The sequence below is a fragment of the Mauremys mutica genome, chromosome 1, assembly GCF_020497125.1.
Source record: "Mauremys mutica isolate MM-2020 ecotype Southern chromosome 1, ASM2049712v1, whole genome shotgun sequence".
Taxonomy (NCBI): Eukaryota; Metazoa; Chordata; order Testudines; family Geoemydidae; genus Mauremys; species Mauremys mutica.
Genome location: NC_059072.1, coordinates 245888030 through 246169181, shown reverse-complemented (window position 1 = coordinate 246169181; position 281152 = coordinate 245888030). Strand labels below are relative to the sequence as shown.

At 43.4% G+C, this 281152-nt stretch overlaps 4 protein-coding genes across 8 annotated transcripts; 3 read left to right on the top strand and 1 right to left on the bottom strand.

The window, feature by feature from the left end:
- The first annotated feature begins 37683 nt into the window (after positions 1-37683).
- Positions 37684-145723, top strand: REV1 (REV1 DNA directed polymerase). 3 transcript variants are annotated; one of them, XM_045005785.1, is made up of 23 exons: positions 37684-37759; positions 54716-54782; positions 56106-56238; positions 62626-62794; positions 68990-69142; positions 71352-72073; positions 73763-73870; positions 76026-76142; positions 81032-81161; positions 83861-83989; positions 84753-84907; positions 87677-87796; positions 90663-90883; positions 96153-96325; positions 98767-98869; positions 100018-100183; positions 100705-100907; positions 103599-103832; positions 115957-116077; positions 119055-119275; positions 119546-119702; positions 121191-121293; positions 145315-145723. In XM_045005785.1, the coding sequence occupies exons 2-23, from the start codon at positions 54726-54728 to the stop codon at positions 145424-145426; spliced, it is 3807 nt and encodes a 1268-aa protein (XP_044861720.1). In that variant the 5' UTR covers positions 37684-37759; positions 54716-54725; the 3' UTR covers positions 145427-145723. The 3 variants fall into 3 exon arrangements, with proteins under 3 accessions (XP_044861720.1, XP_044861700.1, XP_044861709.1); XM_045005765.1 differs by having other exon boundaries at positions 81029-81161; XM_045005774.1 differs by lacking the exon at positions 37684-37759 and adding an exon at positions 38051-38262 and having other exon boundaries at positions 81029-81161.
- A 5715-nt stretch (positions 145724-151438) lies between these two features.
- Positions 151439-219158, bottom strand: EIF5B (eukaryotic translation initiation factor 5B). Its single transcript, XM_045005753.1, has 24 exons — positions 218995-219158; positions 200217-200342; positions 200052-200136; positions 198986-199634; positions 198228-198442; positions 197685-197835; positions 194731-194829; positions 191145-191228; positions 187934-188020; positions 181804-182102; positions 180262-180369; positions 176421-176531; positions 169706-169773; positions 168138-168279; positions 165528-165659; positions 164695-164877; positions 164408-164569; positions 161837-161968; positions 155792-155923; positions 155611-155687; positions 155324-155488; positions 153883-154021; positions 153059-153220; positions 151439-152208 (listed from the first exon to the last, which is right to left on the bottom strand). The coding sequence occupies exons 1-24, from the start codon at positions 219027-219029 to the stop codon at positions 152101-152103; spliced, it is 3651 nt and encodes a 1216-aa protein (XP_044861688.1). The 5' UTR covers positions 219030-219158; the 3' UTR covers positions 151439-152100.
- Positions 219159-221296: 2138 nt separating this feature from the next.
- TXNDC9 (thioredoxin domain containing 9) lies at positions 221297-241481 on the top strand. 3 transcript variants are annotated; one of them, XM_045005742.1, is made up of 5 exons: positions 221297-221315; positions 233317-233535; positions 235929-236047; positions 236991-237245; positions 239638-241481. In XM_045005742.1, exons 2-5 carry the CDS (start codon positions 233347-233349, stop codon positions 239753-239755), a joined length of 681 nt encoding a protein of 226 aa, XP_044861677.1. In that variant the 5' UTR covers positions 221297-221315; positions 233317-233346; the 3' UTR covers positions 239756-241481. The 3 variants fall into 3 exon arrangements, with proteins under 3 accessions (XP_044861677.1, XP_044861659.1, XP_044861670.1); XM_045005724.1 differs by lacking the exon at positions 221297-221315 and adding an exon at positions 224979-225136; XM_045005735.1 differs by lacking the exon at positions 221297-221315 and adding an exon at positions 225422-225677.
- Positions 241482-258228: 16747 nt separating this feature from the next.
- LOC123357396 (lysozyme g-like) lies at positions 258229-265989 on the top strand. The gene is made up of 5 exons (XM_045000668.1): positions 258229-258271; positions 260342-260431; positions 262323-262519; positions 262798-262936; positions 265844-265989. The coding sequence occupies exons 1-5, from the start codon at positions 258229-258231 to the stop codon at positions 265987-265989; spliced, it is 615 nt and encodes a 204-aa protein (XP_044856603.1).
- The last annotated feature ends 15163 nt before the right edge of the window (positions 265990-281152 follow it).

The window sequence follows — 281152 nt, the reverse complement described above, 5'->3', positions numbered from 1 at the left end:
TAGGGCAAAACTCCCATTTCTTTCAATAGAGCCAGGATTTCACACTCAATATTTATTAGTTACCTTGTAGTAAACTGTTTTCAAGATCATTTAAAGTTCTTGGGAAAGTCACTTAGAGCCCTATTTCCCCAGACACTGGGATAATCCACCTGAGATCTGAAACTCCCCACAGTTTCTACACAGTATTCTCTCAAGAAAGCATTGTTTGGCCCCCAGGAAGGAGTCAGGCATCCCCCCACCCGCTTCACCGGGGGATATCAAATATCTCCCAAATCACCCCCTTGCCTCCACTCTGCCATCTGACCCAAGCAGCTGCTTCTAACCCTTGGATGTTCCCGTGTGTTCAGGGGCTTTCCCTACTGCGACTGACCCAAAACCCATCCCTAAAGGGGGGTTCCACAGCACAGAGGGGAAGGCAATGCAAGTAACCATGGATTCCATTAACTTACACTGCTTTTCCCCACAGGCCTAGCAGGGACAAACCCAGAGGAACCCAGTCAGCCGCCCTCCCCTTCCAGCTCTGTGGAGGTCGAACCCCACAGAGCTCCCCTGAAAAGGCGTTTGTGAGATCCCTGGAATGGGGGGAGTGCCAAAGAGGTGGCATTTCCTCCAGGGGCACAGGCTCCTTTCTGGGCAGGAGCACAGAGGGGGGCAAAGTGCTGCTCTTTCCCCATGTGTAAAATGGGGATGCTAATCATTTATTCGTGTTTTGTAAAGCACTTTGCAATCCTCAGCTGGAAGGTGCTACAGAAGTGCTAAGAATCATTTTAAAATGTTAAGTCATATGAGTGAATTTCACTCCTGGGCAGTTGGGCCAATCCAAGGCCTTTGCATCACTTAAATCCCAAAACAGGATCCCTTAAAGCTCTTAAAATAGTGCATAGGCCTTGTGTGGGGCCTTTGCATGGGGTGAATTACACCCTATAGAAAAATGCCGAGTATTATTAGTATTAATGGCTAGCTTCATTTGGCTCAGAAATAGCATGAAGACAGCCATTCTTGAACTATTTATGTTTTGATCTTAATAGAAACCAGGCCATACCAACTCCCACACAAATGTAAATAGGACAAAAAAAGATTAACCAAACTATTTGTTCCTCCAAAGAATTCAAATGGACTTTGCATTTCTCTCCGCTAGTTTGTCCTTCCCTGAAAGAACTATTTTTTCAGAACTTATTGTCTTTAACCAACAGCATCATAAATGCTCAAATTATTTGTTTTCCCCAATCCCCAAATTCATGTTACTCTCAATCATAGCCTAAATGTTGTCTTTCCGAGTGGTGCATTGCAGAATGAACTAATCTCTTTATTTGGCATAAGAAAAATTATGTAACTCTCACAAAATATTTCCATCTGTCCATGAGTCATCTGTAGTTAATTGGCATGGCAAGTCAATTAGGGATACATTTTCAGCATAATGCACAGGGAGTTAGACTCCCAACTCCCATTAACATTAATAGGAATCCCAGGGTTAAATGCCCAGGCTCCACGTTACCAATTTCCCTCTAAACGTCAATAGCAAAACACTTTGATTCTGAGGAATGAATACCAGTCAGATCAGCAATGGACTCGCTATTACTGCTCAAACCTCATTAAGCAGAGGAGGTTATAAACTGATGTGTCTCTATAGCTCTGCATGTTATTTGGGTCACATGAAATAATCTCACCATATTAGTCTTTCTTTTCTTAGCAACATCAGTTTTCATAGTTTCCCCTAAGGTGGCTCCGTTCTACCTGCAACTCTGGTCTCATCTCCCCAAGAGACCTTTCAAAGAAAACCTTTCACTCAGGAGGAAGTTAGCAAGAGCTTCCATTTACCCAAATAAATGTAATTTGGCTAGTAATTTTCTACTCTTTTCTATTCTCTGTTATTGAAAGTATTTGTGTTTTTAATAAGGACTTTCACCCCATTGCCTAGGTTCTCAGACCTGCCTACATCCGGTTACAAAACAAGTAGATTTTCAAGCACAAAGCGCTGGCTGATGACACGGAGGCTTCCAGCTCCTCCCTAAAAACATACCCCAATGAGTTAATTCATTCTATTGACCTCCCCACAGCTGCCCATCAATTAATTTTGCCTCCCCTCAGCCCCACATCTTCCCTCCTCCTACAGCTCTAGAGGTTTTCTTCACACTTCTCAGGCCTCAGGCTGCAGGGATGAAGAGAAGAAAAGGGAAGGGGCCAACATATTATCCACTAGAAGAGAAGGGGGAGGAGGGAGCAGAGCCCCTCTGAGCTGCTGGACTCTTTCTGGCCCTTCTCCTTCTCAGCCCCATTGTATCACCTTTTCCCTCCAGCCCTAACAAAAAACTTCTGTCTCCTAAGGGGAAAGGGAGAGGTCTGCTTGCCACATACAGCAGCTCTGATTGGCTGCCCCTTTCCAGGAGGCAGGGTGGGAAATGTTGAAGGACGGGTTCCCTGCAGCGCTGTAGAAGGGACTGAAAATTCTCAAAATTGGCAAGTCTGGATACTTCATGTGACAGCCAGGCACTGTAGGCAGGAAGACTGTGGTGATACCTCCTAGGCCTAACACACCTGCATTGGCTTGCATTGTGCCATGATTTATTTTTTTTAATGGGCGTTGCTGTTTTATGAATCTGCACAAAGATCACTGGGATTTGCTGGTATCATGTCTGTGCAGGAACATATTACTTTAGGTCTTAGATGTCACACATTCAGCATCATGATTTTTCAGCAGGATCAAATAGAAAGAAAGAGAGGAATGGGCGTCCTAGTTTAAATACAAAGGGACTGATTCTGTATCTGCTGTGATTGTGGAACTGCCATAGATGTCTATACACATCCCATGTGGCAGAATGAGGTTCAGCTAACTTTGAGACCTAGCAAAAGTGCTAAGAAAAATTGCAGAAAAACATAAAATGTACATTTTTGCTTGATACGCTCAAGGGCGCTCTCAAATGTATTAGACCAGAGGTTCTCAAACTTCATTGCACCACGACCCCCTTCTGACAACAAAAATTACTGTATGACCCTAGGAGGGGGGACTGAAGCCTCAGCCTGCCCAAGTCCCAGTGCCCTAGGTGGGGGGACCAAAGCTGAAGCCCAAAGGTGTCAGCCCTAAATGGGGAACCTATAACCTGAGCCCCACTTCTTGGCGGTGGGGTTCAGGCTTAGGCTTCGACAGGGCCGGCTCCAGACCCCAGCGCACCAAGCGCGCGCTTGGGGTGGCATGCCGCGGGGGGCGCTCTGCCTGTCGCTGGGAGGGTGGCAGGCGGCTCTGGTGGACCTCCCGCAGGCGTGGAAGTTTTGTGTACAGCTCAAGGCTTGAAGATGGCCTTCAGATTTTAATATTTTGTGAATTGATCTTTTTTATGCAGGTCCATTAGCAAATACTGGCCACACTAGATTCATTTATAACCACTGTTGGAAAGTATGGCTGTTAAAAACATGCAAATGTCACATCAGTTTCCTTCTTTTTCCTATATTTATTATTATTAATTAACATCTGTATTGCAGTAGTGCCTAGGGGCTTCAGCCACATCAGGGTCCCTTTGCATTAGGCAGTGACAAAGACAGAGTGAATGACAGTCTCCACCCCCAAAGAGCCTCCATTCTGAAAAATAAGACATAACAGGTGTATGAGACAAACAAGCAAATGGGAGGGAGGGAAGACAGGATAACAAAAACAACAGGATGCTTTAGCATAGACTGGCTGTATGTGCAATTTTTAACGAATCTGTAGCAATAATCACAGTAGCAGTAACTTTCCTGTCTGATTGTTATGTTAACTAATGTTTATCACAGAACAAATCTGTAAGCGACAGTGGCTGTCTGACCTACTTGTACAGACTCCTGTTTTATGACTAGAATTATTTTTGTACGCAGATGCAGAGAGCATAACTCCAATGCTCATTTATGACAACTGTCAGCAAATTCCTGTATATCATAATATTATTAGAATCAATATCAGTTTAGCTCTAGTCCTATCTGATTAAATGTTGTTTTATGTTTCTCTCGGATGGTGTTCTAGTTTTGTACTGGAGCCATCACCCAAACAGCCAAAGCAATAGTGCAGCAACTTTCGAATCACATTCTGGATTTAGCATTTTTTAGTACCTACACCACATAAGTACAATCCCTCTACATGTCCCCATATAACAGGTAATATTGTTTACACAGCTGAACAATTTAGTAAATGGGAATATTCTGTACAGTAATTTATGCTGTAAAATATGTACATATATCCTTGTAGCATTCATGAATGGTTTGAAGTGCTTTATTTATTAGATCAGGTGGCATTTTTCCCTCATTCTAGAATATTTTAAATTATTTTTTTCCGGATAGATTAATTTTTGGCTATTTGCTACTACATTTTTGACCCAGTTATGGAAAAAATATTATTTACAGTAAATAGCAATTTTTTAAATTTAAGTAGGAATAGTAAATTCACTGTCCATCCAAATAATATATAACTGATTATGACTAAAAGTAAAAATCATATACTCGTATCTGTGTATTATAGTATATGCTAGAAATCATATGCCACATGTGATTAATACAAACAGCAAGAGCTTTAGTAGCTTTCATCTGCTCCATTCTTCCTCTTTGAGACCAAAAACAATAAACCATTTAATCTCAAATGATTCTCAAGAGAGCCCTATTTTCATTCCTTCCTTAGGCAAAACTCTCATGGGTTTCAGTGGGAGTTTTGCCTAGTAAACATGCAATGTAGGGACCTCAAAAAATAAATGTCTTGCTTCTGAACACTGCTTGTGCTTGATAGTCATTCAATTTTATTTATTTATTATTTTGGTAAGACATATAAAGTAAATACTACATCAGTACTATCCTGTATCTCTCTCCTTCCTTGCTGTAAAAGGGAGGCGCGGGGGAAGAATTACATTCATAAACAACTGTATTTGTTCCACTTCAGTGAGCAAAATAGGAAACTCAAAGTGCATTAGTTCCATTTCAGGTTAAAAATAAAACAGTTTTTTTGGATTTCAGTTGCTTTAGACTCTGTTACACAAACAAGTTCACATGTACAAAAATTATGAAATCATTGACAAGTTGTTTTACTATTTGAAGATTTTGCTGTTTCTACAGTTCATACAAAACTCACGTAGCACAGTTTCTGGAATGGTGAAAAATCCTACTGTAATGTAACAGAATGAGCCTTAAGGATTTGTAAGAATAAGCACTTTTATATTAAAAAGTAAATATTAATTCATCAGTAAGATTACTTTTTTAATGTGACAATAAATCATGAAATCGATACCCTTCTGTCTCAATTTTGTCTCATCTGTCTATTACACATTTTTCAGAGTGAAAAAAAATCTCATGTTTTATGTTTTTTGCTTAGCAGTATAATCATCTGTGTTACTGGTTAAGACTTTTGCCCTTCCCCACACTCCAAATAGGGATGAAGTCATTTGAAATCTTGGTGTGAATAAAGACTTTTGCAGGTGGGTCTTGTTAACAAGGACCTGGGAATGGACTTACGTGATCTCCAAAAGGAAAAAAATACTTTAAAATGCGGCTATATGGTTTTGGGAGTGGAGATGGGAGACTGGATGATTGACCCTCAGATTGTTTGTTTTTAGAATGAGGAGCATGGTGAACAAATAATCAGTCTCAAGTTTTTATAAAGTTACGTTTAATTTAGATTTAAAGGTACGAGGGCTATTAATGGCCCCATTCCCTGCTGAAATTTGTAGGGAGGGGAAGACTACTATCCCCATCATGGACTGAGTAGAGGCTACTTGCAAAGAGATGACAGCAGTCTACAGCTATAGACTAGCAATGTGACATAAGCACAACATTGAACCAAAACAGCCCTTTCACTGATGATTTCCTGGTCCCTATGTCTTCCTAATGTAAGGTTGCCCTCTCATAGACACTTTTGTCACAGACTTCCTTTCTCGAGCTAGCCCTTTAAATTTGCAAAGCACCTGCAGCCCTTACATGGCCATTTTGCAAACTGGCTGTGCCTTTCTGGCTGGTAAATATTTCTGGTTTGCCTTTCCTATTGCAGAGGAAATAGCATGATCTCACAAGCAGCCTATGTGTGTGGGAAAGGGAAACATCTGTCCCTGCCACCTGGCTGCTGGTGGATGGGTGTTGGCAGAAAGAAGTTATGCAGGAGTGGGGGCAATAGGAGGCAGCTAGACAAGAAGCAGGAGAGAGCAGCAGGAGGAAGGTGCTGGTCCTAGAAACTGGCAGACAGGAGTGCAAATAAGTTGCCTGGGGGGTGGTACATAGAGGGAATTGCTAGCTCAGGGTTCTCCAGGGCAACAAAACGATAATATGTAACATACATGTGTACACCAGATAAGCAACAACAAGTTTTATACATTATGTAACCCACACACCTTCTGTGGTGTTCTGTCCCATGTAGTGGCACCAAGACCACAGAGAGAGAGATTAAGGGTATGGCTACACTTGCAAATTTGCAGCGCTGCAGCAGGGTGTGAAAAAACACCCTCTGCAGCGCTGCAAATTGCGGCGCTACAAAGCGCCAGTGTAGTCAAAGCCCCAGCGCTGGGAGCGCGGCTCCCAGCGCTGTCCGTTATTCCCCACAGGGAGCTGGAGTACGGACAGCGCTGGGAGAGCTTTCTCCCAGCGCTGGGGCTTTGACTACACTTAGCGCTTCAAAGCGCTGCCGCGGGAGCGCTGCCGCGGCAGCGCTTTGAAACGCTAATGTAGCCATAGCCTAAGAAGTCTGCTCTACAGCCCTAGCTAACAGCTGGTTGGCTTTTAGCTCATGCAGTAGAGGCTCATGCATTCAGCTCCTGCAATCCCAGGTTCGATCCCACCCGCCAACAACCGGGGTCTGTTGGTGTTACAATTGCATTTACATGACTCATCAACTGATATGAAAGTGACCCTTTTGTACTAATCTGCACACAAAGAACGCCTAAAAGTTATGGGCTGTTCTCACCCCTCAGACACACCTTGTCCATTCTGCATGGGAGGGGTGTTCATAAACATGTGGGCCAGCCTTCTTGGACTTCTGTCACAGAGTCTGGGTGCTTCCTAGAAGGAATTCCAGGGCAGCCAGTATTGGGATGAGCATCTGCCATGAAGTGTAATGAATACACTGGTGAGTACACTGTTTGGCTGCTCTACACATATGCCCACAGCTAACTGGAATTTAGGGCCATGTTTCTGATGATGCGTTATAGCAAACAGTGGGCCCAGGTCTGCCTTCAGTTCCACAGATGCTACTCCAGTCGGACCAAATTCAAACACTGACTTTCAGTGGAACTACACCTGCTTGCATTAAGCCTGAATTTGGCCCCTTAAATACATGACTTCAACTTCAAGACCGGAAGTGGTTCTGCTGCTTGGATTCTGCAGCCCTGTATAGTGTATATGTGAGCCTTACAATTCCTAATTCAGCCTATAACTGCATTCCCTTATCAGCTTTGTCCATTCATTGTCAGACAAAACAGCCAGGCACCAGAGATGTTCATAGAATCAAAGGGGAGCATGGCTCAGTATTCATGTACGCCCCCTGCCAGTACCCGGCCCAGATGGGGGAAGCTAATGCTCCAACCAGCGGACCACATTCAGTGATGAATTCTGGTCATGTGGCACATTGCACATACACTAAGAAGAACATAGATTCAAAGACCAGAAGAGACCATTACAATGATCTAGTTTTACCACCTTCGTAAAACAAGCCATAGAATTTCATCCAGGAATTCCTTCATCAAAGCCTAATAACTTGAGAAACTAAAGATAATCTTTTAGAAAGACATCCAATCTTGATTTGAAGACAACATTATGGAGAATTTACCAAATCCTTTGGTAATCAGTTCTACTGAATAATTGCACTCATTTTAATAATTATTGTCTTAGTTCCATTTTGAATTTTATTAAACTTAAGTGCTGATCCAGACCAAAATCTAAAGCTGGAAATGGAATATAAATATTAATATATTTAAAGAAAAAGGTTTCAGGAAAGAAAATTGCAATTTAGAAGCATGGCTTGGATCCAATTTAATTGAACCAAGTTTAGAGTGATATTTAGCACCCAAAAATTAACAAAAGGATGTGATCTTGTTTTGTAAGCCAGCATTCCAAATGAACTAACTAAACAGAAAATATGGCTACAAGTGCAACTACCATGTGGAACCAGTCATGGACAATATTTGCCTCTTGGTCTTTGTTCCAAACTCCTATTCATGTCCATAGAAGCTCTGTATTCTCAGAAGAATATGAACCACTTTTACAGCCTGATGTTTCTTAAAATGAAATTCAGGTGTCCCAGCTTTCTAAATAAAGATTATTGGTTTCAGTAATCCTATACCATAGGTAACAAGTCAATACAGGAGGAGTGTAAGTATCTTCCAGGACTATCTGTGCAGACACTGGGGGGTTGATTTTCTCCTCACATGATCTTTGTGCAGTCATTTACTAGACACCATTGCTGCAAATGGGGGAAGGTGTGTGTGTAAAAAGCTGCCACTTGTGTACATGTGTAAGGAATTCTGATTTGGTAGCACGTATACCTACTCTGCACTCATTTTACATTATTGTAAGTGACTACATAAGTTATGTAACAGTGGAGAATCGGGTTCTCTCACCTCACAATACAAGCACGTGTTAGTTTCTCCCATTTTAAAAATCCCACTTGCTTCTCTAAGTACTGCCCTTTCATCTCTAAGCTCACTGAAAATGCTGTTTACAATTGATATCTGGAATTCCCCTCCTCCAATTCCACCCAAGATCCTCTCCGATTCAGCTTCGCCCCTTGTATTATTCTTGGCCTGACAACCACCTTCAACAGTCAGCCATGCACCTCTCCCTGAAATCTTGCCCTTCCTTGGCTTTTGTGACTCTGTCCTCTGCTGGTTCGCCTCTTGTCTCTCTCTAATTCCTCCTTCAGAGGGTCTCTCAGTGGATCCTCCTCTTCCCCCTCACCCCAACTCTGTGGAAGTGCCAGGAGGCTCTGTCATTGGATCCCCCTTCTCTTCTCCCTCTGCACCTTATGTCTGGGTAACCTCTTCTGTGAGCATAGAGCCAAGACCATCTCTATGCTGATGACTCACAGATCTATCTTTCTACTCCAGAATTGTCTCCTTCTGCCCAAACTGAAATCTCAGTTGGTCACCTCTTATGTCTAGCCATCTGCTCAAGTTTATCCTGGCTAAAATAGAGCTCTTAAGCTTCTCTCCAACCCAATACTGCTCCGCTACCTCTTTTCTCAATTACTATGGACAACATCTCCATTCTGCTACTCACTCAGGCCCATACCCAGGGAATCTGCTTCAACTCAGACCTCTGGCTAGTTTCCCTCTGTAGTTCCTCACACCCAGTCTAGGTCTAAATGTTGTTTATTCTTTCTGCATATCTCTAAGATATGGCCTCTCCTAACCTTCCATACAGCCAAAACTCTCATCCAAGCTCTCACCGGCTTGCATCTCAATTACTGCAACATCCTTCTCTCTGGCCTTGACAAATGCAGTCTTGCTTCACTCATGCCCATTCAGAATGCTGCTCCAAACATCATTCACCTAGCTTGTCACCTCTCTCTTTTAATCTGTCCACTGGCTCTCCCGTTTCTATTGCATCGAACATAAGCTACCTGTCTTCACTTTCAAGGCACTTCATGATCAGTGTTCCCTCTCATTTTTCCCACCCATGTGCGTAATGAATTTTGTGTCACACATCACCTCCATATTGGTGCACATAACAAAATTCATGTGGTGGGGTGAGGCCAAGGGGTTTGGAGTGTGAGAGGGGGCTCAGGGATGGAGCAGAGGGTTGGGGTCCGGGGCAAGTGAGGGCTCTGGCTGAGGGTGCGGGCTCTGGGGTGGGTCTGGAAATGAGAGGTTTGTACTGCAGTGGGGCTCCCTGGGGCTACGGTGGGGTGAGAGAACGCCCCCCCAGCTCACTCTCCCCAAAGGCTGGGTGGGAGAGGCACCTCTCCCCCGGCCATGGCAGATCCAGGCTGGTCTGGGTCAGGGCTGGGGGAGGAGCACCTCTCCCCTGGCCATGGCAAGTTCAGGCCAGGTTGGGTCAGGGCCAGGGGAGGGGCACCTGTCCCTTTTTGTTCAGTGCCTAGCATAATGGGATATTGGTCTGTGACTATGGCGCTTAGGTGCTATGGTCATAAAAATAAATAATAATATTGCATAGTACTTCAAGAGGTGCATGAGTGAGGTAAGTGGGCATAAGGTTTCCTTGGCCCACCTGGAGCAGGGCCGCAATAAGATGACTGCAGGCACATAGGAGTACTGGCTATAAAGAGTCACTAGGCAAAAGGTGTGTGTCTGGGCGGAGTACCGGCAGGGAAGGGATGGCTACACTTTTGCAAAGGAGGTGTATGGGAGCTCCTGACTCCTCAGACCCAATAATGCGGCCACGCTTTTCAAAACTGGCTGCCTAAAACAAGTCTCCTAAGTCCATATTTAGGCACTGTGACGAGGTGTGCATACCCTTCACAGGGCCAGAAGGGGTTAACCCCACACTATGGATGGAGGAAGTCCTGCCCCTCAGACAGTACTGGACGTGCTCCAAGTGCTATGCTGTATAATAGGGAGCAGCCCGGCTCAGTCTGGAGGGACCACTGGAGAGGAAGGACCTTGGGTGGAGGCTCCAGCTGAGGAACCCTCACAGCTCTTGCCTGCGGGAGCCAGAGACCCTGAGATCTGGATTGAAGCTCTGTAGCCAACTGAGCCCTAGGGAATTATCTGTGCTGAGAAGCTTGGAGACCCCAATGCCCCATGGACTACAGCTTCAGGAACTGCGGTAGGAAGTGACCCAGGGAGGGTGAGCAAATGGTATCTCCCCCCCGGGTGAGGTCAGTGTGTTTCGGTGGGATTCCCCACTGATGGACCACTCTGCCACTGTTAGGGCCCTGAGTTAGGGCCCGGTCGAGTCAGATGGGCCCAGGTCCCCCTACCCAGGCCCCCACCCAAGTGACAGCCCCTTGGGTATTGGCCCATTAGGCCTCATTGCCCTGTATCTGAGGGCTCCTATATTGATGCTGGCTGCTAGGCCACCCTGACCCGTACTGGGGGGCTGCCATATTGACTCTGGCCACTTGGCCATGCTGCTCTGCACTCGAGGGCCACCATATTGACTCCGGCCCTTGGACCTCAGCATGGTGAGGCCCAAGACAGTCGGGTAGGCGGTAACCGTAGTGTCCATACTCCCACTAACCCCCTCACAGGAGGAGGGGTGCTCAGCACTACTAGAAATCAGACTACTGATTTATGTCTAAATATGGGCTTAAGAGCTAAACTTAAAAAAAAAAACTTAACCTACACCTTTCAAATGTAAATGTCTCCTCACACCTCTGCTCAAGCAATGTGCCTACTTCCCGAATGCCTTGTAGGAGGTCTAACTGAGCCTTACTTTTTAATGAAATAAAAAGCTAGACTCTTGGAGAAATGATGAACAGTGACTAGCCAAGGTGAATGCAACAGTGTCCTCTAGCTTGGCAACTGGGAGCAGTCTCGCAAGTTGAGTTGTAGCTTGTACCGATTCAGCTGATCATTTTTATGGCTAGCCTCATGATGTTGTGTCTGATAGAGGAAGGTCTGAATGGGACAAAGATAATTCTTTCAATCTACCATAAGCTTTGTCAAGACTAGAATTGAAAGGTGTGATTTGGTCATGTTATCTAGCTTGTTTTAATTAACACCTTCTAAAACTCTAGTCAAGATAGAGCAAATTGAACTTTAACATGTAGTAAGCTGGTCAAGTTAAAACCTGTGGCGGGAGGTGTTAGGATTTAATTTACCCAGTTTAGCCCATACTGAAGTACAACTTGCCTTGTTTTGACTAGTAATTTTGAAGAAGTAAATATGAACTAACAACACAACTGTATCCTAGTGGAGACAAAGTCAGAGTGAGGGGCCCAGCTGTGCTTTGACTGAAGGATGACACTTCAATTGAGATAGAACGGTCATCTAATCTGAGCAAAAGAGCCTTTATTAAAAAATTAAGCTCTAACCATAAACAGGGATTTTTAGCTCTAACATATTAACCGGGAAAATGTATGCAACTGTACATCACCACTCTCTGGAAAGAGAGAAACATGAATGGAAAAAAGAGAACAGGTGTGCATTAGTAGTTTTGGGATATGTTGCCTTTTCTGCCAGGCTTTTTTCTGACCTAGATCATCTCACTTAACCTCTCCATGCCTCAGTTTCTCCATCTGTAACATTGGGATAGTGCCACTTACCTACTTCGCAAAAGTGCCATGAGCCTTTAATTAATGTTAATAGAGAGCTTTGAGCTCCTTGGATGGAAGGCAAAATATTGTTTGGATTACACAATTTTTCCACATATTGTGAAAACAGTATAGAAATGTAACAGACGCTACCCCAATTTTTACTCAATTTGGATTTTCTATTCACTTCTGGTTCCAAGGATCCATTCTTTAAGACATGCAAGTGGTTTGCCAGACCCAGCTGACTCTTGATGGTATAGCAGGTGGCATTCAGATAAAGTTGTAATTCTTTTAGTAATTAAGAAGAGATGTTGCTAACCAGTGTTTTCCTCATTTTTAATAGAGCTGCAGTATTATTCCCATCCCGGCTGTAATAGTCACTAAATATACCTTTGTTAATTGGAAAGATACTTCCCAATGTCCCTAATTAATGTCCTTTTTGGTTAGGACGCCAGAATTAAATGTGTGTGGATTTCTGTACGAAATAATGAAAGTTAAGCACTAAATCACTTTCGTGGAATTTCCTATGGGCCAAATCCCCAGGTCATCGCTTAGCTTTTACTCATGCAAGCTCTCCCAGCCCTCAATGGGTGTTCGCTTGAGTAAGGTCTGACTTCAATAAAATAAGTTTTTGCTTCACTATGCTTTCTAATTTAGGAAAAATAGAATGACATCTTCTCTTGCTTCCTACATTCCGTAGAGAAATGTTTCATGTCCTCTGTAGCAAAGTGGCCTCCCTTGGAGATTGACAGCGAGGGAATGCCAGATGCCCCCTGGTGGGTGGGACCAGGAAAGCCACGCCTGCCAGGAGAGGGGTGGGACAGGAACAGGAAGTGTCAAGGTTCCTTCCCCACTCTGGACTTTAGAGTACAGATATGAGAACCTGCATGTGAACCCCTAAACTGAATTACCAGCTTAGATCTGGTTTTGCTGCCACCACTCCCAAATACTAACTCCCTTCCCTGGATAGTCTTGAGACTTCTTCACCAAGTTCCTGGTGAATACTGATCCAACCCCTTGGATCTTAACACAAGGAGAATTTAACCATCCCCCCTCCTTTCCCCCACCAATTCCTGGTGAGTCCAGATCCAATCCCCTTGGATCTTAAAACAAGGAAAAATCAATCAGGTTCTTAAAAAGAAGGCTTTTAATTATTAAAGAAAGAAAGATAAAAATAATCTCTGTAAAATCAGGATGGAAAATAACTTTACAGGGTAATCAGAATCATAGAGCCCAGAGGAACCCCCTCTAGCCTTAGGTTCAAAGTTACAGCAAACAGAGGTAAATCCTTTTAGCAAAAAGGAACATTTACAAGTTGACAAAACAAAGATAAAACTAACACACTTTGCCTGGCTGTTACTTACAAGTTTGAAATATGAGAGACTGGTTCAGAAAGATTTGGAGTGCATGGATTGATGTCTGGTCCCTCTTAGTCCCAAGAGCGAACAACCCCCAAAACAAAGAGCACACAAACAAAAGCCTTCCCCTCACCAAGATTTGAAAGTATCTTGTCCCCTTGTTGGTCCTTTGGGTCAGGTGTCAGCCAGGTTACCTGAGCTTCTTAACCCTTTACCGGTAAAAGGATTTTGGTGTCTCTGGCCAGGAGGGATTTTATAGTATTGTACACAGGAGGGCTGTTCCCTTTCCTTTATAGTTATGACAGGAAATATAAAAGGCGGGCCCTGTAGCTCAGTTGGGCTGAAGCTGCTGAGGGAGGAATGTGCTTCCACCCTGTTGCTGGAGCCAGAGCCCACTAAGGACTTCTGCTGTCCCAAGGACTTGTCTGAACTGCTTGAGCTACCAGACACACCCGATATTGAGGAGCAGCTGGGAGTACCACCAGCAGTGCACCTAGGGGAGACTGAGGACAACCCCAAGATCCAAAGGGAGGGTAGGAAGTGGCCAAGGGACAGCCGACTATGGTCTGGCTGGGGTGCTGCCTGAGTCCGGTTCAACATGTTGTGGCTGGATCCCTGCTGAGCCAGTGGCAGAGCACTCTGCCACTGTTAGGGCCCTGAGCTGGGATGTGGTGGAGTCAGGTGGAGCTGCATCCCCCAACCACTGGCCACCCCACCCTCGGACAGGAGGCCTGTGTGAGTAAACCATCTGTGGAGCTGGCTGCGCTGGGTGCTCTGCCCTGCCTGAGGGTTGGGGCCCTAGACTATATGTGGTACCCTGCCCTGTTTGAGGGCTTGGGGCCCCAGACTATATCTGGCTATACCAGAGATGGGCAAACTTTTTGGCCTGAGGGCTGCATTGGGTTTTGTAAATTGTATGGAGGGCTGGTTAGGGGAGGGGGTTGTGGCCCAGCCCCCACATCCTATCTGTCCCCCCTAGGACTCTTGCCCCATTCAACCAACCCTTCTCCCTGTCCCATGACTGCCCCTGGAACCCCTGCCCCTGACTGCCTGCGGCTGCCTCATCCAACCCCACCTCCTTCCTGACTGCCCCCCTGGAACCCCTGCCCCCATTCAACCCCCCTGTTTCCTCCCGACCCCTATCCACACCCCTGACCATCACTCCAAACTCCCCTGCCCTCTATCCAACGCCCCCTGCTCCCTGCCCCCTACTGCGCTGCCTGGAGCACCGGTGGCGCTACAGCCGTGCCGCCCAGCTGGAGCCAGGCCATGCTGCTGCTGCCACCACCACCACACAGCACAGAGACCGGGTCAGGCTGGGCTCTGCAGCTGCGCTGCCCCAGGAGCTCACAGCTCCACCAGCCAGAGCATTGCACTGGCGGCGGAGCGAGCTGAGGCTGCAGGTGAGGGGGAACAGTGGGGGATGGGATGTGGTTTAGCCTCCTGGGCCAGGAGCTGGGGGGCAGGATGGTCCCGCGGGCTGGATGTGGCCCGCAGGCTGTAGTTTGCCCACCCTGGTCTATACCCTGCCTGAGGGTTGGGCTTTAGACTGTTTGCTGCCCCACCAGGCCTGAGGGCTTGGGCCCTTGGATGACTCACTGCTCTACCCCACAGGAGGGATCCAGCCATGAGACTGCTAACTTCCCCCTTGTCTTAGACTGTTTTCCAGGGGTGTGACAGTAAAGAGGTGTGGCCTTCCTCAGAGACTGACAGCAAGGGAGGTCCACACATGTCTACAAGCCTACATCCACTCTTACTTACAAAACATAAGACAACTCCAGCTTTGAGCAAACTGCTGAGCAAAAGTTCTATTTAAACAACGTTAAGGGGATAAATTAAGATCACAAAAGCAAGAGTCTTCAGATTTCAAGGCAAACTTTTTTTTTAATCTACTCTATCGTACTTACATAATGATACATGCTTGAAGAATGGGATGATTTTTAAATACTTTAGGACAGCAATTCTCAAACTGTGTGTTGTTGAGATCCCACAGTGGCTGGTATTATACTTGCCGGAGCCAAATCATAAGCCTGAACCCCACTGCCCGGCTCTGGGCAGTGGGGCTCAGGTTATAGGCCCCCCACTCGGGGCTGAAGCCCTTGGGCTTTGGCTTTAGGCCCCCTACCTCAGGCAGTGGGGCTCAGGCAGGCTCAGGCTTCAGTATTGACTGCCTGAACATCACTGTAGCCAGCTCAATGAAGACATCTGCTCCATGTGCAGTTGCAGTCAAAAAAGCTAACTAGATGTTAGGTTGTGTAAGGAATGAGATGGTGAATAATACAGAGACTCATATAACACCTTTATATGAATCAATGGTTTAGTCTCATCTACAATACTGTATGTGGTACTGGTGGTCACCATATCTCAGAAAGGGTATTGCAGAACTAGGTAGGGTTCAGACCAAGACAACAAGAGTGATCAAGGCCATGGAAATATCACATGGAGAGAGATTGAAAAGATGGGGATTGTTTACCTTAGAAAGAAGACTAGGAGGAGACATCATAAATGTACATAAAATAACGAATGATCTAGATGATAGATCAGGAACTTCTATTCTCTCTGCCTCAGATCACAAGAACAAGGGAACATTCAATGAAATTAAAAGGTAGGGAATTCAAAGCCAATAAAAGGAAATACTTCTCTGCCAGTGCAGCTCCATGGATGGTGGCTATGGCAGAAACTGTAGCGTAGCAGCAGAAGGCATTTTTACCACTATGTCATCTAACTCTGAGCTGCTGCCATGCAGGGAGCGACCCGCCTGGTGAATTGTAGCAATGATGTTTGCTAGTGTACCACAGCATCAGTTTGCACTTGATTCAGGTTTGATATGTAAAGGCTAGAAACTTTTTTTTTAATTAAAAGATTCTGAAGATGCTGATCAGCTCCTCTACTTACCTCGCATGGCCCGCCACTGTCTCCTCTCATAAACCTGTAGCTTACTCTAAGCACTCCTCATGCCTCTACTCTTTCTTACCCATCAGTTGCCTGCAGGCTGTATGAGCTGCTTTCCTCAGTCCTCCTTCCTACTGTCAGTCAGCCTCTGTCACCATGTCTGTTCACACTACCCTGCCTCCAGGTGGCCAACTGCTCTCAGTCTTGCTCCTCTTTCCCCAGCTTTGGCCACCCCACCTATCACTTGTTTTTTCATTGGCAGCAGCTAGATTGCTTTCTTCTTAGTGCTCCCACTCTGAACCTGCTTCTCCTCTGCTGCATAGTAGCATGTTCCCCATCTGCTCTAAATGGCCTACTGGAAGAGGAGGTACAACCGATCCTGGGGACAACTTCTTAAGGTCCCAGGGTGTCCACTCACTTTCCTCCTGTCCTTTCTCCCCCCTCTGACCAACCTCTACCCTTTGTCTCATGTTGAGGAAGGGATCTCTGTAATGAACTTGTACAACTAAGACCCTGCACAAACCAAAACACTATTGAAGCTGAAATGTTAGGGTTCCCCCCACCCCCCATAAACTACTTTACCGTTTATCTGTAGGTCCTTCATTGGCCTGCTTCTTCTGAAATGAATTCATGTGCCTCAAGCCCATATATAATTTTGCTTCATACACTGTCCCTGGTAACATGTTCCCTCGGCTATATTTATCCCCGATGTAACTCAATAAAAGCATATGTTAAGTGCCCTTTTTGTGAAGTATCTCCATTTGTGTTCTCTATTCAATGCTACTTTCCTAATTTTTAACTGCTTAGCAATATAAACATAGTCCATTGATAGTAGTCACTATCATCATTTGAAAACTTCTCTTGTGTCTCTTTTCGACGAGCAAATAATCTCTAACATTAACCTTAGAACTGAGATCATTCAAACCATTTGATTTTAGCTGCCTTATGCTGCACCTGCTCCAAATGCAACCTGCCTGAGACAGTGACCCAAACTGCATACGCCATTCTAGGGAAGTTTAATAATTGTCTTCCAAAGTGCTAGTATTGCCTATTTTGTGGTGTTTTATAGCTCACTGCTCCATCAGTCTAGTATCTTGTTTGCCTTTTTTATTGCAGCTGTGCACAGAAGTGACCGTTTCTACAATTTTTTCCCACAATAATCCCCCAATTCTTTCTCTGATCAGTGTGCTGTATTTAGCGCACGCTCCCTGCTTTTGCTCTTTGTTTCCAGACTAATTACTTTTCATTTTCTACACTGCGCAGCCTTTGCCATCTGCTGGCTCATCAAGTAAAGGATCCAAATCCCTTTTGAATACTCTTCCATTGTTCCTTTATTTTCTGTCTTCAGTTTTACCATCAGAACAGTACAGATTTCATACAAGCAGCTCAGCTGATGTGCTTTGGAAGCAGGAGCCTGAGAATCCACAGAATTCTCTTACACACTACATCGTCTCTCACTGGATCTACACCTTCCTCCACTCATAAAGAAGACTGTCAGTTTTGGCATAGATTATTAAACTCACATATGTTTCATGCTGTTTTGAGATAAACTGTGGCTTGAAGCCCCAGCACTGCACTGGGGATGGTGCAGAGCAGTGGATTGTGAGAATAGCGGATAGGCTGGATAGCCTGCTAGAGCTTCCAGGGTGAACACCAGCTGTGTGCCAACCTCAGAGTGCAGCATGCTTGTCCCTGCCTGGCTGGGCAGCTCTGCTAGCTGGCACTGAAGGGATAGGGTGTCATGGGGGACCCTTCATGTCAAGTGGGGCTGCCCCCGTTGGCCTAGTGCAGGGTTGGTACACCCCATCTCACAAGCATAGGGTCTCTCTGTGGGGTCAGGGAACTGCAATAAGAAGGGCTCAAAAACCCTGGTGTGGCCAAGAAAACAGTCTGCAGCCCCTGGGCAGGGCAGAGCAAAGCAAACTGTCTGTGTCTGCTGAGCCTCCTGGCTGGGGCAGGCAATAGCAGTGAGGATTCTGACCCCCTGGGGGAAGGTCAGAACAGTCTGTAGTCCCTGAGCAGGGCAGAGCAAACAGACAGTAGCCACCTCTAGTGGCAAGTATGTGGGGGTGGGTAGGGGAACTTTACCAGGTTATGACCCAGGGCCTATGAAGAAAGGAAATTCCCAGTTAACGGTTTAAACACTGGCTTCTAATACATTCTCTGGGTCATTTTTTACCACAAGGTGTATCTCAGGCATCTCCTCAGCTGCAGGGGATTGAAGTCCCAGTTAGTCTCCACCATCAGCTGCTCATCCGCCACATAGTCCAGGTCCACAGTTCCTACCACTTGGAGAGTTGCAGGCACCTGCAGCACGCATCCTACATCCTTCCTCCTCCTCAGCCAGCCCAGACTGAATGGGGCTGCCTCCTTTTATCTGTCCTTTCCACCTGGAGCATGTGCAAAAGGGGTAAGGAATCATAGATTATTATGGTTGGAAGGGACCTCAGGAGATCATGTAGTCCAACCCCCTGCTCAGGGGAGGGCAGGACCATTCCCCAACTAAATCCCCAAATGGCTCTCTTAAGGATTGAGCTCACAATCCTGGGTTTAGCAGGCCAATGCTCAAACCACTGAGCTATCCCTCCCTCTTAAGGTATAGTTTCCTGAGCCCACAGTGATTGGTCAGGCCCAGTTGGCCCAATTCAGAGTTGGTGCACCCCATCACACAGGGCCACAACCTTGCCTCTCCCCTGCCCCTTTTGGGATAGTTATTGAACCTAACTAAGGGTGTAAAAGGATTTCAGTTATGTCTTGCTTTCTATCACCCCTCTTGAGCTACCCATGCAGGAGATGGCAACAGTTTGGCCCCATAGGTAAACATACCCATTTTCCTCAGACCCCACAATCAGGGCCGGCTCCAGACACCAGCCTACCGAGCACGTGCTTGGGGCGGCACCTTGGGACGGGGCGGCACTCGGGGTTTGTTTTTGGTGTTTTTTGGTTTGGTCGGACGGCACTGGGGGGAGGCGGGGCTTGGGAGGTGTGGTGCCGTGCTGGGGGGGCGGGGACTTGGGCGGCACGGCGCTCAGCTGGGGCGGGCTTCAGCAGCACGGTGCTCGGGGGGGCGGGGACTTGGGTGGCTCAGTGCGGTGCTCGGGCGGGGGGGGACTTGGGCGGCGCGACGCGACGCTTGGAGGGGTGGGGACTTGGGCGGGGTGACGCCCTGGGGGCGGGGCCTTGGGCAACGCTCTGGGGGGGCGGCGCTCTTTGTTTTCGCTTGGGGCGGCAAAAATGTTAGAGCCGGCCCTGCCCACAATGTAATTTTAAGATCTAAAAAACTCATCTTCATGGCTAAATTCATACAATGAATGCAGTATCCACTTCAGAAATGTCAGATGTGTGGGCTGAGCAGCATGGGGTGTAGGTTTTGTTTTTAACTGTCTTTGTGTGCAAATTGTGGAAGAATGGTACAGGGTGAGTACTGGTGCTACTAAAGCTGGAAAGAGGCATATGTTTCATTTAGTTGATATGTATTCCACACTCCACACTGTTTTCTTTGGGAAACTATCTGCTTTGCAACAGAAATCTGACCTAGAGGATTCCTAAGATTAATTACATTATTTGTGGTTTTTCTTTTGTGTAACACTTTTGGAATGCATTGTCTGGGATAATGTACAGGTGAACAGTCTTTTGGTTTATCTGTTGAGACAATATCTATTGCTGTTAGAATCATGTCTGGGGTACATGCAGGTAAGAGAAGAATTAAAAAGACTGTTAATCAAAAGACCATAGGCCTCATTCTCCACTGCCTTGCACACTGTATATTCATTTATTTATGTGCAAAGCACGCACAAAGTGGTTGCAAGACTCTAATGAATCAAAATGATAATATTTTACATCACTTTATGCTCACTAGAAACATGGCTATGCAAGGAGCAAGACAATGGAGAAACAGGCCCTGTGCTTTGCAACTGGAACAAGATGCTTTATATGGAGACCACTCACTTAAATATGGTCCCTGATCACAGGCTACTTTTTGGTATGTCTCCAAACCATTGTTAGGATTATATCTAATTTATTTCTTCAAGCTGTGATCCCATTTCCTCAAATTCCAGATAAATGAGGAAAAGCATTCTGTTTCAGGATAATTTGGCAATGTATTATATTTCATAGCCAAGTCTTAATAGGATTCTATAGTTAACAGAAGACAATGCCTGAATCATTCTCTGTCCCCTTAGACCAAACAGTAAGACTAATGTCTTGAAAAAAATCTGACCGTAGATGCTTCCATTTTGAGTGCCCAAATTAAGAGACTTTGGGCTTGATTTTCAGAGATGTTGTGTATTCACTGTTCCTATTAACATCAACCCCTTTGTAGGATAGTGGCATATACAGAAGATCATTGCTCATCCTTAGAGATACTATTCTGTTAATGACTACACTTGAGCTGGAGAAGTTCATTATAAGTATAGATGGAAATCCTTCCCATAGTTCTCCTCCTGGGCTCAGATTTTCACAGACCGTTTCATGTTACAGACATGACATAATTCAGTTTCATTTCCCCTGAGTAGAGGTACAAAATTAAGAGCCATGCCAGGCCAATGATAATGGAAGTTAGCTTTTATTTAAAAATAAAATGGAACAATCCTGTTTTGAATGCCCTTGTCCAAATCACTGGCCAACCTTGTCAGGCCTTATGTTCGACCAGCATCATCCATCTGTCTGTCTGAAATGCAGTAACTTTTGAACTCTGCATCCAACCAGTTCCAAAATGTCAAGGAACATCTTAGGCATCAATTGCCTGAACCCTACTGAATTTGGGGACAACTGGAACACCAAAGATAGAAACTGCGGGACCCAGGGAGCCACTATTATCTGTTGATGGACCCATTAACACCTTGCAGCATAACAATATCCTGGTCATCCTCCTAGTATAGATTTAACATGTTGAAACCCTGAATGACAGAAGAGACAAAATTGTTCTCCTTGCAGGGAACTGTGGGGTGGATACTCCGCCAGCAGGGGTAGCCAGAGGCAGAGGAGAGAAAAAGCTTCATTAATTCCTTCCTCCTTTCTAACTTCCAGCCTTTTCAAATCCTGCTCCTCGGAGGGGAAGAGGGCACCAGCCATCCCCCCTTACCTTGCAATCTGAAGGGAAGGAAGAAAGGTACTATGTGAGGAGATGGAGTGATACTCAGTGCTCCTGGCATGGTGTGGAGAATGGGATAGAAGGAGGCAAACAGAACCCCTGCAAGGGGATGGGGGGACCCTGGTATAGGGAGAATGTGTGGGGTTATAGAGGCTTGGTGGGGAATGGGAGCACGCAGAAACCCTAGTGAATGGGGGGGCGGATATTGGAGGACACTGGTGTAGGGGAAAGGGAACACAAAGAGCCCCTAGCAGCAGAAGGAAGGTTGGAATGGGGGGAAGAGGAGTCCCTGCCATTTCGGGGGGGAGGAGGGAATGGAGGGCAGGGGTGAAGTGGGAATATGGGCACACACACAGAGCCTCTGGCTTGGGGGGGAACTGGTATGGGAAGCAGAAGGAGTAGGGGGCACCCAGAACCCCTGCCAGAGGGAGATTAGGTGAGGGTTGCAGGCAGTCCCTGAAACAGAAAGGGAAGGGTGGCACACATGGAGCTTGTGGGGGCAATGGGGACAAGCAGCCCATGGTGTCTGCAATAAGCTCGTCTCACAGAAGCTATGCAGTGCACAATCCCCTATTATACATATGATGAACAATACACATCCTACACTGTCCTTGTAGAAGGCGTAGCTTGAACAAGCATTTAAAACAATATCTGAAACTCTTGAAAGCCTCCTGTGCACAACATTCAGGCATAGCCTGACATGCCCAACTTGCTCTCCCTCTGCTGGCAAAAGAGCCTCCAATTTCATTGTACCAGATAAGGAAACAATCCCACATTCCCTCTACAAGCATGCAGCCTCCTCAGTTATCCCATTACTGTGTCTTCAGGTAGAACCAGGGTCGCCCAGAGGATTCAGGGGGCCTGGGGCAAGCAATTTCGGGGGTCGCTTCCATAAAAAAAATTGCAATACTATACAATACTATATTCTCGTGGGGGCCCCTGTGGGGCCCAGTGCAAATTGCCCCACTTGCTCCCCCTCCCCCCCCCCCGCCCCACAGGCAGCCCTGGGAAAAATAAATCACCTGCATCTCGGCACAAACCCAGTTTTGGGAAAACTTCTTTACAAGGTATCACTGGTTCTCAGCATCAGCTAGTGCTAAAAGGCACTAAAGCTCATTAAAAGCGTTGGACAAATATTTTCCATCAAAACTTTTTCTGGATCGAAAACTAGGGGTTTTTAAAAAGCAGAAAAAATCATGGACAATGTCTGCTTTCCTTCAAAATTTGTTCTGTTTTTTTTTAATTGAAAAGCTGAAATTAATCTGCCAAAACCTGAATATGGTTTGGGGTTTCAGAAGTGTGTGGCCAAATATTTGCTGCTTGCTGTGTTTGATTGTTTAAAGAAACAATAAAAAAACTGCTTAAAAAAATCCAAAACTTTTGAACCACCTCAGCTTGTGACCAAACGCCTGAGCCCATCCAGTCAGAGATTTTTCCAGGTTTCTGATACTCTGCTGGCTTCCTTGACTCATATCTGACTCCATAACTTTGGGTTCATTTAGGTTAGACCATAAGAACACCCATACTGGGTCAAACCAAAGGTCCATCCAGCCCAGTATCCTGCTTACCAACTATGGCCAATGCCAAGTGCCCCAGAGGGAGTAAACCTAACAGGTAATGATCAAGTGATCTCTCTCCTGCCATCCATCTCCACCCTCTGACAGAGACTAGGGACACCATTCCTTACCCATCCTGGCTAATAGCCATTAATGGACTTAACCTCCATGCATTTATCTGTTTCCTAGAGACTGGCTCCATGGGGTCCCTCACAAACTGGAGACGGTTACTGTGGGTTTGTCATTAGAATAGCTTATGTACATACTCCACGAACTGATGGTAATGGTAAATTCTCAGAATGGAGAGGGGTAACTAGTGGTGTTCCCCAAGGGTCAGTCCTAGGACCAATCCTATTCAATTTATTCATAAATGATCTGGAGAAAGGGGTAAACAGTGAGGTGGCAAAGTTTGCAGATGATACTAAACTACTCAAGATAGTTAAGACCAAAGCAGATGGTGAAGAACTTCAAAAAGATCTCACAAAACTAAGTGATTGGGCAACAAAATGGCAAATGAAATTTAATGTGGATAAATGTAAAGTAACGCACACTGGAACAAATAACCCCAACTATACATACAATATGATGGGGGCTAATTTAGCTACAATTTGGCATCATCGTGGCTAGTTCTCTGAAGATGTCCACGCAGTGTGCAGAGGCGGTCAAAAAAGCAAACAGGATGTTAGGAATCATTAAAAAGGGGATAGAGAATAAGACTGAGAATATATTATTGCCCTTATATAAATCCATGGTACACCCACATCTCGAATACTGTGTACAGATGTGGTCTCCTCACCTCAAAAAAGATATTCTAGCACTAGAAAAGGTTCAGAAAAGGGCAACTAAAATGATTAGGGGTTTGGAGAGGGTCCCATACGAGGAAAGATTAAAGAGGCTAGGACTCTTCAGCTTGGAAAAGAGAAGACTAAGGGGGGATATGATAGAGGTATATAAAATCATGAGTGATGTTGAGAAAGTGGATAAGGAAAAGTTATTTACTTATTCCCATAATACAAGAACTAGGGGTCACCAAATGAAATTAATAGGCACCAGGTTTAAAACAAATAAAAGGAAGTTCTTCACGCAGCGCACAGTCAACTTGTGGAACTCCTTACCTGAGGATGTTGTGAAGGTTAGGACTATAACAATGTTTAAAAGGGAACTGGATAAATTCATGGGGGTTAAGTCCATAAATGGCTATTAGCCAGGATGGGTAAGAATGGTGTTCCTAGCCTCTGTTTGTCAGAGGGTGGAGATGGATGGCAGGAGAGAGATCACTTGATCATTGCCTGTTAGGTTCACTCCCTCTGGGGCACCTGGCATTGGCCACTGTTGGTAGACAGATACTGGGCTAGATGGACCTTTGGTCTGACCCGGTACGGTCTTATGTTCGTATGTTCTTAAAATCCAGGAAGAAAGAAGTAAACTAAAGGTTAGGATGCAGAAAGCTGCCCAAAAATAAAACAGTGAGATACTGTGCTGCATCTGTAAGAGGTGCTGCAAAGAACTCAGAGCCTAGAGGAGGGAGCAGCCCAAAAGTGACTAAAACTTTCTGATTCTAGACTGCTACAGGGGTCAGAGTGGCTTTCAGTGCAACTCAGATAGCCCTGGAGGGCTGCCTAAATTACAATAGCCTGTAATTGGCTGGATGTGGGCAAGCTGCAGCTCTATCCCATGCTTTTCCCACTCCCTCACACTCTGGTATACTCCCTATGTCAGGATTTGCAAAGAAGTCCTTTAGGACATCCTGAACCTGTCTTCCTTAGCTCCTCTGCAGATGAAATTCCCCCAGGTCAGAATCAGGGCTCTTTATCCTGCTCTGTCTCCTTTACTTGGTGTACAGAGGGCCAGAGTGGGGGTGAGAATGTCACTAGCTGTTTTTCCTTAAACTTATGGGATTTTGCACCAGTTTTGTTAAGAATTTTATATAAAATACCCATCTGCTCTCTTAATTTCACAGTATGACTAATTTATTTACAAAGGCCCAATGACATACAATAACACACAGGCATAACTGAATAATATTTTGCATTTCTTTGTGCCTATCTGATGAGCTCAACCTTGTGAGGTAGGTACTATTTCAATTTACAAGTGGAAAAGCTGAGGCACTATTAAGTGACTTGCTCAAATCACAGAGTTAATCAGTGGGAAATCCACTTCAGGTGACTCTCAAGCAGTTCAATCCAGAGGTGGATTAGAGTTTACCTGAAAAAAGATTCAAGAACATCACATCTGAACCTGGCACTATCTCTAGAATGTTGAGATATGGCATAATGAGGTGCAAAGACATATACCGATGACCAAACTTGCAGCTCTGGGTAGGCACTTGAGCTAGAAAAAGCTGCAGAAGCCACCTGCAGTCTCCTCAACTGTGATACCACTTGGCTTAGTGGAGACACATTGGCAATGTCGTGGTATAAACATATCCAGGAGGAAATGCATGGCGAGATTCTGAATTGAGACTAGAAGATCCTTCATCCTGTCCATAACGATCACAAACAGTTGTGAGAATGACCTGAACGGTTTAGTCCTGTTCAACTAAAAAGATAAGACTCTCTCTGAACATACAACGTACGGAAGCTCACTTCATCCTTACTAGCATCAGGCTTGGGAAAGAAAGTTTGTAAGTATATTGCCTGATTGATGTGGAAATGAGACACTTTAGTCAGAAATTTTGGATGTGATTGTAAGTATACTTAGTACTTATAAAAGACTGTATAAGATGGGACAGCTACCAGGTCTCGCAATTCTCCAACTCTCCTCACAGAGATAATCACCACTAAAAAGGCTACTTTCATCAAAAGATGAAGCAACGAACAGGTAGCTAGCAGTTCTAAGTGGGGACTCACCAACCTTGTTAACATCAGATTTAATCCTCAAGGGGGACAGGTTCCTTTACTTAGGGATATAACCTGTTGTGACAGGGTCAGGCCAGATGGCTACAGGAGAGTGAGGCCTGGTCTACACTAAGTGTTTAAACCGAATTTAGCAGCTTTAAATCGATTTAACCCTGCACCCGTCCACACAATGAAGCCCTTTATATCGATATAAAGGGCCCTTTAAGCCGATTTCTGTACTCCTCCCCGATGAGGGGAGTAGCGCTGAAATCGGTATTGCCATGTCAGATTAGGGTTAGTGTGGCCGCAATTCGATGGTATTGGCCTCCGGGTGGTATCCCACAGTGCACCATTGTGACCGCTCTGGAAAGCAATCTGAACTCAGATGCACTGGCCAGGTAGACAGGAAAAGCCCCGCGAACTTTTGAACTTCATTTCCTGTTTGCCCAGCATGGAGCTCTGATCAGCACGGGTGGCGATGCAGTCCCAAATCCAAAAAGAGCTCCAGCATGGACCGTACGGGAGATACTGGATCTGATTGCTGTATGGGGAGACAAATCTGTTCTATCAGAGCTCTGTTACAGAAGACGAAATGACAAAGCATTTGAAAAAAATCTCCAGGCTATGACAGACAGAGTCCACAGCAGAGACTCAGCACAGTGCTGCGTGACAAGCGTAATGGAAAGCCAAAGAATCAAATGGACGCTCATGGAGGGAGGGAGGGGGTACTGAGGACTCCAGCTATCCCACAGTCCCCGCAGTCTCCGAAAAGCATTTGCATTCTTGGCTGAGCTCCCAATGCCTGAAGGGTCAAAAACATTTTCCCGGGTGTATGTATTCAATTTACACCCTTCCCCCTCCCCCCGAAAGAAAAGGGAAAAAAATCGTTTCTTGCCTTTTTTCAGTGTCACCCTATGTCTACTGCATGCTGCTGGTAGATGGGGTGCTGCAGCGCTGAACACCAGCATCCCCTTCCCGGTGGCAGACGGTGCAAAATGACTGGTATCCATCGTCATCATCAGCCCGTGAGTGCTCCTGGCTGGCCTCGGTGAGGTCGGCTGGGGGCGCCTGGGTAAAAATGGGAATGACTCCCGGTCATTCCCGGCAGACGGTACAGAAGGCTTGGTAACCGTCTTCATCATAGCAGCTGGAGGCTGAACTCCATCAGCCCCCCACCCTTTAATGTCCTGCCTGGACTATCATAGCAGCTGGAGGCTGCCTCCCCCTCATTTTATCTCACTAAAAACTCAGTGTTTCTTATTCCTGCATCACACAAATGGGGGGACATTGCCACGGTAGCCCAGGAGGGTTGGGAGAGGAGGGAAGCAACGGGTGGGGTTGTTGCAGGGGCACCCCCTAGAATGGCATGCAGCTCATCATTTCTGCGGGATCTCTGGGGCTCTGACCTGGAGCAGCTGTGCTCTCTGGTTCTCTAGTACACTTGCCCCATATTCTAGGCAGGACTGACTCTATTTTTAGACAAAACATAAAGAAGGGAATGACCCGGGGAGTCATTCCCATTTTTGTCCATGCGCCCCCAGCCGACCTCAGCAAGGCCAGCCAGGAGCACCCATGACAGCAGCAGACGGTACAAAAGGATTGATAACCATCATCGCCAATTTCCAAATGCAAACGGTGCAAAATGACTGATAACCATCATCTCATCGCCAATTTTCCTTCTCCAGCTCCCCGCTCCCTTGCCCCTTCTCCCTACTTTTTCTGCATCATTTGCTAGTAAGATAGAACCAGATTCTGATCCCATATACCCAGGTCTAACTCCATGTAATAAAAGTATAATGCACAGGAGAGACTGACTTTTCATAACTGGACCCACTCACACGGATCAGTATCTACTAATTTCACTGGTTACTGTTACACTATGAAATAACTTAATTGACTTCAGTGACAGTTCTCCACATTTTCCTCCATCCTCCCTTACCTCCGTGCAGTTACAGATCCCATGATGTACTTGCCCATGTGAAAATGTGCCATAGCAAATGATTGACTTCCAAGGACTCTCTTCTCCTGGCATAAGTTATCCTAGAGATTCTCCCTAGCTCTGACACCCAGAAGTTGCAGGCTGATCTAAAATTCCAGAACTATTGTTGTTGGATGTGATGCTCATGCCACTGTTCAACTTACTGAACACGGAGAACTGCAGAGCACCCATATGCACTACTTCTTTACTATGGAAAAGCGGAGACAGTAGATTGGTGCAAGGGGGCAATCGAGACTTTAATTGCTATGTGGATAGAAGAGAATATTCAAGCCAGTTGAGTTCTGCCAAATGCAAGCATCAGATCTCTGATCACCTTATGGAAAGTGGAATCCAAGGAACTGTTGGCCAGTGACAGGAGAATATAAAGTCTATGGAGGTTTGATACAATTGAGTGAAAAACTCAAATAAGGTCTCTGGCAATAGTTGGGCCACTTGTCCCTGTTTCAAAGAGCTGGAGCAGATGCTAACATCCACACTGATCACTGAACCCATTAATCTTGTGGGCAGCGAGGATGTTGAATTTGAGGAGCCAGTGGAGGAGGAGACGGAAGATGAAACTGAGGAAGTGATCTCGCAACAGAACAAGGAGCTGCCTCATTCAGGTATTGTGCAAGCTCTTTATTACTCTGTGGTGTGAGTGCAATTTGTGGAATTGTCAGTGCCAGAGTAAGGCTGGGAATGGATCCAGGGCTCCTGGTGCAAGCACACGGGTTTGTTATGGTGCTGGCATGTGCCATCCTTCAGTGAGATCAAAAATGCTCTTGCTGCTATTTCCACCTTGCAATGTGCCCCACTGAGAAAATTATTTCCTCTAGCTCTGAATGGCTGAGCAATTAGTAATGTTAGTCACACACACACACACACACACACACACACACACACATATATATACAGGCCCTTCCTCCAAGGCTCAATTAATTACAGAACTGATTACTGCATGGCTGCACTTCTTCATGCTTGTGATAGTCAAAGAGGCATCTGGTAAGTTCAGTGATTTGCTGCTGCTAGCTCATTGGTCCCATTTTCCCATAATGGCTAACACAAGCAAAACATTCCAAATATATTGGGGGGGGGGGAAGGAGAGGGAGGAAATTATTTTATATAGTCCAGTTAATAAATGTGTGTAATTTGGTCTGGATACCAGCTAAGTTGACTAGTAATATAGGATGGACCACTCCACTTTGTATATTTTTTCCTAATGCAACAAGATCTTCCCTTTAATTATATCTTCCTAATACAACCTTAACTGTCTTTGGGCTGGATTCCCTATTCCACTCTGGCCACTTTGCACCACATACAAATGCTGAGAAACTCCCCATTGGTGCAAAGCCACCAGCTGCCTCACTCCTACCCCACCATAGAGGGTAAGTCAGGAGAGGAAGGGGAGGGGCAAATTGAGGCTGAATGGATCTTCATTATGCCAGTTCTTCACTGAGGTAAAGCCCCTTACATCACTGGTATAAATCACAGTACCTTCTTGGCTATTCTGCTTATGCCAGGACCAGATTAATGCTGCATTAGAGAGCCACAACCAGCTCCTTCATGTCTTCCCATTCACCAAGCAGGGCTTTGATACACTTTTGATTACTTCCTATTTTCTTTGCAGTTCTGCTCTAACTACTTTGTTTCCTTCTGTGATCCGTACAGATCCTTTTCCTTTCTTATATAAGACCCTCTCTACACCCAAGCCCCAAGTGCTGACTCCCATTCTCTCTCATAATGCTGACCTCTTCTCTTTTCCTTCCTTCAGTTGCCTTTCAGTATTAGTTACCACAATCAGAATGCCTACATTGCTTTAGTGTATAGTATGTTGTACATATTTCTATTTTCATGATTTAAAAAAAAAAGATGAAAATTGAATGCAAAAATGAATGTTGACCACCTTAGTGGAGCAGCTACTTGTGAGTTAATAAATCCAGGGATAGGAATCCCTGTTAGCCTCTCTGACTCTTAAAAGACCAATAAGTCCAATAAGCAGGACTGCTAAAAATCATAAAACCTACATTACTTCTAAAAACCTGCCATTATGGTGTTTTAGAAAATAACTACCAGACTAACCAAGATGATGGATATGTGCAAGTGGTGATATGGACTATATTATATAGTTATGTTGTAGGTTATGAGACCAGACTATACAATAACACTTTCATTGTTTGTCTCTAAAAAACAGTGTTAGGTCAAGGAAACCACTGAAATAATCCTATGGCTATCATGTGTCTAATGAGGGCATCACTATAGTAGGCTGTACTAATATGGCAATGCATGGGTTCTTAAATGTCTGTGTAAGTATTAATTGTCATTGTAACGTGAGAGACCTGTACTGTAGATCTCACGATTATAGATGAGCATATACGCTTCTGTTCCTTTAGTGCATCCATGGATAATTTTTTACTATATCTGATGCTGTTTAAAATAGCCCTGCAATATTTCCAAGGAATATAATAAAATACAGTGTGTCAGTTTTGGCGAGAACTAATCTACAGATGATTTGATCCAGTAAAGTGAGACCGTTTTCAGACACTAGTTTGGGGAAACTCATTCATAACGTGGGTTATCCCTGCAGTCTCTCTCCCTCTCCACTAGATGTCAGTACAAGCCACTTGCATTCAGCGGGGGAATCTCTCAATCCTTTATTTCACTTAGTTACATCTTGTTAAACATAATTTTCCTTGCACTTTAATCCCAGAGTGCAGCCATTTCTAACCAGAGCCATCATGGTAAATAGCTGACACTGTCCTGCAATGCATGGTACTAATGAAGCAGAGTACAACACTCAGAGGATGAGATATCCGGAGTCGTTGCATGCAGACCTTTTGGGCTGTCTGCAATGCAGCACCGTCTCGAGATGTGACCAGATTGATTTCAAGTTAGTGCAGCGTAGGCTCCCTTTGCAATGTGTTCATCTCCCCATTAGATGTCGCTGCTGTGAGACAGATTCAGTTACAGATCCGTCAATGCTGTACGGTAATATCCTTTACCTGGCCGCAGGGTCGGCACGAGACACAGACTGTGAAGTTGTTGCAGTGCTGGCTAGAACAGAAGTGGCTGTGCAATGATCCTCTCCCATGAGAACTGACTGGGGATTACATTTAGTAAACGCAACGTTATGGCTAAACATTCCTTACGTGTCTGTCCTTACATCAATAGCTGTTTTATTTAATAAACCTAGAAGAGTCCCTGCAGCTGCATGCAGTCTGAACTACTATTATATATATGTCAGTAAAATAGTGTCAAGCAGACTGTCGCTACATATAGATACTAAGTGGGTAAGCTATATCTGTGGTGTCCAACCTTATGAACGGGAGGGATGAGGACATTATTTCAAAAATGCCATGGGGCCACGATCAGTACTTAGGAGCAGATTCTCTGTACTGTTCCATCTCCTGTGTGCTGCCTGCGTGGAAAATGCATGCAAGTCCAGCAGCATGCTGGTTTCACGAGGACAGGAAGGGGGAGTAACTAGACCATGTTGTGTTCTGGCTATCCCCAGCTCGTTTATGGACTGTTAGGGACTGCTGCCAGATGCCTTAAGTTAAAGCAGCCTCCGGACTGCTCTAACTTGGACTGGAGTGGAGAATCAGGGACCTGTAACTGATTGTTGGTTCTCATCTTCTCCTCTCCTGGGTGACTGCAGGGAGAGCATCTTTTGCAGAGTGCTCCCCTTGTCTTCAGTAGACCCAAATGATCTCCAATCCTGGGGCTTCCACAGCCCAGCAGGAAAGCAGGCAATGGAGCAGTCAGAGCTACACTCCTTCCTCTGTGATGCAACAGGCAGCCAACAGAGATGTCCTTGCAACCATAATGCCACTCTTTCTGCATATGTATTGTGACAGTCTTTCATTACAAGAATAACCCTGGGAATCAGGGGAGGTCTAGATATGCATATGGAGACAGATCCTTGGCTGTGCCAAGGAAGGGGCTGGCTTTACATGTCACTCCAACATAAAGTAGAGTAGTTGGAGGACAGGAAGGGGGAATAGTTAGATATTTACATTTATGCTGGCTCACAACCATCCATAGAGACATTTTGGCAGCCAAGAATCACTAGAGCACAGGGTTCTGGGCCAGGTCCCCTATATTGAGCCTGGTAAGAAAAGTAGCATGGGAGCCTCTATTGTAGTGCTATAATCCTCAACCGGACATTTAAACCATGTTAAACTATGTGTTGCACGGAATTATATGAGATTAACACTTTATTGTAACAGAGCAGAATTTGGCCCAGAAAAAGTGTGTGTGCATGTACATTTTATTGTTATATAATATGTATATTACAGGGGGTCCCCAGTATACATCTCCCCCTTATCCATTGTTTGGGGTATCCCTTGCTCATCAATATGGGAACATGTTCCAATTTACATTGGTCCTGATCCACATATTCGTCATTTGCACAGATCGGGATTGACGTGTATTGGAACACGTTCCCCTATCGTACAGTACTGTACTTGTGTCCTCTGGCCACGTTCAAGGCTTATTACCTATAGAGGACATTCTCCATGCCGATTAAGGAGACAGCAGGTGAAGGAAAGTCCATTGTAAAGGAATTTTGGAAGTCCTTCAACATCTTGAATGGCATGGAAAACATTGATGCGTCGTGGGAGGAGGTCACTTCACAATGTATGAACGGTGTTTGGCATCATGCATGGCCAGATGCTGTCCACAGCTTTGTGGGATTTGATGCCGTTCCTGCTTTCGAGCAAGAAACTGTCAAGTTGGTGAAGGATGTCGGCTTCAAGGAGGAGGAGGATGTATAGGAGTTGTTGCAGTCTCACACTGAGCAACTGACAAATGAGGAACTGATTGAGCTGGACCAACAACGGATATCCGCAGAAAGCAAGGACGATGATGATGTAAGGCAGGAAACCAGGAGTCTGATGACAAAGAATCCCTCCCATTTCTTTGGATTGCTGGATGAGATGATGAAAATCATACAGAGCGGTGATCCTATTCATGAACAACCAGTTTACCAAGGTCTCCAGCAGGGCTCTCTGTGTTGCATTGGTTTGCTACAGGAAGATCTATAGTTCAAAGATTTATGTAGGGGAGCAGATGAGGGATAGCTCAGTGGTTTGAGCATTGGCCTGCTAAATCTAGGGTTGTAAATTCAATTCTTGAGAGGGCCATGTAGGGGTCTGGGGAGTGGTCCCTTCCAAATCTGATATTCTATGTCAATAAAGTCCTTTTTTAAGACTTCTGCAACCAAAAAGCCAGCCCAAGAAAAATCAGCTGCCACCCCTACCTAAGTTTAGTGTAATTGACACAATTTTATCCTGTATTACTGTACTGTATTTACTGTATTAAAATGTTCTATGTGTTTGAACAGTGTTAGTAGGGTTCTACATTATTTTATTCAATGTTTTATGTGTACAGTATAACATGTCATTGTAAAAAGGTACACTGTTTAGGTGAAAAGAGCATTGTCATAGGCAAGTATGGTGAAGTTGTGAATGCATCCCCCCCACCCTTATTCCGTTATTTCTTATGGAGAAAAATTCCCCGCTATACGTCGTTTCAGTATCCATCACCCTTTTCAAGAATGCAACCCAAATATATACAGGGGACCCCCCCCCATACAGTAATGCTCAAAGCCCTCTATTTGGGCCCTATTGTCCTGGTTCTGTATAAACGTGGGAATGTAAAGTCATCCTCTGCAAGAGTTTACAATGTAGGGCTTGATTCAAAGCCCATTGAAGTCAATGGTTTGTTTTGTTTTCTGTTGACTTCAGTGGGCTTTGGATCAGGTCTTGATCCTGTAAATACTTACACATGTGAGTTGCCAGATTGAATTTAATGGGGTTACCCATGTTCATAATGGTTCAGTCCTGATCCTGCAAATACATTTGCATGGGTAGACCACAAAAGCCAGTGGGAGTTCCATGTGTGTTCAGGGGCCAGCCTGTGAAGATGCAGCTGTAGCACATCAGGGTGTAAGAATACACACAGAGGGGAGGGTGAAGGCTGGTGATACTTCTTGTTAATTCCATCTCATTTTAATTTTATTTTAAATACCCTTGTCTGGTTTCCTCTAAAACAGAGGTCCCCAAACTGTGGGTCTCACTCCCCTAGGGAAGTGTGGAAGAATGTTCAGGGGAGCATGGCTGGGGCCAGTGCCAGCATCCACAGGGGTCAGGGAAGGAACACCACCCACCTCCATTCTTGACCCCTGCTGCTGGCCCCGCACCCAGGGCTCTGCACCCGGGACACCTGTGCCTGGTGCCCTGGCTGCCGGCCTCTGCTCCTGGCCCTAGCCCCGCCTCCAGCTGTGGCCCCAGCCTTAGCCTCTTTACCCCTGTCCGTGTCCCCGCCTCATGGAGCTGCAGCCCCACTCCTGGCCCCAACTCGGGAAAGGGGGAGTGCAAGGTAAAAAGTTTGGAGACCACTGCTTTAAAATAATTTCAACCTTTGTATTTTTACTCTTTTTATTTTTTGTGTGTAACCCTAGTCCTGGGAATCAGGTGAATACAGTATAAAATTCCATTATATTTCTTTCTATTCCACCATATAATAAACACTAGCCTTTTCAATTTATTTTAATTCCCATTGTATGTAATCTTTTTTCTCTAAAAAAGTTATAGTAACCCCAGCCTTTTTGATTAACCCTTTTCTCATTTTTATTTTACAATGGTATACATTTATCCCCAAAAGCTCACTACCTAATTGTGTTGATATCCTTTTATAGTTTGTATATATTTTTATTTTTAAATATAAACTATCACTGACTAGCCATTTTTAAAGCTATTCTTGCTAACCTACATTAATGCTCCTTCTGCTTGTCATCCTGCCTTCTGCTCCAAAACTGCACCCCACCCCAACCTAGCTCTGAGAGGAAAACACATAATAAAAATAATACTAGCAGTCAATCACATGGCACCTTTAAAAGTTAGTGTTCATCAGACTGTTGATGTGGGGAAGGGAGAGAAGAGATGGGCTAGATATATATGTAATACTGAGAGAGAGATTTTAGGCCCCAGTGCTGCAACTGGATCCACCTGAGTGGACTCTCAGGCATTTGGGCAAGTTGGAACAGGAACAGATTTCATGGGGCTGGGGCCACCCGGGGGGGAGGGGCAAGTGGGGCAATTTGCTCCAGGCCCCATAGGAGGCCCCACGAGAATATAGTATAGTATTGCAACTTTTTTTTTATGGAAGGGGCCCCTGAAATGGCTTTGCCCCCAGCCCCCTGAATCCTCTTGACGGTCCTGCATGGGGCACCTTGAGATAGACTGTGGCCACTGTGTCTGTACGTGTGATGTGTGTCTCTAAATTGGTGTCCCCCGGATAATATGTCAAATAATGTGAAAAAACATGCATCCAGGGAGCCTTTCTAAAATTATTTACTTTACCACCAGTTCAGATACTTCCCTTGAGGTATGGTCAGAAGCAATGTTCCCTCTAATTTTTTACATCCATGTGTGGAATTAATTTTGTTATATGCACCAATATGGAGGTGATGTGTGGTGGGGGTGGGGCCAAAGGGTTCAGAATGTGAGAGGGGGCTCAGGGCTGAGGCAGAGGGTTGGGGTGAGGGCTCTGGGGTGAGACCAGCGATGAGGGGTTTGGGGTGCAGCCTGCCCTGGGGCTGCAGCGTGGAGAGAGGACTCCCCCCAGCCCTCTCTCTCTCGCTGCAGCAGGGAGAGGCATCTATATCTATCCCCGGCGAAGGCAGTTCTGGGGCTTGGGCCAAGGTGCCTCTCCCTGGCTGCAGGAGCTCTGGGACTGGGGCTGGGGCAGAGACCTCTCTCCAGTCCAGGCCCCTGTGGCTGCACGCATGTGCGGCCTTTGATAGCCTTAGAGGGAACTTAGGTCAGAAGAACTAATGATCTCAATACACAAAAGTAGAGATGTCATCAGATCAGACTACAGAGCAGGGCCGGCTCCAGGTTTTTTGCTGCCCCAAGCAAAAACAAAACAAACAAAAACAACGGTGTGCCATCCCTTGAAAAGTGCTGCCCCAAAGAGCCAGAATGCTGCCCCTTTAGAAGTGCCACCCAAGCACATGTTGGAACGCTGGCACGTAGAGCCGGCCCTGCTACAGAGTATCTTCAGCAGCAGCAACAAACTATTCCTGTATTCTATAGCACCCTCAATAAAAGGATGAAACAGTGGTGTGGATTCTGTGTAGGGGAACTCTTTGCTTGCATAAGGCTGGCTCCTGAGTTAGCAGTTCCCCCTCCTCCTGCATAGGGAACATGTCATTGGAAGGAGCATAGCTCCACTATGCCAATTCTTTGTTGGCAGCAGGATCTCTATAGTGCCCTTACACCAGTGGTCCAAATCGGTGGTTCTTAACTAGAGGTACACATATCCCTGGGGGCATGCAGAGATCTTTCAGGGGTACATCAATTCATCTAGATATTTATCTAGTTTTACAACAGGCTACATAAAATGCACTAATGAAATCAGTACAAACTAAAATTTCATACAGACAATGACTTTATACTGCTCTCTATATACATTGAAATGCGAGTACAATATTTACATTCCAATTGATTTATTTTATAATTATAGGGTAAAAAAGAGAAAGTAAGCAATTTATCAGCAATAGGGTGCTGTAACATTTTGTATTTTTACGTCTGATTTTGTAAACAAGTAGGTTAAGTGAGGTGAAACTTGGTCTGTGCAACACAAATCAGACTCCTGAAAGGGGTGCAGTAGCCTAGAAAGGTGAAGACTGAGAGCCAATGGTGAGCTGGCTGCTCAGACACCTTAACTTCCACTGGGGCTGGCTGACTGTGCCTCAAGGAGCTGTAATTTGCCTCTGATCTCAGACTTTCCCCTACTACTGAGCTTAGTTCGGGAGGGCTTGAGAGTCTAGCCTACTATTTGACCACCCACACGGTAACCCACGAAGGGCAATCGGGATCTGTCCCAGAGAAGGGCCCCTCCCCAAACCTTCACCCTGCAGAGCTGCTCATTAATAAACAGATAAAAGAAAAAAATCCTCAAGAGTATGACAAAATGTTTACCTGCTTTAGCGGGGCCAAAGTTTTTGATTCCTCTAACTCCCCGTCAGCTGCCCCTCTCCCTGCTGTGCAATGGGGTAGAATCTCCCCCCCAGCCCCATTAACCACACACCCGGGATGGACAAGCTGGGGCGGGGGGGGGAGCCACGCACACCCGGACCAAGGACTTTTTTTTAGAGCGGGTGAAAGCAGGTGCCTCCCACGCCCGGGAATCACCACAGGCGCTGAGGCCGGCCCCGTGCCAGCAGGGCGGGGGAGAGCTGGGTGCAAGCCAGCCCCGCTGCCGCCCGTGAGGGTGCACAGGTCGCTCCGCGCGGGGTGCAGGCTCCAGCTGCTGCGCCGCAGCGCACGTGGGCTCCGGCGCCCTGGCTGGTTAGAGTCACTCGGCGCAGTCATTGCCCCCTCCCGCTGCCTGTCATTTGGCTGCAGCGCTCCTCACGCTTGCAGAGCGGCCCTTTCCCCGCTAGAGGGCGCAGCTAGCTCCCCCCCTTCCCAGCCCGCGCAGCCAATCAGCGGCGGATAAGCAGGATCGGGCGGCGCGAACTATTTTTTTTTGCTCGCTTTCCAGACGGTCACGTGCCCAGGAGTCCTCTCGGCGGTGACGGCTGCGCTCCGCACGCGACTTCTCAAGGGCGCGCGCCGCTAGGGGGCGCCCTGGGCAGCTGGCGCGAGGCTTGTTGACCGAGCAGCGGTTGGTGGCGCGAGACTCTCTCGCGCCGTGTGTGACGCGTTCACAGGAAGAAGGGGGTGGGCGGGAGGAGCTGGGGACACCGAGGGGGGCGGGGGGAGAGTGTGGGCCGGGGCTGCCGGAAAGGAGCGAAGCGGGCGGGAGGGGGAGCGCGATGTGAAGCCCTTACACGGCCCGGCCGGGCAGGCGGCGCCGCCTGGGAATGTGCGTCTGGCGGACGCGGCGACAGGTGAGCCACGGGGCGGCTGAGCGAGCGGGCCCCTTCCCCGCGCGGTGCTCTCCGGCCCCACGAGCGCCCGGCGCGTGGAGAGGCGGCCGGGCCCTCGGCCTGCCCCCAACTGCCAGTGACTCCGTCAGCGCTTCCCGGCGCGGCCCGCGCGCGCCCGCGGCAGCTGCAGGAGGCGGGTGCGGGGCCGAGTAACCGCCCCCCCCCGCCAGTTACCCGCGCGGGGAGGGGGCGGGGCGCGCGAGCCGCAACTTGCCCGGGGCCGGGCGTGCGGCTGTTAAACCCGCCTGTCTGGGTCACTCGGCTCCCCCCGCCCCGCACCCGTCCGTGTCACATGGGGCCTCTGCCTCAGACACAACACCGGCCGGGGCCGAGCCGGGGCGGTGCAGCCTGGATCCCCGCACCGTGGCACGGGCTAACCCCCCACCCTCGCCCCGCAACACCCGCCCGTCCGGGCACCGTCTGCCTGCGGCTCCCCAGCCTGCCTGTCACAGCGATGAGCCTGTGTAAGTGTGGCACAGCCGAAAGGAAGGGGTCTGCCCGTGGGAATACGCGCTCGCCGTGGTTCAGGGCACGCTCGGTGTGTTTCCTGACGCCGCTCTCCCCCGCTCACCCTGCTGCCTTGGTTTGCTACCGTCTTAGCAGTGAATCGACCCAGGATAGTGAGCAACAGCTGATGAGAAAAAATGCGCGTTGTTACTCTTAAATTGGGGGTTGCGAAGAGTGGTCGGTGCTGAGTGTCTAGGTTTGTTGACATAAATCGAACACTGCAAGATTTCATCGTTTTTAGTGTGTTGCTGCCCATGTCTAAAATACTACCAAATAATGAAAGATAAAGGTTCCTTGTGTGTGTTTGTAGGTAAGATACAGATGTTTCTTCTTGAAGCACTTTTCCTTTCCTTTTTATTTTGTGTGTTGATTTAAGAGCCAGGTCTAATGTGAAAATTCAATTGCATAGTCCAAAAAAGCAGGAGACTATTGATAGTAATTATGCTGTCAAAAATGTGTGGAAAAATAAGCTCACATAGACATGGTTTAATCACCAGTAGTTGCCAGAGGTCATAGTTAACACAGAACTATTCCAGAGACTAGCCTATTAAGAGTCAAGATAATTAACACACAAATCCAAAATCTCTGCAGACCTCTTCCTTTGCTATCTTGTCTCAAGTGTGTTGTTAGTGGCCCCACATCACATTGGTCTTTTGTTCTATCCCTTTCTTTCACTGGATTATTTGACTGAATCTCTTAACTTGTTAGTGAATAATTCCTCCCTGTCAAACTGGAGGTCATTGGTAGGACAGCATTAGGAAACAAACTCCTTAAAGCATCTGCCTTGTTCTTGGCTTGTGAACAATTAAAGATTCTTAACTACTTTGCACATGTTTGTTTTTAAGGGGTAGGAATTCAGGTAGCAAAAAATGGTTTAACAAATATTTAGAGTCCTTGTAGTAAAATGTCTAACTTCTTGTGGATAGCACATTTGTCTTCAATGTTATTCAGTAGATCACTGTTCCCTGTATTACTGGTCAAATATAGTAGTGATCAGGGCTTTCTGGATGGTGTATTTAATTTTCCCTTCCCATTGACCAATTAAATATAGGTATATTGTGGGGGGATAGCCTGAAGCCCAGTGCTCAGAGCCAGTGTTATCTTACTGCTGACTCCCTTGGCCTAGAAGGTACTGGTCTAGAGAAGGTTTCAGAGTGGTAGCCGTGTTAGTCTTTATCAGCAAAAAGAACGAGGAGTGCTTGTGGCATTTTAGAGAGTAACAAATTTATTTGGGCATAAGCTTTCGTGGGCTAAAACCCACTTCATCGGATGCATGCAGTGGAAAATACAGTAGGAAGATATATATACATAGAGAACATGAAAAAATGGGTGTTGCCATACCAACTCTAACGAGACTAATCAATTAAGGTGGGCTATTATCAGCAGGAGGGAAAAAATGTTTGTAGTGATAATCAGGATGGCCCATTTCAAACAGTTGACAAGAATGTGTGAGTAACAGTAGGGGAAAAATTAGCATGGGGAAATAGTTTTTACTTTGTGTAATGTGCCATCCACTCCCAGTCTTTATTCATGCCTAACTTAATGGTGTCCAGTTTGCAAATTAATTCCAATTTTGCAGTTTCTCATTGGAGTCTGTTTTTTAATTTTTTTTTGTTAGAGAATTGCGACTTTGAGGTCTGTAATTGAGTGACCAGGGAGGTTGAAGTGTTCTCTGACTGGTTTTTGAATGTTATAATTCTTGACATCTGATTTGTGTCCATTTATTCTTTTAGGTAGAGACTGTCTAGTTTGGCCAATGTACATGGCAGAGGGGCATTGCTGGCACATGATGGCATATATCACTTTGGTAGATGTGCAGGTGAACGAGCCTCTGATAGTGTGGCTGATGTGATTAGGTCCTATGATGGTGTCCCTTGAATAGATATGTGGACAGAGTTGGCAACGGGCTTTGTTGCAAGATAGGTTCCTGGGTTAGTGTTTTTGTTGTGTGGTTGCTGGTGAGTATTTGCTTCAGGTTGGGGGGCTGTCTGTAAGCGAGGACTGGCCTGTCTCCCAAGATCTGTGACAGTGAGGGATCGTCCTTCAGGATAGGTTGTAGATCCTTGATGATGCACTGGAGAGGTTTTAAGTGGGGGCTGAAGGTGATAGCTAGTGACATTCTGTTACTTTCTTTGTTGGGCCTGTCCTGGAGTAGGTGACTTCTGGGTATTCTTCTGGCTCTGTCAGTCTGTTTCTTCACTTCAGCAGGTGGGTATTGTAGTTTTAAGAATGCTTGATAGAGATCTTGTAGGTGTTTGTCTCTGTCTGAGGGATTGGAACAAATGCGGCTGTATCTTAGTGTCATGTCAGATTTTTCATATGGCTACTGTTTTAGCTACTCTAAGGAATAAATATTAAGAGTTAGGCCAGTAAGTATAAAAATAGGATTTGCAGCAGGTAGAGAAACTTAGTTACCACTATCAGAGGGGTAGCTGTGTTAGTCTGGATCTGTAAAAGCAGCAAACAGTCCTGTGGCACCTTATAGACTAACAGACGACCCACGAAAGCTCATGCTCCAATACGTCTGTTAGTCTATAAGGTTCCACAGGACTCTTTGCTGCTTAGTTACCACTGTGAGACAAAAAAAAAAGTTAAATTCACTTGTCCTTGGCAATTAGTGAAAGATAAATGTGCTTGATCCCACTATACATTTTCCCAATTTAATCTTTGTTAAATAGTAATAATTTTACAAAGGAGAATATTTTTCTCTCCTTGAATTAGATATTTGCAAAAAAAAATTTGACGACAGATATATTTTAGCAGTAGTTTTGGGTAGTAGGTGTATAGGGAGGGAACTAAATCTCATAATACTGAAAATCCTTCATTAAAGGAATACTATTGGGACCAGTCTGGTGGTAGTTCTGTGCTCTCCAGGGGGAGCAGCAGAATAAGAGGAAAGGGAGCAGAAAAAATGAGAACTGCCATGGAATTATTCAGGGCCTTGAGGGAGAGCACTTGAATGCAGAAAGAAATGGCCTGAGCACCATGCAAGGAATATGATTTCTGTGGGACCCTGTGTAAATATATTATGAGAGTTGCTCTAGCTTTTTCACTGAAAAAAAATTACGTAGCACTTGCTGTACTTCGTTGTGCTTATCTTCTCTATTTTGGAGAGCAGACAATATTGCAATTGGAAATACTAATATTGTCAGGAATGGTGGATTCTTGTTATGTGCTGCCAGCTAAGTTTAAGAATGGTGCATTGGGAATCATGGTGTAGAAACCCAAAATAATATAGTGTGTGGGCCTTGGGGAGAAAGATCTGGTCTTTCCACTTGCCAGGTCCTTCAGAAGAAGGGAATCTACAAGGTAGCGTTAAATTCTGTGGGTTGGGAAGCACATCCACTATAGGCCTCTCTTCTCAAAACTGACTGAAGAGTATCACTGCTTTGGAGTTGCACATTGTGGCTATTCGATCCATCTGAGGGGTATCTGAAGCTTGGTATATCAATTGGAATGCTTCCTGATGAGCTTTCACTCTTTCTGATATCAGAGACAGTCCACAGTCAGATTGTGGATCACTGCAAAATTTGACTTTGAGGAGGCTAAAAAGTGGTGACTTGTGAAACTTAGGGCTTGTCTGCACTTACAGCTGCCTTGTTGTAGTGCTTAGTGAAGATGCTACCTATGCTGATGGAAGAGCTTCTCTTGTTTGGTGTAGATACTCCACCTCCCCAAGAGGTGGTAACTTTGTCTAGAAGCGCTGAGCAATGTAGTCATATCAAAATAAGTTTGTAGTGTAGACCAATGCTTACTTTTCATTCTAAAGTTTTGAGTTTATGTATGCCACAGTCCTGAGACTGTCAGAAACCAGACAGCTTTGCTATAAGAAAAGAGAGCTGACTGCAGTACTTGTGGTTTTGGGTCTTTGTATCTTCACCATGTCTCCTAACCATTGATATCTGGTCAAATCACAACTCCTCTTATCTGGCTTGTCTGAATTCAGCTACCACCATTTCAGCTTCTTGATGTATGGAGGATAGGAGATTACAGTAATCCTGGAAATGGGGAAACTAATAGCAGATGGAAAAAATACTGCATTAGGCACATATTCAAGCATGACCATTCTAGCAGATACAAAGAGACTGCCTTGGATCCCAGAATTTGAGGGTTCCCGTGAGCACATGCACTCATCCCATAAGCTTCTACCCAACCTAGGATTGAGGGTATAAACAGCTTCACTGCTCCATAATGGTCCCCAGTTCCTTTCCTTGTATTTCAGCAAATGCAAAAACTTCCCTTCTTTTTAACTTTTTTTTTGGTCTTACTGCAACTTGTATTATTAATGATTTTGTTGGGGGACAAAGGAAAGGGAATTAATTTAGAGCTTCGGATTATGTTGTTGCTGTCAGTGGTGGATCCACTTTAGAAGAAGATGAAATTTCTCTACAAAATGTTGTTCTTGCACCCACAATTTTCCTTCATCAAGTGATCATGAATAGTGACTTCTCTTGGCTATGACCTGTGAAGTGTACATGTCTTTTTCCCATTGAGCACAGAAAGACCGTCTCTTTTAATGAAAGAGGCTGTGAAATACGATTTCAAGAAAGTCTCCTGTTAAAGGGGACTGTCCCAGCACTAATGTGGCTCAGAAAATCATAATGACAAAGCTACAGTGGTTTTACGGGCTGAAAGGGTTTGCACAAAAGAAAGGTCATTCCATATATCCTCTTCTAAAGAGCACCAGAGACTCTGGGAGTTGGAAAGGGTGCAACTGGCTTCCTCCTAGTGGCTCTGTGCCAGGAGAGAGAGCTCTGCTAGCATTTGGACATGTGGATTGGCCCGTGAGGTCAGTCTCCCTAGAGCAGGGGTTCTCAGACTGGGGGTTGGGATCCCTCAGGGGGTCACGAGGTTATTACAGGGGGGTTGCGAGCTGTCAGCCTCCACCCCAAGCCCCACTTTGCCTCCAGCATTTATAATGGTGTTAAATATATTAAAAAGTGTTTTTAATATATAAGCAGGGGCGGGGGGGTCGCGCTCAGAGGCTTGCTATGTGAAAGGGATCACCAGTACAAAAGTCTGAGAACTCCTGCCCTAGAGCCTGGAAGTCCTGCTTCCTCAGATCTGGGCCACTTGGTACTATCTCTGCATATCGACTGTGGAATTCATTTGCCTGAACCCTTACAAACTGAACTCTTAGGACCCTACTGGATGGGTTGGCAGAAGAGGTGGACTGTCCTTTGCACTGAACCCAGTGATACCAAAATTGTTATTCCATCTTAGAAGACTTTGGGAAGAATAAGATATGCAGATGGCAGCATGCCTCATAGCTCCAGATGATTGTAAGGTCCTCCTTAAAGGTGTCCTGCAAAGATGAGTGGTTGGCAGTTTGTGCCATTTGGGTGTGATGCATGTTTGTTTGTTTCTGCTATATTATGTAAAAATTGGTATGTAAGATTTGTTTTATCTGTTTGTGTTTTACAATAGGAATTTGGGTCATGGTGGTTTTCTTGGACTGGAGAGCTGGTAGGACTGACAGATAAAACATTAGTAAAATCAGATTGAGAGCAGAAGCCATTTTTTTTCCAGACTATTTAAAGAGATGCTGTTGAGTGGCATTTCTGGAATTGTCCAATTTAAAAACTGCTTCTAATAAAGCAGCCTTTAAATATTATAAGAATGGCCATATTGGGTCAGACCAATGGTCCATCTAGTTCAGTAGCCTGTCTTCTTACAGTGGCCAGTGCCAGATGATTCAAAGAGAATGAACAGAACAACAATTATTGAGTGATTCATCCCTTATCTAGTCCCAGCTTCTGGCAGTCAGAGGCTTAGGGATACCCAGAGCATGGGGTTCCATTCCTGACCATTAGGGATGTAAATATCCATTAAAAAGGTTAACCATTTAAACAATTAAAATTGTCATTTAAACAGTTAACCTATTAAAGGGAAAGGGGCCAGGGTCGGCTGGCCAGCACGGGCCGGGGGCTAACGGTTAGGGTCGGGTAACCAGTAAGACTAAAGCTTGCTGGTTAACTGTTTAAACCATTTAGTATTTTACATTCCCTACTGACCATTTTTGTCTAATACCCATTGATGGACCTATCCATGAACTTGTCTAATTTTGAACCCAGTTATGCTTTTTGGCCTTCACATCATCCCCTGTCAATGAGTTCCTGTTTGTGTGATGAAGTACAGTAAACCCTCATCGGTAGCAACATGTTGGTGCCCTTTTTTTATGTTGCTCTTAAGCGGCTGTTGCTGTTATGGGGAGTGTCATGTGACCAAAGACCTATGAAGAGTTAAGAGTGTTTTGGAAGGTGTGAGTCAGCCATGTTGTGGAAGGGAATTGAGGAATGTGGGGTGGGGGAACCCCAAGTTTTGGGGAATGGGAAACCCTGGATTTGGCAGGGGAGCCCCCAATCGGCAAAATGGCTGAGTGAGCCTGGCTGCTGATAGGCTGAGGATGCTCTCAGTGGCAGCTTCATGCTCACCCTGGTGAGGGAGTGATGGGTGGCTGGGGAGGGCACCCTGTGCAATGGGAGGGTGTGTGTGTGTGGGGGGGGTGTCTCCTTGCATGGACAGAGGAGTTGGAAGTGGTGAAGGAGACAGGTCAGTGCCCTGAGGAGCGAGGTCCCCTGACCATCCGCTGCAAAACAGCACAGCCACACCCTGCCATTGGCAACCAAGATGGATGAGGCAGGTCAGTGTTGGGAGTGGGGTCCCTAATACTACCCACTGCAAAATAGCAAACACCACCCTGCATGTCACTGCTTGCAAGCCAGATGCTGAAGAAGGGAGGAGGAAACATTTAATTTGTTCCTCTGCTGCTCCCCCAACCCCAGCTTCTCCCACCCTGAAAAATCTCTGTGTTCCAGACCCTCTCCTCAAACTCCCTGCTATACATGCTCTCCACGCAGGCTTTGTCAGGCAGAGCAAGTGGATGGGGCTATCTGCCTGGCGTTGAAGGTCCAGGTCAGGACGGGAATGGAAATATGCAGTTTGGGGGTACCCTATATGCCCCCCCAATCTCCACTGCTGGAGAGGATGTCACAATGTCACAAATGTTGCTCTTATGCGGTGACTATGTTGCTGTTACCAAGTGGACAATACACAGTAGGCAAAGTGTTCCCAGGTGAAATGTTGCTCTTACAAGTTGTTGATGCAAACAAATGTCTACTGTACTTCTTTGTATTTGTTTTAAACCTGCTGCCTATTAATTTCATTGAGTGACCCCCGGTTCTTGTGTTACGTGAAAGGGTAAATAATTCCTTATTCACTTTCTCTACACCTTTCATGATTTTATAACCTGTATCATATCCCCCCCTCCCTGTTAGTGATCTCTTTTTCTAAGTTGAACAGTCCCAGTCTTTTTAACCTCTACTCATTTGGAAGCTGTTCCATACCCCATGCCATTTTTGTTGCTCTTCTCTGTATCTTTTCCAATTCTAGTATATATTTTTTGAGATGAGGTGACTAGAACTGCACATGATATTCAAGGTGTGGGCATACTATGGATTTATGTAATGATATTGTGATTTTTTTTGTCGTCTTATCTACCCTTTCCTAGCATTCTGTTGGCTTTTTTGACTGCGGTTGCACATTGAGCAGATGTTTTCCAAGAACTATCCACGATGACTCTGAAATCTTTCTTGAGTGGTGACAGCTAACTTAGACCCCATCATTTTGTATGTATAATTGAGATTATTTTTCCAATGTACATTTCTTTGTATTTACCAATATTGAATTTCATCTGCCATTGTTGCCCAGTCACATAGTTTTGTAAGATTCCTTTGTAACTCTTACCCATCTCACTGTTTACCTCTTTTTTCAGATCATGTCTGAGTATGTTGAACAGCACAGGACCCAGTAGAGATCCTTGGGTGACTCTATAATTTACCCCTCTCCACTGTGAAAACTAGCCATTTATTTCTACCCTTTGTTCCTGTCTTTTAACCAGGTACTGATCCATGAGAGGACTTTCCCTCTTATCCCATGACTGTCTACTTTGCTTAAAATCCTTTGATGAGGGACCTTGTCAAAGGCTTTCTGAAAGTCCAAGTACACTATATCCATTCGATCACCCTTGTCCACATTTTTGTTGACCGTACTCCACCCAAATAATTGTAATAGATTGGTGAGGCATGATTTCCCTTTTCAAAAGCTGTGTTGACTCTTCCTCAACATATTGTGTTCATCTGTGTGTCTGATAATTCTGTTCTTTACTATAGCTTTAAACCAATTTGTCTGATACTGAACTTAGGCTTACTGGCCTTTAGTTGCCAGGATCACCTTTTAAAAATAGGTATTATGTTAGCTGTCCTCCAGTTATATGGTACAGAGGCTGATTTAAGCAAGAGGTTGGATGCCGCAATTAGTAGTACTGTCAGAGTGTACAAGGTTTCTCATCCTACACAACTCTGATGCACACAGGTACTTGTTCAACAACAGACCTGTCTGTGGCTCCATCAGCAAACACAGTAATAAACTTAGCTTTCTGTATTCATGTGAGACACTTGCATAAGAGACATTATAATTGCTTGCTGGGACAAATATGACAATTTCCTACAATATCTTTGGGAGATATTACTGTATTAAGTGTATGTATCATTGTGGGCCAGGGATTTTATGTATTTTCATGGAGGGGGGGGGTTCTCTTTTTGATCCACCAAATGGACAGAACGTTCTGTCTAAGGGGGTGACTCCCAGTGCTTATGGAAGGCTTGGAAAAATTGACACCTACCAGTTGGAGTTGGGGTGACCTGAGATAAGCTTGTTAGCATGTGCATAGGTTCTTTTAGTGTGTTTTAATATGTTTGGTCTGTAATTCTTTCATTTTAAGAATAAATCTGTGGTAACTCATAACTTTTTGAAGAGTAGCAAAGCACAAAGGCTGGTTAAGTTTGGCTTGCTGGGAATAACACCGTATAGTCAGGGAACTGTGCAATGACAGTTCAGAAGGGCGAGAGACATTGGTCTCCTCCCAAGAGAGGTGACGGCTGAGGAACGTAGAATGGGTGCCCATGCTGGACCTCAGAGGAGGAGAATGCAGGTGCAGTTGTCATGAACTGTGACACTTGTATATATAATCTTTCACTTCTTAGGTGTTAACATAGTTTGATCCAAGATTAAGGCCATTTTGGCCTGCAAATTGCAATCTGCAGACAATTTCAAAATCTCAGAAATTAAAATTCTGTTTAGCAACACTGTAGAATTTCTGTATCTCATGTTGCATTTTCTGGAGCAATGTAGTAATAGGAGTTCCTTGGGGAAAAATGACATTTCCTGCTACTGTGTACTTCACATGAGCAGTCATGTACATATAGGGAATTAATTTTAAAGGGTTTTAATACTCATGATTTTTGCAAATTACACACCATTTCACCTTTCTGTCACAAGATAATGATACTCAGCTTTTCATGGATTCTGGAAAGTGAGTTTTACTATTAACTTCTCATACTCCTTAGCTTACTGTTTTGTGTCACATGCTTTATTCTTCATTGAGGGTCTTCAGTTTTATCTTCTGATTCAGGCTTGTTGGCCTTTTTACTCCAAACTCTCTCTCCCTTCCATACCTTCCCCCAAAAGTGGGAGTTTATGGTCCAGAAACTTTTCAAATGTTTTTTAGTCAGTCAATTCTATGCATGTAATTTTTATACAAATGTGGTTAAAACACTGTAGTAGTCAGGGATTGATCGGATTAAAATTGCCTGACTGGCCCTGACATCAGCAACTGCTTGCAATTGCAAATGACTGTAATGGTATTAGAGGTCATTCCCTCCTAAAATCAGCTCAAACTACTCTAACAGTATCAAGTCATCAAGTTTATAGTTTATTTTGTTATAAAGTAATATTGTCAATCCTAGAACTTCAAATATCGTTGTTGTTGTTTTAAATTGTCTCGCTCTCTCTCCCCCCATTATATGTTGACTCGTAGGCTGATTTTAACTCCACTTGTCCCACCCCTCAATATGTTATGGTTACTAACTCTCAAAAATTAATTGTAACACAATTTTGTCCCCTGCTGCAGGAGCCCTTGCTAGAAGACCCAACCAAGAATGGGACTACATTGTGCTAGGCCAGGGGTTCTCAGACTTTTGTACTGGTGACCCCTTTCACACAGCAAGCCTCTGACCTCCCCTTATACATTAAAAACACCTTTTCATGTATTTAACACCATTATAAATGCTGGAGGCAAAGTGAGGTTTGGGCTGGAGGCTGACAGCTCGCAACCCCCCATGTAATAATCTCACGGCCCCTTGAGGAGTCCCGACCCCCAGTTTGAGAACCCCTGTGCTAGGCATTGTACAAATGTATAGTAAGAGAGTGTGCTTGCCAGTGATGGGTTTGTGAGGTAGGAGCTGGAACTGAGATCCATGAAACGCATATAGGGCCACAAAACATCCATTAGATGGAAACAATTTTTAATCCTTGCTGAGCTGAATTCAAAGTGGTCAGCTACAGATGAAAGGTTCTGTAGTTCATTAGCAATGTCCTGAGGCATCCAATCTCCCACAGGTGCTAATGTTACAGCCTCAAGAAGGAGGCATGCATTCTAGAATGATAAATTTACCAAATTTATTGTGACCTTTTTGGAGCTTACTCAGGCACGGTCTTCCAGTGTGGACAAACGGACAATCTCCCACACACTGCTCTCAGTTTTTAACGCCAATATAATAAAGTGTTGCACCTTGTTCTTAAAGGAATAGCTCTAATTAACAAAAAAACCAAATACTAAAAATGCCACAGTAAAACAAATATTAACTAGGGCTGTCAAGCGATTAAAAAAATTAATCGTGACTCATCAGGCGATTAAAGTGATTAATTGCGTGATTAAACAATAGAATACCATTTATTTAAATATTTTTGAATGTTTTCTACATTTTCAAATATACTTATTTCAATTACAACACAGAATACAAAGTATACAGTGCTCACTTTATATTTATTTTTGCTTACAAAAATATTTGTGCAGTAAAAAACAAGAGACAGTATTTTCCAATTCACCTCATACAAGTACTGTAATGCAAGTAGCACTTACAAATGTAGAATTATGTACAAAAAATAACTGCATTCAGAAAAAAAACAATGTAAAACTTTAGCGCCTACAAGTGCATTCAGTCCTACTTGTTCAGCCAGTCATTCAGAGAAACAATTTTGTTTACATTTGCAGAAGATAATGCTGCCCGGTTCTTGTTTACAATGTCACCTGAAAGTGAGAACAGACTTTGCAAGGCACTGTTGTAGCTGGCGTTGCAAGATATTTACATGCCAGATGCGCTAAAGATTCATATAAAAGCAGCAAAGAGTTCTGTGGCACCTTATAGACTAACACCACAGGACTCTTTGCTGCTTTTACAGATCCAGACCAACACGGCTACCCCTCTGATACAAAGATTCATATGTCACTTCATCTTCAACCATCATTCCAGAGGACATGTGTCCATGGTTATGATGGGTTCTGCTCGATAACGATCCAAAACAGAGCAGACCGATGCATATTCACTTTCATCATCTGAGTCAGATGCCACCAGCAGAGGGTTGATTTTCTTTTTTGATGGTTTGGGTTCTGTAGTTTCCATATCGGAGTTTTGCTTTTTTAAGACTTCTGAAAGCATGCTTCACACCTCGTCCCTCTCAGATTTTGGAAGGCACTTAAGATTCTTAAACCTTGGGCTGAGTGCTGTAGTTATCTTTAGAAATCTCACATTGGTACTTTCTTTGTGTTTTATCAAATCTGCAGTGAAAGTGTTCTTTAGATGAACAATATGTGCTGGGTTATCATTTGAGACTGCTATAGTATGAAATACATATCAGAATGCGGGTAAAACAGAACAGGAAAACATGCTATTCTCTCCCAAGGAGTTCAATCAAAATTTAATTAACACATACTTTTTTTAATGAGCAACATCAGCATGGAAGCATGTTCTCTGGAATGGTAGCCGAAGCATGAACGGGGATACGAATGTTTAGCATATCTGGCATGTAAATATTTAGCAGTGCCGGCTACAAAAGTGCCACGTGAACGCCTGTTCTCACTTTCTGGTGACATTGTAAACAAGAAGCGAGCAGCATTATCTCCCGTAAATGTAAACAAACTTGTTTGTCTTAGTGATTGGCTGAATAAGAAGTAGGACCGAGTGGGCTTGTAGATTTTTGTTGTTGTTACATAACTGCACTCAAACAAAATAATGTAAAACTTTAGAGCCTACATTTGTAAGTTGCACCTTCACGATACAGAAATTGCATTATGGATGAGGTGAATTGGCCTGCATCTTGCGGGAGGTCAGACTAGATGATCATAATGGTCCCTTCTGATCTTAAGTTCTATGATTCTCTGAATTGAAAAATACTATTACTTTTTATTGTTTTTACAGTGCAAATATTTGCAATAAAAATAATATAAAGTTAGCATTGTATGCTTTGTATTCTGTGTTGTAATTTAAAACAATATATTTGTAAATAAATTTAATTTGGTATTTTATTGTTTGTGCAATTAAAACTGATGAATCATGATTAATTTTTTTTGAGTTAATCATGTGAGTTAAATGTGATTAATTGACAGCCTTAATATTAACACAACACTCAGTTCACTTCTACATACATTGTATTGGAGTATAAAATCATTCCAACAGTTACTCCAGAGCTAGTCATGAATTTTCTAATGAATCTTTTTTAGTTGGAAAATGCCAATTCATTGAAACTGAAACATTTCCTGGGAACATACTGGTTTCAGTGAAACTTTCATAGGTCCAGGATGGAATTTCTGGTCAAAATCAGAGAGAGCGAGCGTGCAGCCAACCCAGGATAGCCAACAGCCTGGTGGTTAGGATACTCAGCCTGTGGGAGACTTTGGGCTGAAGTCCCAGTTCTATCTGATTCAGACCAGAGACTTGGACCTAGGTCTCCCACATCCCATATGAGTGGGTCAGGGACCATGGTTCTTGAATGCTGGTCCAAAGGGCTTGTAGGAGCTAGTAAGTTCCAACCTGCCACCCATTGAGCTGCTAACAGTTGGCAAAAGCAGGGAGATTACTGGTGAACACAGGAAGCTGAATAGCACATACCGCCTCCTCAGCCGCCCCAGAACCTGCATGGGGCATAATAAAGCAAAAACTTCACCAAACCCCGCAACCTTGGGTCTGACGACTGCCGCCCATGACTCCAGTCCTGGGATCTGATTGGGTCCCTACTTGTATTTAAACCAAGTGCAGGAACAGGAAATTGTCCATGCAACTGGCTTTTCCCTGCTTAGGGCTGCTTCTGCCTGATTCTAATTGCTGGTCCTGCCTCCCGACAGCTGACTCCTGCTTTTGCCTTCTGCTTTGCCTTCTGTCTCAGTCTGATCACTTGGTATCTCACCTGGCTCCTGTTCCAACCAGTAGGTCAAACTGCCCATGTCCCAGTTATGACAGAGTGTCCTAACCACCAGAGTATAGAGAGTCTCTGTCTCCAGATGGAGCTCTTCCCCCTTGTATAACTAATTCATCATTTGGCCAGGGAGAGAGAGTGACTCTATAGTCACCAAATCAGGCAGAGCATGGAACTAACTGAGCCTCGGTCTCCCACATTGCAGGTAAGTACCATAATCACCAGGCTGATGGCTGTTCTGGGGCTGAGGCAGCTCTGTCTTGCCTTTTGTGAAAAACGTATGGCTTCAGTTTCATCCTGATGTATAACGGGAAAACTTTTGAAATTTCAGAGTTCTTTGTGGTGGTAAAACTGTTCCCTGCTCAGTTGTAGTCCTCACACTAACTTACGCATAAATTCTTTCCCCTCAAATGGATAATCAGGAGGGTTTGAACCCACAGCCTTCAGATCTACAGCACATACTCCTACCGCTCAAAGGGGAAAGGTAACTGGTTGGTGGAAAGTATAGTGTTATCCTCTCTCTGAGCCAGCTCATACAGGGGCATACAACTACTGGGTTACACAAGTATTTGAGAGAGAGCAGAGGAGTGCTGAGCATCATAATTATAGTTTCTATTTGTGGTTTGTGTAGCAGCATTTTCTAGTGCTCATGGTAGTTGTGTTGGTGTCTTTTTACCAAAGGAAGATGTGGTACATTCTGTCCTGCCTTTGCATTTGGTCTCTGAAGGGTCATAGGGCCAATCGGGTCAATGGAGCTTCTGGAAGAAGGGGTTATTATAAACCTCAGGAAATTAATCCCCTCTCTGAAATCTGTCCACTCATGATCAGTCTTTAAGTCCTAGAGTCTTCTCCCCCCACCCCACTCCTTCCAGGAGAAGCTTGATAAAGCATTTCTTGTAGCAGTGCAGATTAGGAAGTCAAATACACATCCATTCAAGTTGATCTTCTGTGTAATGAGCATAATGTCCTCTTTCATGGCTCTGATCCCTTGAACCAGTAAACATCACCTCCCTTCCTTCACCTAGTTTTCTGGCTCAGTAGATTCTGCATGCAGGGAAAGATTACCTTAGCTCTAGCAGTCCAGCACTGCTAGAGGAAGCCCAATGAATTTCTCCAGGGAGTGCGTGCCTTTGCTGGATTTTTGGGCAAGCAGTCATCACCAGAGCTGCAAGACTGGATGGGGATACTTTCTCATCCCGGAGATCTTAGTTCCTCATCAAACTCCTTGAGCTGCAAATGGGAAGATCGGTCTTCAGGTTACAAGTGATTAACCCAGCACTGATGTCAAATAAACAAGCAGGGAAACATTAGCAAAAGAAGCCCTAATCCTGATAAGCTGGGCAGAACACATCTGATCATTGAAATACCACTTGCCAAGCCTGTGTTCAGAATTCAAGTGAAGTGGCTGAGTCCTGTCTGCCTGGGAAATTGGAAATGTATCTGAAGTTTTTTTATGACAACTGCTCAGTGCTTGCAGATCTGCAGCAACCAGTAATACCAAGCTTCCACTCTTCCGGAGTTGCCAGGAAAAGGAGGGCTGTGTGACAGACATCATGTTCCTCATCTTTTGAGTTCACCTAATGTGTACCTCTCTTTCTGATCGCTTGTCCTGATGAAACTAAAAGTAGACAAAATAAGTCTGATTTTGATTGCCCCTGATTGTAGTAGTACTCTGACCTGCCGGCCTTTGGTAGGAGATTACCTTCCCATCTCTTGAGTCAAAAGTCCAGTGTGTCACAAGACTTCAGAAAAGTTGTTTTAAAGGGTCAGCTCATGAAATAGAATCCCTGGTTTATGAGACCATGTCAAAAAGGTTAGTCTTCACCTTGCTGATTATATAGTAACATTATGCACAAAAAGAACCTACCTAAAATACCTGCCACTCGTGTATCTGAGCACAAGATTGCTTATAGCCTTTTACTATTTCATGGGTGTGTTGGAGTTTTTTGGGGAAGATGTTGATTACCATTAGGCCTTTTAGGGGTCTGGCATTCACCCTGCAGGCCACTAAAGGGCACACAATCTAATAGAAAACCCTTTTATGTTCTCAAGAACCACGTGACCAGCATAACTTAAAATATCTCTGCTAGACTGCACCATATTCAAGTTTGGAGTCAAAATTTGGTTTTGTTTAACCTCTCCAGGGGTAAGGGCCTATTCCCTAAAAGGCAAAGTCACTTTGTGGACTGAGAGAATCTCTGAGATGTGATATTTTATGTAGTGACCTGGCAATCACACCACATCAATAGTCAATATTTCAGAATCTATATTAGTGCTTTAGTGAATATGGATTATTTGGACTATGGCTCCTAAAAACACTGCATCCAATATATTCCCTCTCCTCAACACTTTTTCTGTCTCAGCCTATTGAGGGTTTACCTGGAGGTATTGCTGTGCATAGCTGAGATGCCAGTGTTTAGCTGTTCACAGAAAGGGAGCTTTTAGTCTTAGTTTGTAGACTGATTTTTCTGAACAAACTTGGGGGTAAATCAGTTGTCATTTTAACCAAGAGGCACTCCACTGAGCAAAAAGTGACTTGTTCTTTTTTGTTTTTTTTACATAAAAGCATCAACAGCCTTTGAAATTAGATGTAAATCCACTAATGTAATTAACCGGTGCCTGATACCAGGAAAATTGAACCTGCATCCCAAAATGCACTAAGTATCAAATACAAAAAATACATATCGCTGACTGGCAATATTGATTGCTACTATCCATGCACGTGTTTAAACAGCTTATAAGTGGTCTGCTATATAAGGTGTATGTTGGACAATAAAAGTCTAGTAAATTATTGTAGATACTGAACATTGTAATGCTGTGTTGTAGTTGGAAGAAGAAAATGCTATATTTAGTGCAGGACGTAGCAGGTGCCCTGAGGACTAATTTTGGTAAGCATCTCACAGCTCCTAAATAAAGGGTTGTTTTACATTTCACTTTTCTGAGGATGCAGTTTGCAACTTCTACATTTTATTTTAGCTTCTGATTATGTGCATGAGTATGTTATTGAAAAAGACAATCTGTGTACAATCACCAAAGTGAAATTGGAGATCCTGCTAAAAACCAAACCAACCAACCCTTTGTTTTTTGTTTCCTAAGCAGAAGCTTCACTATGAGGCGGGGTGGATGGAGGAAACGAGCCAGCAATGACGATGGCTGGGGGATATGGGTATGTTTAAAACCAAAAGGCTTTTTATTGAAAGGATAAATAAATGCAATGTTCTTGACTTTTTTTTATTTTTTTAAAAATACATAATGTGTAAAGGGCTTCAAAACACACATACATATATTTGCTCTGCTTGAAAGAGACTGTCAGATTAAAAATGATTCCAAAAAACACATGTCCTGACTTTCAGAGATGTTCAGCAAAGCCATCCAATAAATTGCACTTATTTACTAGTCCGTGTTCACTGGATCTTATTTTAACATTCCAAACTCTTGAGCAACTTTCAACAGCCTCCAGTTTAAAAACAAAAGAACAACCTACTGAAAGAATGAATGTTTTCTCTGCTCTTTTCTCTTCCCCCCTCCCCTTGGAAAAATAATAGATTGACCTTACACCAAAGATGGGCCGTTCGATATCTTTTTATCCCTCCAGAGTAGGAATAGGAGCTTTTTTGCCCTTGGGGAGATTGTATGATAGGTCCATTTTTGAGAGATTTGAAGTTACAGTTTTCCTCTCCGTCTAAGTCATTTATAGTTGGACATGTGACAACGAAGGCACCTAAATTTAGATAAGTGTATACCTCACCACCATGTGTCATGTACATGTAGGAAGAAAGAATTCATTAATTATTTCAGGAAAATTCTATGGCCTGTATATACAGGAGGTCAGACTAGATGATCACAAAGGCCCCTTCTGGCCTTGGAATCGCTGAAGGTTAATGGGGTTGAGTCTCTACCCTATCCTTAGAGCACATAGGCCATGAATTACCATCCAAACTCACCCTCTGTGGCTTTATTAATTTTCATTTGACTTTATTACTAACTCAAACAATAAGGAAACATAAACCCCAGCCTAAGCTTCCTCCCTGAGCTTGACTTCCACTAGGGTTTCTCCAGAACTTCCTCTGAACTAGATCATTCTCCCTTAGAGAGCCACTCCCATGTCCTTTACAGCCAGAGTAGAGCCACACCTTCACAGCAGGTCTGCAGACCTAAAGTCATTCTGTGTGGGATTCTAACACCTGCCACCCGGGTAAGTAAGTGAAGAGCCTTGCCACGTTGCTAGCATGGTGCAACTGTTTAGTCAGCAGGAGTTTGGATTAAATGTATTACTCATGGTTTGGAGAAAACACATATGAATTTTGCAGTTAATCCAAAATGAGTTTCAGGAGGGAAAACCAAATTTATACAAACTGTTTTCAGGATGGAATATCTGATTGAGTTTTCAGTTTTGCTTAAACTGATCTGTTTCGTACCTAGCCATCAGAAAGTGAAAATAGTCATTGCTTTGGTACATGTTTAATCTTCTCTTTTATTTAAATTCTAGGGAGGATACATGTCTGCAAAGGTCCAGAAACTGGAGGATCAGTTCCAGTCAGATGCGGCTATACAGCATCAGAAGGATGGGACTTCATCCAATATCTTTAGTGGAGTTGCCATCTATGTCAATGGCTTTACAGGTGAGGTTTTCATTTTTCTCCTAAACATTAAGTGATTCTCATTTATACTAATGCCTCTCTACACTGCTGGTGAGGTATAAAAGAGCTTATTGTAAATGATAATCAGGCCTTAAATATGTATAGCTGATTAAGACTCTGCAGTGGTATAAATAAAATTTAGTTATGATTGTAAAATGTTCCTTGGAACTTTATGGTTAAGGCTCAGGTGGCTTTCTATACAAAATCATTTTCTTCAACTAGTCATAATGTGACAAAAAATATTGTTCCACTTGAAACTTTACAAGCTTGGATCTCAGACTGGAGTTTTTTCCTAAATTTGGCAGAATTTGGTCTTACAGTTTGAGTTACCAGAACAGTCCCAATGAAATATTAAGTTGGGTGGGTCTTTTCACTCAAGTCAGAGAGCTTAATTTATAAAACTGAAACTTGATTAGTCTTCTTAGGGCTAATAATTTTGTCTACTTAAGAAAGAAAGATGCTTTAAATTGATATCCATCAGCCATCAAATCAGAATGGCTACTGAAACATTCCATAATGGCGTCTGTTTTTATTTTTCAATTCCGAATGTAAGCATTTTTTCACCATTTAATTATATGTATGGCCATTGACATTGTCATTAAGCAAGATGTGGACCATTTGGAGAGAGTCCAGAAGAGAGGAAGAAAAATGATAAAAGGTTTAGAAACAGGGCCTATGAAGAAGGGTTAAAAAAATAGGTCATATTTCATCTTGAGAAAAGAAGACTGAGGGGGAATTTGATAAGTCTTCAAATATGTTAAAGGCTGCTATAAAGATAATTGTATCAGTTGTTCTCCATGTCCACAGAAGGTAGGAAAAGATGTAATCAGTTTAATCTGCAGCAAGGTTAGATATTAGGAAATACTTTCTAACTGTAAGAATAGTTAAGGAGTGGAACAGGTTACAAGGGAGGTTGTGGAATTCCTGTCATTGGAGGTTTTTAAAAGCAGATTAAACAAATATCTGTCATGGATGGTCCAGGTATACTTGGTCCTACCTCAGTGCAGTGAGAGGGACTAGATGACCCTTGAGGTTGTTTCCAGTCCTTCATTTCTATGATTCTGTGATAATTGGCAGTAAATGTTTTTCCATCTATCATGTGAATTATTATTGAAATAATAGGAGTCTGAAAATCCAATAAATTTATATAATGTTTAAAGAGCTTTTAATTCTGCACCCATGATAATCCTAACTTTGCATTTCCAAACTATTGATCATGGAGTATCCCTGTCACGTTATCAGGTAGCAGATATGTGGGGTATGATGATCAAATTTACAATTTGGTGGATTGAGTGGGCTCTTCAGTGCATCATGGCTGAGACAATGAGGCTTATGAATTGAATACGGAGGGATAAGAGAGAGAGGTGTATGTTGCTTATTCAGATAAAATAGTCTGTGATTAGGTTAGTAAATGTATTATGGGGAGTAGGGGGTGTAAGATTCATCTACAGGATTTAGGCATACATTTCTCTTGGGTTCCACAAAGAAACCCAGAAGCCTTTTTGAAATCTTCCAGAAGCCACTGTTTCAGGGAGCTGTACAGGGGATTATGAGATAGATACCCATTCAACAGTACAACTGCAGTGGTGTTGAGCAGCACTAGTGTATACGCAAGGCAAAACTGAAACAGACATGAAAACCAAAATAACATGGCTGGCATGGCCATGCTGCACCACTGGCACTTAGTACACTCTGACTGGTTCAATTTTTAGCATAGACAGGACCAATTAGTTGAAATCTTGTGTGTGTTTTTTCTTTAAAACAGTGGCTCTCAACATTTCCAGACAACTGGACCCCTTTCAGGAGTCTGATTTGTCTTACGTACCCCCAAGTTACACCTCTATTAAAACCTACTTGTTTACAAAATCAGACCTAAAAATCCAAAAGTGTCACAGCATGCTGTTACTAAAAAATTGCTTACTTTCTCATTTTTACCATACAATTATAAAATAAATCAACTGGAATATAAATATTGTACTTTCATTTCAGTGTATAGTATGATGATGATGGGCTATCACTCGTTACCGAGTATGATCCTCTTCCATGGGAATTATGGGTCCTCAGGTGGCTAATAAGGCCAATCCTTGAACCACAAGTTCTATTGCAATGAGAGCAGATGTTTTCAGGCTCAGCAGGAGGCTGTTGACGATGACTGGAAGCCAGTCTCTCCTTCCTTCTGCGCCTCTTGTCCTCTTTAGCTTGTCGGTGAGCAAGTTCAAAATGCAGGGGACCATCATGTAGGACTTCATTGCATTTTAAGCGATCCTGGGCAAGTGTCTCCCAAATTTCAGTGCCAATATTACACTTTTTTAGGTTGTCCTTCAGTAAGTCCTTATAACGCTTCCGTTGTCCACCCACGTTATGGTACACTTCTTTCAGCTGAGAGAACAGGACCTGTTTTGGAAGGTGATGGTCTGGCATTCGGACAATGTGACCAGTCTAGCGGAATTGCTGATGGATGATCATTGCCTCGATACTGGTGGTCTTTGCCTCTTCCAGGACACTAATATAGGTGCGCCTGTCTTCCCATTTGATCTTCAGAATCTTACGAAGGCAACGTTGATGGTGCCTCTCTAGGACTTTCATTTGGTGTCTATAGGTTATCCAAGTTTCGGACCCATACCACAGTGTTGGGAGAATAACGGCTTGATAAACAAGAAGCTTGGTGTCTGTTTGAATGTCGTGATCTTCAAAAACCCTGTGCCATAAATGAGAAAAAGCTACACTAGCACAGCTCAGGCAGTGTTGAATTTCTGCATCAATATCTGCCTTGGATGAAAGATGACTTCCAAGGTAGAGGAAATGATCGACATCCTCCAGTGCAACTCCATTGATATTGATAGATGGGGCATGTAATACCTCATTTGGAAAGGGCTGATAGAGCACTTTTTAGTCTTCTTGATATTAAGAGTGAGACCAAGACATGCGTAAGCATCAGCAAACACATTCAAGATAGTTTGAAGATCTTTCTCAGAGTGGCAAAGGTTGAGTTGTCATCAGCATACTGAAGTTCCACAATAGATGTTTTGGAGATCTTACTCTTGGCTTTCAGCCTGCTAAGCCTGAACAGCTTTCCTTCCATTCTGTAAATGATTTCAATGCCAGCTGTAAACTTCCCAGCAACTAGGTAAAGAATGACGGCGATAAAAACCGCAACATGGTTGGAGCGATGATACAGCCCTGTTTTACTCCTGTTTGTACTTTGAAAGGTTCTTTCTGGGAGCCAGTGCTGCTCAGAACAGTTGCTTTCATATTATCATGAAGCAATTTTAGGAAATTGATGAATTTATCAGGACATCCAGTCTTAGAAAGTACAGTCCAAAGGGCATGGTGATTCACTGAATCAAAGGCTTTAGTTAAATCAATACAAGTCATGTACAGTGGTTGGTTTTGCTCCCGACACTTATCTTGCAGCTGCTGTGCTGTGACGATCATATCCACAGTTCCATGACATGGTCGGAAATCACTCTGTAACTCCAGTAAAATTTCTTCTGACAGGGGCAGAAGGCAAGTTGCAAGGATCTGCGCCAGAACTTTGCCTGCAATGGCCAGGAGGAAGATACCATGATAATTTCCACAGTCCGCTTTCACCCCTTTCTTATAGAGGGTGACAATCAGGGCATCCCTCATTTCACTGGGTATCTCCTCCTTTATTCAGATTTTAAGAAAAAGCTGCCGAATTAGCTCTGGTCCACCGTCTTTAAAGATTTCAGTGGGGATCCCATCTAGACCTGCTGCCTTGTTGTTTTGGTGGCATTGTGTACCTCGTACAAATAAGGAGGGTCTCTGAGCTCATCCCTTAATGGCTGTTGAGGGATTTGCTCAAGGACTTCATCTGCAAGCATAGAATTACGGTTAAGGAGATCGTCAAAATGTTCTTTCCAGCGAGAATTGATGGCTTCATTGTCCTTCAGAAGTGTGGTTCCATCCTTAGAGCAAAGAGAATTCATACCATGGTAAATTGGTCCATAAACAGCCTTGGTGGCACTAAAGAAAACACATGTATTATGGTCCGCGAGATGTTGGAGTTCTTGTCGGGGAGATGCTTTGACCGTGGGTGTCTCCAAGATCTTTTGAACTTTTCCTTTTGTCAGAAGAGAGTGTTCGTAACAATAAGTTCATGTTCAGCACACTTGGTCAGGAGCAGAATTCTATTTGAATTGCTTTTGCTAACTCCTTCTTTCCCGATTGTTCCCTTCCACAGGTCTGAGTCTTGTCCCACACATCCATTGAAATCCCCCAGAAGGATGATCTTGTCTTCTGTAGGGGTGTCTGATAAAATGGTTTCCAACTGAGAATAAAAATCTTCTTTTACATTCTCATCAGCATCCAGTGTTGGTGCATAGGCACTCAGAATAGTTGCCTGTTCATTTTTAGTGAGCCTCAATCAGAGTGTCATAAACTGCTCATTGATGCCAACTGGTACCTCATAGAGGCACCTTACGAGCTTGTTCTTTATACCAAAGCCCACTCCATGCAATTGGGGTTCATCTATAGATTTTTCCCTTTCAGAAATAGGTGTATCCTACTTTCTCCTCCCTCACCTGTCCTTCATCATCTCCTCTAGTTTTGGACAAAGCAGCAATATCGATGTTAAACCGACTCAGTTCACGAGCAATAGTGGCTGTACATCACTCTGGTCAGTCGCTGTTTGAGTTGTCCATCAGGGTATGTACATTCCAAGTTCCAAAATTGAAGAGTTTCTTACATTTTTGACAGCTGAGGTGGTGATCATGCTGGATGCGGCTATCCAGCCAGGAAAAACAGAGGCAAGACTATTTTTAGGGTACCTTTTCTAACCCCCACCCCATGTGGGGTGAGCAGAGTGGATCCTAAAAAAACCTGCTCAGTCGTGGGTGCAGCTGCAGAGGTGCTCGACCCGCCTCAATCCTCGAGCAAGGAATTTCTGGATTTCACTGTCCTGTTCCTGTCGCAGATCGCCACCAGACTTTTGACCTGTGCAATGTTATTTTTCCCTAACACTGGAAGATGAGTGTGCGGGACTTCTTTTAAAGTGGGGAGACTGGTGCACAACAGTCACCACGCTATCCTTGACAGATAGAGGACTTGAAACCAATGGCATGGGCACCATGATGATTGGAGATCCACTATTTGCTGCAGCCTTCATCCACCTTCACAGCCGTTGTAACGTTACATAACAGTTTCACCTCTGTTGTGCAGTTATCTTCCATCTGCTCTGCTGTTAGGGACTTCTTGGATCACACTTTGTCTGGAACCTAGCCATTGACCATTCTCCCATTGGTAGCCCTAAGGGAGTACATGACTCCAGGCAGCATTGCTCTCGGGGTCGTTGAGACACGCAAGCCTCTCCACCACTACAAGGTGGTGATCCATGGAGAGGAGTGTATAATATATAGAGTAGTAGAAACAAGTCATATTATGAAATTTTAGTTTGTACTGACTTCGATAGTGCTTTTTATGTAGCCTGTTGTAAAACTAGGCAAATATCTAGATGAGTTGATGTACCCCCTGGGTTGAGAACCACTTCTTTAAAACTTACCTATAATAGTTCTTCTTAAGATAGCTTCAGGTAGACTTCCTCTTCCTTCCCCTTATAACTCAGAAGTTTCAGTTTGGTTTTTTAAAATTTTTTTGAGGTAGTATCCTTTTATTTTTGACTGTTCCTTAAGAAGAAGAATTGTTTTACACATATGAAAAATGTTACTTTTAATTTCTGAAATGTTATGTTTTTATGATTGGTTTTTAGGGAATTCCTTACTTTCTATACAATTCAGGAATTGATTGGGCAGGTTCTAACTGGAGCTGACATATTGGCAGTTGGGTGCATTCAAGCAAAGAGAGGGCTTTTCCTCAACTACTAATATTTCAGAGAGCCAAAAGCTGAAGAGCTTGAGAGAGTTTTCCACCTGAGCTGGAATCTCAAAAGTAGGAATCCTGTGATAATATAAAAAAAAGTTATAAGCAAGTAATTTCTCTTACTTCCTAGGAATAAACTGCTTTCTATCAAGGCCATATACAGCATTTCATTCATTGCATGTGAAAATACCAATCAAAAGATGTGGAGGAAATTCATCTGATTTTGTTGTGTTGATGCTTATGTAAAGTGGGCCTTGTTTAACATTTTTAAATGAACCTGATAATGAAATTTTTGTTTTTGAAGCAGTCTTTTGAGAAATAACAATTTGCCTAAACTTCTGTGACTTACTTGTATTTTGAAGAAATGACTTAAGTCTCCTAAGAAATTACTGGATTTTCAGAAAAAAGTTGCTCTGCATTTTAATCAACCATGGTTTTAGATTTCTGAATTTCTGTGATTCCATAAGTGTTCTCAGTGACAAAAAATGCAAGAATACTTCTTCTACAGTTGGATTTTTGTTAATTTTACAGATCCTTCAGCTGATGAATTAAGGAGGTTAATGATGTTGCATGGTGGCCAATACCATGTGTACTATTCCAGATCCAAAACAACACACATCATTGCCACAAATCTGCCAAATGCCAAAATAAAAGAACTGAAAGGGGAAAAAGTGGTTCGACCAGAATGGATCATAGAAAGGTAAAATTAGAAGGATGGTGATCTGACTGTTTTAGTTTTGCATTTGGTGCATTTCAATGGGAGCAGGCTTCTCCCTTTTAAAAAAAGAAAATGTCTAGAAAAATTACATTCTGAAAGGTTGTATTAGGATTGATTTATGGTTTTATTTTTAATTGAGTATTGTATTTTATTACAATCCACTTTGTTTTTTGTTTTATCAGACCATGCACTAGAAAAATTGCACTTTTTGAAAAAACAATCTTGCATATTTCCATATTTGGATGATGGCCTCAAAACATAGAAATGTAGATCTTGAGGGGGCTTCGAGAGGCCATAAGGTCCATTCCACTCCTACAGGGGCAGGACCAACTATACCTAGATCAGGGGTCGGCAACCTTTCAGAAGTGGAGTGCCAAGTCTTCATTTCTTCACTCTAATTTAAGGTTTCGTGTGTCAGTAATACATTTTAACGTTTTTATAAGGTCTCTTTCTAGAAGTCTGTAATATATAACTAAACTATTGTTGTATGTAAAGTAAATAAGGTTTTTAAAATTTTTAAGTAGCTTCATTTAAAATTAAATTAAAATGCAGAGCCCTCGGACTGGTGGCCGGGACCTGGGCAGTGTGAGTGCCACCAGGGCCACCCAGAGGTTTCAGGAGGCCTGGGGCAAAGCAATTTCAGGGGCCCCTTCCATAAAAAAAAGTTGCAATACTAGAGAATACTATATTCTCGTGGGGCCCCTGTGGGGTTTGGGGCAAATTGCCCTACTTGCCCTCTCCCCTCCCCCCGGCGGCCACTGAAAATCAGCTCGCATGCCGCCTTTGGCATGCGTGTCATAGGTTGCCTACCCCTGACCTAGACCATCCCTGACAGCTGTTTGTCTACCCTGTTCTTAAAAACCTGCAATGAAGAGGATTCCACAATCTCCCTTCGTAACCTATTCCAGTACTTAACCGTGTAGTTAGTAGGATTTTCCTAATATTGAACCTAAATCACCCTTGCTGCAGATAAAGCCAATTACTTCTTGTCCTGCCTTCGGTAGATGTGATGAACATCTGATCATAATTATCTTTATAACAGCCTTTAAACATATTTAGAGACTGTTATCATATTTTCTCCTCAGTCTTCTTTTCTCAGAGCTAAATTTACCCAGTATTTTAACCTTTTCTCATAGGTCATTTTAGCTGCTCTCCTCTGGGTTCTCTCCAAGTTATGCACTTCTTTCTTGAAGCATGGCACCCAAAACTGGACACAGCCCTCCATTTGAGTCCTCGCCAGTGCCGAGGAGAGCAGAACAAATGAAAAACTTGATTAATGTATAGACACCTTCATGGGAGAGAAAATACTGGGTACAGGAGTGCTCTTTAATCTGAGAGCAGAGAAAGTCATAACAAGTACTGTTAGCTAGAAGGTGAAGACAGATAAATTCAGATTAGAAATAAGTCATTAATTTGGAACAGTGAGGGTGATTAACCAGTGGAATAAACTACCATTTCCACCTCTTGCTATCTTCAAGACAGAATGCCTTTCTGGAAAATATGCTTTAGTCAAACAAGTAACAAGGCTCAATATAGGGGTAACTGGATGAAATTTAATGGCCTTTGATATATAGGTCAGGCAGGGTAATCTAATAGTCCCTTCTGGGCTTCAAATCTACATATCAGTGAGTGTTCTCAGACAGTTTGGATCAAAGCCTCCAAGTTCTGATGTAAGCAGAACTAACCCTAAACCTAATTCAATCTGATCATTCTAAGGGAAATAGTGAAGATACCTAAGAAGAGAGATTCTAACCACATCTTTTTAAAGATTGGAAATTTGCCAACATGATATCTCTTTAAAAAAAAAAAAAAAAAAAAAAAAGTTGCCAGGAGATTCCAGAAATTAGTCTGGTGAGACTCCCCTAATTTCCAGGGGGAACCTCTGCTCCTATTTTATAATTAAGCATAAAGTAAAATACTAGAATAAATATAAACTGGTACAGTCAAACCAATTCAAGTTCTTTAAGGGATATTATGTCTCTCCAACATATTAGTTGTTTGAAAAATGTAATAACATGGAAAATACTGACTGGAAGGACATAATATAATTGGCTTTTCAACCGCTTTTAATAAGACTTTTCTCATAAAAAACAATTAGAAAATAATGATGGATAAAGGAAATATTATGACAAGATTAAAAATTGGTTAAGTTGTGTGTTTTTTTAAAAAAAGTCAACGTGAACAGTTCTTTATAGTAAAGGCCAGTTAATAGTAGGTTGAAATTAAGTGTTGGGACTGTTAATATATTAAGGCTTGATCCTTTGAGGCACCTAGTGACTCCAGTGTGAATTGAGAATGCAGCAGCTTGAAAGATCAGAATCTTAATTGGCAGAGAAAGTAAGTAGAAAACTGAAGTTTGATAACTTAATTGTTTAGATTAGTAAAATCTTCAGGGGGTTGTGAGTCATTCTAGGCAGATTTTAGCACACACAGGAATTGAGGAGCATCATTGTGGATGAAATATATCAGGTATAAATGTAAAGCAATACATGAGCTGAAATTATCAAAACACCTCAGCAATTGAAGGAAATAGGATGTTTCAGCACATTGAAATGAATGTGGTATTATAATACAAATTTTGTTTTACAAAATAATGGTACATCTGAAAAACTGGAAGACTTCTCAAAGGAAAGATATGTAGCAGAGGTTATAATGGTCCTGAATATGGTGATACAAAAATTGTTAATGGTTTTAAATATGAAAATAGATTGTAAAAGTTGAGAGAGGAATTGCAGTATTACTAAGAACACAGTGGAAATTGACAACGTCCTGTGTGGTTTTTTTAAAATGTCATTCAATAATACAAGAAGGAGGAAAAACTGGAAATAAAAGGGAAGTCTGTTTAGCATAGCCTCACAAAATTCTTCTCCTCTCTTCCCCAGAGCTAGCTAGGGTTGTGTGTCTCTCCTCCTCTTCCCCCCCAGATGAGTGAATAAAAGGACATTTTTCCCCCCAGTAGTAAAGGGTGGGATAATAGATGTTGTCCCTAGGCCAATACATTTTCATGGCAATTTTGTAAGTTTGATTTGGAAATAATAAAAGGAAATACTGTTTTATGAAGCAGTTAATCAGCCTATGGAATTCATTACTCCAGGAGGTCATTGGCATGTCTAGACTGCATTTTAAAACTTGTGGCAGAGAGTTTCAAGTCTTGGGTCTATAGACTTGAGATTGCATTAGGGCTTTAAAAACAGCTGTGTAGACCTTTGGGTTTTAGCCCAACCCGAAACATCTATGCAGCTGTTTTTACCACAGTAGTATGAGACCAGGTCTGTAGACAAGGGCTCTGAGACTTACACCGGTCTAGACATACCCACTGGGGCCTTGTCTACACTGGGATTTTAGCTGTTGATGCAGTGTAATACAGCTTGAAATTGGGGTGAGCTATTGCAGTGCAGATAGTGTCTATGGTAGGTGTGTGACCGATGTAGCTACACCAATGGCTAAAATCTCAGCCTAGAAAATACCAGTATTAAGTACTGTGTGTGTATTCAAAATTGACAGGATAATTTTGTGACTGTCACTTTGAGTTATTCAAGTTCATGTGATATGAAAAAAAAATTCATACTTCAGGAGTATAAATGCTTGGTTGCTACACCAACATATTTTATACCTGAAAGGTTTGAAATGTCATTTAATTCAGAGTATTCATAAAGGAATGTCATTTAAATTGTATAAATGAATCAAAATGTACTTACTTAATCTGTTTTGGGGACTTTCTCTGTTGTAGCTGTTTTGATTACACCTTTCCCTAGAAACCTTTCCAGTTCTCTCTAAAAATGCTAACTAGTTTGTTTCTCTAATTGGGTAACATGATCTCCCTCTACTTTCTTCCCTAATTGTAACATGACAGCCAATAGAGGCTTTTTCCCCTGCTAAGTCCCTTAATAAAGTACAGGTCTAAGCTAGTTAGGAAATAGATCATGGAGAAAAAAAGTATTGAGGTGTTAATAAATGGTTTTGATAAATCATCTCTCTCTGTGTGTCCTCTCGTAAAAGCTTTGAATCTAGTCTGATTATTTGATTCTCATATGTATCTCACCCCTCTCTGGGGTAAAAAAGACTTCCACATCAGCAACACCTCTCTTCGAGAGTGCAGTATGGAGATCTGCCTGTGGTCAGGGGAAGGGGTAATGGCTAGGAAGGGAGCACATCATCTCCTCCACCACCACAAACAGAGATCAGGAAGGAAAGATAAAATCTCATTCTGGGTGGGTTTTTGTTGTTGTCAGGATCCCACTTTAAAGGAGAAGGGCTCCTGAGGAAGCTACCAGCTTCTCCAAGGCCTAATAGTAAAGTTCTGGTGGGTAGAGACAGGGTGTACCAGAAGCATGGAACTGGAATGATCAATGACAAATTTTCATGAGAAGAACCTCTGGAGACTTTCTCTTCCGTGCCAGTGTATTCCCTTACAGGAGGGGACAGTTGAGCATATAGAATTCCAGAACCTGAGGGAACTTTTTAAAGGTGAATCAGATCCTAGTGAAATTCTCATCTCTGATTTGTTTTTGTTTTTTTCCCCCCCTGGAGTGCGTCTGTCTATTACAGTGTACAGTGTTAAATGGATTTCCCAGCACAGCATTGATCTGAGACAATTAGTTGATAACATTTCTATTATATTGTGAATATGAAGTACTTGAAGTCCAGAATTTGGAACTGAATTATTGATGTCCATCAGACCAATAAACTAAAACTTATGTACTGACCCCTTTTAAAGCCACTTGCTTTTTGTGATCAAATCTGCTGAATGAATATTTGTTGAATTTTTTTGGCTATACTTGTATAGCAGTTATTGTGGTAAGTGTGCTTAATTTTGGTCCATTGTACAGTAACTCCTCGCTTAACCTTGTAGTTATGTTCCTGAGAAATGCGACTTTAAGTGAAATGATGTTAAACAAATCCAATTTCCCCATAAGAATTAATGTAAATAGGGGGGTTAGGTTCCAGGGAAAATTTTTTCACAGTATAAGTTTTAAACAAACAATGTAATGCTGTACACAGCAATGATGATCGCGAAGCTTGGTTGAGGTGGTGAAGTCAGAGGGTGGGATATTTCCCAGGGAATGCCTTATTGCTAAATGATAAACTAGAACTCGGCTGAGCCCTCAAGGGTTAACACATTGTAAATGTAGGCTCACCCTCTACAAGGCAGCAGGAATGGAGAGAGGGGAGACAGCATGGCAGACAGAGACTGTGTGTGTGTGTGTGTGTGTGTGTGTGAGCGAGAGATGCGCATTGCCCCTTTAAGTACGCTGAACCACTCTAAGTAGATTGCCTTTTTAAGTAGACCAGGAAGTTGAGACAGCCGCTGCTGCCAGCACGCTCCCTTCCTCTGTTCTGAGCCCTGTCGTGCCCCCCACCCCTGCTCTATGGAAATGGGGTAAGCAGGGGGCAGGAATGGGGGGGAGGGGGACACCCTGATATTAGCCCCCCTCCCACCCCCATCCCCCGCACAGTAAGCAGGAGGCTCCCAGGAGCAGCTCCAAGGCAGAGGGCAGGAGCAGCACATGGCAGTGCAGGGAGGGACAGCTGAACTGCTGGCAATTGATAACCTGCTGGGTGGCTGCCGCACAGGGAATTAGGGGATTGGGGAGCTGACAGGGGGGCCGCTGATCCACCCTGGTTCCAAGCCCCCACCAGCTAGCTACAACGGGCTGCTCTTCCTGCAAGCATTGGACAAATCAGGCAGCTGCCAAACTATTACAAGGGAGCATTGCGCAACTTTAAACGAGCATGTTCTCTAAGTGATCAGCACCGAAACAACGTTAACCGGGATGACTTTAAGTGAGGAGTTACTGTACTTCAAATAAAAAAAAGTGACTTTCACATCTTATATGCTTACTTTCTAGACTTCTTGAACAATGGTTAAAATTCTTGTTAGCAGTTCAGTGTGTGTAAAGTATTTATCAATTTTATTGTCATCCTACTTACTCTATCCTCATTTCATACCTTGCACTTCTTACATTTTAAAAAAATTTAAAACAATTTTTCCCCAGTTAGGTGCAATACATCAACTCTTTAGAGGTTCAGATAACACAACTGAAATATATGGACACTTAGCGGACTGCAGAGAAAAGCGCGTATAGCTAGACAGCAAATTGTATTAGCCTATTATAACTATTTACATATTTTTCTGAAAGCCTTGAGTGATAAACTTTTGCTTCTTTTCTGTTTCAGCATAAAAGCCGGACATCTCCTCTCATACATTCCATATCAGCTTTACACGAAGCAGTCAAGTGTTCAGAAAGGTCTCAACTTTAATACCATATGCAAACCTGAAGATCCTATGCCAGGTCCTAGCAATATAGCTAAAGAGCTCAACAACAGGGTGTAAGTGTTTCCAGTTTGTTAATACTGACAAAGCTGTTGTTCGGTCAGCTATAATCAGTTTAAAATGATAATACTTGTATAGCATTTTATCACTTATCTCAAATCATTTTACAAAGGAGGTTAAGTATCATTATCCACATTTTACAGATGGAAAACCAGAGGCATAGAGATATGAAATAAGTTGTCTAGGGTCCCATAATTGGGACTTGAAGAACCCAAATATCCTATTTTTGAGTCCAGTGCCTTGGCCTCTGTACCATGCTTTTCCATAATGTTTCTACTGTAGGACACAATGGGTATAGCACACAGCTGTATGGAAACAATGTGTGTTGCACACATTAAGAGAATCTGACCAGTGATACTGAGATTAGGTCTTTGGTTTAAAAAGAATAATACGCTGAGATAATTATTCCTTTTGGTAAAGGTTTTGGAGCAAGTATAAATGAATATAGCTGAAAAAAATAAGTTTAAAATGTTGCAATGCATTTTTGCGGCTGAGAATTTAGCAAAACTCAAAGGGAGGACATTTATATGGATAAGGAAAACGAATTATATTATAAAGGATTTTAAAACTATAAAGAACAAAATTGGAGGGGGACTAAACCCTAACTCTTGTAGGTACAAGTTAGTCTCTAACTGATTTGGGAGGGAGTGGGGTTAGGAAGAAATTTCCCCTGTCGGCAGGTTATTCCATAATTGCCCATTTTTGGTGTCTCTTGCAGAATCCTCTGACACATCTGGTATTGGCTGTAGTCTGAGACAGGATATTGGATTAGATGGGCCCCAGGTCAGATTCAGAATAGTAGTTTAAGTTCCTATATGTCACACAAAGTCATTTAATACTTGTTTTAGTAAATTGTAGACCTAATCCTGTATAGCAACTCTCAAGGAGGATTCAGTATATTATGAAATTGGACCTATAGCTAGTGACAAATGAAAGTGCTCCTACAGTATACATACATGAGAAACATTTCTTTTTTCTTTACGTTCATCTGTAGGTGATAATATAGTAACCTAAACCCTAGTTTAATATTACACTGGTAATAATTTGGGGATGAAAAGAATATTCAGACTTTCATAAATGTCTAACATAACCATTCTGAATTTTAAAACTTACTGTATACTATGACTTTAAGTCAGTGCCACTGGGAAACAACAGCTTCCCAAACACATGGTTATTCCAAAATATTGTTGATATGTTTACTGCAATTATAAACTATATTAATCTTAGATGAATTGTTATCACAGTTAATTATCTTTCTGGTTTTATTTGCATATCAAGTAGCTAATTACCAATCACTTTTTTTGAATGTTTGTTTAAATGGCTTTCTGTGGAAATATATAGGTTTTTCTATAGACCAAGAATCCACTTAACTCTTAAAGTCTAATTTTAATCACGCTTATATTTATTGGTATTATTATAGTATTACTCTTTGAGGTAAAAGTTTTGTCTTCACGGTATCAAGGTAAAAGTAAATAGCTAACGTACCTGTGGCACAATACTTGCTATTTATTTTTATACATCCATAACATGCAAACAGTTTTGCTTAAAGAAAACAAATCTCCGAAAGCTGTTATTATTTTGAGTTTATAGATCTGGAACAAGTTTTAGTTAGGAGAAAACCAAATGGATTTCAACAAACTATCCTAAATCTTCTTCCAAAAAGGAGAAATAAGTTTTTTTGATCTTTGCAATGAATATTTTCTATTATACAAAGAGTATAAAAATTGCATCTTTAGATAAAATGGAAAATATTCCCTTCCAGCAGCCTTACATTATTAGTGCTGTCCATGGAGTGGTTATGTTTTTTAAATAAATAAATAAATCCAAATTACTGTGTTGCTCATGGTCTTTCGTTAAATATGATATCTGTAAATCCAGAGAAAGTTGCCTTACTAATGAGAGAGCATGATTAATGCAGGAGTGATCTTTAACTCTTATATTAATGATATTATAGTGAATCTGCAAAAGTTTGTGTACAGAAAATACTGACTTTTGTGATGAAAGATCATAGTTCAAACTTAGTAATAAAGTCATATAATCTTCTACCTCTAATAACCTACCAGGAGTTTGCATGTGAGCATTCAGAATCACTTAATTATATATATTATTTGTATGTGTATATGTAAATACTTAAAATTACTTCTTGATTTACTGTATCTTTGCTTTCTGTAAGATTATTAAATGACATTTTCTTGTATGTTCTAGAAATTGCATAATAAAAAAGTATGAGACTGAAAATGAGATCAAAGCCAATGGAATCAGTAGCTGGAATGAGGAAGAGAAAGAAGAAAGTGAAGATTTAGGCTTCATGGAGCTGGAGCAGGTCTTTCCTGGGAGGAAACAAAATGGAATTCAGCATCATAGAGAAAGCACTGCTGTTTTTAATGGACATACTCACAATTCTACCAGTGCCTTACAGTCACAGGATTGCGTGGTGCCCTCTGGCAACAGAGTTGCAAACAGGTTCTCTCCAGGCTCTGTGCAGGAGAAGGGGAAGACTGAAAAAGGCATCATTGACTTTAGAGACTGCACTATGCAGCAGTTGCAGGAAAGCAACAAAAACGCAGATCTTTTCAAGAACCCACATAGGACTACGAGTAATTCATTCTCATCTTCATCTTTGCACAGTAATACTAAAATAAATGGTGCTCACCACTCCACTGTTCAGGGGCCTTTAAGCACAAAAAGCACTTCTTCAGTACCTACTCATAGCAAGGCCGCTCCCTCATCATTGTCCAAACCTTTAGACTGCAGTTTTATTTCTGACTTTTACTCTCGTTCAAGACTGCATCACATATCTACATGGAAGTGTGAATTGACAGAATTTGTCAATACCCTGCAGAGAAAAAACAATGGTGTCTTTCCGGGAAGGGAAAAGTTAAAAAAATTGAAAGCGGGCAGGTCTGCACTTATGATAGCTGACACAGGTAGATACTTGTTTGACAGTTTTACTTAAAAAGGTTCTCTATTCCGTCATTCTTATGATAGGCAGCTGATCAAGATTAAATGTGAGCTTTCTGTATTCAAAAGTGAGGTTATATGAAATAGCTACTTACGTGATTTTGATAAATGAAAGTCTTCATTTTTTAATTTTAAAAGCAAATTGAGACTTAATATGAAATTCAGTTGTAAACGCAAATCTTTTTGGTAGAATTAATTCTTCCAGAGATTGCCAAGCTATTTTGGGTTCTTGAGGATAAACACTTTTATCTATACAAACAAAGGATGGTATTTGTTCTTACATTTTTCTTTGAAAATCTAACTTGCTACTTCTTACAGTTCATACTGAAGATTTCTAAGTTGATTAGCAGTTGGAAATGATCTATAGTCGAAATGAGAATTTTTTAGCAAGACTGCTACATGCTCTTGGATCTTTGTGACCCTTCTTCATCTGATCTGGTCTAGAACAAAATTTGGCTCTGTAAGTGTGTTGTAGTGCATGCAGATGCCATACTGAAGCCATCCATGTAAAGAACAAGATGACCAGAACTTAAATATTTTAAGTATAGTAGTAGCCTAAATATTATTTTTCATCTTGTATCTTAGCAATATCTTCTTGAACATGCAGAACTATTCTTCTTAATTAACTAAGGATGAAAGGGAGACCATTATTTCTAGTAGAGATTTTTATTTCTTTAAGCCATCAAACTGTCATTATGTATTCCTTTGTTTTCCCTAATTGTATAATATTGAGCAATACTTTTCTTTAAAAAAAATAAAGACAGATGTAGATGAGATAAAATGATTAAATGTTTGAAAGTAGGACCTTAAAAACAGTTTATTTCCTTTCATCCTTTGCCAATTGACAAATGAAGTAATTCAGTTTTCTTGATCTGAAATCTCTTTTTCACGATAGAGGGTTAGGTATTGTCCACACTTGGGATTTGCTCCAATTTCAGTGGTTGGTGGCCAGCCACCAGTGTAACTGCACAGTTCAAATTCTATAGTGTACATGGGAAAATTACTGTAAATGACAATTGATCTGATGGAGCTTACCCCAGCTTCAAGCAGGAGTAAGCTGCATCAGTGTAAATTGCAGCTTATAGCTGTTTTTCTTGCCTATGCTAGGGTTTGCACCTATCTAGGTACACTGATGACTGAAATTCCCATTGTAGAAAAGATTTTAAAATCATTCAACACCTGTGAACAGAGAAGAGATTGTGCAGAGATAATGACTGCTCTGACCTTTGATAAAAAACTGAAGAAGCTTTCCATTGCAGATAGAATTTTAGCATGGTGAATATTAAGACTTAATTATTAGTATATATAGTAAACTCCTGGAAACAGACTTGTTTTAACAAGGTGAAGAATGTTAATTGTGAGACCATAAAAGGGATAACATGGGCTATGATGCCTCACTTAGTAGACATTACACTGTGTTTTTAAACTTATAGCTACCTTTCCACTATGTCGTTATATTGCATTCTATTGTTTTAGTGCATTGAATAGTATAAACTTTATTTTTTCTTTAAAGGCAGTTTAATAGTTGAGTGGGGAAGGTTATAAAAAAAACTTCGCTGTATTTGGAAACCTCTTATCAGTCCTTGATGACTAACATGAGTACTGCAAAAATTGTAAATTAGGTTTCAAAATTTGTTTGTATTTGTTTATACCAGGTAATGTTTCTGTCTTAAGTTCATCCAAGCATCAGCGCTGTATAATGCACATGGATATGGATTGCTTCTTTGTATCAGTGGGTATTCGAAATAGGCCTGATCTCAAAGGTCAGTTTTCATATATTTTTAAATGTGAAAAATCACTTATACAATACTGAAAATGCACTTGCTAACAACAAGGAAAGTTGATTTGGTGAGTGCTTTTCTTCTAACAAGTTTGCCTGATGGTATGAGAACACTGCTCGTATTGCCAGGTCATATTGCTCAGTGCCCCACACTCAATGGATACGTGTGGAAGAAACAGAATGGAATTCTTATTGCCTCCTTTCCAGCATTTAGTACCAAGGAAGCAGCCAAAGGTGTGAAATATGGAAAACTGGAGATACATAGCCCTCCAGAACTAGAAATGGGGAGAAAGCTAGGCTGTATCTGAACCCTGTTGGGATGACTTATCTTTTATTATTATTATTTATTTATTATTAAGCATAGGTAGGGTTACCAGATAGCAACTGTGAAAAAATGGAACAGGGGTGGGAGGTAATAGAAGCCTATATGAGAAAAAGTCCCAAAAATGGTACATCTGGTCACCCTGAGCATAGGCAACATGAATTCAGGTATTTCCTAACTTAGGGATGCCTGATTTTGCAACCCTTAATGGATTTTTAACATATTTTTTCCTATGTAATTTCCTAGGGTGGCTTTTTTGGGAGGGGGGAGGGCTAAACCTCAAGAACAGAAATTACATATGGAACTGTTTTGAATATCTCCTGCATGAGTCATCAGTGGGCTACGAATGCAGAAGTTGTAAATCCACAGCACAGATCTCTACCTGATAAACTAAAGGAGTAACTGGTAGTAATATCTTTTCCAGTGTCTTATGCAACTGTTTGCCAGAGAGCAAAGGAATATTGGTAATCAGAAATCCTGGGGTTAAGTCCTGGCTGTGGAAGGAGAAGTGGTTGCATGGTTACAGACAGAACAGATAATCATACAGATTTGGCACAAGCATTCTGAAAGGCAGCGTGGATACCAAATGTGATTTTTTTGTTTTGTTTTGTTTACCCCATCTGTAAATAGTGAGAATTATGCTTGCCTGTCTTCTAAGGTAAGCAGTATGTGGCCTTTTGCTTATTAACGGCTGTCAAATGGAAAAGGAAAGAATAGGACTCATTGTCTCCTTGGTCCTAGCTCAGTACATTTTCCTGTAGGCCAAAAGACATTCTACTGCTGTACCTGTCCAGACCTTTTGCTATGAGGTCTGGGAGAAGGTGCATACAGAGGGGCATTGAGGCAAGGGAGCATGCTCACTGAGGCTGGTGAGCATGCTCAATGCAGATGGAATGTTCAGAGATTTTACCAGTTAGCTCTACTTTGAAAATGGCAAATTTCATAAGTTTATAAGTCTGCCAGATCTGGATGTATTTTCATAGGGATGCAGGTGCCTCTCTGACACCAGGGCTATCTACCTGCCAAATTTCAAATCTCTGTTCCAGGTTCTGGAGAGAGGGGCTAGAGCTTTTAAAATACATACATATATATATATATATATATATAAATTAAAAATAGATTTGCAAACAAAAAAAAATACAATCTGTTCTTTAAACTTGTTCATGGAAGTGGTTGCACTGTTTGTGCTGAAGTGTTCCAAAAAAATTCAGCCCGAAAGAGTTAACAACCATGGAAAAGTTCAGAGGTGATTAAAATGGGAAAAGGTTAGGCCAGAATGGTCAGAGGTTAGACCTGGTCTAAACATACAGTTATGACTGGCTTAACTAGTCTTTCACCATTTTCGTTAAACTGTTGCACCTTTGTGTGTGGACTGCTTTATACCAGTTTAAATTTTTAACTTTAGCTTGCTGTAGTTAAGTGACAGGGGCAAGGTAAACTGATATAAGATGGCAATGCATAGCGGTTGCAATGGTTCAACTAAATTGGTACAATATCTGATATCTAGTTAAACTGTGCATCTTCTGTTTAGGTAAGTCCTTATACACAAACTAGCATAGCTGGATTTTTAGTGTTTGTTTCAAAAGATTTTTTTTTCTCCTTTTGACACAAGATTGTAACCAGTTAACTGAACTGTTGTTTCTAATGCATGTCACTTCCTTAACTGCTGCTTTCCTAATGCCAGAAGATTAGGTAACCCTGAAAGACTGGTGTTGAAAGAAGTGAACAAAAGTAAAGTAATCATTTTCAGAAACTTTGCCTTGGTGTGCTATTACTGTAAATGTTTTTATATACTGACTTTAATTATTCTTCACAGGAAAACCAGTGGCTGTTACGAGCAACAGAGGTGCTGGAAGGGCACCACTTCGCCCTGGTGCAAACCCACAGCTGGAATTGCAGTATTACCAGAATAAGATATTGAATGGCAAAGCAGGTACAAAAATGAGTCTGATTTTAAAATCACAGTGCTGATGAAGAATCTCTCATTAAAGTAGTAAAAAAAAATAAGGATAAATTATTTTCATTGAGTTGACTTTAGAGAGATTAATTTTTGACAGGATAGTTGTCTCTGACAATATAAATTGCCTCTGTAATAGTTTGCCATCATTCCATTCTGCTAATTAATTTTGTTGAGAATGGGGATATATTTTAGGGTAGTTTATTTTTTATTTCTGTTTTGGTTAGGGATGGGAATAAAGTATAGTGCTTCCGTAAATATGTATGTCCAGTTTGAAAATAAGATAAACATAGACCATCTGTGATCACTTGCACCTGAGTAACAGTATATCACAGAGGAGCCAGTACAAAATATCAAAAGTTAAGGTTGCTAAAAGGACTTATTAGAAAGCAGAGGAGAACTGTAGAAACAGCAGTGATGTGACCAATGAGAAATTGGCTGCTTAAATATAGTTATAAGTCTTTGAGCTATATATGTCTGAACCTGTAGACTTAATGTAGCTTCCTTTTAGAATATTTCAGTTGCTGGAAAGCCCCTGAAGAATTCAATGAATTCTGTCCTCACTATAAAGATTGTTCCCTCAAAAGACAGGCATCTGTTATTGATTATTAAAGAATTTCTCATTCTCCCACGGTACTTTAGAAACTGTTTTTATTACATTTTGTGTTCCTAAGTAGCAATATACAAGTGTCAACAATAAATTACTGTAAGACAGCATTTAAGACTAGGTTTGTTTATACAACCTGAAGTATGTTTAGTGTGGGGGAAAAAGTGACACACTAAAAATAAATAGCTTATTTTATATATATTCTCCCAGTTATTTTATTATTTTTTCTCAGTTTAGAAGTCTAAAGAGGTTTCTAACCGCTACCATTTAATTTCAACTTGATTTCTGGAAATCAGATTGTTTTTCACTTCTTACACCAGCAGCAGAATCAACAAATAGTGTTGAATTAGAATTTATACCACAGTTAATAATTTTGTTGATGTGCAAGGTAGAATAGAATAGTTTGATCTTCCACAACTGTATTGTTTCTGTAGTATTAACAGTAAAAAGTTGGCTTTGTCAATAAATTAAGCAGATCTTGGAAGAAAAATGGAAAGCAGATATCTACCATAATAGATGCCCTTTGTTGTTTTGCACTAGCATAATCACAGTTTAAAACAGGAAGAAAGTAAAAAATGTAGAACCCATTGTCACTCCACCCTTTCTTAGTGCCTTTCAGGATGTTCAAGCTTAATCTAATTGATTCATAGTGCCATGTGTAAGACTGAGTGGTTTATATTAAGGGCAGGTATTGTTTATAGGGATTTAGCCTTGTTGCACTATAGTTTGTCAGTGAACAGTTGTAGCACGGTTCTAAATATAGGCACTCTGTAACATTTTCCAGGTCAATGTGTTTTGATAAGAAAGTCATTTGTTACAATTTAGAAACATCTTGGAAAGCTAGTTAGTTAGATAAAATTGAGGAAGATTAGCTGAGAATAATATATTGTGTGTGATACACAAATTCAACAGTATCTCTTCTGTGATATTCAGTGTGCAAGGTTTCACTGGGGCTCAAGTTCAGTATGTTACAAACTCATTGTTCTTTATTGCAGCAGCTTTTTCTGGAAGTGCGCACATTCAGTCCTTTTACTTCAGCATCCTCCCTTACTGGCAGGCAGGCAGCTCTTTCTTTCTTAATGCACAGCCTGACTGTACAACCTGTAGTTTGCCAAAAAAAAATTTTGTTTTTTGTTTTTTTCTCCCTCCCTGGCACTCTTTTTTTAAAGTATGTATCTTATTAACTACAGGTTCATTACATTTTTTAAAAGTCTCTCTTTTATTAATTTTATCTCAACATATCAAACTTATATCAAGAGAGACTATTATGGATTTTCATAAAAACGTATCAGATTGTCTTCTTGAGGAGAACAAAATGAATTTAGTGATTGAGCATTACTTTGTAGTATTAATTGAAAAGGTGGTACTGTGAATTGCATAGGCCACTCTAACTTTGCTACATCCTAGATAGTGTACATGAAGCACTTCACAGCAGGAACAAATTATGCTGTGCACTGCATGTAAATATGGTCCAGTAGGCACATGGGATCATGTGAAACAAAATTAAATCTATTTTCTAAAGATATCAAAAACCCAAAAGGCCAAATTGTGCTCTGTTAAACATGTGCAACCTGTTGGGGATATACTTGTGTAAATGAGAAGAAAATTGGGCCTGAGTATTCTTTTTATTTAAATTCATTTTTACACGGAGTCTCCAGTATAGAGCAAACTTCATTTGTTTGATGCCTCATGCTGTCCAAACTGTTCTCTGATCTTTCCTTCTCCAGAACGTGCTTATTAGAAATAATGTTCCAAATTGAAAAAAATAAATACATAAATCTGTGACTCACTTAGTTTGACCAGGTACAGATGCCTGCAGCTTCAACTACTGCTTTTGCAAATTGCTTCTTCAGTGATACTGGTTCCTGCTTTTTGGTCTGGATTGCTGGACAAATATCTAGGAACTGTAGAATCTTGGATCCTTTATGAAATACTTCTTTTTTTCTTTTTTTGGATTCATCCAAAACTATATAACTTTTAAATTTAAAATTTGTTGTCTTTCTCACCCTGTATATCCATTTTGGAGCAGCTTCCTGAGTGGTAGAAATTACACTCTGATATCTTCTTTAACATTCATGTCCGAAAACTAAGGAATTAGTGTGTACACACAATTCAGAGGTTGGGGTCTCTTTTCCTAGCCAGGATGTCCAAGTCGTGGATGTTTTTTGTCTTTCTTTCCCTCCACTCCAGTATCTCCAATTTTCATTCTGAAGTGCAGCAGTTTTAACTACCATATTACTCACAGATTTATTCTCAGCGATTTCTTTTTCACAGACTTGGGGTCCGGGCCTCTGATTTCTCCATTTGTTGCTCCACATTCACCATGCACTTGTCTAGTTTCCCAACTTTTGATGAGAGATTCTCTACCTTGCCTTCCAGTGAGGACAATGTGTTCTGCATTGCCCGGAATTTCACATGAAGTGACTCCATCAGCTCATGGGGGGATCTGCTCTGCTTCGCTGTGGAAAAGGTCGGCGAGCCCAGTGAAGATAGACAAGATGACAACAACATCTCAGGCCAGGGCACAGGAAGGCACAGACTAAATACGTTGTTCTTGTCATTCTTATCTTTTTTGGGCCACAAGTTTGCTCTTCATAAATTTGCAACTTCCGACATCTTAGGTAACTTAATGAGCCCATCAAACATTAGAACAAATTTTTAAGAAATAAAAAGACAAGTAAACTAGCAGAAATTCTATAGAAAGGCAGATGCCCACATGAGTCAGATTCTGCCCCCCATTACAACACTTTCTTTGGTCCGATAACCACCTTTATGTGGAGATAGCAAAATACTTCTTTTCAATCTAAAAATGTTAATCTGTAAGCTGTTATTGCCATACAGTATTATTGGGCAGTGTGGCACTGTGCAGCTATAACTTGTATGTTGTATTATATTACAAAAGTGTATTGTATTAAATAGACTGCAATAATGAAAACCAAATCTAAGTTGTATATTATACTTTTCCTTTAAAGCAGCAGTAGCTTTTTGTCCTTTTGAGATTTCACCATTTAGAGTTCAGTTCTTGATTTGATTTAAGAGCGTTGGGTTTTTTGCAGCTACTCAATTTTTCTGGCTGACCTACAATTAAGAGTCAGTGTGCTTATCTAGAGATACTTAGATACCATGTTGATGTGCAGAGAATAAGAATCTGAACAGAATAGAGTAGAGAATGCTTTACTTTATCCCAATTTGCTGTATCTCTCTACCATTCATTTCTGCATATGTATGTAGTACTCAGTTGGCTTGAATGATTCTTAAGTCTTTTTGCCTTAGCTCATTCGAAGTAGGTTTTATAGAATTAGCTAAAGATTTGTCTCATCCTTTTCTTTAATAGTCTGAGATTGGAGTATTTATTTAGTGTTGCATCATTTTGGTCCAGTGGAAGTTTGGAATGATATTCTAAATCAGGTGCTTTTGAATCCCAGTAAGAGAATCATCAGGGGCCAGTAACTGAAACTTTGTTTATGAATTTAACAATGAAGCTGAAAGTTGTGAAGGACATATAAGTATCCAGCAAGGCTTACATGTTTTGCTCATTTCCTGATCTGAAAATATTCTTGGTATTTCATTTAACTTTTAAAATTCTGATTTGAGGTGTCTAAATTAAGTTACTTGATGTTTAGATTAAGTAATTACTAGAAAGTAGAGATGTCAGTACTAGGTTACAAGGAGGCTGAGCTGTAGAATTGCATTATAAGATGAAATTCTGTATTCTTGTACGTTTTTTAAAATGGGTGTAAATATGACATTCTTTTGTTCAGACAAATGGTTGATAAGCTCTGAGTGTCTTGCATTTAGTTTATAGGTTGTAGCTTAAAGAAACCTCAGTAGTTTGGCAAGTAAATCCTTTTTTTTTTTTTTTTACAACCACGTTAAGGGTAATAACGGCTCTTTCAACTCACAGTATTATCATAGTCTGAATTTTATTGGCCACTAGCCATCTACAAGTTGGTCTCGGATAATGTGGGAAAAAAAGAAAGTATAGTTATTCTTCAGTAGCATCATACTTTACTGTCCTCCAGAGATCAACCCCATAGATGGGTGTTAATATATGGGTAAGTTCTTTGTTGACCTAATCAGTTATTGGACGATGTGAACCAATATATTGTGAAGAAATTTCTCATAATAAAATATGAGCACAGAAACTGCTGAAATTTTTTTAATTGTAATCAATTGATTGTTTGTGAATTAAATAAGTCTTTTGAACCATTAAGACAATAATGTAAGAACAAAATATAAAATATTATTTTCCAAGCAGAAAATAGAATTCCTGATGAACTGGACTCATCAATCGGGGAGAATCCAGATTCTGCTGAGATGAATGGATTTGACTTGGATATCTCTGGTTTGTCAATGGCTGAAATTGCATCTTGTAGTTATGAAGCCAGGTAGGTAGAAATTATTTGTCATGTTGATTGTAAAGTTCTGTCATACAGTGCTCACAGATAGATATTTCGCCTGCTATTTACATTGCTTAAATTCACCCAAAAATAGAACACTTAGTCTTTGTTTCAGAAATTACATTTAAATAAATTATGCTAGGTACCAGCACAAGAAGGGAAAATGTGTTTGCTCTCCCTTTTTACTTTAATACCATGTTTCAAGCTGTGATCTAATCAGTTCTCACTAGCTAAGCATATTTCAGTTGGGCCAAGGCCACTAAAGAAAATCCGAGGTTCCATACACAGTGGTATTGTTGGTTTAATAGGTGACATCCTTCGCTCTGAAACTGAACCAATGTTTTTTCATGGCATTAGGAACGTTGTACTATCGGAGGTCAGGCTCAGATGAGGCATAAAATTAAAATCCTGATCACTTATGATCACTAAATCTAATGGTACTTTTTCCACAAATTTTGTGCTGAATTCCCCACATAGCCTGGTCAAGAGGGGAACATCCAGTGTCTACAATAACTTGTTTTAATTATAGTCCCAAAGATATATAATTGATTTTAGGGCTGTTAATGATTAAAAAAATTAATCCAGATTAATCACACTGTTAAATAGTAATAGAATACCATTTATTTAAATATTTTTGGATATTTTCTACATTTTCTAATATATTGATTTCAATTACAACACAATAGAAAGTGTACAGTGCTCACTTTATATTATTTTTATTACAAATATTTGCACTGTAAAAAACAAAAGAAATAGTATTTTTCAATTAACCTAATACATGTACTGTAGAGCAATCTCTTTATCCTGAAAGTTGAACTCTCAAATGTAGAATTATGTACAAAAAAAGCATTCAAAAATAAAACAATGCAAAACTTTAGAGCCCACATGTCCACTCTGTCCTGCTTCTTGTTCAGCCAGTCACTCAGACAAACAAGTTGGTTTACATTTGCAGGAGATAATGCTGCCCGCTTCTTGTTTTCAATCTCACCTGAAAGTGAGAACATGCGTTTGCATGGCACTGTTGTAGCTGGCGTTGCAAGATATTTATGTGCCATATGTGCTAAAAATTCATATTTCCCTTCATGCTTCAACCACCATTCCAGAGGACATGCATTCATGGCAATGACTGGTTCTGCTCGATAACGATCCAACGATTGGAAGGCACTTCAGATTCTTAAATCTTGGGTTAGGTGCTCTAGCTATCTTTAGAAATCTCACATTGGTACCACCTTTATGTTTTGTCAAATCTGCAGTGAAAGTGTTCTTAAAACAAACAAAGTGCAGGGTCCTCATCCGAGACTGCTAAAACATGAAATGTATGGCAGAATGCAGGTAAAACAGAGCAGGAGACATACAGTTCTCTCCTAAGGAGTTCAGTCACAAATCTAATTAAAAAAAAATTTAAAAAAAGCTTAAACAAGCATAATCAGCAGGGAAGCATGTCCTCTGAAATGGTGGCCGAAGCGTGAAGGGGCATACGAATGTTTAGCATATTTGGCAAGTAAATACCTCGCAATGCTGGCTACAAAAATGCCTATTCTCACTTTCAGGTGATGTAAATAAGAAGCAGGCAGCATTATCTCCCAGAAATGTAAACAAACTTATTTGTCTTAGTGGTTGGCTGAACAAGAAGTAGGACTGAGTGGACTTGTATCCTCTAAAGTTTTACATTGTTTTGTTTTTGAGTACAGTTATGTAACAAAAAAAAATCTACATTTGGAAGTTGCACTTTCATGATAGAGATTGCGCAACAGTACTTGTATAAGGTGAATTTTTACAGTGCAAATATTTGTAATAAAAAATAATATAAAGGGAGCACTGTACACTTTGTATTCTGTGTTGTAATTGAAATCAGTATATTTGAAAACGCAGAAAACATCCAAAAATATTTAATAAATTTCAACTGGTATTCTATTGTTTAACAGTGCAATTAATCATGATTAATTTTTTTGAGTTAATTGCATGAGTTAATTGCGAGTAATCAACATCCCTAATTGGTTTCTAGTGCAAATAACGCCTTTGCAGTTATTATCACCATGGAACCATGGATAGAGTATTTTAGGGCAGATGAGCTGCTTTTTTTTTCTTTTTATGGCTTGGTTTTGCAAAGATTTAATTTATTTTATAGTTCAATATATAACTTTACAAAATTGTGCCATTATAATAAAATAAACCACATTGATCCACCTTTCTTCTCCATGCTCTAGCAGAGTTGTACTGTTTTGCATAGTGCATGTTCTGTCATAGCTTGGATCAGGAGATGGCAAGCCCTGTCTAAAATACATATATATTTAATTTTAAAATAAGTTATTGTGTATATTCCCAGTAGCCCTGCTTTTGTTCCTTGTTTGAGACACATAGCACAAAATCTTACAATTATTGAATTTAATTACTGTAGTGCAAGTCACCTTTTGCATCAATTAGACTATTTACATGGGTGCAGAAAACTCCTGTATATCTGTTCTTTGTCTGGAGTAGTGGTATGGGAAAATATGAATATTAGTAGTAGTATGTATTTGTATTACTATGGCATCTAGGAGCCCTGGGTATGGGCTGGAAACCCATTGTACTAGGTAGTGCTGTACAAACATTTCATCTTGTACATATCTGAGATTTTGTGACTTTTTTTTTTTTTTTTTTTGCAAAGGGCAGATCTATGTAACTTACTTGCTTTTATTTGATTTTAGACAAGTTGGGGTAAAGAATGGAATGTTTTTTGGCCAAGCAAAACAGCTATGTCCAAGTCTTCAAGCAGTTCCATATGACTTCCATGCGTACAAAGAAGTTACACAGACAGTGTATGAGACACTGGCCAGGTAAAGTGCATTATGTATTTGTATAATCTTTGGCACCGATCAAGCATGTTTTCAGTTGCCACATTTCCAAATGCCATTATGTGATCCAGGATTTTCATCTTCATGGGTCTGTTATCCCCATTCCTCTCCTCCACCACCCCCTTCCAAACCATGCCCATCTCAGATCTTCCTTTTGTAGTAACTTTTTATCTTGACTGGATAATGGAGGGTAGTCAGCTTAGAGTGAGATTTTCTCCTGTGCTGCTCTGTATCTTGAGGTCAAGTCCTACAAAATGATCAATGTCTGACTCCTGTTAAAGTCAGTGTCAAAACTTCCACTGACTTCAGTAGGAGAAGACTGTGGCTTTCAGTTAGAAAGTGTGGTACGTGCTGCTGCCCTTCCAAGACACCAACATTTCTTTAGACACACATTTTCAAGAACTGAATTTTTGTGGAATAAATCTAAAGAAAATTTTACTTCTTTATTTCATTTGACTGGGGGTGGGGGGAAGGAGTCAGTTATTTTTTAGGTGAAGAATAAAATATTTAACTTTCCTTCTCCAACTAATCTTTTAAAAGCATGATGAAATTAGTCCTAGACAGTAGTGCTGCCATAACTTGCTATATTAATATTTTTAAATGCTTAACTAAGTTGTGTGGGATAAAGAGAATAAAAAAATTAGGGAAATACCACCACAAAAGGAAGACTTTACTTGCTACATATTTGTTTTAACAGATGGTGAGCTGTTGCTGCTGTTTCACCTCCTTTACTTTGTGTTGTTAGCTATACTCATAACATCGAAGCAGTCAGTTGTGATGAAGCGCTAGTAGATATCACTGAAATCCTTGCAGAGACCAGACTGACTCCTGATGAATTTGCAAGTGCTATCCGCACCGAAATCAAAGACCAGACTAAATGTGCTGCCTCTGTTGGGATGGGTTAGTACTTTATTTAATATTTACTTACAAGTGTCACTTGCCATCCTTGGGCATATCAAAATTACATAAGAGACGTCTAAAACGGTCAGTTTTCATGAAATACACAAAACATTGCCATTAAAATAAATGTATTAACATTTTCCATCAGGGAATTTTTTTTTAAGCAACCTAACTTTAGGGGTTGCTACCAGCTCTCTTTTTTAGTACTGACAGTGTGGTATAATTTCACTTCTGGGACTCTTTGTGTTCATTTTAAAATAAATATTAAGATTGACAGATGAAAGCAGGATAAAACCTATTCAGTCACCATCCTGTATAAAAAGGGAAAGTAATAAAGGGCTGTAGGGTGGCATGACTTGGTATAGGTCATGAAACATGTTCACTAAAAGTAGAGGTAGTCAGTTTTGTAGGAGGTACAGTGTATGAATTCACATCTTTGAAAATTTTCCGTGCTTGCTTTTTCTTTTTCCTTGTCTCCCTCTCCCTCCCCCTTTCTCTCTGTTCATAATCATATTATCAAAATGAGAATCTGGGAATAAATATTGTGAGACAATTAAAATTCACTTCTGATTTAAGTTGAAATCCGTTATTGTAGCTCTTTGGAGGCAGATTTCTCCCATTATCTCTTACTCATCGTTGTTATTAACTTTAAATAAAATTCTCCAGATTCCTGTTTGTCATGCCTTGCCTTGAGACATATTTGGAACTGTTTATAGCCTTATTTAATGTGCTTATTCTTTGTTTTAAAATAATACAATTTCTGAGCATACCTTTATACTTTGATTTCAGTTTTGTATTATTGGTTGAAAGAACCAAATTCCTTCAGTCAAATGTTTGTTCCAGTAATAAATATATATCAAATTCTTTTAAAAAGAGACCAGTCTGCAATTACTGTGTATCCAGTGGTTTTCTAAAACTTCATATGATGGGAAACAGTACAAAGACTTCAAACTTAGACCAGGATAAAATGATTGGAACAAAGGACATGTGGCCCAGTGGCTAAGACACAAGCCTGTGACTTGAAAGAGACCTGGGTTCAGTCCTTTACTCTGCCACATACTTTGAGACCTTGAGCAAGTAATTTAGGCATTGTCTCCTTGGGAAGGTTGCAGCAATATTATCAAAGATGTGAATTTAAACTGATGATATAGCTCAAGCTGTGCAAACTCCTGTGTTGGACACTCTTATTTCTGATATAGGTGTGTTTGAATGCTCTTATCTCTGATATAACTGTCGTCTTTTATTTTTTTATTTTATTTTATTTTTATTTTTTTTTTGTTGGGAACAGATGTGTTAGATTGAAATAAGAGCATCCACGCAGACGGAGCTATCACTGACTTAACTAAGCCATTTTATCTAAGCCAATTAAATTAAAACCTGTGAATGTGTGTAGACTAGGCCTTAGTTTTTCTGTGCCTCAGTTCCCCATCTTGTAAAATGAGTATAGTAGTATTTCCCACTTTACATAATGCTGTGAGGATACATACAGTAAAGATTGTGAGTCACTTAGATACTACAGTAATGGGAGCCATATACCTAAGGGAGGTAGAATGGTGGAAATCTGAAGTGACGTATTACAGACAGAGGATGGGACACCAAAGGAAAAAGGAAAATTGGACATGGAATCCTTTATTGATTGTGTCATAAATATAATTCCTAGCATGGTGCCTGTGATGTCTGCATTACCATCATTATTTACCAAAAAGATATTAAATAATGTAACCCTTGGGGGACAGGAGAGACCGGGAACAACACATTGTAAATGGTGGCATTTACCTAACCTTTTGTAGTTTGCCCTATGCTACAGCAGGGTTTTTTTGGTAGCAGTGATATCACAGATTGAGACATGCTAACGCACCATATTGGAGTGGTAGCTGGTTGGACATGAAGAAACCAGTAAGCAGAAAAAAATTCGGAAAGTGTGCCAAATGTCCCCCTCACTCTGATTTTATGGGGCATTCTAATGGTAAAACTAATGGAATTTTATTCTTTTTTAGCAGGTAACAGGGCTGAGAAATACCCATTTCTATCATATAATTCACTTTTTAGTATGATAGACAGTTTATTATATACTTAAGTTGAGTGCAACATCTTTTTCTAGAATGATCCACAGCAGTGATAGTCAGACCTCAGGGGCCAAATTAGTGAACACCATTATCCAAAAGAGCCACAGAAGTGAGAATTCATAGTTTCACATACTGTATAATTCTCACAGCAAAATGACTGACCACATTTTTTTTTTATCACCTACAATTGGTTAATTACATATTAAAAGCATCCTGATTGGTTGATAAATAATTAAATCACTGTTTTAATAACGTGCTGCAAAGAACCGCAGGAGACGCATTAAAGAGTCACTTGTGTCTCATGAGCCTCTGTCTGCGTATCACTGATCCTATAGTATAAAGATGCTGTAATTTTACTTTTTAACAATTTTGATAGCTCCTATGTCTACATCTACAAGTATAGAACATTCACTGGAGACTTACAGTATTTTGTAGTGGGTGTTTTTTATTATAATTTAGCAAGTACAAGTTAGTGTTGCAAAAATATCCCTTTTCCCTCAAATCCTACCAATTGCCAAAATGGAAGCATGGACTGCAGGGACAAGTAAATACTAAACAAAAAATCCAAAGCAGTATTTGGAGAGAGATTAAAATGTGGCTATACCTCTCTGCACCTTTCTCCTCATCCTCTGACTAGTAAAATGCTGTTTATGATGGCAGAAATCAGCATAGGCATCCTTTAATTATTTTTTCACTTTTTCAGGTTCCAATATTCTGCTGGCCAGAATGGCAACTCGCAAAGCAAAACCAGATGGACAGTATCACTTAAAACCTGAGGAAGTGGATGATTTTATTAGAGGTCAGCTAGTTAGCAATCTTCCAGGTACATTTTTAAATTGAATTATTGATGTCCTCCTTTTACAGGGATGTTTCAGGCTGACGTTAGAATTTCCTATATGCTGTAAAACGGTGTCCAGTATCAATCAAGGGGCAAATTATTTTTCCCAAATTTCACGTAAAAGAGGTTGGGCATTATTTAAGGTTATCTAATCTGCAAAATGAAGATATTTCATGTTTAGGATTATCTGCTGAATACTGGAATGCTCCTCATTTCTCTTGTCATTTTACATTTTTTCTTTGTATCTTCTTTAAGAATAAATTCCTTATTAAAGACATTACAAAGCCATACAGTATGGTGAGTTGGCAAGGGATGGGCTTAGTTTAGTATTTCAGGCAGCCTGAATATTTTTGCACTGCTAATTTGTGGGTGTGACATCTCCAGCAGAATTCATGCTGAGTACATGACTACATGGGTAGTTACTGTTAGGAATGTAACAAAAAAGTCTTAGTATGTGTGCTTGCCCAACTGGTTAGTTGGCTCTGTTATGAATAGTTGAAAATCGTATTGTGGGTGGTGTCAGGATCAAGGGAATATTTTTTTAGAAAGGGGTGTGCACTGGCAGAATTTTGAAGTTTGGGAAAGCACCAGAAAAAGGGAGTTAATAAGGATGAAGAGACATGAATGAAAAATGGGAGAGGAAAGGAAGTAAAAAGATGGATGGTTTTCTTAAAACTTGTTGGTATTAGGAAATTCCCAGTAAGAGAAGGGTTAGAGGAAAAACAAGGAAGGCGGAGAAGTAAAAAGTCAGTGAGTAGAATGTAGAAGAGGAGATACTGGAAAATTGGGCATCCTTGAGTTGAAAGAAGGAAGTATTCCTTGAAATTAGCCAATGCAAGATGGAATAGTGTGTGGAGAATACAATGGAAAAGGAAACTACAATAGGACTAAAACACCATAACACTTCTGTGTACACTGTCTAGCCATAATGGACATAGAAGTAGAACTGACATAATTGTTTTTCATTGAATTATTGTATATAAAGGTCTCTAATTGTTTAGTGTAGCACTAAACTTGAGGTACAGGAAGCTGTGTGGATTGTGTCATGGAAGAATAGTAGAAATTTGCTCAATTGTGGCAACTGTATTTATGCAATTGTAAGGCAAAGTGCTTTCTTGTATGTAACAGGATAGCACGTTACCTTTATAGTGTATGCACCTGACACAGTTTGAAAGGTAAGACCCTGAAATTAATAAAGGATAACTGAAATACAGAGCGTAAATGGGTACTTAATCTTGCTCAAACTGTATGCACAGCTGTTTTAGGAATGTGTTCCAAAGCTAATGTAGATTTAGTTCATATAAGGAAACAAAACAGAAAGATATTGTAATAGACGTATAAAAATAGCATCATTATCCATGTGTTCCTCACAGGGCCGCCCAGAGGATTCAGGGGGCCTGGGGTCTTCGGCGGCGGGGGCCCCCACTTTGGCGGTAATTCGGCGGCGGGGGGTCCTTCCGCTCCGAGACCTGCTGCCGAAGTGCCCTGAAGACCCGTGGTGGTGGGGCCCTGCCGCCGAAGCAGGACCCGGCACTTCGGTGGCAGGTCCCGCTTCAGCGGTAATTCGGCGGCGGGGGGTCCTTCGGCCCCGGGGCGGAAAGACCCCCCGCCACCGAAGACTCGGAGTGGAAGAAGCTCTGGGGGGCCCAGGCCCCGTGAGAGTTTTCCGGGGCCCCCGGAGCAAGTAAAGGACCCTGCTCCAGGGCCCCCGAAAAACTCTCGTGGGGGCCCCTGTGGGGCCCAGAGCCTGGGGCAAATTGCCCCACTCCTCCCTCCCCCCCCGGGCGGCCCTGGTTCCTCAATATACAGTGCTAAAACTAGATTAATACTTAATTTTGTCAATTTCACTTGTGACTATGGCTCACTATAGATTGCCTACAGGCGATTAGGTTTTAGAAGCTTGATTTTTTTTTTTTTTCTTGATACATAACATTTTTTTAGTTTGGCCTCTTCATCTAACCTGTACTATCTATCCATTTTTGTCTAATTACATTTAATTTTCTATAGTATAACGTAGTATGCTTAATTTAAAAGTCCTTTAAAGTTTTCTTATGTCACTTGCATTTAGTGTTTTCAGTATCAGTACATCATTTAAATTGTAAAATGGAGATCCTAAAAGATGGAATCTGATTGTGAGAATATTCTAACTTTAGCTATCTATAGTAGTGTAAATGCATAAGTTCTGATTACTTTGTAAATTATTACTTTTTTATAAACCAGTAATTTCACTAAAAATTAACACACTAGAATACTTACAATTTTCAGATGGTTCGTAACTCACCTCACTCATAATTTGAGCCATTTTTCCTCTCTGAAATAACATGTTTTCAACCAAGTAGCAATTGAAAATAGCTAGAATTTTTACTGGTTTCCTTTTAGGTGCAAACACTTGTGTACAGTTGCAAATATATCTCACTTGTTTTGTTTCTGAACTATTTTGGATTGATAAAGTGTATTAATCAGTGTACAGTCTTAATACTGACCTTGTGCTCAGTTGCTGTACGAAGTATAGAAGACACAGTCATTATCCAAGGGGCTACAAGTTAAAAGCAATGTCCAGCAAGCACAGGATAGTAAGTCTTGACACTGGAACAAGCATACAGACAGCAGTAACTGCAAAATTAGGCCCTTAACTAAAATTCAGTCAGACTAAACAAATACTGTACATGATACAAAATTTGCTGGTCAATCGTAATGCATCCAATGTGCTTTTTCCCCCAATCGTGCCTTAAAATTTGAACTGGATACCAGGCATTTCAAGATTAAAAGAGAATGGTAGTGCTTTAAAAATAATGAACTTTGTCTGGATTGTATAGACTTAACAGATCAAAATTACTTATTCTCTTGTTAGGAGTTGGTAGGTCAATGGAATCCAAGTTGGCATCTTTGGGAATTAAAACCTGTGGAGACCTACAATATCTTACTATGTCAAAACTCCAGAAGGAATTTGGTCCAAAAACAGGACAAATGCTCTACAGATTCTGTCGTGGTTTGGATGACAGACCTGTTCGAACAGAAAAGGAAAGAAAATCTGTTTCAGCTGAGATCAACTATGGTATAAGGTTTACTCAGGTAAACTAAAACTGTCTTACGTCTTGGAGGATTAAATATTATATTTGAAAGACTTCCTCCCACAGCAGAAGATCCTCCTTGTTTCCCATGGATATTCCGAATGCCCTCATTTAATCTTTTTTGTTGTTGTTGTTTTTTTTAAAGACATCACTCTATTACAGCCACAATCATAGCAGTCATATTGACAATCCATCATTCTCATCCTAACATTCTGTTCCCGGGAATGATTTACCCGACTGAAATTCAAATTCTGGTTACCCATGTGGCAATGCATAATACCATATCTAGACTGTCATAGTGCAGATTTTTAACCAATTTATATCTTTTAAAATACTGCATTTTTAAAATCTTTTATTAACTATAATAATGTTAAAATAATTATTACCTTCAGAAAGGAAGTTAGTGCAATGGTAAGATTGAGAAATTAAATATGTATGAAAATTATAAAAATTAAGGCCAACATTTTCATACCTGGATGCCTAAAGTTAGACTCTGTATCCATATTCAGGTTCTTAAACCAAATGCCAGATTGGAGAGGGAGGGAGCCTCTGCCTTTTTCATTGATTTTAGAATCAAAACAACAATCTAGGGGTTTGTCTACACAAACACTTAATCTACTCCCATTTCAAAGTAGGGTACATTAAAGCAGTGGTTCTCAACTGGGGATACACGTACCCCTGGGTGTATGCAGAGGTCTTCTAGGGGGTACATCGAGATATTTGCCTAGTTTTACAACAGACTACATAAAAAGCACTAGTGAAGTCAGTAAAAACTAAAATTTCATACAGACAATGACTTGTTTATACTGCTCTATATACTGTACACTGAAATGTAAGTACAATATTTATATTCCTATTGATTTATAATTGTATGGTAAAAATGAGAAAGTAAGCAATTTTTCAGTGTAGTATGCTGAGACACTTTTTTTTTTTTGTTATGTTTGATTTTTGTAAGCAAGTAGTTTTTAAGTAATGTGAAGCTTGGGGCTATGCAAACAAATCAGACTTTTGCAAGGGGTACAGTAGTCTGGAAAGGTTGAGAGCCACTGCATTAAAGCACAGTAGGGAACTTCTAGTGCACGACAGAGTCTACATGGGCACTTATTGCATGGCAGACTTGTGCGTGGCCGACTTGCACCTAAATGTTTGTTTAGGCAATCCCTCGGAACCTAACTTCAGCACCTAGAGTTTGAAACTTTGAACCCATGTTTCTACCAAAATTCTAATTTGATCATATTGCATATCATTCAGAATTTATGGTACAGATTAAATTTAATATTAAGTAAACCTTAATGTATTACTTTTCACTTGGAAATCAGGAAAAGAAATGGGTAGGGGCCTCATGGCCAAGGTCTAAGAGTGCAGTAGAAAACTTTTCCTTTTGTAATTTCCTGACTTTTGAGTGCTTTATTTCTCAAATTTCTTGCATCAGTGTTGGGAGTTTTTCATTTAATTTCATAATATTAAATGAAAAAAACTGATTAAATGCTACTAAATGCAGCATGAGGTTATTTGATCTAAACTGTGAAGTAGGGGATCCTTAAGTAAAGCCATTGAATTTTTAGGTGCAGCTTGCCAAGGAGTATAGACAACTTTGGCGGTGATCCTCAGCAAAAGTACTGCAGCTGCTTCAGACTTAAGAAGTTCACTTGGAAGTTTAGAGCCGCAATCATAAAAGATAGAAGTGAATGCTGAAATTGTGCAGAAATTGACTGCTTAGGCTCCCATGCGTGTCTAGGAAAATCTTATCTACTGAATTTCTTCAAGTAGTGTCCCTGTTGGTGCTCCACTGTAGGTTTATCTGTGCCGCTGTGCCAGCCTGCTCGTGCACTCTCCCTCCCTAGTGGTCTGCCTCAAGGCTGTCTAGCACTGAAGGAGCCAGCAGTTGTCCCTTCGTTATCTGTGTCCTTAGTATAAGTAGTAGTTGTTTTTGTTTCTTTTTGTTCTCCTTAGTAGTTAATGTTTCCATTTTATCCCCTTGGGATTAGAAAAGAACTTTAGCTTATGTTTCCTGCCCCAAGGGTCTTTAGAAGACTCTCTAAGTTCTTTCAGTTAATAAAAAAAAATAAAAAAAAAAGACGGGGGAAGGGGGAATAAAAGAAGAGAGGAAAGAAGAACTTTCTTCTGCATTCCTCATTGCTAGAAGGTGATACCTCCCTCCCATGGGGAATGCCCCGCTTCTAGAGCAGGGGTCGGCAGCTTCTGGCCACGTTGGCAGGTTCGGCGGACCGCGGCTCCCACTGGAGCCTGGGACGGCGAACCGCGGCCAGGGGGAGCCGCTGTCCACCAAACCTGCTTATGCAGCAGATAAACAAACTGGCCCAGCCTGCCAGGGTGCTTACCCTGGCAAGCCGCGTGCCAGAGGTTGCTGACCCCTGTTCTAGAGTTGCCTCTGGATGTCTGAGAGAGTCACATATCCCTCAGAAGTGCTCCCTCTGCCCCTAGTTAAAGCCGAGGTCTTGCAAGAAAAGGGAGCTGAAGTTGAAACTCCTCCTTATGGAAAAAACACTTCAGCCTCCAAGTGCTGACCCTGGATCATCCCTGGAGCCTTCAACTTCAAAGGGGTTAGAGTCACAGAAAGACCAGCAGATCCCTCCCGTAAAGTCTAAAGAGAAAGGGCTCAAAGTCCCCAAATTGAGTCGTTGGTCAGTCAGAGGGGTTCCCCAGTGTGGCCACCTTGGTACTGGCTGCTCTGAACCATGGTACCCAGAAACATCAGAGTGCTTCTGCTGTGAGCTCTGCCGCACCACCTACACGCACCTGGAGCTCAAGCTCTGAGGTTGTGGTACTGGTCTCTAAGGATAAAGACAAACACTCTACCGCCTCTAAAGGAGCAGCTCTGAGAAAACCTTCGGTTGGGTGAGACAAAGCCCCATCTAGGGAACGCTCTGCACCTTCACAACCATCGGTACGGACACTCCTCCACAGTACCGAGTGAGCCGATGGTACCGTAAGAGTTCCAGTACCCTAGACACCTGACAGTTGGGGAAGAACCACAATCCCCATTATTTAGTACCAGGATCCTGCTTTTGAGCACATCCTGGCACCTGGAATTGCACTCAGCACCAGGCTGTGTACCACCAATACCCCAGCCAGTGCCCCCCTTACTCGGTAACAAGTCTGACAATGACCAGGAGGATGTCATTTCCCTGGGCTCTCATCATGGCCCACCATCACAATACAAGGGTCTTCCTCAAGTCCATCGAACTAACCATGATCATGGTATGGGCCCCTTTGGGCACTCCCACCAGTCATCTTCCCCTCCCCAGGGCTGTATTGGGTTCCTTGGGCAACATACAAATCCCAAACTTCACGGGCATTTAATGTCTCTCAGAAAGAGTCTGCCTTGATGGTCTTCTACAGCGTCACTGTCCAGAGCCCCTGAACCAGAGGAGGAGGAAACTTGAGGAAAAGGAGGAAAGTCTTGAAGGGGAAGCTACCCCTCCAGCAAACTTCTCCTTATCTTTGCCAGATGAGGCTGTAATGCTCCTCCCCCCATCACTAGCTGATGATTTCAAGAACTTGCAAGGCCTTACTAAGGTGGCAGACCTGCTGCAGATTCCTCTACAAGAGGTAGCAGATGCACATCACACACTGGTGGATATTCTGCACACCTCCTACTCACCCAGAATTGCCCTCCCAATTAATGAGTCAATTCTAGATCCTGCCAAAGTCATCTGGCAGACACCAACTGGCAAGAGAGCCGACAAAAATTTCTGCATCCCTCCCAAAGAGGCAAACTTCCTGTTTCAACATCCACAACCCAACTCCATTGTAGTTGATGTTGCTTGCCTCATGCATTAACCACATCACGCCCGGTCGACCCATACGATTGTGATTGGAAAAGGCTACATCTCTATGAGAGGAAGGCATATTTGTCAGCGACATTGCAGGTTAGAGTTGCAAACTACCGAGCATCCATCGCCAAATATAATTGTATTAATTATGAGAAACTCAATGCATTTCTGGAACATTTACCAGAGAGACAAAAGGAACAGTTTCAGGCGATTGTCAGAGAGGGTCAATTAGTAGCCAGAACAGTGTTACAGACTGCACTGGACGCAGCCGATACAATGGCAAGCTCTGTCTCTGTGGCAGTGGTAATGAGACATTCTTGTTGGCTAAACCCTTCTGGGTCGCCCAAAGAGCTGCAGACTACAGTGAAAGATCTCCCATTTGAAGGGCCCAAGCTCTTCGCGGAGAAGACAGACTCTTCTCTTCACACCTTGAAGGATTCCTGGGCCACATTACACTCACTGGGAATCCACTCTGCGGGACAGAGAACTTGGGCCTCTGTCCACACTTTCACAGATCATTGTGCGATGACTGGAGATTCATCCTCCACTGCCCTCTATGGTACTCTCTGTAGTAACTGACTCCAAAGCCCCAGCCTTCCATGGAGAATATTGCTGTGAAGCCACTTACGGTGGAGCGCACCCACTGGGACACTACTCAAAGAGGGAGTTACTTTGTGCAATGGTTCTTCAAGATGTTTGTCCCTATGGGTGCTCCATAACCCACCCTCCTCCCCTCTACTTCAGTATTGTCTATAAGGGACTTTGTGTAGAGAAGGAACTGGGCGGGGGTTCACCCTCACAGTGTAGATAGCCTCGAGGCAGCATGGGAGGGAGCGCACATGTGCAGGCTAAACTGACACCGCTACCTAAAATCTCTGATTAGAGGTGCAGATATTCTTACAGTGGAATATCTGTTTCCCACAGGGAAACACATTTTACAAAACTATCGTTACTGCACAAGGTGAGTAACTTCCTCTTTTTAGGGTTCGTACTAGTTGTCATCAAAATCTCTTGAGTAAAACAACTTGAAGTTTGTGTATCAGACTGTTCTTATGATGGCTCTACAAAGAAGTTGCACTTTTCTGTAGAAAAATAAAACTAATTTTTCAATGTTCCACATCTCAAAAGTGTGTGATTTACCTCAGATGTTGCCAAAACATTCTCCTCTCACTACAAATGATAAAATGATATGAAATTTGTATCCTCAGATTTGTCATACATCAGTATAGCAGTATACATGCAGTGAAAATTCTCCTATTCAGAGGCAAAAAAGAGGCACTTTTACCTTTGAATTTTCTTGCTGTAGTCAGTTGGCTGTGCTCTTTTTTTATTTTTAAAATCTTTATAGTGTATCCTTTAGTTTCATGCCAAAACTACATGCAATAAATTAATTTACATATTTTTAAAGACATTTTAGCTCTCTGCATCAGATGCATGACAGTGATAAAAAACTTTTTTTTTCCTTCCGTTTAGCCTAAGGAAGCAGAAGCTTTCCTTCTGAGTCTTTCAGAAGAGATCCAACATAGACTTGAAGCTGCTGGGATGAAGGGAAAACGGTTAACTCTTAAAATCATGGTCAGAAAGGCTGGGGCCCCTGTGGAGCCTGCAAAATATGGAGGCCATGGAATCTGTGACAACATTGCCAGGTAACCTTGCATAGAATTAAAAACTTATCAATATGTAGGTATGGACCCACTACTGCAGGGTGCTGAGCCTCGTGAACTCCCAATAAAACATAAAGGGTGTTAAAGGTGCTCAGTGCCTTGCAGAATTGGGCTTTATATAGTATCTATTACTATATAATAGCTGCAGTACTGTTCTCAAACTTCCTGTATGTTTTGTTTAATATAGTCCAGGGGTCGGCAACCTTTCAGAAGTGGTGTGCCAAATCTACATTTATTCACTCTAATTTAAGGTTTCGCGTGCCAGTAATACATTTTAATGTTTTTAGGAGGTCTCTTTCTATAAGTCTATAATATTTAACGAAACTATTTTGTATGTAAAGTAAATAAGGTTTTTAAAATGTTTAAGAAGCTTCATTTAAAATTAAATTAAAGTGCAGAGCCCCCTGGACCGGTGGTCAGAACTCGGGCAGTATGAGTGCCACTGAAAATCAGCTCGTGTGCTGCCTTCGGCACGCGTGCCATAGGTTGCCTACCCCGATATAGTCCTAGGTGGTGATCTGGTTTTCCTATAGAAACATGACTATAGTTTAGGATTTTCATGCAAAAAATGTCTTAAATACGTTTTCCTCTTGTAATCTTAGAGGAGTTTAGAGACTAATATCTTTCCTTCCAGTCTCCTTTAGAAGGAGAAAGGGAACTTCATTGTGATGGTCATGAAATAAGCGGGGGTTTTCTGGACTGGAAAGCCTTCCTGAAAAGGCTTAGATAGTCAAAATCACTTTTGGAAGAGCAACTGGCTGAAAATACCCACCTTGACACAGTTTTTAAAATTGTGTGTTAATTTTCTTCAGCACTGTATTACAATCAGCAGCACCAATCAGAGCACCCCAGTCTAATCTTTGTGGTGATCAGCTTCCAATAAATCTTTTCAGGGATTCAGAGATTCCAGAAGGCTAATTACAAACCTTAAAAAAAAAAAAAAAAAAAAAAAAAAAGCTTAGTCAGGCTTTATGCTTTTTTCCTGTTTTAAACAATAAAGTAATAATTGGTAATACTTACTGACACTCTGCTACAGTATGCAGCACTAATTGCCTGCCAAATACTTATTAAAGTGTACAGTTCCTTGAATTCAGCAAATCCTAAAATGAATGATTTTTTTTTTTGTTAAAAGTCTACGATAGTACACTCTCAAACTGATGTTGGTGAAGTATACGCAGAATAAATATTAATATTTTTATAAAAGGTGACCTTGAGAACATCCACCTGTTTGAATTATGCTGAAAATAAGATTAGATCTCAGAGAATCTCTGGCACCCTGTTTGTGGAATATAACTATCTGATGTAATGCTGTTGATATAGATATAATGAAATCGGGTTTTTCCAAAGCTAATAGTCTTTAAGTCTTTTCAATAAAGTAGAATGGCATGCTGTACAAATGCTTTACACAAATCAATTACTGCACAGATTTGCCCCATATGAAAAGTATTAATACTGATCCCTTTCATAGATGTACTGGGCAGTAGATCTAGAGCTAGAGGAGGAAGTAAAGTAGAAGAAGTGAGAAGCAGCAGAATCAATCAGTCTGAAAACGGAACTCATCCAGGATAAAAATGGAGAATATAGGAGAGGAAAGGAAGGAGAGCCAAATGTGTCCAAATTAGAAAGAGAGGACAGGGAACATTAAGAACAATAAATGATAGCTGCACTTACAGAAAAGGGGAGGAAAGGTGAACAGAACATACCTCAGAGGTTAGAAAGTTGAGAGGCATGTTGTTTATTATATGTATTATAGCACTTACGAGCATTAGTCTTTGGGCTAGCATCCAATTGTATTAGGTACTGTACAAATAGAAAACAAAAATATAGTCATCACATCAAAGAACTTGGAATCTAAGTATAAGACAAGACAACAGCTAGGTACAGACCAAGAAAAAGAGATGTACAAGAGATCAATGAGACAATATTGGGAGAAGATAGTAGGTGTTAGATGAGGCAGGCGTGGGAAAGAAGGAGCTTGATGCCACCAGTACATCCTTCAGGGTTTGGAGGAAAGAAGGCTGCGACTGAAATAGACTCCTCTACATCTCTGGCTGCTATATACATATTAGGATGGCCTCAGTAAAATGTGGATGTCTCACCTATCAGATCATTAATGTTAGTTAATTATTGAGGACAAAAATGTTTCTCCCTTCCTCGCTATTAACTTAATCCAGAATGTTTTAAAATTGTGTTAGACTGGTAATCATCTCTCATAAGTATTGATTTTAATCAATGTTTCTATAATGTGTTTGTCCTAGTTTTCCTAAAAAATATTATTCCAGTTTTGTAGACTGAGAAATTACTTTCCTCTGTGGTATCAAGTAGTATATCTTTCTTTGAGATGATGTCTGGAATGAATAGTGTAAAGTCTCTTTACGATTTTGTAATGCATCTTTTCTTTAACTGTATTTTATTCTTTGCAGAACTGTAACTCTTGACCATGCAACAGATAGTGCAAAAGTAATTGGGAAGGAAACACTAAACATGTTTCACACAATGAAATTGAACATATCAGATATGCGAGGGGTGAGTTAATAAAACTAAGAGTTCAAGTTTGTGTTTTACATTTCCTGCTCTACATTGATATATTTATGCAACTTTCTTAGGCTGCACAGACTTGGATTGACATTAACAGGGTACTAGTTTCACATATGATAAAGTACAACTTGACTATTTGTAAACTGGCTACACTTAATTTAGTAATCTTTTTAGAATAGAAATGTGCAAGCTCAAACATGCCATTTTTATAGAGAGAGTTTTCACAGTTTCACAGTTTAATATCACAATTACAGTAAAACTAATTGGCAGTGAATAATATCCTAGCTATGTAAACATAAAAAATAGTCCTAGCAGCCCCCCACCCATCGCCTATTTCATGCTCTGTGTGGCCTGTTGTACACTATCTCAGGATTTCCTGTCCAAGATTTTAGAAAAGTTGGAGGTAAGCCTGCAAAATAGTACCCAGGTGCACCATTGAATTGGGCAAAATAATTTTTAAGAATACTTCTGCAGTTTTGTTTTGGATATTATTTTGGACTAAATTAAAGGTGAGAGAAGCTTTTCCGGGGGGAAATGTATCTGGTAGAAAATGAAAGTATGTTTGTTACTATTGCACTTGGAGGGAAACCCTGCCTTTGTGCACTTGGCATGGACCTTCACTGTTTGTCTGATACTCAGATACTGAAGTGGTAAGTGTAGTATAGATTAGATCAGTGAGTTGGAATTAAAAAATAGTATCCCTCACTTGGTACATCTTTCACCTGTCGTGGGTACTTCTCTGAGTTAGTATAAATTTCTACTCCTGGTTGCAACATATATATTTGTTTGAGTTTGGGGAGTTCGTATAATTTTTAAAACCAATATAAGTTATATAAATGATTCATATCGTCCTGTTGAGACACACTTTTTCTTTACTTTACTCCCAGAGAAATGAAGAAGGGTGGCACTTTTGTAATTTCTTAGCTGTTGACTTTGGGGGCTGATTTTGTTTTTTAGTACCTGCAAAATATTTTTCCTCTAGTAATAAGTGGATGGGTTTGGTTAGGAGGGTTGGGGGAGTTTATATATTACAAAATACTTCATTAAATTTATGTCTGCTTAAGTTGCCCTTATTTGCTACTGTTCTTGACTTTGTGATTACAAATAAGGATACAAAATATGTTTTTTGTTTTGAGGTTGGAATTCAGGTGCATCAGTTAGTTCCCATCAATAAAACCACTTCAGCTGTTTCCTCTCGCTCATCAGTACCATCTGGACATTTACCTGGGGGATCACATTCAGTTATCGATCTTCTCCATATTCAGAAAACTAAGAAATGTTCAGAAGAAGAACATAAAGAAGGTCAGTAACTACTTATGCTAAGCAATCTGTTCCAGCTTGTATTTACCTGTGACACTCTAAGTACATTTTCCAGACCTGAAGAAGAGCTCTGTATAAACTGGAAAATTTGTGTCTCTCACCAACAGAAGTTGGTCAAATAAAAGATATTACCTCACCCTGGACTGACACGGCTACAACAACACTGCATGCTTTAAACTGCCATGGTCAGTTGTATTTGGGGTTTGTGATATTATTTGCTTCCTTTAAGAAACAACTCGTTTTTAATTTGATTTCTAAAAAAGAGGGATGTATGGATTAGTTTAGAATCAGAACTTCTACAAAATCTTGAAAAGCTAGATGGATAATTAAAGGTAGATATTTAAAGTGGAAAAAAGTTCTCACTAACCATTCCCATTATTGCACAAACTACCAAATGTTTTTCAGTAGAAGCATAAGGTAACTAAAATTCCATATCATGTGAAAAGTAAGTTGTTTTTGAACGTTAAGATAATTTTTCTGTATATTGTTTTCTACATTTATAGTATTTGTGGCTGCTATGGATCTCGAAATATCATCTGCATCAAGAACATGCACTTTTCTGCCATCTCTCACTACTCATCTGACATCTGGTCTCAATCCCATTACCAGCAAGGCTGAGTCTGCAGTTAAATGGAATGGTTTACACACTCCTATCAGCGTAAAATCAAGACTTAATTTAAGTATTGAGGTTCCTTCACCTTCCCAGGTAAATGTGAGGGGTATGGAACATCTGATACATACTTGTTTGTAATTACTGTTCAGGAATGCAGTTCCCATTTTTGGTGGTAAATACCCAACAGGAAAAACTGTCATTCTTCCAGTATTTTTCTTCCTTTTTACAGTGTCAGGGAATGGAACTGGGACTAAAAAGGAGAAGATACTCCAAGATCAGGGTATTGAATAGATTACCCTACACCCAGCAACTCTAAAGCCCTTTAAAGAAATACAAATCTTGGCTTTAAAAATCATGAGGTTCTGAAAACTTAACTCAGAGTTACGAAACTTTTTTGTGTTAATGCTAGTATATAATAAAAATGTCAATACTCTGTTAGGAATTTAAATATGTATTTTTTTAAACTCTGTAGTATGTGCTGAGCTTTAATTATTATGTTATTAATAGGACTATTTTCCATATAGGCTAATTACTAATGAACTATTAAAGGTGACTTTTACAAAGTACCATTTATGTTTTTCATGAAGGTAGAGCTCTTAAGCACTGTTAGTATCTTTTTGTTATAATCCTGATATTCACACCTGCTCATCCTAATACCTGACTAGAGCTAAATAAGAATTCTGCTCCGTACAAGGTTACACTTTACCGTACTCATTAATTAGTAACACAACTAATTCAAAAGGTTCAAATGACACAGTTCAGATTTTGCCATGTTAATTTTGTTTAATATATTACACAAAATAGAAAAGTAATAGAATTTGAAAAGCTCACTCTTCTTGTGCTCTAATTCAGTATGCTTAGAAATGGTTAGATTATTCAGAAATTCAAGATTGTCCCAAAGAACCAAAGCGTTGAAGCAGCATGGTGCTCTCCTTTTCTTCTTTCCAGCCTCATTTATGGTGAAGACCTTTTGCTCCCTCAGGAGATCAGACAAAATGCTGTCTTAAAGATCACTCTGCAAATATGGAAAAAGGTAGTTGGGTACTTTGATATAGCACCAGAATTTTCACTGATGTTCTCAGTATGCAGGCTGCCTTGTGCTTCTTTGGGACTGGAAGTTTAACTTTTAAAAGATGAGTTCAGGATAGTCAACCATTGGAGACTTTTTCCCATGCATAACACTACTAAACTTTGAAAGCTCAGAATTAAACTTAATCTGCTTTCTTCAGGTTTCTTTGTGTACCAACACAATCATTTCCTAGACATATTTACAAAAGGAAAAGCTCTGCAAATGAGAAAGAAAAGTATAAAATAGACACCCTTTCTTTCACAAGTTTAGTTACTAACAAAATAAACTTCTATATTTAATGTTATATTTCTTTTTGTTGATAAATTCCTGCAATTATATACCCCTAGTCTGTGCCTTGGGTATGAGATTTTAAAATTTTTCTCAAGGATAATCAGTAGAAGAAAGCATTTAGAATACTCCCCTGAAACCTGAATTTGCAAGACTTACCAGCAAATGCGGTATTTCATTCTGTACAGATTGCTATTTTCCTTTCACTTTAGAGACTTCCTTTTTGTTCTGTATTTGTACAGAGCCTCCAACAGTGGTGGGCAACCTGCGGCCTGCTGGCCACACACGGCCTGTCAGGATAATCCGCTGGTGGGTCATGAGACAGTGTTGTCCGCAGGCACGGCCACCCGCAGCTCCCAGTGGCCCTCCGGCCTCCACTGCTTTCTGCAGCTCCCATTGTCTGGGAACGACGAATTGTGGCCACTGGGAGCTGCGGGTGGCCGTGCCTGCGGACAGTCAATGTAAACACTGTCTCCTTGCCCACCAGCGGATTACCCTGACGGGCCTCAGGTTGCCCACCACTAGCCTCCAACAATGTAGTCCTAGCCCCTGTCTGGATCTCCTAGGTGCAACAATAATAAATAATAATTTTAAGCAACATGGATTCAAATGATTCTATGATTCTAAATCTACATTTAAGATGTTCCTATTGTGATTATCAGTCATACTCTCTGTCATTCAGGGAGCTGCAATTACATACTTCAGCTTTTGGAATCTGATGCACCATTTCATTTGTTCAATGTTCGTAGTTTTATGTTTTATCAGAATCTACCCCTAGGGCCAACTGTTGAGAACTGACTTGAATATTGAATGGTGTTTATGGTTTGGGGGAAAAAGCATATCCTAAATTTACTGATTGTACTAATAAAACCCATGTTACAAATATGGCAATGAGAAATCTGATGTTGCTGTAAGTACACCAGATTAGTAACACCAAAGTAAATTGGAGCATATATATATAAAAATATCCTGGCACTAAACTGAATGATCACTCAATTGCTGTATTGAATGATCAGTCAGCTGCTTTAGACCAGATAGTAGACTTATGTTCAAATCAATATACATGTTGCCAGTATCTTATTTGATTAGTTATTTAGGGTTATAATGAAGATTAGATGAATGTGAAGGGAAGTTTATATAGGAATTATATTTACTATGTTAAATATTATTTTTAAAAATACAAGACTAAGCATTTATGTATACTAACTTAATTTTGCCTTTTGCTACAACATTCAGTACTGTCAGATTCCCAAGTCAGCTTGTGTATACAAATTAGGATGTCAGTTGTTGTGTTTTAATTTCTTCTAATTTCAGTTTATAAAATAAATACTATGACTCTTTTAAACTGTTTTTATGTTCTTATGTTCTTGATTCTCAGAAAATCTAATGACCTTTTTATTTTATTTTATTTTTATTTTTATTTGCAGTTAGATCAATCAGTCTTGGAAGCACTGCCATCTGATCTCAGAGAACAAGTAGAGCAAATGTACGCCATTCAACAGGCAGAGACTTATGGTGATAGCAAAAAAGAACCCATAAATGGGTGTAACAGTGAGTTTCTGCCACAGCCAGTTGGAGCAGTTCTCTTACAAATACCAGACCTCCAAGAACCAAACAGTGATACAGGAATTAATGTAATAGCCCTGCCAGCATTCTCACAGGTAGAGTATACTCTTAAAATAAGTGGGCATGGTGTCAACAAATGAACTTTGAATCTGTAGTAATAATAGTTAACTTCATTTGTCCAGGCAAAATTATTAGAATTTGTGAGTCGTTCAGAACCCACCCATAGGCCACTACGTATTGGTCTCTGCACCTTTAGAATTTTTATCCTGGACTCGGGAAAAGTATAATACATGTTAAAGATTTATAGTTGCCAGTATTTCTACATCCGTGTCTTGAAAAGTTATTTTTTGTTGTTGTTGATGAAAAGGCTCTGCAATTATCCCTCATTTTGCAATAAAATGAGATGTATGAACAGTTTTTTCCTTGCACTGCAGCTGTGTTACATTGCACTACCAGTGCAAGGCAGTCCTAAAATCAGCTTAACTAGCCACTGGAGGATCAGCCCATTATAGATGGATCTTTTGATGGCATAAAGCTAGTGTAGTAGCTCCCAAGCCACACATGTGCCTGCCAGTTTAGTTTAGTGTTTTTTTGTCAGGGGGAAAAGGAGGCATGACAGGAGCTTCCATGGGTCCCAGCAATTCCCAGATGCCATATTAGTTGCTTGAGGCTGTTGGCTGCTGTTGCAAGTTAGACCAGCCTAAGGTCTAACTTCTATTTTAAATCCATGAAGGCTACTGGACTGGTGCACAGCAGGACCAGGATTAGGGGAGTGCAAAAGTGGTTTATAGCATGATGGCTTGAAGTGGTAGATGCTATTCATCCAAGGCTGGTCATCCTTTCTTCAGTCCCAGGGGATCACATATGTTGGAGATGGATATTGAAAGATCTTGTTATAGACTTCATTTAAAATTCATTAGCAGCAACAAGGAACTAATTCTCCATTCACTGTTTCAGGACACTATACATCCTATTAGGCAGAGAGGGAAATTGAACTGGGATCTCCCAAGCACCAGCTGAGTACCCTAACCACTGGTTTAAAGGTTGTAATAGATGCCTGTCCCTTCCCCCCCCCCCCCCCCCGCAGCTGTTTTGTGTGAAATTGCAAAAACAGCTTAGCCACCTAAGCTGTCTTAACTCCAAGAAAGGGGAGATGGGTTTCCAGTTGTGGATTTCAAACAGAGATAGGTGCCTCCCTGCAGCCTGGACTTAGGTGCTGAAATCTGTGAGAGGGACAGGGTTTAGGACATACTTCTCTCATAACCATTTCCCATTGGCTAGCTCAGGTGGCCCCACGTAGTGTCCTGGCTTTTGTGCATCCTGTTCTTAGATGCCTAACTCAGACTTTGTGGATTCCAGTGATTTTTCTATGCATCTAAAAGTTAGGCATTGTGGAAAAGTCCCTTTGTAGATCCAAGCCTAAGTTCTGAAAACTAAAAGTAACATGAGTTCAGCAGTTCTTAAAGCTGTTACTATTGAAGTGGTATCTTAATTTAAAACAATATATGGTCTTCATGTCATAACTACATCATTATGGGAGAATATATCATAGATGAAATGTAGGGATGGAAAGGACCCCAAGAAGCCATCCAGTCCAGCCCCTTTTGCCATTGCACAAATAAGTAAACCTAGACCATCCTTGACAGTGTCCAACTTGTTTTTAAAAGCTTCCAATAACAGGAACTCCACAACCTCCCTTGGAGGCCTATTCCAGAGTTTAAATACCCTTATCATTAGAAAGTTTTTCCTAATATCTAACTTAAATCTCTCTTGCTGCAGATTAAGTGCATTACTACTTGTCCTACCTTCAGTGGACTTGGAGAACAATTGATCATCGTCCTCTTTTTAACAGCCCTTAACACATTGCAAGACAGTTATCAGGTCCCTCCTCAGTCTTCTTTTCTCAGGACTAAACATGTCCAAGTTTTTTAACCTTTCCTGATAAATCAGATTTTCTAAACCTTTTTTCATATATATTGCTCTCCTCTAGATGCTTTCTAATTTGTCCAAATGTGTGTAAAAGAAAAAAAGTTATTTATATTTGAAACTTAATGAATTAGTACAGTAGTACACTCCATAAATTGAAACATTACTGTCATGCTGCAGCAGGAGGATTTTAGCGGTGGAGAATTTTAGCTATAGCAACTCAGCAGAGGTAAATTATTACACAGTTTACATCCTGCAGTTTCTTATTGCTTAATTAGATTAATTTTTTTCAACTCTACATCACTTTTGTCTGAATTGCTTTTATATGAGTGGTTGCCTGGTTAATAAGGTGACTGATTTGTTCATTGGGAAATTTGTGGTAAGTTTCACTTGTTAATTCTAAGGTTTGTATTGTAAGAATCCATATAGGTTTAACTCATTTCAGTTAGCCTCTGTAGTAATCATTTGGAATATAGAAAAATCTATAAAAGTTGGCAAGATTTGAAGCTTAAAGCAGAGCATTTAAGTGGTAAAGAATACGAGTATTTACAGATTATTTAAAACTGAATGGCATGTGTTTGCTGTGTTGAAGTTAGTTTTTTCGAGTGCTTGCCATGTCCATTCCATGTTAGGTGTGCGCATGCCACATGCGCAGTCACCGGAGATTTTTCCCTCAGTGGTATCCGTTGGGCTAGCTCTATCGCCACGTGCTCATGTGCCAGTATAAGGGGCCTATCTGGCCCTACACTCTCTGTTCCATCTGACCACCCATGACAGTCGCTGGAACAACTTCTCTTGCCTTAGCGAGGCATTTAGTCAGTGATTCTGTTATTCCATCCTTTCTTTCACAAGTTTAGTTACCTTCAGTTATTTCTTTTAGTAGTAGTGTATATAGTTGAATCCTCCACATTTAGCTTAGAAGGGCATCCTCCGCCTGCAGGGGCAGGCGTGCCCTGATCTCCGGGCTTCAAATCTTGTACCTCCTGCGGCAAGCCCATGCCGGTGAGTGACCTGCACTCCAGCTGTCTGAAATGTCTGGGGGAGGATCACGTTCGAGAGCATTGCCAGATCTGCTGCCAGTTCAAGCCTCATATGAAAAAGGACAGGAAGGTTAGGCTAAGTTCCACCCTGATGGAAGCCAGGCTCAGACCAGTATCAGAACCAAGCTGGTCAGACATTGGTGCGGAGTGCTCCTCCAGTGGCACTGGTCTCCCAGCTCTGTTCCTCTTCACCCCCTTCACCAGTGCCGAGGAAGAAACACAAGAAACAACAATCCGAGAGGGGACATTCCCCAGAATTGAGGAAGGACAAACACAGGGAGTGCAACAGTGGGAAACCTGTGTCTGGCCACTCCTTTACCCCCAACTCTGCTTGTGGCACCATTGACTCCACCCTGCTCGCAGATGCCGCTGAGTTTAGTACAGGACCATCCACCGATACCGTGGGGTCATCATGGCACGAGCAGGATTTCAGTGAAGTCCACCCCGGAGGCATTTGCAGTGGCCAGGGACCAAACAGCTCTCCTGGTACTGCCAATTCTGGCAGAGCACGTTCTGGCACCGATGAGGTCATCGAGCAGAAGGGAGCATGTTGTCTTGAGCGTCTATCCAGCACTGGGTCCACTGGTACCGACCAGAGGGAAACCGACCCTGCTGATGTCGGCAAAGAGTACATTGCTCCAGCACCGTTCCCTGAACCTTCGGCACTGGCTGACAGAAGCAAGGAGTTCCAGTCCCCTACAATCCCTCCAAACTGACTTGTCCTCGGGGTTGGAGGTGAAGTGGGCACCCAATCAAGGGGCCAATACCAATACCCAGCCTACGTTTCGTCAGATCTTGGTGCGAGGGGGGACTCTATCTGGCTTGGTGGGCAGTGGCTCATGCAGGAATCCGTGGGGTTTTCCCCTGGTACTGGGAGTGCCTTCCAGCCATTCATACACAGTTGTGTGAGAGAGAAGGGCCACTCCGTTGTGCCACCTGGATTCCAGTACTGAGCCCGGTACCAATACTCAGGAGTTAGAGCTGCATGATGTGAAGGCAGAGTCTACTCTTACCTTGACAACTGGCTGATCCAAGAGCTGGTCGGAGGCCCACGTGAAAGCTAGCATCAGTCTGGTCCAAGCTACCTTCTGAGCCCTGGGCCTATTGATAAATGAGCAAGTCAACTCTCCTCCCTGTCCAGAGGATAGAGTTTATCCTGGTGGTGCTTGATTCTACCCAGGCCAGAGCATTCCTCCCAGAGGTGAGCTTCCAGAAAATGTCAGCTTTGATATCCAAGATCAAGGCCCACTGCATGACGACAGCGAGTTTCTGCCTCAAACTTTTAGGTCACATGGCAGTGTGCACCTACATGGTACAGCATGCAAGACTGCTCCTCAGACCCCTTCAAGCTTGGCTGGCCTCAGTGTTCTCCACTGAGCCGTCACCACTTGGACTTCATGCGTACAGTTCCTGCCCCGGTCCTCACCTCCGTCAACTGGTGGAGGGATCCCTTTGTCACTTCCCAGCCATCAATGTATCCCTAATCTCTGACGTATCTGGTCTAGGTTGGGGGGCTCGCCTCGAGCATCTCCGTATTCAAGGTGCGTGGTCTCAGGAGGAGCTGTCCTTGCATACAAACATCCGAGAGTTCAGAGCAGTCCATCTAGCATGCCAGGTGTTTCTACCCCAGATCGCAGGCAAAGTAGTGCGAGTACTCATGGACAACATGGCAGATGGCAGCCATGTTTTACATCAGCAAACAGGGAGAAGCACACTCATCCACCCTCTGTCAAGAGGCCATTCGCTTGTGAGACTTCTGTGCAAAGGACTCCATCCACCGTGAAGCTTCTATACCTTGACTTTTTTAGCAAAGGTTTTGATACGGTGTCCCACAGTATTCTTGCCAGCAAGTTAAAGTAGTATGGATTGGATGAATGGACGGTAAGGTGGATAGAAAGCTGGCTAAATCGTCGGGCTCAACGGGTAGCGATCAACAGCTCGATGTCTAGTTGGCAGCCGGTATCTAGCGGAGTGCCCCAGGGATCGGTCTTGGGGCCAGTTTTGTTCAACATCTTCATTAATGATCAGGATGATGGGATGGATTGCACCCTCAGCAAGTTCACGGATGACACTAAGCTGGGGGAGAGGTAGATACGCTGGAGGGTAGGGATAGGGTCCAGAGTGACTTAGACAAATTGGAGGATTGGGCCAAAAGAAATCTGATGAGGTTCAACAAGGACAAGTGTAGAGTCCTGCACTTAGGACGGAAGAATCCCAGGCTGGGTACCGACTGGCTATGTGGCAGTTCTGTAGAAAAGGACTTGGGGATTACAGTGGGCAAGAAGCTGGATATGAGTCAACAGTCTGCCCTTGTTGTCAAGAAAGCTAATGGCATATTGGGCTGCATTAGTAGGAACATTTGCCAGCAGATGGAGAGAAGTGATTATTCCCCTCTGTTTGGTATTGGTGAGGGCACATCTGGAGTATTGTGTCCAGTTTTGGGCTCCCCACTACAGAAAGGATGTGGACAAATTGGAGAGAGTCCAGCAGAGGGCAATGAAAATGATTAGGGGGCTGGGGCACATTACTTATGAGGAGAGGCTGAGGGTGTGACATTCTATATCTTGGGGGAATGTCCTGATTTTTATATATAAAGCATGCCTTGTAAGGTATCACGGGAAAGCTTATGATCTGCTTAATTTCTCTATCTATATATGTATATCATTAATGCATATGAAGTTATGAGAATTGGGTGGTATGGTCATCACTAAAACATGCTGTAAGTTGGGGAATCAGCCAGATATTCACTCCCAAGAGGCTACAGCAAGGAAAGTAACCAACACCTGGTGGGGTATCAGTCAACCCACCAACAACCATTGTCCAGCAAGGGAGCTACAATGCAATAACTTACTTGCATGAGGCCACACCAGGGGAATTGCTCAACCTTTCCTGGAGATTCAGCACTGCCCCGAGACATGCCTGGACTTGTGCTCCCCAAGCACATGGGACTGAGGTTATAAAAACAGACACAGTGACCACATATGGGGCCTTTTCTCCTGCCCCCAACTACACTGCAAGCAACTAAGACACTGAGAAGAAGACAAGACTCCAATAGAGGAGATTGGCCTAGGTTTAAGGAACAAACCTGTATATTAAGGACTGCAATATCCAATAAGGTGAGAAATTGCTTCATCTAGATGTTGCCCATCTGATAGGGTTGAGAGTTTAGACTGCGTGCTTATATTTTATTTTATTTTGGTAACTGACTGACTTTTTGCCTGTCACTTAAAATCAATCTTTTATAGTCAATACATTTGTTTTACTGTTTATCTTTACCAGTGAGTTTGTAAGAAGTATGTGGCCAATCTGCTCAGGTTTTGCAAAGACTGATGTATGTATATCCACTTTCCATTGATGAGGTGGTGAACTAATTAATAAATCTGCACTGCCCATCTTGAGCAGTACAAGATGGTATATTCCTGAGGTACAGTGCTGGGAGCTGGGGGGGATTTGGCTCTGGTGCCTTTCTCTGTCTGATTCATGAGTGGCTCTGGGAGCATTCCTGCAATATAGCTAGGTGTGGGGCTCCACATGCATTTGTGCTGAGTGGTAAAAACACCTGGAGGGGATTGCTGCTGATCACTAGCAAGTCATGGTGAGAGACAGCCCAGGCTGGAGAGAGTTAAGGGGGCACAGTGGTCCCACAGTGCCAGGTTGCACCCCAGGGAGACCCCATCACAGAGGGAACTGGGCTTATTTAGTCTGCAGAAGAAAAGAGTGAGAGGATTTGATGATAGCCTTAAACTACCTGAAGAGGGGGTTTCAAAGGGGATGGAGCTAGGCTGTTCTCAGTGGTGACTGATGACAGAACAAGGAGCAATGGTCTCAAGTTGCAGTGGTGGAGGTTTAGGTTGGATATTAGGAAAAACTTTTTCACTAGGAGGGTTGTGAAGCACTGGAATGGGTTACCTAGGGAGGTGGGTGGAATCTCTATTCTTAGAGGTTTTTAAGGCCCGGGTTCACAAAGATCTGGCTGGGATGATTTAGTTGGTGTTGGTCCTGCTTTGAGCAGAGAGTTGGACTAGATGATCTCCTAAGGTCTCTTCCAACCCTAAGCTTTTATGATTCTGTGATTACTGGAGCCCGGAACTCTCTGACAGATCACCTCAGCGGGTCTTTCTCTTCTCACAATGAGTGGTTCCTTAATCCTGACGTAGCAAGATCCATCTTCCAGAGATGGGGGTTTCCCCTTGTAGACCTGTTTGCAACCAAGAAGGACAGGAAATGTCAGCAGTTTTGTTCGCTACGCGGTCGCAGCCCAGGCTCACTCAGAGATGTCTTACTACTCCTATGGACAAAGCACCTGCTCTACATGTTTTCCACCTATTCGTCTTGTACACAAGGTCCTACTGAAACTAAAGCAAGCATTCTTATAGCCATTGCTTGGCCGCATCAACACTGGTTCAGCACATTAGTGGATCTGTCAGTAGCGGCCCCGTTGCCACTCTTTCTCCTCCCGGACCTGATCTCGTAAGATCATGGCTGTCTGCTCCACTGACCATGTGGAAGCTCCATGGTTGAATCCAGTGAAGTGGGCCTGTTCTGGCGGACTTTTTCTGGTCTTGTAGTAGGAAACAATCTGCTAGAACGACTTACATCACCAAGTGAAGCGTTTCTCAGTGTGGTCATCCCAAAGAGGCCTCTCAATCATCCCTCCAGTCCGTGTGGGAGTACCTGCTCCATCTGAAACAGGGCCTAGCTATTTCATCGATCAAGGTGAATCTAGCAGCAATCTCAGCCTTCCGCCCTCTGATAGCCAGTAGGTCGCTTTTTCCAAGGAACTACAGGGACTTTACCCTCAAAGTCGCCATCCCATTCCCCTGTGGGACCTACACCTCATCTTGTCGAGAATCACGGGCCCTCCCTTTGAGCCACTGGCATCATCCCCTCTGCTGTCTCTCTCCTGGAATATTGCCTTCCTGGTAGTGATTATCTCAGCCAGGAGGGTCTTAGAAATGAGGGCCCTTACATCAGAACCCCTGTATATGATGATGTTTACGTACAAGGGTCAATTCTGCCCCCATCCAGCATTCCTCCCAAAGCTGGGCTCGCAGTTTCATAGTAATCAGGTTTTCTTCCCCAAACCACACAAAAATTCGGAGGAGCGTGTTTCCATACACTAGATATTAGACATGCCCTGGCTTTCTGCTTTCAGAGGATCAAGCTGTCCCATAAATCCGCACAGCTTTTTGTGGCAGTAGCAGCCAGGATGAAAGGACTACTGGTTTCAGTCCAGAGAATTTCATCCTGGATCACGTCCTGTTTTTATATGTGCTGTGAGCAGGTAGGTGTCCCGCTTCCTGCCCATTCAACGAGAGCTCAGGCTTCATCGGTGGTGTTTCTGGCCCAAGTCCCAATCCAAGACATCTGCAGAGCAGCAACATGGTCATCGGTACATACCTTCTCCTCCCATTATGCCATCATCCAGCAGGCTAGAGATGATGCCAAGTTTGGTAAAGCAGTGTTGCAATTGGTATGTCTATGAACTCCAAGCCCACCTCCTTGGCTTGGGAGTCACCTAACGTGGAGTGGACATGAGCAAGCACTCAAAGAAGAAAAAACTATTACTAACTTTTCCATAACTGTTCTTCGAGATGTCTTGCTCATGTCCATTCCATGACCACCCTCTTGCCCCTCTGTCAGAGTTAGCTGGCAAGAAGGAACTGAGAGGGTGCAGAGCCGGATGGGCCCCTTATACATGCATGAGCACATGGCACCAGAGAGCACTATTGCTAGCCCAGTGGATACCACTGAGGGAAAAATCTCAAGCAACTGTGTATGTGAAGCATAAACACCTAATGTGGAATGGATGTGAGCAGCACATCTCAAAGAACAACAGTTACACAAAGGCTAGTAACCGTTTTTTACCATTAGCAAATTTGCACCTCCTACTCTGATTTCAAATGGTAAATCACTTTGAGAATGTAAACAGCACATAAAAAACTGATACTTTGTATGATGAGTTAATAAGGAAAGGTCACTTACGAGTTCTTAATTTCACAATAGATTTGTTTTGCCTGAAAGCTAAGTATATTGTAATCACCTTGTTAATAATTTATTACAGGCATAAATACCAGCATAATGTTTGAGAACTATTTATGTAAAGTATACAAGATTCACTTTTTTGTTCAGTTTTTTTTAAATCTGACATTATGGTTGCACAGATAATTACTTAAGAGTCAGGAAATTATTTAATTTTATACTTTCAAACTTTAGTTTGGATCACTATCTCTTAGTGCAAATTACAAAGTGCACCTTTTAAGCAATGGGGGGTGGGTGTGCACACGCACAGGTAAAAACAAAATAAGATAATCCTGTGAATGATTTTATTTGAGAAATAGTTACGAGAGGGTATAATTAGACTGTTGCAATACATGTACACAAAGGGACCAAGTTCATGCTGCATGTGCAGATTTCCTGATTCTTGGGTGCTTAACCATTCAGCTTTAACTTTTAAAAAAAAATATATTTTTAATAGAAATGCCTATGTTTTTAAAAGTAATTCCAAGTTCTGGAAATATTTGGCTGGATTCCACTGTAATGTGCTATCAAATACAAGGTGTGCATTCAGTAAGGCCAGGACTCCATCCAAGGCTTACCTTATTTACTGCACGTCTTATGTGTTGAAAACTTTGTGCTGGGCATGAAGAGTTTTCAAAACTGAAAAAAATCTGTGCCAAGTGCATCAAGATTTACCTTTGTAAGCAGATGCACAATTTATACGAAGTGAGTATTCATTAGAGAGGTAAGTTGGTATGTATGAACTGTGCAGCCTGTCTTCCATACAAATATTTGTAGATCTCAGTTGAAAAAAAAATGCCATTGTTAAAAAAACAACTACTAGGCTTGGCAGAATTCTGTTTTTATTTTTTTATAATCTGATGGATAATGATATGTTTATTTTTAAGCATTTTTTCAATTTTTATTTTTTAAATTTTCATGGTTGCACAATTTTCACAATTGTGGGAAATTATGGAGAGAGGTCAGACAATAATTAATGACCGTAGACATTGAGATTCAAAAAGTTAAAGCTTTATAATTGTTAAAAAATAAATTGTCAACATCACATGTCAAAATATGCACACTTAATATGCTTAAATCAAACTTTGATAAGTTCTTAAGCACCATTTTCTTACTTTTCCTATCTGTACGTTTGTTATCTCTGGAAGTATATTTTCATCAGTTTGTGTGTGTACAGAGAAATCACTGGTTTACCTACATTTATCGATAAAAATCTAACCGTCTAAGCCTACAAATAACATGTAATCCTCACATACAGCTTGTTTTTGAAAGCCTCATCATTTTGCCAAAATCTAACCATTTTCACTGGAAAACTCAAAGCCAATTCTTAGTAAAGTCCGTCTCCCTGCCAAATTAACTTTCTGCACTCACCCATTTTAGCTTTTAGAGCATTTCAAAAAGTTCACAAGAATTTTTTTATAATGGAGGAAAGTATATGTTTCTCCCGGAGCATAAATAGTTCACTCACTTTTTTGCACTGAAAACTTAAGGAGGCAAATATTTGAAACTTTTAAAACATTGAGCAATTCAAAACTAGAGAATAATAGCACATAGAGTATTTCTACTAGCTCATGAAGCTTCATCTGAATGTTCCAGAAAAATCTAGAATACCCTACAGTATAATCCTCATTTTCTGAAATACTGTTATCTGAACCGCTGTGTTATCTGAATCCCTTCCTTGTCCCCTGTAGAGGACAGATACAGAGGTTCAGATAATAGACTAGAGACCCCCAGCAGCCGGGAGGCCACGCTGTTGCTGAATGGCTTCTGCGGCAACACAGGGAGCCTGCTGCAGCTCCCCCACCATGGCCCTGCTCACTCACTCCTATGACCGCAGAGCTGCAGAGAGCTCCTTGCACTGATGCAGGACCGGTGATACCCTATCCCTGCTAGCCCAAGGTGCAGGGAAGGCAGGGTCCTGGCAGAGTAAAGCAGTATCCTGTCCGCGGGCCTCCTTTCTGCCCCATTCAGAGCGCAACCCCCTCTTCCCCCCCCCCCCACCTTGTGCCTGCTGTAATCAAGAGGGCAGAAGTGGCAGTGCAAGGAGCTTTCTCCAGGCCTTCCGTCATGGGAGTAAGTGAATGCATCCCAGGGCCGGCTGGTGGTGGGGGTGGGTGGTGGGGGATAAAGCCGATCGGCGGCAGCTCAGTCACGCTGCTTCATTCTTCTGCGGCACTTCGGTGGCGGATCCTTCGCTCCCTCTCTTCCACTTCAGCGGCAACTCAGAGAGGGACTGAGGGACCCGCTGCTGACTTGCTGCCCAAGTCCCAGACGTGCCACCCCTTTTCATTGGCCACCCCAAGCACCTGCTTCATTCGCTGGTGCATGGAGCCAGCCCTGATGAGGCCATGACATCAGAGTTGCAGAGGTCTTGATGCGCTGCTGCTTCTGCCCTTTGTTATCCAAACTCCCAATTAGCCAAACAAAATCCAAGTCCTCCTTTCTATTCAGATAATCAGGCGTATACTGTATATCTGTACTCAAGCTCTGGCCCATTCAGGATGATGATGAATGACAGATTATTCATCCAAAAGTGAAAATCTGTATAATCAAAGGGGGCTAGCATAGGGAAGTAGGAAGGCTCCTATCCACCCCACTCCCCTCCGAATCCAGCATAACTCATCTAGCTAACTAGATTTGTAGCCCCTGCACTCAAGAAGGTGCAAGGCTGCTTCCAAGATGCTCCATTTGGAAAGCACCAGCCTAAAAAAATTGCTTTGTGCAAGAACTAGGAGGAGCCAGATGTCAATCCTATTTGTCTTTAAGGATAAGGGTGGAGAGGGAATGCTTCTGGGTGCCTCTTCCTTGGAAGGAGTTGTTTGGCACATGCTCCCATTACGTACGTACGTGTGTGTCACACCTTAGCCCACAACATTCAGCAAGTGTGTACTAAATATATTACAAAAATAAAGCAGTTGTTGATTTGGCACCTCGGAGTATGTTATTTAAATTGAGTTCATTTATTATAAATGTTATTAAGCAAATTAGTTGTAAAATAAATTGTATTTAAAATGTAAATATTGAAATGAAAATAATTTAAGCTTTTCACTTGTTGACAGATATAGATAGATTTAAAATATTGTAATATCTACTGTTTGCATGTCTATATCTATCTAAATATAATTAACACAACGCAAATCCCTTTCTCATGTGAGTAAACAAGAAAAAGTAAACATCAAACACTGTTGTCACCAGTAGAAAAACCTCTAATGAACTATTTCTCATTGTTCAGGTGGACCCAGAGGTTTTTGCTGCGCTACCTACTGAGCTGCAAGATGAACTTAAAGATGCATATGATGAAAGGCAAAAGCAGTCCGAGAACGTCATTTATCAGCAACCGATGAGCACCTTTGGTGAGTCATAAAAAAAAATGAAAAATGTACGTCAGTCTTGTATCTGGAGCATTCTAAGAGTTGAAGGGACTTTCTGCAATCCTAAAGAAAATTGCAAAATATAAGTCATGCATCTAAAAGAATACCACAGCCTAAGAACACTGCGACACATTTTGGCTCCAGTCCTGTTGTCCAATCCAGGTTTGTTGTTCTGGGCATAGGTTTAAGCATAAGTAGGCTCAGGGGCAGCTCTAGAAATCAGGCTGCCCCAAGCAGCGCGGTGTGCTGCGCCGCCCTTCCCCGGTCCTGCAGCGGGTCCCCTCTTCCCGCGGCTCCGGTTAAGCTCCCGCAGGCATGACTGCGGCAGGTCAACCAGAGCCCGGGACGAGCGGACCCGCCGCAGTCATGCCTGCGGCGGGTGCTGTGGTCCCGCGGCTCCGGTGGACCTGCCGCAGTCATGCCTGCGGGAGGTCCAGCCGAGCCGCGGGACGAGCGCCCCCTCCGCAGTCATGCCTGCGGCAGGTCCACTCGTCCCGGGGCTCCGGTGGACCTCCCGCAGGCATGACTGCGGCAGGTCCGCCGGCCCAGCCTCCCGCCCTCCCCGGCGGCAGGGGACGCCCCCTACATTTTGCCGCCCTAGGCACCAGCTTGTTTTGCTGGTGCCTAGAGCCGCCCCTGAGTAGGCTCTAAATTATGCCAGGAACTTGATTGGTATTTGCACGGTCCCAGGATCAAGACAGCATAAAAGTGTCTTAAAGATCTTCTCTTCCCTGGTTCTTCCAAGAAGCATGGCTCAATTATATTGGTTGATCCAGCCTTCTAACAATACAAAGGGAAAATAGTGGGTGGGTATAGGTATAGATTGAATGCCTAAAATCTGAGATGACCAAAAGCTGCTACTGGACTCTGTCACTTCTGTTCTACATTCCAACTATTTTGTTAGGGACTATTCTATCTGATCTCAAAGTGACTAGGTAGAAGAACAAGCCAGCTTTCTCCAAAAAGTGTGCCCAAAGCAGCAAGTTGGAGGACAAAGCAGAGTAGCCAAGACAGTTGTTTGTATCGTTAGAAGTGACTTTCACACTGTCACTGTTCCACTCTATCTTCAGTTGGATCACTGCCTTTGCTTTTGACAGGCTGTCAGTTTTTGCCAAACTTAATATACCATTTTGCAAATACTTATGCACATAATTTTGCCAAATAGTCAGTTGACTTCATGGGACTAGTTGCAAATGTGTTTGCAGAATAAGCCCCAGTTTAAGAGTCAACTTTGCATTTCCCATGAATTGAAGATAGAATTCACTGTTTAGTTTAACTTGAATGTTCAGACCAGTGCCTATTAGTGGATTGAGCACTGACATAGACTCAGGAGACCTAGCTTATGTCCCTGACTCTGCCTCTGGCCTGCTGGATGATTTTGGACAAGTCACTTCAGCTCTCTATCCCACATTTCCCCCTTCTCTAAAATGAGGATAATGGGTACTGACCTCCTTTTTAAAAGGCATTTTGAGATCTGCTGATGAAAAGTGCTATAAAAGAGCTTATTAGTATTTTTATTGCTTCTGTGGCATATGCCACCAAATGTTTGGTTTTTATACAATTGATTCCATGAGAAGCTTGTGTGTATTCAGTTCCAATTAGAATTTGAGAGTAAAGACAAGGATCTAATACCTTTCCCAGCTTTTCATTTGGAGATTGGACCCCTTCCCTTCATTTGTCCACATGGTATGCTTTGCTCAAATCTTATGTAAATCATGAGTTTTGCCATTGACTTTCAGTGGGGACTGGATTACACCCCCCCTCATTGCCTTAAACTTGATCCAGTATTCTGTGGGGATCAAGTAAAGTGACCAAAGCATCAGAGTGATGTACTTCTGTCACCCTGTTGGTGACCATTGGTTGGTCTGCTGCATTTTCTTCCAGTTGGAATTTTGTGTGTGTGTCTTTGGTTTCATTCCAGATTACACAGTACATTATAATAATCAAACTTGGAGTTCACAATTCATGGGCCATTGTAGATAGGTTTGAATCTAATGGGATAGGGTATAGTTTCTTGGCTAGCTAAAGGTGGAAGAAGTTTTTTGCTGCTGTTTCTAGCTGGTGGGTATTATAAGTGTCCACGAGTTCTCGAGGTTGCATGTTGCTTTGAGAATAGTGAAGCAGTTTGCCTGACTAAAGCCACTATAGTGCTGACTGGATTTAGGTTCAACAGGTTTTTCTCATTCAGGCACTAGAATGTTTGATGTCAAAAAGAATATTAAGCTGGGTGTCATCTGCATGCACTAACTTAATAAAAATATCCTTTAAAATGTTTTGTTGAAACACTGTCAGTGTCTGGAATGACAGATACAAATAAATCATCTTGTCTATGAATAAAGCTCTTCATTTTTGGTTTTTATTTTCTTTTATAATTTCCAGGAATTAATCTGTGTTCATTATAAAAATTTTAAAATGAGTGAAAATCGATGCAAAAAATTAAATTCACAGTTTTCTGGGTAAATATCAGGGTTAATATTGAGGGAATGGGAGGACAGAAGAAAAAAACAAATAGGAAAAGTAAGAGTACTGAAGGTAAAAGCAGTTTAATGCTGTGGTTCATTTAATGAACTGTGTTTAGTTGCTTAATACATAGTGCCACTAGGCAGTACTGAACCTATCAGAGCCCTAAGATACTGTAACAAACATAATTTAATGTGAATTAAATTGAACTCAAAACCACTACACACCACCTCTACCATGTAATGTAGAGGATGTCTTTATATAATTACTATTTTCATGTACTTGAGTGGTTCAGTGTTAGGTTGAAAATCAGTAAAAAAAAAACCCCAAATAACTTGCAAAACCTGGGGAGTGTTTTGGTAAAAACTAAAAACAGTGGGTCTTGTCTATGATAAATTGGATGATTGGTCTGTAGATTTCACATAAGTGTTATGATTCTTGCTTTCAGTAGAAAAAAAATTAGAAAGTTAATGACCACTGATTATTCCTGCTTTTTCAGTATCAAAGAATCCTTTATTACAGTTGAAGCAAGCAACAGTGAAAACTAAGAAAAAAAGCAGGAAAAAAAATCAAGTCAGTCCTGTGAAAAAGATTCAAAGTCCTTTGAAAAACAAACTCTTTGGTAGCCCTGCAAAAAACATGGTGGCTGCTTCTGGAAGCCCACAGAAGCTAATAGATGGTTTCTTAAATCAGGAAGGTACAGCCACTGGTAAATCTCAGGTAATTTTAACAAAACTAAAAGTTATCAGTAAATTATCTTTTTATTTTAATGACTGTTTTTAGAATCAGTCTTTGATCACAGTTGTTATTGTAGCTGCTTAATGTACTAAGCAAGACTTGCGCTGCTTTTCTTGCCTCTCGTATTTGTTTTTCAAAGTATTAAGACTTGTTTTTCAGTATTTTGCTCAGAAAACAGCTGTTACATATTTGAAAATCAGTCTGACAAACATTGAAGCATATGAACAAGATCAATTTTTTTTTCCTGAATAGGTGGAACCAGTTCCATCAACCTCAAATACTTCAGGCCCATCAGCTTTGCAGACAGCACAGTCTGGCTCAATTAGATCACAGGTACCAAATCTAGCTGGAGCTGTTGAATTCAGCGATGTAAAGACCTTGCTCAAAGAATGGATTACAACTATTTCAGGTAAATTGTAATTCAGATAATTTGGTTTTCAGATATACCCATGGTGATTCTGCATACATCACAAAGAAAACTATATGGGAAAAACTGAATTTCTGTACCATATCTTTTCTGTGTTCCTGCTTCTCTTGCTGGTGTCTTTTCCAATCGTCATAGTCTCTCTCTCTTCGGTTGTGATAATTGGAGTACTTAGATAATGGCACCATAGCAACCACACAACAAAAACACTAACCCAGGAACCTATCCTTATAACAAAGCCTGTGGCCAACTCTGTCCACATATCTATTCAAGGGACGCCATCATAGGACCTAATCTCATCAGCCACACCATCAGAGGCTCGTTCACATGCACATCTACCAATGCGATATACGCCATCATGTGCCAGCAATGCCCCTCTGCCATGTACATTGGCCAAACCGGACAGTCTCTGCACAAAAGAATAAATGGACACAAATCAGACGTCAAGAATTACAACATTCAAAAACCAGTCGGAGAACACTTCAACCTCCCTGGTCACTCAATTACAGACCTAAAAGTTGCAATACTCCAACAAAAAAAAACTTCAAAAACAGACTCCAACGAGAGACTGCTGAATTGGAATTAATTTGCAAACTGGACACCATTAAATTAGACTTGAATAAAGACTGGGAGTGGATGGGCCATTACACAAAGTAAAACTATTTCCCCATGCTAATTTTCCCCCTACTGTTACTCACACCATGTCAACTGTTTGAAATGGGCCATCCTGATTATCACTACAAAAGTTTTTTTTTTCCTCCTGCTGATAATAGCCCACCTTAATTGATTAGTCTAGTTATAGCTGGCATGGCAACACCCATTTTTTCATGTTCTCTCTGTCTGTATAGCTTCCTACTGTATTTTCCACTGCATGCATCCGACGAAATGGGTTTTAGCCCACGAAAGCTTATGCCCAAATTAATTTGTTAGCCTCTAAGGTGCCACAAGTACTCCTCGTTCCTCTTCTATAGAAAGCATTTTTATCAGAAAGATGAACTGGAAGGTTTTATAATACATATTAGAATTCTTTTATAAGATTACAGAAGAACAAAAGTATAAAACAATCGTTAAAAGGTAGCATTGTACTTTAACATAATTTGAGACAATTATTGCCTCCTTGATATCCTGAAAAATCTGAACTGCAGTTTTTTTAGGGTCTCTGACATTTCAGGACATCACTGCCTTTATTACCAAAGTGTTGAAACAGCTATTCCATTATAAATGCATATGTCTGTTCCATTTCTTTAATAGCTGTGCTGTCACTTGTTCTTGCAGAAAAAACCAGGTCTGCTGTCCAGATTTCTCAGGATCATGCAGTCCTTGAATATGCAAAACTTCAGATAACTTCAGTGGGAGATGTGGGAATGCAAGGGCTGCAAGATCAGGCCCTGAAATACTAGTCACTGCAGAATTTCTTTGATTCCAAGTATACTTGAAGAAAAGTCCCCTACTGTATCTATATTTTTCTTACAGATCCCATGGAGGAAGACATTCTACAGGTTGTGAAGTACTGTACTGATCTGATAGAAGAAAAGGATTTGGAAAAGTTAGATCTGGTCATCAAATACATGAAAAGGTAGCTTAATTTCATAGATGAGACGCGATATATCGATCCCCGAGAATTTTTATATATATAAAAAAAACTTTAATAGTTTGTGCTAAAGTTGATGTACTAGATATGTTAATGCAAGGGCATAAACTTAACAGTCATGGCATTTATTAATATGATTTTAAAAGAAAAATAAAATCGGACTATATGTAAAAGAACTTTCCTAATTTTTGGAAAGTTGAGCAAGTGAAAATAGCTGCAGCAATTTTGCAACCTGAATAGTAGCATTAGCTAAAAAGTGGAATGCTTTTCGGACAAAGGATGGACTTCTTTCTGAGTGATTGCACATGTCCATTCCACTTCAGAGGTGTGCGTGCCCAGTGCATCGGAGTCAGAGACTTTTTCCTTAGTGGTATCTGTCAGGTCACAGGTGCGCCCTCTGCTGCCTCATGCTGTTGCTTGTTAGTATAAAGGGTGGAGCCATCCCTGATCCTCCTCAGTTCCTTCTTATCACCCTCAGTTTGTAGTCAGTGTATTAGCTTTGCTTCTGCAAGTATTGTCCTTTTCAGTGTATGTAGTTTGGTACTCTTGTATATAGTTTGGTACTTCGTTCATACTTAGGCTACGTCTATACTACCCGCCGTATCGGTGGGTAGCAATCGATTTCTCGGGGATCTAGACGCGATATATCGATCCCGAACGCGCTCATGTCGACTCCATAACTCCACCAACGCGAACAGCGGTAATGGAGTCGACCTGGGGAGCCGCGGACGTCTATCCCGCGCCGTGAGGACGGTAAGTAATTCAATATCAGATACTTCAACTTCACGTAGCTGAAGTTGCGTATCTTATATCGATTTTCCCCCATAGTGTAGACCTGCCCTTAGGTTAGTGTATGTTACATTTCTTAGTTGTTTTGTACTTTGGTGAACTGTTGCTTCCTGATTCTTCTGGATGCTGATGCCTGGTACCAGGAAATGCCTCGGTCTCTGAGCTTTAAGCCTTGCACCGACATGCTGGTGAGTGACCGTCCTTCTCAGAGTTTAAAGTTCCATGACAAGGGTCATGTCTGGTCGGGTGCCAGATCTTCAGGGACTTAAGACCCAAAAAGAATAGGGTAGTGAAGCTCTGTCACTTTCTAATAAAGGCTGCCCTGCGTCTATCATCAGAGCCTTACCAAACATATCTACTTCTGTCAGAAGTGCCCCTCTGGACATTGCAGAGTCTTGGCACATTTGTCCTTCCTTGGTACTGAGAAAGAAATATTGCCATGGCGCTGCAAAGGACTCATCCTCCAAGAGATCAAGGTTCCCAGCACCGTCAACCAGTAAACAAGCTGGGAAGCAGAGTAGAGTGCTGGAGAGGAGGCACTCACCTGTGCCAGTAGCATCTAAATTGGGATCATCAGCACTGGTGTCTGTGCCATTATGATTGACTGATGCTGTGATACCAACCTCTTCAATGCAACAGCAGCAACATAAAGAGAACCTAAAGAGGCATATGCAGCAGCATGCGATCTCCTGTCTCTCTTGGTACTGGCCTCTCCAGTAATATAGGAGACATCTTGCCAAGTACCAATAAACCCTTAGACTGCATCATACTTACTTGTGGGTATAGGTCAGCTTTCAGGACCGTTGACTGCTTCAGATCCTTCTGCACACCATTGTCCAATGCTATCCAGAAGTGAGCCCAGTATGCTTCTCTCAGTACTGTCATCTCTGGAATCTTGCCAGTGCTCCTCTGCACCTGGATGGGTGACTCAGGCTCATTTTCGGAATTGGAAGTTGGCTAATGTGTGTCTATCTCGAGATAGGAGGTATCACTCTCCATCATCAGTGTTTTCTAGCAGAGGTTCCATGTTGGTTGAGAGACATGGATCCTTGCTCTGAAAGAGACTGGGGTCCAGTGCCCTACCAGTGGCCATATTGGAACCTGCGAAGATTTCCTCCCACAACTGGATCCTCCCTGCAAACCCTTCTTTCTCCAGATCTCCAACTAGATGCCGGGATAGTTCACACGAGGAGGCTCACGAAGTTACCCTGGGTGCCAAGTTGGGTGCCGAGCAAGAGTAAACTGCCCCAGCAAGACCTCTGTTGGAGGAGTTCAAGAAAGCTTCACTGCAGCTTGCTTTGTGTTCCTCCTCCTCATCACCTGATGAGTTGATGCTATCTGGTATGTCCACTCTTCATTAGGTTGAATAAGGTCCTATCAGGACCTGTTGAAGAGGGTGTCTTCCTCCCTGGACACACAGTGGAGGTAGTTCAGAAGCGCTCACATAGGTTGGCGGAATTTTGGTGTTCAGCCGGGCCCTCCTGAGTAGCTCTGCCTATAAATGAGGCTATTCTAGAGCTCGGAAGGATTTGGTGGCAAAAACCATCTTCTCTGCCACCAACAGCCAAAAGGACTGAACAGAGATGTTTGTGGCTTCAGTCATCAGGTCTTCCATAGGTGGTCCAACAGACTATGCAGGATCTCCCTTTTGAGGTTCCGACACTCTTTTCCCAAGAATGTTAAGTTCCACAGTCTGAAGAACTCCAGAGCTACATTGAAGTCTTTTGAGGATTTATACTCCACTCCACATGAAAAAAGCAATTCTGCCCTGAGTCATTCCACTGTTATCATTCCTTTATATTTAGGCTACTTGACCAGTGCAGGAGGAAAGGGAAGAATCATATGATGAGACCACCCCCTAATCAGTTTTTGTCCGCAGTGAGCTCATCTAGAGACAACCTGGGTATACCAAGCAGTCCGTTTGACTGCCCTGTTGAGGATACCTTACCATTTTGCCTTACGCCAGCTTCTCCTATCCCTGTTTTTTTTCTGACAGGCTATCCCACACTTCCCATGTGCTTGGACCCATATTACCTTAGAGCAGTGGGTCCTAAGCATTGTGGAACTGGGATAAAGTGACGGTTGTGTTTCTACTCTTCCTCCCCTCCCTTCCCAGCCCCTCTTCAGGGACCACTCTCACAAAGTGGTCCTCCTTCTGGAGGTCCAGTCTCATGTTGGGAGCTGTAGAAGAGATTCCTACTTTCTACAGAGGGAAAGGGTTTTATTCATGTTACTTCTTAATTCCAAAGGCAAAATCTTTACCGCGTGTTAGCTGAAACCCCGTTATATCGGGTTGGGGCGGCAGGGCTCCAGCGGTGATTTAAAGAGCTCCAGGCTCCAGCTGCTGCGGGGAGCCCCAGGCCCTTTAAATCGCTGGTGGAGCCCCATTGCCACAGCCCCGGGGTAGGGGCAGCAGGGCTCCAGCAGTGATTTAAAGGGCCCGGGGCTCCCCGCAGCAGCCGGAGCCCTGAGCCCTTTAAATCACCAGCGAGCCCTGCTGCCGCAGCCCTGAGATAGTGGCGGCAGGGCTCCGGCGGTGATTTAAAGAGCTCTGGGCTCCAGCCGCTGCAGGGAGCCCGGGCCCTTTAAATCGCTGGCGAGCCCTGCTGCCGCAGCCCCAGGATAGCGGCGGCAGGGCTCCAGCAGTTATTTAAAGAGCTCTGGGCTCCCCGCAGCAGCCGTAGCCCTGGATCCTTTAAAGCGCCGCCAGAGCCCCGCTGGTACTGCGCTATACACGAACCCGTGTTATATCAGGTTGCGTTATAGCAGGGTAGAGGTGTATTTCCATACCTGGACAATTGGTTGGTGAGAGGTCAGTCCAAGAGCCAGGTAGAATTTAGTGTTGCCATGACCTAGTCCTTTAGAGTTCTGGGGCAGCTAATCAACAAAGACAAGTCAGCACTTCCCCCTGATTAGAAGATATTAGTGGTCCTGGACTCTACAGTAGTCAGGGCTTTCTTCTCACAAACCAGATTTCAGACTGGCAGCCATTTCCTTAGACTTAAAGGCCCATCCAACTGTGATATGTCTCAGGCCACATGTACGTGTGTGGTTTGGCATGCCAGATTTCATCTCGGGAAGCTTTAGATCTGGGTGAGCTTGGTGTACTCTCTGATTTGTCACCCACTGGACATTCTAGTTCAAGAGCCCAGAGGAGTCCTAGCCATTTTGGACTGGTGAATGGACCCAGCCAACATATGTATGGGAGTTCCCTTTGTCCCTCCACAACCCATATTGACTCTGGTCACAGATGCTTCTCTAGGTTCACCTGGGAAATCCATGACTCAAGGTTTCTGGTCTGTCCAAGATTTAGCTCTCCACATAAATGTGAGAGAGTTGAGACAATGCATCTAGCTTGTCAGGCTTTCCTCCCTGACGCTGGGGTAAGATTTCACTAGTGCTTATGGACAATACTTACTCCTGGGGGAATTCTGTGCCCCTGCACATGCACAGAATTCATGTCCCATGCAGAATTTTTTTTCTCTGAAGAAAATACATTCTGCTGGAGAAGTGCTGCAGTTACGCCTTTCACCCTTCCCCACCAGGGGCTGCTGTGGCACCAGAACAGAGAGCATCTGTTCCTGGGCGGGAGCAGCCCCAACTGCTGATAGGTAAGTGAATAGACTGTGTTCCTCACAGTGCCCTGCCTGTTGGGCCTGGTCAGGATGCACGGGATATGTGGGGATGGACAGTGTGGGGTACATGGGTTGCTGTGGAGGTCACAGATGGTTCAGAAGGGCTAGTGGAGGGGACAGACTGACATGGGGGCTGAATGGCAGTGGGGGTGCAGGAATACAGGAGTAGGAGGGTGCAGAGACACATGGGGGAAGGGGGCTGGCTGAGTGGGGGTGCAGGGTCACATGGGGATGGAGGAGAGTACAGGGACACATGAGGACAGGGGCAAATGTGCCTGACTCAGAGAGGCTAATGATCAGCCAGGGTCTGCATGGGAGAGGGTCCCTAATAATCCCCCCTCCCACCCACCTCCAAAAAACCCTGTTCCATACTTCTCCCACCCACACCCAACAGCCCTCCAAATTCAGACCCAGGGTCCTTCCCAGTGATTACTTCCCTATTCCTCAGCTCCTTCTTTATCCCTGATCCCCACCCCCAAGCCTTTGCACTGCTTCTGAGGGGTACAGGAAATACATATCCATACATAATCACAGGACCATGGACATCTCCTTCATCCCAGCCTGGATGCTCTTCATCTTACTGCCTGGATGCTCAATGGTTAACACCTGAGGAGGAGGTCTGTTCAAAGGATTTACAAAACATCCTCATGAATAGCAGAAAACCACCTTCTAGGTACCCATACCTGTTGAAGTGGAAATGGTTCTCCTTGTGGTCTCAGCAAAAAGGTGTTTCGCTGATCCAGGCATCTACGCAACAAGTTCTGGATTATTTATTCTTCTTCGAGTGATTGCTCCTATGCATTCCAGTTAGGTGTGCGCGCCGCGCGTGCACGGCTCTTCAGAAGATTTTTACCCTAGCAACTCCGGCGGGCCGGCTGGGCGCCCCCTGGAATGGCGCCGCTATAGCGCAGGATATATACCCCAGCCGGCCCGTCTGCTCCTCAGTTCCTTCTTTCCGCCCGTGACGGCCGTTGGAACAGTGGAGCACAGCTCAGCTGACCTCCACTTCCCTAGCTACTCGTAGTTTTCTCTCATTCTGTTTATAGTTGTAGTTAACTCTGTTTGTTTGTAGAATAGTATAGTGTATTTATTTTACAGGGGTTGGGGTTTATCCCCTTCCCCTCACCCGGGGCCGGGTCCGATGCCCGGTCCACAGGGTTTTCTAATGCTCGGCCGGCCACAAGCCGCTGCCGACAAGAGATCTTCTCCTAAGTGCCTCGAGGGATCTTACCTCACAGATAAGTGCCGCATTTGTGAGGCCCTTAATCCGTGAACAAAGGGGAGCGGGGCTTTCGTTTTAAACAGCTCCTGAGGGAGGCAGCTCTTGCTCCTCCGCTCTCGGCGCCGAGCGCTAGTTAGTTTTCACGGCGCGCTCCCTCGGCACCGGACCGCCGGTGCCGTCAAGGCCTCCTGGCACCACCGTCGCTGACTCCGACGTACCCTCGGCATGGACCCCTCTCCTGGAGGATGAAGAGTTACTCCGGCCAGGCAAGAGCCGTCGAGTCCGGTGCTGGAAAGCTCCCCGGTACGCACCGTGGTCGAGCTCGCCCGGAAGCTGCGTCCGAGCCGCCTGCTCCGCAGCCGAGCGCTATGCTCCGTCGGATCGCCCGGCACCGATGTCTGCCGCGGCACCGACAATATCCGCACCTTTCACTCCAGCCAGGCAAGAGCCGTCGAGTCCGGTGCTGGAAAGCTCCCCGGTATGGACTGTGGTCGAGCTCGCTATGAAGCTGCGTCCGAGCCACCTGCTCCGCAGCCGAGCGCTATGCTCCGTCGGATCGCCCGGCACCAATGTCTGCCGCGGCACCGACAATATCCGCACCGTTAACTCCGGCCAGGCAAGAGCCGTCGAGTCAGGTGCCGGAAAGCTCCCCGGTACACACCGTGGTCGAGCTCGCTCGGAAGCTGCGCCCGAGCCGCCTGCTCCGCAGTCGAGCGCGATGTTCAGCCGGATTGCCCGGCACCAATGTCTGCCGCGGCACCGACAGTATCCACACCGTTAGCTCCGGCCAGGCAAGAGCCGTCGAGTCCGGTGCCGGAAAGCTCCCCGGTACGGACCGTGGTCGAGCTCGCCCTGAAGCTGCGTCTGAGCCGCCTGCTCCGCAGCCGAGCGCTATGCTCCGTCGGATCGCCCGGCACCGATGTCTACCGCGGCACCGACAATGCCCGCACCATTAACTCCGGCCAGGCAAAAGCCGTCGAGTCCGGTGCTGGAACACTCCCCGGTACAGACCGTAGTCGAACTCGCTATGAAGCTGCATCCGGGGTGCCAGCTATGGTCGAGCTCACTATTCCCTCCACGCCGGAGACAGTGTCCACGGCGAGGGGGCTGATTGCAACGACAGCATCTACGCTGCCTTAACCCCCGGCACCGCCGGTGGGGGTTACATAGTCGATGGGCAAGCCTGCCTTGATCAGACCACCCTACCTCGGCACCGCACAGCGGCACCGTTCAGAGTCGCGGTCCCGCAGATGTTCTCGGTCCCGTCACCGATCTAGGTCTCGGCACCGTTCTCCATGTTGGTACCAGTAGTGCTCGCGGCACCGGTCAGCATCCCGTTCGCCGGTCCGGGACACTCAGCTCCGATCAAGCCCCAGGCACCGGGATGCTCGTAGCCACTCCTGATCATCGAGCCTCGCACCCTCGGTCGACCGCCCGGCACAACTTCGGGGGCAGGTCCCGTTCTCGGTACCGGTCTGTCTACCGGTACCGATCCCCGGTGCCGCATCGAGCGACGTCAGTTACAGACGGAGACTCTACCAAGAGCTTTCAGCTCCTCCAGGGCCATCCAGCCACGCATCAGTGTCGTCCCGTGCGGACACTTCATATGCGTAGCACTCTGTTTTCCGATGTGCCCTCCAGAGTCTTCCAGGAGACCTATCAGTGGGCATTCTGGACACCGTGGGTGTACTACCACGCCAGAGGCGTACCGGTGATCCCATCTTGCTCCGTTCCCTCCGAGCTCTGGGTGCCAGAGGTGACAATTAGTCGTCCCCGTCCGACCGGTACAGAGCAACCCCCGGTTCGGCACCGGGCTCCCAGATCCCACCGGATCAGGAGGTCGTCCAGGAGCTCGAGCCCACACAGGAGCCGCTTGTCCCGGGCCTTTCTTCTTCCTCCTCCCCAGATGAGGCGAGGGCAGGAACATACCCCTCCGGCCCTCCTCTAATCGAAATGCGACCAGCCCCTAAATCCAAAGAGGCTGGGCGTGTGGTCTTACTGGGCCATAAGATGTACCCGGAGGGGGCCCTGCAACTTCGTGTAGCGAACCAGCAAGCCCTGCTTATCCGCTACTGTGGGTGGCGGTGGGCAAATTTACAGAGTCGGTTCTTCGGAACTCCCATCAAGAGTTCGATGCCCTCCTGCAGCAAAGGACGGAGCTGGAGAGAGCTTCCCTCCAGGCCTCGTTGGACGCAGCTGACTCCGCTGCCATGACTCTGGCCTCGGGTGTTGCCACGCGGCGCGTTTCAGGGCTCCATTTATCGAGCCTTCCCTCGCAGCTGCGGCACGCTATACAGATCTTGCCCTTCAGTGGCACAGGCCTGTTCTCTGACAACACTGGCCCTAGGCTGCAGAACCTAAAGGGCAGCAGGGTCACTTTGCTCTCTCTCTCTCTCTCTCGGCATACACATGCCGGTAATTCAGCGCCGACGTTTCCGTCCCCAACCTCCACTCTTACCCTGCGCCTTGACAAGGTCAGGACATGGCCAGCGGGCGTGGCTTACACGGTCGTGGCCATCAATCCGCACCCCAAAGGAGCCAGAATTAGGGTCCTTCTGACCACCAATGGGGCAAAAGCCTACCCATCCTCGCCCTTCCTAAGGACCCCTCTCACGAGCGATTCCTCTGGCAAGAGGTGCGGACGCTCCTCCTCATCAGAGCTATACAGGAGGTACCTAAGGGCGAAGCCTATTCCCCTAAGCGAAGGGAGGTCTCAGACCTATCCTAGGCCTGCAGGAACTCAACAAGTCACGATGCAGATGAGTTCCGCATGGTACCCAGGGCGACCGTCATCCCATCCTGGGATCCCGGAGACTGGTACGCCGCCCTTGATATGAAGGGCGCGTGTTTTTCACGTTGCCATTTCTCTTCCACACAGAAGGTACCCTCGGTTTGGGGCCTACCATCGTTATTCCCAGTATACGGCCCTCCCGGTTGGCCTCTATACAGCCCAGGGGTATTCAAGGTGCATGGCTGTAGTCGCCGCCTTTCTTCGCCACCGTCTGATACACGTTCTCCGTGTCTAGACGAGTGGCTCATTCGAAGAACCCCCGGGCCCAAAGTACCAGTCATGTGGGCATCGACACGAACCTATTCCTGTGTCTAGGCCTGATGATCAATAGTAAAATCCACTCTGATTCCCATATAGGGAAGGGAATTCATTGGGGCCGTCCTGGACTCCAGACTCGCCAGAGCCTGCTTTCCTCAGCCTTGGTTTCAGGCGAGGATAACAATTGTACAAGGTCTACGGTCCTTCCCGCCAACTTGGGCTCGCTCTTGCCTCGGTTTCCTGAGTCACATGGCTGTCTACACGTTTGCAACTAAACATACCAGGCTTTGCCTCTGTTCACTCCAATCGTGGCTCACCTGGGGGTGCCACCCGGGCAGAGATGGCATACTCGTGGTCGTCTCATTTCCCCCGAGCAGCCTAGGCTCCCTCGACCGGGAGTCGGCGTCCTCCCCGGTGTATCCGGGGATGCTGTTTCATTCACCCCTCGGGGTCCCTCATGACAGACAGCCCATCTCTCGGCTGGGTGCGCACCTGGTGTAGTTTCGCACTCACGGCCTTCGGTCAGCGCAAGAGCTGGCCTTACACATCAATGTCCGAGAGCTGAGAGCAGTCTGCCTTGTGTACCAGGCGATTCAGCTGGCGGATCGTCTCAGCAGATCCTTCCTGTCTCACAAGTGGTGGTTTCCTCCCGTCTTTATCTATTCCGTTTTCCAGAAGTGGGTCTTTCCCCGCATAGCCCTCCTCGCTTTCGCGAGAACGGAAAGAGAGAGAGAAATTCTCCTCGTTCCAAGGCCTCTCCCCAGGCTCGGTCTTGGAGGATTTTCCTGAGGCCATGGATCAGCCATCTGCCGTACGCTGTCCACTGTCCCCGCTGGTTCACAAGGTCCTGCTCAAACTCCGCAGGGACAGAGCGCCCCTGATCGGGTTCGCTCCAGTGTAACCTGGGCAGCACTGGCACACCATGTTGCTACACCTGTCAGTAGCAACCCTCTTGGCACAGATCCCATGACGCGGAATCACGACAACCTTCACCACCCGGTCTTGTAATCCCTGCACCTCACAGCAGGACTCCTGCGTGGCTAAACCGATCCGAGTTACGTTGTTCGGCCTCGGTTCTACGGGATTCTCCGGGGTGGTAGAAAATCGTCCATTCGGTTAAAGTATCTGGCCGAGTGGAAGCGTTTCTCATGCTGCTCTGAAACGCGCAATGTTTCTCCCGCCGAGATCCCGCTCCATTCCATCTGGTTCCTCAGGGCTTGGAGCGTTTATACACCCCCCCCCAGTGGGGCCCCGCCATAAACCTGGCTCTTCAATCTGGTTCTACCCAGTTTTATGACTGCCCTATTCGAGCCAATGTCAACATGCTCATTGATATAACTGTCCTGCAAGGCAGTTTCCTGTAGTCTTTCCTGCGGCCACACGAGTCTCCGAGCTTCAGACTCTCACAATAGGCCCAAGGTATACTGTGTTCCTCAAGGACAAGGGCAGTTATTACCACGTCCGACCTGCCTCCCTAAGGAGGTGTCGGCCTTTTATATCCACCAGGATATCTTCCTTCCGGTCTTCTTTCCGAAGCCACTCTCTGTGCAAGGAGAGCAACGGTTGCCCTCCTTCGACATCTGCAGGGCGTCCGCAATCTATATCTAGCGGACTGAGCCCTCTCGTAACACCCCCAAAACCTTCATCGTACCGGCATACCGGACGAAGGGCATACCTGTCTCCTCCTAGAGGATTTCATCTTCAATGACGTTGTGCATCTGCACCTCTTCTGTTTCGGCCCATGTGCCATAGAGCCACCTTGCTGCACATTCCGCCAGGGCTCACGCTTTTCAGCTGCCTTCCTGGCTCGCATTCCCTTTCGGGGGATGTGTTGTACACCTATCTGGTCCTAGGTCCACACCTTTGCCTCATTGGTCCGGGAGTCCAGAGCTCTTGCAGCCTCTGGCTTAGCGGTTGCGTTCTGCAACATCTAACTCCGACCCCACCGCCTACGTAAGGCTTGGGAATCACCTAACTGGAATGCATAGGAGCAATCACTCGAAGAAGAAAAGACGGTTACTCACCGTAGTAACTGTTGTTCTTCGAGATGTGTTGCTCCTATCCATTCCAGACCCGCCCTCCTTCCCCACTGTCGGAGTAGCCAGCAAGAAGGAACTGAGGAGCGGACGGGCCGGCTGGAGTATATATCCTGCGCTATAGCGGCGCCACTCCAGGGGGCGCCCAGCCGGCCCGCCGGAGTTGCTAGGGTAAAAATCTTCCGAAGAGCCGTGCACGCACGGCGCGCACACCTAACTGGAATGGATAGGAGCAACACATCTCGAAGAACAACAGTTACTACGGTGAGTAACCGTCTTTTCCACCTGAAACAGCAAGGATTTTCCATTAGTTCCATCAGGGTTCAGCTAGTGGCTGTTTCTGCTTTCCACCTTCTAGTTGCTAGTCACTCAGTTTTCTCCAATCTGATGTCACTCAGGTTCTTGAAAGATCTGGACAGTGTGACAAAGTTCCTCCTCTACCTTGGTGGGTCCTGCGCTTATTGGCGGATTTTGCTAGCCTCAGAGATCTTGCTGTGTTGGATCAGGAGTTGGGAGGTTTTGGGGGGAACCTGGGCCCGCCCTCTATCCCGGGTTCCAGCCCAGGGCCCTGTGGACTGCAGCTGCCTAGAGTGCCTTCTGGAACAGCTACACGACAGCTACAATTCCCTGGGCTACTTCCCCATGGTCTCCTCCCAACACCTTCTTTATCCTCACCACAGGACCTTCCTCCTGATGTCTGTTAATGCTTGTACTCCTCAGTCCTCCAGCAGCACATCCTCTCAGCTCCTTGCGCCTCTTGCTCCCAGCGTCTCACATGCGCACCACAAACTGAAGTGAGCTCCTTTTTAAACCCAGGTGCCCTGATTAGCCTGCCTTAATTGATTCTAGCAGCTTCTTGATTGGCTGCAGGTGTTCTAATCAGCCTGTCTGCCTTAATTGTTTCAAGAAAGTTCCTGGTTGTTCTGGAATCTTCCCTGTTACCTTACCCAGGGAAAGGGGACCTTCTTAACCTGGGGCTAATATATCTGCCTTCTATCAGGGTATGTCTACACTATGGGATTATTCCAATTTTACAGAAACCTTTTTTTTAAAACAGATTGTATAAAGTCAAGTGTATGCGGCCACACTAAGCACATTAATTCGGCGGTGTGCATCCATGTACCGAGGCTAGCGTCGATTTCTGGAGCGTTGCACTGTGGGTAGCTATCCCATAGTTCCCGCAGTCTCCCCTGCCCATTGGAATTCTGGGTTGAGATCCCAATGCATGATGGGGCAAAAACAGTGTCGCGGGTGATTCTGGGAAAATGTCATCACTCAATCCTTCCTCCATGAAAGCAACAGCAGACAGTCGTTTCGCGCCCTTTTTCCCTGGATTGCCCTGGCAGACGCCATAGCATGGCAACCATGGAGTCTGTTTTGCCTTTTGTCATGTCACCGTATGTGTACTGGAAGCTGCTGACAGAGGCGGTACTGCAGTGCTACACAGCAGCATTCATTTGCCTTTGCAAGGTAGCAGAGACGTTTACCATCCCTATTGCACCATCTGCCATTGTAAATTGGCGATGAGATGATGGTTATCAGTCATTTTGCACCGTTTGCATTTGGAAATTGGCGATGACTGTTATCAGTCCTTTTGTACTGTCTGCTGCTGTCATGGGTGCTCCTGGCTGGCCTTGCTGAGGTCGGCCGGGGGCGCATGGACAAAAATGGGAATGATTCCCCGGGTCATTCCCTTCTTTATGTTTTGTCTAAAAATAGTCCTGCCTAGAATATGGGGCAAGTGTACTAGAGAACCAGAGAGCACAGCTGCTCCGGGTCAGAGCCCCAGAGATCCCGCAGAAATGATGAGCTGCATGCCATTCTAGGGGGTGTCCCTGCAACAACCCCACCCGTTGCTTCCCTCCTTCCCCAACCCTCCTGGGCTACCGTGGCAATGTCCCCCCATTTGTGTGATGCAGGAATAAGAAACACTGAGTTTTTAGTGAGATAAAATGAGGGGGAGGCAGCTTCCAGCTGCTATGATAGTCCAGGCAGGACATTAAAGGGTGGGGGGCTGATGGAGTTCAGCCTCCAGCTGCTATGATGAGGACGGTTACCAAGCCTTCTGTACCGTCTGCCGGGAATGACCAGGAGTCATTCCCATTTTTACCCAGGTGCCCCCGGCCGACCTCACCGAGGCCAGCCAGGAGCACTCACGGGCTGATGATGACGATGGATACCAGTCATTTTGCACCGTCTGCCACCGGGAAGGGGATGCTGGTGTTCAGCGCTGCAGCACCCCATCTACCAGCAGCATGCAGTAGACATAGGGTGACATTGAAAAAAGGCAAGAAACGATTTTTTTCCCTTTTCTTTCGGTGGGGGGAGGGGGAAGGGTGTAAATTGAATACATACACCCAGGAAAATGTTTTTGACCCTTCAGGCATTGGGAGCTCAGCCAAGAATGCAAATGCTTTTCGGAGACTGCGGGGACTGTGGGATAGCTGGAGTCCTCAGTACCCCCTCCCTCCCTCCATGAGCGTCCATTTGATTCTTTGGCTTTCCATTACGCTTGTCACGCAGCACTGTGCTGAGTCTCTGCTGTGGACTCTGTCTATCATAGCCTGGAGATTTTTTTCAAATGCTTTGTCATTTCGTCGTCTGTAACGGAGCTCTGATAGAACAGATTTGTCTCCCCATACAGCAATCAGATCCAGTATCTCCCATACAGTCCATGCTGGAGCTCTTTTTGGATTTGGGACTGCATCGCCAGCCGTGCTGATCGGCGCTCCATGCTGGGCAAACAGAAAATGAAGTTCAAAAGTTCGCGGGGCTTTTCCTGTCTACCTGGCCAGTGCATCTGAGTTCAGATTGCTTTCCAGAGTGGTCACAATGGTGCACTGTGGGATACCACCCGGCGGCCAATACCGTCGAATTGCAGCCACACTAACCCTAATCCGACATAGCAATACCGATTTCAGCGCTACTTCCCTCATCGGGGAGGAGTACAGAAATCGGTTGAAAGAGCCCTTTATATCGATATAAAGGGCTTCATTGTGTGGAAGGGGGCAGGGTTAAATCGATTTAAAGCTGCTAAATTCGGTTTAAACGCTTAGTGTAGACCAGGCCTCACTCTCCTGTAGCCATCTGGCCTGACCCTGTCACAACAGGTTATATCCCTAAGTAAAGGAACCTGTCCCCCTTGAGGATTAAATCTGATGTTAACTAACAAGGTTGGTGAGTCCCCACTTTGAACTGCTGGCTACCTGTTCGTTGCTTCATCTTTTGATGAAAGTAGCCTTTTTAGTGGTGATTATCTCTGTGAGGAGAGTTGGAGAATTGCGAGACCTGGTAGCTGTCCCATCTTATACAGTCTTTTATAAGTACTAAGTATACTTACAATCACATCCAAAATTTCTGACTAAAGTGTCTCATTTCCACATCAATCAGGCAATATACTTACAAACTTTCTTTCCCAAGCCTGATGCTTGTAAGGATGAAGTGAGCTTCCGTATGTTGTATGTTCAGAGAGAGTCTTATCTTTTTAGTTGAACAGGACTAAACCGTTAAGGTCATTGTCACAACTGTTTGTGATCGTTACGGACAGGATGAAGGATCTTCTAGTCTCAATTCAGAATCTCGCCATGCATTTCCTCCTGGATATGTTTATACCACGACATTGCCAATGTGTCTCCACTAAGCCAAGTGGTATCACAGTTGAGGAGACTGCAGGTGGCTTCTGCAGCTTTTTCTAGCTCAAGTGCCTGCCCAGAGCTGCAAGTTTGGTCATCGGTATATGTCTTTGCACCTCATTATGCCATATCTCAACATTCTAGAGATAGTGCCAGGTTCAGATGTGATGTTCTTGAATCTTTTTTCAGGTAAACTCTAATCCACCTCTGGATTGAACTGCTTGAGAGTCACCTGAAGTGGATTTCCCACTGATTAACTCTGTGATTTGAGCAAGTCACTTAATAGTGCCTCAGCTTTTCCACTTGTAAATTGAAATAGTACCTACCTTACAAAGTTGAGATCATCAGATAGGCACAAAGAAATGCAAAATATTATTCAGTTATGCCTGTGTGTTGTTGTATGTCATTGGGCCTTTGTAAATAAATTAGTCATACTGTGAAATTAAGAGAGCAGATGGGTATTTTATATAAAATTCTTAACAAAACTGGTGCAAAATCCCATAAGTTTAAGGAAAAACAGCTAGTGACATTCTCACCCCCACTCTGGCCCTCTGTACATCAAGTAAAGGAGACAGAGCAGGATAAAGAGCCCTGATTCTGACCTGGGGGAATTTCATCTGCAGAGGAGCTAAGGAAGACAGGTTCAGGATGTCCTAAAGGACTTCTTTGCAAATCCTGACATAGGGAGTATACCAGAGTGTGAGGGAGTGGGGAAAGCATGGGATAGAACTGCAGCTTGCCCACATACAGCCAATTACAGGCTGTTGTAATTTAGGCAGACCTCCAGGGCTATCTGAGTTGCACTGAAAGCCACTTTACCCCTGTAGCAGTCTAGAATCAGAAAGTTTTAGTCACTTTTGGGCTGCTCCCTTCTCTAGGCTCTGAGTTCTTTGCAGCACCTCTTACAGATGCAGCACAGAATCTCACTGTTTGATTTTTGGGCAGCTTTCTGCATCCTAACCTTTATTTTACTCCTTTCTTCCTGGATTTTAAATACTAGAGGCAGCTTGTACTAGTCCATGGATCTCCAGGGTTTGGTCATGACTCTTCTGCCCTTGCACTGATGTTTCAGCCTCCAGCCAAGCACCCAATGCAACATGCCAGAGCTCTGTGTAAATGTTGAATTGCATTCTTGTAGGAAGAAAGATGCAGCGCAAATGTCTTGGTGTGAGGGAAGTGTCAGAATCCAGAAATTTATCATTTAAATCCCTTCATTATTGGGGGTAAGGTTGTGAGAGGAACAGGTTAACTGGTGACTGTCTATAAATTGTAATCCTAATGGTAAAAATGCTGAAAATTGTAAAAGTTGCTGGGAAGTTCTTTATATTTGGAGAAATACAGTCCTCTGAACTTCAGAACAGCCTGAGCATTACCTAAGGTTTTATTGATTATAGACTGAACTAGTGACACCCCTGTTATTAAGGTTGCCTGACACTTCCCATTATAAGACCCTGTTTTCAGTTGCTTATAACTTTGACAGACTTACCATTCAGGCTGAAATTTTCCATTCTGTCCCAGGCTGAATTTTTTTGGAAAATTTCAGCCAAAACAGTTCATCTGTTTCCAAGACCAAGGGCTAGGGGAAAATGTTTTTCTTCAGTGTTGAAAATATTCTGGCAACTTTTTTTTTTTTAACTCTAGTCTGCTTAAATCTGCCCAAACATGGACAAGTTATAAGCCTTTGAAAAAGCAGAGTTCACAGGTGCTCAGTAGAGACTTGCTAGAGATTAGCTAAATTCTCTGGGTCTTCCGTCCTCACTGAGCATGCTTGAGCCTCTCACAGCTTCTGTGTATGATCAGAATGTGCATATGTTGCCCCACAGCGCAACTGAGCAAGCCCTCTCCAGACTCGGGACACTCCAAAACTGGACTTTCCCCATAATGGCTGCTTTGGGCCAGAGTGGGCACTAGAACTGAGAGCAGGGAGACTCAGTTCTGGGCATTCTGTGAGCCCCTGTTGGCAAAAGGGAGGAGGAAGCCATCTGATTCATCATAGAATCATAGAATCTCAGGGTTGGAAGGGACCTCAGGAGGTCATCTAGTCCAACCCCCTGCTCAAAGCAGGACCAAACCCAACTAAATCATCCCAGCCAGGGCTTTGTCAAGCCTGACCTTAAAAACCTCTAAGGAAGGAGATTCCACTACCTCCCTAGGTAACCCATTCCAGTTCTTCACCACCCTACTAGTGAAAAAGTTTTTCCTAATGTCCAACCTAAACCTCCCCCTCTGCAACTTGAGACCATTACTCCTTGTTCTGTCATCTTCTACCACTGAACAGTCTAGATCCATCCTCTTTGGAACCCCCTTTCAGATAGTTGAAAGCAGCTATCAAATCCCCCCTCATTCTTCTCTTCTGCAGACTAAACAATCCCAGTTCCCTCTGCCTCTCCTCATAAGTCATGTGCTCCAGACCCCTAATCATTTTTGGTGCCCTCCGCTGGACTCTCTCCAATTTATCCACATCCTTCTTGTAGTGTGGGGCCCAAAACTGGACACAGTACTCCAAATGAGGCCTCACCAAAGCTGAGTAGAGGGGAATGATCACATCCCTCGATCTGCTGGAAATGCCCCTACTTATACAACCCAAAATGCCATTAGCCTTCTTGGCAACAAGGGCACACTGTTGACTCATATTCAGCTTTTCGTCCACCGTAACCCCTAGGTCCTTTTCTGCAGAACTGCTGCCCAGCCATTCGGTCCCTAGTCTGTAGCAGTGCATGGGATTCTTCCGTCCTAAGTGCAGGACTCTGCACTTGTCCTTGTTGAACCTCCTCATATTTCTTTTGGCCCAATCCTCTAATTTGTCTAGGTCCCTCTGTATCCTATCCCTACCCTCCAGCGTATCAACCACTCCTCCCAGTTTAGTGTCATCTGCAAACTTGCTAAGGGTGCAGTCCACACCATCCTCCAGATCGTTAATGAAGATATTGAATAAAACCGGCCCCAGCACCGACCCTTGGGGCACTCCACTTGATTCCGGCTGCCAACTAGACATGGAACCATTGATCACTACCCGTTGAGCCCGACCATCTAGCCAGTTTTCTATCCACCTTACCGTCCATTCATCCAGCCCATACTTCTTTAACTTGCTGGCAAGAATACTGTGGGAGACTGTATCAAAAGCTTTGCTAAAGTCCAGAAATAGCACATCCACTGCTTTCCCCTCATCCACAGAGCCGGTTATCTCATCATAGAAGGCAATTAGGTTAGTCAGGCATGACTTGCCCTTGGTGAATCCATGCTGACTGTTCCCGATCACTTTCCCCTCCTTTAAGTGGTTCAGGATTGATTCCTTGAGGACCTGCTCCATGATTTTTCCAGGGACTGAGGTGAGACTGACTGGCCTGTAGTTCCCTGGATCTTCCTTCTTCCCTTTTTTTAAAGATGGGCACTACATTAGCTTTTTTCCAGTCGTCCGGGACCTCCCCCGATCGCCATGATTTTTCAAAGATAATGGCCAATGGCTCTGCAATCTCATCGGCCAACTCCTTTAGCACCCTCGGCTGCAGCGCATCCGGCCCCATGGACTTGTGCTCATCCAGCTTTCCTAAATAGTCCCGAACTACTTCTTTCTCCACAGAGAGCTGGTCACCTCCTCTCCATACCATGCTGCAGAGTGCAGCTGTCTGGGAGCTGACCTTGTCTGTGAAGACAGAGGCAAAAAAAGCATTGAGTACACTAGCTTTCTCCACATCCTCCGTCACTAGGTTCCCTCCCTCATTCAGCAAGGGGCCCACACTTTCCTTGACTTTCTTCCTGTTGCTAACATACCTAAAGAAACCCTTCTTGTTACTCCTAACATCTCCGGCTAGCTGCAACTCCAAGTGTGATTTGGCCTTCCTAATTTCACACCTGCATGCCTGAGCAATACTTTTATACTCCTCCCTGGTTATTTGTCCAATCTTCCACTTCTTGTAAGCTGTTTTTTTGTGTTTAAGACTAGCAAGGATTTCACTGTTAAGCCAAGCTGGTCGCCTGCCATATTTACTTTTCTTCGTACACATCGGGATGGTTTGTTCCTGCAACCTCTATAAGGTTTCTTTAAAATACAGCCAGCTTTCCTCGACTCCTTTCCCCGTCATGTTATTCTCCCAGGGGACCTTGCCCATCAGTTCCCTGAGGGAGTCTGTCAGAGTCTACCCTCACTTGAAACTGGGCGGTTTCAAAGTGAGGACCCGCATGTCTTCCCCCACCCCAAAATCCTAGGGTAGGTCTCCCCTTCGGCTGCCACCACCCGGTCAATTCCGTGGGCCGGGACACCCCTGTTTCCCCCCTTGGGAACACAGATCAATTCACAGAGGAGGAACCTTCCCCCTCCCCCCTGATTCAACTCCTTGAATCTCACACACACAGGGAAGCAGCCCACTTCCCCCTCCCCTTCCCCTGAATTTCCCCAAGGGAAGGAATTAACCAAGTCCAAGGAAAAGAAAAGAATTTATTAAGAGAACAAAAGAAAATACAGAATCTCTATGAGCCCAAGCTGGACACTCATAGGGTATAACCTTATCAATCTCTGGAGAGAATCCCCTCTCCCCCTTTTCTCAGTAAAAGCAATATCAGCAAACAGGAATAAAGCATTTCCTTTAGCAAACACACAATTGCAAATATAGAAATCAAATCATAAGACTAATTTGCCTTTCTAATTAATACTCACTATTAATTAGTAGAAACTACTCCAGGAGAACTTGGAGACATGACTGTCCTCTGTTAGATTCAAGAACAGTTCTCCCTCAGACAAAGGCTTCCCTCCACAGAGATTTGAAAAAATCTTATCTCTGATTGGTCCTCTGGTCAGGTGGTCACCAGGTACTACATGTTAACCCCTTACAGGTAAACCAGACTTTAACCCTTAACTATCTGTTTATGACACGCCCCCCAAATCGCCAACAGTGGGAACTACTGGTGGTGATTTCCTCCTAGCACTGTAACATAAACAGATAAACAAAACACATGCACTATTACATATACTACTAAGTATGTAAACAACAAGATATTTGACACTGAAGAACACTTTGTATGCATTTGAGCGGACATACTTGGTAACGTCCTTGCCCATCCCCTCCCAGTGGAAGGAATGTTTTTAACCTGTTTTTGCTTTGTTGACCCCAGAATGCCCACTGGGATGTCAGGGCCCAAGCTTAAGAGCTTGTCCCAGTACTTAGTTGGAACTACCAACTGTCTTTGAGGATGCTGGCCTTCCTGGTGTCCACCAGAAAGAATGTCCTTATATAAAAGTCCTTGTTTTACAACAAACTGGAATTGGGTAGAAGAGCTGAGAGGCGGTGGGTTGCTTCGTGCCGCCGCCCAAAGCTTTGTTAAGGCTGTCATCGGCTTCCTGCTCTGTGTGGAACTGTTCCCTTGAGGCGGGAGACACCAGTTCCTCTGGGAGCGATGTAGGTGATGAGGTTGTTTTTATGGACTGTGGACCGCTGTCCGCTGGTGCACAGGGTGATATTTTAGGCTCTGGCTGAGCCTCTTGGGTAGAGTTGTCTGCTGCTTCTGCCAGTTTAGGCCCGTTGGCGCCCCCTGGCGGTGGAGTTGCAAGCGCTGGCGTCAGTGCTGGCGCTGGTTCTGCCGCTGGTTGCTCTTCCAGTTCCGGTCCTGGGACTGGATGTACTATGGCTGCTGTAGTTGTTGGCATGGGATCCGGTTCCACCACCTCTGTCTGGGTCTCTGGTAACACAGACAGGGTCCTGGTGGATGGCTCAGGAACAGGGATGGGAGTGCCTGCTTGTTTGGCCTGGCCGCGGGTGACCACTCCCCCCCTCTTGGCCAGCTGCACATGGTTGGCCAAGTCTTCCCCCAGTAGCATGGGGATGGAATAATTGTAATAGACAGCAAAAGTCCTTTTTCCTGACCAGTCCTTGTACTGGTCTTCAGGGATGCTGTACCCATGGCAGGTCCTTTTAACCTTTTTGAAGAAGGCCTCGGTGTCCTCACCTGCCATGTAGGTGGGAAATTTCTTGGGATGGGGAACAGTGCCTTCTGGTGCTGGCCACACCCCTCTGCAGTCAGTGAATTTTATGTGTGGCTTGCTGGTGTTGCTTTTTGGTGCTGGCCACACCCCTCTGCAGTCAGTGAATTTTATGTGTGGCTTGCTGGTGTTGCTTTTTGGTGCTGGCCACATCCCTTTGCAGTCAGGGAATTGGTTTCCCCAATTCCTAACCCTCTCTATTTCCGAGAGACTGAATAGAAAAGAAACAAAACCTTTTCATTTGCAAATGTGTAGTTGCTGTTTGCTGATATACTGAGAAGACCAAAAAAAACAAAACTGGTTTGTCCTGTTTCTAGCACTTGCTAAGTACCTCACAGTGGGGGTCCTTTCTAACAAGCCTCCTAGAAAAACTTGCACCTCTTTCCTAGCTGTTTTTAAGCAGACAGAAAGAAAAAAAAAGGAGAAAAAAGAAAAGAAGAAGGAAAAAAATCCTTTTCTAACACAGCCTGTTAGAAACCTTATGCCTCAGCTAAACCCAGCTGAAAAACTGTTTCCAAAAAAACAATCTTCCTAATAAGCCCAGCTGACCGGCTGGTGCTACTTAGTACCTGCAGAAAAGTGTAGTAAATCCTCTCAGAGATTTGTATTCCCTGGCTCCAGAGGATTTGAAAAGACACAGGGAAAAAAAATCTGGCTGGAGGGTTTCTGTCTCCCCCCCCCAAACCTGTTTTCCCTGTTGGATGGGAATGTACTTTGTCGAGCACTTCCCCCCACCTTAGGAATCCTGAGTGATACCTGATATCACAAAGGAAGGACACACCTCTAGGGAAGAGTTTTTCCTCAGCATAGCCAGCAGAGAAAAAAACTCCTCCTAACCCTGAAAACTGCTTGAAACTTGCCTTTTCCTCAAGCTGCCTGTCCAAGCAACAAGAACGAAAATATGCTTCCAACAAAGCCTGCTGGAAAACTAAATTGCCTCCAGCCAACCTGGCTGAAACTGTAAACTGCCTCTGCTCTGAGTTGCTGTACTCAGCAGCCCAGCTGAAAGGCTGCTGCTAACAATACCCCTGAGAAAAATCTGGTCTATTCCTTAGGGATTTGTGTTCTCCTGTCTTCTGATCCTTTCAAAAGACACAGGGAGAAAAAAAAACCCTGGCTGGAGGGTTTCTCTCTCCAACCCCCAAACCTGCTTTTCCTGTTGGATGGGAATGTACTTTGGCGAGCACTTCCCCCCCCAAACCTGTTTTTCCTGTTGGATGGGAATGTACTTTGGCGAGCACTTCCCCCCACCTCAGGAATCCTGAGTGGTACCTCGTATCACAATGGATGCTAGTCCCGCTCCACAGGAGGGCTTTGTAACAGAAAGCCCTGCAAAAACTGAAAATACTTCTAACCCTGAAACTGCCTCAGAGTGCCTCTGGTAGAAAAGCCTTGCCTCTCTCTCTGGGTCCGAAACACCACTGCCACCATGTCAGAGTCTACCCTCACTTGAAACTGGGCGGTTTCAAAGTGAGGACCCGCATGTCTTCCCCCACCCCAAAATCCTAGGGTAGGTCTCCCCTTCGGCTGCCACCACCCGGTCAATTCCGTGGGCCGGGACACCCCTGTTTCCCCCCTTGGGAACACAGATCAATTCACAGAGGAGGAACCTTCCCCCTCCCCCCTGATTCAACTCCTTGAATCTCACACACACAGGGAAGCAGCCCACTTCCCCCTCCCCTTCCCCTGAATTTCCCCAAGGGAAGGAATTAACCAAGTCCAAGGAAAAGAAAAGAATTTATTAAGAGAACAAAAGAAAATACAGAATCTCTATGAGCCCAAGCTGGACACTCATAGGGTATAACCTTATCAATCTCTGGAGAGAATCCCCTCTCCCCCTTTTCTCAGTAAAAGCAATATCAGCAAACAGGAATAAAGCATTTCCTTTAGCAAACACACAATTGCAAATATAGAAATCAAATCATAAGACTAATTTGCCTTTCTAATTAATACTCACTATTAATTAGTAGAAACTACTCCAGGAGAACTTGGAGACATGACTGTCCTCTGTTAGATTCAAGAACAGTTCTCCCTCAGACAAAGGCTTCCCTCCACAGAGATTTGAAAAAATCTTATCTCTGATTGGTCCTCTGGTCAGGTGGTCACCAGGTACTACATGTTAACCCCTTACAGGTAAACCAGACTTTAACCCTTAACTATCTGTTTATGACAGAGTCAAAGTCTGCTTTTCTGAAGTCCAGGGTCTCTGTTCTACTGCTCTCCTTTCTTCCTTGTGTCAGGATTCAAATGCAGAGGGGAAAAGAGATGGATATCTGGCATTGCGGGGGAGGTTTGGGGAATAAATTGAGACAGATGGGGAGTGGAGACCGGGATTGGAAGCTAGCAAAGGGGACTGGCTAGGCAAGGAAGCTAGGGCTGAGGACGAGAATTGGTGAGAAGACTGGATGGTGGCAAAACTGAGCTTGGATGAGGAATCTGGAGCTGGAGGCCAGTGAGGCAGGTTGAAGGAGGTGGGCAGAAGGGAGACAAATCTGACAAGGAGCTGGGACACAGGAAGAGAACTGAGACTGACTGGGCAAAGACACTGGGCCAAGGAGCAGAGGAAGGTGAGGACAGTGAGATTGAATGAGAAGGCTGGGGATGGAGACTAGGCTGCATAATGGGGAGGGGGGGAGGGACATCAGGAAGTGGAGGCTGGGTGGTGTGGTGGGGGGGGACTAGAATTTACTGGGCAAGGAGACTGGATCAGAAACTTGGGGAGTGGAGATTGGGACTAACTAGGTGAGGAGAATGGAATGGGATGAGTCAGTGATGGGATAGAGGCAGGTTGGACGGGATGGTGCAGAAGATGTCAGGCTTGGGGTAAATGGGCAGAAGAGTCTGTCCATTAGAGTGTACACTCCACTCTAGAGTTTGGAATGGAACACAAGATCCCTCAATCAGTGTTACCATTCCTCTGTCTCAGCACATATTTGTGAATCCCATTAGCAAGGTGTCTCATTCTCCTTCTTGCTGGTCCTCATAAAGGATAAGCAGCAAAGAATCCTGTGGCACCTTATAGACTAACAGATGTTTTTGCAGCATGAGCTTTCGTGGGTGAATACCCACTTCTTCGGATGCAAGTCATAAAGGATAGCAACCTACCACTGCTATCAGTTATCCAGTTAGCTCAGTGGCAGAGGTCTATGTGAATCTAAAAGTTTCAATGCTGCTGATGAGCCACAGGGGTATGTCAGTATGATGCCACATCATGGAATTTCGGGGGTTGGTTTTGCTTTTTTTAAAACATAGCAAATTACACACACAAAAACTACATTAAGAGAACATTATTAAGGTAGTAAACTCCAAAGTTAGAAAATGCCAGAATTAAGATCTTTTGCAACTTTAATTCAGCAATCATGTAATTAAAGAATATTTTGTAATGAATATGCATAAAGAGGCCAAATAAAGTTGTACTGGCATAATTCTGGCATAATTAATTCTTAATAATGATCTTTTAACATAGTTTTTTGTGTGTTGTTTTACTAAAAACTAATCTAAACACTGTTTATACTGAACTGCTGTGATTCATTTTTAGTGGGATTTTTTCTCTTTGGCTATTGGAAACAAACTCTTCCCAAAGCATCCTGTACTGTAATACACATCGACCTGGGAAGGATGACTGTTGTATTGTTCTAAGCATGGCTACCTTTTTTTCCCCTCCTCCAGGTTAATGCAGCAGTCTGTGGAATCAGTTTGGAATATGGCATTTGACTTCATTCTTGACAATGTTCAGGTGGTTTTACAACAAACTTATGGAAGCACATTAAAAGTTATCTGAACTTAACTTGTAATAAAGAGCTTGGTGGGAGCCTGGAGCTCTCTGCTAGCTGTGCCATAAGTGCTTGTGAGGTATTTGCAAAGTGCATGATAGTAAGGCTCTGAGTTTTTATAATTTTCAATTTCTTTTTAAACAAAGTGTTTTGTACATTTCTTTTCAAAAAGTGCCAAATTTGTCAGTATTGCATGTAAATAATTGTGTTAAAATTCTTTTATTGTAGTATAGAATCTATTTGCAAAATGTTTGTTTATAAAGTTTTATGGATTTTTACAGTGAAGTGTTTACAGTTGTTTAATAAAGAACTGTATGTATATTTTTGTACTGATTCCATTTTGTCAATGCTTCAGTTTGAATATAGCTAACCCTTTATTAAAGCTGTAGCTTTGAGTCATTTTACTAAGCTCTGCAGTGGTAAGCGCTTATTTAGTTTTCTCAAAATTCTGTGAGAAAAATCCATGAATCATTGTACCTGTTTATATAAAGTAGTCTAGAATACGTGAGTGTGACATCTTAAAATCACAGGCAGTGCTTTGGGTTGAATAATTTATCTATCTTGCCTTTGGGATTATAAAGCCAATACCCATTGAACTAATGCATAAACTGTGTTCTGTACATTTGTAGGTCCACAAAGTATGAAAGCCTAAGTTCCATAGACTCTGTAGCACACTCTTAACTACACTGCACATAAAACTGCTGTGATTTCTGTGGCCCCATTCAGAAAACCTTTGTTACCGTAGTGATGGGTGTTCACAAAGTTTTAAATTACTTGCATGTATGTTTTTCCTTTAACATTTCACATTGTTACCTCTCTTGCAGAATCCAGGGTTGGCGTACTGGGCACCTTGCTGCTCACTTCTTTCCCCATGATGGAGAATGATCAGAGTGAGGCATGCATGGGTAGCTCAGAAAAAAACTGGAAGGGCACAGAGAGAGCTCCTGGCAAGCTCAGCTCAGCTCCCACTCTAATCACTTCTCAGGTTTTTCATTAGATGGGAAGTGCCCACTGTGGGGTTTCAGTAAATGGAGATGTTGTGGCTTATGTTACCTTAAAACAGCTATAGGGGATGATTCCATTGTTTGGGGAGTGAAAGTCATGCAGTGAGCACAAAATGGTAGTTGACTGCAACAATGAACACATGTTTTATCCAGAACCTGACCCAAATAACAAAATCTATGGCTATTGAATGAATTTGCCTATTTAAATGTGAAGAATGTCAGCATTAGTTTTCAGCCCTGAATTGCAATCAGATGATGAATTTTGCTTAGTAAATATTTACTATTGTTGTTGCTCAGTTGCTGCAGCATAGTTTCATAGATTATGAAGGGACCATTATGATCACCTAGTCTGACCACCTGCAGTAACACAGGCCAAAGAACCTAACTCAGTCATTCCAAAGCCAGAAGGGACCATTGTGATGATGTAGTCTGGCCTCATGTATTACAGAAGTCCTAGAACTTCCCCAAAATAGTTCCTAGAGCATCTCTTTTAGAAGATCTTTGCATCCATAATTTTTGTTGGAGATGTATATAACTTTCTAAAAGCTATGCTGCTAGCAGAGATTTTTTTCTGTCAGGTCTCTGCATGTGCCCTTTGCTGTGCAATAATGTAAAGGGCAGAACAGCCCTTCACATGCCCTGTCAGGGCGATGCTCTGGAACAACTCCATACAAAGCGAGTCTGGACTCTGGGAGAGCCTCCACTCTCTGACCATAGTATCTCCAGGGCAAGCAGCTTACACAGCTTCTACCTTCCTGGCTGTCCTTAGAGCATTCAGTATCCCCTTCCACACCGTGCGCTTCCCTCAGCGAATCTGCCCAGGTGGGGCTCCTGGGGAAGCCAGAGGGTCCTGCATCCCAACTCTGCAGTCAGACATGATTCTCAGCCAGCCGGTAAAACAGAAGGTTTATTAGTCGACAGGAACACAGTGTAAAACAGAACTTGGCAGAAAGTCACTGATTTCTGTGCTAACAAGTCTATCTTGAGAGTCCTGGGCCAGATGCCCGAGACTCCTCATCTGGGCTCTGGTGTTTGTGGTGAAGTTGACTTTCATTGTGGATTTCCTTTTGTATAGCTGTGTGTGCTACTACTCCATAGCCAATTTCACTCTGCTGACCAAGCTGTTAGTGCACTTTTTAAAAAATCACAGCTGCTGCAGCCTTTCTACCTCAAGCACCTATACCAGACAGTTGTAGGGAGAACCACTGGACTGAGGGGTAGATATCTTTAATTTTACCAAACTCAGACCATAATGAAATGTAGCCCTTTCCAGAAGTGAGCTTGAAAGTCCTGATGGTCTTTTTTTTATTGGTGGTGTTGCACCTTTTAATTATTAAAAAGTGCTTGCTTCTGGGTCCACTGATGAAGAATGCATTTTTGTTCAAGCCACCATAGTCCAAAATAATGTGTTAGGGAACAGAGTAGTTAAACGAAGATGCCCTGTAATGGGAGCTCCTCCAACCCTTAAAAAAAAAAAAAGGGGAGGGGGCAGGGGGGAAGAGAGGGGAGAAGGGCAATCCAGCCAGAGCTCACTATTTTCAAAAGATAGCTCCACTAGCAAAAATGTGAGTGCCTTATAATACTGAGATCAGAAATCATAGTTAAAAGCAGAAGATGGCTTTGAACTACATTACTGCCACCAAAAATTGTTTATGCAGGTTAACAGTTGGTTACATAGCAGCTTTCCTCTGAACAATGAATTTCAAACAGGAATGTGGGATTCCATATTTCAAGTTAGTTTTAGGAATGTGCTGACAATATGGGTGTACAAGTCACATTCTCATATTCACATTGTGCCAGAAACACTCAGCTAAAATGTTATAAACAACAGCTGAAAAAATTCTAGCTGATCTAGGCTAGATCTAACACTTAGTTGAATGTCCTTTTCAAGGGGAACAAAATCAAGGCTACCCACAATACAGACTTATTTCCATCTACAGTCAAAATTAGCAGGTGCATTTTAGACTCATAGGTGTCAAGGTCTGATCTCCTGCACAATGCAGGCCACAGAATCTCACCCACCCACCCACTCCTGTAATGAACCCCATGTCTGAGTTATTGAAGACCTCAAGCTGCAGAGAATCCTCCAGCAAGTGACCTGTGCCCCATGCTGCAGAGGAAGGAGAAAAACCTCCAGGGCCTCTGCCAATCTGCCCTGGAGGAAAATTCCTTCCCAACCCCAAATATGGTGATCAGTTAAACCCTGAGCATGTGGGCAAGACTCACCAGCCAGCACCCAGGAAAATTCTCTGTAGTAACTCAGATCCCGCCCCATCTAACATCCCATTGCAGACCACTGGGCATACGTACCTGCTGATAAGCAAAGATCAGTTGCCAAAATCAGGCTATCCCATCATACCACCCGCTTCATAAACTTATCAAGCTTAGTCTTGAAGCCAGATATGTCTTTTACCCCCACTACTCCCCTTGGAAGGCTGTTCCAGAATTTCACTCCTCTAATGGTTAGAACCCTTCATCTAATTTCAAGTCTAAACTTCCTAGTGTCCAAGTTTATATCCATTTGTTCTTGTGTCCACACTGGTACTAAGCTTAAATAAGTCCTCTCCCTCCCTGATATTTATCCCTCTGATATAAAGAGCAATCACATCTCCCCTCAGCCTTCTTTTGGTTAGGCTAAACAAGCCAAGCTCTTTTGACTCTCCTTTCATAAGACAGGTTTTTCCATTCCTTGGATCATCCTAGTAGCCCTTCTCCATACCTGTTCCAGTTTGAATTCAGCCTTCTTAAACATGGGAGACCAGAACTGCACACAGTATTCCAAATGAGGTCTCACCAGTGCCTTTTATAAAGGTACTAACACCTCCTTATCTTTGCTGGAAATACCTCACCTGATGCATCCTAAAACCGCATTAGCTTTTTTCATGGCCATCTCACATTGGCAGCGCATAGTCATCCTGTGATCAACCAATACTCTGAGGTCCTTCTCCTCCTCTGTTACGTCCAACTGATGCATCCCCAATTTATAACTAAAATTCTTGTTATTAATCCCTAAATGCATGACCTTACACTTTTCACTATTAAATTTCATCCTATTACTCCAGTTTACAAGGTCATCCAGATCTTCCTGTATGATATCCCGGTCCTTCTCTGTATTGGCAATATCTCCCAGCTTTGTGTCATCCACAAACTTTATTAGCACAGTCCCACTTTTTGTGGGAAAGTCAGTAATAAAAAGATTAAATAAGATTGGTCCCAAAACTGATCCTTGAGGAACTCCACTAGTAACCTCCCTCCAGCCTGACAAGTCACCTTTCAGTACTACCCATTGTAGTCTCCTCTTTAACCAGTTCCTTATCCACCTTTCAGTTTTCATATTGAGCCCCATCTTTTCCAATTTAACTAATAATTCCCATGTGAAACTGTATCAAATGACTTATTGAAATCGAGGTAAATTAGTGCATTTCCTTTATCTAAAAAATCTGTTACCTTTTCAAAGAAGGAGATCAGGTTGGTTTGGCACAATCTACCTTTTGTAAAACCATGTTGTATTTTATCCCAATTACCATTGACCTCAATGTCCTTAACTACTTTCTCTTTCAAACATTTTTCCAAGACTTTACATACTACAGCTGTCAAACTAACAGGCCTATAGTTACTCAGATCACTCTTTTTCTCTTTCTTAATAGGAATTGTTAGCAATTCTCCAGGCATACAGTACAAGCCGAGTTTACTGATTTATTAAAAATTCTTGCTAATGGGCTTTCAATTTCATGTGCCAGTTCCTTTAATATTCTTGGATGAAGATTATCTGGGCCCCTTGATTTTGTCCCATTAAGCTGTTCGAGTTTGGCTTCCACCTCAGATGTGGTAATATCTACCTCCATATCCTCATTCCCATTTGTCATCCTATCATTATACCTAAGCTCCTCATTAAAGACTGAGGCAAAGTATTTGTTTAAATATTGGGCCATGCCTAGATTATCCTTAACCTCCACTCCATCCTCAATGTTTAGCGGTCCCACTTCTTTCTTTGTTTTCTTCTTATTTATATGGCTATACAACTTTTACTACTGGTTCTAATTCTCTTTGCAAGGTCCAATTCTACATGGCTTTTGGCCTTTCTCACTTTATCCCTACATGTTCTGACCTCAATAAGTTAGGAGGGATTAGCAAGGAAAGCTTTCTGCTTTTTCTTAATCACCTCTGAGATGCTTGCTCATCCAGCTTGGTCTACAACTCCTGCCTATGAATTTTTTCCCCTTTCTTGGGATGCAGGCTTCTGATAGTTTGTGCAACTTTGACTTGAAGTAATTCCAGGCCTCCTCTGCCTTTATATCCACAAGTTCTTCCATCCAATTGACTTCCCCAACTAATTTCCTTAATTCTTTAAAGTTAGCCCTTTTGAAATGAAAAACCCTAGTCCCAGATCTATTTTTGTTTATCCTTCCATCTAGTTTGAACTGAATTAGCTCATGATCACTTGAACCAAGGTTGTCCCCTACAACCATTTCTTCTATGAGGTCCTCACTACTCACCAAAACCAAATCTAAAATGGTATCCCCTCTTGTTGGGTCTTCACTGAGTGAATCTGCCATCAAGTCCCCAGCTGTTGAACCAGTCAGTCAATAACTTTGCTGCAACACCTAAAAGTTTGGCTCAGCCACTGGAGATAAAGCACACATTTGCTTTGTCTGCCTATCAGGACATGCTGTTATGCCTGCTTAGCAAATTCTGAATAATGGCAAGAAAACAGAATTTCTAACCAAAGTTATTTCTATCAGAGCTCCTCTGGCATTACAGCACATGGTGTGGGGCTGTTAATACCAGATTTCCAAACCTAAACCAGGAACATTTTATTTAACCGCAATTTTTCTTCTTTGTGGGTGGGGGCTGGCAGCACCACAGGAGAGATATTTGGTGGTTTCCTTCTTTAAAATGATGGACCTGTAAAATTCTGTTACCTTATCTGTTGGTACAACAGATATAAACTTCACTTTTACAGAACAGCCCATCAACAGATGCTTTATTTATTGAAACAAATTCTAACAAAAGGGCTAATGTGTCCATTTCCTTTATTTGTGGCTCTGCTTTGTAATGATTACAGATTAAGTTGACTTTCATGAACTGTACAAGCAATTAAAGGTGGCCAACTATGCTTTACATCATTGTTTCACACAAAGCAAATACAGAAATATCTGATTACCTAATTTTCTATTTTAAAAAATTCCTATAGGCACAAAGCAGAAGAATGGGGGCGGGGGGAAATCAAGGAGAGCGAGGTATGCATAAATAAAGAAGTATTTCTTACATCAAACATGTCTGAGAACCAAAGTCTGCAAAAGCTTGGTTAATCAAATACTGCAGTACTGATATCAATATAAAAGTGAAAGTTTTAGTTCTGTAATAAAAATTCAATTTTTATTTATTTGTTGATTAGGGGGGTGGGAAAGGGCAAACTTTAAAACAGCAGCCACTAAAAGGGAAGGGCCATGGGAGAGGTGAACAGGCACAGTGGAACCGTGGGGACATGTAAATTGACCACTGTCAAACCAGTGTAAGTTTCTTGGTTTCTCATGGAAAACATTTTATCCACATATTTTCCTCCCAAACTAAGTCCAACAGTCTCTTCAATACTCTGACTTTGTTGGCGGTTTTTAGAACAGGAATAGTGAGTAATATTCCAGCCTGCCCATTGCTTTTTAAAAAAAACAAAAAACCTAAATTATTTCAAACACTTTCTTCAGTTCTACAATAAGCTGCCAGTCAGACTTCTGCATTTCATCTCTGAACCAGTTCTTCAGGGCATCAATGGACTGGCGACTAATCTGCAAGTATACAACATATGAATATTAGAAACACAAGTGTTTTATTCCCCAAAATATTTAAGGTAGTGTGGTCTAGACGACAGGGCACCAGGCTAGGTGTGAGGAAATCAGGGTTCTAATACCAACTTTGCCCCAACCTGCTGTCTACGTGGGCAATCCACTTTGCCTCAGTTTCCCCTCCCCATCCTTTGCCTATCTTGTCTAGATTGTAAGCTTGTCGGGGCAAAGACTTTCACTATGTTTGCATAGTGCCTAAAACAATGGGACGTCAGACTTACTGTAATACCAATAAAGTAGTTTTAAAAATCTGAGCTCAGCGTCAATGAATTCAGTGTTTATACGTTGCCCCCCACAACAAACTTCAGCAGCTGGTATTGAACATCCTGGCAGTTCTGCCCAGAGCACTAACTGGGCAAAGCTGCACATAGAAAGCGACACACTACAGAATGCTGTATGCGTTCATTCACCACACTGAACAAATGGGCCTCTCCTCTACCATCCTTTGCCCTTGGCTAACTTATTTCCTCGGTCTCGGAAGGATGATGCAAGATCTATTTAGTGTTTCATTCCTTTGGTGATGCAAATTTGCATTCTTAATAGCAGTACTGCACGAGTCACTGTCATTGCCACTAATGTCAGTCAGGAAATCCAGATTTCTGCGAGAAGCTGAGCCGTACTACACGTGCCATGCAATCGGTCAGTTAGTGTGCCCCACTAGCATGGGGGTCCAGTGCTGAGAATTTTAGAATTCCTCAGGCTTTCACTTCACTTCCAACCTCCACTTCAAGCCAAGTTACCAACACGCCACCAGCCTTAAAAAAAGTGCAAGTCTCAGCTAGGAAATTTTTACCTTACTGACTAGGATATCTGTTGCTTCAAAGTGTCGTCCATACATTTTAGGCGATTCACCAGGAATAGGTTCTATTTTCACACAGACTTCTTGGCCCTTTTTTGCAACATCCACTTGTTTGTGGTTCACCTCAATACTTGTAACTATTCCAATTTCAACAAACTGTAACACAACGTAGAAGCTGTTACACATCCCAAAGGAACTTCAGTCCACACGGCTTTCCCCGAATCCCACCACCATTCTGGGGCTTCTCACGGATGCATAGAATACAGAAAATTTACTTTCAAGACTGCTACTGTAATATGTCCCTCCAGTAGCTATCTCAGCATTTTACTACAATGAGAGAGCAACACACATGCATTTACATTCACCTCTAGAACTCCTGAAGTATCAAAAACCTGATTTTAAAACTGATTTGGAATATGTAACTTAGTTACCTTTTAAAAAAAAAAAAAAAAAGTGAGTTTACTTCCTCCTGCTGCTAGCTGGCAAGAACTCAGTTTTGATCACTACAATGTAGTGCTGCACCACAGGAACTGTGCTGGGGGAGGACTCTAGTAATGCAGCCTCTCTCTTATCTCTGCTACAACCCAAGGTTACATCATCCAGCACAGGCACATATGTTCACTCCAGGCCATGCTCCAACACTGGCCTATCCTTAGAAAGGAGGTTCATTTTAGGGGAGAGAGCAGCTCCTACAGAGATTCTGTCCTTTTGGGATGCATATGTAGCAGCTTTTGAGGGAACTGAATGTTGTCCTGCCAACTTCATCAGGCCAAAACTCTTATTATGCTCATAGTAGAAAGATGAGAACGCTTACTTACATTTTTGCTCGGTACACACATGAGAGTCCCCTGCTTCACCTGGCCTGCTTCCACCACTACACCCATCACTATTGGGTCACGAGAGTTGAAAATAAACTGGGGGAGTATTTTCATCTTGCAAGGAAATACTGCTATATGCCTAAGAAATGACAGGGAAGAGGCATTTTGAAATAATGTATATAATGCTGTTACGTTTGGACCTTCTCCCACACATACACACTTAAGACATTTATAATTATTTCAGAGGAGAATATTCATTGGACTTTGAACAAATTCTGAACCATTCTAGTCGAAGCAGATCATTTAGGAGAGTAGCTTGTGCAAGCTTTATTTTGACTAGCTTCCACAACCAATTAAGAACAAATGTAAGTAATTGTAAGGATACTGATTAAAATGCAGTTCTCCAAAAAAAAAAAAAAAAGGTAGAAATAACATTGCAAGGGTCTCATGTTTGTCAGAATGACCCCCAGAAATTTGCTCATTACACAAATAAAAATATCCATCTTTTTAACTGCTAGCCCTGCAAACTCGATTTGAGAGGCAAGTTGGATTCTTGCTTGTTTGCACAACACCAGCAATATGGATTCTGCAGGTCAAATGCTGCCCTCAGTTCACCTCTACAAGCTTTGAATGGGGCCGTATTTGTTTAACCAAGATCAGAAATAGTCACAAACTGGAACTTGGTTAACAAGTGTATAAAATGTGCAAGAAGCAATAAAACCCAGCTCACCTGGGGTAATCCTGACTTTAAGGGTCAAAGCATAGCCTAGGTTATGTGAAAAAGTTGAGAATGTTTGGGAGATTTGTTCTGTGAGAGGAGGTGCAGAATGGTTGAGGGGGAGATTGGCGGGCATATCATGAGCTCTAACAGATAGGGGTACCAGGTTTACCTCAGCCAAGTAGGAGCAATCAAAATCATGAGGGCTCTGCTCCTTTTTATTTTCAGCTTCACCTTCACCTTCAACAGTAGGGGAAACAGAGGGAAGGTGTCCCATGGGAGGAGAGCCCATGCACACTAACTAGCCTTGTGGTGCAGCATGAGGAGAGACAGCACACGTGCGGGCCTAATGGACACTGCTACCAAAGTTCACCGATCAGCAGCTCAGAGAGGCAAGCACGCCTACAATGGAGCACCCATAGGGACACTACTCCAAGAAGCAGCTCCACTTTATACATTCACTTCAGACTAGATTTTATTATGATGGGTTTGTAACTGGAAGAGTCCTAGTAAATCTGCTTCCGAGTGAAAAAGAAGTTTCATTGCTCTGTACTGGGACTGTAGAATTCTTGAGGTTCCAATAAAAAATAAATTAAAAACCCCACTAGAACTTCACGAGAAGAACTCCCTGCTTAACAGAAATATGCATTCAATGTATGCTTTTCATTTCATTAGCGATTACACAAGTTTGAAAGCCTCCAAATAAGGACAACTCTCACTTACTTGAACTCTTCCTGCTTCTGTTTTTTGTAGTCTTGCCTGTATTTTGTAAAGGCATCAAATAAGTGATAAATTATTTCTGCACTAAAAATTCGAACTCCTAAACTATCGGCCATTTCCTGGGCATCTCGTTCAATCCTCACATCAAATGCCAGAATTACTGCATACCTGCAAGTTTAAATAAATAAATAAATAAAAATCAGCTGTGACGTGGCCTACAGAACAAGTAACAGTTGGAAATTTTACCATACGCTGCAATGAGCACAGCAGCATAAGAAAACGTTACTTACTGAGGATCATGTTCCAGCATAACTGATGCCTTCATAACATCCTTTTTATGGACAGGTCCTATGTTAATTCCAGCATACTGTGGGGGGAAAGCAATAAATGACTATCCTGCTCTTCAGTGAGATGAACACAGAGTATTTCAGACCAGAACTTCCTAATATTTTCGTCGTAGCAAGTACTTACTGGCACTTCTGAGGTCTTAAGAAATTCAAGTAGCGCCTCCAAAGAGCCTAATGTCGAGGCCTGGACATAAACACCTTTCTCTTCCAGCTTGATAGCGTTCAGCGTTTGCTTCAGTTCATGTATTAACTCATCCTTTACAAAGAAAAAGCAAGTTTTAGCAATCATACCAAACTACAATAACCTGCTAAGCTTCAAAACTCCTCTATCCATCCACGGCCTTACAATGCACCCAACAATATGGTATCTCGACACCATGTGCCAACTTATATCATTGGCCCTCTGCTCCACCACTCCACGGCTAAAGTAACTGATGTTTCTGTCAGTATACGGAGAAGTTTCTTCTCCCCCTCCAATATAGCTAGAAGAATCTCTGGACCGTGAAGTCCTACCAAATCACTTGAAGATTTTGCAAAAAGGTGGGTTTTGCATTATTATTGAAAGAGCTTCTCTTCTTCAGGTGTTTGCAGACATGTATTCCACTCAGGTGTGTGCACACCCAGCGCACCAAAGCTAGAAAATTTTGCCTTACGGGCAGTGCTTGCTTCCCTCCCCTCACAAGCCCTCCCATGACTAGATGAGGGCAACACTGCCCCGTCAGTTCCTTTTCACCACCCACAGCTGGAGTCTGAACCCTTAGTGTGCTCTTTCCTTCACTGCGTTTTGCATCATCTTTGTATATAGTTATAGTTAGTACCCTTAATTAGTCAGTAATAGTAAGCAGGTAGGTAGTATCTCCCTGTGGGATGCCCTCATCAGGGTTTAAATATTGCCCTTTGCATGGGGCAGCTATCTCCAATAATGATCCCCACACCAGAAGTGTATTGTGCCTTGGGGAAGGGCATTTAAAAGAAAGATGCTCTATATGCAAGTCCTTTAAAAAGAGGACACAGGTACCTAGAGACTTAGGATTAAAACAGCACTTTCTCAAGCAGGCAATGAGGCCTGCCTCAGTGTGGGACTGCTGCAGCCAGTATGGACTGGTGCTTCTAGACTGAGCTTGCAGTACTCACCCATGGGAAAAAAACAAAAACAACCAGAGACTGCTCCCCTTCATCAGGACCCCTGAGAAAAAGAAACCACAAAACAGAGTGTGGTTGTTTCAGAGGTCAGGGAGATCATCTGCTTCACCTAAGAGAAGTACCAACTGGCACCAGGAGTCTCCCGGTATGCAGGACTGAGCAGGACCCAATCTCCAGTACCGAGGTGGGATCAGGAAGAATCTGTACCATTGACTCCAGTACCACCTCAGGGGCGCCCTTTGAGACTGGTACCCTTGGCAGAGATGACAGCACTGTCAGTTTCCACTCTGACTGCCTATCAGGCAGCAGATCCACTGTGCCTGCCTGTCTCCGTTTCACTGCTTATTTAGGGTAATACAGCTGCAGTGGCATCATCTGCTGAGTCCTCAGCTCTCCTGGGTTTGGTGGCAGTTTCCTGCTGAAACTGACGTATCGTTGACATGGACTGAATCCTTGGTACTGATACAGACTATGACGCAGTCTGCATCTGCTGGTCTGGGACCAGCTTCATTTTGATACCGATGCCTCTTTTGAGGCCCAGTATTAGTTCAGAGCTGGTCCCAGTAATCAAAAAGCCATCAACTGTTCCTTTCATACTGATGCCACTGTGGGGTTGGGCCATGGATAGTGCAGGACACTTGGTATCTTGGTCAGGAGTGGCCACAGGAGGGCTCTGGCTGGGGATGCAAGCTCTGGAGTGGGGCTGGGGGATCAGGGTTGAGGTAGGGGCTTGGGGCACGGGAGGGGGATCAGGGGTTCAGGCTCCAGACAGTGTTTACCTCAAGCATCTCCCAGAAGCAGCAGCAGCATATCCCCCCCACCAGCTCCTACGCAGAGGCACGGCCAGGCAGCTCTGCGCGCTGACCCGTCCGCAGGTACCACCCCTGCAGCTTCCGGAAGCAGTGGCATGTCCCCCTACCAGCTCCTACGCGGAGGCACGGCCAGGCAGCTCTACGCGCTGCCGTCCCCAGGCACCGCCCCTGCACCTTCCATTGGCCGCAGTTCCCAGCCAATGGGAGCTGCGAGGGTGGTGCTTGGGGCAGGGGCAGCATGTGGAGCCCTCTGACTGCCCCTATGTGTAGGAGACAGAGGGGACATGCCGCTGCTTTCGGGAACCGTGTGGAGCCATGGGATGCGCAGAGCAGGTCAAACCCCTGACCCCACTACCTGGCTGGAGCGCCGGAGCAGAGCAAGCCCAAGACCATGCTCCCCAGCAGGAGCTCAAGGGCCAGATTAAAATGTCTGACGGGCCAGACGCGGCTCGTAGTTTGCCCACCCCTGCTCTAGAATGACAACACCTGTACCTCCAGTAGGTTCCCCACTGAAACCACCTGTCCTGCAGTCCCTCTGCATGACGACATCCTGAACCTTTGGAACAGTCGGATGTTATTCCACAAAGGATTCCACTGGTGCCAGCTACCTCGTCCTCTTCAGCACGGATGACGAAGGGGGTACCTCAGTCCTTGTCTCCAGTACCAGAGGACTACAGATCACATCAGGATCTGTTCAGATGCATGCCATCGGTCTGAGGTATTCAGGTCAAGTTTGTGCAGGAAAATACCCATACGTTGGTGGATATCCTCCAGCCACTGGCTTCTGGGAGAGCTGCTCTCCCAATAAACGAAGCAACATTACAGCCTGCTAAATCTTACAGAGTACCCTGGCTTTGTTAATGCCCTCAGCAAAGTGCACTGATAAGAGATATTATGTCCCAGTGCAGGACTTGAAATCCTATTTCACCCATCCAGCTCCCAATTCTCTGGTTGTTACAGCAGCAAATGAGTGAGTGAGACAGTGAAAAAATACATTCATGTCTCAAGAGTTCAAAAGGCTAGATTTGATGGGGAGAAAGCTATTTGACTTCCTCCTTGCAGATGCATATTGCAAACCAACAGACTTATCAAAATATGATTTTATGAACTGGACACCATGTCCAAATTTGTAGACACGTTACCAGAATCCTCCGAGGAGAAGTTCAAGGCCTTTCTTATGGAAGGTCATTTAGTGGCCAAAACATCTTTACAAATCAGTCCTGATATAGCAGATGATTCATCCAGGCTCATGGCCTTGGCTGTAACTATGAGAAGAATCTCATGGTTACAAAACTCTGGCATAGCGCCTAAGATCCAGCAAAGCATATAGTGGACTTGCCATTTAATGGTCACTTCCTACCCTCGGAGAAAACGGATGAGACATTACATTCTTTCAAAGACTCTTGGGAACCCTATGCTCGTTGGGAATTTATACCCAGCCACATGAACATCATTTTGGGAACCAACAGCAATATCATTCTGAGCAATTTTTCCATCAGCCTTCCTACCCTGCAAGGCAGCAAGATTTCCCCTGAAAGGGGCATAAGTCACTGAGGAGGAAACCTTTTTGGTCTACATTTAGTCAAATGGCCTTCTTCAGCCAGACAGTCTGTTTGACCACTGTTTTGAGAGCAGCACCTCAGTTCTCAGTGTCATACCTATGCCCCAGATATATGGGGACAGGCTGTCTCACTTCTACAGTGCTTGGGAGATGACAATTATGGACCGATGAGTTCTAAGCACTGTGGAACTGGGTTATGTCATTCAGTTGAGAGCCATTCTCCCCTCCCATCCCTCTACCCCATCCTCCAGGGACCCCTCTCAGCAGTGTTTTGTGTTACAGCAGGTACAAATCTTGCGCACTCTAGGGCAGCTGTTCTCAAACATATTTTTCCCTCCCGTAAAAGCTTCTCACACCTCACCCCTCTTCTCAGCACTCTCATGCTCTCTATCTTCAGGACATTTATTTTCAAATGACAACCTTCCCAGGCCACAGGAAGTTCCTCAGATTCCTTGTCACTGGCCATCACTACCAGGGCCTGGCTCTCCCCTCTGGATTGTTCCAAGCGAATAACTGTGCATTACCACAGCTTATGAAGAGGCTCAGATGATGCCTCCACAGTCACTGCAGGCTCATTCAATAAGAGCTCAGGTGACAGGGCTGCATTTCTTAGCAATGTCTCAGTAGTAGATACCTGCAGGGCTACGATGTGGTCTTCTGTGCATACTTTTGCTAGACATGCTGTTATCACCATGGCATTGAGATCTGATGCAAACTTTGGGAATGCACTTCTGCACTCACTATTTAAATAGACTCCAAGCTCATCTCCTGCTGGAACTGCTTGTGAATCACCTGAGCGGAATACATGCCTGCAACCATTCAAAGAAGAAGAGACAGTTACTTATCTGTATTGCAATGTCTGCTCTTCGAGATGTGAGTGCAGACATGTATTCCACGACCCATGCTCCACCCTTCTGCATCGGAGTCTCCAGCTGGGGATTTTGGTGCAAAGTAACTGAGAGGAGTTGGGGTGGTGCCTTTATATAACCATGAGGGGGAGGAGAGTGAGCACTGCCCATACGGGTACTGATAGGCAAAAAATTGTCCAGTTTTTGTGCACTGTGCACATGCACCCGAGTGGAATACATGTCTGCCCTCATAACTCGAAGAACTACAGTTACGATACAGGCAAGTAACTCTTTTCTTCAACCCACTGCTCTCTCCTTCCTAATACAGTAATAGTCACTACTGTTGAGATTGATGATCAGGCAATATAGGCAGAATGTGATTGTCAGCTACCTATAGCATCTTCACTAGTGTAAGAAAACAAAGCTACTCCTTTCTGATCAGCCACAAAAGCAGAGACCCCTAAAATCTTGGTCAGCAGATATTTTTAAATACCCTTTGTGGTACAATATACTGAGCAAACAAATTACATATTACATAAAACAGACAGGAAAAGACCAGCATAAAGACCTCATTAAATTCAGAGCAAAATACCGACTCCTGCCCAGGCTTCCTGCAATACTAAACATGCAGTCCAGTTCCTTGATAGACACAAATCTTTCTGTCCCCTTAATTCTGGGGAGTGCTCAGATGGTCACTGTATGGAAGATTTTCTATATACACATACGCCAGTCAGAATTTTATGATTTTATGGAATATGAATTTAACATTTGTTTTTAAATTAATATTAAAGTGGACAGTTCTGGAAGTTGTGTGATTAAATCACTGAGGCAGTCCATTTATACCATTTGATGGGACGAAGTTTTTGAAAAGTGAATTTTTGATCCAGACAACTAAAAGCAGCTCATCCAGAACTATAGTACAGCTATATTAGCACAAGGACACGAAACAATTAAACATGCATAGGAAATGTCCTCACTAAGTTTCTCTTGTGTAGTACTTCCTAACACAGGGGTCGGCAACCTTTCAGAAGTGCTGTGCCGAGTCTTCATTTATTCACTCTAATTTAAGGTTTCGTGTGCCAGTAATACATTTTAATGTTTTTAGAAGGTCTCTTTCTATAAGTCTATAATATATAACTAAACTATTGTTGTATGTAAAGTAAATAAGGTTTCTAAAATGTTTAAGAAGCTTCATTTAAAATTAAATTAATTAAAATGCAGAGCCCCCTGGACCGGTGGCCAGGACCCGGGTAGCATGAGTGCCACTGAAAATCAGCTCGCATGCCTCCTTCGGCACTCGTGCCATAGGTTGCCTACCCCTGTCCTAACATATGCTGACGTCAGTTCTGTAAATTCAAGTATTCTGATCTCACTAATGTAAAGAACAAATTTGTATTTTGGGTAATCACTAATTTTAATAAAATAGATCCAGATTACTACAGGTCCCAAAACAATAATTATACATACAAACTGGATAGTTTGGTTTTTAATAACTTAATCTCAGAATCAGACTCCAGTAAGCTAATTTTCTACCTGGTAATAAATGTGTCATGGAAACACTAACAAATTCCAATGTGTTACAGGTTATAGTGTTAACACAAAACTATCATACATTACGAAATTGTTTTAGATACAACCAAAATGGCTACGTTTCCTGCATGCTGAAGTTTCAACATTTTAACAGATTAAAAATTCCTGTTGAAAAGATTTTCATTCTGTTACTTTTAATCAGTCAATGGATTTCATGTTACCTGGCATTCCAGTATAGATCCTACTGGAATTGTATATGTTCAGCAATGCCTCACCTTAAGAACTGGGATCTCATCCTCTTTATGAGCCACAAGCAGGGGCAAACCAGCCAATGTTTTCTCCAAGTCTTTCCCAAGAATCTTTACACCCTGGGCTGCAATAACTTCTTTGTGTTTTTCATACTGGTTCTGAAGAAGAAAGAAAAATATTAAATTTACGAGTTCACATGGATGTTCTTTAGCAGCACACAGCAGGGGTTTAGCTACTCAGCAGATCATCTGGTCATATGTCTCTCTTTTCCCATGCTACCAATAAAGAGAGTCAAAGATGCCTAATTTTATGGCTGCACAAGCAAACAAGGAGGCACAGACTGACAATCAAGCCCTATAGCACAAAGGTGGCTCAGGTCTGTTCCCACTTCTTCCATATTTTCTTTGCCTCCAATTCCCTGAAGTGGGGAGCGTGTGCCTCAGTCTGCATGCCCAGCTGCTCTCTCCTTACTTCTTCCTCTTGCCTCTCTTAAGCCCAGAACTAAAGAAAAGGCTCAAGAGAGAAGGAAAAGGAATCCCAGAAAAGAGCAGACAAAAAACAGAGCAGCATAGGCTCTCTCTATCAGCAAGTCCCCTGCTTCTGGCATAGATTTAGTTTTTTGTTTTGTTTTTTGGTGGGGGGAGAGGAGGGAGGCACACCAGACAGCCCTCTACAAAGAGTCTACAAGGGCTCTGAGGCTGGACTGCCTCTGCCCCCCGACCCCCACATACTCAGCATGACTGGAGAGTAGGTGGTCTTCGATGAGGAAAGTAGGCAGCCCTTGCTAACGGCCTCTTTCCTGATAGCAATACACTGGTATCTCCCTGAAGCTCCAGCACTGTTCCTCCACAGCCTAAGGGAATCTTGCAGATCCCTCTCCTACCCAGACCCTCCCTACAGCAAGGCATTTCACAGTCTCAGCTTGAAGAGACCACCAAGTCAGTGTCGGGATCCATTACCTCTGTAAGGTCTCCACCTTCCCTGGCGATTCCAGTACAGCTCCCTAACCCCACAAACACCCCACCCTTTCAAGCTCTCTGGAGGCACCCAAACTCATCTCCTGTCTCAAGGCTGATGAAGTTTCTCTAGGTGACCCTAACCTGCTAGAGACCCCATTTCCCACTGGACCCCTCACGAAGTGATAAGAGCTAAGGAGCCCAGACTCTCAGTAAGATTCAAGCTCTTAAGTGCACTCTGAAAATGGGTCAGAGGCAAAATTTTACCCTTGATTTTAAACACAAGGGAGCATGTGCCCAGATGTGCCTTCAGTTCACACACCCCCAGTAAGCAGATATCCAGCAACTGCAGATGAATCAAACAGGACCTTGCCCTGAGAATGACATAGAGGCGCCTTAGTAACCAGTCTAGCCCTTACAGGCCAACTGCAGTACCACTGGACACCAAGGACAGGAAAGCTGACCTAGCACTTCATAGGGCCCCCAAGAGAATTGTTGTAGCCATCTGCATTGCTACTCAATCTGCGCGGGTGTCCAGGTGAACCTGGACAAGGTGCCTGATCTCCCTACTACAACTAGACCCAAAAGGCCCTATTAGTGTTGTCAGATTCCACTCAGACCTCTTCCTTCCTCTGCAACACCATTTTCAATGCAGCCAGGATTGTGTGGTCACCGCAGTGGGGCATCATCATGCAAGACTGAAAATGGAATGCCAAGGTGGGTGCTAAAATCCAGATTTACCAGCTTGTCCTATTATAGTGTCCAACTCTATGAAGCCCCCAGGATCACAGAGCCCTGCAAGGACATACTTCTCCAGCAAAAGAAAAGATGGTCCTACTGTTAAGCTTCTGGACTGGGACTCAAGATCTGGATTTTAATCTGAGAAATGTTTATGATCTGTGTTATGCAAAAGGGAAGACTAGTGAGTCATAATGATTCCTCTGGCCTTATGTCTATGAAATTCTCCAGACCCTTACTGCCATCATTTCAGGTAGAGTAACAGAGAAAAGCTCTTCTGCGCCTCATCAGGTTCTAGCTTTTCCTCTTCCTCCTCTCACTTCTGTGGCTCTCCTCCTCCTCCTCTCAGAATGATCCAGAAGCCAAGATTCTAACCTCCCTGTCTTCTCCCTAGCTACACAATCCTAGTGAGATCAGGCTGGCCCAGTTTCCTATCCCTCCTGAAGCCTGCTGCAGCACTAGGCAAGGGTTTCATTCATCTCGTCTCAGGACACCTGGCACCAAACACCATAAATTACTGATTCACTGGTTCAGTAATTTCACTCTATATTTGAATGTTGTTGTTTTTTGAAGAAGTCTTTCTATGGGTTTTGTATGCATTTCCACATCTATGCATTATGCATAAACCTTGATGCTTGTTAATATACATTTGTGTGGTTACTCTTTGATCCTTGTCCTGAACCACTTCCACAATTAGACACATCTATGGGAGTATGGATGCACTGTAACCTGCAACTTCTTCCATTTATTCCCCCTCCTCACTTTAATTTGATCATCTTTGGACACTTTTTACTATGATGTATCGTGTATTGAACACTTCTCTGGGTTTCCCCCTTATTCTAATCTTTTGTTCTAATTCTTAAGACTTCCCTAAAATGCCACCTGCACATGCTGTTCCCATACCTTAACTCGTAGCTCCTTCATAGGAGGAGGCAGCAGAAGACCTCGAATCTGAGTTACTATAGGACCTTCTACTCCAGGGACAATAATGGTATCACCCTCCTTCAGACGTCCATTAATCAAAATTACATCTATGGTAGTTCCCATGCCTGGAAGTGCTTTGACCTAAGAGATGGGAAAGAGAGAGAGGGAAAAAAGTTAAACACTTGCATTTCAACTCAGTTTAATCAGCCACAAAAAGGAAAAAAAGTTTGCTAGACAAATATTCTAAAGCATAGATACTGACTTACCTCCATAACCTGAGCTCTCAGTTCCTCACATTGGGCCAGTCTCTTGTTCAGCATGGTTTGCGTCAAATCAACAAGAAGGGCTATCAGACTCCCCATGCCATCCCCAGTGTGAGCAGAGGTAGGTACCAGAGAAACAAAAGTGCGGGGATCCTTATTCTCATAGAACAAAGCAGCATTCAAGCCCTAGAACCAGGAACAGTACAGTTGCATGGAAAATTACCACATCAACAGTAATAGCATGTAACAAGAGACCAAATGGTTCTACCACATTTTTCAAATCCTGAATTCAAGTCATAGCTTCATTTCAGCAACATCTTAATAATGCAATCTCTAATTTCACACTTTAAAGCACAAAAGAAGGCAACAGACACTCAAAATATGAGTAAATCCTATAAAGCTAGTTACTGTATTTTAACTTATAGGCAGTTTCTGTGTGACCAGTGAGCGGCTATGAAAATTAAGTATTGCTGGAACACAATCACACTAGTCTGAAGAAAAAAGGGAGGAGATATAGTTTCTCTCAGGTGATTCAAATGAGGGGAGAGTGTGTAGAAAATCCACTCTGTTCTTGCTGGCCCTGCATTCTCAACAAAGTGTCCCAGGACTGGAATGGGGGTAGAGAAAGCGGTCTCTAATCAAAATAAAACACAGGTTTTCTACTTTAGTTTCAATTTATATAAATGATTAACACACTGATAAAGGGTCAGAAAATACAGTGTGATATTCATACCATAAGAAATCTTTCTTTGGCTTGCTTTGAGAGTCAGGCTTTCAGAAGTTGTCCACCTATTTTCACTTCTGTTAACAGAAAAATATTTAATAATCCAACCTACCTGTTGTGCAAATTCCACTATGATAGCTTTTGCACGTTCCTCAAATTCATCTTTTGTGTTTTTCTTCTGTTTCTTTAACGTGGTAGCTACATCTGTATCAGGGCTTTTTTTCCAGTCATATAACCTATCAATCTTGAAAATACAATTTTAATACAGTTATGTCATGTCTTGCAATGTTCAGAAGTGCATTCCTGGGTTATGCCTACAGAAGTCAACTGTCATTTATGACCTGCCTTCCATATGAATAACTTATGAAAATACTTATAAGAAATATTTAAGTTAAATGACCATAGTATCTAGATGCCAATTTATCCTAGTAACCATGTGTATGTTTCAAATATAAAAAAGATTTCTAACATACACGTATCCAGTATTGTAATGGAAAAACAAACAGTACTAGAGAATATTTCCTGAGTGTAATATAATTCAGTTTTTTTTCAAACCTCAGACTGTTAAACTTGGACTTTTGATACATGTGCAAAGTGTTTTTATAATGAAAAGGTAGTTTAATTACATGTATTGCATTAAGTTTAAGACAAAACAAGTGGGAAAAGATTTTAGTCTTCCAGCTTCCCAAGAACATGACTCTCTTAAGTCATGACTTTTTTTTTTTAAAATGAAAGAATGTTCTTGGTGTTTAGATATAGTAAAGAAAGGATATCCTTTAGGCCAGGGCTTTGTGTATTTAACTGTTTCTAAAAACGTATTTTAAAAGCTTTTTGTTGAAGTTGGAACTCCTTTCCTGCAACAGCACAACAGAAATTAAGTCAATATCAACAGCAATTTGTTTTTTTTTGTTTGGTTGGTTTTTTTTGTTTTTTTTAAAAGATGATGGGTTCAGAACAGGCATCAAAAACAATAAAAAGACATTACAGAATTTAGGGTAATTCCCAAAGTAAGTTTTAAAGTAGGTCATGTTTAGTGCAAGGCATTATGGTCATTTCATTCAAATCCCTACTTAAGATTTGTTTCTTCCACAATGCTCATAAAAGGTATGTAAATTAAGACCTTTTTAACTGGGCCATAAAGTAGTACACATACCTACACTGAGTAACATGATTCTATTGCTGTGACTATCTTCATCACTCTTTACCTTTTTTAACCCTTGCACATTACATCACATCTAAAAGTTAGACTATAGAGCTTGTCGAGACAAGGACCATGTCCCTAGGCACTTTACAGAACAGACACAACATGGAAGTGTTTTAAAAAAAAAAAAAAAGTAAGATTTGAGGGCCTCCATAATTAAGATTTAAGACACTTTCAAGGTCAAACCTCTCCCACCGCCACCTCCCAACCAGTAGACAAGAGTCCTTTCAGTAATTGCACAAAGGTTTCTCAACTCCCTGCCACCCTTAATTCTTAATATTTACTTAATACTTTGAAATCGTAATACAGTTCTTTTGCAATATGCATTAACACCCATTAAAAAAAAAAAAAAAGAAGACTGCCGGTGTGTCGCATAATAGATGGCAAAGCGATCTGAACAACTTAGTTTTCTTAGCACCATCTACATAACCAACTTTAATATGTACATGCCAGCTGTAACAGGGTTTCTGTAGTGTCTTAGTTTTTCTTTTCTATACAAATATTTAATTGAAACTTATATAGTAAAGTGGTTTTTATCTTTATTTTGTAAAAGATATCAAAATGTCTATCAGCATACCTGAAAATGCTGGCCAACTATTCAATTTTAAAGACAAACTAATTACATTAACATATTTTTCCTCTACACTTTGTCACCTAATGCTGTAGTACAGTGAAACCCCGCTATAACGCGATATTTGGGGTCCAAAAACTTCCATTGCGCTAAATGCGGGGTCGCGGTATAGCGGGGTTTCAAACCAGTCGGTTTGTCAGTGGTCCCCAACGCGGTGCATTGATGTGCGCCGCCTACTGCCCCGCAGGGGAGAGGTGCCGCGCCCCCCCACCTGCCGGGGACAGAGAACTCAGGTGCCTGCAGCCCCGGAGTTCTCTGTCCCTGGCAGGCGGGGAGCCGCGGCTCCTCTTGAAGCCGGAGAGAAGCCATGGCCCCGCACCTGCCGGGGACAGAGCACCGGCGCCTGCAGCCCCGGAGTTCTCTGTCCCTGGCAGGCGGGGAGCCGCGGCTCCTCTTGAAGCCGGAGAGAAGCCATGGCCCCGCGCCTGCCGGGGACAGAGCACCGGCGCCTGCAGCCCCGGAGTTCTCTGTCCCTGGCAGGCGGGGAGCCGCGGCTCCTCTTGAAGCCGGAGAGAAGCCATGGCCCCGCGCCTGCCGGGGACAGAGCACCGGCGCCCGCAGCCTCGGAGTTCTCTGTCCCCGGCAGGTGCGGGGCTGCAACTTCTCTCCCCTGCCATGGTGCTGGGGACCACTGGTACAGTACTGTATTATGCCTTAAAGGGGAGCCAACCTATGATCACATTATATGCGAGGTTTGACTGTACTTGAAACCAGTCCTTACAATGTATTTAAAATTGCTCAGTGTTCTGCTGTGACACTGAAATCTGTTTCAAACAACTAACTTCTGTTGTTAGTTTAGAACACTCACCTCAGAAGATGCCATCGCTTGGCTAGCACAGTATGTATTTGATACTGAATTTTCTAAATAAATCTTTGAAAGGCCATCTTACCTTGTTGAGCGCTACGATAAAGGGACATTTCTTGGATTTCAGCAGGTTTATAGATTCAATTGTCTGGGGCTCCAAACCATGCATGATATCAACTACTAGAATAGCAATATCACAAAGTGAGCTTCCTCGATTTCTTAGGTTGCTGTGGCATTGGGAAAGAAAGAATGTCATTCATACAGTAATCAGAATGTTCCATAATTTTTTTTTATTAGAAATGATTTTTTTTTTAAAACATCAGGATCAACTGATGTTTACCCAACAAAAGGTGAAAATCTTGTGATTTTCATTAAGACACTGCCACGTTACTCACTCTTCCCAAGAACTAGGAAGACTGATTAAATGACACACCAGCTATATGCCATTAATAAAGGATCACTTCCAAAACGTATTATACAGTGTTTCTATAAGTCCAAGTCCAATAACAAAAGAACACATTTGTGGAAGAATTTGTAGGCAAACCTATTGGGAGATGTAATACTCAATCAGCAAACAATATTAGCTATCACACTGTTTCTAACTCATCCTTTTTGAGCAAGATTATTAAAAAGGTGATTGAAAATTGCTCTAAAGGTCCTAAATCAGATCACTGTAATTCAGTTTTGAATTGAAGTATGGGCAGAGACTGCACTGATCGTATTCTTTAATACCCTAGCAATAAACGAAGTTCAGGTAATCCATGCAGGTTTGTTATATCTTCAGTCTCTAACCATGTTAGCCAAGAGGTCAATTCCTCCTACTTCCCTCAGAAAGTTAACACACTGCACAATTAACTTATTCACATGTCGATGCTGACTGTTTACTCATGTTGCTGAGCTTATAACTGAGGTTATGTACACCGTGTTAAGTGTAGTATGTTATTTATCTGTTGGAGCAGAAGGAAATTTGCTATGAAGATGCTGAGTTCGTGATCATCTACAGGAATGGGCTGTGTAGGTATTGGAGTACAGCTAAAAGGTGTTCTATAACCTGGCGTTTCATAGCCTGTAAGGGTGTTGTTGGAGGATGTCACGATTAACCAACCGTAATCCCGTTTATGTTACGTTTTCATTAGGGATTCATGAGGATCCTGAATTAATAAGTAAAATATATAGGAGACTTTTTAAGAAAGTTAGTTTTCCATTATCTCCAATGTCCAGACTCATTTAGGCTCTATAACAAACCAAAATTTAGGTCACTGACTACTTATCTAGAGACTAAGATGGGAAAAAGTCTTTTCCCTAAGCACTTAAGTTACATTTCACAGATAAGCACTGTTTTCTCCCAGTTAAGTTTTTATATTCACTATTCAAAGATAAAGATTGCCTTTACATGCTCTTCTAAATAGAACAGTTTGACCACAGATGGGAAAATTATATACACGTTTCATCCACAAGTGATTAGCTAGAAACAAAATGCAAATGTAAATCAAGACATATCCCTTGTCAGATACAAAAATGAATTTTTTTTAGAAGTAGCAGATTCATCCTAAATTCTATAATTCAGTTAAGTACCTATACCTATATTAACAGTTAAGTCTTATGATCAGTTATTAACAAGACCCTTCACATCATAACAATAAAAAGAGTTACCTGAAAGACTCATGTCCTGGAGTATCAATTATCAGCATTCCTGGAATTTTTACGTTCTCTCTGTCAAACTAACATTTTCAAATATTAGCCATCTTGAGAAAATTATGTAAGAAAATAAACTTAATTTAGAGCCTCAGCAGTAGTCATAAATTTCAAATATCCAACTAAGTGTTTTAAGAAGAGCCAACACCCTTACCCTAACAACAGTTCTTAAGAATGCCATCATATCATGATAAAAGCAAAGCCAGTTGGGTAAAGGACACTCAAAATGAAGACATCATATAAGAAGAGGTTACTTGCCTTGTACAGTAACTAGAGGTCTTTGAGATGTGTCCTACTCTGTGTGCCTAATTCAGAATGTGTGCGCACCATGCACTCTTATCAGAGATTTTGTCAGCAGTGTCCATGCCTGTGCCCTAGATAGCCTCATGCTCTGGTACAAGGGTATATGGTGGGGAAAGGGGGGCAGATCCGCTGCCACTCCAATTCCTTCTGAACCACAAAAGCTCAGCGAGAAGACTATGGCAGAGGGGAAGGAGGGTGGCTAGTGGTTAAGATACATCTTGAAACCCATTTGGACAGTCTTTGGGTAGAGATTAGGGGCCCTTTCATGAATTCCACAACAGAGATGAAGACCCTAGGAGAAGTCCTAAAGGACTTAGTTCTGTCAAGGTAAAAGGTGACAGCCCTTCTTACATTCAGTCTATCTATGGAGGCTCGCTTCATCTCTTGAAGAGCGAGGCTTGGGCTAAAACACTGGTAGATGAATCTCCTGATTAAATGTGGAATTCTGAAGAAACATTAGACAAGAAGTGTGGATGTGAACAGAGTGTCACTTTATCATGATAGAACATCATGTACAGTGGGTTAGCCATCAGGGTTCCTACCCTTCTGGCTGAGATGAAGACAAGGAACAAGGTCTGAGGGACAAATGGAGGAGGGAACAATGCCCCATATGTTCAAATGGAGGCTAAGTTGAGGTCCCATGGTGGAGCTGGCTCCTTGTCAGGAGGGAAAAGATTGAACAGGCCTATAATAAACCTTGTAGTGGAAGGGTGAGTGAAGACTGAAAACCCCTCAATGGGGGACAATGAAAATCAGTGATGGCAACTTGGTGAACCTCAATTAAACTCAGCAACAATTCCAGTGGTTTTTAAATTCAACAGGCAATCAAGAATGCATGCCAGGCAAAACTCAAAAGTAGGTATAGAAAGTGGCTGTACCAAGCTGGGAAGTGTTTCCACTTCTGCAAGTAAGTTTTCCTTCTTGAGGGTTTTAAGCTATGAAGTAGTACTCTTTATATCACTGAAGAGCGGTCTTGTTCTATACCAGAGAGCCATCTAGGAGGATGCTCTTGAGATGAAGTGCCAAGAGGTTGGAAGGGGTGATGGATCTTGACTCCTCAGTGAAGAGATCTGCTGATACCAGAAGATGGAGAAGCAGCTGTCAAGACATGCACACATTCTCTGGTAACCACACCTCTCTCTGCCACAGCAGTGCTATGAGGATGGCTACTAATTTCTCCTGTTTCAATTGGTTTAGGACCTTGAGCAGTAATGGCCTTGAGGGATAAGCCTATAGCAAAATTCGAGGCCAAGGAATGACTAGAACATCTCCTGTTGAGTTGCAGCTGTGCCCTCCTCTCAAACAGAATCATCTGCACTTTGTATTGGATGGTGTCGCAGAGACAGCCATCGCCAGATCAACCCAGGTAAAACACATCCTTCAGAATATGTTGCTGTTCAGCTCCCACTCAGAACTGAGATGGAAGTGCCAGCTGAGGGAGTTCGCCACTGCGTTCTGCAGTCCTGGTAGATAAACCTCTGAGATCTGTTTGTGGTGTGATATGCAGCAGTTTTATTCTGATGGGGCAGTCCCTGGTGTGGGTCAGGAAGTGCTGGCAAGCATAACAAACCACTCTGAGCTTGATAAGATGAAGGATCACTTCCTTAGGAGCCCATTTGTCCTGAGCTGTGAAGTTCTGAAAGTGCACATCATTGGGAGGCATCTGTAGTGATGATCCTCATGGGATGAGGATGCAAGAACATAACTCCCACACACACACCTTTTATGGATCCTTCCACCAATTTAGAGAATCGAGGACCCTTCGAGGTACGGACGCCCATTTGGACAGAGTGTGCATGGTGTAGACCATTCTCAGCCAGGTTCAAAGACACCAGGAGTGTAGTCCTGCTAAGAGTGCCACAAACGTACAGACTGCCATATGGCTCAGGAGTTAGAGGCAAACCCTTGCTGTGGTTTGTGGGCTCAGTTGTATTTAATCCAGTGTTGTGTTTAAACTGAATTGTTTGGTAACGCCAATTAAAGGAGTAAACTGTAGTATATACTGACCCCTTACAGGGTCAATTGACCTCTAATACCTGAACTGTCCAGTAGAGTGCTGGCCAGTGCAGAACACATATTTTTGAGGAAAATCTGGGATTGGGAGTGCGTTGGGGTCACCCTGCAAGTGGCAAGCAAGGCTGGTGGAAGCCAGTGTGTTGACTGGAGCGTGCTGGCAGCTAAACACAGACATTCACCTTGTTACCAGCATGCTGTTTGGCTGTTGGTGAGGAGCCCAAGTTGGGAGTTACAGCAGCAAAGCATTAGGCACACCAGGTTACAGAGCAGGTGGTGACAACCCCAGAATCTGACAGAAGCATAACAGTCTTATCCAGCAGGGAGGAAAGTGGTGCTGCTTCTTCTCTTCATGGCTCCTGTTCATCTGCAAGTTCCCCCTGTGGAACAGGATCCTAGGACAGCAGTTGTTGCTTTTGACATGTCCTCTTACATGATGGGACCCTCTAGAGCTGGTTGCTTTATAGGACCAATAAGCCCATTGAAAAGCGACATAAAGGAAGGGGACAGGATCCCAGGCTTGTTCTTGCCAGGCTTGCTGGGTATATGTCCGGCAGGGAGTATCTTCATCAGGCTGCACTGCAATGAGGAAGGCTGAAATGGGAAAATAGAAGGGCCTTGTATAGACACCTCAATCAGATGAGTTGTCATCTACCACATTCGTTGGAAGGGAAAGTGGTGCTGGTACCAGTGGTCGACTGGGTATGGGCAACCAGAGGGGATCGAATAACCACACAGGAACTGGAGGTTGAATCTGGTTGGTAGTGAGACGGTACCAGAGAACATGTCAATCAGAAATGCCTCTCAGTAACCGCAATGGGTTTGTGTGGAATCAGTGACTGCATTGATACCAGATGGTAGGTCAAGTCAGTACATGAGAAGGTCTCTCTTGATACCCTTGAGCAACGGTGACTCACGTTCTTCCAGGATCCAAAGATCCTTGTGGAAAAGGAGCCTGGACAGCACTGGGTACTCCAGATAAGGACCTCAAGCACATCGGGTGATACTGGAGATGGTACTAAAGTGCAATCTGTGTGCTCTTCTCTGCTGGCTAGGGAAGGTGGGGTACTGATGACATTTTTGGCTTAACCTTAGAGTCACTGTGCTTCAGAAGCACTGGGTGCAGTGCTGACTTCAGTGCCACTGCAGTTTAACAGACAGCTTCTCGGTATATGGCATGGTTTTCTAGTTGATGATTGTAAGCCGGGGCGTCCTTCGCTACCGCCGCCGGGGGGGGGTCCGTGGCATGCCCCTCAGGCAGGGGCGTCGGGGGGAGCCTCCCGTGGGCCCCTCTCGTAGGGGAACGCTGGCAAGTGTCCACGGCGCGCCCTCAGGCAGGGGAACGCCGGTAGCAGCCCCTGGCGTGCCCCTCAGGCAGGGGGACGCTGGCAAGCGTCCACGGCGCGCCCCTCAGGCAGGGGGACGCTGGCAAGCGTCCACGGCGCGCCCCTCAGGCAGGGGGACGCTGGCAAGCGTCCACGGCGCGCCCCTCAGGCAGGGGGACGCTGGCAAGCGTCCACGGCGCGCCCCTCAGGCAGGGGGACGCTGGCAAGCGTCCACGGCGCGCCCCTCAGGCAGGGGGACGCTGGCAAGCGTCCACGGCGCGCCCCTCAGGCAGGGGGACGCTGGCAAGCGTCCACGGCGCGCCCCTCAGGCAGGGGGACGCTGGCAAGCGTCCACGGCGCGCCCCTCAGGCAGGGGGACGCTGGCAAACGTCGACGGCGCGCCCCTCAGGCAGGGGAGGGCTGGCAAACGTCGACGGCGCGCCCCTCAGGCAGGGGAGGGCTGGCAAACATCCACGGCGCGCCCCTCAGGCAGGGGAACGCCGGTAGCAGCCCCTGGCGTGCCCCTCTAGCAGGGGAACGCTGGCAAGCGTCCACAGCGCGCCCCTCAGGCAGGGGGACGCTGGCAAACGTCGACGGCACGCCCCTCAGGCAGGGGAGGGCTGGCAAACGTCCACGGCACGCCCCTCAGGCAGGGGAGGGCTGGCAAACGTCCACAGCGCGCCCCTCAGGCAGGGGGACGGCTGGCAAACGTCCACAGTGCGCCCCTCAGGCAGGGGAGGGCTGGCAAACGTCCACAGCGCGCCCCTCAGGCAGGGGAGGGCTGTCAAACGTCCACAGCGCGCCCCTCAGGCAGGGGAGGGCTGTCAAACGTCCACAGCGCGCCCCTCAGGCAGGGGGACGCTGGTAGCGGTCTCTAGCGTGCCCCTCTAGCAGGGGAACGCTGGTAAATGTCCAGATCCACGAACCTCCGGGTCGGTCGGATAGACCGCGGCGGGCAGCTCCGGCTCCGCGGGGGTTGCCGGGTCCTCCGCCTCCCCGGAGTTGGCAGCTAGGTCGGGCGGAAGCGGCTCAGCGTCAGCGTTTGTCTCCGTCCGGGATGCCGCACCCCCCCCGGAGCAAAGGGCCCTGCCCTTTGTACTCCCCGCTCTGCCCCTCCCATAGCTGGGGACGAGGCAAGTGCGCCCTGGCCCCGCCCCCTCCGGCGGAGAACGCGGCGCGTCCCGGTCCGCCCTTCCCAGCGCCGGGGTCGGAGCGAACACGCCCTGGCCCCGCCCTCTCGGGCGGAGAGCGCGGCGCGTCCTGGTCCGGCTCGGTAGGGGGCCACCCCGGCTCCCTACATAGATGAATCAGGGGACTTGTCAGGACACAAGGTCTCCCAAGATCCAGACCGAAAGGGTAACTTTCCCCTTCTATTATCCTATTCCTCAGAACAGAGTCTCTTTTTTTAAAAGTCTGGGTGCTTCTTATAGCTCCCTTGGGTCTTTGCTTACCACAGCAGCAGTGATTCAGTTGCAGGGGCTCTCTGAGCAATTGAATCCAATTTACAGGGAGGTGACTTCAACCCCCTAGGTCTCAGGGAACACTCCATCAACAGGAGTTTTACCTTGTCCCCTTTTCAGATGTACTTTTAAAAATTTTAAGTGGATTTCTTGGGGGGTGGGGGGGGGAAGCTCAAGTGTCCATCACTGTTGGGGAAAAAGACTTGTGACAGGTCTGACAGGGATGGAAGCCCAGGATTTTGGGCATAATCCCTTACTTGAAGCTTTGGTTTAAGGTCTTCGTTAAAAAGGCCCAGACTGGGAAAACAAAACAAAAAAAGAGAAAGGGTAACCCCCACTCCCCAAAAAGCACAAAGTGTGCTAAATAACAGAAAAAGAAATAAAAGAACTGTCTAAAATAATAAGAAAAATAAGCAAAAGAGGTGGCAAACTACGTAGCTAGCTAAGGGACACTGATGTTCCATCTCGAGCCACAGGTGGCTGAGAAGGAGTTGTGGTGGGTCTGCCCTTCCCCCACATATGCTCATATCAGAGAATGAGGATTTCTAGGGCACAGAAAAGGACTCTGCTGATGCAAACTCCAATCATGAAGTGGAGGGCACATAAGGACACAACTTGAAGGAAAACTAAACTTTCAGAAACTATATTTGATGTAGCAAATCTTCCAGCTTTTTAGAAACCAGGATATTGCTTTGACAAGACAGATGAAGTTAGGATTTCTACTGCATTAAACCCAGCTAAAGGGAACAAACTGACGGCTTTTGCCATCTCAACCATCTAGTACTTCCTACGTCAGAGAAACAAAGTTCCAGTAGATTGTTTAAATGCTTTCAAGAATATTTTTGTATAAAACAACTTTTCTAAAAGTGATTTAATTTGCTGTTGGAGATTTCAAGAACAGCTCTCCTGCAACTTATGATTGTTCTTCATATTGGATAAAATGTACTAGGAGTGCATTTTTTAATATTAAAAAAACAGGTAGGTGAGTGATTTCTAGATAAAATCAAACTGCAAATATTTAATTTATGGGGAAAACTAATGTCCCTTGGAAAGTTACCTTCAATGGCAACATCAGTTTTCTAATATTGTGAATTTAAAAGTAAAGCTTGTTGCCTGTTAAACTTAGCGTGTGAGTGCATGCACTGAAATTAAGTAGAAACCATTTTAAAGCTCATTGAAGGAATGTAATAAAATATCTGAGTATATTTTAACTTCCAAGAGTATTCCCAATTTCTACCCAAATGTCAGATTTTTGTCAATATAGTCAACATATACATGCATAAATGCACTTTCTAGAATGAAGTAGATGACAGGAGGAGTTTTTTAAAAAAGATGGTAATTATAAATTGTATGGCAATGTTGTTATTCTAATTTCTGAATTAGAGTATCTCTTTAAAAAACAGTGAGAAGAATAAATTCAACCCAAATAACTAATATGTCAACTAGGTTTTTACATACACAAAAGCAGAAAAAATTGTTAGAAAATATCCCACCACAACATTTAGTAAGTAAGCAGATTGCTTTATGAACTTTTGGACCTCAATCTAAGGTCTCTGAAGTGTTGGTACTTACATTTTTCACCATCTTAGCTTGTTCATTAATGGCTTCCAGGGGAACATTAGTTGCTCCAATCTGCTGAGTGATACCACCTGCTTCACCATCTTGTACATGAGTATGACGGAGCTATAAAACCAAAGCAATAAAGGGAGTACCAAATGCACAGAGAAAACAATAGAAATAGGAACCTGCTTATAGAAGGGAATTTAAAATCATATCTTGGAAGTGTCATTAATTATTTCCTATTTATTTTGGGGAGGGGGGAAAGAGAGAGAGAGAGTGAGTGTGTTTAAACTATGTCTTTATTTAGGAAGCTGTAACACGTGTAAGAAAATAAGGATGGCCATACCGAGTCAGACATATGGTCCATCTAGCCCAGTATCTTGACTTCTGACAGTGGCCAGTGCCAGATGCTTCAGAGGGAATGAACAAAATAGGAAATCATCAAGTGATCCATCCTCTCATCCACTCCCAGATTCTGGCTATCAGAGGCTTAGGGACACCCAGACCATGAGGTTGCATCTCTGACCATCTTGGCTAATAGCCATTGACGGACCTATCCTCCATGAACTTATCTAATTCTTTTCTTTTTTTTTGGCCTTCACAAACAAGTTCCATGTGCTGACTGTGAAGAAGGACTTCTGTATGTTTGTTTTAAACCTAATGTCTATTCATTTCATCGCATGCCCCCTGGTTCTTACGTGATGTAAATAAGAAATTATTTCCCTCTTCACTTTTTCCACACCATTCATGTTTTTATAGACTATCATTCTTCCCTCAGACATCTCTTTTCTAAACTGAACAGTCGGTCTTTTTAATTTCTCCTCATATGGCAGCTGTTCCATACCTCTAATCATTTTTGTTGCCCTTCTCTGTACCTTTTCCAATCCTAATATATCTTTTTTGAAATGGGGCTCCCACAACTGAAGGTGTGGTGGTACCATGGATTTATATAGGGGCATGATTATATTCTGTCTTATTACCTATCCCTTTCCTAACGGTTCCTAACATTGTTTGCTTTTTTTTAAAATGCCACTGCACATTGAAATGATGTTTTCAGAAACCTATTCATGATTACCCCAAAATCTTTCTCTTTAGCGGTAACAGCTAATTCAGAACACATTATTTAGCATGTATAGTTGGGATTATTTTTTCCAATGTGCATTGTTTTGCACTTATCAGCATTGAATTTCATTTGCCATTTTGTTGTCCAATCACCCAGTTTTGTGAGATCCCTTTGTAACTCTTCACAGTCTGCTTTGGACTTAACTATCTTGAGTAATTTTGCATCTCGTCTGCAAATTCTGCGACCTCACTATTTACCTCCTTTTCCAGATCATTTATGAATACGCTGAACAGCACAGGTCGCAGTACAGATCCTTGGAGGACCTGCTATTTACATCTCTCCATTGTGAAAAATGATCACTTATTCCTACTCTGTTTCCTGTCTTTTAACAAGTTACTGATCCATGAGAGGATCTTCCCTCTTAGCCCATGACTGCTTACTTTGTTTAAGAGCCTTTGGTGTGGGACCTTTTCAAAGGCTTTCTGGAAGTCCAAGTACACCTCTACCCTGATATAATGCTGTCCTTGGGAGCCAAAGTCTTACCGTGTTATAGGTGAAACCGCGTTATATCAAACTTGCTCTGATCTGCCAGAGTGCATAGCCCTCCCGGAGCACTGCTTTACCGCGTTATATCCGAATTTGTGTTATATCGGGTCGCGTTATATCGGGGTAGTGGTGTACACTATATCCACTGGATCACCCTTGTCCACATGCTTGTTGATCCCCTTACAGATTTCTAATAAGATTGGTGAGGCATGATTCCCCTTTACAAAAAGCTGTGTTGACTCTTCCCCAACATACTGTGTTCATCTTTGTGTCTGATAATTCTGTTCTTCACTATAGTTTCAACCAATTTGCCTGGTACTGAAGTTAGGCTTACTGGCCTGCAAGTGCCAGGATCACCTCTGGAGCCTTAAAAAAAAACAACCCACCACCAACAAAAAACCAACAACATTACATTAGCTACTCTCCAAGAAATCTGGTACAGAGGCTGATTAAAGCAATAGGTTACATAGCACAGTTCTGCAGTTTCATATGTGAGATTCTTCAGAACTTTTGGGTGAATACCATCGGGAGTCTGGTGACTTAATACTGTTTGGCAATTTGTTATTCCAAAACCTCCTCTATTGACACCTCAATCTGGGACAATGCCTCAGATTTGTGACATAAAAATAATGGCTCACACATGGGAATCTCCCTCATATCTCCTGCAGTGAAGACCAATGCAAAGAATTCATTTAGCTTCTCTGCAATGGCTTTGTCTTCTCTGAATGCACCTTTAGCACAATGATCATCTAGTGGCCCTACTAGTGTTCGGCAGGGTTCCTACTTCTGATGTACTTAATAAATTGCTGCTAGTCTTTGTGACTTTTGCTAGTTGCTCTTCAAATTTTCTTGCCCTGCCTAATTATATTTTCACACTTGACTTGCCAAAGTTTATGCTCCTTTATTTTCTACAGTAGGATTTGACTTTACATTTTTAAAGGATGCCTTCTTGCGGCTGTTATTTAGCCATAGTGGCATTTTTTGAGTTCTCATACTGGTTTTTTTATTAATTATTTTATTTGGGGGTATGCATTTAGATTGAGCCTTTATTATGGTGTTTTTAAATTGTTTCCCATACAGCTTTCAGGCATTTCACTCTTGACTGTTCATTTCCCTTTAACTAGTTCCCTCATTTTTGTGAAGTGCCCCTTTTTGAAGTTAAATGCTACTGTGCGTGGTTTCTTTGACATTTCCCCCTGCAAGGATGCCAAACGTAATTACATTATGATCACTATTACTGAGCGGTTCAGATACATACACCTCTTGGATCAGAGCCTAACCACGTAATGATTATTGTATAGTCTCTGAAATTTACAACAGTAAGTTTTTGTTTAGAGGAACATTATTCAGCAATATAATCCCGGGCTCCCTATTTAATAGGGTTTACCATATTATAGAATGAGTACACTTACAATAATCATGACAGGTCATTTCTTGTGATTTTATTAAACTGAGTGGAATCTCTGATTACACATTTAACAAACCAGGCATGTCCATCAAATGCTAATATTAAAAAAAAATCGACTGGTGTGGTGATTTTTTTGCAGGTGAAAGTACTCTATTAAATAAATAGCAGACAAATAGATATTTGGTTACCATCTGTTTTACTGGGTACATTAATTTTCCCATAACCACCAACCTCCCTCCTGAGTTGGGCTACTTTTCTTTTTCCAACGGAAGGCTATCAGAAGCCTAGCTGCTAACTAGCAGACGACAGATTAATTCCTCACTTTGTTTTGTGTGACCATTTCTGCTAGAAAGCCCAAGCAAGATTCCAAAAGGATCATCTGACAATAAATATCAAATAATTTGTGATATTTGGTTATGAATTACAGCATCCCAGTACTCTTTAATGACTGGACATAAAGGCATAAAATCTCCTCTTCACCACAATTTTTCCAACATTTATCTCCATACATTTTCTATTTTTCATCCTGACTGGTGTAAGGTACCACTGAAACATTATCTTAAATAAGTTTTCCCTTTATTGTGCTCTATATTGAGGTTGCTGGTACTCTTCCAGAGCAAACCCTATTCCTCTGGGGTAATCTGTCTATACAAGTCCCTTTCCCAGCATGTCATATATGGACTTTTTTGGTTAGGAAAGTTATCTTGCATTGCATATTTATAAGCATTATAGGATTACTACACATTATTTCAAGCAGTAGCAGTTACATTACACTATTGAGAAATCAACTATTACAGAAACTTGACAATGAAGATCCATCACACACTGCATCTTACCTTATCTAGGATTTTGGTCTTTCCTGTGTCTACGTGCCCAAGTACACAGATAACCGGTGCTCTTAGCTTTTCAGTGTTTACATTTTTGTTATTTTCAATACGTCGTTTCTAATAGGAGAATAAAATAAGACACATTCAAAACTAGAGATTAATATTTAAAGTATTACAAAAAACAAGTGGAGAATTACCTAATGTTTCCAGCAGCACCTTAAGAAAAAGCTGGCAGGGTTTTTGCCCTCCCTCTCCAAGGCTTACTAAATACAATACTTCCATTACAATTCAATCTCCAGGGAGGGTTGGGCAGGTTATGCAGACTATGTGGACAGAATTTTTTCTAGTCCAAGTACAATTTGCATTACTGGACTCAATACATGTTGGGCTAGGTTGTTTATCTCCAAGCAGAACATTTGAGGTCCTGAGACTTGCAGTAAGGCTAGCCTGGCCTTTTGCCCAGCTTTTTGGCGCAGTTTAAAGATCAGAATTAAAGGTTAGCATTTTGGGAATCCAGGTCTAATTAAATTGACACAAATTGTTTCAGTTAGATGGCTTTCATCAGATTGTTGCTTTTAAAATTGCGAACTGAGAATGTTATCAGTTTCAAGTTATCCTACTAGTTATTCTTACTTTTTTCATCTGCTAAAGAATGGGTTTGTTAGGGATGTATAGCGAAGGTGTGCTTTGGGACAGGTAATAGGGCTTGTAGTGTGTTTTACTATGCATACATTTCAAATTGTCTTTACCAGTTGACACCAATTCCTAGGCATGCATAAATGAAAGTTAGAGTTTCTAAATCTATTGTGCAGTATGCCGAAGAAGGGAAAAAAGAGCCAACGCAAAATGTCAGTAATTGAAAAAAAAAACTAATAGCACAGAAATGCTTCACTGAAATACTAATAGCATTTACAAAGGATGGAGTGGACAGTGATGCCACATACTTCCACCCTTCAAGGAAGCTTTCCTCTGAAAAAAGGATACTTTTGAGCCTTATAGAAGGAAGTTCTACTCCTTGCAGTTAGCTCATACAACCCCTATACTGTGGTTTTAAGTCAAGATAGATCTAAGTGTCTAAATGCATTCATAAAAAAGAAGCTGTATTAAGTACTGTTGAAAATCTTAACTTTTTGCATAAAAATTATTTGTAAGTCTGTAGAGCACTGACAATCAGTTCATTGCAGACAGCTATGGACACATGCACTAATATATTGTTTGCAGTGTTGTTGTAGCCATGTCTGTCTCAGGATATTAGAGAGACAAGATGGGTTAGGTAATGTTTTTTATAGGACCAACTTCTGTTGGTGAAAGAGACAAGCTTTCGCGCTTATACAGACCTGAAAAAGAGCTCTGTGTAAGCTCAAAAGCTTGTCTGGTTCACCAACAGAAGCGATCCTATAAAAGATATTACTATGCCCACTCATAGATTAGCAGTTATGACAGTATTATTTTTAAAGTAATTTAGACAAGTATGGTTGAACGTCCACTAAAATCCCCAAGATTTTCATGCCACACAGATAAGCTTCTCAAGACAAAGCTGTGTCTATATACCTCAATTCTCCGCTTCGCTTTGTCATAAAGAAGCTCTTCTTTTGTACGATCATCATCAGAATCACATTCTGAATCGGAGCTTATTTCTTTGCTTGGCTTTTTCTCTAGCGATTGTTTTCCAACAGCTTGAGACTCTGTTTCTCTCTCATCTGAAGTCTTTTCATCTTCATCTTCACTCCCCTCACTTTCTCCATCTTCAGACTCTTCACTCTCTTCCTCCTCATCATCATCATCCTCTTCCTCATCTTCCTCTTCCACTTCATTGTGTTCCTTGACTTCAATGTGGACAGGTTTTACCTCTGGCAAGAGGAGAGAAAACTGAAGTAAAATACTCTGTCAAGATCACATCCCCAAAAACCACCATAAGGAGTAGCAGTAACTGAGATCAGGTTTCATTGTATAAACAGAACATGGATTAATTCTGGTTTATTTATGTGAAGGAATAATTCAGCTGCATTAAGTATGGGAATAAACTTCTAAATTTAGAGCCAGTCAAAGCAGCATACGTGAAAAATCAAAACAAAGCACTGCAATACAGTCAGTGCACCCACCAAGAATGATCCCTGCTGACCTAACGAGCCCTTTTCCAAATACCTGGAGTAATAAGATGTCTCAATTCAATTACACACCATGCACTTCACTTATAAATTCACATACAGTCAGTGCAGGCAAGAACTACTCCTGGGGGAATTCTGCACCACTGCACACGTGTAGAATTTATGTCCCCCACAGATTTCTTTGCTTTTCTGTGGAAAAATGACTGACGGGGAAGCCACGGGAAGCCACAAGAGTGCTCACGCGATCCTCCCCAGCAGTATGTTTTGGGTGCCTAGCGCAGCTGGCAGAGAGGTAAGTCACTGAGGGGCAGGGAGTGGGACTGGAGAATACCAGTGGCTCCTACCCTGTGTTGGGCTCAGCTGCTAGTTCTGTCTGGGCAAGATGTGACTTCCTCTTCCCCTGCATGGTATCTGGGTCAGACCCACCCCCAGATTTCTCCTCCCAGCTGCAGGAAGCTCTGCAAACTGCCCCCTTCCCCGCTTCCTGCACCCATTGTTCCTCAGATGCAGGGGGAGGGATCCCTGTAGAGGGAGATGCTCCCTCATCCACCCAACCCCCATGCATCCAGACCCCCTCATACTCAGAGCCACCCTCTCGCATTCAAAACAACACCCCTCCCTCCCCCCAGATCAGCCCCAACCCCATCAAGCCTCCTGTACCCAGATCCCCACCACACCAAGCCCCAACCAGCTGCACTTGAATCTACACCCCATTGAGCCCCTCTCCCCCAGCATCTGGACTCCCCACTGAGCCCCCCCCCATACCCAGCTCTATTCCCCGCCACACATACCCCCGCTGAGCCCCAACCACCTTCACCTGGATCCTTCTGCAGAGTGCCATTACCGTTACACCCAGAATCCCCTAACAAGCCCCTGTGCAGCCAGATCCCTCCTGCACCCAGATCCCCCACTGAGACACCCGCACCCAGACTGCCCCACACAGAACCCTCTCAACTCACACCTGGATCCCCCCACACTAGAATCCTTCCTTGCTGAGCTTGCCTGTCCACACCTGGTGCACCTGGCACAGAGGAGCAGGGCCCTGGAGTGTTTCTGGAGCAGGCCTGGTCCTTGCGCTGTGTCAGGGTTGGGTGCAGAATGACAGCTGAGTCTGTGTCCTGGGTCGGAGCTGCACAGTGATCTCCCACCTCTGTGCAGCCAGTGGCCTGTGCTCCCCAATGCCATGCTGGAGTCGCCACATTTATTTGACAAATTTTCCAGAATCTTAAAATACTGTGTGCAGAATTTTTAATTTTTTAGTGCAGAATGCCCTAAGGAGTAAAGAACTAACACTCCAAATCTAGCAAGTTCAATTTGGAGTCAATTTTTCATTAGAAAGATGCTTTTGAAAGTTTCTAGAACTCAAGGAATTTGTAATTAGTGTAGAAGTGACTAAATATTTACAAACATTGTCAAGACTGTAAAACATTTTAAAGATCGTTTAAAGAAAATGTACATTTTCGAGTAGAATGCCCCAGTAAAGGGAGGTTTCTTACCAGTTACAATTTCTTTAAAAGACGCCTATGTGTATTCATACTTGTGGAATACGACACTCCCCCTTGGAGATGAACTACAGAGCTCTCTTCAAAGCTGTGTCTGCTGGAGGGGTGTGCAAGTGCACTCTTGTGACACTGACATTTGAAGTCTGAGGCTGTATAAGGGAGTGCACCCCCAACCCTCTTAGTGCCTTCTCTTAACCAGAGTCCTAAGTACATAAAGAAATCTCAGATAGAGGAGGTGGTAGGCAGGAAGTGTGGATATATAGAGGAGACTTAGAGCAGCTGTTACTAGCAAGCAACCTCTTTTTTCAGGGTCCTATGAGCTTTCTTGCTCATGGGAGATTAGCTAATAGTACTTCCCAGGAGGAATCTGGGTGAGGAGTTTATCCCAAGCTATGCATTGTTGAACCATTCTCCCAAACAGACCACTGGATCATGATGTAAGTATAAAGAGCAGTGCCTGGAAGTGGGACACACCTAACTTCACATTGCTCTATGTAACTCCACTAGTGAGTTGTGCTTAACATATTCCACACAAGCTGCAGTGTCTCTACTCAAGTAAGAGCTTAGCTACACTTGCGAGTTACAGAGCAATAAAGGAACTCCCAGCGCACTAGCTCACTACCCGTCCACACTGGCAAGGAACATAGAGCGGTCTGACTCCGTGGCTACAGCGCTGCTGGTGCTCCACCTCGGCGAGTGGAGCTGGAGCGCCCCAGCATCAGTGTGAACGAGGTGTTGCATTACTGCACTCTGATCAGCCTCCAGAAATGTCCCATAATCCCCTTAAATCAAGTGGCCACTCGTCATTGTTTTGAACTCGCTGTAGGAATGTGGATATGCCCTTTCAAAGCCCATTTCTGAGAGCCAGTTGCTTATCTGCTCCAGGACAAAGGAATGCTGCTTGCTTTGAGTGAGAGAGAGAGAGGCGGGGGGGGGGGGAGGAAGAGGTGGTCTGCTGCTGTCTGAACTTACCAGACAGCATGCTGACCCACTCTCATCAGCCCCCCAAAAACCCACTCTCTCCCCCTCCACATACATACATACAACATGCTCTATCATACTCCACTCCACCCCCCACATTTGAAAAGCACGCTGCAGCCACTTGCATGCTGGGATAACTACCACAAGGCACGGCTCTCTGTGGTGTTGCAAGAGCTGCTAATGTGGCCATGCCAGTGCGCTTCCAGCTGAGAGTGTAAACACTCGGCAGCGTTTTCCCTGCTGTGGTGTCCGAAGGTTGGTTTAACTCCCAACGCTCTACAACTGCAAGTGTAGCCATGCCCTAAGTCCTCAACCCTGTAAGATACTGGTCCTTCGAGTTTTATACAGAACTCAGATAATCTGTGTAGAGACCAGCTCTCCCTGACAGCTTTACCCGCATGCCTGTCTAATGGGTTTTGTTTACCTGAAGTAAAAACAAAGGGCTCTTTTTTCTTATAAAGTATGACAATTTATTTGGCCTGGGTGGGCATACGGTCGTCTCATGAGTCACAAATAACTCTTTAATGTGTCTCCTGTGGCTCTTGGCAGCACATGATATTAAACCACTGTGATTTAACTATTAACCAGACTATGTTATTAACCAATCAAGATGCTTTTACTATGTCATTAGCCAACTGTAGTTGATAAAATAGTAATACTTGGTCAGTCATTTTGCAAACCTAAATATTTTCCTTGTCATTCTGTTTAAATATGAATATATATTACTATAGTAAATGAAACAATGAATTCACACTACTGTGGCTCTTTTGGATAATGCTGATTGCTAATTTAGCTCCTGAACCTCTGAGGTCTGATTTCAGAGTAGCAGCCATGTTAGTCTGTATCCGCAAAAAGAACAGGAATACTTGTGGCACCTTAAAGACTAACAAATTTATTGTAGCATGAGCTTTCGTCCGAAGAAGTGAGCTGTAGCTCACAAAAGCTCATGCTACAATAAATTTGTTAGTCTTTAAGGTGCCACAAGTACTCCTGTTCTTTCTGAGGTCTGAGTATCACTGGTCTAAGAACACAAGAGGAAAATATACTGGCTAAGGTGGAAGCCAGATACCACTTAAGATAGGAAGCTATTGTGAGGTCTAATCACCACTTTCTTTGGGCACTACTGCACAGGGAGGAGTAATCACTAGACTCACAGCTCATCAACTCTTCTCACTGATGTGGTTGCTCTAAAGAATGCTGTTTTCAAAGATAGGTTTTCTAAGGGAACATCCCTGACAGATTCAAAGGGAGACCTCCCCCTAAACTTGGTGAGCACTAAATTTAAATCCAAGGAATGTGAATGTTTCTCTTGCTGGGGAAATGTAAATCCTTTAAAAAATCTGGCAACTGTAGGATGGGAATATATTTTTCCTGCCACTGGCTGGTGACTGGCTAAGAAAGCAGTAAAGTGGACTTTCAGAGAGACTAACGAGACCTTGGGACTGGAGGTGCAACAAACAGTCCAGTACCACAAAGATGCCTGCCTTGATGGGGTACGACTCTTACTGCTAGACCACATCTTTAGGGGCTAAACCTAAGGATTTCGGTATCACGGCTGAGAGGCAGAGGCTCCCCTTCTGCTCTCTGCAGTGACAGAACTGAGATGGCTGGGGCTATGCTCCCTTTGTGCCTTCAGATGGTAAATATCAACATCACAAACGGGCACAAACACCCCAGCCTACCCCACCCACAACAGATGTGGCTTTGAAGAGGGTCCCACAGCTTGTTGCCAAGGGGTGCCACATCCCCCAAGAGAAAACAAGAATTAACAGTCATGGTTTGACTAGGACTGCTTTGGATGCTGGGAACTGTTCCCAAGTATTTAAGCTCTGCCAATATCCCAAGGACTGGGCAGCTGAAGGCAACTCCATCATTGCTGCATACATCACCTCTCCAGCTGCTCAGGCAATATGTGAACAGCTTGTTGCTATCCTGCTGACTGCCCACAAATATGCCAGTTCAAAGCACCAAGCCAGCCACTTCATAGCTATTCTCAGTGGGAGCTCAAGACAGCTACTTCCATTGAAGCACAGAGGCCCAATGTAGGTTCCAGGGAATATGTACTCTACACTCGTGAAAAGGTAGCCAAGTGGGGAGAATTCTGTATTTGGCAGAATCCTTCCTTCTAGATGGGAAACAAGAGAGCAATGCTACAGGGCTGAGCAACACAGACATGATTCTTTCATTATTTCTCTACAGCGGAACAGCTTTAATAGGAGAGTGAGGGAGCCCCGCATCAGAATCCCATAGCTCATTGGTAAGGGCACTCACTCACCTGAGAAGTGTTAGATACCAGCTCAAATCCCTGCTCCTGTTCAGGCAGAAGGGGAGCTTGAACTGAGGGTGTCTCATGCCCCAGGTGAGCACACTAGCCACTAGCTAGAAGTTCTGAAGGAGGTCATCCTCCTCCTCTCCCATTCCTGGCCTTCTTGCAAAAAATAGTGTAAGTGCCTAACAACAAGAGAGGGTTTGCAGCTGAAAATCCCAAGCAAAGGGAGGCATCTCCCTGAAGCCTGGACTTCGGACCCTATCTCTGAGAGGGGGCAAGGCTTAGTATACACCCCTAAGCTTGGCATCTCCCATTGGGTACCTCAGGCAAGGAGCCACCAAGCTTTTGTGAATCCCATTGTGAAGTACCTGTCTCTCCCCATTCATTGTACAGGGAGCCTAGGCCACAAACTCACTTAGCGTTTGTGAATCGCAGTTATTTCCCAGGCGCAAAGACAATCAGTGTCCCCACATCTAAATCATGTTGTGAATCTAAACCTAAATCCCCTCACCACCACCACAGCAAACACACACACACACCAACAAAGACACTCACTGGACAGGATTTTGAATAATTTCTAAAAGTTGTCAATCATGATAAAAATCTTAAACTCACACTATCACAGTTGCTTTATCGTTCTCCTCTTTTTCTCCGGGGGGGGGGGGAGGGAGAGGAGGGGTTGAGACAATTCTCTAACTAGAGATAGGTAGATGGATCTGATGTGGTCATAATAATCAGCACATACCGTTAACTAACGATGTTAAACTTGTCCTGGATATCAAAATACTACTAGACCTCTATTTACTCTCTCACACACCCACCTTTTTCTCTCTCTTCATCACTGACCATCGCTTCCCAGTCATCCAAACCCGCATCTGCCATTTCTTCTTCCTCCTTTTCTTCTGAAACTGAAAGAATGCCATATATGAATAAGTCTTCACTAGGATTACAATATCCATGTTATATAAAGTGCAAGAAATACCAGCAGATGACCAAAATGATGAGGAAAAGAAAGAATACTTCAAAGTGAAAGAGGCTTTTGATGCCCATTTCATGGGCAGACAATAGAATATATGAAAGGGCCAAATTTAATAAGAGGTGCCAGGAAGAAGGGTGGAAAACAGCTGAGATTTATTACTGCAGTTCATAGTCTTGCTCCAGTGGAAAAGGAAGCTCTAGCAGCCACTTGGGCCAGTGAACAGCTCAGTCCATATCCGTTTGGCTTGAATTTTAACATGGAAACAGCCCACAAGCCCTTAGAGGTATTATTGGGTTCAAAACCAACAGGATTAACATCCCCTCTCTGATTCACAGATTTCTACTACAGCTGATGAGATTTGTTTCCCCAACACTGACCACATACCAGGGAAAGCGCTGCAGCACATGCTCTGTCTAGAGCCCAAACTGAGCAGTGTAATCTTTTGTAACCTTTATGCTGAAATGTTCCCAATATTAAGCTGTTAAAGATAATGGTGCAATAAAACTCAATTTAGTTTTGAGGTTCAAGCTTCCAAGTCAGTTACAGAAAATGTATTCAGTAAAGGACCACTAAATGTCACTTTGAATGATACAATCAAACTTTATTAAAAGAAAAAATGATTAGTTAAGCAAATATGTAAGTAATACCTGCATGCCTAATACCACAATTATACTTAATTTCAAAGATGAAGTGTATCAATGGAGTTATCAATCTATTGATAAGAGTGATGTACAGCCTTACAATCCTGGAAACTAATGGGACCTTTTTAAAACAATATAAATTGGAGCTTTCCTGCAATTTAGCAACACTGCTATTTTTATATTCCATTACACTACTAATTAACATTAAACTGCCTTTTAGCATAATTGTATTTCTACCACCTTCTTACTGGCTCTTTACACATTAAGCCAGCTATAACCAAAACATAACAGTAATATAACCCTGGGTCATGTCCTTACTAACTCTTATTTTCCCATAACTTCTCACACTAACAACTTCAATTTCTCATACTCTCCTAACAATGATGTTTAGGTTAATTTAGGCCCCAACTTCTTATTTCTTAACTTGAACCATCCTATAGGCTTCAGCAACCACCAAGAAGAAGAAGAAGAAACAGCTTTAGGAGAAAGATGTCAAAGTCTACATAGACCTTGTTCTGGCAGCAATTCCAGCATCTGCCAGCCAACTTTAGCAAACAGAGATGAACAATTAAAGGATTAGACTTGCCAAAGAGGGTGGGAGGGGTTGAAGGAGTCAACTTCCAACAGACCTACCACCACATTGGCAGGATGTAAATGACCTTCACACATGGCCAATGGCCTGCTTCTGAAAGGACAGAGTATTCTTAGCACTATGGTACTTCAGAAATGGATGCTCTCCAAAATCCATGGGGGAGAGCAAGGTATAAACAAGTGCAGGACACAAGCAAAACAATCTGTATAGAGACCTGGTCTGAATAGGCAAATTCAGATCTTTGTAGATGGCTGCGAGATACATAAAAAGGGGAAAATGAAAAAACACCCCACGCCAGAACCATTTCTCTCTACTAAGACATATGACAGACCATGGCAGCGGGTAGCCACAGATTTCTTTTTCAGGAAAGAGACATACATACGTGTTTGTAGTCAATTCCTTCTCCAGATATATTGATTTGGCTATACTTGTACAGACCTCATTCAGCACAGATCATCCAAAAACTAAAATCAGTATCTGCAAGACATGGAGTTCCTGAAGTCCTCATGTCTGATAATGGGCCTCAATTTACCTCTGAAACCTTCCTAGCATAAGGACTCTGATTTTGATTATCATACAAGTAGTCCACATTACCCTCCAGAGTAACAGGGGGATGGAGAAAGCAGTTAAAACAACTTCTTCAAAAATCAGTGGACCCATATAAAGCACTCCTGGCTGGTCAACAAAACTTGCATCTGGACTTTCTCCCTTAGAACTTCTGATGGGAAGATGACTAAGGACACCTTTACCTGTTGTACCAATGCAGGTTAAACTTAAGTGGCCCAACCTGAAGGAATTTTGAAAATGGGATGCTGAAATTTAAGTTTTGTTACTGCTGAATTTTTATGATTGGCACAGAAAAGAACTACCTGAACTGAGACCAGGGAACAAAGTTTGGCTCAAAAACTCCCTGATTTTTGGAATTGTCCACAACGTGTAAGAAACTCTCAGATCCTAAAGGGTGAAGATTCCAAAAAGGACTTCTCCAGAGGTATTGGATTCATCTTCAACATTTCCCAACACAACAAAGAGGATCTGGGACCTGCAGTTACTCTGTCAGGATGTGTCTCGCCTCCATAGGAGGACTCCATGCACAAACTCAAAAGATGACAGAACGTGGTCTGGAAGACTGATCAGACTCTTTCAAACACTTGGATCTTTAGAATACTCCTCAGGACTACTAAAATGCAATTCATAAGTGGACACAGTAATATAAATAGTTTTAAGGAATTTGAATTTTTTTTGTGAATTGTCTGTATATACACACATATTGAATTATAATTTCAATTTTAAACTTTTTTATTATAAAAAAAGGAGCTATTGAGTGGTTATAAGATTCCTGGTCCTCCATAGTAAGGACTATGGACCAGGATGTGCTACAGCAGCAAGTTTAAAAAACGTAGCAAGCTGCTTAGAGCATGGCTCTTTATTGTCCTCACTCTATTACTCATCAAAAACATTAAGGTGGATCACTTAGTAAAGGACAAGCATGAGTTTAATACTTCCCATTACAAAGGCCACATCTTAAAAGCATTGTTTTCTGCACACCAGTGGAGTATATTTCTGCCCTACACCTGTTTAGTTTCTCAAGCCAAACCATACAAACTGCTCAGCATTTGTGAAAACAAATCCTTTGGAATCTAGTCCTCCTGACAATGAGAGGACCAATAAAAACCCCAAAAACCTCTCTGGCTCCAACTCTCCCAGTAGTGCAGGTGAGAGGTTTCTGAAATTTCTAATTGAGAATATTTTAAATTACTATGCCAGGCAACATATGCTTTATTAATGGTTTTAGTTGATTGTTTAATATTACTACCAACCTGGTTCAGAAAGAGCAATCTCTTCTTGTACTGGTGTAACTGGTTCGACAACTTCTTCCGTTGGAGAGGTCACCTCCATGGTTTCTGAGATTGCAAGGAAATAAACAAAATCACTGCTATATTGCCTCTGAGAATAAATGCCTAGAGGGATACTATCAAGTTGGTTAGATACATTTTACCACTGGATACCATTTTAAAGCCAAACTATTACCAAGAAAACAGAATCACCACTATATTTTAGGAAGATCTAACCAAAATGCATAAACTTGTTGATCTAAAACAGAAGGTTAAACAAACAGCTCCCAAAGCTATGAATTCTCAAACAACATAAACAGGCTTGAAAGTGGACAAATGTTGGGTCAATTATTGGCTAAACAGGATTACCACCCATTCAAAAAAATCAAGATTCATCTCAGAGTTCCCTACACTGTCAGAAACATACAATAAGATGTGATAATACAAATAAGTTATCAGACCTCTCTCCATTCCCCAACCAAAAAAGGAGAAAATAAATTACTAAAAAGTAATTTAAATTGATGATTACTTTCTTAATTATCAAAGCACTATCCTTCTCACAAAGGAAAAATAGCTAGTTAGAGTTCAGCATGATTAAAAAAAGACAAAAAACAAAAGAATGTTTTAAGATGTTAAAGGTGTGTCCGTATTTCACTTAAAACTCTTTTTTGGCATATAATTGATATTATGCTGAAAAATCTGTAACAATCGTAACCACAGGAGAACTGTCAAGCAGGAATGTCAACCACTTAGCTACATGCAATCCATTAGATATCTATATTCAGCTGCTCTGACAGACTCCAATGTTTCAGAATGTGAGCACCCACCCTCATTATATTTATTTTATGGAAGATGAAAATTTCTAGCAATGAGCCGGAAAGATTGTGTTAAAAAAGAAAAAGTACAACTGATACAGCATTGTCTTTGAAAAAGCTCACAGAAGGCATCAATCCCCTTTTACCTTCAATAGGGTGTTCTCCCTTAAACCTAATGATACGAATCAGATTTACAGACTATTTAAGTACACAACTGTGTCCATAATCTGCAAACACAATTATTGTAATTGTGCTTGAAAATCATAAGGTGCAACCTGCATGTGGAAATGGCAAAGAGTGCTGGTCCTAACCAAGAACTGCATCATTTTCTCCCACAGGACAGTAGTTTTATTAACTGAAGATTATACGGTTATACAGGGGGGGAGGGGAGTTTTGTTGGTTTGTTTTGTTTTTTTAAAGCCACGTGCTATCCTCAATCTTCGTGCAAATCTTCCATGGTCATCAGTGGACGATCATTAGGGATCAAAGGAAGTGCACGGCAATAACTTTGCAGCCCCATCCATGGACCACAATGAAAGTGCCATTTTGAGCAGAGTGCCAAAGGAGTGACGCATGCTACAGAGCACACGCTAACTCCCATTATTCAAGGAAAACATTTTTCAAGTTTGTACTGAAAAAGTTATGTTTTATGTGCTCCAAAGTTCTAATAATTATACAAATAACTAGATCTAAGACAGGTTTTAAAAAAGTTAGTATTTGCCAGTTTTCAGAATGCAAAAAAGATTTTCTTCTGAATCAGTAACCTGGCACACTTTACAGGTTCATTGATAAAAGGCACAAAAATAAATCAAATGGTCTCTTATTTCTTTAGGATAAAGCTTTACTGCTTTTTCACTTCAGAAATATCAGTAAGTTTAGAACACTATAATCCCTCATGTTACTGATCCTTCATGATGTATATAGTCTCATAGACTAAGGTCAGAAGAGTCCAATATGATCGTATAGTCCGACCTCCTGCACAACACAGGCCGCAGAATCTCACCCACCCATTCCAGCAAAAAAAAAAAAAAAACCCTAACCTATATCTGAGCCACTGAAGTCCTCAAATCATGGTTTAAAGACTTCAAGGTGCAGAGAATCCTTCAGCAAGTGACCCCATGCTGCAGAGGAAGGCGAAAAACTCCCAGGGCCTCTGCCAACCTGCCCTGGAGGAAAATTCCTTCCTGGCCCCAAATAAGGCGATCAGCTAAACCCTGAGCATGTGGGCAAGACTCACCAGCCAGACACCGAGGAAAGAATTCTCTGTAGTAACTCAGATCCCAACCCATCTAACATCCCATCACAGGCCATTGGGCATATTTACCTCTAATAGTCAAAGATAATTGCCAAAGTTAGGCTATCCCATCATACCAACCCCTCCATAAACTTATCAAGCTTAGTCTTGAAGCCAGATATGTCTTTTGCCCCCACTACTCCCCTTGGAAGGCCATTCCAGAACTTCACTCCTCTGATGGTTAGAAACCTTCCTCTAGTTTCAAGTCTAAACTTCCTAGTGTCCAGTTTATAACCATTTGTTCTTGTGTCCATATTGGTACTAAGCTTAAATAATTCCTCTCCCTCCCTGGTATTTATCCCTCTGATATATTTATAAAGAGCAATCATATCTCCCCTCAGCCTTCTTTTGGTTAGGCTAAACAAGCCAAACTCTTTGAATCTCCTTTCATAAGAGAAGTTTTCCATTCCTCGGATCATCCTAGTAGCCCTTCTCTGTACCTGTTCCAGTTTGAATTCATCCTTCTTAAACATGGGAGACCAGAACTGCACACAGTATTCCAGATGAGGTCTCACCAGTGCCTTGTATAACGGTACTAACATCTCCTTACTGGAAATACCTCACCTGATGCATCCCAAGACAGCATTAGCTTTTTTCATGGCCATATCACATTGGCAGCTCATAGTCATCCTATGATCAACCAATACTCTGAGGTCCTTCTCCTCCTCTGTTACTTCTAACTGATGAATCCCCAGCTTATAACAAAAATTCTTGTTATTAATCCCTAAATGCATGACCTTGCACTTTTCACTATTAAATTTCATCCTATTACTATTATTCCAGTTTACAAGGTCATCCAGATCTTCCTATATGATATCCCGGTCCTTCTCTGTGTTGGCAATACCTCTCAGCTTTGTGTCATCTGCAAACTTTATTAGCACACTCCCACTTTTTGTGCCAAGATCAGTAATAAAAAGATTAAATAAGATCGGAGGACAAAAGCCTTTTTTGGCTTTGCAATACACCTTTTTGTTACCAATATTGTTAGTGAACAAGAAAATGAAGCCGTATTAGAGTCAAGGATTAAGAGCACTGTTTCCCAAACTTGGGACGCCGCTTGTGTAGGGAAAGCCCCTAGTGGGCTGGGCCAGTTTGTTTACCTGCCTTGTCTGCAGGTCCAGCCAATCGCGGCTCCCGCTGGCCTCAGTTCGCTGCTCCAGGCCAATGGGAGCTGCTGGAAGCAGCGGCCAGTACATCCCTCGGCCTGCACCACTTCCAGCAGCTCCCATTGGCCTGGAGCAGTGAACCATGGCCAGTGGGAGCCACGATTGGCCAGATCTGTGGACAGGGCAGGTAAACAAACCTGCCTGGCCCACCAGGGGCTTTCCCTACACAAGTGGCGTCCCAAGTTTGGGAAACAATGATCAAGAGTAATAGCAAAAAATAAATTGTGAAAAGAAAAAGTGAAAATCAGTTTAGTCTATCATATGAAGAATTTTTTGCTGAAGTAAGATACACTCACCTTCTTTGTTTTCCTGTTGCTGCTGTTGCTTCTTTTTCTTCTTGTCTTCATAAATTGGCCTCTTCTTTGGCATAGAATCTTTTGATGGCACTTCAACACCTGCAAAATGAGAATTAGAACAGTTCAAAGACTACAATGAATAGGACTAACCTGTAGATTAGTGACCAAGTTGGAAAACTAAAATAAAGGTAAGTTTTGGTTTAAATTAAAGACCAAAATTTTCCAAACCTGCCCAAACTTAGGCTAACTGTATATTTAGACAGTTGAGTGGCCTGATTTGCAAGAAAGTGCCAATGACATGCATCTTCATGTGGCATTTGCGGGCAGTGATGAGCTGCCAAAATATTAACAACCAGTTCCCTCCTCCTCAACTCATGAGGGGGTCATGCCCCCCCCCGGGGGTCGTGCCCCATCCAACCCCCCCATCTTCCTTGACACCCCCCCCCCCCCGGAACCCCTGACCCATCCCCCCCTTCCCTGTCCCCTGACTGCGCCCTTGCAGCCCCATCCAACCCCTCCTCATTCTTGATGCCCCCCGGGACCTCTGCCCCATCCAACCACCCCTTCTCTCTGTCCCTGACTGCCCCCACCGCCTCATCCAACCCCTGCTCCTTCCTGATTGCCCCCCGGGACCCTTGCCCCCATTCAATCTCCCTGTTCCCTGCCCTCTGACCGCCCTGACCCCTAACCACCCCCCCACAACCCACTGAACACCCCCTCCCTGCCCCCTTACCACACTGTCTGGGGCCGACGCCGCGGGGCCCCGACTCCCCGGGCCGGGCCGGCGCCACTCGGCAGGCACCGGGGCCGGAGCCACGGGTCCCAAGCTGGGCCGGGTCGGAGCCGCTCAGCCGGGACCAGCCCGAGCCGGTGGTGCTTGGCTGGGGCGCTCGGCCAGGGCCAGGGGGAGCCGCTCAGGTGGAGCCAGACTGGACCGCGCGTGCCGTCTCGCCCTCCCCCCCGCGCTCAGCTTACCTGCCTGCTGCTTGTTTCAGGCTTCCCGCAAACATTTGATTCGCAGGAAGCAGGGGAAGGGGAGGAGAAGGAGGGCGGAGCGTTCAGGGGAGAGGGGAAGGGGAGCTGGGGCCCGGGGCTGGGTGGACAGCTGCCCGAGCCTTTGTTAAATTTAAAAGCCTTTTAGAACCGGTTGTCCTGGAACATCCGGTTCTAAAAAGGCTTTTAAATTTAACAACCGGTTCTTGCGAACCGGTGCAAACCGGCTGGAGCTCACCACTGTTTGCGGGTGCTCATAACCTCTGGATAAAAAGGGTCAGGTCACTTATGCTTAGGAGTCTAACATTAGGTACCAGATTTGAAACTTTTGACTGAGGTTTACATTTGGTCCCACAAACATATACATTTCAAATTTAGCAGTGATAAGGCATCATCAGTAAAGGATCCTCTATTCTGGAATTCACTTCCAACTGGCCTAACAAACAAACCTTGTTTTAGGGCCTTTAGGCTTCTTACCTGCCATCTCTCTTTTCTTAAGCTTTTAAAGAAGGCTAAGTAGGTAGTATTTTGCCTGTTGGTATAAGTATTATGCTTCTGAAGTTACATAATTGTGTGCCAAGACACAAGCAAAAAAAGTGAAGATCAGTACCTTCATTTTCTACCTCATCAGAAAGATGGGAGCTCCAGTGGCACTCTTCTCTCATTTGCTTTAAATTAACTTTCAGCATGAGAGCAGAAAGTTGACCTAGTGCAAGAGGGAAGGATTGCCACTCAAGTACCACAAGTATTTGCTGCAACAACCTAGGTTCCTCTTAAATACCTTCCACTCAGTTATTACCTAGACCAAACCCTGCAAAGTTTGAGATCTGACAAGATTACACAGAAGTGTGTAATTTTGCAATGAGACAGCAGGATTCCAGAGAAAGCTAGTTATAAACTACAGCAGTAAATGTACAGAAATCCTGGGCCTTAATGAGCTTTTTTTTTATTTAAAAAAATCCCAACAACTCTTTCCAGAGTCCCTAAATGGTTTGGATCCTGAATACCTGAGAGCGCTTCTCTTTCAGCAAGATAGCATGTAGTTATGATCAGTGGAGGTACTCAAGCTAGTTTCCTCCAGATTTAAAGGCAAGAGATCTCGCCTCTGGAATTCACTTCCTCCCTTAGTCTGCCATGAACCAAAATTACTTACTTTCAATACATGCTGCAGGACTCATCTAATTTTTCTGGCCTTTGAGATTGGGATGGCCAAGAAAGTGATACTTCATAGGCATTTATTTTTGGCTGTAATTGATACATAGATTAAAGGTGGCAAATATAATATATTAGCCAATTTTCCCTTCTGGTTTTATGGTTATATTTAATATCTGTACAAGCACGGAGAGCTACTGGGATAACTATTGTTAAGGATACAATTCTTTCACAGAGGTCATGGATTCCATGAATTTCCAGGACCTCCATGACTTCTTTCGGGAACACTGCCTTCCGCGGCCCGCCCCGGGGAGCAGTGACCAGGGGAGATGAAGGGCCACCCAAACAACTGGCCCACAGCCAGCCCCGGGCCTGCTGGAGCAGCAGCCAGGGTTGGGTCAGCCCTTCCAGGGCTGGAGCAGCAGCAGTCAGTCTCTGCCACAGGAGCAGTGGAGGAGCTGGAGCAGCTGCAAGCCCTGGCAGCGCTGTTTGTGGTCCCAGCACCCCAGGGTATTTTTAGTAAAAGTCAGGGAAGGATTGCAGGCTTACGTGAATTTTTGTTTATTGCCCACAACCTGTCCCTGACTTTTACTAAAAATACCTGTGACAGAATCTTAACTTTAAATATTGTTAATAAATCTGAAATAAAAATATTGCTTTCCTTGGCCACAGAAACACAGTTTTACACATGGCATTTCTGGGTATATTCTGCTTGAAGCAACATGGGACCTAGACAGCAGAAAAATCTGCAAAGTTTTCCTTGAGCAATAAGTGCACAAAAAGAGTTTTGATTTTACAAGACTACTTACCCTGAGCTTGGAGTAGTTTAAGAGTAGCCTCTGCTCTGGCTCTAGCTTCTCGCTGGGATTTAGTTAAAAGTTTTCCCTCCTTTTTCAAACGCTCTTTTCTCTCTTTCTCTTTTTGTTTCTTCCTTTCTTTTCTTTCTTGTTCCAATCGTTCCTATGAAAGTAAACAGTGATATGGAAAAATATCACTATGCATTTTTATGATTTATGGAGTTAGTTATCAAACTACAAGGATTTATTACAATTTATAGCCGGCAAGAAGGGGGATCTTCCACTACTTTCAGTGACAAGTATCAGAGGGGTAGCCGTGTTAGTCTGGATCTGTAAAAGCAACAAAGAATCCTGTGGCACCTTATAGACTAACAGACGTTTTGCAGCATGAGCTTTCGTGGGTGAATACCCACTTCTTCAGATGCAAGTCAGTGAGTTTTCACTTTCAGTGAGTTTTCACTGTATACATAGTAAGGGCCTAATCCTGCAACAGACTAAGTGGGGGTGCACCACTTCCCTACCCCTCACCCATTCCCATCTGAACACATGCAGTACCTCCTCTTTACGCTTAGCTTCTAGTTCCTCAAGTCGTTTTAAGCGCTCTTCCTCCTCTCTCTTTGCCCTTTCTTCCTCCTCTTTCATCTTAGCCAAGGCTTCTTGCATAGCCTTAACTGTAGCTTTACTGGGCCCTTTTTTCTTTTCTTTCTCTTCTTTCTCAACTTTCTTTTTCTTCTTGTCTTTTTTCTTTTTGTCCCCCTCATTATCATCAGCTACATAAGAAAAAGACAGATATTCAGAGGTGTCACAAATTCAATTTTAAAGGACTCCAGATAGTTAAGTAGTGTTTTAAATAATGATGTTTTCACTCCTCAGCCACGAGGCCAAGAAGCGATTGCTTAATTCCAGATCTGAGAAACATTGATGATTCTGATTTCATACTGAAAAAGAAAAAAATTGACTCTTAAATCATAGCGATAAGACTCTAATGTGTTCATATAATAGATGTCTAAGAATGATCAACGGGTGAAAAATTATGTTTGCACAACAAGAGCTATAAATATATAACACGGTGAGAATTCACCATGTGACATTTGCTTTCTATGTACCTGGACAATATACAGGCCAGGAAAAATGCCCGTGGGTGAACCACATACAAAAAAAATAATATATATATAGCTACTAAGTATCTTTAGTATTATTGACTTAGGAAAAAGCTGCAATCACAATCATTGGTTTGCCAGTGGTTTGGCTCACTAATCATTAAAGGGAAAAGGTCTAATTGCATCAAATATTACTCTCCTAAAATTACCAACCTTCTGCTGCTGTTGGAGCCTCTCCCTTTTCCCCTGCAGCACCAGCTGGAATAGCTTCAGGAGAAGCTGCCTCTTCAACTCTCTTTGGAACCTCCTTCGGTTTTACCTGTTCTTTACCAGCTTCCAACTCTTCCTTTTCCTTCTGTTTTCTCAGTTTGGCTTTTTCCTCCTCACGTTTTTTTCTCTCACGCTCTTTTTTTTCTGCCTTCTTCTGAGCCACTGTTTTTATTTTGAATGAAGGCTCCTCTTCCTCATCCCCACTTTCAGCATTAGGAGCGGGCTTTCCCTTTTGATTTTTCTTTTGACCCTTTTTAGATTGGGAGAAATCGTCCGATTCATCAGCACTGTCACCCGAGGACACTGCTCGTGTACTCTCTTTACTTTTCTTAGCTTCATCCTCTTCTGAAAGATCCAGCTTTTTATTTGATTTTTGAGTTCTTCCTTTGCCTTTCTTAAGCAATATCTCACAATCATCATCATCACTGCCAGAGTGAGTTTCAGTTTTTGGTTTCTGAGTCTTTTTAGACTTTGTATCCTTACCCTCCATTTCTTCACTGTCATCATCGTCAAAACTGATTTTTTTATTCTTCCCTCTCTTTTTTTTGTCCTGTTTTGAGAAGCTGATTTCTTCGTCGTCATTCTCTACTGTCTGGTAATCAAACAAATTTTTCATTTTTTTTCATGAAAAATGTAATGTTTTCAAATGCAAAATTCAGAGATTATATAGGACTCCTCTTATATAGGATAGAGTTTGAGCAGTAGTAAAAGGATACCTGAACTAACTAAAGGCAGCCCACAATAAAGAACGCTCTACTTAATCAGTCACATTTTTCTAATGCTTATCTGTGTGCAAATGTGGTATAAGCTAAAAGTTATCATTGTTTGCATCAATGCAGAAGAGTAGTTAAAAGCAATCGTTACTTTAAAATAGTAGTCAGTCTTCATGTAGGTCCTCCTACTATACAGCAGCACCAAAATTTATGTAATCTGCGAGTAAAGTTTAAACTACCCAAAAACTGCCCCTTTCAAAACGCTTTCTATTTGTCAATAACCCCTCAACTTTCACCTTTGCTGAAGAAGGTTCTCGGTCAACCTTCCCTCCTTGTGCCTCTACAGACAGTTCTTCCAGTTCCTTTAGGATATCATCTTCACTAAAGAAAGAAGTTAAAATCATGTAAGTATTTGTTTATTTGTAACTGAATACAATAATGAAAGAGACAAAATTATTTACTCAAATTCTTGTTTCTTCTTTTCTTTTTTCTTTTTGCCTTTAGATTTTTGTGGTTCCTGCTCCTTGGCAGCACCTGCTCCCTCTATTTCAGCAGCAAGAGCATCAAGGTCAATATCCTCTTTGGCACTAAACAGAAAGATAGAAGAGTTTTATTAAAAGCTCAAATTAAAAAGGAAGTCACCTAAAGGAGTTTGAGTCACCAAGATGAGTATGTGTAACCATTTCCACAGGGATTTCAGAATGAAATGTAAATTTTATATATTTTTCATCTTACAGTAGATTTAAAATAAGACATTTAGACTCCCATCCATCTTAAAATTAATGATATGGGAACAGCTTTTGTAGTGCAGTTCCACAAGCCAATTAAAATTTCCCTAAATGTACATATCAGGCTGTGCTGCAATGCAAAGTCACTGCATCCCAACCAATATCACTGTGCACTGCCAAAATGTGAAGATTGAGTTTAGCAATCCCAAACCATAGTAACTTCAATTCTCTTCTCCCCTCCTGAGGAGATATAAACACACACCCAGAATATCAGAGAGGAAAAAAAAATCTGTATCACGCATGTTGCAACACTTATCAATTCTTAACAAGGAGAAGGGAGGAGAAATTAAGCGAAGGAATAGTGTGTGCCTGTGCCTACTCTGATACCATGCCAGCACACCAGCGGTTTTTCATGTCTCTACTTAACCCTTACATATCCCAACAATAATTTCTAACAAATTCAAAAGAAAGCCTACCGAAAGCTATAGACACTATTTACCATGAAGGAAAAATAAAAAACAAAATTGTTTGTAGAATGCAAATACTATTGGTAAAGTTTCTCCTTTAGCATTTACATCACCAAAGCATAACAGTGGTTCTCAAACTTATTTGATCGTGCCCCCATTGTGTCCCCCAGTTCTGAATGCAGCGTCACTACCAGCCAAGTAGTAAGGGTGACAATACCATACCATGTCACCCTTACTTCTCCGCTTCTGCCAGTGGTGGCACTCCCTTCAGACTCAGAGCTGTGCATCCAGCCAGCAGCCGCTGCTGCTCTTCAGCCACCCAGCAAGTTTTTTTTTTTTTTTAACCCCCTAAAGCTTTTCATGCCCTCCGGAATACATTCCGTGACCCCTTGGTGGGAGGCTCCTCCCAGTTTGAGAATCTCTGACATAACATGGATTTCCTTCAAGATATGTACAGTAACTCCTCACTTAAAGTCGTCCCGGTTAACGTTGTTACCTTGCTGATCAATAAGGGAACATGCTCGTTTAAAGTTGTGCAATGCTCCGTCGTCGTTTGGCAGCCACCTGCTTTGTCCACTGCTTGCAGGAAGAGCAGCCCGTTGTAGCTAGCTGGTGGGGGCTTGGAACCAGGATGGACCAGCAGCCCCCCTACCAGCTCCCCCCTCCCCTAGGTTCCCTGTGCTGCAGCCACCCAGCAGGCTATCAATTACTGGCAGTTCAGCTGTCCCTCCCCCACTGCCATGTGCTGCTCCTGCCCTCTGCCTTGTAGCTGCTCCCAGAGACTCCCGCTTGCTGTGCAGGGGAGGGAAAAGGGGGGAGTGGCCGCACTAATGTCAAGGTGTCCCCTCCCCCCACTCCTGCATCCCGCTTACTCCTCCTCCATATAGAGCAGGCAGGGGACACAGAGAGACAGACAGAGAGAGCTTGGGGGCAGCAAGTGCTGTCTCAACTTCCAGATCCACTTAAAAAGACAATGCACTTAAGAGTGAGTCAGCTTACTTAATGGGGCAGTGTGCATCTTTCTCTCCCCCCCACACACACAAAGTGTGTGTCTGTCTGCTGTGCTGTCTCCCCTCCCTCCTGTTCGTGCTGCCTTGATGAGAGGCTACATTAACAACGTGTTAACCCTTGAGGGCTCAGACAAGTGCTAGTTCATCATCATTTAGCAGCAAGGCATTCCCTGGGAAATATCCCTCCCTCTTCCACCCTCTAACTTCACCACCTCAACCAAGCTTCACAATCATCATAGCTGTGAACAGTATTAAATTGCTTGTTTAAAATGTATACTGTGTGTATATCTATATAATAAAGTTTTTTGTCTGGTGAAAAAAAAATTTCCCCGGAACCTAACACACACACACACCGCCCCACATTTACATTAATTCTTATGAGGAAATTGGATTCGCTTATCATCATTTCACTTAAACTCGCATTTTTCAGGAACGTCAACGTCAAGCAAGGAGTTACTGTACACAGGTTCATCCTTAATCACAGAAGTCACAGAAAGAAAAGGCCCTTTAAATCATATAGCCCATCTCTCGGCCAGTGCCAAGCAGTTCCCTATACCATATTCCATAGTGTTTTGCTCAGTCTAATTTTGGGAGTCCCAAGCACAGAGGTTTCCAACACTTTCTTTAGAATTACTCGCACTCTAACAAATCATACTGTCATGAATTTTTTCTTGATACGTATCTTAAATTTCCTCCTAATCCAATCCCTAATTACCTCTTGTGCCACTCTAAATAATTCCTCTTCATTCTGGGTACCCTTCTGTAACCATAAAATTTCGTTCTTTTAGCCTTTCAACTCCATCCCTCCAGCCGCAATAATTCTTTTTGTTCATTTCTTCTATTGACAAATTTGAGGGAGACCTTTCTAAAAAGGTATCATGTCCAGAAATGAATGTTCTATGTGCAGTTACTCCAGCACCTCAGAGAGGGGAAATACTTTTACCTTAATTTCCCGCTCCATGACATGAAGCATTTGGATACTCAACTCAAAAATCTCTTAGCTTACCATTTTCTTTTTTTGGCAATGTATTACTTTGCAAGTTCATGTCTAATTTGCTACTCATGCCTCTTCTAGCAGTCAGAAACTTTATCTGAAGAGGCAGGATTTGCCATCAGTACCACAGACATCTCCCTCACATATCAGTTCCAAATGCAACCATCTCACCATTACATTCTGAAATGTCTCCCTGCTATTTGATGGATTCATGAATACTGCTGAAATCTGATCCAAAGTGTCTGACTCCCTATATCTAAAGAAATATCACAAAAGGAAATGCACTTCCTTGAAATCCAGATTTTCCAAGACAGCAGCAAATGCGTGAATTAACAATTGCCAAGTATTAATATTGCTAAGTTCAATCATAAAAAAAAAAAATCAAATCCCAAGAGTCAGGACCCATCAAATTATGAGATTTTAAAAATACAGTCTGAGTCCTTTTTGTTTGCCATTGGGTGTTTTAGCCAAGTTTTCAGGCTTTTCTATGAAATCATGAGGACAAGAATTTTTTTAGAAAAGTAGATCAGATTCTCACAAAACTGCTTGACTCCAGCAACTGGGGCTTTCAGAAAAACACCAAAAGTTGTCACACTTGTAATAAAGCAGAGCTGGCAACATTTAACTTTTGAAAATTCAAAATCTTGCTACTCTTGTCTTTTCTTAATAATGACTGCCTGCTTTACGTAGAGGGTTATTTGTTGTTGTTTTTTTGTAATTGGTGAAACCAGGTAGCATTCTGGAATGGGATGGAGGCAGTTTTCACTTCTGCTTTTCCATTTCTGTGATGGACATAAAGGAGGGCAAGGAAGGGCCCCCATATTTTAAGATTTTATCATCATCAGTAAAGATTAGACTACGATATTGCTAAAAATAAGCACCAGCAAATACTGCTAAACAAGCAAGACCCCCAGGAATGTGCGTATGTAAGGTAAACGATTTGGTGGAGAAGAGATGTTTTTAGTATTCTGAAGAGTTAACATATATAACTAACTTCAAAAGTCGTAAGCTTCTTTTAGAGGAGTAAATTACTGTAAAATTTTACAGACTCTTTTTAAGATTTTTGAACGATGACTTGTTCTCGCTACTCAAAGTTTGCTAACACATTAAGACAATGGGAAAAAAAACCTAACTATAAGGAAAATCTAAGTAGTTATTCATAACACAGTAGAAACAGTAGGGCCAGTGTTTAACAGTATTTCAGAGAACCTCAAAACAAGGCCTTGTCTAAAGTAGGGAATTATAACCAGAAAGTTCCCTAGTGTTACCAATAGTTCAGATGCACAGGGGGAAGTTTGTTTTGTTTTTTTTTAAATAAAAGCTAGTTATGACACCGCATTTATTCACAAAGATTTGCACTTTTTTTTTTTCTTTAGTTTGGTTTGATGCTAGAATTTTGTCCCTTCTCACACCGCGTAGGTAATGACATAACATGAGCCCTACAGGACATAGCAGTGTACATAAACACATTGGGACAGAGTTCTCTAAGCCACACATGTTCAGTCACAGCAATGAGAATGATCTGCAGTGGTAAATGATACACGGCTGGGAGTTGCCACTGTGGGGTGGAGCATGAACCTGGCCAAAGTGCCCCACAATTTGCTCACGAATGCTACATGGATTGCTGGAGATTTGTCTACAGTAGTCTATTTAGTGTAACTGATGCAATGGTAGAACCAGTTGGAATATTTTGTTACAGTTCTCTAATGTAGATAAACCCTATACACAAGAACATGAAATCCCTAAACTGAGACCTTATGACACATTCAGCATTTCACTTTAAATGGTTGTGATGGGATCCCCCGGATGCAACCTAGACTGTGGGACCACTGAGCTCTCTCCCGCACTAACCTGGGCTCCCTCTCACACTGTGATGCTGTGTCAAGCTGCAAACTACTGGCAGGTACTGCGCTTACACACACACACACACACACACACCTCCACAGGCAGGGACACACCCAACAAGTTACATGAATGATTTCCCAGGTACTCATGGGCCATGAATAGGGAGGTTCCAATCAATTCCCCCAGGTCCCCAGTGTTGCACCCCAGAACTGTACCATATTGCACTGGTCAGAAGCCAGGCCAGTGTAAGTTCATTACCCAGTCTGCCCCTCCCTCAGTGTGGAAAGGACACACACTAGCCTTTGTAAACTGAGCTGAGATTTCCCAAACACTTCAAAAACATACTGTTTTAGGTAAAATATAAAACAGGTTTATTAACTACATAAAGATAGATTTTAAGTGATTATAAGCAGCAAGTGCAGAGATCAAAGTTAGTTACTTAAGAAATAAAAATAAATTTGCAGTCTGAGTTCTACACACGAAACAGAATTTGAATCAAGCAGCGTCTCACCCTGACAGATGGTATAGTTCCTCAATACACAGGCTAGGACTCTTTTCCAGCCTGGGACCTCCTTCCCCTGTTCAAAGTCTTTGTCTTCCAGATGTTTCTCCAGGTGTTAAGTTGGGGGGGGAGGAGGGAGAAGGACAAGAGAGGTCAAGTGATGATGTCACTTCCCCTCTCTTATATTTTCTTTCAGCTTGCTGGAAAGATCTTTTGCTGTGACATGGGGATCAGGCAAGTGGCGCTGGAATGGAGGGGTCCAAGGCCCTCCCACTTTTTGCTGGCCATAAGGGCAAGTAATGAGGGGCGGGGCCTCAGGGAGAATGGGTGGTGTGAGGGCGGGGCCACAGTTCAGGTGCCTGTGGGACATCCTCCCCCCACACACACACACACTTTTGGGGAGCTTCTGCCACTCCTGGATCAGGCAGTCCTCATTGGTCAAGCAGTCTCCATTGTATACATGCTCTCATCCAGAAGTTTCTGGGATGGCCATTATGAGAGTGATTTCCTTGTAATGGGCCATCAGCACACCTGGATGGTCCTTTGCTGGACCTCACCTCCCGACCGACGGCAGACCCCGCGGATCAGCGCCTTCCCCCTCCTCCGCCCGCCTCCTGCCCACGGCAATCAGCTGGCTTGCAGTGTTCAGAAGGGAGGGGAGGGGGGGAGCGAGGACGCAGCATGCGAAGTAAAGGGGGTGGAGGTAGGGGGGAGAAGAGGCGGGTCAAGGGTGGGGGCTTGGGGGAAGGGGTGGAGTGGATGGGCCGAGGGTTGAGCCCCCTGCTCCCAGAAAAGTCAGTGCCTCTGCTTGCAAGAACAACAAGAAGAGCAGCCGGACAATCCATCCTCTTCCACTCTCTGATTCCACCACCTCCACCAAGCTTCATACTCAGCAGCGATGACTGTAGTATTAAATTGTTTCTTTAAAATTGTTTAAAACTTATATCTGTATTAAATTGAATGTTTAAAATGTATATAATGCCTAGGAAAAAAAATTCCTGGAACCTAACCCCCCCATTTACATTAATTCTTATGGGGAAATTGGATTTGCTTAACATCGTTTCACTTAAAGTCACATTTTTCAGGAACATAACTACAACGTTAAGTGAGGAGTTACTGTATTAACTGGATTCAGGCAAATGTTCTTTGGGGATATTTTTTGCCAGGGAAAAACTCAGGCATATAAAGAAAAAAAAAACCACCTCAGTTACACAAACCAAACTATGAAGCAGTTACTATTACTCGACAATCAGCTTGCAAAGATTTAATGTTATATCTCAGTTAGAAAGTCATTTTTGTTAGTAGTTAGTGCATTCTGAAATAAAAATAGCAAATTGTTAGTCCAGTTAGTTTCAAAAAGCTAAGTGATATAATTCTCAAAGGCTTCCCACTCAAAACTCCCACTTAGTATAATGTATTAAAATAGAAACTGCAACACAGAATGTTCCAAAATTATGTATGTTATAGCCATTTACTGAAGTGTAATGTGTTTATTAATTTCCCCAAAACCTTGCATATATGAATCAAAGCATTACTCACCATTCTGGGAAGTATTTCAAGTTGAAAGTAAGTAAGTAAAGATACAGCACCTATCTCTGCTCAATCAGCTATACAAGAGCTATCCAATAGCTCTTCTACTTATAAGATTCCAAGTAGTTGCAAGCTATTGAGTCAGAAAAGTGGAAAATCCCTAGTGATATGCATGTGACCTGAGGAAACCTATCCCAGCAGCTTGTCTTGTTAGGGAGAGCAGGAGATAAATTGGTTTAAAAATTAAGTATTGGTATGAACTCAGTTCCACAAACAACAACAAAAAAAAAAAGCACACTTTATGAGCAAATTCCTTTTCTGATGCAACATCTTGCAACAACTGGAATCTTGAAGTTCCATGTTAAAGTCATTAAGAAACCACAGTTCAGATTCAAGAAATCCATAAATGATGTTCAAGCATATTATCTCAGTTTTAATGGGATTTCATATAATATTTTGGCTGCACACACGACAGCACTGCAGCAGTTTTATGCTTTGTTGATGCTTGGAAGGTTGTATCTTTGTAAAAAGCTAGAAAGTTTGGGGGAGGGAGGTTGTTTTGTTTTTTAAATAGAAGTCTAGGATTCTGCAGAGGCTGATAGCTATAGAGCTCCACCGGGAAAAGAAAAGTTTGTCTCTTTTTTTAAACAAACAGTACACTTAAAATTCAAAAGTGACAAGGTAAAAAGCATAACGTGTTTTCCTAGCCGAAAATGTTGTGAAATAATTTCATGCTCATTTCTCCTTTTTTTTTTTAAAAAAACCAATTGAAATCAAATATTTTTGGATGTTATTCTACATTTTCTAATGTTTTGATTTTAATTGCAACACAGAATACAAAGTGTACGGTGCTCATATGGGGGGGGGGGGATAGTTCAGTGGTTTGAGCATTGGCCTGCTAAACCCAGGGTTGTGAGTTCAAACCTTGAGGGGGCCACTTAGGGATCTGGGGCAAAAATCAGTACTTGGTCCTGCTAGTGAAGGCAGGGGGCTGCATTCAATGACCTTTCAAGGTCCCTTTTAGTTCTAGGAGATATATATAATTGGAGATATACCTATTATATATAAAAAATATTTGCATTGTAAAAATGATAAACAAAAGAAATAGTGACAGGTTTCAGAGTAGCGGCCATGTTAGTCTGTATCCGCAAAAAGAACAGGAGTACTTGTGGCACCTTAGAGACTAACCAATTTATTTCAGCATAAGTTTTCGTGGGCTACAGGTCACTTCTTCAGATGCATAGAACTTCTGTCTGTGTGTTCCATTCTATGCATCCGAAGAAGTGGGCTGTAGCCCACGAAAGCTTATGCTGAAATAAATTGGTTACTCTCTAAGGTGCCACAAGTACTCCTGTTCTTTTTAAGAAGAAATAGTATTTTTCAATTCACCTCATACACTACCGTAAATCACTCTTTATAGTGAAAGTGCAACTAACAAATGTAGATTTTTTTTTTAGTGTAACTGCACTCAAAAACCAAACAATGTAAACCTTTAGAGCCTACAAGTCCACTCAGTCCTACTGCTTGTTCAACCAATCGCTAGGACAAACAAGTTTGTTTACTTTTTCAGGAGATAATACTGCCCGCTTCTTGTTTACAATGTCACCTGAAAGCGAGAACAGGCGTTCACATGGCACTGTTGTAGCTTGCCAGATATTTATGTGCCAGATGCGTTAAAAGATTAATAAGTCCCTTCATGGTTCAACCAACAATCCAGAGGACGTGTCCATGCTGTTGAGGGGTTCTGCTCAATAACAATCCAAAGCTGTGCGGACTGACGCATGTTTGCTTTCATCCTCTGAGTCAGATGCCACCAGCACAAGGTTGATTTTCTTTTTTGGTAGTTTGGGTTCTGTAGTTTCCACACCAGAGTGTTTCTCTTCTAAGACATCTGAAAGCATGCTCCACACCTCATCTCTCTCAGATTTTGGAAGGCATTTCAGATTCTTAAACCTCGGGTCAGGTGCTGTAGCTATCTTTAGAAATCTCACATTGGTACCTTCTTCGCGTTTTGTCAAATCTGCAGTGAAACTGTTCTTAAAATAAACATGTGCTGAGTCATCATCCGAGAATGCTATAACATGAAATTATGGCAGAATGCAGGTAAAACAGAGCAGGGGACACATAATTCCCCCACAAGGAGTTCAGTCACAAATTTAATTAATGTATTATTTTTTAACAAGCGTCATCAGCATGGAAGCATGAAGGGGCATATGAATGTTTAGCATATCTGGCACGTAAAAACCTTTCAATGCCAGCTACAACAGTGCCATGTGAACACCTGTTCTCACTTTCAGGTGACACTGTAAATAAGAAGTGGGCAGCATTATACCCTGAAAAAATAAATATTTGTAATAAAAATATGAAGTGAGCACAGTACATTGTGTTCTGTGTTGTAACTAAAATAAATATATTTGAAAATGTAGAAAATATCCAAAAATATTTAAATAAATGGCATTTTATTATTAACAGTGCAATTAATTATGTCGTCTAGACCTGAAGACTGAAGCTCAGATTATGCAACAGATTTGTTCTCTTGGTCAGCAAATATTAAATTAAATAGAGAAAAGAAAAAGCTATTCAGCCATGCATGAACTGAGCAACTGGAGCAGTGGGGTTTATAAGTAGTGAATGGAAGAGGGGCCAAGTTCTCCTCAGTTACTCAGTTCAGCTCCATTAAAGTTAATTAATGGAATTAATGGCATAACATACTTTTTCAAATCCCGCATCCCAAGACAGGGATACAATTCCAATTTCTACATCGATAAGCAGAGTCAACAGGAAACATTATCCATCACCCAGTGAAACTAAAGCAAAGACTTACAAGGTAACAAAGACAAGCATAGGTTCAAGATGACAAGTGTTTTCTGCATCAACCAGTCATTCACCGAGAGTCTGGGAAATACAAACATGACCATTGAAGTGTGCCTTCTGCTTTAAAGGTGCTATAGGTAACAAGCTATACATTTGACTACAGACAAATGAACAGTTCTTGCGCAAAGGACTTTCTAGTTTAAAAAGATAAAAATGACTCACTGTGTAAAATGACAGCAACTTTAAAAAGCCTTCCAGTTTTTAGAAGAGTACAATAAACCAACAGAACAAAAAAGTTGCATCGCTACAACATTCACTGCTCATGTTCCTAAAAGGAAGTGTTTATGAGATTAATTTTGCTGAAGCAACTCTCATATGTCATAATTTCAGTTTCACCAGCACAGCTCCAAGTGAATTAAAGGGACACCAGCAACTTAGGTCACCTCTATTTTTTTGGACATGCCATTTTTACCTTTAATATCCCAATTACTACAAATGAAAGTTTTCCAGAAACACTCAGAAAGAAGAAAAACAATGTACTTCATGTATTTGACTTCATTTTGAATCTAGTCACCTTCACCATTTTCCTGTATAGTAAGTATCCCTCATTTGTTTTGGGGGGTCTTTACACCCAGAACACGGGAAGAGAAAAGCATTTAAAAATAGTAAGCTAATTGCAAGACTATTGAAATTGACAAGAGTGCATGTATTACCTGAGACTACTTTAAGCTCTTTAAAACAGATAAGATTTCAAGTTGATGGTATCTCCTCAAGGAACTAACCATAGAATAACTAATTTACTGATACATAGCATATGAACGCTTTTGTCCATACGAAGTTTGAAATTAATCAAACTTTTTAGAGAGTGTGCTGATTGCACATCAGTTTCTTGTTTCATGCCATCTTTAAGTAGGGTTTTAAAGGGAAAATGCCTGTGTTGTGACTAAATGAGACTTACTAGCTAGCTCTGGAATGCCATTCAAGACATTCAGATGCTGTCCTTGGTCCAGGTCTCTTTCTACTCAAATAGACAAGGGCTAGAAACACTAAGGAAACATTACTTTGTTTCCAGAGTAAGAAGCATAAGAAAGCTATTTTCAACACTAATGCAACCCCTTCCTGCAACATTAAATGTAATCTGAAAAAATATGGCTGTTACATTCTGTGTGTGGCTATATAAATATCGCCTAGGTGGTCTTTTCCTTCTTATTTCTCATATTGGAAATCCAGGCCTTTTTCAGTTTATCCTGGAAAACCATGGTTGACAGGAGGAGCTAGGAAGTTATGATATCTAACAAGGAAGTAAAACCTGATTGAGAAAGGATGAAAATTTTGTTCAAGTTCTTTACAAAGGTATTTCATTTGTGCTCAGACTCATTTGACAAGCATTTAACAGCTGGAAGAACAGGTCCAGCTACAGCACCAACACTTCTATCCCTTCAATTTAAGGATCAGAGAGCTCCTAATGTTCTGTAGATTGTATAAGCAAAAGCTGATGAAAAATGAGTAAAATAAGAACTTGTATTCGAGCACTGTGGGTTTTTTTTCATCTTTTTAAAAGCGGGAAGTCTTTCTGTGACATCCTACAACAAAGATGCACAAGCCTTCCCTCCCTCTTCCCCCCCGCCCCCCATTCTTTCACATTTAAAAGAATGATAGTGCAAAAGTTCTAGCCAGGCAAAGTTAAAAATGAAACCACTGACAGAAAAACTAGATACCAAGCAACAACAATTCAAACTCTCCTTTAAACAGTTACAATGGACAGAGGATAGAGCTGCCAAAGCATCTGACTGCATGTTAGGAATGTCAACTGTAATAAGTCTTAATTTGTTACAAGCAGGATGAATAAAAACCAATGTGGTTTTTTTTAATGGAGTTTATTTAAAATTATACTTAAATTATACTTATATTATTATATTTAAAATATTTAAATAATAAATATGCTGCATCCATGAGTCCCTAACAAAAACTCTAAGTTAAAGGCAGCTTTTCTATATAAAGAATCAGGGGAGAACATCTAATTTTTGAGGTTAAGCTTTAGAAATGTAGCATAATAGGTCACGTGCTGTATTAAGGGCTTGTTCTGTTTAATAAAAATACATTTTATATGCTAGTTTGTATGTTTAATTAAATTCCAGTTACCATCTCAATGCAGCTGGGCACAAATCATGACCAAAAAGGTTAATTATTTAGCAACATAGTCACCATTTCCTTAAAGTGTGCAATTATTTAATAAGAATCTGAAAATATTAAGTGATGTAATTACTTAAAATGTATAGAGTTATAGCGTACTCACCTAGGTAGCAAAAATACGTACCTAATCTAAGAACATAAGAATGGCCATACTGGGTCAGACCAAAGGTCCATCAAGCCCAGTGTCCTGTCCTCTGACAGTGGCCAATAGCAGGTGCCCCAAAGGAAATGGACAGACAGGTTATCACCAAGTGTCACCCAATGTCCCTCTGCCATTTACACTGGCCAAACCGGACAGTCTCTACGTAAAAGAATAAATGGACACAAATCTGAAGTCAAGAATTATAACATTCAAAAACCAGTCGGAGAACACTTCAATCTCCCTGGTCACTCGATTACAGACCTAAAAGTCGCAATATTACAACAAAAAAACTTCAAAAACAGACTAAAATGAGAGACTGCTGAATTGGAATTAATTTGCATAATGGACACCATTAAATTAGGCTTGAATAAAGACTGGAAGTGGATGGGTCATTGCACAAAGTAAAACTATTTCTCCATGTTTAATTCCCCCCGCCCTCCCTGCCACTGTTCCTCACACCTTCTTGTCAACTGCTGCAAATGGATCATTTTGATTACCACTACAAAAAGTTTCTCTCCCTCCTGCTGGTAATAGCTAACCTTAACTGATCACTCTCGTTAGAGTGTGTATGGTAACACCCACTGTTTCATGTTCTGTGTGTGTATGTATATATATATATATATATATATATATATATATATATATATATATATATCTTCCTACTGTATTTTCCATTGCATGCATCCGACAAAGTGGGCTGTAGCCCACGAAAGGTTATGCTCAAATAAATTTGTTAGTCTCTAAGGTGCCACAAGTACTCCTGTTCTTTTAGATAGGATTATGATTTTCCAATGTGCATTACTTTGCATTTATCAACATTAAATTTCATCTGCCATTTTGTTGCCCAGTCACACAGTTTTGTGAGATCCTTTTGTGGCTCTTCGCAGTCTCCTTGGGACTTAACTATCTTGAGTAGTTTTGTATCATCTGCAAATTTTGCCACCTCACTGTTTACCCCTTTCTCCAGATCATTTATGAATATGTTGAATAGGACTGGGCCCAGTACAGATCCTTGGGAGACACCACTATTTATTCTGAAAACTGACCATTTATTCCTACCCTTTGTTTTCTATCTTTTAACCAGTTACTAATCCATGAGAGAACCTTCCCTCTTACCCCATGACAGCTTATTTTACTTAAGAGCCTTTGGTGAGGGACTTTGTCAAAGGCTTTCTGAAACTCTAAGTACACTATATCCACTGGATCTCCTTTGTATGCATGCTTGTTGACCCCCCTCAAAGAATTCTAGTAGATTGGTGAGGCATGATTTCCCTTTACAAAAACCATGTTGACTATTTCCCAACAAATTATGTTCATCTATCGTTTCAACCAATTTGCCCGGTATTGAAGTGAGGCTTACTAGCCTGTAGTTGCCAGGGTCACCTCTGGAGCCCTTTTTAAAAATTGGCATCACATTAGCTGTCCTCCAGTCATTTGATACAGAAACTGATTTAAATGATAGGTTATAGATGACAGTTAGTGGTCCTGCAATTTCACATTTGAGTTCCTTCAGAACTCTTGGGTGAATACCATCAGGTCCTGGAGACTTATTACAATTTAGTTTATCAATTTGTTCCAAAACCACCTCTAATGACACCTCAATTTGGGCCAGTTCTTCAGATCTGTCACCCAAATAGAATGGCTCAGGTTTGGGAATCTCCCTCACATCCTCAACAGTGAAGACCGATGCAAAGAATTCATTTAGTTGCTCCACAATGACCTTATTTTTGAGTCCTCCTTTAGCATCTCGATCGTCCAGTGGTTGTTTAGCAGGCTTCCTGCTTTTGATATTTTTTTTTTTTAATTGCTAATACTTTTGGAGTCTTTGGCTTTAAAATCTAAAGGCTCTATTTAGGTGTAAATCAACAAGTTTTAATATTTAATATTTATATCAACCAATAAGAATGCACTTGTCTTTAGAAAATAACTGAAGTACAAATGGAAAAGTTGATTAATATTGAAGATTTAAGTCACTCCACCCTGATTGCAAGCCTTTTCATTTTGGTTCACAATTTTCAAGAATGTTCTGAAGACTAGAGGAATAGTGTTTCCATTCTCTGCTGCCATGCCATGAACTGTTTCCACAACTGTGACAATTAGTAAAGTAAAAAAAGCCTACCTATACCTCAGGTAACACACAGGAACAGATAAGATTTCAACTTCAAGAGAAAACCCACCACTTAAGTTAGTCTATAAATAAAAGCAATACAGCTATTAGTACAAATATCTGAAGACCAATCATAGTAGCCAGGCAGAACTAGTCTTTCCAATCCACAGATGGCACTGTTATTTCTTTAAAAGGATCCACCAAACCACCCACAAAAGGTAATTTTTATGTCACTAGGAAAGAAAAATGATGCATTTACAGCAAAGGCAGCCCTGTTTACCTCAGACTATGTCAATAACTCTTATGAACAAAGCCTATTAATAGCACAATTAATCTCTACTTTAGAGTTCTGTACTAGCAGGAACCACTAATATCCAGGTGCCTCCCACATTAGATTTCCAAAAACAAAGTGTTCAGTGGACTTCAGGCAGCCTTCAGCTCTTCTCCCTGCTGCAGTTATAAGAATCTCTGCTTGGGTTATTATTTTTGGGGGGGAAGAGGTGGATGAGGCAGTTGCTGTAAATATCATATTGGTAACACAGAATGTTTGCTAACTAAAAGGAAAGACTTGCAGCATAATCTATAGGTGATAGTATGCTTCAAATTATTATAAATGTCACAGTGGGTTTTCTGCTGCATCGGAAAGACTGACGCTACAAAAAGAAGCACAAGAGGAAAAGCTAGTTAGTACATGACACTAACAATTTAGCTTGCAGAAAAACAAGCAATACACAGAACTACAGTATGTTAGTTGACTATAACTCTTAATTTATCTAGTGTTCATTCTTGGCTGCAGAATCACCCTTTTGGCACTTATGACTTCTAAAGCAATATGCATGAATGATCACAGCAATATGCCTATGCAACAGACTGCAATGCCAAAGGGCACCAAAATATGAGTGAGAATAAATACAGCCAAAGATTAAATACTTGGAAGTAAAAAGAATTGGCAAGGAAGGAAGAACATAAGAAAAAGAAAGACTTACAAGGAGAAAGATAGAAAATACAGAAGGCCCAGGACACCTGAGGGAGAGAATGAGAACCAAGATGGGAAACAGTTTTGTAACATAATACCACATGCCTATATGGAAGTCTGCAGCAACAGTGTGGGGTGTGAATTCAATGCAAAATGGCAAAGAGCCCTATGTTTTCCCACTACCACCCCTCTCCCCACTCAAACTTTCCATGCAAGAAAATCCTGCAGAATAGGTTCATACCTGTGCTGCTAGAGTTCTATCCCATAGCCAAGGCCCTCTGTATCCTACAGCCAGCTGGAACTAAATTCTGTATCAAGGCGTTTCTGTTGCACTTTCATGCAGGAGACTGAAATTTTTGAGGTAGCTTCCATTTACATTTGTAAAGAAAAGGAGTTCTCTTATTGAAAGAGAGTATCAGTACAACACAACTACTAAAACTTCAGGAAGTCACTAGTTAAGGCAGCCTTCACATGCCTTAATACCCAAATATCATATCTGAACCACTCACTCTTCACCTCCACAAACTCAATTGATCACAATGCATACACAGTTCTTCTACATCAATCTTACCTCCAACCAAATTGGATAAATATATTCTCTATAGACGTTTTCACAGGAAAAAAAATCTATAATCAGCTGTTTGTATGTGGAAGTATGGTGCTCAGAATTAAGATTTATGGGTAAGTGTGATGCAGAGGAATTTGATGTATTCACTGGTTATACGGTGAAAGTAAATCTATATATAAAATCAATGTTGAAAAGAATGCTTATGAGATGTGGACAAATTGGAGAGAATCCAGAGAAGAGCAACAATATAAGATGGAAAGATTAAAAAAACTGGGCATGTTTAGTCTTGAGAAAAGAGGACTGATGGGGGACCTGATAACCTCTTCAAATATGTTAAGAGCTGTTCTAAAGAGGATGATGGTCAATTGTTCTCTGAAGGTAGGACAAGTAGTAATGGGCTTAATCTACAGCAAAGGAGATTTACGTTACATATTAGGAAAAACTTGCTAACTATAAAGGACAGTTAAACACTGGAATAGCCTTCCAAGGAAGACTGTGGCATGCTCATGAATTCTCAAGAGCTGGCTAAACAAAACACGACAGGGATAGTCTAGGTTTACTTGGTACTGCCTCTGTGCAATGGACTCGTCTTGAAGACTTTTCGAGATCTCTTCCAGTCCTACATTTCTATGATTCTATTATTGTTATCCACACAAATAACTTAATTTTGATATTATTACCCTTCCTAGGTCTTCTTGCAGAGCTTATATCTATATTAAAAAAATAGGCATTTCTTTCTGTCCTACTTCTGCCACCTCAGATATCTCCAACCCTTGCTCAAGCCCCACATTCCCTTCATGTTCCCCCTCATTGCCGTTTATGCCCCTCAGCCTCTGCATGAAGTGGAGGAGCAGCCAAGAAGGGATAAACCAGGATGGGAGAGGGTATGGGGAAAAGAGGGGGCAAGTGCAGATCTATGTAGAGGGCATGGGAGAAAAAAGGATTGAGAGTGGTGAAGAATTGAATGTTTGTGGGAAACCCACAGTTAGGAAAACAGTGCTTCTGCATAAAGTCACTCCCCTCTCATCATAACGGGGGACAAGGAGGAAAAAGAGAGGAAACTTGAAACTACTACCTCCATTCCTGAGACTCCTCCTCTCTCTGATAAGACTGAGATTTGCAAGAAGGGACACTCAGTCTGATAGACTTGAGCAGGTCACACTGGGGAGGTACAGCTGTGGAGAGTATTTTTATTCTTCTTCCTTGTTAACCCTCCTGTGACCACTCAAGCCCCTTGCCCAGTCATCCTCAAAAACAGGAAAAGATGAGCAAGGATATGAAGCAGAACAGAAGAAAACCCGGTACCTCTCTACAGGCTTCGCACTCCAGCAACTCTGCCATCATTGGTGCTTCAGCTCCCCAGCCCACATCACTGTGAGGACCCAGTTCTTTGCACACCAAGACTTCAGCTTTTGAGGGGCTCTATGCAGTATTGCTGTCTGCTACACTAAGAAGTCACAGCAGTAGCACCAAGCCCCACTTCTTTCCCTGCCTCCACAGTGAACAGTCCCAACCAACCCTCTGTTCCATCTCAAAGCCCCATCTGACTCCCATTACCCCAATAGCCCTATCCAGCCTGCCTCCCTAGTATGTTTTTGACTAGCACAGCTGGTGAGTCAGGCTGCCAATAACAGATACTACAAAGCAGCATATATGGTGCTTCCTACTCTTCCATGGTGAGCAATAGTTACACTATAAAGATTTTCATTAAAAGCCAACTCCCTACCCAGAAGGGGAAGTCAGATTACAAACTAGTTTTGCTCTAGCTGATTCTTCAGCATGTCCTTCTTTACCCGATGTCAAAATAGACATTGGGATACAGCAGTGTTATGTATCTTATTCCTACGTTCAGATGCCTTTGATGTATGATCTGTTTTTGAATGAAATCAGCTGTAAATTGCTAGTAATTTAAAAAAAATCTGAATTTTACTGGATTTCATCCTCTACTTTTAAGCATTTATTGGTAAAAAGGTATGCTGTATCCTAAATGCTATGGAAAATGTTAGTGATTTAAGGCAAAATGAAACAAATGTGCGCTCATGTATTTTTATTTCCTTTTGGTTTGTACTGTGGGAGAAAATACTTGTTTATCTCCTGCCAGCACTAATTATGCAGGGCCTATGATCAATTAAAGTAGAATTAGGTCGTGGTTTTGTTAAGGAGTATAAGAAATATACCTATTCTGGATGAAAGGAATAAAGCATGCTGCACACAACCGTGATCTTTCTGGTAGATTTAACAGCTTTCATGGGAGTCCATTCATTCTCCAAAAAGATGTTGACTGGCATGCAGCATTCAAGATGGCATGAACAAGGCAGACAGTCAGAGGATCCTCAGGATCCTAATATTTTGTGACCATGGAATCATATCACATGTACAAAGCATGGAAGTGTTCTGTATGGAGCCATCAAGATAATTTAGAACATCTTTAAGGTTTAAAATTGAAGCAAAAAAGGGACTGTCAACACAGCTGAAGTCTGTGCTTGCGCATGTCATCCAGCCATTCATTATAGCTAGCAGCATAAATACAGATGTTTGGAAATAGGACTACGGTTGAGAAAAGATAATTAAAAATTAACATGATTATCTCTTCACCAACCACTTAAGCACTTTGAAGTGACAAAAATCCTCCTTTCCTACCTTTATAACTACAACCTAACTTCTACTTTACTGGAGTATGTTCAACACCTCGTTTGTGATGAGCCCAAAGAGCCTTTCACCTACAGACATTTTTTCCCACTTAGTACTACGAAATCCAAGGCAAATAACGTTTCAGCTAAACACCACAAACGTGTGTGGGATCTGCATATGCCGCATATATCGGAAGCTATTTATCCACATGTATCTGGGTGACTAGTGAAGCTTTAGGGATGCAGCATGCAAGTGTTGATCTCTCCATAGATTTCCACGTCCACTCTGGCTCCAGTGCTCTGCTGCGCTTACAGACACGGCTCCTGGATCTGGGAGGCTGACGTCCCGCCCAGAATAAAGCCGGGGGAGAAGACAACACCCACACGCGCCCGGGCTGAGACGCCAGCATTAGTTACTCACAACGCTCAGCTGCCCCGGGAAGGAACTGGCAGGGGGAGGCGGCGGCGGCACCTGGAAGGCAGCGCCAGCTACACAGCGCTGGGCCGGTCGCCCCGCCGCCCCTCCCAGCCGTGGGGACCAAGACGCCGCGTCCGAGGGTCGGGGCGGGGGGGCTGGTGTCCGAGGGGCGCGGAGCTGCCGCGACTCGCCCCCACCAGCGCTCGCTGCCCGCGGGAGCCGGGTCCCCCTCGCAGCCGGGGGGGGGGGTGGCAGGGCCCCGCGGCCGAGCCCGCCCCGCGCTGTCACTCCCCGGCCCCGAGCCCGGCCCGCTACCTGTCCTCGCTCTTGTTCTTCTGCTTCTTGCCCATGGCGGCGCTGGCGGGGCCGCCCGGTCACCGCTCGCCTGCGTCCGCCTCCGCCTCAGCAGGGTCCGGCCGGCCACATCCACTCGCACCTGGGTGCATATGGTGAGAGGCCGCAGTGCGCAAGCGCCTTCACCCCGGGACCCAGCGCCACGGCGGCCTGCGGGGAGGGCGCGAGACAAGGGCGCAGGAGGGACCCGCCGGCGCTGAGCGAGGCGCTCACTGCAGCTGCCAGCGCCCCCCCTGGCCGGAGGGCGAACAGCGGCAACAGGCGCACGCTCCCCGCTCCCTGCCAGGCCCAGCCCCAGCCCGCCCCTTTACTGCCCCCTGCTGCCCAGCTCCAGGCTGCCCCTCCTTATTGCCCAGCCCTAGGCTCGCCCCCTCACTGCACCCTGCTGCCAAGGCCAGAGGAGGAAATTTCTCACCCCCTCCCTCCTCAGACACGGGGGTGAGCGCTGTACACAACAGAAAACAAGGGACGCTCTGATTCACTGGTGTGGCCCCGTGAACAGGGAGTCAGACTATGGAATTCACAGACCTGACACCTGACTTAGGTAAATAGTTTTCCCTCACTGCGCCTCGCCTCCCCCTCTGTAAAACAGGCACAACCGCAGCATCATACGTCCCAGGGGTGTTGAGAGAATTCATATTTGTAAAGCACTTTGAGATTACTGGACAGCTAACAGCAAGCACCAGATCTTCTTCTTAGCAGGGGAGGCTCCAGGCCCCAGCACGCCAAGCGCGTGCTTGGGGCGGCAAGCCGCAGGGTGTGCTCTGCCGGCGCCGCGAGGGCGGCAGGCAGGCTGCCTCCTGTGATTTTCCTGCAGAGGGTCCGCTGGTCCCGCGGCATCGGTGGACCTCCCGCAGGCATGCCTGCGGAGGGCCCGCTGGTCCCGCAGCTTTGGTGGATCTCGCCGAAGCCACGGGACCAGCGGACCCTCCGCAGGCAAATGGCCGGAGGCAGCCTGCCTGCCGTGCTTGGGGCAGCAAAATCCCTAGAGCCGCCCCTGCTTCTTAGGTACCCACAGTGTGTGCAGGGCCAATATAAACAATGAAGAAGACACAGCCCATAAAGCTTACCCTCTAAATCAGACACAGAACACACAGAGCAGACATTTATCATACATTTGAGAGAGGTTTTGGGGGTGTTTTTGAATCATCACTGAAAAGCTTTTGGAGAGAAGCACGTTTTAAAAGGATAGTCAATCAGATAATTAAAAAATAAGTATTACAAATAGTTTCAGGTGTGATGCCAGTCCCCAAATTTTCCTGTCAATTTTTGTGGTGTTACAATAATGTTTTCTAAAATTATCAAAAAAAAACACTCCCTTTCTGCTCTGTGAACAACTCAAACAACAGCAGAAACTGAATAACTAAAGTCCCTATCTTGCTGTGTACTCTGTGCAAGCAACCCCATGTCCACACAGGGCTCTAATGTTTCCTAGGGCTTTGCAGCAGTGCAAGAGTCAACCCTCATAGAGCTCATTGTAGGATCACAGTTTAACAGACGGTTCTGTACCTACAGGGTAAAGACTGAAACTCGCTCTACACAAGGTGGCGATAAATGCACAGAGTAAACTGAAAATTTCCCCCCAATAATCTTTTATTAATAGTAATCTTAGATTTAAAAAAATACAATTTTAAGTTGCAATGTTCCTTTAAAGCAGAATATAAAGAAATGTCACATAGTGTAAAACGAAAGGGAAGACGTTTCAAGAATAAAAGAAAGTACATTGTTACCAAAAGGAAAGACAGTGGAGGGGCATTTTAATACCTGGGATTGAGGAACCATATATAGAGGCTTTATCCTGGATTGTGCAGGGTAGTTATGGAAGCTTGGGAAATGTGGGGAGTTTAGGTTGGAATCACTTGTCAGTGGAAGGGTTTGGCACATGAAAGTGCTTTCAGGGTAGGCACTTGCTCTCAGGAAGGTACAGAAGAAGGTGGGTGCTAGCTGAACAATCTGATATGAGGTACTTGCTATTGGACACATTTGCTAGATCTTCACCTCATCCTCCTACCCTCAATTCTTCTTTCCCTTTGTATTGCATCTCTGTCCTTTCCTTTGCAATGGCATCTCTGAATGTACAATATTACCTTGCAGTTAAGCTGTAGATGATAGAGTCCAAATTCCAATATTGTGTAATTTGGCCCCAGACTACACTGCATGTCAGATAAAGCATAATTCAAAGGGAAGGGACTGTGCTAGGGATCAGCACAAAGGCAGCTGACCCACAGCTCAGCTTTAAAGAGATAAACAGAAATGGCAGCACCAACTGGTGCGGAAAAAAGGTATGTTTGCCTGCCAGCTGGCCTATGATACTGAAACTGCTTACAATACTATAGTAAATCAGGAAGTTTGATCAGTGTAGGCAGTACAAGAGCACTGTGGAACTGCTGAAATATTGCTCAGCTCTTGGAAAACGTACGTAAGTTCCACTCTGTGTTAGCTTCATTCAAGGAATTAGGGAGGGTTTAAAGAAGGAAAAGACAAAGGTTATCAAGAAAATTTCTTAGCAAAAGTATAGGAAAAAGGTCTGTGGTTCTGGCAGCATATACTTGTGTACCCAGTAACACCAATCGAATGACAAACATACACTAGTAGGATTGATCAAGTCTTTTCTTCATTATACAGAAATGTAAAAGAATGCAAATCCTAGATGGTACCAGAATTTAAATCAAACTCTGAAGCTCTTTTTAGTAGCACTCACATTTAAACAGCAACTAGTAGCTGAAAGCCTCTTCTGGCATATAGGTGTAATTTGTCATGTGTGTAAATAAGGCAAAATGGCTGAGAACTTAAAAGTTGGATGGTAAGAGACCACAAATCGCAATGATGATTGAACCTGCTGATATGCTGAACAAAAAAAGTTCTCAGCCATGCTTGCAGTTCTTTCCATTGCTTCACACACAACAGATATTCTAGGCTTCAGAGTGATGTTTGGGGTTATTATGTGTTCTGGTTGTGTTCATTTATGTCTGTGGGGTTTGTGTTGTGGGATTCTGTACTGATTTGTGAAGGTGGCAAATGAGGGGTGTGTGCTGCTGTGAAGGGCTGTATGTGTTTGGGGTTATTATATACCGGAGTTGGCAACCTCTGGCACGCGGATCGCCAGGGTAAGCAGCCTGGTGGTCTGGGCCAGTTGGTTTACCTGCCGCCAGGCCAGTGCAACCCATTAGGCCATCTAGGTGGTCACCTAGAGCACTAGCATTTGGGAGGTGGCATTTCGGGTCCTTCAGCGGCGACCATGGCGGCCGGATGTTTGGCCACCCCAGCCGTCATCGGCATTTAGGCAGAGGGTCCTGGGGCAGGGGGGCGCAGGGAGGGCCGCCTGCAGCAAGTAAGGGGGGGCGCGGCACACAGGGGATCCGCTCCCTACCCCAGCTCACCTCTGCTCCGCCTCCTTCCCTGAGCACACTGCCTCGCTCAGCTTCTCTCCCTCCCAGGCTTGCGGCATCAAACAGCTGGGGGGGGAGGAGCTGCCACGGGGGGGTGCCTTAGGGTGGACGGGGGCAGAGACCTGCCACAGGGCTCGGGGGGGGTGTGTGCAGGTGGAGGTTTCGCCTAGGGCGCGAAATATCCTTGCACCGACCCTGCCTGCCGCATCGGCAGGTTTGGCCAACCGCGGCTCCCACCGGCCACGGTTCGCAGTCCCAGGCCAATGGGGGTGGCGGGAAGCGGTGCAGGCAAGGGATGTGCTAGCTGCGGCTTCCCGCCACCCCCATTGGCCTGGGACGGCAAATCGCGACCACTGAGAGTCGCGATCAGCCGAACCTGCCAACGGGGCAGGTAAACAAACTGGACTGGCCTGCCACGGTGCTTACCCTGGTGAGCCAAGTGCCAGAGGTTGCCAACCCCTGTTATATACAGTGACTGTGTCGTGTGGGTGGCTGTGCTGATTTGCATCTTGGTAGTTGTGCTAAGAGAGTAGCGTGGATTTGTGCAGATGGTGAATGAGGGGTGCATGCTGCAGTGTGGCAGTTGGGCGCCTGGGTGTGACAGTTGGGCCAAGTAATCCATCATTGTACATTATCCCTTAAATTACCAATAAAATTGTTGCCTGCAAATTAGCTATAGAATGAGGGTGGTGATTGGTTGAGTTACCTCTGACCTCGGAACTGCCTAGGACTCTTGGCATGGCATATCCATGATGGAATGACTGTAGCTGTACATCACACAGGTATAATTAATTAAGTCAAAATGGCTGAGAACTTAAAAACTGGATGGTAATAAACTGTGAAACCCAGTGATGATTCATTCTGGTGGTATTCTGAACAAAGAGAGCTCTCAACACGCTTGTACCGCTTCTGTCACTTCACACTGACTGTACAGACATAATAAGCTTCAGACTGACTCCCACAGTGTGACATTCCTGGAATCTTATTATATAGTGTCAGTATTTAAGAACTACAGGCACTATTCCTGCTGATTGCCCTAGCCATTACTATCATTACCCTGTGTCAAAAATATTACCACTGTGATTAAAGAAAAGAATTAAAGGATCGTTTCAGATGTAACATTTGGAGTCACAAAAATACAACAGACAGACACTAACCAATGGGCAGGTTATGGTGATATGGTTCACAATTCCCAATCAGCCTCCTCCTGGCTACCATAATGGGACAATGTCTGTCTGTAGATAAGTGCGATAGAGCAGTAAAATGGTGGTCTATTGGAAGGATCACACAACAGGAAGTTGTAAAATATGTCTGAATGAATGCTATATGTTTAACATTTCCAATTCACGATAAAAAAAATCTAGATGACAGAATAGAGCAATTACTATATATATCTTTTATATAACTTGCTCCTTCACATTTAGAAAAACATCCCATTTTGATTTTAGATAGTCAGTGAGGTACTGAAGTCATGTGATAGAAGCAATGATCTTTTGTGACTACTCCACTCACCTGAAAGCATCGCTGAACATGCTGCACCCACTTTCCCCTGGATTTTACAAACAGCCTAGTGTGACCCTTATTGGGTAGAAGGTTTTTGCCTATGCATCATACACTGATGCCTGAGGAAAGACTTGGCCCCATGTCTGACGTCAAGAGATGCCCATTACGACAAAGGCCTAATGAACGGCCTAAAGAGCCAGGAACAGCTCCTCCTGACACCAGCAGCCCAAGGCCACAGAGCTGCACTCCCACCCTCCCACCAAATGAGGCCCCGGGTGGATGCATCACCCGGCTATGGGGAACCCCACTCTAGCTGGAGTCCCTGCACACCCAGTGCTTCACACCCATCCCCCAGCCCAGACGGGAGCTCCTGCCACATTCCTCAGGGTGGCTCCCCAGCCCCACCCCCACCCTGAAGGAAAAGAGCAGAGCCCCACAGCCCCCACAGACAGCAGGCCACGGTCCCCGGCAGGCATCGCACGGCACACTGTTCTGCTCTGCACCTGCGTGTGTCTCGTGAGGGTGGAGGGGAGAGATTCTCCTTGGCTGTCCAGTAATCTCAAAGTGCTTTACAAACAACACCCCTGGGACGTAGGGTGCCGCTGTTGTGCCTGTTTCAGTGGGGAGGTTAGGTGCAGTGAGGGAAAACGATTTGCCCAAGGCAGGTAGCAGTTCAGTGGCAGGGCTGTGAATCCCATAGTCTGACTCCCTGTTCTGTGCTCTAACCACGGGGCCACCCCAGTGAATCAGAGCGTCCCTTGTTTTCTGTTGTGTACAGCGCTCACCCCCATGCCTGAGGAGGGAGGGGGTGGGAAATTTCCTCCTCTGGCCTTGGCAGCAGGGTGCAGTGAGGGGGCGAGCCTAGGCCTGGGCAATAAGGAGGGGCAGCCTGGAGCTGGGCAGCAGGGGGCAGTAAAGGGGCGGGCTGGGGCTGCCCTGGCAGGGAGCGTGCGCCCGTTGCCGCTGTTCGCCCTCCGGCCAGAGGGGGCGCTGGCAGCAGCAGTGCGCGCCTCGCTCAGCGGGTCCCTCCTGCGCCCTTGTCTCGCGCCCTCTCCGTAGGCCGCCGTGGCGCTGGGTCCTGCCTGGCGTGAAGGCGCTTGCGCACTGCGGCCTCTCACGTCACCACCGTCCTCCCCGGTGCGAGGCGAGTCAACGATCATCGGATTCGCCAGGCACGAGCTGAGGCCGCGAGACCGGCACGCGCGGACAGGGTGAGGGGGCGCCGGCGCCGGGCCTGCGGGGCGGGGACTGTGGGCGGCGCGTCCTGTCCGGCAGCGTTTCCCTTGTGGGCCCAGGGGCCCGGCTGCGGGCTCCTTTCGCGCGCTGGGATCGCCAGGGGCGGTTTGTCCGGGGCGGGAGCGTTGGAGCCGGTGAAAGCAGCTGTTGCAGCTGGCGCGAGCCGCGCGTGCGCAATGCGTTGTGTTTAGCTGCTGCCGGGCTCGGGGCCCTGTCGCCCTATAGCTGGTGGAACCTCCCCCCCCCCCCCCCGCACTAGGCAGGAGCTGCAGGGGGTAACAGCTGGGGGGCGGGGGTGCCCATAGCACGTCAGACAGCCCCGCCCCCGCCTCACCTCCCCTGGTGGGAAGTGGGGCTGATGCCCGTTTTCTGGAACTGGCTCTCGAACCTCCGCCCCGTCCAACCCCCCCTGCTCCCTGTCCCTGGTACCATGTGTGTCTGAAATTCTACACAAGGAGGATCTCCACAGAGAAAGGTTGAGCCTGTGCTGTTGCCCAGAGCAATCAGTTTCTCAGGGTATGTCTGCAGTACGGGATTATTCTGATTTTACAGAAACTGTTTTTTTAAAACAGATTGTATAAAGTCGAGTGCGCGCGGCCACACTAAGCACAGTAAGTCGGTGGTGTGCGTCCAGGTACCGAGGCTGGCGTCGATTTCTGGTGCGTTGCACTGTGGGTAGCTATTCCGTAGCTATCCCATAGTTCCCGCAGCCTCCCCCGCCCCTTGGAATTCTGGGTTGAGATCCCAGTGCCTGATGGGGCAAAAAACATTGTTGCGGGTGGTTCTGGGTACAGCCTCACCCCTCCCGCCGTGAAAGCGGCAGACAACCGTTTCGCGCCTCTTTTCCTGGGTGAACTGTGCAGACGCCATAGCACAGCAACCATGGACCCTGCTCAGCTCAAGACAGCAATCATGGACGTTGTAAACACCTCGCGCATTATCGTGCAGTCTAAACCAGGACCTGCAAAACCAGGCGAGGAGGAGGCGGCTATGGCAGCGCGGCGACAAGAGTGATGAGGACATGGACACAGAATTCTCTCAAACCGCGGGCCCCTGCGCTTTGGAGATCCTGATGGTAATGAGGCAGGTTCTAGCCGTTGAACGCCGATTTTGGGCCCGGAAAACAAGCACAGACTGGTGGGACCGCATAGTTTTGCAGGTTTGAGACAATTCCCAGTGGCTGCGAAACTTTCGCATGCGTAAGGGCACTTTCATGGAACTTTGTGACTTGCTTGCCCCTGCCCTGAAATGCCATAATACCAAGATGAGAGCAGCTCTCACAGTAGAGAAGCGAGTGGTGATAGCCCTCTGGAAGCTTGCAACGCCAGACAGCTACCAGTCAGTCGGGAATCAATTTGGAGTGGGAAAATCTACTGTGGGGGCTGCTGTGATGTAAGTAGCCAAAGCAATCACTAAGCTGCTGCTACGAAAGGTAGTGACTCTGGGAAATGTGCAGGTCATAGTGGATGGCTTTGCTGCAATGGGATTCCCTAACTGTGGTGGGGCGATCGATGGAACCCATATCCCTATCTTGGCACCAGGGCACCCAGTACATAAGCCGCAAGGGGTACTTTTCAATGGTGCTGCAAGCACTGATGGATCACAAAGGACGTTTCACCAACATCTACGTGGGATGGCCGGGAAGGGTTCATGACGCTCGCGTCTTCAGGAACACTACTCTGTTTAAACGGCTGCAGCAAGGGAATTACTTCCCAGACCAGAAAATAACAGTTGGGGATGTTGAAATGCCTGTAGTTATCCTGGGGGACCCAGCCTACCCCTTGATGCCATGGCTCATGAAGCCATACACAGGCAGCCTGGACAGTAGTCAGGAGTTGTTCAACTACAGGCTGAGCAAGTGCAGAATGGTGGTAGAATGTGCATTTGGCTGTTTAAAGGCGCGCTGGCGCACATTACTGACTCGCTCAGACCTCAGCCAAACCAATGTCCCCTTTGTTATTGCTGCTTGCTGTGTGCTCCACAATCTCTGTGAGAGTAAGGGGGAGACCTTTATGGCGGGGTGGGAGGCTGAGGCAAATCACCTGGCTGCTGATTACGCGCAGCCAGACACCAGGGCGATTAGAAGAGCATACCAGGAAGCGGTGTGCATCAGAGAAGCTTTGAAAATGAGTTTCATCACAGGCCAGGGTACGGTGTGACTGCTGTGTTTGTTTCCCCTTGATGAACTCCTCCCCCCCCCCCCCGATTGACTCATTCCCTGTAAGCAACCCACCCTCCCCCTTCGATTACAGCTTGCTTAAGGAAATAAAGTCACTATCATTTAAAAATCATGTATTCTTTATTAATTCATTATAAAAAGAGGGAGAGAACTGACAAGGTACCGTATTTTTCCGTGTATAAGACGCCCCCATGTATAAGACGCCCCCCACTTTTCTAACCCAAAATTCAGAAATCAATATATTTTAAACATAGAACACATTTTTATTTAGTAATTAGGCAACATTTACATACCAGTACTATGATATTATGCATCACACTTAGCTTTGAGCAAATCACTTTATTCAGCCTCTATTGCATCATTGCTTCTTCTTCATCACTATTAGTTTCGAACATATCAGTTTCTTCAACTTCTATTGCATCACTGCTGTCTACTGAGTCACTGTCTATATATATGAGATCATCCTCAGTTCCGTCCATGGCATTGCTGATTCCACATTTCTTGAAGGACTTCACAATCACCTTTTTTTGATGCCATACCGTGAGTTTAGAACCCAATTGCTAACCTCAGTAATGGTTGGTTTTTTCACTCTTCCTGTGGGTGTCAAGTTACCACCTGCTTTTTGAATCCATCTACTCCATTCTTCTCTCATCAGGGCTTTAAATGGCTTGTTGATTGAAACATCTGGTGGCTGTAGCTGACCTGTAAGTCCACCAGGAATAACTGCTAGCTGTGTTCGCAAATCCGGTGCAACCCTTTTTGTCTTTTCTGTTAAATGTGCTCGGAACTGATCAAAGACAAGTAGAGCTGGCCTCTTTAAGAGCCCTCCAGGTCTTCTGGACCAAACCTTTGCAAACCAAATGGCCATAATGTCTTCATGAGAAGGGATGGATGAATGAACTTGCACAATAATGCCAGGTGGTATGGTCTCTTTAGGATATGTCTTCCTCTTAAAAATAAGCATAGGAGGCAGTTTAGTACCATCTGCACAGCATGAAAGCACAGCAGTATAGTGTGTCTTTTCATGGCCACTTGTTTTGATTGCCACTGTTTTGATTCCTTTCACATCAACAGTTCTGTTGGAAGGCACATCAAAATTGAGAGGCACCTCATCCATGTTTGCAATCTGACTTGGTTCAAAATCATATTTTTTCTGAAGTTGTATGACATAGGAGTGAAACTGTTGGATTTTATCCTCATAAACTGGTGGCATTTTCTGTGCTAACTTTGTTCGTGCTCTCATGGCCAACCCTTCTCTCCTCATGAAATTGAAGCACCATTTTGCCTTTCCTGTAAAATCAACAATCTTCATTTTGCTTGCAAACATTCTTGCCTTATATTGAATAAGCTTGGTTGACACACATAAGCCACTCTGGCGCTGCTCCATAATCCAAGTCTTAAGCCTCTGCTCCAAGTTTGGCCATTTTGCTGGTTTTCCTCTTAAGGCCTTTTTTGGCATCTTAAGGAGATGTTCTTCCTGTTTTCTCCACTGTCTGATCATAGACTCAGTGGGAGGAGGTCCAAACTGTCTCTCTGCAGCTCTATTTCCATGCTCTTTTGCATAACTGATTACATTCAGTTTGAATTTTGTAGAGTAAGACATTCACTTATTTATTTTTTTATTTTCCGACATCTTTATGGGCTCAGAACACTCCGACAATACCGGTCCCTGTCGCATCTGCGCACTGCCTACGCGCTCTCCACCTCCAACGGGATGTGTTCCAATTGGTTTGTTCAGCATCAGCTGACGTCAGTTACATAAGGCTCCTGATTGGAGGAAGCCTGTTTGCAGAGACAAGCTACCAGTTTCCCTCCTGATTGGAGGTTAGTGATTAGCAGGGCCAGCTCCAGGCACCAGCTGAGCCAGCTCCAGGCACCAGCTGAGCAAGCTGGTGCTTGGGGCGGCATATTCTATGGGGTGGCATTCCACCCAATCCTAGGGCAGCACGGCCATTTTTTTGTTTTTGGTTTGCCGCTCCGGCCGTGCTGCAGGTGTCCCCCCCCTGACTTTGCCACTCAGGCCCAGGAAGAGGACACCGAGGTAGGGGTAGAGGGAACGAGGAGGGCCCGGCGCCCCGGTTGGTCTCCGGCCCCGGCCCTGCCCGGCTCCTGCCGCGTCCGGCCCCAGCGGCCCAGCTCCGGCCCCGCGTCCCTGCTGCCCGACCCCGCGACTCCTGCCCTGCGTCCCCGGCCGCCCGGCCCGGCCCCGCGTCCCCGGCCCCGGCCGCCCGGCTCCGGGTCCCCGGCCCCGCGTCCCCGGCCGCCCGGCTCCAGCCCCGGCCCCGCGTCCCTGGCTCCGGTAGTGCGGGTCCGGGCACTGCGGCGGCCGCGACCCCACCTACCCGGATGCCCGGCTCCAGACACTGCCTGGCCCCGTGGCTCCAGCCGCCTGGCTCCTGCTCTTTTGCCACGCGGCCGGGCTCCGGCAGTGCAGGTCCGGGTGCGGCGGCAGCCCCGGCTGCCCGGCTCCAGCTCCGGCTGCGTGGCTCTGGCCACCCGGCTCCCGCCACGTCCTCCAGCTCCGGCCCCGCGACTCCTGCCCCGGCCCCGCGTCCCGGGCTCCCAGCTCCAGCTGTGGCTGGACTGTAGCGCCGCCAGCCACGTCCAGGAAGCGCGGTAAGGGAGCAGGGAGGGGGTGTTCGAGAGAGGGCAGGGGAGTTTGGGGGTGGAGGGGTGGATAGGGGCTTACTTCCGTGTATAAGACGACCCTCAATTTTTAGTCTAATGATTTTAGGAAAAAGTATAGTCTTATACACGGAAAAATACGGTAGCCTGGGTGTGGTTTGGGAGGAGGATAGGAGGGAAGGAAAAGGCCACTAAAAAAATTTCAAAATAATGACAGCCTTTTGGTTGGGTTGTCCACGGGGGTGGAGTGGGCGGGTGCACGGAGCCTCCCCCACGCGTTCTTACACCTCTGGGTGAGGAGGATATGGAACATGGTGTGGGGTGAGGGTGGTTACACAGGGGCTGCAGCGGCACTCTGTGATCCTGCTGCTGTTCCTGAAGCTCCACCAGATGCCAGAGCATGTCAGTTTGATCACGCAGAAGCCCCAGTGTTGCATCATGCCTCCTCTGATCTTCCTGCCGCCACCTCTCATCTCGAGCATCCCTCCTGTCCTCACGTTCACTGGCATCTTTCCTGTAATTTGATGATACGTCCTTCCACTCATTCAGATGAGCTCTTTCATTGCGGTTCATTTCCATGATTTCTGAGAACATTTCGTCTCACGTCTTTTTTTTTCCGCTGCCTTATCTGAGATAGCCTTCGGGATGGAGTAGGGAGGCTTGAAAAATTTGCAGCTGCATGAAGGAGGGAAAAAAGGGAGAGAAGTTCTGTAAAATGTATCTTTTTAAACACAATGGTTATACTCTTTAACGGTGAACAACACTATTCACCTTACATAGCACATGTGATTTCACTACAAGGTCGCATTTTGCATCTTAATATTGAGTGCCTGCAGCTTTGGTGTTAGAGATCTCACAGACGCAGGTCCGGGCAGCAGAATTCGGCTTGCATGCGGCCATGGTAAGCCATTGTCTTTCGGCTTCTGCAGCCTTCATATACACAGTGCCCTCCTTTCCCAAATATCAAGCAAAAGCCCATTCAGTGCTGCTTCTTTCCTGTTAACATGCAGCAGCAGAACCCCCCCCCCTCCAATTCGCTGGGATGGTCGCTTTACCCCTCCCCCCACCGCGTGGCTGGTAGCAAGGAAGATCCCTGCTAGCCAAACGCGATAAAGCTCAGCGCCAATCACCCCCCCCCCTTCCCCCTGCTTGGCTACCTGCAAGGAAGGATTTCTTTTAAGCAACAGGCAAACAGCCCAGTAGGAATGGCCATCTCTGTCCCCTTAATTAAATTCCTGAATTTCAACCAGGTTACCATGAACGATATCACTCTCCTGAGGATAACACAGCGAGATGAAGAACGGATGTTGCTTGAATGCCAGCAAACACCTGGACCATACGCAGCTAGGCTTTTTGTCATGCAATGATACCAGATTACTTGCTACATGCATGGCGTGGTCAAGTGTCCTACCATGGAGGACGGAATAAGGCTGCCCTGCCCAGAAACCTTCTGCAAAGGCTTTTGGAGTACCTCCAGGAGAGCTTCATGGAGATGTCCCTGGAAGATTTCCGCTCCATCCCCAGACATGTTAACAGACTTTTCCAAAAATTGTACTGGCCGCGAATGCATCCTAAGTCCTTAGGGCAAATTAATAATTAAAAAACGCTTGCTTTTAAACCATGTTTTATATTTACAAAGGTACACTCACCAGAGGTCCCTTCCATGGCTTCATTGTGTGGGATAGTGGCTTTGGAGGGCTGGGAGGGTAATTCCATCAGGGTGAGAAAAAGCTCCTGGCTGTTGGGGAGAATGGAGTGCTGTGTGCTCTCTGCAAGCTCATCCTCCTCTTCCTCCTCCTCATCTTCCCCGTCCGCAGAATCCTCAGCCATGGCTGAAATTATCACCCCCACCTCGGAATCCACGGACAGGGGTGGGGTACTGGTGGCGGACCCCCTCCTAGAATTGCATGCAGCTCAGCGTAGAAGCGGCATGTTTTCGGCCCTGCCCCAGACCTTCTGTTTGCTGCTTTGGTTTTCTGGTAGGCTTGTCTGAGCTCCTTAACTTTCACACGGCACTGTACTGAATCCTTGGATTGGCCTCTCTGCATCATGGCCTTGGAAATTTTTTCAAATGTTTTTTCATTTCGTCTTTTGGAACGGAGTTCTGCTAGCACGGAATCCTCTCCCCATACAGTGATCAGATCCAGTACCTCCCGTGCGGTCCATGCTGGAGCTCTTTTTCAATTCTCAGGAGACTGCATTGTTACCTGTGCTGATGAGCTCTGCATGGTCACCTGTGCTGGTGAGCTCTCCACGCTGGCCAAACAGGAAATGAAATTCAAAAGTTCGCGGGGCTTTTCTTGTCTATCTGGCCAGTGCATCCGAGTTCAGATTGCTTTCCAGAGCGGTCACAATGGTGCACTGTGGGATACCGCCCGGAGGCCAATACCGTCGATTTGTGGCCACACTAACCCTAATCCAACATGGCAATACCGATTTCAGCGCTACTCCTCTCATCGGGGAGGAGTACAGAAATCGGTTTAAAGAGCCCTTTATATCGATATAAAGGGCCTCGTGTGGACGGGTGCAGGGTTAAATCGGTTTAACGCTGCTAAATTCGGTTTAAACACGTAGTGTAGACCAGGCCTCACTCACCTGACAGGTGGCAGATCCCTGTTCAGATCCCTCCTCATAGGGTCTCATCTTGGGTGAGTATCCTAAACACTCTGCTAAAGATTATAAGAGAGATCCACCTCCCACTCTTCCCCAGGCTGTTTTGTGTGGCATTAGGCAGCCTCTGCAAACACTTACCAGTTCAGGACCTACGTGTGATTTAGGCAGAGGAGAGCCTTTCTCCCCTGGTTTGTGGATTGAGCTGGGCCTTAGGCATGAGAGAGGTATCCAGACACCTACAGGGAGGCAGCAGTGCACATGGCCACAGGCAGAAACATAGGTAGGGAACTTCTACACTGAAAACTTAGGTACTGGATGAGTTTAGGCACCTACAGAGTTAGGCGGAAGCCAGGCATTCGTGTTGTGGATCATAGTGGTGCCTAAAACGGAGACTGAAGTGCCCTTTGTGAATCTGGGCTTCCCTCTCCAAGAAGCTGAATGTGCTATTTTAGCAGCTGGCCTAGGGAGTCAGAGAATGGGATCTGACTGGAATCTTTGTTCTCTTGCGTGTGTACGGTGTAAGTATTGTCTACAGAGTTGTAAATCCCCTTGAAGAAAACAACTGTCTGCATATTAGTTCCTAATAGGATAGGTACTGTCTCTCTTTTCTCCACCCCCAGTTTTGCTACACAGCACTCTATAGATAAGAGACTGGCTTGATCAGGATATGAAGTAAAGGCTTAAAATAGGTATTGTTTTATGGTATTAATCTCTACTTTCATGTTTTATGTTTTGCAGCTACAAGGAGTGTATTGAATATCCAGAAGAATGGCTGCTGATACTTCTGTTGAAATGTTTTCAAAAGTTCTGGAAAACCAAATGCTTCAGACTACTAAAGTAGTGGAAGAACAGCTGGATGCTGAGATTCAGAAATTGGACCAGATGGATGAAGATGAATTGGAACGCCTTAAAGAAAGGAGGCTTGAAGCACTAAAGAAATCCCAGCAGCAGAAACAAGTAATTTTCTGGCAGCATTTTAGATTCTGAACTTCAAAGAATGGGATCAGATGCTTTATGCACTATAGCAAAGACTACCGTCGTTGATTCTGTTTGTGTTTGATAGAAAATCTTGGGGGAGGGTAGGTGTTGAATATCAGTACACTTGCTTTGGGCTGAAATTTGGCATAGAATCGTAGAATACAACATGTCTAACACATTTGAATGTTTGGCCTTGATTTAGAACAATTTGGTAACATCAAAATTATACAAAAGTGTATTTAAAAAAAATCTGGATTAAGAGAAGGGTAAACAAATAAACTGATATTTGGATTTGATTATGTTAATATTCAGGTGATTGAGACCTCAAATATTATTGACTGAAAACACCAGTAATGCACACATGCCAGCAGACCTTAGGGATCCCTCTCCTCCAAACTTCTAAACATTTGAACTCTTCTTGTGGTAGTATGCAAGTCCCTCCCTCTCTATGTTTTGAGGCATTTTACAAAAGGAATGATGCATTGCCTCTCCCAGCTCTTTAGAGGGCTGGTCGCCTATCCTCATTCTGCAAAGGGGCTTCTCACAATCCAGTAAGACTTTGGGATGTATGTGAAGAAAACTTACTTGCTCATGTCTTTTTGCAGGGGCAGGAAATGATCCTACCTTGCTGTTGCAACCATCTCATTAAGCTATTGATCTTGATGTTTCCCAAAAATCTTTTGCAACATAGTTTGGGTTTTCTTAGCAACCGGTGTGGAACTTGAGCTGCAAATAGGGAATTCCGTTGGGTTTCCCTGCCTAGTATGGTCAAGCCTCAGAAACTATGAAACTGGGCAGTGATAGGAGGTGGAAAGAGGGCATTCCAGTTGTGAAGGGAATGGTAGAGGCCTATACCAGGCTTTGAGATGTGGATGCAGCTGAATATCTGTCATTGTTAGGCTGGAATGCTGAGGGATATGGAATCTTAATAGTTCTGACTCAAGGTAGACCTGAAGATATTTTTTTGATATGTAACATGTCTGTCTCTATTGCTGATTTTCCTTGAAGAACAGTTTGGTTTGTTGTTGACTCTCTTTCTATTTCTTCTTCTTTGTAGTCTCTTGATTAAAAAAATCAAAATAATTAGGCTATACTAGCATGGACAACATTCAGGATATTTATGACCTCCTTTTAATTCACTTCACTCCTTTTTAGGGTAACACTTTTTTTTTTTTGCACTGGCATCTTGTTAAAACTGCTTTGTTTTAACTTTAAAAAATAGGCAACTTGAGATTTAGCTTTGAAAAAGCAAGTACTGCTTGTAAACATCTAGCTTACTCAATCCTTCTCCAATGAGTGCAAAGTAATTTTTATTATAAAGGGCTAGACTTTCAAAATTGCAGGCACACATCTGCACACCTAATCATGCAATTACTGCAATTTACATGTCCCTTTATAACTTTTCCCTTGTGAAATTGTAACTGTGCATTCAGTAACTGTAAACAAGCATGCATTTTTGTGTGTATAATTGCGTGCATGTTGTTCTGGAAAACATGCTTACGTTGGGGTATTTGGATTGAACCTAGATGTTTGAGGACTTTTTGTTTGTATACAATTGTCGTTTTTAAAGATTATCTAAATACTTAATGTATCTGTTGTAAAGCCACCTCTGGTGACCTTTATAATGTTGAGATGCTAATGCATGTTTCAGAAGTTTTAAAAATACAGTATTGATCTGCATTTTCTATATAGGGACAACTGAAAGTAAATCAGTTTTAAAGTGTGCTGTGCCATGCTTTCTGTGTGTGTGTGTGTGTGTGTGTGTGTGGTGGTGGTGGGGGGGGTTTGGTGATAGATGTCATTCTTTGGTGAATTTTTTTCAGTATACAATTACTTTCTGAAGAGGGCAGTCCGCATTGCAACTTTGAGGCTCCCAAAATTGAAAGAACTTTGGGGTTTATATCCTCTCTTGAATCCTGGTGGTTTAATCTATTCTTCGTAGGAGGTTATACTATGGAAGCATATCGTATTCTGTATAAGGACTGCAGCTCTCAACAAAGCAATGACTCCTCCTCCTCTTCTACCCCACCAAAAAAAAAAATATGGGCAGATTAACGCAGCAGCCATGTTCAAACCAGTGGGTTTTCATCCACTGTGCAGGGGAAGAAGGGGTGAAGAGGGAAAAGTAGTTTGACTTCAAATGTTTCCCAGTAAAAATCTCCTGCCCCTTCCCCTCTTTAAAAAAAAAAAAAAGAAAGAAAGAAAAAAGAGAGAGAGAGGATTTTAAGCTTTCAGGTGGCACTTTTTTTTTTATTGAATATAAATATATTTTTATAACATGTCAGGGAGTTCTCTAAAAGTAATATTGCTCTCAGAATAGATTAAATACAATTAAGAACCATAGTACTAACTTTTTGCTTTCTCATCATTAGGAATGGCTCTCAAAAGGACATGGAGAATATAGAGAAATCCCAAGTGAGAGAGACTTTTTTCAAGAAGTCAAAGGGAGTAAAAATGTGGTTTGCCATTTCTATAAAGATACAACCTTCAGGTACAGTAAATACCTTATTTTAAAGAGACTCTTGTGATGCTAAGAATGTGTAAAAGTAAATAAACTATTCTAAAAGCAACAAGTGAAACTGAATATAGAGGTTTTAAAATCAACAGATCTGTCAAATCTCATAGAGCGGGGGGCCTGCAATCAGTCATGTTTCTACTAAAACTAAATAAGCATCTAAACATTTAACATGGGGCATATCTTATAACATCAAATGATTATGTTGACCAGCTTAGTAAATTGATATCTGAAAATATTCACAACAGTCTGTAGACAGGATTTCTAGGGGAGCATTTTGCTTCACATCATCATTGTTGCTTAGCTTTGAGGCAGGCAGTTCATTAATATTAAAGCTGAACAGCCATGCCAGGAAAGGGGCTAGGGTAAGGGAACTAGGTAAAATTCATTTTGAAATAGTGAGTTTATCCCCAGAAAAAGGTCATTGGAAAACTTGGTAGCAGAGGAAAAAAATTGGGGGTGATTGTTAATCACTGAACAAATCTCACTAGATTGCTTCTTAAATACTTGGGCCTGATCTTGTTCCTGTTGAAGTTCAATAACAAAATTCCCAAGTACTTCAGTGTGAGCAAGAACATGCCCTAATGAAAGATGAGAACATTTCCTATGAACTGCTAGCAGCCAGAGGCTTCAAGGAAGGAACGTGTTATCCCAATTTCCCCAACCACAATTCCAAGTCACTTATTTTGATAACCTTGAAATCCAGATAATGCAAGTTGAAGCTCTTGAATATTAGTAAACTGATTGGAATATTTTATTTTTCCCTAAAAGTAAAACCAAAAGTAACAAGTTATGTCTGTAATGTTGATTCTTTAAATATGACCTTAATAATAAGAATTCAGCACTGAAGTAGACTGAAATGATTTCTGGCCTTTGTGATACATAACTCATAAGTATTTGAATTATTTTTTTTTCACAGATGCCTGATAATAGACAAGCATTTGGCAGCACTTTCAAAAAAACACATTGAAACAAAATTCCTGAAATTAAATGCTGAGAAATCTCCATTCCTGTGCGAGAGATTGGGCATCAAAGTAATTCCCACTCTAGCACTAGTAAAAGATGGAAAAACGCAAGATTTTATTGTTGGCTTTACTGATCTTGGTAATACGGATGACTTTACCACAGAAACCCTAGAATGGAGATTAGGCTGTTCAGACATAATTAATTACAGGTAATGAATATATTTGGTTTTTAAAGTTAATGTGTGAGGGGTATATTTACAGATTCATTTTTTGCATGAAGACTCTGTTGATCATGTTGATGTTTAGTGTGCCCAAGACCAAAGTGAGCTAATAATCCAGCTGTTACAGCAATACACCTTTGGCAAGGAAAACAAAAGGAAGTGCCTCTCAGGAAACTCCTGAGAAAAGGAAGTTTTCCCAATACTCTGGCTTTGGGCTTTAGGATAACCAGTTCCCACCCACTCTCTTTACAGCTGCTGCTTAATAAGTCAGCTGAAGGCCCAGCCTTTCCTCCCAAACCAATTCAGTCTTTACGTGATATCTTCACACTTGCACTGTTCAGCTGGGGATGGGGCATGTGCCTGTCCAAGGTGATAGCAAAATGTAGGTTAAATATCATTTGATTTTAAAAAGTCTCTTACTGAAAAAAGTGCAAATGATTTCTATTACGTTGCATTTGCAAAGAACTGTCACATAGCCTTGTGTCTTGTGATCATTAATGGAAAGACATCGATAGTAAAAACCAGGGGTAGAATTAAGGTATTGTGGGATCTGCAATCTGAATTTACTGATTAATGTGATATCAAGGTTGACCTTTTAATCACATAAATGTACCTTCTTTGGCTTTTAATATTCTTGGCTTTTTTAAAGCTAAGTTATTAAAAATAGGGAAAGTTTTTCCATTAAACTCATCTGCATGTATTTGAATGTTAAATCTCCAAATTGTAGAATGTATTCTCCTTCTACTTTAAAAAGAAGCCCACTGTTTGGAATGGGAACAGTACTGTAGTCTCATCGGAGCTAAGCTATAGTTAACACACTCCTAGTCTTAAGTATTGTATTATTTCAGTGCCTTTCTAGAACTCTGTTTTCGTTCGGGCACTTCATTAATCTGTAACTGTGTCTGGGGGAATGTCCGCTTCCTCTTTCCTTTTCCCTTTTTTCCACAACAGTAGCAAGCAAACAGAGAGGAGGTGGCCAAAGAGAATATATTAATAGGATTCAACAAATGAGGAACAAATGGACTTGCTGGATTGTAATTTATATGAAAAAAACCTGTTCTGTGAATGCTATAGTGTCTTGAATCTAGTAAATATTGATGAGATGGCTCATTCCTCACGTGATAAAACTTAGAGGAAGGGATGAGGTGGGAGGGAAACCTGTATTAGGTTCTCCTTACAGAGTTTCTCCCATGTAGGAGCAAAATGAGCCACAAACCCTGCAGATCACCAGGGATCCACTGTAGGCTACAGCCATCTGTGTGAAGGCTTTGTATGTCCACACTACTCTGGAATCCTAGTCTCATATGTCCTGCTCTCTGGGCCCCTGACTAGCTCTCCTCAGGAACCTTGCTTAAGAGGAGGCAGCTTCATAAGAAAGAGAGTACAACCTTGCTGTCTTAAGGCCTGGCTACACTTGTAGATGTAGAGCGCCAGGAGTTAAACCAGCCCTTGGAGACAGCAGCAGGGAAAGCGCTGCCGTTTGTTTACACTGTCAGCTGCAAGCGCAGTGGCGTGGCCACATTAGCAGCTCTTGCAGTGCCACAGAGAGCAGTGCCTTGTGGTAGCTATCCCAGTGTGCACATAGCTGCAGCGTGCTTTTCAAATGGGGTGAGGGTGGAGTGTGACAGGGAGTATGTTGTGAATATGTGGGGGGATAGACAGTGTTTTGGGGGGCAGAGAGTGTCAGCATTCTATCTTGTAATGATAGAATTCTATCTTCAGACAGCAGCAGGGGGAAACCCTGACATCAGCCCCCCACACGCACAAACGCCTGACTGGGCAGCAGCAGCATTCCACAGTTATGGTTTGCTTTGTCCCGGAGCAGATAAGCAGTTGGCTGTCAGAAATGGAGCGTTGAAAGGGGATATCCACATGCCTGCAGCCGAGTTCAAAACAATGACCAGAGTGGCCACTTGACTTCCAGGGATTATGGGATGTTTCCGGACGCCAGTCACAGCACAGTAATGCAACACGTTGTCCATACTGACATCCAGGAATTTCAGCCAGGGCGCAGCAAGCTCTATGTTTCTCTTGGAGGTAGATTACCAGGAGCACTCCTGCTGCAGAGTCCAGGCGCTCTTAGTGCCTTGCCAGCGTGGACACCTCAGGAGTTAGGGCGCCCGGGGCTGATTTAATGCACTCTAACTTGCAAGTGTAGCAAAGACCTTAGTCTTACTTTCTCTGGCAATCTCTGGTTTTAGTGGTGGGGGGTGGGGATTAAGGGTATAGAAAGAACATGCTCCTCCTACCCACTGTTGATCCCAACCCCTCTTTCTTTAAACAGATTTGTCCAACTAGCTGCTTCTCTGGGTCTGTGCTGCTGTCTGTTAATATATTTTTACCTTTTCGCTTTAAACAGCAACATTTTATTTCTTTCTAGTGGAAACTTGATGGACCCACCTTTTCAGAGCCAAAAGAAATCTGGAACCATTGTCACAAAGCTGGATAAGAAAACTATCAGAGGAAAGAAATATGATTCAGATTCTGATGACGACTAAAAGTTCAGCTATAAATATTTGCATATCATTTTTTGTTTAAGCCTGGTACATTTCTAGGAATGTTTTTATAAAGTCTATTGATTTCGGTATGTTTGCACATAATACTCCATTTTTCTGTACAACTTTATAAACTCATTCACATTTGAAGAAATTCCAACTATTTGTCTTTGGAAGTAAGTTGAAAATCTGAGCCCCTTTGAACCAGGTATCATCTGGGAACTGACCATAAATTTAATCTGTTATTTCAAAACATTTCCAAAATTTGCATCTCAGTATTTTATACCATTTATCATATTTTCAATAAAGGAAATGTAAAGATGTAAGAATTGCAAATAACTATTTCCGGAGTAGTGCATCTTAAAGCATTGCTTATCTTATAGTGCCATAGTGTAGCATTGACTAACTTAACTACATTGGACTATAAATTGTAAAACAGTCTTAACTTTTGTAAATTTTCAAGTAAATTGGCAAAAGAATTTCCCATTTACCAAGTACGTATAGCACATGTTGATGTGTGCTATTACCTTCTGGTTCAGCTGCAACAAGTGTACTGAAACCACCTTGCTTGCAGGGTTATGTAATATAAATTCTGTGGTTGTGAATTTTAGAGCAGATGCTTGTACAAAAGATGAGGTAGGATAAGAACATCAGGAGGGACAGTGTTTGTTTTTAATTTGATGCAGTGCAATATATTTTACTGCGCTGTTGCTCTTCAGTAATATATAAGGCCTTACCTGAATCGCAAGATGATCTTCAAATAATTGTGGCCTAGTTACAGATAAGACATGGAAAATTGCAGAAAAGTAATAATGGACCTTTTTTAATAGCAGTAATTTGGAAAAGCCACAGTAGACCTACAATATAAACAACTCAACTATTATATTATGACTGCAAATTTTGCACCTATATTACATTCATTTAAAAAAAAAAAGTAATCGGTACAATATAAAATTCAGAAAACTAAGTCTTAACACAACTGCTGTAGAAATCAAGTTGTCACTTTAGCCATTTACGTATTACAGGCATTGACTGTTAGTGCAGTATGCCCTGCTACAGTGGTCTCCTTCATGCCCTGTCTGCTTTGTCAAGACTTGTCCATACTGAGATACTGTATGCTCAGCATCCACAGAATTAGGCAAGATCAGTAGTGATTTCTTTGCTGTCTCTGCTAACTCTGGAAAATACTGTAGAACTGAAGATAATTTAATATATTAATGGGGAAAATGTGTGTTGTAAACCTCAACTGTATGCAAAATTGTGGACTGTGCAAAGAAACTAAAACAAAATTGCGGTGGAAACCTAATATTCGAAAGCTGCAATTTCCACAATAGCACAAGTGAAGTAGGATTTTAGTATAATAGATGTATTTTTTTCAGAAGAGGTCTCTCTCTCTCTCTCTCATCTCTCTCTCAGCTCTGAGGCTAGCATGGAGTTTAGTTTATCTAGCTGAAGAATGGATGGGTTTCTTCTTCAGTGTTCATAAACACTAGTTCTTAATTGCAGAGCAATGCAAGTCCTCTTGAAGAATAAGCATCTGTGGCACTTCCAGCTCCTTTTTGGCCCAGCAAGCAAGGTGAAGACTGGAAATCTAATCATTCTCACTGCTTAGTAGTGAAGAACACTTGCCAATGGGCCAGCCCAGCAATATATTTCTCTTAAGTCTGTAAATCTCAATTATATTTTGTTTCAGTTCATGTACATTGAAATAAAGTTATTTGAATTCGGATGCTGCTGGTTGTTGTTCCTTCTAAAAGAGTTTAGCATGACTGTGATGTTTTTTACCCATAGAGCTGTCAGCAAGTCGCACATTTTAAGTTTATTGACTTCTTAACAGAGCAGATGCTAGTTAAAATTTTAGCTTAACAGCAGGGGAACAGTTATCTTGTTGAAAGAACAATAAATCCACTCCACCAATGCAAGTACTAGATATTCATGTCTCTGTTGTGGGGAATCATAGAATCTCAGGGTTGGAAGGGTCCTCAGGAGGTCATCTAGTCCAACCCCCTGCTCAAAGCAGGACCAAACCCAACTAAATCATCCCAGCCAGGGCTTTGTCAAGCCTGACCTTAAAAACCTCTAAAGAAGGAGATTCCACCACCTCCCTAGGTAACCCATTCCAGTTCTTCACCACCCTCCTAGTGAAAAAGTTTTTCCTAATGTCCAACCTAAACCTCCCCCTCTGCAACTTGAGACCATTACTCCTTGTTCTGTCATCTTCTACCACTGAGAACAGTCTAGATCCATCCTCTTTGGAACCTCCTTTTAGGTAGTTGAAAGCAGCTATCAAATCCCCCCCTCATTCTTCTCTTCTGCAGACTAAACAATCTCAGTTCCCTCAGTCTCTCCTCATAAGTCATGTGCTCCAGCCCTCTAATCATTTTTGTTGCCCTCCGCTGGACTCTCTCCAATTTATCCACATCCTTCTTGTAGTGTGGGGCCCAAAACTGGACACAGTACTCCAAATGAGGCCTCACCAGTGCTGAATAGAGGGGAATGATCACGTCCCTCGATCTGCTGGAAATGCCCCTACTTATACAACCCAAAATGCCATTAGCCTTCTTGGCAACAAGGGCACACTGTTGACTCATATTCAGCTTTTCGTCCACCGTAACCCCTAGGTCCTTTTCTGCAGAACTGCTGCCCAGCCATTCGGTCCCTAGTCTGTAGCAGTGCATGGGATTCTTCCGTCCTAAGTGCAGGACTCTGCACTTGTCCTTGTTGAACCTCATATTTCTTTTGGCCCAATCCTCTAATTTGTCTAGGTCCCTCTGTATCCTATCCCTACCCTCCAGCGTATCAACCACTCCTCCCAGTTTAGTGTCATCTGCAAACTTGCTAAGGGTGCAGTCCACACCATCCTCCAGATCGTTAATGAAGATATTGAACAAAACCGACCCCAGCACCGACCCTTGGGGCACTCCACTTGATACCGGCTGCCAACTAGACATGGAACCATTGATCACTACCCGTTGAGCCCGACCATCTAGCCAGTTTTCTATCCACCTTACCGTCCATTCATCCAGCCCATACTTCTTTAACTTGCTGGCAAGAATACTGTGGGAGACTGTATCAAAAGCTTTGCTAAAGTCAAGAAATAGCACATCCACTGCTTTCCTCTCATCCACAGAGCCGGTTATCTCATCATAGAAGGCAATTAGGTTAGTCAGGCATGACTTGCCCTTGGTGAATCCATGCTGACTGTTCCTGATCACTTTCCCCTCCTTTAAGTGGTTCAGAATTGATTCCTTGAGGACCTGCTCCATGATTTTTCCAGGGACTGAGGTGAGACTGACTGGCCTGTAGTTCCCTGGATCTTCCTTCTTCCCTTTTTTAAAAATGGGCACTACATTAGCTTTTTTCCAGTCATTCGGGACCTCCCCCGATCGCCATGATTTTTCAAAGATAATGGCCAATGGCTCTGCAATCTCATCGGCCAACTCCTTTAGCACCCTCGGATGCAGCGCATCCGGCCCCATGGACTTGTGCTCGTCCAGCTTTTCTAAATAGTCCCGAACTACTTCTTTCTCCACAGAGAGCTGGTCACCTCCTCCCCATACCGTGCTGCAGAGTGCAGCTGTCTGGGAGCTGACCTTGTCTGTGAAGACAGAGGCAAAAAAAGCATTGAGTACGCTAGCTTTCTCCACATCCTCTGTCACTAGGTTCCCTCCCTCATTCAGCAAGGGGCCCACACTTTCCTTGACTTTCTTCTTGTTGCTAACATACCTGAAGAAACCCTTCTTGTTACTCCTAACATCTCCGACTGGCTGCAACTCCAAGTGTGATTTGGCCTTCCTAATTTCACTCATGCATGCCTGAGCAATACTTTTATACTCCTCCCTGGTTATTTGTCCAATCTTCCACTTCTTGTAAGCTGTTTTTTTGTGTTTAAGACGAGCAAGGATTTCACTATTAAGCCAAGCTGGTCGCCTGCCATATTTACTTTTCTTACTACACAGCGGGATGGTTTGTTCCTGCAACCTCAATAAGGATTCTTTAAAATACAGCCACCTTTCCTCGACTCCTTTCCCTGTCATGTTATTCTCCCAGGGGACCTTGCCCATCAGTTCCCTGAGGGAGTCGAAGTCTGCTTTTCTGAAGTCCAGGGTCTCTGTTCTACTGCTCTCCTTTCTTCCTTGTGTCAGGATCCTGAACTCGACCATCTCATGGTCACTGCCTCCCAGGTTCCCATCCACTATTGCTTCCTCTACTATTTCTTCCCTGTTTGTGAGCAGCAGGTCAAGAAGAGCTTTTCCCCTAGTTGGTTCCTCCAGCACTTGCACCAGGAAATTGTCCCCTACACTTTTCAGAAACTTCCTGGATTGTCTGTCCACTGCTGTATTGCTCTCCCAGCAGATATCGGGGTGATTAAAGTCACCCATGAGAACCAGGGCCTGTGATCTAGCAACTTCTGTTAGTTGCTGGAAGAAAGCCTCGTCCACCTCATCTCCCTGGTCTGTAGCAAACTCCCACCATGACATTACCCTTGTTGTTCATACTTCTAAATTTAATCCAGAGACTCTCAGGTTTTTCTGCAGTTTCATACTGGAGCTCTGAGCAGTCATACTGCTCTCTTACATACAACGCAACTCCCCCACCTTTTCTGCCCTGCCAAAGTGCCAAAACAGATAAGTGCCAAAACAGGTTTTTCCGTGCATTAAAATCTCATGTGTTATGAGTGTTATAACAAAAGCGAGTTCTACTTGCTTTGACTGGGAAAACATGTAACTATTAGCCATCACCCCAAACACTACACCCTCTACAGGCCCTAGGAAAAGTAAAACTATTGCTGTTGCTGAAATCTTGGCATTTATGGTTATTTATTCAGTTTGTCTCACTTTCAGAATATCTATCATAGTCTCCTTACAATATGCACATTAGTTTGAATCTGATACGCAATTATGTATTTCAGGTGGATACTTGCAGGACTGCTTCCAGTATATTCCTTCTTAAAATATAGGCTAAAACTGGTAAACAGAACCAAAAGTAGGCTATCCCATTTTGTAAGATGCATGTGATTTCATCCCCTTAAAGAAGTACTCCAAGTAAATATAGAATTTAAGGTCTGTTTCAAACAATGGTGTTAGGGGGCTTATTCCTTCACATTCCCCCTTCCCTGGTCCTTCTTGCGTGAACAAAGCAACATACCTGAAGTCCATTGATGTTTATTGGGGTGAACTTCCAGCAAGCTTAAATCCAAGTTCCTTTTTCCTTATTTTCGAATCCCAACTTACTTCCTCAGACTGTCACAGTGAGAGAAGGCCCTTACACAGGCAGACAGTGATTTTGATTCTTTCATACCTCTATAAGTAGCTAAATGATAAACATATACCTAAATTCTTAAAGTATAGGCCTTTACAGACAGGACTGACTATCTATGTCCTAACACTGCACCCCTTTTTTTTCTTTTTCCTTTTGGGGTCCTGCTGCCCAGGTATCCCTGGAAAAGCATAGGACATATGGCGACACACTTCCTGATAGGGCCAGGCATCAAGGTGGAAGGTGTCGATATTCAATCTGTCCCACTGCCCTTTGTGTAGTACCATGCCCTGCACCTTCTCTTGTACGGGCATACCACACCTATTCCAGTTAGTGTTCCAGACTTCCCATCATAGAGGGCACAAGAAGATTGGGTCTGGGTTCTTTAGTACACGGGGGGGGGAGGGCTTACTACATTACTTATAGGTTATAATTAGTGGCTGTTCTCTAGGGGTTGTGCCATATGCAACGTAACACAAATACATTTAAAAATACACCAGCTGCTATGATAATCCACAGCAACACCAAGAGTCCTGACCACTGCAGTATGGTCCAACATCCTGGCCACCACCAAAAACACTGCTTCTCCTCCTTTGATAGGGTTAAAATTTTGTCAGTGCCATCCTGTAGTGTGTATTGTGTGTCCAGCTGTTGGTGCTTGCAGCAAGTTGCTCTTGTAATCTTTGTGTACTCTTATCTGTATTGTGTCCATTGAATATCCACATTGTAATTTGGTATTGTCTAAACCAATTCAACTACTTGATACGGCATGGGGTAGTAGGTGCTGGTTCGATTGTTTACAACAATTAAGTCCACTGATCCATTGGTGCGCCACAGTCCAGGTGGCAGTGTATAGAAGTTCATAATTTGGTCATATACCGGAAGGATTTTGCTGCCTAGTGTTATATTGCAGGACTGCATCCATTGCCAACAGAATACACCATACCCCATATACATTACCCCTAAATGCCCCCCCCTTTGCAATAGGCCATTGATCCTGCTCCTCCATAGTCATAGGAGGGGCACATCCATATTCCTCCTCTAGATATACAACTGTTTAATGTGATGACAGTCCAATTTAACCCCATTCCACTCCCCCACCTATTTCCTAGTGGCTCCCAACGAACTCTCCCTTCCCTAGTTACTCCCATAGGGCTCAAGGGGACCACCTTATTTGCATTTCCTTCCTATGGTATCAGTAACAATTACACAAGAACTGTCCCCACAGGTTGGGGATGTTATTTTCCAGGTAGATGGGTATGTTTTTGCAATTGTGGATAAATATGGGCTAGCCTCCCGATTTAATACTGAAGGCCAATGTTCTGACCAAGCATCTCTTATAATATCCATTAACATTATTAACTGAGTATTTTGAATATCTACACACACTTCTCCCCATGTTAATCTTCTGAAGCCATCCCCCACCCATGTCATGAGGTCCCCTGCCCAATGAGTTAACTGCAACTTTACCTCTACTGCTGTGCTCCACCCTGTAGCAACTGCCGATAGTTGCTATGTCATTAAATCATTAATTTGTTGTTGAAATCTCACATTTTGGCTTACTAATTGTTTGGTTACCCACTCGTCCCCCAGATCCATGTACCCAGCATCATGTTCCCCGCTGCCCACAAACCCCTTTTCGACGACGATTCCAGGTGTGTCCCCTCACCCACCAATTGAATTGCTGTTTCAATCCTTTTATGTACATACTACAATTAGGATTAATTTGGTCCACCCACCATTCCTCGGGGCATACCACCCATGTAATAGAGTGAAAGGACACATTAAAAAGTGCTGCTGCACCCGCTCACACAATGGCTTCCCTACATTTGTTCGTCGGGGAATATTCTTGGCTCCAGGCTGTGGCCACTTTAAATTTGGATTCTTCTAACTTGGCATCCATATCACCTGTAGGGTTACATTCTATAAAATGGTTAACTCATCATACACCCAGTTTCCAAAAGGGGATTTTACACCCAATGTAATATGTACATAACAATCACACCTTCAGGGATTATCTTCCATGGAAGTACTATTGTGGTTATATATGGTAATATCACACCCTAAATGTGGGGCTGTATTTTCCCAAGAGGGTTTCATTTGCTGCAGGAGACCAGAGGGTTATATTCTTTGGACCCTCTGTAACAAACCACATAGCTGGATAACTGTGTTTTCCACTATCATTAATCCTGGCTGCACCCAGGGAGTACCATGCAATATTTCCTGATAAATTTGATATTCTCCACTGGGTTGTGATTCCCGCATCTAATCTATAAATCATAGACCGACACTGCCAAATTCCTGTTGGAGTATTAGTGGGACATCTTTCTATGGGGAGCTTTTCACAGTCTTCATTAGCTTTATTACCACAAGTTGCATGTGTAGCCATTCATGGGTTTCCTCCTTTTGACACTTCACATCGTGAGAGATGAATAGAATTTGTAAATGTGACAATTGTGATTAGCACTAATAATTGTTCCATTCAGGGCCAAGGAATTTTCATCATTTTCTCCTTTTTGAATTAGCCTGAAATACACACATAACAAAATTTACACATCCCCTTTCCAATACCCTGTTTGTACCTTTTTATTTGTGTGCAGTGAATCCACTCCCATCCTCCATTCTCTGTACCCAATAATAGCAGACTGAGCCCTAATTGGTCAAGGACAAGAGATGGACCCTTCCATTTAGAAGCTGGGAATGGATGGTGGTGACCTGGAATCCTGTACATCACTAGATCTCCCACTGTGGGTAGATCACGCTCCCCGGGCAGGTCATACCCTGCTTTGACTCTCCTTGCTGCTCCTTGCTTGTCTCAGCAGGCCACTGCTTGCTGTACCTGTTTTACATGGTCGATTAGAGTTAAAATCCATTCTTGTGTTAAGCCGTGTGTAGGGACTTCCCCAGGTACTGGGGTAAATAGATTTTCCAACCGTTCCATGGGCCTTCCCATGAGAGCCTCATATGGAAAAAAATCCTGTGCCCTTTGATTCTCAGGCCCTTATTCTCATTAAGACAAAGGGCAGTAACTGTGACCAGTTTTTCCCTCCCATTTCCACTCCCTTTCTTAGCTCATTTTTAATGGTGAGGTTCATGCGTTCCACCTGCCCCGCAGCCTGTGGGTGATAAGCAATATGGAACAATTGTGTGACTCCAGTGAGGGCTGATAGCATCCCTAACAGATCTGACCAGAAAGCAGCTCCTTGGTCTGAATCAATCACCTTTGGGACCCCCCCAGCGAATGAATACCTCATTTACCAGTATTTCAGCAGTTACCCGGACAGTTTGATACTTTGTGGGGAAAGCTTCCACCCACCTGCTGAAAGCATCCACTACCACCACCATGAATCAGTTTTTTCTGTGATCTGGTGGTAGGGGTCCTGTGTAGTCAATTTGTATTCTTTCCCAAAGTCCCCTTGGGGCTTGTCTCATTAATTCTCCCCTTAGCACCGTGTGAGGTGGGCTGTGCCTGGTCAGGGCCGGCTCCAGAGCCCAGCGGGGCAAGCACCCGCCTGGGGCGGCCCTTTCCGGGGGGGCGGCAGGCTGGGCCGGCGGACCTGCCGCAGTCATGTCTGCGGGAGGTCCACCGGAGCCCCGGGAGCAGCGGACCTGCCGCAGGCATGACTGCGGAGGGGACGCTCGGCCGGCGGCTCCAGTGGACCTCCCGCAGGCATGACTGCGGACGGTTCGCTGGTCCCGCGGCTCGGCTGGACCTCCCGCAGGCATGACTGCGGCAGCTCAACCGGAGCTGCCGGACCTGCGAACCGCCCGCAGCTGCGGGAGGTCCAGCCGAGCCGCGCGACCAGCGAACCGTCGGCAGTCATGCCCGCGGGAGGTCCGCTGCTCCCGCGGCTCAGGGGCGCCTCCCGGGCATGACTGCTTGGGGCGGCGGAATTTGTAGAGCCGCCCCTGTGCCTGGTACAGTCCAAACAACGTTCCAGATGTGATATTAAATCAGCTGTCATTCCTAACCACCAGAACAACCTTTTTAAAGTTCCCAGTGCCTCCTCAAACCCGGGGTGTCCCCCTGCCACGCTCCCACGCACCCAGATTAAGAAAGCTGTCCAGCTTCCCTGAGGGCACACCCTTACTCAGGGCCGTCCATAGCTATTCTGGGGCCCTCCGCAACCCCTCCGTGAGGGTGGGGGGTGGGGCCCCAGGCTCCACGGGGGCAGGGGCGCTGGCTTCAGGCGTAGGGAGGAACCACCCCCCAGCACTCACCGGCGGCACGGCTGGGGCCGGGTCCCTTCACTTCCTGCTGCTAATGAGTGCAGGCCCGGCCTTGCTGCAGTCCTCAGGGGCAGGAAGGGGCAGGGCTGGGGGTGAAGCAGGAGCGGGAAGAGGCAGGGCGGGGGCAGAGCAGTACACAGCTGCGCAGGGCACCAGGGAATTTGGTGCCTCAAGTTTCCTGGTGCCCTACGCAGCTGCGTACTTTGCATATGGGTAAGGACAGCCCTGGCCTTACTGGTCCCTCAGCTGTTAAGACAAACCAAATCCCTTCCATTAGTTCCACCTTTGGCACATGCCTGTCCCCAAGTTCCATGATGCCTGCCAGTCCTGGGTCAGATTCTTCCAACTCTCAAATTCATCCTCCCCGATCTGTATCCACCCCACTTCTTGTTATCACCGCTACAAGCATGCTGTTCTCTGGCTCCCAGGACCAGCGGGGTACCTCTGTTGCAGCCTGCTTGGCTTCTGCATCAGCCTGATTATTCCCTTTGCTTAGGGGTCCTGTTTTCTTGTGTGCCTTTACCACATTGAGCCATGTAAAACAGCTTCTCCACTCGCTTCCACCAGTTAGCATGCTTGATTGTGGAGCCGTCTGTTGCCCTGAAATTATTATCTGCCCACCATCTCAGCATTAATGTGGCCCCACGAAATACATAATCTGAATCTACCACCACCCAACATTCTGGCTTAAGTTTGGCATCCACTCCATTTAAAGCTGTTAGCAAGGCTGCCAGTTCTGCTTTCTGAGCTGACCTTGCTTCTAGTGAGAAACCAATGGTGCTGACTGTCTCATTTCCTTTGATTCCCACAACAGCTAAGCCTGCAGTTTTCTGTCCCCCCTGGTACCTACAACTTCCATCTAAAAACCATACCAGTGTCCCCTCCTTTACCTGATTGGGGTTTTACCTGGCCTGGCTTCACGTTGGTGTGGGGTGCCAGCCAGATGTAATCTGGCTACCCAGACTATGGGTCCTTTAATACTTCTGCTTTAATGTTTTCTGCTTGTAGAGCCAGCAACCATTTGGCAATATGCTGCCCGCTCACTTGTCCCTGTAAGACAGTATGCATGTTTAGCAGCCGCAGGAGGTCATGATGAGATCGGACTATTACTTTCTGCATTCCCGTGAGGTATTTGAATTTCCCTATCCCCCAATAGGTGTACAACACCTTTTCACACCATCCATACTTCAGTTCCACAGCACTCAAAAGTCGAGAGGCAAAGGCCACAGGTTGGTTCTCTGCTCCATACTCCTGTGTTAATGCACAACCAATGATGGTGTCAGATACCAAAGGGTACAGATAAAAGAGTTTCTCCCCATCTAGGGAGGCCAGCACTGGAGCACTGGCCAGGTTTTCCTTTAGTACTCTCACTTCCTCAGTACACTCTTCTGACCACGCCCAAGTTGAGGCTCAGGTTAGGTCATATAGAAGCTGGGCTATTTCTGCATAATTGGCCAGAAAATCCCTGCAAAATCCAGTTAGACCCAGAAAACTTTGCAAGCTTTTAACATCCATAGGCAGTGGCAGGGACTGGATCAATTGCAACCATCCCTTATTGATTTCCCTTCCCATCTGGGACACTTCCACTCCTAAGAAGGTCACTCTTGTCTGTCCCATCTGAGCCTTTGCCCACTGACCTTCAACCCTGCTCTTGCCAAAACTTTCAGGACCTGCTCGGTTAGTTCCCTGTCTTCCTCCTCTGTCTCTGACATTAGCAACTGGTCATGTACATATTGTATGCACCTTGCTGAATCCACCCCCTCCAGAGCCTGTCTCATGTATCTGGGAAAAATTGCAGGGGAGTCCCGATATCCCTGGGGTAAGACTGTCCAGCAGAATTGTCCTCCCTCCCATGTGAATGCAGTTTTATACTGACACAAGGTAACTAGTGTCAGAGACCAAAACCCATTTGCTAGGTCCAAAACAGTGAAAATTCATTTGGGGTCCAATACAGGCTAGCATTTCAGGGTACGCTGCCACTACTGAGGCTGGTGAATTGGCCAGAGCATTTAGTGCCCTGTAATCCACAGTGAGGTGCCAGGTACCGTTTGGCTTTCTCATTGGCCACACAGCAGCATTACAAGGGGATGCAACTGCTTTAATCAATCCCCTCTGTTCCAATTCCCAAATAGTTGCCCTCACTTCTGCCAATGCCTCCGGAGGAATAGGATATTGTTTCTGTGTGGGAGGGTCCCCTCCTTCTAGCAGTATCTCCATGCTGCCCCTACCACAATCCAGGTTATCCTTAGCCCACAGAGGAATGACAGCAAAGAGTCCTGTGGCACCTTATAGACTAACAGACATATTGGAGCATGAGCTTTCGTGGGTGAATACCCACTTGGTCAGATGCACTCATGAAACCTCATGCTCCAATACGTCTGTTAGTCTATAAGGTGCCACAGGACTCTTTGCTGCTTTTACAGATCCAGACTAACACAGCTACTCCTCTGATACTTGACACCACAGAGAAATGTGTTCCCACCCTGCCTGGGGTGGTGGGAGGGCATGTGCCACTTTAATGGTCATAGTGGCTATCCCCATAGGAATGGTATAGCCCTGTCCATCCCGCGTCTGCCCCAGTAAACACACTCAATTGGCTAAATCCTAGTTTGTGTGAATCTCCTGCCCCCAACAGATTAAGCATATCATTACAACCCCACATAATCTCCCCTTCCCTCTAGATTCCTTTGATCTGTCCCTGCCTCAGGGTTAACTGTGTCTCCCCAGCCATTGCCCCTACGATTGCCAGAGTTCCTTCTGAGGGTCTCCCCTGCCTCCATGTGGTTAAGCTGATGGCTGCTCCAGTGTGTATCAAAAAATCTCTCATGGGACTCCCTTTGATTGCCCCCAGAGCATGGGGCGACCAGATGCGTCATGTCCTAAACTGAGACCATGGACAGGACACCTCCCAGGGTGCCCCTAAGTCGCAGCACTCACCTCTGTCCCTCCCACTGGTTCGCAGGGGGGCCAGGAGTCCTGGCACCGAACACATTCTTGTCTCCAAGCAAAATTGTGTGCCTGGCATTTCAGGCAGTCCCAGGCCCCAGACCTCTGGGGCCACTTTCCCCCAACCTGATCCTGGGTAGTCAGTTTAGCCTTCAGTCTCTGGATCTGTTGCTCTATAGCTTCCCACTGTCCCTGACTGACCCCCCACCCAAGCCACGACCTCTCCTTCTACATCCTCCCCTCTGGACTGAACAACTCCTTTCCACCATGTACTGATCCTCCGCAGTAATAACATGGACTGGCTCTCCCCGTGATGCATCTGCCTCCACACATCTGCCTGTTCCAGAAACTGAGGTAGCTGATTGGGAGCAAGTTCAGGGTGCCTCAACCTTAAATGCCCCACTAACTGCGGATCACTCGGCTCCAACCATTTCTCCAGCAATTCTACATCCCTATCCTGCTCCACACCCCGACCAGGTCCTGGTGCCCCTGTCTGGGGTATCACCCATGGACCGTCCAAGGGATGCACCCAGCACCGTGCCCATGCCTGTACGCAATTAAGTGTATCCCGCCCTGTTTTCCAGGGATTCACTTCATCTTAGTCATCCCCGCAGTACGAGAGTACACCCCAAACAACTGTTTTGCCACGTGTCCGGGGATTAGAAATGGGTGTGCGAGTCCTGCCACATTGATTCCCAAGGTGCCCCATCCCAAAAGACTATGCCATATGATCACCTGGTCCTCACGAGTTAGACCCTCCATCTTCCTGCCCACCTCCACTAGCCACAGCACAAACTGATCCCAATCATCCCAGGGTACCTTTCCCAAATGGCCCAATACTTCTTCCCAGTCCTTCAGGGACAAGAGGCAGATTTCTGCCTGTTCTACTACTTGTGGGGCATGGTCCCCCCACCCTGCCACTGGGGCCACTATTTCTGCCTCCTGCAGTTCCTCCCGAGTAGCCTCTCTTGCAGGGGTTGTAACTGTGGATCGCTGGCTTACAATGCCCATTGGCAGTGGTGGGTACAGTGTATTTTCAGGGTAAGGTGGTGGAGGTGTCTCCTTCAGTTCCAATAGTGGAGCAGATGGTTTGGGGTCCCCAAGTTCATTGCCCCCATGTTTACATTGATACAATTCCTCCTCTAAGTCTCCTACTCTCCCCAGCAGTTCATCCCTCTCTCGCCAGATTGCCTCATAAGACTTCTCTGACCATGCAGCATCCCGTGCCTTCAAATCCACTACCTCTACCACTAACACAGATTCTTCTGTTAAAATCTGTTGCTGATCCACAGTCCTCTCCAAATCCTTAATGTGTTGGAGGAGGTCGGCTTCCCTTTTTGCCCAGTATGCCATCCCAGCGCACAAACCTTGTAATACCATTCCCTTTTTCCTACACTCCCAAAACCTCCCCCATCTCCTTCTCAATCTCATCCCAGGTGGACCCCTGCACCTGGTATGGGCCCTGATTATTCCTTATCCATTTGTTCAAAAAATCCGTTACCCCAGCTTGCCAGAACCCGCAACTACCATCACGAGAGGTCACCATACCCCCTCCAAGCAGCTGTGCAGACTGTTGGGGGGAAAGGGGGGTATTTACAGACTGCCACTCACCTATCCGATGCGATGTATCCAAGTCAGCAGTAGAAATGCCTACATCATAGAAAGCTCAAATGAAAATATACTCTCACAGGGGAGGATTTATAAATTTAAAAAACCCAAATGAATGGGATAAATACATTTTGAAAAGATTTAAACAATTTTATATCTTTAAAATAACTTGAGAGAATACAAAATTAGCAAGGAACCAAAAATAACCCACTTTGTCTCAAATGGTATTGGAAATACACAAGGAAACTTTCTCTATCCCTCCCTTGGAAAAGTTCCTTCTCACAATTTTCCCTACAGGTAGGAATGAAGGTTGGGGTTGGCGGATGGAAGAGAAAAAGTCATTACTGACACTTTCAATTTTCCTCTACACCTGTAAGTATGGCAGTCATGAAAGTTGATGGAGAAAAACAGTCTTCAGAGCAATATAACCTGCACTAAGCTCTGGCTCCTCCGAGGAACTGGGAGGAACTACAATTCTGTATTATTGCATATTCAAATAGTGTGTAACAGTGACTACATAGGTGTGAGAATTTTTTTAAGATGAACATTATTCTGAACTCAGATATACATCTGCTTATTCTGTTCTTTCACCAGACAAGTCTGGCAGGCCTCTCTCCTTTCCAGGGTCTATTGTGCTTGCTTTGAGGTAAAGTGGTGCTGCTCTATCTTTGTTATGAGCCCTGTCGTTTAAAGAAAGCTTCTCTAGGGATTCAGGATTATTATTAGGAGGTTTCAGATCTTTCCCACTTCTGAAGGTTTCTCCACCTGCCCCAGTGGAAATGTTATCCAGAGCGCCCACTCTTAAAAGGTAAACTAAACTAAAAAAGATGAGGAGGCTAGCATAGCTCAGTCAAATGTGGCTGCTGCTGCTTCTTTACAGGCATGTCCCAACTAACTGCCTTTTGCATCTATGAACGTCTTCACCTGCCCAGCAGAAAAAATGAGATTAGGGAAATGAGGATTTCATATGCCCTAGCCTGAAGGAATATTTGAACATCCAAATTTTTCTCCAGAGCAGCATTCTGATACCATCTCAGATCCTACCTTGTTCTTTAAGAGGCTTTTTTATTTTTTCGTTGGATGTGGGTGGGCTAATGAAATATCCATTTAGCTGAGAGCCTATCCCAGGATACTGTTATAGTCTAATGAACTCCAATTTCTGCAACAGTCTGGAATTATCTGCAGATTCACTTTCATTAATTTATCTCAGCTCTGGAGCTGATAACAAAAGGTTACAGCAACAAATATAACCTAAATAGAGCTGGCCAGAATATACCTTCAAAGAAGCACTCTGCTTCGGTTGGGTGGATTTTATTGCAAGCATGCCAACATTTATAGATGTCCAAGATTAGGCTGGTAAAGGTGAGACAGCCAGTAAAGCTATTGCTTTGAAAGAGCTCACACAGAGCAACCTCTAGGTGGTACTATGGTTGCAGGACTCTACTCCTGAGACTTTCTACCCTGAATTATGATTGCTGCTAACTGACTTTTCTCAGGTGTTTTTTGAGAATGTTTTAACTAAGCTATTTCACGGCCCGATGGCTTGCAATAAATAGGTGCTTTCCCTAGAACTACATGTGCATGAAAATCAGATTCTTGTAAAACACACAAGACAAATAAACTCCCTCCCAGTCTTTCCTCCTTATTAATTACATGTTAATTATATAGTGTGCTGCCCTAGAAAAAAATTGAGATTATTTCCTTTATGCGGTTTCCAAAGTGTGGACAATCTTTTAAATGTAACTTTTATAATAATGCTTTGTATCTTTCATCTAAGCATGACAAAGTTCTTAGACATACCATTAATTAATAATATAACCTTGCAGTGACATAGGCTGCAGTTCTGTCATTTAAAACACAATATAAGGTCATTTGGTAATTATATGTTTGCTAATGCCAAACTATTACTTGCTACAGCTGCAACACATGCTCTATAATATAATTCAGGGCATATTACTTAGTAAACTGATGATTTGTAAATGGGTGTTTCCTCTTTGGCCATATAACTGCAGAAATAGTAAATTCAAAAACACAATCTGAGCAACGTGCTACAAAAACATTAATATTTTCTTGACTGTTTTTAAATATAGAAACTAGTACATGAAGCAAAGCATTTTCTGGCCTATTTTATTGCTTATATTGATTTTTTCACATGAATACATAAAATTATAGCACATGATTCAATGTTGTCTTTCATTAGGAACAGAACACTCGGCATATGTAAAAACAAAGATACTGTGTGCCCAGTGGCCTTCAAATCTGTGAATCTGAGTATGCAGCACGAGTTGCTTAACCAGGTCTGTACACACTCAGATTCTCACTTGTCTCTAGGAGCTAGGCCCTGGTTGACACTTGACCTTAAAAAACCTCTCTAGTGACTGTTCCACTCCATGTCTAGACATCATAGTATTCTTTCTATCACATGAGCTGATAAAATTTTTATGCTCACCTGGTGGCATGACCAGTCTACTCTCACTAGACTGTTTACCAAAATTAGATGCTCCCAGTCTTAAAAGAGCCACAAATGGCAGTTCCTTGAAAGGAAGATCACACCTGGGGGCTCCCCTTACATTGTGCTCTCTTTACAGAGGCCTAGTTGCTCACAGCCCCACCCCCTCATTGTTTTTGAGGATGTCCCCATCTCCAGATGCCAGACTGCTCTCCCCACACCTATTCTAAGGGAAGGCAGGGTCGCAAGCAGCAGCAGCACTGCAAGAAAAGCTCCTGCTTCCTTTGTTGCTATCACTGGGCTGTGCCTTCCGTTAGTCGGGGACCTGACATACACTAATAAATATTAGATTTGCAAATTTTATTAGCAGTGATTCTATATTTGCTTCCAGATCACTGATAGAGATAATAAATAGTCCTGGGCCCAGAACTGATCTCGGTGGAACCCCATAGACACACCTCTATTTGATGATGATTCCCCATTGACAACTACTTTTTTAGACCTATTAGTGAGCTCGTTTTTAATCACTGTAACATATACTTTGTTGATATTGAATGGTGCTAGATTTTTAATCACGATATCATGCAGTACTAAGTCAAATGTCTTCCAAAAGTCTAAGTTTATTACACCTACGGAGCAAAGAGTCCTGTGGCACCTTATAGACTAACAGACGTATTGGAGCATGAGCTTTCGTGGGTGAATACCCACAGTTACCTTTATCAACCAAACTTGTAATTTCCTTGCAGAATGAAATCAAGTTTGTTTGACAAGAGCTATTTTCCATAAAACCATGTTTATTGGTATTAATTATATTTCTATTCTTTAATTTCTTGTTAATTGGATCCTGTATCAGCTTTTCCATTTTTTTTTCCTGGGACTGATGTCAGGCTAACTGATATGTAATTAGCCAGGTCATCCCACTTGCCCTTTCTGAATTTTGACACAACATTAGCACTCTTCCAGTCTTCTGGAATTTCCCCCAGTGTTCCAAGATTTATTGAAAAGTAACATCAGTGGGCCAGAGACCTTCTTAGCTGTTTGGTCTAGGGATGTGCAGCAGGAAAATAATAGCATTCTGATTTAATTGTGGCCTCTCCTACTGACTCACTGCTATACTTTGTGCAAGTCACTTATTGTGCATCAGCTGTGTAAAAAGGATATAATATTATGTACCTCACTGGCTTATTCTGGGGCTTAATAAAATAATGAAGGGCAGTGTTTTGAGAGCCTTGGATGAAAGGCATTATATGAGTTCAAAGCATTACTATTATTATAGTTTTTAAACTTTACAGGAAATGTCATCACGCTAGGTAGAACTCAACATTCCCAAAGCCAGAGGGTGGGGCACCTTAGTATATATAAAGCTCTTTAAGTGATCGGTCTTGCAGGACAAGGCAGACTGAAGACAGGTGAGTATGAACTCATTCATATTGTACTCCCTTGGAGCAGGAGGAATCCTCAATTTTATTCATAGTGACATTCTATTTGTAGTAATCTAGTCATTGTGTGTCTGTTTAAGGATAATGAAGCAATTGATGGACTTTAAAATGATTTCTATAAAAGGAATCTTTGAGGAAAAAAATAAGATATGTTAAAATGTGACTATATGACCAGTTCCTGTTCATGGAAAAAACAGATATGTACCAAAGAGTCTGCTCACTATTGGTCTGATCTATGAAAATGTTTGCTACTGATTTAATGGGTACAGGGACAGACTATAATGGTCTGATCCTTCAAATACTATCAAGTACAGGGTGTATTATGCTGAAGTCCATGTGATAGTAAGTCCCGACCTAAGTAGTAAGTGTGTGCTAGACTAGGTAAAAAGTCAATGAGCCTGTCTTTGGATGTGGTTTGAGTAAAATTTGCCATTTGTGTGGGTGAACTTTTTCTTAGTAACATTGGAAACTTTCTTGAATTCCTCATGTTTGCAGAGTTCGATTAATTTTCAGACTGTCTTGGGTGCCTGAGAAGAACCATCCCCATGCTACTAACACTGATGTTTCTGGGCCTTGCTGCCCTTGTTGGTGAGTTTGGGGGTTATTTCTATTTCACTAGTCAAAAGCAACACTGGCAAGAGATTATCGTAGGGCTGGGGGAATGCAATCAGATCTGAGTTCTTCTATTATATAGAGCTGTAAAATCTACCATATGGGTAACTCTTCTTTTGGGTCTGAGGTTTCTTGCCTTCCACATAAGCCTATTAAACTATAAATGCTAAAGTATAGGTTAGACAGCAGAATAGGATCACAAAAACAACTTATGTTAATTCTTAGCTAAGGTCATAAATGCCCTTGGTTGGCTGATGGGTTCAGTTAATTCCCCTCTTTCTAGAAAGTAGAACAATTTGGCAAGGCCCAAGCTAGCGAATCATTGTTTTTCCTTCAAAACATCACTATGTCACAGATGGACACAGGATCCATTGCCAATAGGAGATGGGTAGTCTTCCAGTCTCACTGGAGATAAATTCTCAGAGGATGTATGGCATGCTTGTAGGAGTTTGATAGAAGAAGTTCACTGAAATAAGTTCATGCGTTGGGACATTTGCTCAGGTATAGAGACATGAAGGGATGTATAAGTAACAGTCAGCATGGATTTGTCAAGAACAAATCATGTCAAACCAACCTGATAGCTTTCTTTGACAGGGTAATAAGCCTTGTGGATGGGGGGGTGGGGAGCGGTAGATGTGGTATACCTTGACTTTAGTAAAGCTTTTGATACTATCTCGCATGACCTTCTCATAAACAAACTAGGGAAATGCAACCTAGATGGAGCTACTATAAGGTGGGTGCAAAACTGGGTGGAAAACTGTTCCCAGAGAGTAGTTGTCAGTGGTTCACAGTCATGCTGGAAGGGCATAATGATTGGAGTACCGCAGGGATCAGTTCTGGGTCTGGTTCTGTTCAATATCTTAATCAATGATTTAGATAATGGTATAGTGAGTACACTTATAAAGTTTGCAGATGACACCAAGCTGGGTTGCAAGTACTTTGGAGGATAGGGTTAAAATTCAAAATGATCTGGACAAACTGGAGAAATGGTCTGAAGTAAATAGGATGAAATTCAATAAGGACAAATGCAAAGTGCTCCACTTAGGAAGGAAAAATCAGTTGCACACATACAAAATGGGAAATGACTGCCTAGGAAGGAGTACTGTGGAAAGGGATCTGAGGGTCATGGTGGACCACAAGCTAAATATGAGTCAACAATATAACACTGTTGCAAAAAATACGAACATAATTCTGGGACATATTAGCAGGAGTGTTGTAAGCAAGACATGAGAAGTAATTCTTCCGCTCTACTCCACGCTGATTAGGCCTCAACTGGAGTATTGTGTCCAGTTCTGGGCACCACATTTCAGGAAAGATGTGGACAAATTGGAGAAAGTCCAGAGAAGAGCAACAAAAATGATTAAAGGTCTAGAAAACATGACCTATGAGGGAAGATTGAAAAAATTGGATTTGTTTAGTCTGGAATAGAGAAGACTGAGGGGGGACATGATAACAGTTTTCAAGTATGTAAAAGGTTGTTACAAGGAGGAAGGAGAAGAATTTTTTTTTCTTAACCTCTGAGGATAGGACAAGAAGCAATGGGTTTAAATTGGAGCAAGGGAGGTTTAGGTTGGACATTAGGAAAAACTTCCTAACTGTCAGTGTGGTTAAGCATTGGAATAAATTGCCTAGGGACATTGTGGAATCTCCATCATTGGAGATTTTTAAGAGCAAGTTAGATAAACATCTGTCAGGGATAGTCTAGATAATACTTAGTCCTGCCATGAGTGCTGGGGACTGGACTAGATGACTTCTCAAGGTCCCTTCCAGTCCTATGATTCTTTGATCCTCAGCTGATAAAAATTGTCCTGGCTTTACTGACTTCAATATGTAATATTAGAAAAAGGCAATTAATGGGTATTAGATTTTGTTGAAGGTGCCATTGATGCTGATGCTGCTAATAGTGCTATTAATATAAATTAGTATAATACAACAGAAATGTCAGTGTGGAGGTGTTCTTTCTGCATAAGTTTAATTCATGCTTGCAACAGTCTGAGCAATACAGTCTTAAGATCTTATTTTTAATATCTCCCTTTAACTTTTTAGCTCCTTCTGTAAGTTATGGATGTTATGGTGATTTACGTACTATGGAAACCCCGGTGATTTCCTGCGGAGCTGTACAAACCCCAACTTGTGGTAGGTATCATTCACTGCTTGATTGGCGGTACTTCAGTGCAGACACTTCTGTTTGTGCTCAGAAATACAGAGCTAATTGGAGGGTAGACAGTGATACTGAGTCTGTAAAACAAGGTGAGGGGAAGTGCCAAGTGTTAAGGCCTACTGTTTTCAAATGGCAGCCTTTCTTAGCTCTGTCTTCTGTATCTGTCTCTGAGGAACCCCCTTTAAGGTCCCACATTTATAGCAATCAGCCTCTGAACAAAGAGAAGCAGACATGATCCCTTTCCAGTCAATACTGCTCCTTAATCAGCTAGGCTTTTAGTGGCATTATCTCCACACAGGTGCTGAGCACGCACTTTCCTCCGCTCTCCCAGACCCCTCCTCGACTGGGAAACAAGACACCTGGAATCAAACTTGAGTCTTGACATGCTGAACAAACTGGCCAGTTGTGGCATGCCAAATACATATTTTATAGGCCCAAATCAAAGGAGGGTGACCCTGGAGCTGTGGCGATCCTACTCCTCCTTTGAGTGCCCCATTTTGAGAATTCTCTCCCAATTTCCTTTACATTTTTTTGAGGAGATTAAGTTTTGTGGATAAGAAATCTTTTCACTTGCACTCCTGTTTGAAAAAGAAGATGTGTTAGAGAAGGAAAAGGAAATATCAGCATTTTATTGCAACATGTAGAAAACATCCAATATTTTGCTATGGGTGAAATCCTAGCTCCACTGAGAGTCAATGGCAAAAGTCCCATTGACTTCAATGGAGCCAATATTTCTCCTTATATAATATCTTGAAGATCTGAAGATAAACTTGGAAGATTAAGACTGAAGTGCATTGGGTGGTGGGCCCTGTTAAAAGCCAGTCAGGTTTCAAGGGGGAGGTTCCCACTCTTTGCTTTCATTCCATTTCTCATTCATGATCTAACTATACTACCATCAGGCTGGGTAGATAGCACTTTTCCTTCAGAGTCAGTAATGATCCAGTGATCCAGAGTGTATTAAGAGGCTGGAGGTAACTTTGGGGGGATGAGATGTAAAACGGAGTTCCCTTCCACATTTAGTCATGAGAGATCCCAGAGAACTTTTGTATGAAGAGGGCTGCTAAGCCCCTTGTCTTGATCAAACTCCAAATTGGATAAATCCATTTTGTATACCTAAGTTCCCCTTTGCCATTTTGATTGGATACAGTATTCTCCACTTTCTGTCCTGTGTTGTTACCTTATGCTCTTAAACAATTGCTTCACTTCTGAGCAGAGGTGGCTGTATTTTACTGATGTGTTAAGTGATTCCTATATGTAGTGTAAATTCATAAAACTTTTGGGGCTGAAAACTGCTACATAGTGTAAGTTATGTTAAATACATATGTTATCAACTGTTTTAAAATTTGCTTGCTTGGGGATTTAAGTGTTAATGTAGCTTGCTGTGTTGCTTTTTTAAAATACAAATCATTTAACATATTTATCTTCATGGTGTTTCTCTTTCTTATAAATTTATGGATAGTTTTTCAAAAGTACTCTAGTACCGGTGACCCGTGGGTGCTTAGCATCTCTGAAAATCAGGGTTGTCAAATTTTTATTGAAAGGAAAGTCTGAAAAAAGACTGGATCAGGAAAATGTTAAGGAGGAAAGAGATATCAAAGGCTTCCTAAGAATTGCAGGGGCTCCCCCCAACCCTTTTGTTACTGATTCAGAGAGATATAAAGATATATAGTTATTGCTTTCTGGATTTCAAAAACTATCAACCATATTCAGAAATCAATAGGATTGCACTGGCTTTTCAAATATGTTGATCCACATTAAATGGCTGCATTTTTCTAATCAGCAAATGATTGCTTTGGAATTTATCTGTAAAGTGATTATTTTTAAGATTACATGCAGAAACCACATTCACCTTTGCATTTGCTACAGGGGTTCATGCTGCAGAAAAGTTTGCTGAAATAGACATAGTACGTCTACAGAGATACAAAGTCCCTATTATGAGAGTTGCCAGAAATCTGTGCATAGATCCAGCACTCATTGCTGCAATCATGTCCGTGGAGAGTCGTGTTGGAGCTACTCTAGTCGATGGCTGGAACCGTGAAAGAACCCAATATGGCTTGATGCAGGTACAGAAGGAAGACCAGGAAAAATAAAAATCCCAAGTACTGAAATAGAAATATTATACACTAAGGCTTTACTTTAGCAAATTACTTTATACGTTCGGGACAGCACTTATGTACATACTTAAGTCTATTCCTGTTCAGGAAAAGACCAGCACATGTTCTTGAATGTCGTCCTGAATAAGGATACGTCCTTGAATTGGGGGCTAAAAATATAAAGAACAGAAAACAAAAGTGGTGTTTTTGTTTCTAAGGAGACTGAATTTTTTGTCTGAATCTTCTAGGTTCATACACAATACAATTCGATTCCTGGAGCTTGGGATAGTGAAGATCATATAACTCAAGGTGCAACTATTCTAGTTAATGGAATTAAGGCATTACAGACAAAGTACCCTACCTGGTCATCGCAACAATATCTCAGAGGTACAGTATGTGCTGTAAAGTTAAAGGGACACTATCAAGATAAAACATTATATATTAAAAAGTCGCTTTCACTACATTATTAAGATTTTAATAGCTGAGATTTTTAAAGCTGAAATTAATGTAACAGTCGGATTTACTTTTCACTGTGCTTTTTTGTTGACAGTTTTGTTTTGGGCTATATTTTCTGGTTCTCATGCACTGTACAATGCTATTGTGCTGGGGCTCCCAAGGCTGTAGTAGACTGTTTAAATGGAAACAAACATTTCCTTTTTATTGCCATTTAAATCTCAAGAACATTTCTATTCATATTTAATCATAACACCCTTTCCTTAAAAATATGATTTATTATTTGTATTACAGTCCTGCATGGAGGCCTCAGTCAAGAAAGGGGCCCCACTGTGCCAGGCACAGCACAAAAACAACCCCAACGAGCTTACAATCTAAAAAGACAAGCCAGAAGAGGGGAAGGAGGGAAAAGAGAGGCACAGAGCAGTGAAGTAACTTGCCCAGTGTCTCAGAGCAGGCCGGTGACAAAGCCAGCAAAAGAACTTGACTCTCAGTGCAGTGCCCTCGCCAGTGGAGCACAGAGCCTCCACCAAAATCCATAACCTACATTTGGATCCTAAAATACTTGACAGCTTTCCTGTAGCACAGCTGAGTGGGAAACTAGAACACTTTGGGGGCTTATTAGCTGATCCTGGGATTCTGGCATTCTGCCATGGCATGGCACGTTGGCTTGGGGAGGACAGAGAAAGTTATGCATGACTAACCCATTTCAGGGTTGGATGAAGAGTACCAGCTAGGGGTTTGATCTAGCTTCCACTGAACTCAATGACAATAATCCACTGACTTCTGTGGATGAAGGATCAGGCCTTAGCTGACTATGGTATGGCTGCACTTCAAAGAAAAAGTCACATCACTGAGTCTCAGAGCCCAGGTCAATTGACTTGGGCTTGCGAAATTCAGGGTGTGGGTCTAAAACCAGCAGATGTTCCTACTCGGACTGTAGCCCGGCCTCCAAGACTCTCCCCACCTCGCTGGTTTTCAGAGACCAGGCTCCAGCCTGAGCCAGAGTGTCTACACTGCTATTTTTTGCTCTGTAGAGCAAGCCCCATGAGCCCCAATCAGTTGACCCAGGCTCTGAGGCTTGCTGCTCGGGTTGTTATTGTTTTTTTGTTTGTTTGTTTGTTTGTTTTGCTGTGTAGACATACCCACTGGATCTGATACAAGGCAGTGGAAAAACCTCTCAATTGAGTTCAGAGGAACTGAATCAGGATTTAAGTCTCTCCTCATCTGGGAGGAGTGGTAGATACGCTGGAGGGTAGGGATAGGATACAGAGGGACCTAGACAAATTAGAGGATTGGGCCAAAAGAAACCTGATGAGGTTCAACAAGGACAAGTGCAGAGTCCTGTACTTAGGACGTAAAAATCCCATTCACTGTTACAGACTAGGGACCAAATGGCTAGGCAGCAGTTCTGCAGAAAAGGAACTAGGGGTTACAGTGGATGAGAAGCTGGGTATGAGTCAACAGTGTGCCCTTGTTGCCAAGAAGGCTAACAGCATTTTGGGCTGTATAAGTAGGGGCATTGCCAGCAGATCGAGGGACGTGATCATTCCCCTCTATTTGACATCGGTGAGGCCTCATCTGAGTACTGTGTCCAGTTTTAGGCCCCACACTACAAGAAGGCTGTGGAAAAATTGGAAAGAGTCCAGCAGAGGACAACAAAAATGATTAGGGTGCTGGAGCACATGACTTATGAGGAGAGGCTGAGGGAACTGGGATTGTTTAGTCTGCAGAAGAGAAGAATGAGGGGGGATTTGATAGCTGCTTTCAATTACCTGAAAGGGGGTTCCAAAGAGGATGGATCTAGACTGTTCTCAGTGGTACCAGATGACAGAACAAGGAGTAATGGTCTCAAGTTGCAGTGGGGGAGGTTTAGGTTGGATATTAGGAAAAACTTTTTCACTAGGAGGGTGGTGAAGCACTGGAATGGGTTACCTAGGGAGATGGTGGAATCTCCTTCCTTAGAGGTTTTTAAGGTCAGGCTTGACAAAGTCCTGGCTGGGATGATTTAGTTGGGAATTGGTCCTGCTTTGAGCAGGGGGTTGGACTAGATGACCTCCTGAGGTCCCTTCCAACCCTGAGATTCTAAGATTCTGTGATTCTATCTGTCTGCCTTGGAAGTGAACTGGTTGTTAAGTGGATTGGAGGGGTCATATGTTGGTGGGTAAGGGTCCTGGAACTGAAACAGGCTCAGATCCTTTTTCTGGCTTGTCTTTCTAGATTGTAGACTCGTTGGGGCTGTTTTTGTGCTGTGCCTGGCACAGTGGGGCCCCTTTCTTGATTGAGGCCTCCAAGAGGGAGTGTAATACAAATAATAAATCATATTTTTAAGGCAAGGGTTTTACATGATTAAATATGAAGAGAAATGTTCTTGTGATATTTAAATGTCAATAAAAAGGAAAGGTGGTAGGGAGGTAGGAGACGTAGTTAAATTGTGAACACGAGACTGGTAGTGGGGGAGCTTGTAATGAACAAGTATGTCATCACGCTGGTTACTCCAGGTGTATGCTGCATCTTTTTACTTTATCCTTCACCTGTCCTTGCCTTTTTAGACTATAAATTTTTAAAGGCAAAGGCCATGTTCCCATCTGCATTCAGAGAGCATCTAGCACATTTTGGATGCTATTGCAATATAAATAATAAATAAACAAATAATAAGTTGTTTGCAAACTCCCTGTTACGAATCAAGTACTCTGTAAATGCAGCTACACAACAGCACGATGCAATATTTTCCAAAAGACTTTATAGGTTCAATTAGATGGATTTTTGCTGAAGCCACAGCTTCTGGCTGACATTTATTTGTTTTTAATTCTGTATTAACTACTTTGTGTCTCGTTGCAGGTGGGATCTGTGCCTATCATGACACGGTTAGGAATATCCAGGTCTATGACAGAATGGACAATTGCAATTCGAGCAATGATTATGTTAATAATGTTATTATTCGAGCCAAATATCTGAAGAATAATGGATTCAGCATTTTAGCATAATACTGGCTTCAGCCTCTTTTCAGATAAATCATAATTCTCATTATTATCAACCTGATCGTGAGAGATGCTATACATCTGGAGAAAACAAATGTTTAATATAGTAATCATACAGTGATTGTAAACACAAAATAAATTGTTCTGGGGTTTTTCCCAACAATAGTGAAGCTGAAAACATCTGTAAATTAATTCCTCCTACCACTCCATCCAAGCACCTATTATCAGTTTCAACTTTTCCACTTGCTAGGGCTGCATGAACAGTAAGTGTTACTATAGATCTAGGAGTTAATTAATCCCTTCTCTGGGATTCCAGTGGGTTGTGTGTGGGAGGAATGCAAGACCTCATTGCCTTTATTGTGAAACAAAAACAATAAAGGCCTGCAAAGTCTTTACCTGTTGAGTGGGGAGGCCTCTTCCACATTCTCTTGTATAGAGATGAGTTTGGGGCTGCTCATGTAACATCTAGAGATGGGAGAACATGTGTGGGTCTCCCTCTGTATCTACTCCAGTACTTTCTTCATCCTAACGCCTCCCCTTCTCCAATAGGAAGAAAGAATTCTTCCTCTCCATGGGCTCCTTCCCTTTAGCTTATACCTGCTATTCTGTAAACACACTCAAGGGACTTTGCTCTGGGTTCTCAGCCCATGTTGATGTCTTTGGTCGCTGACTGATCAATAGGCCAGTGAAGAATCCAACGTGGCTTGGATACTGGAGGACACACTGAGCACGCTCAGCATATCCTCTGCGTTCATTCTCATGAGCCAGACTCCTTCCAGTGACAGGTTTAGTTAGCTATGTACGGTCAAAATGAGCCTTACATGGCCCTGTCCAAAGGGGAATCTCTCTGGGTAGTCCAGGAGTCATGCACAACCTCTCTGGGTCACACAAGCCCAAAGCAAGAGCCTCCCATTTAGTTAATTTCTTGTGAACTACGTGACAGTGACACTGCTTAGTAGTACAATGCTAACATCTTTTTGGACTTAACATTGTTGCAGTTCAGTTGGTGCCTTCCAACTTTTAAACATGTGGCTGTTTCAATATCTGCCTCACTATCATGAAAACAAAACCAAAGAAAAACTCTAGTAACCCCTATTTTTAATTGGAAAGTTCAAAGCTGTTGGTTTATGATTATTCTGTTTGAAAGTTTATTTTTCATTGTGGCTAGATTTGGATATGTAAATTGACTGACCAAACAAATAAAGGGAAATGGCATATTAAAATGTTTTTGGCAAATGAAACAAGACTCCAAAGAGGTCATCTTTTCAGGTTCATGAGCAAAGGTGGACAGTAAAAAATGATTTCAATTACCTAGCAATGGTATAGAAATTCATTTCAAAATATTTTTATGGTGGATACAACTCCCGACGTTTCTCTGAATTCAGGAGGCTTAGTATCCCCCATTAAACGTAAAGGATGTACAACCCTGCAGTGGAAATTATAGTGCTCTGTGGCTTGTCTGCACATTAGAACATGAAATGATATAGGGCTCCAACAAGTTGTTTTTTTCTTCTTATGCTTCAATAAGAAGAGGCAGAGATCCTTGTCCATAAATTACACCAATCACTCTTCATGTGTGTGAGCATAAGTTCTTAAACAAGGGTCCTTTAAGGTCTCCATACAAGCAACATATCTTGATTTCCCCTCTAATAATAATAGCAATAATACAACAACAACAATTATAATATTCCCCTTTACTAAATGGTAGCAGATTTCAAAGCTGAACTGGTCCCTGAAAGGAAATCCTATGTTTCCTACTATCCTGTGCATCCACAACAGCAGCAGTTCTCAAACTGTGGGTCAGGATCCCAAAATGGGTCACAACCCCGTTTTAATGGTGTCGCCAGGGCTGGCGTTAGACTTGCTGGCTGAAGCTGAAGCCCAAGGTGCCCCGCTATGATCTATGCATGAAAGTGCTACATGGGAGCTAAGGATTATGAGTATTATTTTGATTGCTTAGTAACAAGTTATAATCTCTAGTACAATGTAGCATTGGAAGGCTGGAGAACAGGCTGTGTGTTGCAGTTGGATAGCTCAGGTCTTTGATGTGTCCATTGGACGGAGGTAGTAATGTTGGACTGAAAATCAGTGCGAGGGACTTAGAAGTGTTAGTGGGGTTGAGTATTGGGATTGTAATGGGCTAATGCTTAGAAATTGGAATTTGGTTGGGTGCAAAATGTCCCTTTAACAGGATTTCCTTGTTTTTAGTGTTTGTGTGCAGAGTTGGATTGGCCCACGGGAGTAATGGAAAATCTCTCAGGAGGCCGCTACCCCCCAGCAAAAGTCTGAGGGAATAATACAAAGTTCTCTTCTGTGTATTTACTGAGAGATCTATCTGTCAGCCCTCTCCTTTCCCCAGGATCCTCTACACCTGCTTCTTTGCCTGAAAGCAGTAGCTGCCACCTCCTTCTCATTTTGCCAACACCATAGCATTCCACAATGTGTTGTAGGTGCTAGTACCAAGGAAGAGTTATCAGTATTTGAGTTATTCCTCTTATGTTGGCTGAACTTAAGTGAGAGCAGCCACAATGCAAAATACGCAAATTACTGTATCCATCCTGGTGCTGCGCTCACTCAAGTGAGGCACTAACAGGGTATACTGGCCCTTTAAGCATAGAAGGGGCCAGAAGACCTCGCTCCAGGAACATTGGTACAAACAAAGACTCAGGAGATGGCTGAAGCCTGAACAGAGGAAGAGGTTCCAGGGAATTAATAGTTGGATGGGAAAAACTCAGGACACCATCCCTTTAAATGCTCGGGATCAGGAGTCTAGTAATGTAGAGTAGGGCAGGGCCCCTCTCTCTCCCAGCCAAATGGGAGGAGCTCTCCGTAGGAGGGCAATATGTATGATGCCTTCGCCCTTAGAACAGGGAGAGACTGACAGGAGAAAGAAGCCAGACCTAGAATGCTGAGCTCCCACTAGGAAGAGCAAGGAGTGGCAGCTTGTAAAGTTTCGAGGTTCAACCCAGACTAGTAAGGGGTTGTGTCACAACCTGCCCTAGAACTCTGGGTACTTTAAATGCTATGCTGCTCTAGCTCACCGCCCTGACACCAACAGCCTGCCTGCAAGCATGCCGGTCACACCCTGGTTTCCACCACCTGGGTACTGTTTGCAGAGTGACCCCAAAACCCCTGTCCAATCCCATATTTGTTCAAAACCATTCCCTGCAGTGTCCAGCCCTCTCCCGGCACACTCACAGAAGTTGTTATGGTCGCTGCTCCTTTAAAGAGACAGAAACAGCAGCTCGTTATCTTGACTGGAGTTAACAATCGCTTCAATTCACACCAAAGCACTGGGTTGTTTTAGATCAAAAGTAAAACAAGTTTATTTAGTCAAAAAGAGAGCGGTTTTAGGTGAATTCAAGTGTCAGGGAGAATGATAGAAAGGGTTATAAACAAACAAAAATAAAAATATGCTTTCTAATGGCTAGGACCTAACTAAGCAAGCTACAGTCTTTGTTCAAGCAGAACGAACTGCATTCCTTTATCAAAAAAATAAAAAAACCTAACTGCCCCTAGCATGCCTGGTTTAAACACATTTTAGTCATAATTCCAGCACATCTGTATAATCCTTTGTGGGTTAACTGTGCATACATCACACCAGAATATTATTGATCAGTGAGCTATTAGTCTTCCAATGATACATCACATGACACTTTTTAGATGCAGATTACAGTAGAACCTCAAAGATTTGAACACCAGAGTTACAGACTGACCAGTCAACTGGACACCATGTGGAACGGGAATTAAGCAATCAGGCAGCAGTGGAGAAAAGGAAGAAGTAAATTCTGTATTGTGCCTCACCATGCAGGGGGCAGCCACTTACAGGTCGGAGGCAAAGACGCTGAGGTTTGCGGCACAGCTGTGAGTCCCTGCTGCCAGCCCAAGACAGCCCGATGAGGCAGAGCAGGAGCAGCGCTGGGGTCTGAGCCGCTTTCCTGTAAGCCGTGGGTGCTGTTTTCAACACCTCTCTCCGCCTTCACCCCCGTCCTTCTTCAGCCAGGATGGGGACAAACTTGCCAGCTCAGTTTGAGCCCAGGAAAGAAGCTGGCACAGCCTGAGCTGCTGATGCTGCAAGGAAGGTGCTGGTGCTGGAGACGGAGCTGCTGCTCTTGTGGCTGGAGCCTGGCCTGGAGTGTGAACTGCCGGAGCTGGAGCCAGAACTGGAGCTGCTGCCAGCACGCTGCGCTCTGGAGGAGCATCTCTGTTTTAAAGGGCCACAGCCTGCACCATGTACCCACTAACGTGGCCCAAGCTTTGCCCATGGCTGTGCTCCTGGGTCCTGCCAGCACTTCTGGAAGTGCAGGAGCAGGATTTTATAATTGTAATATGAGAATTAATGTATGATTTGATTTCATCCTACCAGCCACCCTTTTTGAATAGCAGAAAGGAATGACCCTCTGTGACATTGGTAGAAATGCATCTAACAGACTGCCAGTGTCTGTATTGATGTTAAGGCAGGGACAGACCAGAACAATCTTTCTGACTGATTATGGTCACCCTTTTGTTCGAAGAAGTGCTTGATTGACTACCTTTTTTGCAGAATAACGCATAGAACTTCTTCCAAGTCTCTGGATCTCCAATGGAAAATCTTTCCATGATTCAAACTTTTACTTATCATTTAATCCTTGATGTAACACTAATCTATACAGACCTGACATATGACTCTGTAAGAACATAAGAAAGGCCATACTGGGTCAGACCAAACATCCATCTAGCCCAGTATTCTGTCTTCCGACAGTGGCCAATGCCAGGGAGGGCTGGCTCCAGTGTTTTTGCCACCCCAAGCAGCGGGAAAAAAAAGAAAAGAAAAAAAGCTGCAATCGGTGGCACTTTGGAGGCAGCTCTACCACTGCCACTTCATTCTTTGGTGGCAATTCGGCAGCAGGTCCTTCCCTCCGAGAGGAACTGAGGGACCAGCCACCGAATTGCCACCGAAGAGCCTGACGTGCTGCCCCTTTCCGTTGGCTGCTCCAAGCACCTGCTTGCTGCGCTGGTGCCTGGAGCCGGCCCTGATGCCAGGTACTTCAGAGGGAATGAACAGAACAGGTAATCATCAAGTGATCTATCCCTGTCACCCATTCCCACCATCCCTGCCCATCTTGGCCAATAGCCATAGATGGACGTATCCCCCATGAACTTATCTAGTTCTTTTTTGAACCCTCTTATAGTCTTGGCATTCAAAACATCCTTAGGTGAAGAGCTCCACAGGTTGACTGTGAGTTGTGTGAAGCTATACTTCTTTTTGTTTGTTTTAAACCTGGGGCCAATTAATTTCATTTGGTGACTGTGGTGATGTATGCACACCTCATCCTCTTTCGGGTGGATCTTGGGTGTGGTGACACTGAAGTTACAGCCTACCAGACTGTCCTGGGACTCCAGACAGTGCAGCTCAATGGCCAGAGTCAAAGTGGCTATCCTTGGGTTCTGGGCTGCGTGGCCTAATGGCCTGAGACAATATGGCCTCCCTCGAGTGCAGGGCTGCGTGGCCTAGTGGCCAGAGTCAATATAGCCTCCTTTAGGTTCCGGGCAGCGCTGCCTAATGGCCAAATTAGGGGGCTGCCACCTCAGGAAGGTGGTGGCTAGGGTAGGGGGACCTGGGCCCATCTGACTCCACCAGGTCCCAGCACAGGGTCCTAACAGTGGCAGGGCAGTCCACCATGGGGTCAGCAGGGAATCCAGCCGCAACACATTGACCTTACACAAGTGGGAGATACCACTCACTCCACCTCCCTGGGCTACTTCCTACCGTGCTTCCTGAAGGTGTAATCCATATCAAGTCACGGTCTCCGGGTTCCTCAGCACAGGTAACTTCTTGGGATTCTGACTCCGGCCAGTCATCAATAGGAAACAGGTCCCTGGTCTCTGCTCCAGCAGGCAAGGGCTGTAATGGCTCCTGGGATGGAGACTCCACCAAGCGTCTTTCCTCCATGGCAGTCAGCCCAGACTGAGCTGGGCTGTGCTCCTTTATACTAGCACAGCAGTTGGAGCAGACCCAGGATGGTCTGAGGGGCAGGACTTCCTCTGTCCAAAGTGTGGGATTAAGCTTTTCCTGCCTAGTGAGGGGTATGTATACTCCATCACAATGATCCCTAGTTTTTGTGTTATGAGGAGTAAATAACATTTCCTTATTTATTTTCTCCACACCAGTAATGATTTATTAGACCTCCATATCCTCTCTTAGTCGTCACCAAACTGAAAAGTCCCAATCTTATTAATCTCTCTTCCTATGGAAACTGTTCCATACCCCTAATAATTTTTGTTGCCCTTTTCTGGATCTTTTCTATACCTTTTCCAATTCCAATATATTTTTTGAGATGGAGTGACCAGATCTGCACACAATATTCAAGAGTGGGCGTACCATGGATTTATATAGAGGCGATATGGTATTTTCTGTCTTATTATCTACCCCTTTCCTAAGGATTCCCAACATTAGCTTTTCTTACTGCAACTGCACATTGAGTGGATATCTGCAGAGACTATCCACAATGACTCCAAGATCTCTTTCTTGAGGGGGTAACAGCTAATTTAGACTCCATCATTTTATATGTATAGTTGGGATTATGCTTTCCAATGTGCATTACTTTGCATTTATCAGCATTGAATTTCATCTGCCATTTTATTACCCAGTCACCCATTTTTGTGAAATCCCATTGTAACTCTTTGCAGTCTGCTTTGGAGTTAACTGTCTTGAATAGTTTTGTGTCATCTGCAAATTTTGCCACCTCTCAGTTTACCTGGTTTTCCAGATAATTTATGAATATGTTGAATAGTACTAGTCCCAGTACAGACCCCTGGGGGACTTCATATCTTTCCATTCTGAAAAATGTCCATTTATTCCTACTTTTTGTTTCCTATCTTTTAACCAGTTACTGATCCATGAGAGGACCTTCCCTCTTATCCCATGTGTTAGGTTCTAGGAAGGCCTCTGGCCTGCCTATGGTGCTCTGCAAGAACGAGGCCGACTCCAACACTGTGAGTAATTGGCTTTAATGAAGGATACAGTGACACACCCGCAACGGGGACTCCAAGTGTTGCCGTCACAGAGGCGGGGAACCCAGCGCCCTGCAGCTCGGCCTGATGCGGAGTCCGAAAGCTAGCACAAAGCAGGCCCATATTTATCCCACTAGCAGCACAGCAGCTCATGCATAATGCAGCAGGGACTTTCCACCCTCTGGGACCGCCCGGGGCCGCCTCCCATGGCCCACAGCCAGGGGCTTTCCACAGAGCGGTTTCAACCGGTCGCGGTCGGTTGGGGCTAGTGCGCCGTGACCTATAATAACCGGTGCTGAGAAAGCGAAATTGCCTAGCTAGGTCGTAACAACGTCTTCCGCGAGTCCCTGCTCTCCTACACCATGACAGCTTACTTTGCTTAAAAGCCTTTGGTGAGGGACCTTGTGAAAGGCTTTCTGAAAATCTAAGTACACAATATCCACTGGATCACCCTTGTACACATTTTTGTTGACCCCTTCAAAGAATTCTAGTAGATTGGTGAGGCATGATTTCCCTTTACAAAAACCATATTGACTCTTCCCCAGCAAATTGTGTTCATCTGTGTGTCTGATAATTCTGTTCTTTACTATAGTTTCAACCAATTTGCCTGGTACTGAAGTTAGGTTTACTGGCCTGTAATTGCCAGGATCGCCTCTGGAGCCTTTTTAAAAAATTGGCATCACATTAGCTATGCTCCAGTCATCTGGTACAGAAGCTGATATAAATGATAGGTTACATACCACAGGTAGTAGTTCTGCAATTTCACATTTGAATTCCTTCAGAACTCTTGAGTTGATACCATCTGGTCCTGGTGACTTATTACTGTTTAATTTATCAATTTGTTCTAAAACCTCCTCTAATGACATCTGAATCTGGGACAGATCCTCAGATTTGTCACCTAAAAAGAATGGCTCATGTGTGGAATTTCCCTCACATCCTCAGCTGTGAAGACCGATGCAAAGAATTCATTTAGTTTCTCCACAATGGCCTTTTCCTCCTTGAGTGCTCCATTAGCATCTTGACCATCCAGTGGCCCCACTGGCTTCTGATGTACTTTAAAAAAAAATTGCTGTTACTTTTTGAGTCTTTGGCTAGCTGTTCTTCAAACTCTTTTTGGCCTTTGTAATTATATTTTTACACTTCTCTTGCCAAAGTTTATGCTCCTTTCTATTTTCCTCAATAGGATTTAACTTCCACTTTTTAAAGGATGTCTCTTTGCTTCTAACTGCTTTTTTTACTTTGTTGGTTAGCTAAAGTGGCACTTTTTTTGTCCTCTTACTATGTGCAAGGGCGGATACGTGTATTCTCCTCATGTTCCCTATTTGCAGCACCTACTGGTCACAACATAGCTGTGACCTTGTTACTTGTGAACATTGCCAATACCTTGGGTGTCCTGATGACAAAGGGGATGATTCTGGATTTTTATGATTAATTATGGTAATTGATACCCGAGTATCGATAATAAATAGAAAATGGCAGCCCTTTACCATTGCTGATATTATGAGTCAGCCATTTGCATCTCTACCCAAAGAGATAACAACTCAGCATGGGGCCTCTTAGCATCATGCTATCTGTTCTTGTGAGTAAACATTCCTCCCCCCATTCCTGGCTTTCATACTCCATAAGGGGAGTTGAAGTCCAGGATAATGCTTCAGCAGCTCCTGCAATGGGTTCAGTTGGAGTTGGCTGACAACCTAAAACTATAGAAAGAACAGGAGTACTTGTAGCACCTTAGAGACTAACAAATTTATTTCAGCATAAGCTTTCATGGGCTATAGCTCACTTCTTCGGATGCACAGAATGGAACACACAGACAGAAGATATTTATATATACAGAGAACATGAAAAGGTGGAAGTACGCATACCAACTGTAAGAGTCCAATCAACTGAGATGAGCTATCATCAACAGGAGAAAAAAAACCTTTGAAGTGATAATTGAGATGACTCATAGAAGGTGTGAGGAGAACTTAACATGGGGAAATAGATTCAATTAGTGTAATGACCCAACCATTCCCAGTCTCTGTTTAAACCTAAGTTAATTGTATCTAATTTGCGTATTAATTCGAGTTCAGCAGTCTCTCTTTGGAGTCTGTTTTTGAAGTTTTTTTGTTGTAAAATTGCCACCTTCAAGTCTGTCACTGAGTGGTTAGAGAGGTTGAAGTGTTCTCCCATTGGTTTTTGAATGTTATGATTCCTGATGTCAGATTTGTGTCCATTTATTCTTTTGCGTAGAGACTGTCCGGTTTGGCCAATGTACATGGCAGAGGGGCATTGCTGGCACATGATGGCATATATCACGTTGGTAGATGTGCAGGTGAATGAGCCCCTGATGGTGTGGCTGATGTGATTAGGTCCTATGATGGTGTCACTTGAATAGATATGTGGACAGAGCTGGCAACGGGCTTTGTTGCAAGGATAGGTTCCTGGGTTAGTGTTTATGTTGTATGGTGTGCAGTTGCTGGTGAGTATTTGCTTCAGGTTGGGAGGCTGTCTGTAAGCGAGGACTGGCCTGTCTCCCAAGATCTGTGAGAGTGAGGGATCACCTTTCAGGATAGGCTGTAGATCTCTGATGATGCGCTGGAGAGGTTTTAGTTGGGGACTAAAATGTTAAGTTCTCCTGTCTGTGTGTTCCATTCTATGCATCCAAAGAAGTGAGCTGTAGCCCATGAAAGCTTATGCTGAAATAAATCTGTTAGTCTCTAAGGTGCCACAAGTACTCCTGTTCTTTCTGCGGCTACAGACTAACACGGCTGCTACTCTAAAACTATAGAGCTCATTTGCTGCTACATTTTCTGTACGTCACATTTCTGAGCTTCTAGAGTTGTCCCTATCTGGCAAAGTTCTTTAATAATCATGTCCCATTTAGGACTAGGGGGTTGATAGGCTGGGCTTTTTGAGCTGGGGCGATAAAGATTAGTATCAGGTATAAATTGTCTCCTGACTGTAGTTAGTGAAGATGGTAAACAAAAAACAAAAATAAGTGGAGACATACCAAGGAAGGGACCTTGAAAGGTCATCAAGTCCAGCCCCCTGCCTTCACTAGCAGGACCAATTTTTGCCCCAGATCCCTAAGTGGCCCCCTCAAGGATTGAACTCACAACCCTGGCTTTAGCAGGCCAATGCTCAAACCACTGAGCTATTCCTCCCAGTGCAACCATAGTCCTTCATTTATGTTTCTTTGATAGTTACATCATGGCATTTGGGTTTGGAGGTGCTGGGATATGGCACCCTTTGGATCTGATCAACTTCTATTATTACCTGACCGTCTTGAGTTAGTTGTCTGGCCTTGTGCCATACCCCGTGGGCCATCTGCCTTGACTATCGGTTTTCATGAAGCTCCTTGAACAGTTTCTATGGGAGGATTAATTCACTTGGAACTTCTCTGTTGGGTTTGACAATAACTATAAGCTTTAGACAATAAGTCCAAAACTTCTGGAAGAGTGCTTTTGGGATGCACATGTAACATAACCTTTCCTCCCGCTGCCTCGTGTTGGCTACCAGGATAGCCCTTGCCTGTCCTGGATGAATATTTCACTCTAACATATGTACAATGTCCTTAAATGATCTTTCCCCTTCTCGAAAATCTGGTGGTAATGTGTTCCACAAAGTTCTATCCACAGTTAACTGTAAAATCCTAACCAAATCCTCATAATCTAACTGAAACAATGTTACTATTGTTTACAAATATACTGCATGTGCTACAATTGGATCTCTTCTTTTTCATTGGGTCTACCATCTTTGCAATAGCATCTAGTGTTTTTACATTTGTTACCACTGCTATTGGAGAAGCCTTACTACTTGAGTCTAACAGTTCCAATTTAGAAGTTCATACTTTTTCTTGTTCTGAAAATTACAAATTTTCCTTTTACAGTTACAATGGAGATATCCTGTTCTTGCTTTTTCAAAGGAACTGGTATTTATCACATTTGGACAGCTTCTGCAATGGATAATTTAAGTGGGGAGTTTTGCTTTAACCCTTTACACTTTCTCTTGGCTGGGGTAGGTGCCTGCACCTTGTGAAGATATGGCATTGTCAGGTTTTCTTGTGGGAATTCTGCTTTTGGCCAAGCCGCTTGGTGTAAAGTGTCAAGTATCAGAGGGGTAGCCGTGTTAGTCTGGATCTGTAAAAGCAGCAAAGAATCCTGTGGCACCTTATAGACTAACAGACGTTTTGGAGCATGAGCTTTCGTGGGTGAATACCCACTTCTTCGGATGCAAGTGGTGGAAATTTCCAGGGGCAGGTTTATATATGCAGGCAAGAAGCAAGCTAGAGATAACGAGGTTAGTTCAATCAGGGAGGATGAGGCCCTGTTCTAGCAGTTGAGTGAAAACCAAGAGAGGAGAAACTGGTTCTGTAGTTGGCAAGCCATTCACAGTCTTTGTTTAATCCTGAGCTGATGGTGTCAAATTTGCAGATGAACTGGAGCTCAGCAGTTTCTCTTTGAAGTCTGGTCCTGAAGTTTTTTTGCTGCAGGACGGCCACCTTAAGATCTGCAAATTTGACACCATCAGCTCAGGATTAAACAAAGACTGTGAATGGCTTGCCAACTACAGAACCAGTTTCTCCTCTCTTGGTTTTCACTCAACTGCTAGAACAGGGCCTCATCCTCCCTGATTGAACTAACCTCGTTATCTCTAGCTTGCTTCTTGCTTGCATATATAAACCTGCCCCTGGAAATTTCCACCACTTGCATCTGAAGAAGTGGGTATTCACCCACGAAAGCTCATGCTGCAAAACGTCTGTTAGTCTATAAGGTGCCACAGGATTCTTTGCTGCTTTTGGTGTAAAGTGGGCCTATGGGAATAAAAATGGAGTATGCCACTTGTTTCTCTTCATTATTGTTTCTGGCTCAAATTTCTTAAAGATATTAGAATTATTGGTTGGGATTACCGGCTGCAAATACTTTAGTCTTTCGTGGGAGGCATCAATACTCAAGACTGCCTCTTTGCATGTACCTACAGCAAGTTCTATATTTCCCTGAGTTTCTTGTAAAAAGCAGGACAATCTTGGATGGGCCTGAAGCATGTTCTGACTTGTTCTTTCCTTATTTTTTCTAATTGCTGTTTGTTCCATCTCCTGTTCCAACCATTCAGCATTTAATTCCTCATTCACCAAATGCTGCCTGTCTGACTTCCATCTTTCTTTACAACTGACAGCTTCTTCCAATCCCCCTTGTGCTCCCCCCCAAATCTTCTGTGTCTGGCACTTCCTCTTTTTCTAACTCTCCAAAAAGTTTATTCTGTTCCTCCTCCTGACAGCTTGTAGCCCTCGACCTGGTAAGTAGGGTGAGATTTTCTGTTCTACTGCTACTAGCTGTTCTGTCCCAGGTCCCACCATGGCTACCTGGATATGTGAAGGTGAGTTATCTGGTATTCTATTAACAACATATACAGGCGGCAGCTGCATCTCTGTACACACATTCTCTTCATTTCCTACCTCTGGGATATCTTGAGTTTTGTTCTCAGGCTCATCTTCGACATTTGCTACCTAACAATATATATCCTCCAGAATATTTAAAAAAAATTGTTCTAATGCCTCTGTTCTTTGAGCTAATTCTGCTGTTTTCATGTCTTGGCCATATGACTGTTCCTGATCCATTATTGCTCACTCTTTCCACATCATAACTTCATAAACATCTTTTTGTAACTGCTGTTTACAGGAAGCCTGTTCTCCTGCAAGACTACCTCTCTGATAGAGGAGCCTGGAATTTACTTCCCGTGTCTGACTAAGCTGTTCTCTTGGGGCTTGTCTACACCACAAAATGAAGTTAACTTAACTTAAGTAGAAGTACAGCCACTGCAGTAAATAAAGCAGTGGTTCACGTCCCCACTACGCTCCTTCTGTCAGCAGAGCATGTCCCCAGCTGAAGTGGGGCATTGTAGGGCACTGACAGCTGGCGCCCCATTGCCTCAGGGCTGAAGCCTGAGCTATGAGCTGGGCAGAGGGGAGGTAGCTGCGAGCCCCATGCCCGTCTGACAGCTCAGGCTGTAAGTGCTGGAGAAGAGGGGGGAGTTCCATCTGTCAGCCCCATGCTGGGCTTACAGCCAACAGGCAATGTAAGTAATGCATTCTCTACAGACATTGCGTTACCCTAACTGTATCCTAATGCTACATGTCTCGTGGAGGTAGCGTTATTAAGTCGATGTAGTGGGCAACTTATATCAGTGGAAAAATCACTGTAGTGTAGATACTTACATAGTTAGGTAACCACAAGCTGCCTTTTGTCAACCTAACTCTATAGTGTAGACCAGGCCATAGTGTAGCATTTATCCCTTGCTCCTGGAATAAATCTTGTCTTGCCTCATCCAACTGTTCTATTTTTTTCTTCAAATTTCTCAGTGCATTACATGCAGTATATACACAATCCATGGCTATTTCTTTTACCTCTTGAGGTTTTTTTCTTTAACTTTTCTTCCTCAAGGAGGGAACATATTAAGTTCCATGGATCTTGATGTTCCAAGAAGATTTGATTACTTTGTTTTTTTGCTAACCCTCCCCCCTGGGTTTTAATATAATCGCATACAAGGTGTGTCTGTGGGGCCATTGGGGCAAATGCCTGAATTGACACCTGACTCTGTTCCACAATGCATTTAGTAGTTCCTGCTTCAGAAGACATCACATCCTTGCTCCCTATGCCACAAAATATCACATGGGGATTTTCCCTACTGAGGAGTCCTTGTGGTGCTTACTTCCCCTTCAGCTGTTAACAGCTGGAGTACACTGAGAGGAAGGGCATTGACCTAGGTTATCCAATAAATTTTTCTTTGATCCTCTGTTGGTAATGCAGTCCAGAGGAGTCCAAAGTTTGGGGAGCTTATTAAGAGAGTTTTGGGGAGCATATTAATGACATCTAACCGTCTGACTCACTCTGCCACACCTGACAAGGTCTCTACCCATACGGTTCCCTCACACACAAGTGCTATTATCTATTTGGAACTACTTTGATAATTTCCACTTTCAATATTTCCTGAGCTAAGTTTTTACAACATTACATAAACAGACAAGCAAAACCGCACTGATGCCTCTCCAACACCAAACCCCCAGTCTCAGGATCAACACGCACATACCCCAAACCTGCCAGACTCAGAAAAAACATCTCTTCTTACCTGATATCTACTGTCACCAAGTTCAGAAAAAAATCCCTCAAAAAGCTCAAAAATCCCCCCACCCCACTTCCTCCTCACTGGGCCTAGAGAAGCAGGAGCAGCGGCAGCATGGAAAGACAGTGGGAGCAAGGAGCCCTATACTCTGCCTCTATATGGCTGCTCTGAACTAGCACCACAGAAGCTTGTGTGCGCTGCTTTGTGCCTCCTCCCATTCCTAGCTGAAGTCTATGGGCACTAGAGATTCCGGCCATATTTGTGGCAGCAAAATTCACTGCAGCTTCCAGGGGCTGAAACAAGAGTCCCCTGTCCACAGCAGGTGGTACTGTTACCTGCAGTACAGCCACACTACACAGTGTCCACAGTATGGCTGATAACTGTGGCCTATTTGATGGGGCTTTGGCCATGTAAAGGCTATTGAAGCGAATGCCGTGATGCCCTACACCAGGTGTCAGCAACCTTTCAGCAGTGCTGTGCCGAGTCTTCATTTATTCACTCTGATTTAAGGTTTTGCGTGCCGGTAATACATTTTAATGTTTTTAGAAGGTCTCTTTCTATAAGTCTATAATATATAACTAAACAATTGTTCTATGTAAAGTAAGCAAGGTTTTAAAAATGTTTAAGAAGCATCATTTAAAATTAAGTTAAAATGCAGAGCCCCCCGGACTGATGACCAGGACCCAGACAGTGTGAGTGCCACTGAAAATCAGCTCGCGTGCCGCCTTTGGTATGCATGCCATAGGTTGCCTACCTCTGCTCTAGACTCATCTTGACGGCATGTTTCTGGATGTAATGTGATAACTTTTGAGCACCACATCTGATCACCTCCAAAATTCCAGGGAATGTCCTAGGCATCAATTGGCAGAGCTAGGGATGTAACATTTACAGAAATTTTGAAGGCATGGGAAAAAAACACCCTTTTCCCCTAGGAAAGTGGAAATTCTAGAAAAAATTGAAATATCTGCAGTAGGTACTTGCTTATCAAAGCTAAACTTTATTTACTTCTTAATAATCAGAAATGTATTCTGTATAATTTAGCTAGCACATAAAGAAAGTACTGTTTGGAATATTA

What these genes read in the sequence shown, in the direction of transcription:
- REV1 (XM_045005765.1), top strand. Translation starts at nt 54,726, where the DNA reads ATGAGGCGGGGTGGATGGAGGAAACGAGCCAGCAATGACGATGGCTGG. An exon ending in ACTTATGATAGCTGACACAG is followed by an intron (nt 72,074 to 73,762) that starts GTAGATACTTGT and finishes TGTTTATACCAG; the next exon opens with GTAATGTTTCTGTCTTAAGT. An exon ending in GTCATCAAATACATGAAAAG is followed by an intron (nt 121,294 to 145,314) that starts GTAGCTTAATTT and finishes CCCCTCCTCCAG; the next exon opens with GTTAATGCAGCAGTCTGTGG.
- EIF5B (XM_045005753.1), bottom strand. Translation starts at nt 219,029, where the DNA reads ATGGGCAAGAAGCAGAAGAACAAGAGCGAGGACAG. An exon ending in AAGCTAAGATGGTGAAAAAT is followed by an intron (nt 169,774 to 176,420) that starts GTAAGTACCAAC and finishes TGAAAATGTTAG; the next exon opens with TTTGACAGAGAGAACGTAAA. An exon ending in TGTGTGTACCGAGCAAAAAT is followed by an intron (nt 153,221 to 153,882) that starts GTAAGTAAGCGT and finishes GTTGTGTTACAG; the next exon opens with TTTGTTGAAATTGGAATAGT.
- TXNDC9 (XM_045005742.1), top strand. Translation starts at nt 233,347, where the DNA reads ATGGCTGCTGATACTTCTGTTGAAATGTTTTCAAAAGTTCTGGAAAAC. An exon ending in TATAAAGATACAACCTTCAG is followed by an intron (nt 236,048 to 236,990) that starts GTACAGTAAATA and finishes TTTTTTTCACAG; the next exon opens with ATGCCTGATAATAGACAAGC. An exon ending in TCAGACATAATTAATTACAG is followed by an intron (nt 237,246 to 239,637) that starts GTAATGAATATA and finishes ATTTCTTTCTAG; the next exon opens with TGGAAACTTGATGGACCCAC.
- LOC123357396 (XM_045000668.1), top strand. Translation starts at nt 258,229, where the DNA reads ATGCTACTAACACTGATGTTTCTGGGCCTTGCTGCCCTTGTTG. An exon ending in TGTACAAACCCCAACTTGTG is followed by an intron (nt 260,432 to 262,322) that starts GTAGGTATCATT and finishes CATTTGCTACAG; the next exon opens with GGGTTCATGCTGCAGAAAAG. An exon ending in ATCGCAACAATATCTCAGAG is followed by an intron (nt 262,937 to 265,843) that starts GTACAGTATGTG and finishes GTCTCGTTGCAG; the next exon opens with GTGGGATCTGTGCCTATCAT.